Genomic DNA, 277,849 nt, shown 5'->3' with positions numbered 1-277,849 from the left:
CGCTCCGGGTATCACTTCTGAAAATTCGCATGATGTGTCTCCAGGAAGTTATTTATTGAATGCAGATGTCATTGAAGGAAAATAAAATAAATGCCGGATTTGAACACCAAACAGCCTCTGTTCTTTTTTGGTCTGGGATGTTTGTTTCTTTATTAGATCCCTTCGTCGCCCTTCCCTAGAAGATTCAAGGCCATTGCAATAAATACTTTAAAACTCCTTCTCTGAGGCTCATTCCGCACACGCAGAATAATGCACTTTCAAACTGCTTTCAGTGCTCTTTGAAGCTGTGCGGAATAGCAAAATCCACTTGCAAACAGTTGTGAAAGTGGTTTGAAAACACATTATTTTGCGTGTGCGGAAGGGGCCTAAGAGTACATCTGAATCTACAAGTAGTTACTTAAAAACCATCCCAGGCATCAGACATCCAATGGCCGGATCTTTCCCTCGGCTTCCAGGCCACTCAGTGTAACCCCAACCCTGCAAAAGTGTCAGCAAAACAAAGGGAGAGGGGGAAATAACATTGTTTTAAGAAAAACCAAAAAGGGTGGGGAGGGTGGAGAGGGAGGAGGAGGAGGGGCTGGTGTTCAGGTACTGCTGGGGGCGGTTCCCGTCGGCCCATCTGCTTTTGAAAGGCGGCTCTTCTCCAGCGCCTGGGCTGGCAACGGTGCTCCAGGCTCCCCTGCAGAGTCCGGTGAGGTTGGGCGGGCTGGAGCGCCTTCGCAGCTTGGATGGATCAGTCACTGGGTTCCATCCAGACGCATTTCTCTGGAGGGGCAGGAGGCTGGCTGGGCTTTGGTCCCGGCATCTGCTTGTGGCTTGATGTTGGCATCGGGGCAGTGCAGTGGTTGGCCCTTCAGGGGAAGGGCGGTATACAAATTTAATAAACATATAACATGGTTGGCGCACCTGCCAATGGTAGCGGCTCCTTCATTTTCTCTCTCAAGACACTCTGTAGTTGATGCTGGGAACATTTGCTCCTCCGTCCTCTTTTCCTCCCATTTTTGCATGCGGAGAAAGGGAAAAAGACTTCCGCAGGCATGCTGCGCTGGTGCCACGACTTCAGCCGTTGCATGAACCAAGAGGGAAGGAATTGCCCTCGGCAAACCACCCTGGGGAGTTTCACCCTTGAGTGACCCCCTTCCAGCAGCCCTGGCCCCTCGTGCGTCTGCTGTCCAGTTTGGACCTGGTCTGCTCACACGGCAGCAGCAGGAGGAGGTGCGGTCCTGAGAGCTGGAGTGGACTGGGACATCTCTGCAGAACTCTGGGGTTGTACATGCACGCACACACACACACACCGTGGGCGAGAAGCAGGCAGCCACCACCTCCGGGGCCAGGGGCTGAGCTGGAGGCTTCCTTGATGCTGCACTTGTTTTTCACCCTCAGGACAAATTGATTCCTTTGTTTTGCATCGTGGGGAAGGCTTGGCATGATGTGGTCCAGTCATGCATGCAAAGCTCGGCCACGGAAGGCCTGCCACCTTCCCAGTGGGATGCTCGGCTGTTCCCGGACAGCCCGTTCGCCTCCAGACCAGCCCCAGCAGGCCTGTCTTCTGGCCCAGGGAGGAGGGGGCAAAGAGGAGCCCCCAGCCCCGATCAGGGGAGCGGCTGGGACAGGAGCAGCTGCAAAGGAGTCCGCTTCATGCCCCCACTCAGCCTCTCCCCTCCCTGCTGGTCCAGGGCCTGCTCAGCCTCCTGCTTGCCTGCCTGCCTGGAGCCTCTGGTGCCCATCTCTGCCCTGGCCCAGGCTGGACCCTCCTGCCCTGTGAGAAGCAGCACCCTCCCCACCCGCCCGCCCGCCCCACACAAAAGGCTGCCCTGCCATTCTCTGCTGCGAAAAGGCCATTCGGCCCCCTCTATTATGCGGGAGACACAAAGAGGCAGGCAACAGGCAAAGGCCTGTCAAGGCCCGTCATTCCTCCCCCTGAAAGGGCGCTGAGGGAGGTAAATGAATTCCGGGGGCGGGGGTGCCTTTGTGACCCCGTCCCTGCCCCGCTTGTCTCTGGGCTTGTCGGAGGGTGAGCGACATCCCCCGGCCTTTTGTTTCAAATAATTTCCTGGCAGATTAGGGAGTTAATGCCCACCTTGTCTGCACCCACCCGAGCAGAAAGACTCCCGGGGCGGGGGGGGGCAAGCCACAACAGCACCCTCGCCCCCCCCCCACGGAAGGGCCTGCTGGAAAGAGGCGGGCCGGCCCCTCCTCCCCCGCTGCCGCAGTTTGGCACCAGGCGCACGGCTCCCCCGCACACCTGGCCCGAGGAGGGCTCCTTTCCCCTCCTGCAGTGGATGAGTCCCCCCTTCCAGGCACAAAGAGGCACGTGGGGGGTGGGGGGGAATTCTCCTGGACTTCTTCCCTACAGGAGGAGGTGGAAAGGAACACACGTCGGGGGGGGGGCGTTGGGAAGTTTCTGGGATGGGGCCGTGCATCTTCCAGCCCCTGGAAAACCTGCTTCCGTGGGGCTCCTGGGAGCCATGTCTGCCAGCAGGAGCAGCAGTCTGGAGGGTGCAGATTCAAGCAGCACAAACCTTTCCCTGCCTTCTGTCCTTTCTCAGGTCAGGGGAGGGTGGCTGCATCCAGGGGTGGGGGTGGGGGTGCAGTCACACCATCAAACCACAGCTGGGTTAGGGCAGCTCCATTGGAGGCGGCTGGGCTGCCTCTGTGTGGCTGAGAGAGTTTGGAGAGGACCGGGACTGGCCCAAGCAGGCTTCATGTGGAGGAGCGGAGAATCACATCTGGTTCACCAGATGACAGCAGCTGCTCTTCACCATCACAACGTGCACAGGCACATCCGCTACTTTAGAACAGTGGTGGCGAACCTATGGCACGGGAGCCAGAGGTGGCACTCAGAGCCTTTTCTGTGGGCACGCTTGCAGAGTTTGTCATGTGGGGGTGGGCGGGAAATCACCCCACACACATACATTTAGGCTGGCCTGGGCACGATCCTTTACCTGGGAGTAAGCTTGGTTGCTGGCAATGGGGCTTGCTTCTGAGTAAACCCTCCTAGGGTCGTGATTCACCCATTCAAAGCGTTGCATGGTTGCTTCACCAAGCTTACTCCTGAGTAACGAGCACCTCCGAGACAACCGTTTTTTCTAAACTGAAACCTCAGCATTCAGGTTAAATTGCCAGGTTGGCACTTCACAATAAATAAGTGGGTTTTGTATTGCAGTTTGGGCACTCGGCCTCGAAATGTTCGCCATCACTGCTTTAGAAGAACCTTTTGGCCGCCTGTCTGGAGCTCTCCAAGGTCTGCTCTGCCCTGTTGGTTCGGCTCCATCCATCTATCCAGGAGACTTGCGGTTCAGCGCAGAGACGGGAGCCAGAAGTGGGGCTTGAGTTTCCCAGCTGGTGTAAAAACAGAGGCCAGGGGATGTAAACAGGTCGTCTCTCCTGCCCTGCGTCTCTGGCCCCACCTGCATCCGCTCAGAATATGAGGCGCAAACTGGGGAAGGGAAGATTTCCCCTACCTGCTGTGGATGGTTGGTGGCTGCCCTCACTGTGGGGCTGACTGCCCTCTTTCTGACCCACCTCAGTGATGGGGGCTCTTGGCAGGACCACAGCCTGGGCAGCGGGAGAGGGTCTCCTCTTGGCCCACACTAAGTGCCCCTCTGGCAGGGCCTGTTCCTGAATCCTCTGGGCCACCAGGCAGAGCCAGAGCCAGGGAATGGGAGGGGATTAGGGGAATATTCATGACTGGATGCTCAGGAGGGAAGATCTTTCCCCTTCTCCCTCATCCTGGGGGGGGGCGGGGGCAGTTGGCTTGATCTCCTTTGTGAAGGGCAGGGAGGGTCTCCTTCCTCCGCCTGGGGGGCTTCCTTGCCTGCCTCTTCACTCACAAAGAGCCCTCCCTGTCCAAACCAGGAGTCTGGTGATGTTACTCGAGGGAGTGGAGTGGAAGCCCTCCGGGGGTGCGGACCCATGAAAAGGGTGGCTACCTTTGTGGAGTGTCACAGGCTTTCATGGCTGGCTGTTGTGAGTTTTCTGGACTGTGTGGCCACCGTGGTCTGGGAGTTTTTGCAGGAGAAACGTCAGGAGCAAAAAAATACCAGCCCCCAGCCCCATGGGAGTTGTGGGGTTTCCGGGCTGTATGGCCGTGTTCCAGTAGCATTCTCTCCTGATGTTTTGCCTGCATCTGTCAAGAGAAAATGCTACTGGAACACAGCCAGACAGCCCGGAAACCCCACAACACCCCAGTGGTTCCGGCCACGAAAGCCTTCAACAACACACAGCCACGTGGCTCCAGAAACTCAGAGCAGCCAGTCCTGTATGGAGGATTACGAGGAAGGGAGTTGAGGAGGAAGCCGCTGCTGGGATCATCCTGCCCTGTGCTGAGTCCAGTTCCATCTCCAAGAGGATAACAAAGAGCTGAGAAATGTGCCAGCAAGTGCAGCAGAGCCCCGCAATGGCTTTAGGGCAGAGGTAGGGAACCTGCGGCTCGAGAGCCACATGCGGCTCTTCTGCCCTTGCACTGCGGCTCCACGAGCCGAGCTGCCGGCTTCATCCTTGCCCGCCCTGCAGGCAGCAGGGCGGGTGCACCAATTGCCCATGGCTGGCAGGGCAGTGCTGTGGGCTTCCCCTCTCGCCCACCCAGTTCGAGCGGGGCGGGCGCTTTCCCGGCGGCCGGCAAGGCCAAGCCACTGGCCCCATCCGTGCGCTTCTCAGAATGAGTGGAGTAAAAGGTAAAAAAAACCCAATATATACAGGGTTATCTTTATTTTAAATGTCAAAAATTATTTGCGGCTCCAAGTGTTTTCTTTTCCGTGGAAAACGGGTCCAAATGGCTCTTTGAGTGTTAAAGGTTCCCTACCCCTGCTTTAGGGTTTCTCCTTCTCCCTGCCCCTCCAGACGTGTTGCAGAATGAGAAAGGAGGCCGCTGCTGCCCCACCGAAGGCACACAGCAAGGAGCCGGCTGCCTGAGCCCTGGGTGGAGGAGGCAGGAGTGCTGGCAGTTGTGGGAGGCTGCTGTTCATTGGGGGAGTGGGGTGTGGCTGACTGGGGACCCCCACTCAGCATGGGATTGGGGGCAGCTGCCTGGTTGCTCGCTGGCTAAGCCCACCCTAGGCACCTCCTGAAATGGGAGCCGGAGCTCCGAAAGGCTGGTGATTTTGCTCTGCATATCCTGTCTCCTTGTTCAGTTGTGGCCAGTGAGTGCTTCACGGTGTTTCACGGCCTCCGTTAGAGCCCTGCCCTGCCTCAGCCGTCTGCATCGCAGCCAAGCTACGATTGAAGTCTATAAAATTATGCCTGGGGTAGAAAATGTTGACAGGGAGAAATTTTTCTCTCTTTCTCACAATACTAGAACCAGGGGGCATCCATTGAAAATGCTGGGGGAAAGAATTAGGACTAATAAAGGGAAACACTTCTTCACGCAACGTGTGATTGGTGTTTGGAATATGCTGCCACAGGAGGTGGTGATGGCCACTCACCTGGATAGCTTTCAAAGGGGCTTGGACAGATTGATGGAGGAGAAGTCGATCTATGGCTCCCAATCTTGATCCTCCTGGATCTCATATTGCAGATGCCTTAGCAGTCCAGGTGCTCGGGAGCAGCAGCTGCAGAAGGCCATTGCTTTCACCTCCTGCCTGTGAGCTCCCAAAGGCACCTGGTGGGCCACTGCGAGTAGCAGAGAGCTGGACTAGATGGACTCTGGTCTGATCCAACAGGCTCGTTCTTATGTTCTTAAAGCTAATGAAGAGGAAAAAACACCTGCCCCCAAGCTTTGGAGGGACCGGGCTGCTCTGGAGGGGGGGGGGGCAATTGCATTCTGGTTCCAGAAGCTGGCCTTTCCTCCTGCCAGTTATTGATCAATTATCTATCCAGCAATGCCCCCCCCCCTTTCCCAATACTGGCAGATTTTTTAAGGCAACAGCTGTGAGCCTAGTCCTTTTCACCAGACTCTGTCTATTCCATTCTGCCACCCACCCGACCGAGCAGCACCTGTCCATCTGCGGCTGGCCTCCGTTGCAACTAGTGGAACTTCTCCAGCTCCCAATTTGTCCGGCCTTGTCAAATCTTGCGACTCCCCCTGGGTGCAAATATTGAAGTGCGGCCACTCCGTTCCCTGGAGCCGGCTAATGGCCCTGTCTTCTTTTGTCCCCCTCAAGGGCAATTGGCGACGGATCCTGGAATAATACCCTCTGAGCAAATAACTGGAGGAGTGTGCTGCGGACCCCAACTGTTTGCTCTCCTCCTAGAAAGGGGCCCCCTCCTCCCCGAAGCCAAACACCAGCCCCTCGGCCTGCCATGGTTACCTTCAAGCACCACTACAGGGAGCTTTGGAGCAGCAAAGGGCCGGCCTGGAGGGAAGATTTACTGTGTGAGGGAGCAGAGCCTTGTCCCTGTTGTCGCTGGAGCGAGATGCCCTCCGAGCGCGCCCTCCTGTGCCCAGAGGCCCCTGCGAGGCAGTGCAGAGAAAGACGCGTGTGAGATCAGAGGCCTTCATTGGGCATCTCAGCCCAGGGTCCCGGGCTGGGAGGGGGTGGCCTCCTGGGGAGCCCCCTGCCCACCCCCCGCCCCTTGCACTTGGACAAGAAATGAGTTCACTTCTAGAATTCAGGGTTGTTCTTTTGTTGATCTTTGTCAGGATGTGGTGAGTGTGTGGTCTGTCCTTGGGAGGTGGCCGCCAGCTGCTTCTGGCTTTCTGCCTGGGGTGGGGATTTTCTCTTGTAGGTTATCTCTACTTGCCTGTGGGAAACTATGTTTTGTTTATTCTGCATTGCTTTGAGTATTTGCTTTGTTTATTCTGTATTGGCGGGAATGTGATATGCCACTGTGTAAAATCTTCTATCAGAGGTCTGAGGCTCTCAGACCTCGCATTGACTGTATCCGACTATGATTGCCAGCACAATAAAGAACTGAGAACGGTTACTTTGGCCTGGACTTAGCTAGTTTGTTGCATTATGTGAGGTCTGAGATCCTTGGCACAACAGAGGGCAGCTCAGTGAAGGAGGCAGACTCCACATCAGGGACCAGCCGGACCAGCCAGTCTTATAATGCTCCTCGTGTGGCTACACAGGGTGCAGTTTGGGCATCTGGGTGTGTAACCCCTGTGTAAGAATGGGATGACCCAGAAGGAGGTGGAGTCTGAAAAGAAGCAGAATGCTGTAGAACTCATGAGGTTGGAAGAAGCAAGGCTACCAGACTGGGACCTGGATTGATTTTATTAAGCCCTTAACACCTTGTTTAAGGAAACTGTTGTGGGGAACTAGTGGGAAGGGAGTTTATTTTATTTTTTTTGCTCTATTGTTAATGTTAGAATTTATTGTTTCAGGGTTTTTGTGTATGTAAATGGTGAGAGTTTTCTGGGAACCTTCATCATCTTGAATCCCGTTCACCCAGCCTCTGAAGTCTTCAAAACCAACCACCAGCAAAGAAGAATTGGACTTGGCAATATCAGTAGACTGTAAATATAAGGACTTGAAAATGCAAACTTAACAGGACTGTAAAGTGCAAATGTTAAATGTTTTAAAAGTGTTATTTGTTAAGAGAAGTAAACTGTTTTGTTTTAAATTTAGTTCTTTGCAACTCCTTCCAAGTACTGCCCTCAGAACCCACAGAAAGAGGTTACAGCTGCATCTCAAAAAGGACGCTGTAGAACGGGAAGGGCAGAAGAAGGGGGCAGACCAAGACGACTGTGAGGTTGGAGCTGAAGAGAGAGGAAATTTCAGTCTAGAAAAGAGACGGCTGGGTGGTGCTTAACAGGCGTTTGTCCAGTTCTTCATGGGACAGAGAGAGTGGGCGGAGTGTGTTCTCCTGCTGCCGTAACACCAGCACTCGGGGGTGCCCAATAAAGATGAGGAGCAATTGATTCGGGGCAGGCAAAATTAAAAGTTTCTTTACCCAATCAGTCATTCAATTGTTAGATTCAAGTCCAGTAGCACTTTAGAGGCTGATGTTGTTTTCAGAGTGTAAGCTTTCAAGAGTCAAAGGTCTCTTCATTAGGCACAGTTACTTACCTGGTGAAGAAGCTTTGACTCTCATAAGTTTCTGCCCTGAAAACTGGCCCCTCTGGCGCTCCTGGGCGTGAATCCGGCTCCTCTACTGCAGCCCAACACGGCTACGCACGGACACTAGTTGGCTTGTGGGAGTCACTGCCAGTGGGTATAGTGATGGTTATGAACAGGAGGCTTAAACGAAAGGGAACCTGCAGGTCCAGGTGCAACACACCTGTGCCTTCCCAGTGCCCTGCTGGGGCCGCCTTCCCTGTCCTCCCCCTGGGGGCCTCTGAGGGGGGTGCTGAAGGGGGGCCCCAGACTCTACCCCTCCAGCACTGTGGACTCCAGCAAGTGCAAACAGCCTCCAGGGAGGGGAAAGAGCTTGCTTGGCTCACTGTGGTTTCTAGCGATGTCCCAAAGGGGCACCCACAGCTGAGACCGGTGGGCCACGCCTGAGTCCCTTGAGCAGGGCATGAGCTGCCCACCAACACGAGTGGTGGCTGCTGCCAGCATTTCCGTCCTGCCCTTCCTCCCAGGAGACCAGGCAGGTGTACAAAGGTCTCCTTCCTTCATTTTATCCACAAAACAGCAGCCCTGTAATGATGCTGAGAGAAGAAGAAGAGTTTGGATTTATCTCCCCCCGTTCTCTCCTGCAGGAGACTCAAAGGGGCTGACAAACACCTTGCCCTTCCCCCCTCACAACAAACAGGGTTGGGTGGGGCTGAGAGAGCTCCGAGAAGCTGTGACTAGCCCAAGGTCACCCAGCTGGCGTGTGTGGGAGCGCCCAGGCAAATCTGAATCCCCCAGAGAAGCCTCCACAGCTCAGGCGGCAGAGCGGGGAATCAAACCCGGTTCCTCCAGATTAGATACACGAGCTCTTCGCCAACTACGCCACTGCTGAGAGGGAGCAATTGCCTGGGGAGACACACACACACCCCCGCCCCCACAACACCCTCTCCTGGGGAGCATTTGGCCCCTCTGCTGCTGCCTCCTGGAGCCTGGCTTATTTCTCACCCTCTCACAAAACATTGAAGGCTGCTGAAAAACGGGGGTCTGTCCTAGAGCCCCCACCCCACCCCACCCCCCACCCCTGCTGGGGTAATGAGGAGGCCGCTGCACCGCTGCTTCTCTCCAGGCGGTTTGGGTCCATTTTTCAGCATTTGTCATCCATGGTGGTCATGCAAAAGGCCCCGGGGGGAGGGGAAGAGCAGCCCCTTTGGCCGCCCCCTCCCCCAGCTGGGCAGACTTCCTCCTCCGCAGCCCCAGAGCTCCTCCCCCCCCTCCCCAAACGGCCAGTCATTAATTGTGCACTCAAATAAGCCAGCTTTCACACTGATGAGCCCAGATTAATGGGCGGCCGGCGGTTTCACTCCCCACAGCCATTCATCATGGTGAAGAGGAGGCCTTTAATGGTTTCGGCACCGAGCCCACCGAGCCCACCGGGGCACCCTGTAAAGGCACGTGGCCCTCGGGCTGCACTTAATTGCTCTTTGCAGCCCCTGACCTGGAAAAACCAAGTGACAGCCCCCCCCCACTTCATCTGCAATGGGCCAGTCAGACGGCCACTGGGGAAGCTCGGGGGGGGGCAGTCATTCTAAAATCTAGAGCAGTGGTGGCGAACCTTTGGCATTCCAGATGTCATGGACTACAATTCCCATCAGCCCCTGCCAGCATGGCCAATTGGCCATGCCGGCAGGGGCTGATGGGTATTGTAGTCCATGACATCTGGAGTGCCAAAGGTTCACCACCACGGATCTAGAGGGTCGAGCAGCCTTAGCCAAGAGATATGCTAGATTAGAAGAAGAAGAAGAAGAAGAAGAAGAAGAAGAAGAAGAAGAAGAAGAAGAAGAAGAAGAAAGGAAGAGGAAGAAGAGGAGGAGGAGGAGGAGTTTGGATTTATATCCCCCCTTTCTTTCCTGCAGGAGACTCAAAGGGGCTGACAATCTCCTTGCCCTTCCCCCCTCCCAACAAATACCCTGTGAGGTAGGTTAGATTAGAATCACAACTGATCTCCAGGCTGCAGAGATTGCATTTCCCTGGAGAAAATGGCTGCTGGGGGGGCGGGGGCTCTGTGGCCCCTCCCACCCCAATCCCCATCCCCCCTGGCTCCACCCCCAAATCTCCAAGAACTTCCCTACGCAGCAGTGGCGTAGTGGCTAAGAGCAGTGGCTAAGAGCAGGTGCACTCTGATCTGGAGGAACCGGGTTTGATTCCCAGCTCTGCCACCTGAGCTGCAGAGGCTTCTCTGGGGAATTCAAATTAGCCTGTGCACTCCCACACACGCCAGCTGGGTGACCTTGGGCTGGTCACAGCTTCTCGGAGCTCTCTCAGCCCCACCTACCTCACAGGGTGTTTGTTGTGAGGGGGGAAGGGCAAGGAGTCAGCCCCTTTGAGTCTCCTGCAGGAGAGAAAGGGGGGATATGAATCCAAATTCCTCCTCCTCTTCTTCTTCTACCTGGAATAGGTAACACAAGCAGCCTCCAGACACTCTGGTGACTTTGCTGGCCCCACTAGGCTTGCTGACCTCCAGTAGGGCTTGGAGATCTCCTGGAATAACAGCTCATCTCCAGACCCCAGAGGTCAGTTTCCCTGGTGTGAATGGCTGCTTTGGAAGGGGGGGGGGGCTCTGTGGCATCCCCAGACCCAGCTCAGTTGGGTCCACTTTGGTATGTTCCATGTGATCCCGTTGCCACCTCTTTCCTGGTGAAGAAGTCCTCGGTTATGTTCTCATGAAGTGGGGTGTCGTAGCTGTGTGTGTGTGTGTGTGTCAGAGTTGTCTGTCAGCTCTGGGTGGTGAAACCCCTGGGGATTTCAGGGGCAGAGACTAGGGAGGGGAGGGGCCTCGGCAGGGCTGCTATAATCCCCTAGAGACCCCTCACTCTCCAAAGCAGGGGAGCTGTTTCCTGATGCTCTTGGGAAGAGACTTGACACTTGGTGTGAAGATGCCCCTTGGCCTTCTCAGGAGACCAGCCTGTGGCCCTGTATTTGAGCAGTTTTATCATTGTCCAGTGAGGCAATTGTTCCGTTTCACTAAACCAGCGATGGCGAACCTTTTCGAGACCGAGTGCCCCAATTGCAACCCAAGACCCACTTATTTGTCGCAAAGTGCAAACACGGCAATTTAACCTGAATACTGAGGGTTTAGTTTAGAAAAAACGGTTGGCTCCGAGGCGTGCGTTACTTGGGAGTAAGCTTGGTGGTAGTCGGTGGCTTTGCTTTGAAGCAACCGTGCAACTCTTCCAACGGGTGAATCACGATCCTAGGAGGGTTTACTCAGAAGTATGCCCCATTGCCAGCAACCGAGCTTACTCCCAGGTAAAGGATCGCGCTTTAGTTCTTCACATGAAAATCAGTGGGATTTAATAGCACTTAACAGGGTTAGCTACACTGCTTCCCCAAAACAAGGTTTAATGCTAATAATCGAGCCCGGCGGCCCAGGCCAGCCTAGATGTGTGTGTGGTGGGGTGGGGGCGACTCTGTTTGCTTGTGCCCACAGATAGGGCTCTGAGTGCCACCTCTGGCACCCGTGCCATAGGTTCGCCGCCACTGCACTAAACTCTTAATTAAGGTCTTCCTGACTCCAATTTAATTTTGACCAAGGTTATCACGGTTGTGATTGCACTTGGATTCTTCCTTCTCTGTGACCAGTATTTTAAGTTCTTGGTTGTTTCAATGTCTGGCAGAGGTCAATCAGATGTGTGTGCTGATCAGAGTGTGGTAGAATTTGCCAGAACTCTGTGGTTACACTGCATTTTTTTTTACTTTGGCTCAACACCATGATATATCATTTCTAGGCATTCACCGGAAGCGAGTTCTCGTGCTGGTGAAATGCCTGTCATGCCCCCTTCTCACCCCCACGTTCCTCCTGGCAGGCGGCTGGCTGCAGTTGGCGAGCCCACCCGCCCTCCGGAGTCAGTCGCCCGGCAGTCCCTGGCCCTGGGCAGGGGCAGCATGGTGGGGGCTGGGAGGATCCCAGGAGAAAAACAATTAAAACATGAATAAGGCCCTTTCTTCTACAGGACGTTCTAACCTCTGTGCTCGGGAACAGTGGCAGCAGCTGCCAACCTGGCCTGATCCTGCAAACACTCCTCTGGCGTGGCAGCAGAGTCCCCCATGGGCGAGGGCTGGCAGACAACCTGCTCCCTCACGTTCCTCTTACCCCACAACAAGGAAAGTTTGTGCATGCCTACACTGACCCCCCCAGTGGAACGCCCTCAGGGAGGCCCTCTTCAGACGGCAGCTGCAACAGTGGTGTTTGAGACGGAAGAAAAAGGCCCCAAAGAAGAACCACAGAAAATGCCCCCGCTCCCCCTGCAAACTCTGCCCAGCTCTGGCACTCAGCTCTCTCTGGCTGGGGCTGCTGTGCTGTTCCCACGGCTGAGCCTGCATTGAGCAAGGGGGTGGACTCGGTGGCCCCTCCCAGCCACGGCATTCTGTGACTCACAGACGTGCACGGCTTTCTCTTCTCACCTGCTTGAAGAGCGTAACAGTGAGCAAATCAATCAGGGAGCAACTGAGCGAAGACATGAGGGGAGCAGCAGCCCCCCAGGGTGGCCAAGGGGCTCTGCAGGAGGGGAGGGCGACCTGAGGCTGGCACCCCTGCGGGCAGTTGGCTCCAGCCCGGTCGTGCCTTTGCCCCGTCTGCGCAGGTGCCCGGGTCTGGCCCCTCACCCTTTCCAAGGAGACTAGGATTCCAGACACTCTCCTTGCCTGGGACTCCCCCCTCAGCCCTTGCCCCCCCCCCCCCCCCGCTGCTGCTGATGCTGCAGGGCCAGGCTCATAGATCTTCATTAGTCCTTCCAGCCAGCGGCTTCCTTCCCTGCCTGCTCCCCAGAGAAGCTCCTTGACCTAAATTGCCTGGTGCGAGAAGCAGGCTGTCAAGGGAGGGGGGGGGGCTGCAACACGCTCTCTCTCTCTGCCCCCCCCCCCCCACAAAGACATCTTTGCTCACCCACTGGGAGAAGGAGAGGTGAAGACCCCACCCTGGGCCTCTCCTGGCCACCTGAAGGGGGGGGGGCACAGAAACCTCAGCGCAGCTCTGGGCCACCAGGAGAGGGAAAACCAACAGGGTTGGCCGCCCCCACTGGCCTCTGTAGGGGGTGGGAGGGAGGGTCCTCAGACCCATGCTGGGAAACTGCTGCAGAGTGGCTCTGACTCAGAGGTGGGATCCAGCAGGTTCTCACAGGTTCCCGAGAGTCGGTTACTCATTATTTGTGTGTGCCAAGAGGGGGTTACTAATGGGTGATTTTGCCTCATGATTTTTGCCTTAGTGACGCCCCTCCTCTCAGCAGTAGCGCGCAGAACTTGAAGCAGTCCAGCAGGAGGTGCACCGGCGTGCACTCGTTTCCCGCCCAAGGACCGGCGCAGCGGCTGCGTCCTTGCCAAAGCCACGCCCAGGAATGCCCCGCCCCCGGAATGCCCGGCCACGCCCCCGTCGTGCCCCGCCCAGCCCCACTGGCGCTACGCCACAGTTTGAATCCCACCACCATGGGAACCTGTTACTAAAATGTTTGGATCCCACCACTGCTCTGACTCCACCCCCCTCCCATGCATGTTTGCCTCTCTAGGGCCGAGTCAAGCCCACAGCATTTCCCTGGGGCTCCCGAGACCACCTTGGAAGGGTCCCTCTTCCTTGGTTCTCCATGGCTGTGGCTGTTCTCGTGGGACCAGCAAACCACGGGGCCTTTGTGGGCTCTGCAGAGGGTGCGCAGGGGTCTCTCTTGCCCTTCTCAGGGCCACGAGGTCTTCCCGAGGCCAGAGCTGCCCAGGCAACAGCCACCCACTCCCGAGTGTGTGGCTATTTCCTCGCCTGACAGGCCCTGAATGGGCTCTGAGGGAGGTAGCTGTTTGCGTTGACACCGAGCGGCTGATTCGGGCCTGAGGGGTCCCTGCACCGCTTGTTTCCAAGCTTGTCGGAGGGCCGGGAGGCCGTGTTGCTCTCTTTGTCGGGCGTGCTGCCCCAGCAGGGCCGGAGTTAATGGAGCCCTTGTTCGAGGCTGCTGGAGCAGAAGGGGTTTTGTCCGGGCAGACAAAAGGCAGTGCGGCCACCTCCCAGGCTGCTTTGGAAAGACAGGCCCTGTTGGGCTCTGAAAGGGGAAACAGAGAGCACGCCCAGTGTACCCCCCCTTCTACCCCCCCAGCCTCTTTCCCACACAGCTGCCTCCGGGCGCATCTTTGCAGGCGCTTTTCCCTGGCAGGGGAGTCCAGAGGTGCGCCCTTCCTTCTGCTTCTGCTTGCTGGAAGCCGGGGCCTCAGCCTGCCCAAGCAAGCCCACTTTGCTTCCGTTTGAGTGGCATGTTGGGGAGAAGCACACCTGGTGCGTGTGTTTCCCTTGCAAAAGTAGCAGAGTGGCACAGAGGCTGAGCACAGGGACAGAGGCTGAGCACCTGGGCACACACGCGTGGCTGAGCTTGCTGGAGAGAACTTCAGACACAAAAGAAAGTCAGAGTCGTTTGTAGTTTCTAATCTAATGAAAAGAGTATTTATTAGTGAACTCCATTCTGGATAGAGAGACAGGTTCACTAACTGTCCTATTCTAGATGGATGGAGGCGGATGCGTGGAAGACACATCCTCTCCCTAGGCATGGTGAAGGTAAGATGGAGAGGTTCGAGAAGAAGGCGGAAGCAAGGGAGGAAGTCCCTCAGAGTATCAGTCTCCTTCAAAGGACAGGATCAGCATGATGGAGTAAAGGTGACCAATTCCTAAGTCCCTATCTAGCCACTAGCTCGCTAGTAAAAAACCCCTCTGTAGGATGAGGCAGGAAACAGCGTAAAGTCCCTTTCTTCCAACATGGCAGACGTCCAACCTGGGAAAGACAAGTCCTTCGACTTCTGGTGCCAAAGCTCAGAAGCCCCCCACTGTGCCTGCAGGGGGCCCCGACACCTCCAGCTACCCCACCCCCCACGGGTGCCCGGAGGGGACCTCGTGACCCCTCGTGACCACAGGTGATGCGAAATGCCTCTGCCTGAGATGCCCAAGAGCGGCTGCTGGTCTGAGCAGGCGACACTGACCTCAAGGGACCGATGGTCTCCATCAGCAGAAGGCAGCTTCATCTGCTCCCCCCCCCCCTGCCCGTAGGCAGGGCCATTGGCAGCCCTTGGAAGGCACAATTCTGGCACAGAAGGGCCAGTGGGCTCAAGGGGCGGAGGCCAGGGGGAGGATCCCGGTGCCTGGGGACAGGGGCAAGTCAGAGAGTCCTGCAGACCCTTCTTTGTAGGGTTGCCACCCTCCAGGCGGTGGGGGGATGGCGGCCTGGAATTACGAGTGATCTGTACATTAAAGAGATCTGTCCCCCTGGAGCAGCGGTCTGCAACCTGCGGCTCTCCAGATGTTCATGGACTACAATTCCCATCAGCCCCATGCTGGCAGGGGCTGATGTGAATTGTAGTCCATGAACATTTGGAGAGCCGCAGGTTGCAGACCCCTGCCTTGGAGGAAATGGCTGCTGGTGCGGGGAAAGGGGGGGTGGACTCTATGACATTGGGGTCCCTCCCTGACCCCCCCCCCCCGAGGCCACTCCCCAGAGCCACCATTTTCTCCGGGGGAACTGACCTCTGCCAAGAGCTCTCCTGGCCCCAGCTGGAGGTTGGCAACCCTACGGGGGTCCCTAGTAGAGGGATCATGCCATTGGAAAATGGGCCACTTGGTGACCCCAGAAGGATGTGGGAAAGGCTCTGCTTTCCACTGGACTAGCAGCACCAAAATTTCAGGGATTTTTCAGGAGACCCTCCTGATGATACCACCCAGGTTTGGTGAGGTTTGGTTCAGGGGGTCCAAGTTATGGACTCCCAAAGGGGGTGCCCCCATCTCCCATTGTTTCCAATGGGAGCTAATAGGAGATGGGGGCTACACCTTTGAGGTGTAGGGGCCCAGGTCTACTGGAATGGGCCCATGTCTACTGCTGGGCAGGCCAGAAGGGGTTGAGTCAGCATGCTGGCACGGGGTCTGGCTTCAGAGGGTCAGCGCCCTCCCTCGACCTGTGGTGCCCACCTTAAAGGGGGGATCTGGGGGTCCCTAGTTTAAACAACATTGAAAGTGATGCTGGAATCCACCCCCAAACAGCATCACTTTCAACGGTGTTTAAACTAGGGACCCCAGATTCTCCTTTTAAATCCATCTTAAAGGGAGAATCTGGGGTCCCCAGTTAAACAACATTGAAAGCGATGCTGTTTTGGGGTGGATTCTCTCCCACCTTGAAACAGCACCACTTTCAGTGTTTAAACTGGGGACCTCAGATTCTCCCTTTAAATCCATGCTGAAGGGAATGGATTTAAAAGGAGAATCTGGGGAAATTTTGGGGATGCCTGCTGTCAGGGGTGCAATTGTTAAGCTAGCAGCACCAAAATCTCACAGTATCTTTAGGAGACCCTCTTGATGATACCACCCAGGTTTGGTGAAGTTTGGTTCAGGGGGGCCAAAGTTATGGACCCTCAAAGGTCCCATCTCCATCCCCATCTCCTATTAGCTCCCATTGGAAACAATGGGGGATGGGGCACCCCTTTTGGGAGTCCATAACTTTGGACCCCCTGAACCAAACCTCACCAAACCTGGATGGTATCATCAGGAGGGTCTCCAGAAAAATCCCTGAAATTTTGGTAATTGCTAGCCTAACAACTGCACCCCCTGCAGGCCAAAAACTGAAAAAACACTAAAAATACAACAAAACACAAATGAGCCTGAATTTTTGCGCCCTTCACATGAGCAAATGGGGGGTACCCAGGAACATTTGACTCCCTATGTCCCCATGGCAAACATGCCCCTGCTTGCTCCTCACATTTTGCCTGCATCTGTGGCTGGCATCTTCAGTTACGTGACATGCCTCTGACGATGCCAGCCATAGATGCGGGCAAAACGTTAGGAGCAGAAACTACCAGGCTGCAGCCACACAGCCTGGGAAACCCACAACAGCTGTGAAAGCCTTTGACAACACATCAGCACAGTTAATTTTATTAAAAGTAAGATACATACATTCCTCAAGGCCAAAATCTGACACACTCATACAGTCTAATGCAAGGAACAGCTATGAAAGCTTCAGAAACGGCAAAGACACATCTAGATAAAACAGGCGTGGAAGATCCATACCTTTGTGGAAGGCAGCTGGCTGCTCAGTTGAATCAGATTAACATGCATTTTGCCTCCTGGTCAGCTAGATCCTCCTCAAAAACTTGCAAGCAGCAGCAGGGATGCCTGTCCTACGGCCGGCTGCTACTCCCAGAACTGGATCAACAGGAATAGCTGCTGGCAGGCCCTTTCTTGATGAGGTTGTATAGTCTTTCCAGAAAGGCCTCAATGCTTGTGATCTACTGCTAATCAATTGGGTTCCCTGCCTAATGAGAAATGCCTGATAGTTGTGGTCCCCAATGGTCACAGCCCTGTTTTTGTAGAGGAGAGGCTCCTACAACTTGACCATTTTCACATAGCAATCAGTTACTCCTGAATTCAGTGAAACCAAGACTGAACATAGGACTACGGTGGTAGCTGTCCTTTTTCATGTTTCCCAGTGGTAATTGCCTTTCTGATATGGCCAGCTACACATATACTATTCTAAGTTTTTAATGAATTAAGCTGCATTCTTGTATTTGAAATGTTTTGCTGATGGTTGTTTAAAGTGCAGCCATTTTGTGAGCCGCCTCGAGCCCTTCGGGGGTGAGGCGGCTTATAAATCTCATAATTAATTAATTAATCAATCAATTAATTAATTAATTAATTAATTAATAAGTGTGGCCCACCAAATTAGCCATAGCCATAGTAGCAGCTGGAACATTAATTTCCATCCCTTTCCTATGAATTTTCAATAACTTTCCTTTTTCAGGGCCACAGAGCAGTGAACTGTTTTCAGTTAGTTTTCCACTGTGATCCTGAGATCTCTTTTCTTAGTAATTGCAACCAAGAATTCATCAGCTGATTTGCCTTTTACTCCAACCAATCAATTGATCTGGTGCCGAGTATCTCACCCCTCATTCTGTTGCTCAGTCACTGACTGTGGCAGAAGTCAAAAAATTACTGCTCCAAAAGGCAGATTCATGGAGGAGGAGAAGAAGTCTATCAGGGGCCACTAACCACGTGGTGGAAAATGAAGCTTCCACACTCAGAGGCAGCCAGCCTCTCAACTCCAGTGACACAACACAACATCAGGATCTGTGTAACTTGTTGTTGGCCCTACCTGTTAACTGGTTGGCCACCCTGTGAGCCAGAATGCTGGGCTAGATGATCCCTCACTGGCAGTGGTGGGATCCAAAAAATTTAGTAACAGGTTCCCATGGTGGTGGGATTCAAACTGTGGCGTAGCGCCAATGGGGCTGGGCGGGGCATGACGGGGGCGTGGCCGGGCATCCTGGGGGCGGGGCATTCCTGGGCAGGGCTGTGGCAAGGACGCAGCCGCTGCGCCGGTCCTTGGGCGGGAAACGAATGCACGCAGGCGCAGGCTGCCATGCCCGCCGGTGCACCTCCTGCTAGACTGCTTCAAGTTCTGCGCGCTACTGCTGAGAGGAGGGGCGTAACTAAGGCAAAAATCACGTGGCAAAATCACCCATTAGTCACCCCCTCTCGGCACACGCAAATAATTAGTAACCTACTCTTGGGAACCTGTGAGAACCGGCTGGATCCCACCTCTGCTCACTGGTGTGATCCTACAGCGCTATGATGATGTTCTTATGAGACCCAGCAAGACATGGATCAAAGGCAAGTGGGGAGGGCGTGCTTTGTTCCAGACTGTAAACATTCAAAGAATGTACCTTTGAGAAGGTCAATAGTTGCTTTAGACAGATTAAAACAGTTGCTTCAGACAGATTAAAATTGGCAAGGGCTCCTTTTTGGCTCTGCAGTTAATTCCTGTTAGACTTTTTTTTTTAAAAAAGAATTTTTAAAGACATCCAGAAAGTGTTGGAAACACCATGAGAAAGTAGAAGTTTTCATCACAGATGGTAAAAAGTTTTATGCACTTTAGCACTGAGAGAAAATAAGCACCATAGTACAAGAAATAACAGAATAAACTGTACTTAATGTTCCTTGTGGAGTTATACAAGGAGAAAAGAAAGCAACAAGAACAGCATCAACGGGGTTTGCTGCAGAAGGCGCCTTATATATGTAGATATTTTGGTGACAGAAATACCTTCTCAGCAAGAGCGCGACTAAACAGCAGCAACCTGCCACCTACCAAGACTGATGTGCTCAATCTGCATACAAAAGGAAAGACGGACCCCATGACCTGCTGAAACAACAGATATCATGCAAAGGTTGATCAATGAAACATTTTTACTAAGAATCTCTCTATGGTAAGCTCTTAATATATATTTCACTCACTTAACTTTCTTTTTAGCTGTTGGTACATAAAGTTAGAACAATGTAAGTTCAGCTGACGGGAAATTATAAAACAAACAATATTTGGAAAGCAAACAGAAAACAGCAAATGTTTTAATAAAATATTTACTGTGCAATCCCATGAACTTACTCCAGAGTTACTACTGAAATCAATGCACTTAGACCAGAGAACTTAAATGCATTCAGTCACATCATTTTCTACCCGTAATAAAATATATCCATGTATGAAGGAATTGAGACCTATAGCTGAGCCTCTATATTTTACTTGAAATAACTCCCAGTTCAGCACGGCTTACTCCTGGGGGAGAGACAATACATAGTGCTAGTTGTAGGTTTATAACTCTTACATTAATGACATCTATTGTTATTGTTTCTGTTATATTATTTTGTTGTTCACCGCCCAGAGCCCTCAGGGGATGGGGCGGTATACAAATATGATAATTAATAAATAAGTAAATAAATAAATAAATAAAATCTCCTTGCTTGAATGGAAATGGTACACACCAAGAAATGTTAGGCACAGACTGAGAATTGAAAATAAATGTTGTCCTCCATTGTGGAGATGACACCTCGCCAAGCAGAATTAATTCATTCTTTTCCCAAATTTCATCCATGTGAAAGTTACAAGTCACAGAATCAACTCGGCCACACCTTTAATATGCAACAGAAGTGAACACAACTGAACACCTTCAGGTAACATGAAAAGGTGTGAAGGCATCATCATCTCACCTGATCTTGGTCACTGTCACACTCTGTTCTTGCTTCCTTATCAGAATTACTTTGGGTTGTTCAAATGAGTAGCCTCATTCGTTACACGGGGATATATGTTTCATATTCTGCAATTATCCCTTCAATGTTATCATCCATTCCTTTCTTGTTTTCTGAATCTCTTTGGTTTGGGAGGTTCTAGTTCTATATCTGGCTGGGATTTTCCATTCTTCAGTGTGTACTTTTTGGATATTTTCTTTATCCATCAGAAAGGTAAAAATATCAACAATCAGGAATTAATAACCTTGAATTAAAATACATGCAAATTTCCATGGGGGGGAGTTATCTGTTTTCTTATTGCCTGTTACTATGGAGAACAGCAGCTGTCACCCGACTGCTACTCCACCGAATCTGATCAGAGCAGAAATCACCCCCTGAAGTGCAAATCTTACATTATTTGTTTTGCCTCTCTTTGACAACCCAAACCTCCAGTGCACAGAGGAGAATGTGAGGTCCGGGTTGCTAGATCAAGCTGTGTCCTCCTAAATTTTTCTAGCAGTGGCGTAGCAGGTTAAGAGCTCATGTATCTAATCTGGAGGAACCGGGTTTGATTCCCCGCTCTGCCGCCTGAGCTGTGGAGGCTTTTCTGGGGAATTCAGATTAGCCTGGGCACTCCCACACACACCAGCTGGGTGACCTTGGACTAGTCACAGCTTCTCGGAGCTCTCTCAGCCCCACCTACCTCACAGGGTGTTTGTTGTGAGAGGGGAAGGTCAAGGAGATTGTCAGCCCCTTTGAGTCTCCTGCAGGAGAGAAAGGGGGATATAAATCCAAACTCCTCCTCCTCCTCCTCTTCTTCTTCTTCTTCTTCTTCTTCTTCTTCTTCTTCTTCTTCTTCTTCTTCTTCTTCTTCTTCTTCTTCTTCTTCTTCTAGCCATGAGGTTTTCAATTTTAGTCCCTTTAGATTTTCAGAAGTGTCATCCAGAACCTCTGGCTCTTCTTTCCTCATCCTCTCTGACTGAGGATTTCCAGTGCAATTGTTCTGAAACATCTCTTGCTTCTGAGCGTTTCCTGCAACCCAGGAAATCTGGCCGCCGGTGTCAAGGTGTCTTCTGCTCCACCAATTGGACTTGATGGTCAGCTGCACCCAACGCATCACTTTCCAGGCATAATTTGAAAACTGCACAGAAAACTGATCTTTTCTGCTCCAAATGTCTGCTTCTGTGCAAAATGCCTGAAAGGTTCAGAGGCGTGTTTGTCCTGCAGAACGAGACACTCGGAGCAGAAAAAATAACATTTGGTGGGCCAGTCGCTGTCGCTCTCTCCTGAAGCGGCGGATCCTCAAAATGATCCCAGGATCTCTGGAAATGGACTGATGGAAAAGCCGCACCTTTCAAGCCCATTTAGTGCAGCGTATGTGGGCCAGTGACTGGAGATTGAAGCAGAAGATAAATCCTCAGGGCTGACTTGGAGAGGGGTGGGGGGGCCTTGTGTGTGAACCAGCGCTCTGCCATGGAAGCTGGGTGGGTCATGAGGGCCAGTCACAGCACCCCCGAAGAGCCCACGGGCAAGCAGCCCCCGAGCTCCCCGTGCTGCACCCCATGCTCCTCCAAAGGGCACGAGACCCGGCCAGTTGTGGAAAAGGAGGGTGGCATGAAAGTCCGTGTTCTGGCCCATGCAGATTTATCTGTCCATTTATAGTGTAATATTTCAGCTCCTTCGTTCCTTAACTTTCTGCATTCTTTTCTTAAATTGTTGTCTTAATTCCAAGCAAAGTCATCAAACGTAGCTGAAATATTAAACTATAAATGAATTGGTGTGGTAGATGAAGAAAAAATGATCAAAACAGAATCCCACAGAAGACAGGCGGCTGGGGCCACTAATTCATTGCTGGGGGGCTCTGGAATAATTTCTCATTTTCATTGATCTCTAAAGAGGTTTCCAGACACAACGGATGAGTAGTGAGACGCAAACATGCTCTGTAACATGAAACAAAAGCTGAAATGGCTTCTTCTCCCCAACTGTTGGAAGCTCACGATTTCTGAGCAGCCCACCACCCACCCTGTGCAGTGTCCTGTTTGAGAGGAACGAGGCTGCCATTCTGTTGGGCCTGCACAGTGACTCTGTGGGAAAGGCCTTTCTGGAGAACAAGCCCACGGAAGGAAGCCTCCCCTCCCTCCCTGCCTCTCCCCCCGCCCCCTGCCCCCCAGCCAGTTCTTGGTGCGGCTTGTCAGATTTCGGAAGGCTGCCATTTAAGCAAATGGGACTAGACAAGCAGCTGTCAAACTCTAATTTCCAGGCTAAGCAACGGCACAGAATCCATCATTTAATTATTCCTGACCCGAGACACAAAATTTATTAGTACTTTCAGGTTTGGCACAGTCGTACTTAATGGGGCGTATAATGCACTAATTTAGTGCCTTGTTAGCATAATCACAACCTCTGTATGCATCTACATTTCCTTGGCTGGCAACTCTCACAAGACCCACAAAGAAGTCGGCGAGGACGTTTCACCCTATTCTTCATCTCTCCAGGGCCGGGGAATCGATAGGCGGGATATTTCCCCCTCCCCCCCTCCGTGCAAACGCATAAAAACAGCCATTGATCTTAATGAGGGGCATTAAAATGCAGACAGCCCCACCCTTCCCAAAGTGTTCCACTTTACTGTACGTTTGATGGATGTGGATCAGAAGCTCACACGGAGTTTGGAAAGGAAACTGCAAAAATGCCACCAAAAAAGCCAGCAGTATTAATAATGCGCCTTTATCTCTTTAAAAGAGATAGCGAAGCGGATTCTTCATAGGGGCATTTTAGCTAAAACTGGAAACTGCCTAGAATTCAGGGGAGTACATGAGGCAGGCTGACCAGCTTTGCAGGAAACCTCTGGCACATGCCCAGGAGGTTGTAGGCGCCCGTGGGCAGTGGTGGGATCCAAAAATTTTAGTAACAGGTTCCCATGGTGGTGGGATTCAAACTGTGGCATAGCGCCAATGGGGCTGGGCGGGGCATTCCGGGGGCGGGGCATTCCTGGGCGGGGCTATTGCAAGGACAAAGCCACTGCGCCGGTCCTTGGGCGGGAAACGAATGCACGCAGGCACAGGCTGCCACGCACGCCGGTGCACCTCCTGCTAGACTGTTTCAAGTTCTGCGCGCTACTGCTGAGAGGAGGGGCGTCACTAAGGCAAAAATCACATGGCAAAATCACCCATTAGTAACCCCCTCTCGGCACACACAAATAATCAGTAACCTACTCTCTGGAACCTGTGAGAACCTGCCGGATCCCACCTCTGCGTGTGGGTCTCTTGAGGCCTGCTTGACATGAATCGGGACCTCCCATGTGCGCTGCAGAGCCATGTCCCTCCTCTGGCACGGCTGGGGCACATGCGGCACAGGAGTCGAAGCAGAGAGGCTTCTGTACAGACTGTGAAGTGTGCATGAGCCACTGCTCGGGAAACCTGCCTAGAGGGCCAGATTTCAGCAATAAACTGCTGGATTCTGGTTTTAGCAACAATGAACTGATCTCCGCTTTTAAAAAGTTTCTAAGGCTTGTGTGGATGGGCTGCCCGGCTATTTGCTGCCTGGCACCCGAGAGGTGTGAAGGGCCCTTCCTCCGCCGGAGTTCCCAAGGGGAATGTTTCCCCCCTGTGTGCATTGCAGCTGCCGGAGGGCTCTTGCCAGATGTGTCTCCAGAAGAGGCCCCTGCTGGCTGACTGACGGCCAAGCAGGGAACAGAGGCTGGGCAGAGTGAGAGGTCGTGCCCAGCAGAGCATGGGGCTGGCTGCAGCGAGTGGCTCGGCTGCCGGCCCCAGCGGCATTGCAAAGGGGAGCTGCTTTGCCGGCCCAGGACATTTCCAGCTCTCTTTCTGCCGCCCAGATGCCCCCACCAGGCTCTGACGAGGCAGGCAGGCAGGCAGGCAGGCAGGCAGGCAGGCAGGCAGGCAGGCAGGCAGGCAGGCAGGCAGGCAGGAAGGAAGGAAGGAAGGAAGGAAGGAAGGAAGGAAGGAAGGAAGGAAGGAAGGAAGGAAGGAAGGAAGGAAGGAAGGAAGGAAGGAAGGAAGGAGAGAGAGAGAGCCGGATCCAAGTCTAGGCAGAGGCCAGAAGCGCACTCCACACAAGCTCTTTTCAGTGAAACATTTTTCCAGTTGAAGGATCAAGTTTTTGTCCATTTGAAAAACTCTTTATGAATAGTAGTGGCCTGAATATTGCTGGCATCCCCCCCCCCTTTTTTTTAAGTCCAGGCTTTTTATTAAAAGATCAACCATTTAGCATATTTTAGTATGCTTTTTATGAGATCCATTCTGGTGAGTTCACATCCTCTCCTGTTTCCAGACTCTGGCTAGGTTGTGAACACTGGCTCTAAAGGTTAACAACCTTTACAAGCAGGGACACCCCCCCCCCCCCAGGACTTTCAGGGGGCCTCATTTCCCCAGGTGCCCTTTCTTCCTCCTCCTCTTGGCAGCCCTCCCAGTCTCCCCCTTTCTCTGCTCCCTTCTTCCCACCCGCCTGCCGTTTTCCTGCCCCCGCTCTGTCTTCAACTTCCTTATCTATTCAGTTCATTTTTACAAAGCCTTTGTCCCCAAGGGGATCCAAAGCAGCTGTTGTTATTTCTCCCCTCCATTTTATCACACAACAGCCCTGAGAGGTAGGTTAGGCTGAGAGTGTGTGACTGGCCCAGAATCAGCAAGCAAGTTTCCATGGCAGGCAGAGTCATCCAGATCCTAATCCCGTGGTGGCGAACCTTTGGCACTCCAGATGTTATGGACTACAATTCCCATCAGCCCCTGCCAGCATGGCCAATTGGACTGATGGGAATTGTAGTCCATAACATCTGGAGTGCCAAAGGTTCGCCACCACTGTCCTAGTCTAACCACTACACCACGCTGCCTCTCAGTTTTCCTCTTTGCTCCCCTGGCAGCTTCTCCCTGGGAAAAGCTTGGCTCAGTTGTGAAAGTTGTGTGGCAGCCGGTTGTTCTGGTGAACTGCATGGCTGCCAAGTCGCACAAGTGGTGCGGTGGTGGCTGCTGGGCCTGGGTGAATTGCACGGCCTCAAGTTACCAGGAACCACTGCTGGATCTGGGCGAGCTGTGCCAATTGCCTGGCGCTGGTTAGCACAGGTGAGTTAGGCAGCAGCTGCTGTCACATAGTAAGCAGCAAGTTGCCAGGCAGTGGGCAGTGGGCCTGGGGGAGCTGCACAAGTTGCAGGGTAGTGAGCTGCCTGGTTGGTTGCTGCCAGGTGCGTCTTCCATCCAAGCCAGGGGGGAGGGCAGCAGGGGGGGCTGCGAGGCCAAAACAGCCCTCCCCGTCTTTCAACAACAGAACCCAAGGCTTGAAGGCTAGCAATACTGTTGCGGCTACTCACCAACCTATACAATTACTTCTGAGATCTCAGAGGACATTCCTGTCTTAAAGCGACAGGCTCCGCTTCTATTATTTAGGGGTTTCTAACCCCCAGTGTTTGGTTGTTATGATTCCAGATGTTTCTGCAATGCTGGCAGTTTCCTCAGGACTGCAGAAAGCTCTGCTTGAGAACGATCCCACTCTGTAGATTTAAGGATCCACACTCTATGCCTCAGCGGACAATCAGATACAACTGAGGAGACCCATGAGGCTCACAGAAGCAGCCTATCCTTGTATCTGGTTTTCCCTTGACCCATCCGCCCCCTCTTTCACCCCCCCCCCGACTTTTCCACTTGTGGGCCCCCCTCCCCTAGCCCCCCTTCCCCTTTTCACTCCTCCTTGTGTGGAGCAGCAGTGGCGTAGGAGGTTAAGAGCTCGTGTATCTAATCTGGAGGAACCGGGTTTGACTCCCAGCTCTGCCACCTGAGCTGTGGAGGTTTATCTGGGGAATTCAGATTAGCCTGGGCGCTCCCACACACGCCAGCTGGGTGACCTTGGGCTAGTCACAGCTTCTCGGAGCTCTCTCAGCCCCATCTACCTCACAGGGTGTTTGTTGTGAGGGGGGAAGGGCAAGGAGATTGTCAGCCCCTTTGAGTCTCCTGCAGGAGAGAAAGGGGGGATAGAAATCCAAACTCTTCTTCTTCTTCTTCTTCTTCTTCTTCTGTTTCATTCTGCAGGCTGCCTTGTGCAGGTTCTCTGGAGAGGCAGCATAGACATTTTCTAGACAAATGCATCAACATTTAGTTATAACATGTTAACTTTCTCTTGGATAAACCTGTTGGCGCAACAACAAGCACAACTTAGCGCTCCTTCGGCAGGCCCACCCGCGCAGCAAGCAGAGCTCGAGCTTTGCCTGCCACAAGACCCCTGGCCCCCCCTAAAGGCCTTCCGGTTCTGATGGGGATCACAGTGGGGGAGATTAAAGAGAGATCTAATGCAGAACTCCCCCCTCCCCCGATGCAAACATGATTGGTCAAGCAGAGGCAGTCCTGACTGCAGGGTCGCTTGATCCCCAGGCCCCGGATCCCTGGAGCATCAGCAAAGGAGAGTGGGCGGGCCTCTGCCCCGAGGCGCTTCCCGTCCAGGGTTGGACTTGGCGGCCCTGGTGGTCTCTCCCTGCAGCTCTAGGGTTCGAAGAGCTGAGCAAGCAGGGCAATGACTGAGCGGCGAAGGAGGCGCTCCGCGAAAGGGCTCTCGGGGGAGGTCCCTCTGTGGGCGGCAGACTTGTCAGCGGCAGCCTCGCTCGGTTCTGCCGCTGCAGAGGCTGCTCGAAAGTGCCCGCAGCAGCCGCAGCCCCGAAGACGATCGCTCCAAACAGCAATACTGGGAAGGCCCCGCGAACCTGCGGCATCCTGGCAGCCCGGGCAAGGAGGCGGGGGTGCCAGGGCCCACCTGGGAGGGGCTGCAGGGGGCGCTGGGACTCCCGAGGGCCGAGGAGTCGGGAGGAAGGTGTGAAACAACAAGCCACACCTCCTCACGCTAGTGTTGCGAACACCGGGCTGGGACATCCCTAGAGCTTGGGGGGCGGGACCTCAATTGAGCCTAATGGCACCGAGCCCCGCGCCCCGCCCCCATATAAAGACAGCAGCCAGCCATTCCCTCCCCAGGGGACGGATCTCTGTCAAGTGGAGATCAGCTGTAATCCGGGAGATTTCCAGTTTCCGCCCATCCTCTGCAGGAGTCCGGACTCTGAGGAAGCTTCCCCTCCAAGCCTTCTGAAGACCCTTCCTCCAAGGGGAACCTGGACACACACGCACACCCGGAAGGCTCGGGCCAGGGCTGCCCCCGAGCGACAGAGCGAGCCAGCTGGGGGTCCCTGGCCGACAGAGGGCGCCCTTGAGCCGCGCAAGGGAAGCGGCGGCCGGCGGTGCCTGGGGCTGTAAGGGGGGGGGGGGCTGCAGGAGGACCCTTCTTCCGCGCTAGGGACCGGCAGGAGCCCCGCCCGCAGCGCCAGTTCGATGCCTTGGGTGGTGACCCCCACCTCGCGCTAACTACGCCCGCCGACTTCTGCTCTGGCAGCGGCCACTGCCCCCCCGCCCCGGGGGTCTGCCCCATCGCGCCGCGCATCTGGCAGAGAGCAGGGCGGCGAGGGGCGCAAGTGAGCCATGATAATCAAATTTGCAGATGGTAGCCAGGTATTCCTGTACTACTCCGAATTAGGCGGGACAGCTCGTACCCCAGAGGACAGGGTCAGAATTCAACATGACCTGCACAGATTAGAAAGTTGGGCCGAAACTAACAAAATGAATTTCAACAGAGATAAATGTAAGATATTACGCTTAGGCAGGAAAAAAAATGAAATGTACAGATATAGGACGGGTGTTCTTATGGGTGACACCTGGCTTGACAACACTACATGTGAAAGGGATCTGGGGGTCTTAGTAGACCACAAACTGAACATGAGTCAGCAGTGTGATGCGGCAGCCAAGAAAGCCAATGCTATTGTGGGCTGAATCAATAAGATTATAGTGTCTGGATCGAGGCATATAATAGTTCCTCTCTATTCTGCGTTGGTCAGACCTTGCCTGAGACACTGTGCCAGGTTCTGGGCACCGCAATCCAAGAAGGATATTGACAAGCGGGAACGTGGCCAGAGATGGGTGACCAAAATGATAAAAGATCTGGAATCCATGCCGTACAAGGTGAAACTTAGGGAGCTGGGGGTGTTTGGAGAAGAGAAGGTTAAAGGGGGACATGTGAGCCATGTTTTGAAGGGATGTCATGTTGAAGAAGAAGAAGAGGAAGAAGAGGAGGAGGAGGAGGAGTTTGGATTTATATCCCCCCTTTCTCTCCTGCAGGAGACTCAAAGGGGCTGACAATCTCCTTTCCCTTCCCCCCTCACAACAAACACCCTGCGAGGTAGGGGGGGCTGAGAGAGCTCCGAGAAGCTGTGACTAGCCCAAGGTCACCCAGCTGGCGTGTGTGGGAGTGTACAGACTAACCTGAATTCCCCAGATAAGCCTCCACAGCTCAGGCGGCAGAGCCGGGAATCAAACCCGGTTCCTCCAGATTAGATACACGAGCTCTTAACCTCCTACGCACTGTTTAGAAGGAGCAAGCTTATTTTCTGCTGCTCCAGTGATGAGGACACAGAGCAATGGATACAAGGTACAGGAAAAGAGATTCCACCTAAATATTAAGAAGAACTTCTTGAGAGTAAGGGCTGTTTGACACTGCCTCGGAGTGTGGTATAGTTTCAACAGAGATAAATGTAAGATACCACACATAGGCAGAAAAAAAATGAAATGCACAGATATAGGATGGGTGACACCTGGCTTGACAACACTACATGCGAAAGAGATCTGGGAGCCTTAGTAGACCATAATCTAAATATGAGTCAGCAGTGTGATGCTGTGGCCAAGAAAGCCAATGTGATTCTGGGTTGTATCAATAGGAGTATAGTGTCAAGATCGAGAAATGTAACTGTACCTCTCTATTCTGCATTGGTTGACCTCACCTGGAATATTGTGTACAGTTCTGGGCACCGCAGTTCAAGAGGGATATTGACCGGCTGGAGCGGGTCCAGAGGAGGGCAACCAAAATGGTAAAAGGTCTGAAGTCCATGCCCTACGAAGAGAGGCTTAGGGAGCTGGGATGTTTTGTCTGGAGAAGCGTAGGTTAAGGGGTGATATGATAACCATGTTTAAATATTTGAAGGGATGTCATGTTGAAGAGGGAGCAAGCTTGTTTTCTGCTGCCTCAGAGACCAGGACACGGAGAAATGGATTCAAGGGGAAGGAAAAGAGATTCCACCTAAACATTAGGAAGAACTTCCTGACCATCAGGGCTGTTCGACAGTGGGATTCACTGCCTCGGAGAGTGGTGGAGTCTCCTTCTTTGGAGGTTTGTAAACAAAGGCTGGATCAGCATATGTTAGGAGTGCTTTGATTGTGTGTTCCTGCACTGCAGGGGGTTGGACTGGATGGCCCTTGGGGGTCTCTTCCAACCATGATTCTATGATTCTATCCTTCTTTGGTGGTTTCTGAACAGAGGTTGGACGGCCATCTGTCAAGGGTGTTTTGATTTTGTCTTCTTGCATGGCACAGGGCTGAACTTGTGATCTCTTCCTTGTGATCTCTTCCAACTCTATGATTCTATGACATATTGGATAGGGCAGGATGTGCCCTTTTCTGAGTGGACGCTGGCACAAAGTGAATGGTACAAAGAGGAAGAAGAAGAAGAGTTTGGATTTATATCCCCCCTTTCTCTCCTGCAGGAGACTCAAAGGGGCTGACAATCTCCTTGCCCTTCCCCCCTCACAACAAACACCCTGTGAGGTAGGCGGGGCTGAGAGAGCTCCGAGAAGCTGTGACTAGCCCAAGGTCACCCAGCTGGTGTGTGTGGGAGTGCCCAGGCTAATCTGAATCCCCCAGATAAGCCTCCACAGCTCAGGCGGCAGAGCTGGGAATCAAACCCGGTTCCTCCAGATTAGATAACACCAGCTCTTAACCTCCTACGCCATTGCTGCTCCTTTTTCCTTTTTCTGTGGCGTAGGTGAGACTGGGCAATCTGCAATCTGTTTGCACTGGATCATGCCCAGATGGCTCACGTGACTCTTGAGCTAATCTGTGAGTGCTTTTGAGAACTGAAGTTGCTGCACCAGGAACGGAACCAGGAAGGAGGGGAGCACCGGTTTGGTCACTTGTAAGAGCAGGCTGGACACACAAGTCCTGGGGCTGAGCCTTCATGGGGCGGGTAGGGAGAGAGGGGCAGACTGAGGACACAGTACCAGCGTCCACCCTGAGGGGCCCAAAATTCCCATTTGTCCAGCGGAGGGTCCCGGAGCGATTTCTTCTTCTGGCCCAGGGCTGGATTTATCGATGGACATCCTTTGGGGCTCTCTTATTTGGCAGTGCTTTGGAGAGGTGGGATGTCCTCCTCTTGGGAACTTGGAGCGACCCTTGGGCCCCCTGTTTTCCGGCCTCTGCTGTTCGAACATTATTCAGGTGGGCAAAGAATGAATCAGGAATGGCTCCTTTTTTAGGAGATGGGGAGTCGTCTCTGTGTTGGTGAAGATTACAAAACTCAGTCGTTCTTCGAACAGCGAGATAAGAGTGCCTCCCCATCCTGGAGTGCTGGCGGATCTCTGCCCCCTGAGCACAGGTTCTCGAAGGCAGAAAAGTGTCCCAGGGAGACTGGGGAGAAACGGGCCTCCAGAACTGGGCAGCAGCTTCTTTGGGTCCCACACTTTCCCCTCCTCCGGGCAACTGTGGTGGGCGACACGTTCCAGCCTCCCCTCTTCTGCTTCTGGGAGACACGGCAGCCCCCGCAAATTCTCCAGGTGCGTTAAACACACAGCCTGCAGGTGCAGCCATGGAAGAAAGTTGTTAATGACGCCCCTCCCCGCCCCCCATCTCTGGAATGTGTGCATTCCACCGAGTCCATAAAAAAGTTCCAATAGCACAGAAGGATCGGGAGGCAGGGGAGCATAAAGGGCCGTTTTCCCTCCCTCGAGAATGGATGCCTGCTGGGCCACCCAGAAAGCGGAGATGACATCGTTTGGGCCCAGGATGGAAGACTCCTCCGCAGGCCCCAGCGCAGGAAGACTCCGGTCCGACTGCCTGGTGCCGGTTCTGCCACTCCGGAGTTTGCCTCCCTCTGCCAACAGCTGGCAATGAGGCGGCTCTCTTGTAACTGGGGCCGGCTGCTTCACTTCTGTGCCCCAAACAGGCCTTTTCCCAGGAAGGTGTCACCTGGACTCAGCCAGGTAAGCTGCAGGTTACAATCCATGAGGAGAAAGCAACATGTGTGGAATCCTGCTGCTGGCACAGGTGAGGGAGCCTGCGCTCAAAGAGTACGACGCTCTTAATAAGACAGTGTGGATATGCTGATGAGGTGGGGGTTTCCCGGACTGTGTGGCCCTGTTCCAGGAGCATTCCTCTCCTGACGTTTCGCCTGCATGAAGATGCCATAAGCATAAACATGTTATTGTCATTGTGCACGCACAACGAAATTTACAGCAGCATTCCTCGATGCACACAATTCCAGACTCATACCCCGTCCTCACTTTCCCCTTCCCCCACCCATCCCTACACAGCTCCAAATACATCAACACGAAGCCACGGAGTTCAGCATCGCCACAGCTCTAGAGTAGAAGCTGTCTCTAAGCCTCTTTGTCCTAGTTTTGATAGACCTGTCTCGTCCGCCGGATGGTAACAGTTCAAAAAGGGAGTGTGCCGGATGAGACGGGTCTCTCGGAATATTTGGGGCTTTCTTCAGGCTTCGGGCATTATAGAGTTCTTCCAAGGAGGGGAGAGGGCAGCCGATAATCCTCTGTGCAGGAGTGATCACCCTTTGGAGCGCCTTCCTATCTGCCACTGGGCAACTGGAGAACCATACACAGATGCAGTAGGTTAAGACACTCTCTAGAGCACAGCGGTAAAAGGACACCAGGAGTTTTCCATTCAGTTGTTGTTTCCTTAAAAGTCTCAGATAGTACAGTCTTTGCTGGGCCTTCTTAACCACCGTGGCAGTCTGTACGCCCCAGGTCAAGTCCTCTTTAATCATAACGCCCAGAACTTTAAAACTAGCCACCCGCTCTACTTGATCTCCATTTATAGTCAAGGGCTGAATTTCTGAGCTATTCCTTCTATAGTCCACAGATGCAGGCAAAATGTCAGGAGAAAATGCTACTGGGACACGGCCATGCAGCCCGGGAAACCCACAACCCCCCAGTGATTCCAGACATGAAAGCCTTCAACAATACAGTGTGGATATACATTATAATCAAGTAACAGGCAAGTTATGGTGATCCCTTTGCCTGCCTCTGCGTGCAACCCTGGATTTCCTCGCTGATCTCCCAACTGAGTACTAACCGGCTTAAGTTCTCAGATCTGATGAGAGACTGGGCTAGTCTGAGCCAGACAAACCAGGTAGCAAGGGGTGTGAACAAGATCTAGGGGTAAGCTACACATGAGCAGCCAGTGTGATGCAGCAGCAGAAAAGGTTAATGCAGTCTTAGGGTGTATCGACAGAGGCATAACATCCACATTGCCAGATGTGACAGTCCCGCTGCACGCTGCATTGGTCAGGCCACACCTGGAGAATTGTGTGCTGTTCAGGAGGCCTCATTTCAAAAAGGATATGGACAGAATGGAGTAGGTGCCGAGGAAAGTGGCAAGGAAGATGAGGGGCCTGGAGACCGACCAAGCCCTGCAAGGAAAGGCTGAGGGGATTGGGAATGTTCAGGAGAAGAGGAGATGGGGGAGGGAGGGGGAGGCATGACTGCTGTCTTGAAGTATTTGAAGGGCTGTCACTTAGAGGAGAGCAGGGAGCTGTAACAGCTGGCAGCAGAGGAGAGGAATTGCAATCAGGGGTCTACATATTGGGCAGAAACGTTCCAGCTGGGGGTTAGGGAAAATGTTTTTTTACAGTGAGAGAAGTTCAGCAGTGGAGTTGGCTGCTTAGGGAAGTGGTGGGCAGTGGAAGCAGCAATGGCGGAGTGGTTAAGAGCAGGTGTACTCTAATCTGGAGGAACTGGGTTTGATTCCCCGCTCTGTCGCCTGAGCTGTGGAGGCTTATCTGGGAAATTCAGATTAGCCTGTACACTCCAGGACATGCCAGCTGGGTGACCTTGGGCTAGTCCAGGGGTAGGGAACCTGCGGCTCTCCAGATGTTCAGGAACTACAATTCCCATCAGCCCCTACCAGCATGGCCAATTGGCCATCCCACCCCCCCCCCCCCGCCCCCCCCCTCCCCACCCCCCCCCCCCCCCACCCCCCCCCCCCCCCCCCCCCCCCCCCCCCCACCCCCTCCCCCCCCCACCCCCCACCCACCCCACCCCCCCCCCCCCCCCCCCCCCCCCCCCCCCCCCCCCCCCCCCCCCCCCCCCCCCCCCCCCCCACCCCCCCCCCCCCCCACCCCCCCCCCCCCCCACCCCCCCCCCCCCCCACCCCCCCCCCCCCCCACCCCCCCCCCCCCCCACCCCCCCCCCCCCCCACCCCCCCCCCCCCCCACCCCCCCCCCCCCCCACCCCCCCCCCCCCCCACCCCCCCCCCCCCCCACCCCCCCCCCCCCCCACCCCCCCCCCCCCCCACCCCCCCCCCCCCCCACCCCCCCCCCCCCCCACCCCCCCCCCCCCCCACCCCCCCCCCCCCCCACCCCCCCCCCCCCCCACCCCCCCCCCCCCCCACCCCCCCCCCCCCCCACCCCCCCCCCCCCCCACCCCCCCCCCCCCCCACCCCCCCCCCCCCCCACCCCCCCCCCCCCCCACCCCCCCCCCCCCCCACCCCCCCCCCCCCCCACCCCCCCCCCCCCCCACCCCCCCCCCCCCCCACCCCCCCCCCCCCCCACCCCCCCCCCCCCCCACCCCCCCCCCCCCCCACCCCCCCCCCCCCCCACCCCCCCCCCCCCCCACCCCCCCCCCCCCCCACCCCCCCCCCCCCCCACCCCCCCCCCCCCCCACCCCCCCCCCCCCCCACCCCCCCCCCCCCCCACCCCCCCCCCCCCCCACCCCCCCCCCCCCCCACCCCCCCCCCCCCCCACCCCCCCCCCCCCCCACCCCCCCCCCCCCCCACCCCCCCCCCCCCCCACCCCCCCCCCCCCCCACCCCCCCCCCCCCCCACCCCCCCCCCCCCCCACCCCCCCCCCCCCCCACCCCCCCCCCCCCCCACCCCCCCCCCCCCCCACCCCCCCCCCCCCCCACCCCCCCCCCCCCCCACCCCCCCCCCCCCCCACCCCCCCCCCCCCCCACCCCCCCCCCCCCCCACCCCCCCCCCCCCCCACCCCCCCCCCCCCCCACCCCCCCCCCCCCCCACCCCCCCCCCCCCCCACCCCCCCCCCCCCCCACCCCCCCCCCCCCCCACCCCCCCCCCCCCCCACCCCCCCCCCCCCCCACCCCCCCCCCCCCCCACCCCCCCCCCCCCCCACCCCCCCCCCCCCCCACCCCCCCCCCCCCCCACCCCCCCCCCCCCCCACCCCCCCCCCCCCCCACCCCCCCCCCCCCCCACCCCCCCCCCCCCCCACCCCCCCCCCCCCCCACCCCCCCCCCCCCCCACCCCCCCCCCCCCCCACCCCCCCCCCCCCCCACCCCCCCCCCCCCCCACCCCCCCCCCCCCCCACCCCCCCCCCCCCCCACCCCCCCCCCCCCCCACCCCCCCCCCCCCCCACCCCCCCCCCCCCCCACCCCCCCCCCCCCCCACCCCCCCCCCCCCCCACCCCCCCCCCCCCCCACCCCCCCCCCCCCCCACCCCCCCCCCCCCCCACCCCCCCCCCCCCCCACCCCCCCCCCCCCCCACCCCCCCCCCCCCCCACCCCCCCCCCCCCCCACCCCCCCCCCCCCCCACCCCCCCCCCCCCCCACCCCCCCCCCCCCCCACCCCCCCCCCCCCCCACCCCCCCCCCCCCCCACCCCCCCCCCCCCCCACCCCCCCCCCCCCCCACCCCCCCCCCCCCCCACCCCCCCCCCCCCCCACCCCCCCCCCCCCCCACCCCCCCCCCCCCCCACCCCCCCCCCCCCCCACCCCCCCCCCCCCCCACCCCCCCCCCCCCCCACCCCCCCCCCCCCCCACCCCCCCCCCCCCCCACCCCCCCCCCCCCCCACCCCCCCCCCCCCCCACCCCCCCCCCCCCCCACCCCCCCCCCCCCCCACCCCCCCCCCCCCCCACCCCCCCCCCCCCCCACCCCCCCCCCCCCCCACCCCCCCCCCCCCCCACCCCCCCCCCCCCCCACCCCCCCCCCCCCCCACCCCCCCCCCCCCCCACCCCCCCCCCCCCCCACCCCCCCCCCCCCCCACCCCCCCCCCCCCCCACCCCCCCCCCCCCCCACCCCCCCCCCCCCCCACCCCCCCCCCCCCCCACCCCCCCCCCCCCCCACCCCCCCCCCCCCCCACCCCCCCCCCCCCCCACCCCCCCCCCCCCCCACCCCCCCCCCCCCCCACCCCCCCCCCCCCCCACCCCCCCCCCCCCCCACCCCCCCCCCCCCCCACCCCCCCCCCCCCCCACCCCCCCCCCCCCCCACCCCCCCCCCCCCCCACCCCCCCCCCCCCCCACCCCCCCCCCCCCCCACCCCCCCCCCCCCCCACCCCCCCCCCCCCCCACCCCCCCCCCCCCCCACCCCCCCCCCCCCCCACCCCCCCCCCCCCCCACCCCCCCCCCCCCCCACCCCCCCCCCCCCCCACCCCCCCCCCCCCCCACCCCCCCCCCCCCCCACCCCCCCCCCCCCCCACCCCCCCCCCCCCCCACCCCCCCCCCCCCCCACCCCCCCCCCCCCCCACCCCCCCCCCCCCCCACCCCCCCCCCCCCCCACCCCCCCCCCCCCCCACCCCCCCCCCCCCCCACCCCCCCCCCCCCCCACCCCCCCCCCCCCCCACCCCCCCCCCCCCCCACCCCCCCCCCCCCCCACCCCCCCCCCCCCCCACCCCCCCCCCCCCCCACCCCCCCCCCCCCCCACCCCCCCCCCCCCCCACCCCCCCCCCCCCCCACCCCCCCCCCCCCCCACCCCCCCCCCCCCCCACCCCCCCCCCCCCCCACCCCCCCCCCCCCCCACCCCCCCCCCCCCCCACCCCCCCCCCCCCCCACCCCCCCCCCCCCCCACCCCCCCCCCCCCCCACCCCCCCCCCCCCCCACCCCCCCCCCCCCCCACCCCCCCCCCCCCCCACCCCCCCCCCCCCCCACCCCCCCCCCCCCCCACCCCCCCCCCCCCCCACCCCCCCCCCCCCCCACCCCCCCCCCCCCCCACCCCCCCCCCCCCCCACCCCCCCCCCCCCCCACCCCCCCCCCCCCCCACCCCCCCCCCCCCCCACCCCCCCCCCCCCCCACCCCCCCCCCCCCCCACCCCCCCCCCCCCCCACCCCCCCCCCCCCCCACCCCCCCCCCCCCCCACCCCCCCCCCCCCCCACCCCCCCCCCCCCCCACCCCCCCCCCCCCCCACCCCCCCCCCCCCCCACCCCCCCCCCCCCCCACCCCCCCCCCCCCCCACCCCCCCCCCCCCCCACCCCCCCCCCCCCCCACCCCCCCCCCCCCCCACCCCCCCCCCCCCCCACCCCCCCCCCCCCCCACCCCCCCCCCCCCCCACCCCCCCCCCCCCCCACCCCCCCCCCCCCCCACCCCCCCCCCCCCCCACCCCCCCCCCCCCCCACCCCCCCCCCCCCCCACCCCCCCCCCCCCCCACCCCCCCCCCCCCCCACCCCCCCCCCCCCCCACCCCCCCCCCCCCCCACCCCCCCCCCCCCCCACCCCCCCCCCCCCCCACCCCCCCCCCCCCCCACCCCCCCCCCCCCCCACCCCCCCCCCCCCCCACCCCCCCCCCCCCCCACCCCCCCCCCCCCCCACCCCCCCCCCCCCCCACCCCCCCCCCCCCCCACCCCCCCCCCCCCCCACCCCCCCCCCCCCCCACCCCCCCCCCCCCCCACCCCCCCCCCCCCCCACCCCCCCCCCCCCCCACCCCCCCCCCCCCCCACCCCCCCCCCCCCCCACCCCCCCCCCCCCCCACCCCCCCCCCCCCCCACCCCCCCCCCCCCCCACCCCCCCCCCCCCCCACCCCCCCCCCCCCCCACCCCCCCCCCCCCCCACCCCCCCCCCCCCCCACCCCCCCCCCCCCCCACCCCCCCCCCCCCCCACCCCCCCCCCCCCCCACCCCCCCCCCCCCCCACCCCCCCCCCCCCCCACCCCCCCCCCCCCCCACCCCCCCCCCCCCCCACCCCCCCCCCCCCCCACCCCCCCCCCCCCCCACCCCCCCCCCCCCCCACCCCCCCCCCCCCCCACCCCCCCCCCCCCCCACCCCCCCCCCCCCCCACCCCCCCCCCCCCCCACCCCCCCCCCCCCCCACCCCCCCCCCCCCCCACCCCCCCCCCCCCCCACCCCCCCCCCCCCCCACCCCCCCCCCCCCCCACCCCCCCCCCCCCCCACCCCCCCCCCCCCCCACCCCCCCCCCCCCCCACCCCCCCCCCCCCCCACCCCCCCCCCCCCCCACCCCCCCCCCCCCCCACCCCCCCCCCCCCCCACCCCCCCCCCCCCCCACCCCCCCCCCCCCCCACCCCCCCCCCCCCCCACCCCCCCCCCCCCCCACCCCCCCCCCCCCCCACCCCCCCCCCCCCCCACCCCCCCCCCCCCCCACCCCCCCCCCCCCCCACCCCCCCCCCCCCCCACCCCCCCCCCCCCCCACCCCCCCCCCCCCCCACCCCCCCCCCCCCCCACCCCCCCCCCCCCCCACCCCCCCCCCCCCCCACCCCCCCCCCCCCCCACCCCCCCCCCCCCCCACCCCCCCCCCCCCCCACCCCCCCCCCCCCCCACCCCCCCCCCCCCCCACCCCCCCCCCCCCCCACCCCCCCCCCCCCCCACCCCCCCCCCCCCCCACCCCCCCCCCCCCCCACCCCCCCCCCCCCCCACCCCCCCCCCCCCCCACCCCCCCCCCCCCCCACCCCCCCCCCCCCCCACCCCCCCCCCCCCCCACCCCCCCCCCCCCCCACCCCCCCCCCCCCCCACCCCCCCCCCCCCCCACCCCCCCCCCCCCCCACCCCCCCCCCCCCCCACCCCCCCCCCCCCCCACCCCCCCCCCCCCCCACCCCCCCCCCCCCCCACCCCCCCCCCCCCCCACCCCCCCCCCCCCCCACCCCCCCCCCCCCCCACCCCCCCCCCCCCCCACCCCCCCCCCCCCCCACCCCCCCCCCCCCCCACCCCCCCCCCCCCCCACCCCCCCCCCCCCCCACCCCCCCCCCCCCCCACCCCCCCCCCCCCCCACCCCCCCCCCCCCCCACCCCCCCCCCCCCCCACCCCCCCCCCCCCCCACCCCCCCCCCCCCCCACCCCCCCCCCCCCCCACCCCCCCCCCCCCCCACCCCCCCCCCCCCCCACCCCCCCCCCCCCCCACCCCCCCCCCCCCCCACCCCCCCCCCCCCCCACCCCCCCCCCCCCCCACCCCCCCCCCCCCCCACCCCCCCCCCCCCCCACCCCCCCCCCCCCCCACCCCCCCCCCCCCCCACCCCCCCCCCCCCCCACCCCCCCCCCCCCCCACCCCCCCCCCCCCCCACCCCCCCCCCCCCCCACCCCCCCCCCCCCCCACCCCCCCCCCCCCCCACCCCCCCCCCCCCCCACCCCCCCCCCCCCCCACCCCCCCCCCCCCCCACCCCCCCCCCCCCCCACCCCCCCCCCCCCCCACCCCCCCCCCCCCCCACCCCCCCCCCCCCCCACCCCCCCCCCCCCCCACCCCCCCCCCCCCCCACCCCCCCCCCCCCCCACCCCCCCCCCCCCCCACCCCCCCCCCCCCCCACCCCCCCCCCCCCCCACCCCCCCCCCCCCCCACCCCCCCCCCCCCCCACCCCCCCCCCCCCCCACCCCCCCCCCCCCCCACCCCCCCCCCCCCCCACCCCCCCCCCCCCCCACCCCCCCCCCCCCCCACCCCCCCCCCCCCCCACCCCCCCCCCCCCCCACCCCCCCCCCCCCCCACCCCCCCCCCCCCCCACCCCCCCCCCCCCCCACCCCCCCCCCCCCCCACCCCCCCCCCCCCCCACCCCCCCCCCCCCCCACCCCCCCCCCCCCCCACCCCCCCCCCCCCCCACCCCCCCCCCCCCCCACCCCCCCCCCCCCCCACCCCCCCCCCCCCCCACCCCCCCCCCCCCCCACCCCCCCCCCCCCCCACCCCCCCCCCCCCCCACCCCCCCCCCCCCCCACCCCCCCCCCCCCCCACCCCCCCCCCCCCCCACCCCCCCCCCCCCCCACCCCCCCCCCCCCCCACCCCCCCCCCCCCCCACCCCCCCCCCCCCCCACCCCCCCCCCCCCCCACCCCCCCCCCCCCCCACCCCCCCCCCCCCCCACCCCCCCCCCCCCCCACCCCCCCCCCCCCCCACCCCCCCCCCCCCCCACCCCCCCCCCCCCCCACCCCCCCCCCCCCCCACCCCCCCCCCCCCCCACCCCCCCCCCCCCCCACCCCCCCCCCCCCCCACCCCCCCCCCCCCCCACCCCCCCCCCCCCCCACCCCCCCCCCCCCCCACCCCCCCCCCCCCCCACCCCCCCCCCCCCCCACCCCCCCCCCCCCCCACCCCCCCCCCCCCCCACCCCCCCCCCCCCCCACCCCCCCCCCCCCCCACCCCCCCCCCCCCCCACCCCCCCCCCCCCCCACCCCCCCCCCCCCCCACCCCCCCCCCCCCCCACCCCCCCCCCCCCCCACCCCCCCCCCCCCCCACCCCCCCCCCCCCCCACCCCCCCCCCCCCCCACCCCCCCCCCCCCCCACCCCCCCCCCCCCCCACCCCCCCCCCCCCCCACCCCCCCCCCCCCCCACCCCCCCCCCCCCCCACCCCCCCCCCCCCCCACCCCCCCCCCCCCCCACCCCCCCCCCCCCCCACCCCCCCCCCCCCCCACCCCCCCCCCCCCCCACCCCCCCCCCCCCCCACCCCCCCCCCCCCCCACCCCCCCCCCCCCCCACCCCCCCCCCCCCCCACCCCCCCCCCCCCCCACCCCCCCCCCCCCCCACCCCCCCCCCCCCCCACCCCCCCCCCCCCCCACCCCCCCCCCCCCCCACCCCCCCCCCCCCCCACCCCCCCCCCCCCCCACCCCCCCCCCCCCCCACCCCCCCCCCCCCCCACCCCCCCCCCCCCCCACCCCCCCCCCCCCCCACCCCCCCCCCCCCCCACCCCCCCCCCCCCCCACCCCCCCCCCCCCCCACCCCCCCCCCCCCCCACCCCCCCCCCCCCCCACCCCCCCCCCCCCCCACCCCCCCCCCCCCCCACCCCCCCCCCCCCCCACCCCCCCCCCCCCCCACCCCCCCCCCCCCCCACCCCCCCCCCCCCCCACCCCCCCCCCCCCCCACCCCCCCCCCCCCCCACCCCCCCCCCCCCCCACCCCCCCCCCCCCCCACCCCCCCCCCCCCCCACCCCCCCCCCCCCCCACCCCCCCCCCCCCCCACCCCCCCCCCCCCCCACCCCCCCCCCCCCCCACCCCCCCCCCCCCCCACCCCCCCCCCCCCCCACCCCCCCCCCCCCCCACCCCCCCCCCCCCCCACCCCCCCCCCCCCCCACCCCCCCCCCCCCCCACCCCCCCCCCCCCCCACCCCCCCCCCCCCCCACCCCCCCCCCCCCCCACCCCCCCCCCCCCCCACCCCCCCCCCCCCCCACCCCCCCCCCCCCCCACCCCCCCCCCCCCCCACCCCCCCCCCCCCCCACCCCCCCCCCCCCCCACCCCCCCCCCCCCCCACCCCCCCCCCCCCCCACCCCCCCCCCCCCCCACCCCCCCCCCCCCCCACCCCCCCCCCCCCCCACCCCCCCCCCCCCCCACCCCCCCCCCCCCCCACCCCCCCCCCCCCCCACCCCCCCCCCCCCCCACCCCCCCCCCCCCCCACCCCCCCCCCCCCCCACCCCCCCCCCCCCCCACCCCCCCCCCCCCCCACCCCCCCCCCCCCCCACCCCCCCCCCCCCCCACCCCCCCCCCCCCCCACCCCCCCCCCCCCCCACCCCCCCCCCCCCCCACCCCCCCCCCCCCCCACCCCCCCCCCCCCCCACCCCCCCCCCCCCCCACCCCCCCCCCCCCCCACCCCCCCCCCCCCCCACCCCCCCCCCCCCCCACCCCCCCCCCCCCCCACCCCCCCCCCCCCCCACCCCCCCCCCCCCCCACCCCCCCCCCCCCCCACCCCCCCCCCCCCCCACCCCCCCCCCCCCCCACCCCCCCCCCCCCCCACCCCCCCCCCCCCCCACCCCCCCCCCCCCCCACCCCCCCCCCCCCCCACCCCCCCCCCCCCCCACCCCCCCCCCCCCCCACCCCCCCCCCCCCCCACCCCCCCCCCCCCCCACCCCCCCCCCCCCCCACCCCCCCCCCCCCCCACCCCCCCCCCCCCCCACCCCCCCCCCCCCCCACCCCCCCCCCCCCCCACCCCCCCCCCCCCCCACCCCCCCCCCCCCCCACCCCCCCCCCCCCCCACCCCCCCCCCCCCCCACCCCCCCCCCCCCCCACCCCCCCCCCCCCCCACCCCCCCCCCCCCCCACCCCCCCCCCCCCCCACCCCCCCCCCCCCCCACCCCCCCCCCCCCCCACCCCCCCCCCCCCCCACCCCCCCCCCCCCCCACCCCCCCCCCCCCCCACCCCCCCCCCCCCCCACCCCCCCCCCCCCCCACCCCCCCCCCCCCCCACCCCCCCCCCCCCCCACCCCCCCCCCCCCCCACCCCCCCCCCCCCCCACCCCCCCCCCCCCCCACCCCCCCCCCCCCCCACCCCCCCCCCCCCCCACCCCCCCCCCCCCCCACCCCCCCCCCCCCCCACCCCCCCCCCCCCCCACCCCCCCCCCCCCCCACCCCCCCCCCCCCCCACCCCCCCCCCCCCCCACCCCCCCCCCCCCCCACCCCCCCCCCCCCCCACCCCCCCCCCCCCCCACCCCCCCCCCCCCCCACCCCCCCCCCCCCCCACCCCCCCCCCCCCCCACCCCCCCCCCCCCCCACCCCCCCCCCCCCCCACCCCCCCCCCCCCCCACCCCCCCCCCCCCCCACCCCCCCCCCCCCCCACCCCCCCCCCCCCCCACCCCCCCCCCCCCCCACCCCCCCCCCCCCCCACCCCCCCCCCCCCCCACCCCCCCCCCCCCCCACCCCCCCCCCCCCCCACCCCCCCCCCCCCCCACCCCCCCCCCCCCCCACCCCCCCCCCCCCCCACCCCCCCCCCCCCCCACCCCCCCCCCCCCCCACCCCCCCCCCCCCCCACCCCCCCCCCCCCCCACCCCCCCCCCCCCCCACCCCCCCCCCCCCCCACCCCCCCCCCCCCCCACCCCCCCCCCCCCCCACCCCCCCCCCCCCCCACCCCCCCCCCCCCCCACCCCCCCCCCCCCCCACCCCCCCCCCCCCCCACCCCCCCCCCCCCCCACCCCCCCCCCCCCCCACCCCCCCCCCCCCCCACCCCCCCCCCCCCCCACCCCCCCCCCCCCCCACCCCCCCCCCCCCCCACCCCCCCCCCCCCCCACCCCCCCCCCCCCCCACCCCCCCCCCCCCCCACCCCCCCCCCCCCCCACCCCCCCCCCCCCCCACCCCCCCCCCCCCCCACCCCCCCCCCCCCCCACCCCCCCCCCCCCCCACCCCCCCCCCCCCCCACCCCCCCCCCCCCCCACCCCCCCCCCCCCCCACCCCCCCCCCCCCCCACCCCCCCCCCCCCCCACCCCCCCCCCCCCCCACCCCCCCCCCCCCCCACCCCCCCCCCCCCCCACCCCCCCCCCCCCCCACCCCCCCCCCCCCCCACCCCCCCCCCCCCCCACCCCCCCCCCCCCCCACCCCCCCCCCCCCCCACCCCCCCCCCCCCCCACCCCCCCCCCCCCCCACCCCCCCCCCCCCCCACCCCCCCCCCCCCCCACCCCCCCCCCCCCCCACCCCCCCCCCCCCCCACCCCCCCCCCCCCCCACCCCCCCCCCCCCCCACCCCCCCCCCCCCCCACCCCCCCCCCCCCCCACCCCCCCCCCCCCCCACCCCCCCCCCCCCCCACCCCCCCCCCCCCCCACCCCCCCCCCCCCCCACCCCCCCCCCCCCCCACCCCCCCCCCCCCCCACCCCCCCCCCCCCCCACCCCCCCCCCCCCCCACCCCCCCCCCCCCCCACCCCCCCCCCCCCCCACCCCCCCCCCCCCCCACCCCCCCCCCCCCCCACCCCCCCCCCCCCCCACCCCCCCCCCCCCCCACCCCCCCCCCCCCCCACCCCCCCCCCCCCCCACCCCCCCCCCCCCCCACCCCCCCCCCCCCCCACCCCCCCCCCCCCCCACCCCCCCCCCCCCCCACCCCCCCCCCCCCCCACCCCCCCCCCCCCCCACCCCCCCCCCCCCCCACCCCCCCCCCCCCCCACCCCCCCCCCCCCCCACCCCCCCCCCCCCCCACCCCCCCCCCCCCCCACCCCCCCCCCCCCCCACCCCCCCCCCCCCCCACCCCCCCCCCCCCCCACCCCCCCCCCCCCCCACCCCCCCCCCCCCCCACCCCCCCCCCCCCCCACCCCCCCCCCCCCCCACCCCCCCCCCCCCCCACCCCCCCCCCCCCCCACCCCCCCCCCCCCCCACCCCCCCCCCCCCCCACCCCCCCCCCCCCCCACCCCCCCCCCCCCCCACCCCCCCCCCCCCCCACCCCCCCCCCCCCCCACCCCCCCCCCCCCCCACCCCCCCCCCCCCCCACCCCCCCCCCCCCCCACCCCCCCCCCCCCCCACCCCCCCCCCCCCCCACCCCCCCCCCCCCCCACCCCCCCCCCCCCCCACCCCCCCCCCCCCCCACCCCCCCCCCCCCCCACCCCCCCCCCCCCCCACCCCCCCCCCCCCCCACCCCCCCCCCCCCCCACCCCCCCCCCCCCCCACCCCCCCCCCCCCCCACCCCCCCCCCCCCCCACCCCCCCCCCCCCCCACCCCCCCCCCCCCCCACCCCCCCCCCCCCCCACCCCCCCCCCCCCCCACCCCCCCCCCCCCCCACCCCCCCCCCCCCCCACCCCCCCCCCCCCCCACCCCCCCCCCCCCCCACCCCCCCCCCCCCCCACCCCCCCCCCCCCCCACCCCCCCCCCCCCCCACCCCCCCCCCCCCCCACCCCCCCCCCCCCCCACCCCCCCCCCCCCCCACCCCCCCCCCCCCCCACCCCCCCCCCCCCCCACCCCCCCCCCCCCCCACCCCCCCCCCCCCCCACCCCCCCCCCCCCCCACCCCCCCCCCCCCCCACCCCCCCCCCCCCCCACCCCCCCCCCCCCCCACCCCCCCCCCCCCCCACCCCCCCCCCCCCCCACCCCCCCCCCCCCCCACCCCCCCCCCCCCCCACCCCCCCCCCCCCCCACCCCCCCCCCCCCCCACCCCCCCCCCCCCCCACCCCCCCCCCCCCCCACCCCCCCCCCCCCCCACCCCCCCCCCCCCCCACCCCCCCCCCCCCCCACCCCCCCCCCCCCCCACCCCCCCCCCCCCCCACCCCCCCCCCCCCCCACCCCCCCCCCCCCCCACCCCCCCCCCCCCCCACCCCCCCCCCCCCCCACCCCCCCCCCCCCCCACCCCCCCCCCCCCCCACCCCCCCCCCCCCCCACCCCCCCCCCCCCCCACCCCCCCCCCCCCCCACCCCCCCCCCCCCCCACCCCCCCCCCCCCCCACCCCCCCCCCCCCCCACCCCCCCCCCCCCCCACCCCCCCCCCCCCCCACCCCCCCCCCCCCCCACCCCCCCCCCCCCCCACCCCCCCCCCCCCCCACCCCCCCCCCCCCCCACCCCCCCCCCCCCCCACCCCCCCCCCCCCCCACCCCCCCCCCCCCCCACCCCCCCCCCCCCCCACCCCCCCCCCCCCCCACCCCCCCCCCCCCCCACCCCCCCCCCCCCCCACCCCCCCCCCCCCCCACCCCCCCCCCCCCCCACCCCCCCCCCCCCCCACCCCCCCCCCCCCCCACCCCCCCCCCCCCCCACCCCCCCCCCCCCCCACCCCCCCCCCCCCCCACCCCCCCCCCCCCCCACCCCCCCCCCCCCCCACCCCCCCCCCCCCCCACCCCCCCCCCCCCCCACCCCCCCCCCCCCCCACCCCCCCCCCCCCCCACCCCCCCCCCCCCCCACCCCCCCCCCCCCCCACCCCCCCCCCCCCCCACCCCCCCCCCCCCCCACCCCCCCCCCCCCCCACCCCCCCCCCCCCCCACCCCCCCCCCCCCCCACCCCCCCCCCCCCCCACCCCCCCCCCCCCCCACCCCCCCCCCCCCCCACCCCCCCCCCCCCCCACCCCCCCCCCCCCCCACCCCCCCCCCCCCCCACCCCCCCCCCCCCCCACCCCCCCCCCCCCCCACCCCCCCCCCCCCCCACCCCCCCCCCCCCCCACCCCCCCCCCCCCCCACCCCCCCCCCCCCCCACCCCCCCCCCCCCCCACCCCCCCCCCCCCCCACCCCCCCCCCCCCCCACCCCCCCCCCCCCCCACCCCCCCCCCCCCCCACCCCCCCCCCCCCCCACCCCCCCCCCCCCCCACCCCCCCCCCCCCCCACCCCCCCCCCCCCCCACCCCCCCCCCCCCCCACCCCCCCCCCCCCCCACCCCCCCCCCCCCCCACCCCCCCCCCCCCCCACCCCCCCCCCCCCCCACCCCCCCCCCCCCCCACCCCCCCCCCCCCCCACCCCCCCCCCCCCCCACCCCCCCCCCCCCCCACCCCCCCCCCCCCCCACCCCCCCCCCCCCCCACCCCCCCCCCCCCCCACCCCCCCCCCCCCCCACCCCCCCCCCCCCCCACCCCCCCCCCCCCCCACCCCCCCCCCCCCCCACCCCCCCCCCCCCCCACCCCCCCCCCCCCCCACCCCCCCCCCCCCCCACCCCCCCCCCCCCCCACCCCCCCCCCCCCCCACCCCCCCCCCCCCCCACCCCCCCCCCCCCCCACCCCCCCCCCCCCCCACCCCCCCCCCCCCCCACCCCCCCCCCCCCCCACCCCCCCCCCCCCCCACCCCCCCCCCCCCCCACCCCCCCCCCCCCCCACCCCCCCCCCCCCCCACCCCCCCCCCCCCCCACCCCCCCCCCCCCCCACCCCCCCCCCCCCCCACCCCCCCCCCCCCCCACCCCCCCCCCCCCCCACCCCCCCCCCCCCCCACCCCCCCCCCCCCCCACCCCCCCCCCCCCCCACCCCCCCCCCCCCCCACCCCCCCCCCCCCCCACCCCCCCCCCCCCCCACCCCCCCCCCCCCCCACCCCCCCCCCCCCCCACCCCCCCCCCCCCCCACCCCCCCCCCCCCCCACCCCCCCCCCCCCCCACCCCCCCCCCCCCCCACCCCCCCCCCCCCCCACCCCCCCCCCCCCCCACCCCCCCCCCCCCCCACCCCCCCCCCCCCCCACCCCCCCCCCCCCCCACCCCCCCCCCCCCCCACCCCCCCCCCCCCCCACCCCCCCCCCCCCCCACCCCCCCCCCCCCCCACCCCCCCCCCCCCCCACCCCCCCCCCCCCCCACCCCCCCCCCCCCCCACCCCCCCCCCCCCCCACCCCCCCCCCCCCCCACCCCCCCCCCCCCCCACCCCCCCCCCCCCCCACCCCCCCCCCCCCCCACCCCCCCCCCCCCCCACCCCCCCCCCCCCCCACCCCCCCCCCCCCCCACCCCCCCCCCCCCCCACCCCCCCCCCCCCCCACCCCCCCCCCCCCCCACCCCCCCCCCCCCCCACCCCCCCCCCCCCCCACCCCCCCCCCCCCCCACCCCCCCCCCCCCCCACCCCCCCCCCCCCCCACCCCCCCCCCCCCCCACCCCCCCCCCCCCCCACCCCCCCCCCCCCCCACCCCCCCCCCCCCCCACCCCCCCCCCCCCCCACCCCCCCCCCCCCCCACCCCCCCCCCCCCCCACCCCCCCCCCCCCCCACCCCCCCCCCCCCCCACCCCCCCCCCCCCCCACCCCCCCCCCCCCCCACCCCCCCCCCCCCCCACCCCCCCCCCCCCCCACCCCCCCCCCCCCCCACCCCCCCCCCCCCCCACCCCCCCCCCCCCCCACCCCCCCCCCCCCCCACCCCCCCCCCCCCCCACCCCCCCCCCCCCCCACCCCCCCCCCCCCCCACCCCCCCCCCCCCCCACCCCCCCCCCCCCCCACCCCCCCCCCCCCCCACCCCCCCCCCCCCCCACCCCCCCCCCCCCCCACCCCCCCCCCCCCCCACCCCCCCCCCCCCCCACCCCCCCCCCCCCCCACCCCCCCCCCCCCCCACCCCCCCCCCCCCCCACCCCCCCCCCCCCCCACCCCCCCCCCCCCCCACCCCCCCCCCCCCCCACCCCCCCCCCCCCCCACCCCCCCCCCCCCCCACCCCCCCCCCCCCCCACCCCCCCCCCCCCCCACCCCCCCCCCCCCCCACCCCCCCCCCCCCCCACCCCCCCCCCCCCCCACCCCCCCCCCCCCCCACCCCCCCCCCCCCCCACCCCCCCCCCCCCCCACCCCCCCCCCCCCCCACCCCCCCCCCCCCCCACCCCCCCCCCCCCCCACCCCCCCCCCCCCCCACCCCCCCCCCCCCCCACCCCCCCCCCCCCCCACCCCCCCCCCCCCCCACCCCCCCCCCCCCCCACCCCCCCCCCCCCCCACCCCCCCCCCCCCCCACCCCCCCCCCCCCCCACCCCCCCCCCCCCCCACCCCCCCCCCCCCCCACCCCCCCCCCCCCCCACCCCCCCCCCCCCCCACCCCCCCCCCCCCCCACCCCCCCCCCCCCCCACCCCCCCCCCCCCCCACCCCCCCCCCCCCCCACCCCCCCCCCCCCCCACCCCCCCCCCCCCCCACCCCCCCCCCCCCCCACCCCCCCCCCCCCCCACCCCCCCCCCCCCCCACCCCCCCCCCCCCCCACCCCCCCCCCCCCCCACCCCCCCCCCCCCCCACCCCCCCCCCCCCCCACCCCCCCCCCCCCCCACCCCCCCCCCCCCCCACCCCCCCCCCCCCCCACCCCCCCCCCCCCCCACCCCCCCCCCCCCCCACCCCCCCCCCCCCCCACCCCCCCCCCCCCCCACCCCCCCCCCCCCCCACCCCCCCCCCCCCCCACCCCCCCCCCCCCCCACCCCCCCCCCCCCCCACCCCCCCCCCCCCCCACCCCCCCCCCCCCCCACCCCCCCCCCCCCCCACCCCCCCCCCCCCCCACCCCCCCCCCCCCCCACCCCCCCCCCCCCCCACCCCCCCCCCCCCCCACCCCCCCCCCCCCCCACCCCCCCCCCCCCCCACCCCCCCCCCCCCCCACCCCCCCCCCCCCCCACCCCCCCCCCCCCCCACCCCCCCCCCCCCCCACCCCCCCCCCCCCCCACCCCCCCCCCCCCCCACCCCCCCCCCCCCCCACCCCCCCCCCCCCCCACCCCCCCCCCCCCCCACCCCCCCCCCCCCCCACCCCCCCCCCCCCCCACCCCCCCCCCCCCCCACCCCCCCCCCCCCCCACCCCCCCCCCCCCCCACCCCCCCCCCCCCCCACCCCCCCCCCCCCCCACCCCCCCCCCCCCCCACCCCCCCCCCCCCCCACCCCCCCCCCCCCCCACCCCCCCCCCCCCCCACCCCCCCCCCCCCCCACCCCCCCCCCCCCCCACCCCCCCCCCCCCCCACCCCCCCCCCCCCCCACCCCCCCCCCCCCCCACCCCCCCCCCCCCCCACCCCCCCCCCCCCCCACCCCCCCCCCCCCCCACCCCCCCCCCCCCCCACCCCCCCCCCCCCCCACCCCCCCCCCCCCCCACCCCCCCCCCCCCCCACCCCCCCCCCCCCCCACCCCCCCCCCCCCCCACCCCCCCCCCCCCCCACCCCCCCCCCCCCCCACCCCCCCCCCCCCCCACCCCCCCCCCCCCCCACCCCCCCCCCCCCCCACCCCCCCCCCCCCCCACCCCCCCCCCCCCCCACCCCCCCCCCCCCCCACCCCCCCCCCCCCCCACCCCCCCCCCCCCCCACCCCCCCCCCCCCCCACCCCCCCCCCCCCCCACCCCCCCCCCCCCCCACCCCCCCCCCCCCCCACCCCCCCCCCCCCCCACCCCCCCCCCCCCCCACCCCCCCCCCCCCCCACCCCCCCCCCCCCCCACCCCCCCCCCCCCCCACCCCCCCCCCCCCCCACCCCCCCCCCCCCCCACCCCCCCCCCCCCCCACCCCCCCCCCCCCCCACCCCCCCCCCCCCCCACCCCCCCCCCCCCCCACCCCCCCCCCCCCCCACCCCCCCCCCCCCCCACCCCCCCCCCCCCCCACCCCCCCCCCCCCCCACCCCCCCCCCCCCCCACCCCCCCCCCCCCCCACCCCCCCCCCCCCCCACCCCCCCCCCCCCCCACCCCCCCCCCCCCCCACCCCCCCCCCCCCCCACCCCCCCCCCCCCCCACCCCCCCCCCCCCCCACCCCCCCCCCCCCCCACCCCCCCCCCCCCCCACCCCCCCCCCCCCCCACCCCCCCCCCCCCCCACCCCCCCCCCCCCCCACCCCCCCCCCCCCCCACCCCCCCCCCCCCCCACCCCCCCCCCCCCCCACCCCCCCCCCCCCCCACCCCCCCCCCCCCCCACCCCCCCCCCCCCCCACCCCCCCCCCCCCCCACCCCCCCCCCCCCCCACCCCCCCCCCCCCCCACCCCCCCCCCCCCCCACCCCCCCCCCCCCCCACCCCCCCCCCCCCCCACCCCCCCCCCCCCCCACCCCCCCCCCCCCCCACCCCCCCCCCCCCCCACCCCCCCCCCCCCCCACCCCCCCCCCCCCCCACCCCCCCCCCCCCCCACCCCCCCCCCCCCCCACCCCCCCCCCCCCCCACCCCCCCCCCCCCCCACCCCCCCCCCCCCCCACCCCCCCCCCCCCCCACCCCCCCCCCCCCCCACCCCCCCCCCCCCCCACCCCCCCCCCCCCCCACCCCCCCCCCCCCCCACCCCCCCCCCCCCCCACCCCCCCCCCCCCCCACCCCCCCCCCCCCCCACCCCCCCCCCCCCCCACCCCCCCCCCCCCCCACCCCCCCCCCCCCCCACCCCCCCCCCCCCCCACCCCCCCCCCCCCCCACCCCCCCCCCCCCCCACCCCCCCCCCCCCCCACCCCCCCCCCCCCCCACCCCCCCCCCCCCCCACCCCCCCCCCCCCCCACCCCCCCCCCCCCCCACCCCCCCCCCCCCCCACCCCCCCCCCCCCCCACCCCCCCCCCCCCCCACCCCCCCCCCCCCCCACCCCCCCCCCCCCCCACCCCCCCCCCCCCCCACCCCCCCCCCCCCCCACCCCCCCCCCCCCCCACCCCCCCCCCCCCCCACCCCCCCCCCCCCCCACCCCCCCCCCCCCCCACCCCCCCCCCCCCCCACCCCCCCCCCCCCCCACCCCCCCCCCCCCCCACCCCCCCCCCCCCCCACCCCCCCCCCCCCCCACCCCCCCCCCCCCCCACCCCCCCCCCCCCCCACCCCCCCCCCCCCCCACCCCCCCCCCCCCCCACCCCCCCCCCCCCCCACCCCCCCCCCCCCCCACCCCCCCCCCCCCCCACCCCCCCCCCCCCCCACCCCCCCCCCCCCCCACCCCCCCCCCCCCCCACCCCCCCCCCCCCCCACCCCCCCCCCCCCCCACCCCCCCCCCCCCCCACCCCCCCCCCCCCCCACCCCCCCCCCCCCCCACCCCCCCCCCCCCCCACCCCCCCCCCCCCCCACCCCCCCCCCCCCCCACCCCCCCCCCCCCCCACCCCCCCCCCCCCCCACCCCCCCCCCCCCCCACCCCCCCCCCCCCCCACCCCCCCCCCCCCCCACCCCCCCCCCCCCCCACCCCCCCCCCCCCCCACCCCCCCCCCCCCCCACCCCCCCCCCCCCCCACCCCCCCCCCCCCCCACCCCCCCCCCCCCCCACCCCCCCCCCCCCCCACCCCCCCCCCCCCCCACCCCCCCCCCCCCCCACCCCCCCCCCCCCCCACCCCCCCCCCCCCCCACCCCCCCCCCCCCCCACCCCCCCCCCCCCCCACCCCCCCCCCCCCCCACCCCCCCCCCCCCCCACCCCCCCCCCCCCCCACCCCCCCCCCCCCCCACCCCCCCCCCCCCCCACCCCCCCCCCCCCCCACCCCCCCCCCCCCCCACCCCCCCCCCCCCCCACCCCCCCCCCCCCCCACCCCCCCCCCCCCCCACCCCCCCCCCCCCCCACCCCCCCCCCCCCCCACCCCCCCCCCCCCCCACCCCCCCCCCCCCCCACCCCCCCCCCCCCCCACCCCCCCCCCCCCCCACCCCCCCCCCCCCCCACCCCCCCCCCCCCCCACCCCCCCCCCCCCCCACCCCCCCCCCCCCCCACCCCCCCCCCCCCCCACCCCCCCCCCCCCCCACCCCCCCCCCCCCCCACCCCCCCCCCCCCCCACCCCCCCCCCCCCCCACCCCCCCCCCCCCCCACCCCCCCCCCCCCCCACCCCCCCCCCCCCCCACCCCCCCCCCCCCCCACCCCCCCCCCCCCCCACCCCCCCCCCCCCCCACCCCCCCCCCCCCCCACCCCCCCCCCCCCCCACCCCCCCCCCCCCCCACCCCCCCCCCCCCCCACCCCCCCCCCCCCCCACCCCCCCCCCCCCCCACCCCCCCCCCCCCCCACCCCCCCCCCCCCCCACCCCCCCCCCCCCCCACCCCCCCCCCCCCCCACCCCCCCCCCCCCCCACCCCCCCCCCCCCCCACCCCCCCCCCCCCCCACCCCCCCCCCCCCCCACCCCCCCCCCCCCCCACCCCCCCCCCCCCCCACCCCCCCCCCCCCCCACCCCCCCCCCCCCCCACCCCCCCCCCCCCCCACCCCCCCCCCCCCCCACCCCCCCCCCCCCCCACCCCCCCCCCCCCCCACCCCCCCCCCCCCCCACCCCCCCCCCCCCCCACCCCCCCCCCCCCCCACCCCCCCCCCCCCCCACCCCCCCCCCCCCCCACCCCCCCCCCCCCCCACCCCCCCCCCCCCCCACCCCCCCCCCCCCCCACCCCCCCCCCCCCCCACCCCCCCCCCCCCCCACCCCCCCCCCCCCCCACCCCCCCCCCCCCCCACCCCCCCCCCCCCCCACCCCCCCCCCCCCCCACCCCCCCCCCCCCCCACCCCCCCCCCCCCCCACCCCCCCCCCCCCCCACCCCCCCCCCCCCCCACCCCCCCCCCCCCCCACCCCCCCCCCCCCCCACCCCCCCCCCCCCCCACCCCCCCCCCCCCCCACCCCCCCCCCCCCCCACCCCCCCCCCCCCCCACCCCCCCCCCCCCCCACCCCCCCCCCCCCCCACCCCCCCCCCCCCCCACCCCCCCCCCCCCCCACCCCCCCCCCCCCCCACCCCCCCCCCCCCCCACCCCCCCCCCCCCCCACCCCCCCCCCCCCCCACCCCCCCCCCCCCCCACCCCCCCCCCCCCCCACCCCCCCCCCCCCCCACCCCCCCCCCCCCCCACCCCCCCCCCCCCCCACCCCCCCCCCCCCCCACCCCCCCCCCCCCCCACCCCCCCCCCCCCCCACCCCCCCCCCCCCCCACCCCCCCCCCCCCCCACCCCCCCCCCCCCCCACCCCCCCCCCCCCCCACCCCCCCCCCCCCCCACCCCCCCCCCCCCCCACCCCCCCCCCCCCCCACCCCCCCCCCCCCCCACCCCCCCCCCCCCCCACCCCCCCCCCCCCCCACCCCCCCCCCCCCCCACCCCCCCCCCCCCCCACCCCCCCCCCCCCCCACCCCCCCCCCCCCCCACCCCCCCCCCCCCCCACCCCCCCCCCCCCCCACCCCCCCCCCCCCCCACCCCCCCCCCCCCCCACCCCCCCCCCCCCCCACCCCCCCCCCCCCCCACCCCCCCCCCCCCCCACCCCCCCCCCCCCCCACCCCCCCCCCCCCCCACCCCCCCCCCCCCCCACCCCCCCCCCCCCCCACCCCCCCCCCCCCCCACCCCCCCCCCCCCCCACCCCCCCCCCCCCCCACCCCCCCCCCCCCCCACCCCCCCCCCCCCCCACCCCCCCCCCCCCCCACCCCCCCCCCCCCCCACCCCCCCCCCCCCCCACCCCCCCCCCCCCCCACCCCCCCCCCCCCCCACCCCCCCCCCCCCCCACCCCCCCCCCCCCCCACCCCCCCCCCCCCCCACCCCCCCCCCCCCCCACCCCCCCCCCCCCCCACCCCCCCCCCCCCCCACCCCCCCCCCCCCCCACCCCCCCCCCCCCCCACCCCCCCCCCCCCCCACCCCCCCCCCCCCCCACCCCCCCCCCCCCCCACCCCCCCCCCCCCCCACCCCCCCCCCCCCCCACCCCCCCCCCCCCCCACCCCCCCCCCCCCCCACCCCCCCCCCCCCCCACCCCCCCCCCCCCCCACCCCCCCCCCCCCCCACCCCCCCCCCCCCCCACCCCCCCCCCCCCCCACCCCCCCCCCCCCCCACCCCCCCCCCCCCCCACCCCCCCCCCCCCCCACCCCCCCCCCCCCCCACCCCCCCCCCCCCCCACCCCCCCCCCCCCCCACCCCCCCCCCCCCCCACCCCCCCCCCCCCCCACCCCCCCCCCCCCCCACCCCCCCCCCCCCCCACCCCCCCCCCCCCCCACCCCCCCCCCCCCCCACCCCCCCCCCCCCCCACCCCCCCCCCCCCCCACCCCCCCCCCCCCCCACCCCCCCCCCCCCCCACCCCCCCCCCCCCCCACCCCCCCCCCCCCCCACCCCCCCCCCCCCCCACCCCCCCCCCCCCCCACCCCCCCCCCCCCCCACCCCCCCCCCCCCCCACCCCCCCCCCCCCCCACCCCCCCCCCCCCCCACCCCCCCCCCCCCCCACCCCCCCCCCCCCCCACCCCCCCCCCCCCCCACCCCCCCCCCCCCCCACCCCCCCCCCCCCCCACCCCCCCCCCCCCCCACCCCCCCCCCCCCCCACCCCCCCCCCCCCCCACCCCCCCCCCCCCCCACCCCCCCCCCCCCCCACCCCCCCCCCCCCCCACCCCCCCCCCCCCCCACCCCCCCCCCCCCCCACCCCCCCCCCCCCCCACCCCCCCCCCCCCCCACCCCCCCCCCCCCCCACCCCCCCCCCCCCCCACCCCCCCCCCCCCCCACCCCCCCCCCCCCCCACCCCCCCCCCCCCCCACCCCCCCCCCCCCCCACCCCCCCCCCCCCCCACCCCCCCCCCCCCCCACCCCCCCCCCCCCCCACCCCCCCCCCCCCCCACCCCCCCCCCCCCCCACCCCCCCCCCCCCCCACCCCCCCCCCCCCCCACCCCCCCCCCCCCCCACCCCCCCCCCCCCCCACCCCCCCCCCCCCCCACCCCCCCCCCCCCCCACCCCCCCCCCCCCCCACCCCCCCCCCCCCCCACCCCCCCCCCCCCCCACCCCCCCCCCCCCCCACCCCCCCCCCCCCCCACCCCCCCCCCCCCCCACCCCCCCCCCCCCCCACCCCCCCCCCCCCCCACCCCCCCCCCCCCCCACCCCCCCCCCCCCCCACCCCCCCCCCCCCCCACCCCCCCCCCCCCCCACCCCCCCCCCCCCCCACCCCCCCCCCCCCCCACCCCCCCCCCCCCCCACCCCCCCCCCCCCCCACCCCCCCCCCCCCCCACCCCCCCCCCCCCCCACCCCCCCCCCCCCCCACCCCCCCCCCCCCCCACCCCCCCCCCCCCCCACCCCCCCCCCCCCCCACCCCCCCCCCCCCCCACCCCCCCCCCCCCCCACCCCCCCCCCCCCCCACCCCCCCCCCCCCCCACCCCCCCCCCCCCCCACCCCCCCCCCCCCCCACCCCCCCCCCCCCCCACCCCCCCCCCCCCCCACCCCCCCCCCCCCCCACCCCCCCCCCCCCCCACCCCCCCCCCCCCCCACCCCCCCCCCCCCCCACCCCCCCCCCCCCCCACCCCCCCCCCCCCCCACCCCCCCCCCCCCCCACCCCCCCCCCCCCCCACCCCCCCCCCCCCCCACCCCCCCCCCCCCCCACCCCCCCCCCCCCCCACCCCCCCCCCCCCCCACCCCCCCCCCCCCCCACCCCCCCCCCCCCCCACCCCCCCCCCCCCCCACCCCCCCCCCCCCCCACCCCCCCCCCCCCCCACCCCCCCCCCCCCCCACCCCCCCCCCCCCCCACCCCCCCCCCCCCCCACCCCCCCCCCCCCCCACCCCCCCCCCCCCCCACCCCCCCCCCCCCCCACCCCCCCCCCCCCCCACCCCCCCCCCCCCCCACCCCCCCCCCCCCCCACCCCCCCCCCCCCCCACCCCCCCCCCCCCCCACCCCCCCCCCCCCCCACCCCCCCCCCCCCCCACCCCCCCCCCCCCCCACCCCCCCCCCCCCCCACCCCCCCCCCCCCCCACCCCCCCCCCCCCCCACCCCCCCCCCCCCCCACCCCCCCCCCCCCCCACCCCCCCCCCCCCCCACCCCCCCCCCCCCCCACCCCCCCCCCCCCCCACCCCCCCCCCCCCCCACCCCCCCCCCCCCCCACCCCCCCCCCCCCCCACCCCCCCCCCCCCCCACCCCCCCCCCCCCCCACCCCCCCCCCCCCCCACCCCCCCCCCCCCCCACCCCCCCCCCCCCCCACCCCCCCCCCCCCCCACCCCCCCCCCCCCCCACCCCCCCCCCCCCCCACCCCCCCCCCCCCCCACCCCCCCCCCCCCCCACCCCCCCCCCCCCCCACCCCCCCCCCCCCCCACCCCCCCCCCCCCCCACCCCCCCCCCCCCCCACCCCCCCCCCCCCCCACCCCCCCCCCCCCCCACCCCCCCCCCCCCCCACCCCCCCCCCCCCCCACCCCCCCCCCCCCCCACCCCCCCCCCCCCCCACCCCCCCCCCCCCCCACCCCCCCCCCCCCCCACCCCCCCCCCCCCCCACCCCCCCCCCCCCCCACCCCCCCCCCCCCCCACCCCCCCCCCCCCCCACCCCCCCCCCCCCCCACCCCCCCCCCCCCCCACCCCCCCCCCCCCCCACCCCCCCCCCCCCCCACCCCCCCCCCCCCCCACCCCCCCCCCCCCCCACCCCCCCCCCCCCCCACCCCCCCCCCCCCCCACCCCCCCCCCCCCCCACCCCCCCCCCCCCCCACCCCCCCCCCCCCCCACCCCCCCCCCCCCCCACCCCCCCCCCCCCCCACCCCCCCCCCCCCCCACCCCCCCCCCCCCCCACCCCCCCCCCCCCCCACCCCCCCCCCCCCCCACCCCCCCCCCCCCCCACCCCCCCCCCCCCCCACCCCCCCCCCCCCCCACCCCCCCCCCCCCCCACCCCCCCCCCCCCCCACCCCCCCCCCCCCCCACCCCCCCCCCCCCCCACCCCCCCCCCCCCCCACCCCCCCCCCCCCCCACCCCCCCCCCCCCCCACCCCCCCCCCCCCCCACCCCCCCCCCCCCCCACCCCCCCCCCCCCCCACCCCCCCCCCCCCCCACCCCCCCCCCCCCCCACCCCCCCCCCCCCCCACCCCCCCCCCCCCCCACCCCCCCCCCCCCCCACCCCCCCCCCCCCCCACCCCCCCCCCCCCCCACCCCCCCCCCCCCCCACCCCCCCCCCCCCCCACCCCCCCCCCCCCCCACCCCCCCCCCCCCCCACCCCCCCCCCCCCCCACCCCCCCCCCCCCCCACCCCCCCCCCCCCCCACCCCCCCCCCCCCCCACCCCCCCCCCCCCCCACCCCCCCCCCCCCCCACCCCCCCCCCCCCCCACCCCCCCCCCCCCCCACCCCCCCCCCCCCCCACCCCCCCCCCCCCCCACCCCCCCCCCCCCCCACCCCCCCCCCCCCCCACCCCCCCCCCCCCCCACCCCCCCCCCCCCCCACCCCCCCCCCCCCCCACCCCCCCCCCCCCCCACCCCCCCCCCCCCCCACCCCCCCCCCCCCCCACCCCCCCCCCCCCCCACCCCCCCCCCCCCCCACCCCCCCCCCCCCCCACCCCCCCCCCCCCCCACCCCCCCCCCCCCCCACCCCCCCCCCCCCCCACCCCCCCCCCCCCCCACCCCCCCCCCCCCCCACCCCCCCCCCCCCCCACCCCCCCCCCCCCCCACCCCCCCCCCCCCCCACCCCCCCCCCCCCCCACCCCCCCCCCCCCCCACCCCCCCCCCCCCCCACCCCCCCCCCCCCCCACCCCCCCCCCCCCCCACCCCCCCCCCCCCCCACCCCCCCCCCCCCCCACCCCCCCCCCCCCCCACCCCCCCCCCCCCCCACCCCCCCCCCCCCCCACCCCCCCCCCCCCCCACCCCCCCCCCCCCCCACCCCCCCCCCCCCCCACCCCCCCCCCCCCCCACCCCCCCCCCCCCCCACCCCCCCCCCCCCCCACCCCCCCCCCCCCCCACCCCCCCCCCCCCCCACCCCCCCCCCCCCCCACCCCCCCCCCCCCCCACCCCCCCCCCCCCCCACCCCCCCCCCCCCCCACCCCCCCCCCCCCCCACCCCCCCCCCCCCCCACCCCCCCCCCCCCCCACCCCCCCCCCCCCCCACCCCCCCCCCCCCCCACCCCCCCCCCCCCCCACCCCCCCCCCCCCCCACCCCCCCCCCCCCCCACCCCCCCCCCCCCCCACCCCCCCCCCCCCCCACCCCCCCCCCCCCCCACCCCCCCCCCCCCCCACCCCCCCCCCCCCCCACCCCCCCCCCCCCCCACCCCCCCCCCCCCCCACCCCCCCCCCCCCCCACCCCCCCCCCCCCCCACCCCCCCCCCCCCCCACCCCCCCCCCCCCCCACCCCCCCCCCCCCCCACCCCCCCCCCCCCCCACCCCCCCCCCCCCCCACCCCCCCCCCCCCCCACCCCCCCCCCCCCCCACCCCCCCCCCCCCCCACCCCCCCCCCCCCCCACCCCCCCCCCCCCCCACCCCCCCCCCCCCCCACCCCCCCCCCCCCCCACCCCCCCCCCCCCCCACCCCCCCCCCCCCCCACCCCCCCCCCCCCCCACCCCCCCCCCCCCCCACCCCCCCCCCCCCCCACCCCCCCCCCCCCCCACCCCCCCCCCCCCCCACCCCCCCCCCCCCCCACCCCCCCCCCCCCCCACCCCCCCCCCCCCCCACCCCCCCCCCCCCCCACCCCCCCCCCCCCCCACCCCCCCCCCCCCCCACCCCCCCCCCCCCCCACCCCCCCCCCCCCCCACCCCCCCCCCCCCCCACCCCCCCCCCCCCCCACCCCCCCCCCCCCCCACCCCCCCCCCCCCCCACCCCCCCCCCCCCCCACCCCCCCCCCCCCCCACCCCCCCCCCCCCCCACCCCCCCCCCCCCCCACCCCCCCCCCCCCCCACCCCCCCCCCCCCCCACCCCCCCCCCCCCCCACCCCCCCCCCCCCCCACCCCCCCCCCCCCCCACCCCCCCCCCCCCCCACCCCCCCCCCCCCCCACCCCCCCCCCCCCCCACCCCCCCCCCCCCCCACCCCCCCCCCCCCCCACCCCCCCCCCCCCCCACCCCCCCCCCCCCCCACCCCCCCCCCCCCCCACCCCCCCCCCCCCCCACCCCCCCCCCCCCCCACCCCCCCCCCCCCCCACCCCCCCCCCCCCCCACCCCCCCCCCCCCCCACCCCCCCCCCCCCCCACCCCCCCCCCCCCCCACCCCCCCCCCCCCCCACCCCCCCCCCCCCCCACCCCCCCCCCCCCCCACCCCCCCCCCCCCCCACCCCCCCCCCCCCCCACCCCCCCCCCCCCCCACCCCCCCCCCCCCCCACCCCCCCCCCCCCCCACCCCCCCCCCCCCCCACCCCCCCCCCCCCCCACCCCCCCCCCCCCCCACCCCCCCCCCCCCCCACCCCCCCCCCCCCCCACCCCCCCCCCCCCCCACCCCCCCCCCCCCCCACCCCCCCCCCCCCCCACCCCCCCCCCCCCCCACCCCCCCCCCCCCCCACCCCCCCCCCCCCCCACCCCCCCCCCCCCCCACCCCCCCCCCCCCCCACCCCCCCCCCCCCCCACCCCCCCCCCCCCCCACCCCCCCCCCCCCCCACCCCCCCCCCCCCCCACCCCCCCCCCCCCCCACCCCCCCCCCCCCCCACCCCCCCCCCCCCCCACCCCCCCCCCCCCCCACCCCCCCCCCCCCCCACCCCCCCCCCCCCCCACCCCCCCCCCCCCCCACCCCCCCCCCCCCCCACCCCCCCCCCCCCCCACCCCCCCCCCCCCCCACCCCCCCCCCCCCCCACCCCCCCCCCCCCCCACCCCCCCCCCCCCCCACCCCCCCCCCCCCCCACCCCCCCCCCCCCCCACCCCCCCCCCCCCCCACCCCCCCCCCCCCCCACCCCCCCCCCCCCCCACCCCCCCCCCCCCCCACCCCCCCCCCCCCCCACCCCCCCCCCCCCCCACCCCCCCCCCCCCCCACCCCCCCCCCCCCCCACCCCCCCCCCCCCCCACCCCCCCCCCCCCCCACCCCCCCCCCCCCCCACCCCCCCCCCCCCCCACCCCCCCCCCCCCCCACCCCCCCCCCCCCCCACCCCCCCCCCCCCCCACCCCCCCCCCCCCCCACCCCCCCCCCCCCCCACCCCCCCCCCCCCCCACCCCCCCCCCCCCCCACCCCCCCCCCCCCCCACCCCCCCCCCCCCCCACCCCCCCCCCCCCCCACCCCCCCCCCCCCCCACCCCCCCCCCCCCCCACCCCCCCCCCCCCCCACCCCCCCCCCCCCCCACCCCCCCCCCCCCCCACCCCCCCCCCCCCCCACCCCCCCCCCCCCCCACCCCCCCCCCCCCCCACCCCCCCCCCCCCCCACCCCCCCCCCCCCCCACCCCCCCCCCCCCCCACCCCCCCCCCCCCCCACCCCCCCCCCCCCCCACCCCCCCCCCCCCCCACCCCCCCCCCCCCCCACCCCCCCCCCCCCCCACCCCCCCCCCCCCCCACCCCCCCCCCCCCCCACCCCCCCCCCCCCCCACCCCCCCCCCCCCCCACCCCCCCCCCCCCCCACCCCCCCCCCCCCCCACCCCCCCCCCCCCCCACCCCCCCCCCCCCCCACCCCCCCCCCCCCCCACCCCCCCCCCCCCCCACCCCCCCCCCCCCCCACCCCCCCCCCCCCCCACCCCCCCCCCCCCCCACCCCCCCCCCCCCCCACCCCCCCCCCCCCCCACCCCCCCCCCCCCCCACCCCCCCCCCCCCCCACCCCCCCCCCCCCCCACCCCCCCCCCCCCCCACCCCCCCCCCCCCCCACCCCCCCCCCCCCCCACCCCCCCCCCCCCCCACCCCCCCCCCCCCCCACCCCCCCCCCCCCCCACCCCCCCCCCCCCCCACCCCCCCCCCCCCCCACCCCCCCCCCCCCCCACCCCCCCCCCCCCCCACCCCCCCCCCCCCCCACCCCCCCCCCCCCCCACCCCCCCCCCCCCCCACCCCCCCCCCCCCCCACCCCCCCCCCCCCCCACCCCCCCCCCCCCCCACCCCCCCCCCCCCCCACCCCCCCCCCCCCCCACCCCCCCCCCCCCCCACCCCCCCCCCCCCCCACCCCCCCCCCCCCCCACCCCCCCCCCCCCCCACCCCCCCCCCCCCCCACCCCCCCCCCCCCCCACCCCCCCCCCCCCCCACCCCCCCCCCCCCCCACCCCCCCCCCCCCCCACCCCCCCCCCCCCCCACCCCCCCCCCCCCCCACCCCCCCCCCCCCCCACCCCCCCCCCCCCCCACCCCCCCCCCCCCCCACCCCCCCCCCCCCCCACCCCCCCCCCCCCCCACCCCCCCCCCCCCCCACCCCCCCCCCCCCCCACCCCCCCCCCCCCCCACCCCCCCCCCCCCCCACCCCCCCCCCCCCCCACCCCCCCCCCCCCCCACCCCCCCCCCCCCCCACCCCCCCCCCCCCCCACCCCCCCCCCCCCCCACCCCCCCCCCCCCCCACCCCCCCCCCCCCCCACCCCCCCCCCCCCCCACCCCCCCCCCCCCCCACCCCCCCCCCCCCCCACCCCCCCCCCCCCCCACCCCCCCCCCCCCCCACCCCCCCCCCCCCCCACCCCCCCCCCCCCCCACCCCCCCCCCCCCCCACCCCCCCCCCCCCCCACCCCCCCCCCCCCCCACCCCCCCCCCCCCCCACCCCCCCCCCCCCCCACCCCCCCCCCCCCCCACCCCCCCCCCCCCCCACCCCCCCCCCCCCCCACCCCCCCCCCCCCCCACCCCCCCCCCCCCCCACCCCCCCCCCCCCCCACCCCCCCCCCCCCCCACCCCCCCCCCCCCCCACCCCCCCCCCCCCCCACCCCCCCCCCCCCCCACCCCCCCCCCCCCCCACCCCCCCCCCCCCCCACCCCCCCCCCCCCCCACCCCCCCCCCCCCCCACCCCCCCCCCCCCCCACCCCCCCCCCCCCCCACCCCCCCCCCCCCCCACCCCCCCCCCCCCCCACCCCCCCCCCCCCCCACCCCCCCCCCCCCCCACCCCCCCCCCCCCCCACCCCCCCCCCCCCCCACCCCCCCCCCCCCCCACCCCCCCCCCCCCCCACCCCCCCCCCCCCCCACCCCCCCCCCCCCCCACCCCCCCCCCCCCCCACCCCCCCCCCCCCCCACCCCCCCCCCCCCCCACCCCCCCCCCCCCCCACCCCCCCCCCCCCCCACCCCCCCCCCCCCCCACCCCCCCCCCCCCCCACCCCCCCCCCCCCCCACCCCCCCCCCCCCCCACCCCCCCCCCCCCCCACCCCCCCCCCCCCCCACCCCCCCCCCCCCCCACCCCCCCCCCCCCCCACCCCCCCCCCCCCCCACCCCCCCCCCCCCCCACCCCCCCCCCCCCCCACCCCCCCCCCCCCCCACCCCCCCCCCCCCCCACCCCCCCCCCCCCCCACCCCCCCCCCCCCCCACCCCCCCCCCCCCCCACCCCCCCCCCCCCCCACCCCCCCCCCCCCCCACCCCCCCCCCCCCCCACCCCCCCCCCCCCCCACCCCCCCCCCCCCCCACCCCCCCCCCCCCCCACCCCCCCCCCCCCCCACCCCCCCCCCCCCCCACCCCCCCCCCCCCCCACCCCCCCCCCCCCCCACCCCCCCCCCCCCCCACCCCCCCCCCCCCCCACCCCCCCCCCCCCCCACCCCCCCCCCCCCCCACCCCCCCCCCCCCCCACCCCCCCCCCCCCCCACCCCCCCCCCCCCCCACCCCCCCCCCCCCCCACCCCCCCCCCCCCCCACCCCCCCCCCCCCCCACCCCCCCCCCCCCCCACCCCCCCCCCCCCCCACCCCCCCCCCCCCCCACCCCCCCCCCCCCCCACCCCCCCCCCCCCCCACCCCCCCCCCCCCCCACCCCCCCCCCCCCCCACCCCCCCCCCCCCCCACCCCCCCCCCCCCCCACCCCCCCCCCCCCCCACCCCCCCCCCCCCCCACCCCCCCCCCCCCCCACCCCCCCCCCCCCCCACCCCCCCCCCCCCCCACCCCCCCCCCCCCCCACCCCCCCCCCCCCCCACCCCCCCCCCCCCCCACCCCCCCCCCCCCCCACCCCCCCCCCCCCCCACCCCCCCCCCCCCCCACCCCCCCCCCCCCCCACCCCCCCCCCCCCCCACCCCCCCCCCCCCCCACCCCCCCCCCCCCCCACCCCCCCCCCCCCCCACCCCCCCCCCCCCCCACCCCCCCCCCCCCCCACCCCCCCCCCCCCCCACCCCCCCCCCCCCCCACCCCCCCCCCCCCCCACCCCCCCCCCCCCCCACCCCCCCCCCCCCCCACCCCCCCCCCCCCCCACCCCCCCCCCCCCCCACCCCCCCCCCCCCCCACCCCCCCCCCCCCCCACCCCCCCCCCCCCCCACCCCCCCCCCCCCCCACCCCCCCCCCCCCCCACCCCCCCCCCCCCCCACCCCCCCCCCCCCCCACCCCCCCCCCCCCCCACCCCCCCCCCCCCCCACCCCCCCCCCCCCCCACCCCCCCCCCCCCCCACCCCCCCCCCCCCCCACCCCCCCCCCCCCCCACCCCCCCCCCCCCCCACCCCCCCCCCCCCCCACCCCCCCCCCCCCCCACCCCCCCCCCCCCCCACCCCCCCCCCCCCCCACCCCCCCCCCCCCCCACCCCCCCCCCCCCCCACCCCCCCCCCCCCCCACCCCCCCCCCCCCCCACCCCCCCCCCCCCCCACCCCCCCCCCCCCCCACCCCCCCCCCCCCCCACCCCCCCCCCCCCCCACCCCCCCCCCCCCCCACCCCCCCCCCCCCCCACCCCCCCCCCCCCCCACCCCCCCCCCCCCCCACCCCCCCCCCCCCCCACCCCCCCCCCCCCCCACCCCCCCCCCCCCCCACCCCCCCCCCCCCCCACCCCCCCCCCCCCCCACCCCCCCCCCCCCCCACCCCCCCCCCCCCCCACCCCCCCCCCCCCCCACCCCCCCCCCCCCCCACCCCCCCCCCCCCCCACCCCCCCCCCCCCCCACCCCCCCCCCCCCCCACCCCCCCCCCCCCCCACCCCCCCCCCCCCCCACCCCCCCCCCCCCCCACCCCCCCCCCCCCCCACCCCCCCCCCCCCCCACCCCCCCCCCCCCCCACCCCCCCCCCCCCCCACCCCCCCCCCCCCCCACCCCCCCCCCCCCCCACCCCCCCCCCCCCCCACCCCCCCCCCCCCCCACCCCCCCCCCCCCCCACCCCCCCCCCCCCCCACCCCCCCCCCCCCCCACCCCCCCCCCCCCCCACCCCCCCCCCCCCCCACCCCCCCCCCCCCCCACCCCCCCCCCCCCCCACCCCCCCCCCCCCCCACCCCCCCCCCCCCCCACCCCCCCCCCCCCCCACCCCCCCCCCCCCCCACCCCCCCCCCCCCCCACCCCCCCCCCCCCCCACCCCCCCCCCCCCCCACCCCCCCCCCCCCCCACCCCCCCCCCCCCCCACCCCCCCCCCCCCCCACCCCCCCCCCCCCCCACCCCCCCCCCCCCCCACCCCCCCCCCCCCCCACCCCCCCCCCCCCCCACCCCCCCCCCCCCCCACCCCCCCCCCCCCCCACCCCCCCCCCCCCCCACCCCCCCCCCCCCCCACCCCCCCCCCCCCCCACCCCCCCCCCCCCCCACCCCCCCCCCCCCCCACCCCCCCCCCCCCCCACCCCCCCCCCCCCCCACCCCCCCCCCCCCCCACCCCCCCCCCCCCCCACCCCCCCCCCCCCCCACCCCCCCCCCCCCCCACCCCCCCCCCCCCCCACCCCCCCCCCCCCCCACCCCCCCCCCCCCCCACCCCCCCCCCCCCCCACCCCCCCCCCCCCCCACCCCCCCCCCCCCCCACCCCCCCCCCCCCCCACCCCCCCCCCCCCCCACCCCCCCCCCCCCCCACCCCCCCCCCCCCCCACCCCCCCCCCCCCCCACCCCCCCCCCCCCCCACCCCCCCCCCCCCCCACCCCCCCCCCCCCCCACCCCCCCCCCCCCCCACCCCCCCCCCCCCCCACCCCCCCCCCCCCCCACCCCCCCCCCCCCCCACCCCCCCCCCCCCCCACCCCCCCCCCCCCCCACCCCCCCCCCCCCCCACCCCCCCCCCCCCCCACCCCCCCCCCCCCCCACCCCCCCCCCCCCCCACCCCCCCCCCCCCCCACCCCCCCCCCCCCCCACCCCCCCCCCCCCCCACCCCCCCCCCCCCCCACCCCCCCCCCCCCCCACCCCCCCCCCCCCCCACCCCCCCCCCCCCCCACCCCCCCCCCCCCCCACCCCCCCCCCCCCCCACCCCCCCCCCCCCCCACCCCCCCCCCCCCCCACCCCCCCCCCCCCCCACCCCCCCCCCCCCCCACCCCCCCCCCCCCCCACCCCCCCCCCCCCCCACCCCCCCCCCCCCCCACCCCCCCCCCCCCCCACCCCCCCCCCCCCCCACCCCCCCCCCCCCCCACCCCCCCCCCCCCCCACCCCCCCCCCCCCCCACCCCCCCCCCCCCCCACCCCCCCCCCCCCCCACCCCCCCCCCCCCCCACCCCCCCCCCCCCCCACCCCCCCCCCCCCCCACCCCCCCCCCCCCCCACCCCCCCCCCCCCCCACCCCCCCCCCCCCCCACCCCCCCCCCCCCCCACCCCCCCCCCCCCCCACCCCCCCCCCCCCCCACCCCCCCCCCCCCCCACCCCCCCCCCCCCCCACCCCCCCCCCCCCCCACCCCCCCCCCCCCCCACCCCCCCCCCCCCCCACCCCCCCCCCCCCCCACCCCCCCCCCCCCCCACCCCCCCCCCCCCCCACCCCCCCCCCCCCCCACCCCCCCCCCCCCCCACCCCCCCCCCCCCCCACCCCCCCCCCCCCCCACCCCCCCCCCCCCCCACCCCCCCCCCCCCCCACCCCCCCCCCCCCCCACCCCCCCCCCCCCCCACCCCCCCCCCCCCCCACCCCCCCCCCCCCCCACCCCCCCCCCCCCCCACCCCCCCCCCCCCCCACCCCCCCCCCCCCCCACCCCCCCCCCCCCCCACCCCCCCCCCCCCCCACCCCCCCCCCCCCCCACCCCCCCCCCCCCCCACCCCCCCCCCCCCCCACCCCCCCCCCCCCCCACCCCCCCCCCCCCCCACCCCCCCCCCCCCCCACCCCCCCCCCCCCCCACCCCCCCCCCCCCCCACCCCCCCCCCCCCCCACCCCCCCCCCCCCCCACCCCCCCCCCCCCCCACCCCCCCCCCCCCCCACCCCCCCCCCCCCCCACCCCCCCCCCCCCCCACCCCCCCCCCCCCCCACCCCCCCCCCCCCCCACCCCCCCCCCCCCCCACCCCCCCCCCCCCCCACCCCCCCCCCCCCCCACCCCCCCCCCCCCCCACCCCCCCCCCCCCCCACCCCCCCCCCCCCCCACCCCCCCCCCCCCCCACCCCCCCCCCCCCCCACCCCCCCCCCCCCCCACCCCCCCCCCCCCCCACCCCCCCCCCCCCCCACCCCCCCCCCCCCCCACCCCCCCCCCCCCCCACCCCCCCCCCCCCCCACCCCCCCCCCCCCCCACCCCCCCCCCCCCCCACCCCCCCCCCCCCCCACCCCCCCCCCCCCCCACCCCCCCCCCCCCCCACCCCCCCCCCCCCCCACCCCCCCCCCCCCCCACCCCCCCCCCCCCCCACCCCCCCCCCCCCCCACCCCCCCCCCCCCCCACCCCCCCCCCCCCCCACCCCCCCCCCCCCCCACCCCCCCCCCCCCCCACCCCCCCCCCCCCCCACCCCCCCCCCCCCCCACCCCCCCCCCCCCCCACCCCCCCCCCCCCCCACCCCCCCCCCCCCCCACCCCCCCCCCCCCCCACCCCCCCCCCCCCCCACCCCCCCCCCCCCCCACCCCCCCCCCCCCCCACCCCCCCCCCCCCCCACCCCCCCCCCCCCCCACCCCCCCCCCCCCCCACCCCCCCCCCCCCCCACCCCCCCCCCCCCCCACCCCCCCCCCCCCCCACCCCCCCCCCCCCCCACCCCCCCCCCCCCCCACCCCCCCCCCCCCCCACCCCCCCCCCCCCCCACCCCCCCCCCCCCCCACCCCCCCCCCCCCCCACCCCCCCCCCCCCCCACCCCCCCCCCCCCCCACCCCCCCCCCCCCCCACCCCCCCCCCCCCCCACCCCCCCCCCCCCCCACCCCCCCCCCCCCCCACCCCCCCCCCCCCCCACCCCCCCCCCCCCCCACCCCCCCCCCCCCCCACCCCCCCCCCCCCCCACCCCCCCCCCCCCCCACCCCCCCCCCCCCCCACCCCCCCCCCCCCCCACCCCCCCCCCCCCCCACCCCCCCCCCCCCCCACCCCCCCCCCCCCCCACCCCCCCCCCCCCCCACCCCCCCCCCCCCCCACCCCCCCCCCCCCCCACCCCCCCCCCCCCCCACCCCCCCCCCCCCCCACCCCCCCCCCCCCCCACCCCCCCCCCCCCCCACCCCCCCCCCCCCCCACCCCCCCCCCCCCCCACCCCCCCCCCCCCCCACCCCCCCCCCCCCCCACCCCCCCCCCCCCCCACCCCCCCCCCCCCCCACCCCCCCCCCCCCCCACCCCCCCCCCCCCCCACCCCCCCCCCCCCCCACCCCCCCCCCCCCCCACCCCCCCCCCCCCCCACCCCCCCCCCCCCCCACCCCCCCCCCCCCCCACCCCCCCCCCCCCCCACCCCCCCCCCCCCCCACCCCCCCCCCCCCCCACCCCCCCCCCCCCCCACCCCCCCCCCCCCCCACCCCCCCCCCCCCCCACCCCCCCCCCCCCCCACCCCCCCCCCCCCCCACCCCCCCCCCCCCCCACCCCCCCCCCCCCCCACCCCCCCCCCCCCCCACCCCCCCCCCCCCCCACCCCCCCCCCCCCCCACCCCCCCCCCCCCCCACCCCCCCCCCCCCCCACCCCCCCCCCCCCCCACCCCCCCCCCCCCCCACCCCCCCCCCCCCCCACCCCCCCCCCCCCCCACCCCCCCCCCCCCCCACCCCCCCCCCCCCCCACCCCCCCCCCCCCCCACCCCCCCCCCCCCCCACCCCCCCCCCCCCCCACCCCCCCCCCCCCCCACCCCCCCCCCCCCCCACCCCCCCCCCCCCCCACCCCCCCCCCCCCCCACCCCCCCCCCCCCCCACCCCCCCCCCCCCCCACCCCCCCCCCCCCCCACCCCCCCCCCCCCCCACCCCCCCCCCCCCCCACCCCCCCCCCCCCCCACCCCCCCCCCCCCCCACCCCCCCCCCCCCCCACCCCCCCCCCCCCCCACCCCCCCCCCCCCCCACCCCCCCCCCCCCCCACCCCCCCCCCCCCCCACCCCCCCCCCCCCCCACCCCCCCCCCCCCCCACCCCCCCCCCCCCCCACCCCCCCCCCCCCCCACCCCCCCCCCCCCCCACCCCCCCCCCCCCCCACCCCCCCCCCCCCCCACCCCCCCCCCCCCCCACCCCCCCCCCCCCCCACCCCCCCCCCCCCCCACCCCCCCCCCCCCCCACCCCCCCCCCCCCCCACCCCCCCCCCCCCCCACCCCCCCCCCCCCCCACCCCCCCCCCCCCCCACCCCCCCCCCCCCCCACCCCCCCCCCCCCCCACCCCCCCCCCCCCCCACCCCCCCCCCCCCCCACCCCCCCCCCCCCCCACCCCCCCCCCCCCCCACCCCCCCCCCCCCCCACCCCCCCCCCCCCCCACCCCCCCCCCCCCCCACCCCCCCCCCCCCCCACCCCCCCCCCCCCCCACCCCCCCCCCCCCCCACCCCCCCCCCCCCCCACCCCCCCCCCCCCCCACCCCCCCCCCCCCCCACCCCCCCCCCCCCCCACCCCCCCCCCCCCCCACCCCCCCCCCCCCCCACCCCCCCCCCCCCCCACCCCCCCCCCCCCCCACCCCCCCCCCCCCCCACCCCCCCCCCCCCCCACCCCCCCCCCCCCCCACCCCCCCCCCCCCCCACCCCCCCCCCCCCCCACCCCCCCCCCCCCCCACCCCCCCCCCCCCCCACCCCCCCCCCCCCCCACCCCCCCCCCCCCCCACCCCCCCCCCCCCCCACCCCCCCCCCCCCCCACCCCCCCCCCCCCCCACCCCCCCCCCCCCCCACCCCCCCCCCCCCCCACCCCCCCCCCCCCCCACCCCCCCCCCCCCCCACCCCCCCCCCCCCCCACCCCCCCCCCCCCCCACCCCCCCCCCCCCCCACCCCCCCCCCCCCCCACCCCCCCCCCCCCCCACCCCCCCCCCCCCCCACCCCCCCCCCCCCCCACCCCCCCCCCCCCCCACCCCCCCCCCCCCCCACCCCCCCCCCCCCCCACCCCCCCCCCCCCCCACCCCCCCCCCCCCCCACCCAGCCTTAAGAACATAAGAACGGAAAGCCAGCTGGATCAGACCAGAGTCCATCTTAGTCCAGGACTCTGCTACTCGCAGGCGCCCACCAGGTGCTACTGGGAGCTCACCTGCAGGAGGTGAAAGCAATGGCCCAAGAACATAAGAAGAGGAGCCTGCTGGATCAGACCAGAGTCCATCTAGTCCAGCTCTCTGCTACTCGCAGTGGCCCACCAGGTGCCTTTGGGAGCTCACCTGCAGGAGGTGAAAGCAATGGCCTTCTGCGGCTGCTGCTCCCGGATCACCTCGGCTCCTGCCAAGCGCATTTGCAAATCTCCCTGCATCTGCAGCATCAAGATTGGGAGCCATAGATCGACTTCTCCTCCATAAATCTGTCCAAGCCCCTTTTAAAGCTATCCAGGTGAGTGGCCATCACCACCCCCTGTGGCAGCATATTCCAAACACCAATCACACGTTGCGTGAAGAAGTGTTTCTTTTTATTAGTCCTAATTCTTCCCCCCAGCATTTTCAATGGATGCCCCCTGGTTCTAGTATTGTGAGAAAGAGAGAAAAATTTCTCTCTGTCAACATTTTCTACATTGTAAACTGCTTTGAGACTCCTTAAAGTTAGAGAAAAGCGATGTATAAAAACCAACCCTCCTCCTTCTTCTTTACTCGGATGTGCGTCTCACGGCTTCCGAGGCAAGTAGCAAAGCCAATCTTCCAGTCCCTCAAGAATGGCATCATGTGGCGCTCTGGGAGGGTGTGAATTCTCACGCGACTCCCAAGTGCACAGGCTGGGAAATGTGTGTGTGTGGGGGGGGGGGGGGGGGGCGGACTTGGCTCCAACCTGCCTGGGCATAAATTCCATTATTTGGATGTCAGAGGAACAATTTGTTCCTGTAATGAGGTGTTTTAACCTTACTTCATATTCATTGTTCTGTCCTCTTTGATTTTACTGTAAGTGGCTGAGCGCGCTTTTGATCTGCTGCCAGGGGTCCCATAAATTTTGACACGCAGAGCTCGGAAGAATGCTCTCTGCCGCTCCGACGGCGGCGTACTGGAGGGTGACAGCTGCCATTTGCCTTTGGAAATGGTTGTGCTCCTTAATGTGGTTCCAGATTTCGGGGCAGTAATGCACTCAGGCTAGATTGATAAGAAAGAGAATCAAAGCACGTCCGTTGTCTAAACAAGGTTTCCGAAAACTCAGAGGAGGCTGAGAGCCGTGTCTTTGTGCAAAAAGGGCAACCCGTTGCCCGGTGGCCCAGAACTCAGTTCTGCCCGGCGAGAGTGTTCTCATTCTCGGGAGCAGCAGTGGCGTAGGAGGTTAAGAGCTCGTGTATCTAATCTGGAGGAACCGGGTTTGATTCCCAGCTCTGCCGCCTGAGCTGTGGAGGCTTATCCAGGGAATTCAGATTAGCCTGGGCACTCCCACACACGCCAGCTGGGTGACCTTGGGCTAGTCACAGCTTCTCGGAGCTCTCTCAGCCCCACCTGCCTCACAGGGTTTTTGTTGTGAGGGGGGAAGGGCAAGGAGATTGTCAGCCCCTTTGAGTCTCCTGCAGGAGAGAAAGGGGGGATATAAATCCAAACTTCTCTTCTTCTTCTTCTTCTTCTTCTTCTTCTTCTTCTTCTTCTTCTTCTTCTTCTTCTTCTTCTTCTTCTTCTTCTTCTTCTTCGTCTTCTTCTTCTTCTTCTTCTTCTTCTTCTTCTTCTTCTTCCTCTTCTTCTTCTTCTTCTTCTTCTCCTTCTTCTCCTCCTCCTCCTCCTCCTCCTCTTCTTCTTCTTCTTCTTCTTCTTCTTCTTCTTCTTCTTCTTCTTCTTCTTCTTCTTCTTCTTCTTCTTCTTCTTCTTCTTCATTTCAACCATCACACGCAGTCTGGGTCATTGAATTGTCCAGGCCTGGGGGATTCTTTCACAGCATGGCCCACACTGGCCAGATGGAACTGGGCTGAGGTCACAAAGATTTTTTTGTGGAGGGGGGAGGGTTGAAACCGGCATCAGTAGCCATAAGAACTTCCTGCTGTACTTCTTGGGAGTTTCTGACCACTGAGACACCCCCGGGGCTTTCAAGCCCACACCTGAGACTTGCTACCTTCTCATTTTGGTGTTTGATCCGGATCAACTCATGAGCACTTCTTGGGTACAAATACATCATGGAAGGATAGAAACCACCTCATGCCAGAATCCTACTGATTCCCGAACGTGTCTCCATGCCTCCCGTCACCATCCTGACTTCACCAAGAGAGTCAGCAGTATGATGTGGCGGCCAAGAAAGCCAATGCGATTTTGGGCTGTATCAATAGGAGTACAGTGTCCAGATCGAGGGATGTAATTGTACCTCTCTATTCTGCATTGGTTAGACCTCACCTGGAATATTGTGTACAGTCCAAATCTGGTTAACAACAGCCCTGCCCTGAGACTGTGCACCTGGGTCAGGTTTCACATAGAACTTGCCGATATCCACACCTTTGTCTCATCAGCAAACCTGTTGGATTGCTCTGCTCCCCTTCTCCCAAACTTCCAACTTCATCTCCAGAACCTCCTGCCCAGCTATTAAGAGCCATCATCAGCCCTCCAGAGTGTCTTTGTGTTAACAGTCCAAGGGCATCAAGACTTGGAGTGCCCCCGTTTTGATTTCATCAGTACTGCCCGAAGCTCATCAAGTCTTGGGCAATCGCACATTTAAACCCCATCAAATCATCTTCCACAGCATTGTTTGTGCCTGGGAACAGATTTTAGGTAACATATAAGTCCCCTGCTTCCCCAACTCCTATTCTATCAGCCAAAACCTATCTTTTCCTCCCTATCTATATACTTAGGAACTGTGTGTATGAGCCTTAACGTCTCACTGTGTGATATTTTGCAACCAAAACTTATATAAAAAATTATTTATTTATTTATTTATTTATTTATTTATTTATTTATTTATTTATTTATTTATTTATTTATTTATTTATTAAACTTCTATGCCGCCCCATCCTCCAGGGGCTCTGGGCGGTGGACAGCATAAAACAGGGTAAAACAAGCCACTAAAACCTTTAAAACAGCGGTAACAAACATTAATAGTAGTCCATAAAATAGCTTAAAACTCATAAAACAGCAAAAAACCATAATACATAATAAAAGGCGTCCGACCCCAATTTAAAACCTACCCCCATGAGGGGGGATGGCAGGACCCCTCAATATGAGGGGACCCTGATGTAACTGCCCTAGGGGCAGGGCAGTAAGGGGGCACCATGTCAGCAGCTGGACACTCCACAGGCCCGGTGGAACAACACAGTCTTCCAGGCCCTGCGGAACTCACCCAGGTCCCTGCCCAGGGCCCGGACAGCTGGAGGAAGGGTGTTCCCACCAGGCCGGGGCCAGTGCCGTAAAGCGTCCTGGCCCGCGTGGAGGCCAGCCGCGCGATCATAGAGGGGCCAGGGGCCCACCAGTATTAAGTTGGCCTCTGCAGGAAGCGCCCAGAGGCCGAAGCTGGGGATTTATATGGGGTGATGCTTGGTCCCGAAGGTACGAGGGTCCCAGGCAGCGAAAAGCCTTAAAGGTCAAAACCCACACCTTGAAGATGATTCGAATTCAACCCGAGCCAATGCAGCTGTCGCGAACACAGGCTGGATGTGTTCTCTGAAGGCGCCTCCTGTGAGCAGGCGTGCTGCCGCATGTTGGACCAGTTTTAACTTCCGAATCAAACGCAAGGGAAGGCCGGCGTACAGCGAGGAAGTTACAATAGTCCAGCCTGGAGGTGACCGTTGCATGGATCACAGTGGCCAGATCCGCCTGAGAGAGGAAGGGAGCCAACCGCCGGGCCTGGCCCGAAGATGGAAAAAATGCAGTTCGGGTTGTATGGAGCCACCTGGGTCTCCTTACTGAGAGAGGCGAATCCAGGTGGACCCCCAGACTGCGAACAGAGGGGGGGTCGGCGCAATGAGACCCCCTCCCACACCGGCGGCTGGAAATCCCTAACACTCACTCCCCTGCGTCTGAAGCCAGAGGATTCCTCCGTCTTCGATGGATTCCAGTTGCAACCCTGCTCTGCTGCAACCAACCAGCTACCGCCTCCAAACAATGCTGGAGAGCAGCGAGGCGTGGCAACCGCTCCCCCCTCCATCAACAGAATGAGCTGAGTGTCACCAGCATATTGATGACAGATCAGCCCAAAGCTCCGCACCAACTGAGCAAAGTGGTCGCATATAGATGTTAAATAATAGCGAGGGGATAGCGAAGCGCTCCCTGCGGTATTCATGCAGACTGAAGCGGGCACCTCCAGGAGGCTTCATCCCCGCGACCACACTTGCTGACTCCGGTCCCGGAGAAACGAGGCAATCCACTGAAGGACAGTGCCCCGTACCCGAAGGCGGCCAGGCGGTGGGTCAAAAGGTCGTGATACGACCATATCAAACGCTGCGTGTAAGATCTAACAAAACCAGCAGCGCCCGATCCGCCTCCGGTCGAAGTTGCATAACCCGGAGCGTGTCTGTGATGGCGACAAGAGCGGTCTCCGTCCCATGCCCAGCACGGAAGCCGGACTGGAAGGGGTCGAGCCAATGCGTCATCCAGGAAAACCCTGAAAGCTGCTCCAACACCACTTCCTCTCAATTACCTTCCCCAGAAACGAAAGATTCGAGACGGCAGGCGGTAATTGGCCAGGATCACCTGGATCTAACGATGTAGATGCTTTTCAAGAGTGGGCGGACCACTGCGCTCCTTCAACCCATCCGGAAAGACCCCTTGCCTCCAAGGGAGCCATTGATGATGTTCAACAGATGGGGTGCATTAGCTCCGCCCGACAAGCTTTTATAAGCCAGGAGGGACGCGGATCCAGAGGACAGGTAGTAGGTCTAACAGCAGCCAAGGCCCTGTCAACAGCGGCTTCGGAGAGCAGGGAGAACTGGGCCAAACTTGGGCCCGAAGACGGCAGGGAGCCTCCAGTTCGCTAATTGTAGATAACGTGAGGAAGGTCCCGGCGAAACTAACGTGATTCTTTATCTGCAAAAAAGCTCATGAATGCCTCACAGCTAATAGCCAATCGATGATTTGTAGACCCTTCCGATAAGGAGAGGTCAAAGACCGAATTATCACTCGAAATAATTGCGGCTGGCGAGGAGCTAGCAGGCGTTTAAAGAGAGGAGGAGAAGCCCGTTCCGTCTTCGCCTTCCGTCATTGCCATCTCATAGGCCTTCATAAAAGCGTCCTATAAGATGTTCGCGCAGCGCCGTCGCTGGTGATTTCCGCCACACTACGCTCTGAGTGCGTCTAAGCATCCGTTTCATATGGCGCAGCTCCTCGGTATACCAAAGGAGCCTGCCGAACCACGGAAGGGCGAAGAGGACGCCGGGGAGCAACAATAACGATGGCATCCAGGAGAGCCGGGAGTTCCAGTCCTCCACCTGCTCATCCCGAAAGTGTGCCAGCCCGGGTTCAGGGTCCCGCATGAGCATTCAGGAAACCAATCGGATCCATAAGTCTCCGCGGAAGCGGGCATAAATCAGCCCCTACGCCTAGATGGGTTTTGGCGTGGCAGGGCCATCCGGAACCTTCAAGGCATAATGGTCAGACCATGGCATTCTATCGGTAGAAGATATGCACCGATATTAACCCCCCAAACCAAAGACCAAATCAAGCGTGTGGCCGGCCTGAGTGGGCCAGAACTTACCAAGGAGAGGCCTAGATGCGCCATGGATGACACCAGAGTCCACAGCCACTGGCGTACATGAGGCGGTGTCGGGCATTGGACATTAAAAGTCCCCCCCAGAACAATAAGACTGGGGAACCGCAATGCCCAGTCCGGGCTACCAACCTCCAGCAAAGCCGCGAGCAGGCTGTCCCCTGTGAATTGCGCTTCAGGGCTTAATCGGCGGTACACCAGGAGGACCGCCATCCTCTCCACAGCCAACCACTCTAGGCCGCATTACACTCCATGCCCGGCAATCTCATGGGATGGGGGCAGCCCTGAAGGGAATGGAATCACGGATGAACATCGCCACACCTCCCCCCCGGCCCTGTGTTCGTGGCTGGTGGAGGCACGCGAACCCGGGTGGCGTGACTTCGCCTAAGGCGACGGTTTCACCCTCACGCACCCAGGTTTCAGTGATACAAGCTTGCCGGTCCATCTGTTGGGCTTCGAGATAATCTTTCCCGGAGCACAAGCGGTTTTCACGGTTGATGGACCTGGCATTGATCCAGCACCAGCCGGCGCTAAGCAGAGTAACCCTGAACTCTGCCACCGTCGTCTCTTGGGATAGGTCGGAGGTCAGAAGGCGAACGAGCATGACCGTATCTTGTTCGTCTTCTATCATATGGCCGCCGTCTTTTGTGAACTCTCTGCGGATATGTTTCAAGCTGTTTCTGGTATAGTTGTCTAAAAAGATCCTCTCCCAGCCTACCTCTTGCATTGCCAAGCTGAGTAATTCCCCATTGCTATATAAAAATAAGTTCGTATACTGTTAAGCTGGGTAAGCTGCGGTATCTGGGGGCCACTCTGAGACGGCCTCCGCGAGGGTTCGGCAGAGTATCTGCCATTGCTGGGCGATGGTTAGGCCAGCAGGATCGGCAGGCTCTGCTCAGTGCCCCCCCCTCCCCAGGCCCAGATTATCAGGGCAGGAGATCTCAGGGGTGAAAAGCTTTGGAGGAATGTCAGATGAGCAATGGGTGAGAGCTGTTGGGATAAGAGCTCCTGGTAGTTGGAGATTACCCCTATTCGTGGCTAGCAGAGCGGCACGGGTGGCTAGAACACAGCAGAAGCCTGACCTCATGTGCATGCGTGCGCGTGATGATGGATCCCAATGTGCGGCAAGCTTACACAAAAGAAAGTCGGAGTCAGTTGTAGTTTCTAGTCTAATAAAAAGAGTATTTATTAGTGAACTCCATTCTGGATAGAAAGGTAGGTAGATAGAGTCACTGTGCTATCCTAATCTAGCTGGATGGGGGCGGATGCGCGGAGCATCCATCCTCTCTCTAGGCATGGTAGGAAAAAGATGGAGAGGGGTCGAGGAAGGAGCCGGAAGGAAGTTCCTGAGAGTATCAGTCTAACATCAAAGGGATAGAACCAGCATGATAAAGGTGTCAATTCCTAGGTCCCTAACTAGCCACTGGCTATCTATAGCAAAACCCAGTGGTGGGATCCAAAAATTTTAGTAACAGGTTCCCATGGTGGTGGGATTCAAACAGTGGAGAAGCGCAAATGGGGCTGGGCGGGGCACGACGGGGGCGGGGCTGGGCAGTCTGGGGCGGGGCTGTGGCAAGGACGCAGCCGCTGCGCCGGTCCTTGGCAGGAAACGAATGTACACAGGCACAGGCTGCCACGCACGCCGGTGCACCTCCTGCTAGATGCTTCAAGTTCTGTGCGCTACTGCTGAGAGGAGGGGCGTAACTAAGGCAAAAATCACGTGGCAAAATCACCAGTTAGTAACCCCCTCTCGGCACACACAAATAATTAGTAACCTACTCTTGGGAACCTGTGAGAACCTGCTGGATCCCACCTCTGGTAAAAACCCCTCTGTAGGATGAGGCAGGAAACAGCGTAACAGCATAAAGTCCTTCTCTTCCAACAAGAGCCAGCACGCAAAGACTGTGTTGTTCAGAGATGGGCATGCAAGAGGCAATGGAGGTCACTGCGCCATTAGCTGTGGGCGGAGCTAATCAGACCCTGCTCAGCCCCCCTCTCCTACTTTGGAAAGACTGCCGGAGACGGTGTAAGACGGATGGTCCAGCCCCATAGTGGAAAAGTCCCCTTTTCATGGGAGGCTGGATGAAGCCAGAGCACTAGGGGGCCAGCCCAGCCCAGCCAGGCCAGGGTTCAATCCCGGAGAAAGGCTGGGAAGCTTTGAGGACAACTGGCAGGGGGGTCAGGAAGGACTGCAAACATTTGCAGGCAGGCCCACTCCTGCGCCCCGCCCTCACACACCTGGGCATTGTTCTGGCTTTGCTTGTCAACAAAAGAACAGCAGGGCCCCTTTTGCAGCCGGGGAGGGGGGGCAAAGCTCGCTCAGCCCGTGGTTTTCTCAGCCAGATGCTGAGGTCGGTGGGTCCCTGACCGAGAGGCCGGGAGGGGGGTTGCGAAGGAAGGAGGCTTCTTCCTCGTGCCATCGCCAGGCAAGGCAGAGAGTGGCACCAAACGCACCAGCTCTAGCGCTACTCCAACAGCAGGCCCTGCAGCCCACGGGGGCCATCTTGTTAGGAGAAGCTGCTGGCCTGGAAGCGGGGACCCCAGGCGTCAGAGCTGCAGAGAGTGGCAGAGGCCTGATCCTGACCTGGCACAGCAAGGCTGCATGGATGTCCTTGCTCAGAGAAGCCGGGGGAGGTCTAGGAACCCCCCAGCCCTCCCCTTGAGCCTCATCTGCCCTCCAGGAGGGGGAAATGCTGTCCTGCCAGGGGGAGAGCGGCCTTGGCTTGGGGCTTTGTGTTTCGCCAGGCTGGCCATGGAAGAGAGGCAGGGACGGTGCAGAATCTTGGTGCGAAGATGCCGGTCTGGAGAAAGCACAGCATGTGTCCTGCAGCCCATGTGCTCACAGGTGACATACTGCTGAGCATTGCACCCGTGACTCAGAGCTCCCGTTTCCCCGACAACAGGCGGAAGGAAGGAAGGAAGGAAGGAAGGAAGGAAGGAAGGAAGGAAGGAAGGAAGGAAGGAAGGAAGGAAGGAAGGAAGGAAGGAAGGAAGGAAGGAAGGAAGGAAGGAAGGAAGGAAGGAAGGAAGGAAGGAAGGAAGGAAGGGTCTTGGAAAGAGACCCCCTTTCCCTCTCCAGGGTTTGAGCAAGAACTGCAAGCACTCCGCCCACCCGGCTGTGCTGCAAACTACTTTGCACCAGGGAGAACGGCTTGTGCCCCCCCACCCCACTTCATGCTTCCTGTTCTCACTTCATGCCTCTGACCTGCGCCCGGGAAGATTCTGCTTGGATGAATCTGAGACCCTTGAAGGGGTCAGGGGTCTCTTCCTTGACTTGGCACAGATAGCTTCTGCCACCCCATCCCTACGCCAGCCCAGGATTTCCAGGCAGGCCTTCCTGGGGGACGGGGGGGGGGGGATGTTTCATGGGCAGGCATGTGTGAGGCAGATGGGCCCCTAAATGCAGGAAGATCTGATAAGGAGGCAGCGGAGCCAAAACCCTCCGCCACTTCTCTCTCCAGGCAGCACAGCAGGAAAGGGGCCCTCCCCACTGAAGGGGGTGTGTGCGTGCGTGTGTGCGTGTGTGTGTGTGTGATGCATTTGCTGGGCTTCTGGGCTAGGCTGACCAGACGTCCCGCTTTTGGCGGGACAGTCCTGCCTTAAAACAATTTGTCCCGCATCCCGTGGGTTTTTTCAAGTGTCCTGATTTTTGGAAGGCTGCCGCACTGCCTTCTGGGGCACAAGGCAGTGCGGCAGCCTCCCCTGCATGCGGCCGCAGGAACACGCTGCCTTCTGGGGCGCTCCCGTTTCCTGCCCTGTGACAAGGCGGAAAACGGGAGTGCCCCAGAAGGCAGTGCGCTCCTGTGGCTGCGCGCGCGGCCGCCCACCTACCCGCCCGTCCCAGATGGTCACCTTATTCTGGGCACATGTGCCCTCTGCATGGGGCAGCTACCGCCCACAGGAGGTGTCGCTGGGCAGATTGCCCTGCCCTTGTGGCAAATGTCAGCAGTGGGCTGTTTTTTCTCTTGATGGCCCCTTAGAAGACCTCTCCCACACCTGACACACAGACCCCTGGCCCATGAACGGCCGGGAAGGGCCCCCACTCACCCCTGCGAGCATTCAAGGTGCCACTCAGCTCTTCACGAGTTGGGCTGTAGCTGCCCCCTCCCCCCACTGCCTCTGTGGCCGTGCAGGACAAGGTGGGTCACCATGGGCGTGGCCTCACAGGCCAGATATGGGCCAATTGACCCTTTGTGCTCATGCCAGGCCAGCCCAACAGTTGACTCAGCATGTGTGAGGCACAACACAGGCTGGTGGTTGTGTGAACTGGCCCTTGCAAAGCAACGGAAGGGCTGAACACCCTTTCCGGGCCTCTGTTACTTAAGAACACCAGCGGCTCCTCTAGAGGTGCAGCGATGGGGCACAGAGGCCGAGGCCTTCCCCTGCTGCTGCCTCCTGGGATTCCGGGGCTGACCGCCTCTGAACACGCAAGAGAGGACTCCTTTCTGTCCCCATGGCCGGCCGATAGCAGCCACTGCTGGGCCTCTCTCTCCTCCGTGAGTCTGTCGGGTGCCCCTTCGCTGCCTGTGGCCACAACCACCACTGCATCCTCCGGCAGCAAATTCCACACGTTAATACCTCACTGGGTGAAGAAGTGTCTCTTCTAGCCTGTCCGGAATCTTCTGCCCATCAGCCGAATTGGATGCTGCCGAGTTCTGTTATTTTGGCAGAAAAATGTCTCTCCACCCCAGGCCTGATTTCATAACACTCTCTCTCACATTCCAGAAGAAGAAGAAGAAGAAGAAGAAGAAGAAGAAGAGGATGAGGAAGAGGAAGAGGAAGAGGAAGAAGAGGAGAAGGAGGAGGAGTTTGGATTTATATCCCCCCTTTCTCTCCTGCAGGAAACTCAAAGGGGCTGACAATCTCCTTGCCCTTCCCCCCTCACCACAAACACCCTGTGAGGTGGGTGGGACTGAGAGAGCTCCGAGAAGCTGTGACTAGCCCAAGGTCACCCAGCTGGCGTGTGTGGGAGTGCCCAGGCTAATCTGAATTCCCCAGATAAGCCTCCACAGCTCAGGCGGCAGAGCTGGGAATCAAACCCGGTTCCTCCAGATTAGATACACGAGCTCTTAACCTCCTACGCCACTGCTGCTCCTGAAAAGTCCCAGCAGACCCTTCAGCCTCTACTCCTGGGAAGAGGTCTCTGCCTGCAGGAGAAGAGCAAGAGTCGTGCCTGAGCGAGGGTGCCCTGCCTTAGCCAACTCTTTGATAATCTTGTGTGTCCCTGAGGTGCTCCCAGGCTCAGACCTCACTCTTCCTCACAGGAAAGGGGCTCCAACTGCTGGAATGTCTCTTCCACACTTTCCCGTCTACTTGAACGTCCTGCTGCTCTGGTGGTGAGCGAGTGGCAGAGGCCCCCAGGGCTCCCCGGGCACACGCAGCCTCCTCCCCGATTTCCCCTCCTCTTCTCCACCTCAGCTGCTTTCCTGGACAGGCAAGGGGGGGGGCTTTCCAGGCAGAGCCCCCCCCCATGATTAATAGGCATGAGTCATGACAGTCTCGGCTTGTGGTGGTTTCCTGCCTCTTGCCAGGTAGGACTTGGCTGCCGGCTGCTCCGTTGTTCCCAGGGCTGGCAGCAGCCACTGCAGAGGTCGGCGCACACACCTGGGACCCCTGGCTGCCAGGTAGGGAGGGGCAGCAGGGCAGGGCAGGGCAGCTGAGCAGCACACTGGTGGGTGGCCCTGGGCTAGCCCCCCCTGCAGCTCAATTGGGGGGGCTGTGAGGATCAAGGGGGGAAAGGATGCCCCCCTCCACCCACCTCAGCTGTCTTGGAGGGAAGCCAGGACGTGCAGGCAGAGAGATGGAGCTCAGCTGACCAAGTGAGTCAAACTTAATGTGTTATGAGGGCCATTTAGGACATAAATGTGGCTGGGTCAGGCTGGGCCCTGATTTTGTGTGTGTGTGTGTGTGTGAAGCGAGAGGAGGGAGGGACAGAGGGAGCCACTGGAGCCAGCCGGGGTGAAAGGGCAAGCCCTGGGCAGGCCTGGCGACAGATACCGAGTGACCAGCCGGCACGCATCCAGCTCAGACAGCCAGGAAGGAATGCTGGGTGCTCAGCACAGGGGCCAGTCCCTGAATGGACATCTGTGGCTCACTCCTCTCCCGGCCTCTGCTCTCCCAGGCTCCTCCAGGGAGCTCCTTCTTGGCTGCCTCGAAGCAGCAGGTGCCTTGAATCCGAGACAGCCCCGGGGGTGGCGGCGTGGCCATCTCAGCAATGTGCCCCGTAAGCACGGATGGCTCAGCAGCAAGACGATCTCCTCCTCCTCCTCCTCCTCGGCAGCCTGGACCAAGACAGGATTAACAGCTGAGCTCAGGCATGCCTGAGAGGCAGGGGGCGGGTGGGGGGGGGGGGCTCCTGCAGGCGAGGCAAGGGCTGCTTTCAAGGGGTCCAGCCCTCAGGGGGCCCAGCAGCAACCCAGGGGAGGCTGCAAGGAGGGCTGCCAACTCCGGGTTAGGGAATTCCTAGAGATTTGGGGATGGAGCTTGGGGATGGGGGGGCCGACAGGAGCAGCCTCCGCAGCCCCCCCCCCCCCAAAGCAGCCACATTCACCAAGGGAACGGATCTCTGCAGCCTGGAGATGATTTCAGGGGATCAGAAAGTTCCACCTGGGGGTCAGCAAACCTGGTTATTAGCCAAGTCGGGTTTTACTGCATAAGGAAGTATGTCAACACAATGACGATGATCAGAAACTACATTTGGGACAGGAAAGAGGGAAAGCTGGCCTGCTTCTGTCTTGCTAGCGAGGAAGAGTCTCTGCAGCAGCTGTGCTCCGTTCCACATAAAGAACTGAGGATCCCTCCGCCTCTTCTTCCTGCACCCTTTGGTGGAATGCTCTGCCAGTTCCTAGCGCCTGCCTTCCCCCAACCTTCCCATTCTCTGGGAGCATTTAAAGACCTTATTTAAGTGCTGCTTCCATCAAAACTCAATACTCACTCAAATTTCAAATACTCAATTCAATTCAATAAGCCTTTATTGGCATATACACGATAGTTCCAGTTAAAATATAGTTCCAGCTAAAATATAGTTCCAGTTAAAAAATACAGTTCCAGTTAAAAAGTGAATAGTAAAAAACTTCGCGTTTGTCATACATTCAGTTTACAAACTTCTGACATCAAAACTATTGTTTTCTGTACTGGAAGCAAAGCACTTTGAACAAATAGCATTCCTATTTCTCCGAACGGTTGTTGTCGAGACTCCTCTTCTGGTGAAGGTGCACCCGCCATTTTCTTTCCCACGGCAGGAACGGGAAAGAGAACGGCAGGTGCACCTTGAACAGGTGGGAGGTCTCGATACCAGGCGTCTGGACCGATAGAAATGCTACTTTATCAAAGTGCTTTGTTTCCCAGTACAGGTTCTAAAATGCTCACAGAGAACGGGACTGCTTTACAGTGCGGGCGCACACAGTTGCAACTTCCCCCGGAGCAGGCGCAACCACACTCGGGGCTTTTTGAAGAACAGTGTCACGTCCAAAAAGAAGCAGGATATCAGATCTGGGAGTGTCAGTCTAAGACCAGGCAAGAAGTGACCCAAAAGGACGGAGGGAGACTCACCTCACAGCCCTCTCTAGCTGACCACTCGCCTGCCTGCCTGCCCCCTGCTGCGTCTTCTTCTCAGCTCTTTTGCACATTAGATATTGCTACAGGGTCTGCAACCTGCGGCTCTCCAGATGTTCATTAACTACAAATCCCAATTGGCCATGCTGGCAGGTGCTGATGGGAATTGTAGTCCATGAACATCTGGAGAGCCCAGGTTGCAGACCCCAACTGAGTCCAGCTACTCGGGTCTCCACTCTGGTAGGCCCATTCCTTGAGAGGCAGCGTGGTGTCGTGGTTAAGAGCAGGTGGACTCTAATCTGGAGAACCAGATTGGACAATTTACTCTACATGAAATCTGCTCGGCAACCTTGGCCCAATCGCAGTTCTCTTAGAGTGGCAGAATCTTATCTGGTGAATCAGATTTGCTTCCACACTCCTACATTCCTGCTGGGTGACCTTGGGCTAGTTCTCTCAGGACTCTCTAGGCCCCACCTGCCTCACAAGCTGTCTATTGTGGAAGGAAGAGGAAGGGAAAAAGAGTTTGTAAGCCCCTTTTGAGTCTCTTACCGGAGAGAAAAGCGGGGTATAAATTCAACACTACTTCTCCTCCCCATGCAGGCTGCTGGGTGACCTTGGGTTAGTCACTGTTCTCTCAGAACTCTCTCAGCCCCACCTGCCTCACCAGGTGTCTGTTGTGGGGAGAGGAGGGGAAAGGAGCTTGAAAGCCACCTTGAGTCTCCTTACAGGAGAGAAAGGTGGGGTATAAATCCAAACTTCCTTCCTGGACATTGATCACTGGGCCTGAGTGACAAGCCGGGGGGAGGCTGACTCCAGAGGCTGGCGTGGGATAGCCGCCTTCTGCTCCTTCCAGGACTCAACCCACTGAACCTCCTTGCTGGCAACAGAACGGTGTGGTTGGCTGGCAGGAAGTCTTGCAGGAAGCGCTCCTGTGGCCTGGGCACGGGGGCGAAAGCGGGCCCCCAGAGAGGGAAGCACATGACACCCACGAAGCCTCCTCTGAGAGTTGCCAGCACTTGAGAACAAGGCGAGGAGCGAACACAGAGGCCTCTTTCCCTTGCAGAAAATGCGTCCCCCACTCCACGGAAAAGCTGCAGAACCCCCAAGGGCCGGGCGTCTGTGCTTCACCCGTGGCCAGTCAGACTGTGGTCTGGAAAGCACTCTTTGGGTGAACAGCTCACCCTTGGTCCTCCTCAGTCAGGAGTTGGGCCTGTGGAGCCAGACTTGCTCAGATTTCCAGACACAAACCCTACTCCCCCGCATACACAAAACACCCCCTGCAGAAAGAAGCACAAAGGCTGAAGCCCCCCCCCCCGCCCCACCTTGCACCCAGCAGCAGCGGCTGAATGCGTGGAGCACAGCCCCGCTTCACAAGAGAGGCAGCAAGAAACTCTTGGCATTCCTCTGGCGCGTAGAAGCACATGGAGGCCAACAGCTTTTACAGCCAGCCAGCTGAGATGGTACAGTCCCATCAGACAGGACAGCCCATCTGAACCAACTCCAGATCAATCCCTCACGCCACGCGTAGGGGGCAGCAGAGACCCAGGAGGAAGAGGTTGGAGCCCCCACCTTCTGCAGCCCAGCCACAGCCAGTGTGAGGGGGGAGGATGCTGTGGCCGCACTGGCCAGCTCCCCCCCCCCCACTGAAGAGGGCCTGTCTGTGGGGCCTGCGGAGGAGCAAGGCTGTGCCGTGGGGGAGGGGGGGGGGTAGCACAGCCAGATGGTGCGGGACAGGGAGCCTGGGAAACACCAGAGGAAGCCTGCTGGGGATTCCTACCCCCCCCCCCCCCGCAAGGAATGTGGCTCCTGCCCCTGCCAATCCTGCCAGAAACCGAATAGCAGAGGAAGGAAAGCGGGGGGGGGGGGTGTCTCTGGGCCTCCAGCAGGAGAGGATCCCCTCCCAAGCAGCCACATTCCACCGGAGGGCCCAGGGGTAGAAACAGGGCCACGTGGGCCCCTCCGTCTCCCGTCTCCCGCCACACAGCAGAGGGGATCTGGGGCACGGCAGCTGCTCTCTGGCCACCAACGTCACCCTTCGTGGTGCTTGGTGGGGAGGGGCTGCCTGCAGCTTGGCCTGCCTCCCCCTTCCCTCCATGCCTCCCCCTCCCCATCCAGGGGGTGTGAAGTCAAATTCAAGGGGGCTCCAGCGGGAGAGGGCTCTGGAAGAGACTGCCTGGGGGGCCCAGGGGGTGTGGGTGGGAGGGGGCCATGGCTTCCAGACTCTCAGAGGGGATCCCCAAATCTTGAGCAGCTGAGGAGGCAGCAGGAAATGCCGGAGGCAGGTGCCGCCTCTGACCTTCCTGGCGGTGGGCAGAGAGGTGGAGTGGGATTCACCACCCAAAGCTCCAGAGCTCGGTGCCAACAGACAGGATCTGGCCCTGGGCAAAAAGGCGCAGCTCTGGTGGCAGCTCCAGGACCTCAGAGTCTCCTCAGACACCCCCAGCACAGCCCCTTCGTGGGCAGGCCACTCTCACTCGGCCACTGCCCGTCTGTCAAGTGGACACAATAGAAACGGCAGCGTTGTAAGGAGCCCCCCCAGCATTCACGCGAATGGCCTTCTGTGCAGCCTCCAGAGGTCCCACAGAGTCCGGGAGGCAAACGGGAACAAGCCCACGGGAAGGCTGGGTGGCGGAGAGACCCTGAGGACAGCCAAGCGTTCCTCTTCCCCTCCCCACCGCCACCACCGCTGGAGAGGAGAGTCCCACAAGGCACCAAGCTCAGGCCACTGGCCACAGGCAAGGTCCTTTGTGACATCCAGTTCAGAAGCTTTGCTTGTCTTGCGGAGTTCCCCCTCTGGCAAATCTGGGCTTGGGGATTTCCATCCCATTTTTCAGAGATGGTAGAAGACGCCAATGATTGGCAGGGGAGCCAGACTGCAGCCCAAGCCAAGGAGGACTGGGAAGCCGCCCCTCCTTCTCTTTCTCCACGGGCGGCAGCACGTCTTGTCCAGAGGCTTGGAGGACCAAAGGTTGCCTTCCTTCTCTCCTTCATAGCCCCACATCAGTCAGACCCAAACTCCGGGCTGGCTCCCTGCACCACCACAGGGCCCTTCTGCCCCCCAGCACCCTGAGATCCCTCCCCTGCCTCCGCCTCTGGCCACGCACGGCAGGCACTGCTGGACATCAAAGGGACAGGAAGGAATGGCCGCCTGCCTGCCTGCCTGCCAGCGAGCCAAGCCTGCAGCCCAACGGGGCCGGGCCCTGGCCGAGGCAGCTGCCGGGAGCAGCCCTTTCCCACAGTCCGGGGCACTGACGCATGCCGAGCTCTCCCCGCCCTGCCTCCGTGCCGGGCCCGCTGACAAGGCGGCCTCCAAGCGGCTGCTTGGAGCTGGCGACAAGTTTGCCCTGACTTTGGCACCGTCCCGCTGGGTCCGTGCCGAGAGAGGAAGCCGGCCAAAGGGGCCCACTCGGCCGCTCCTGAGCAGAGACTAATCCGCTGAAAGATTTGCTCAAGCAAGCAGCTTCCTCGTCTTGGCACGGCTCCCACCGGCCGAGGCCGTTCCTTGGCTCCAGGGCCCGGCTTGCTTTTTATAGGAGGAAAAGCGACAGCCGCGAATGAGCCAGGACAAGACATCTAGGCTGGCAGCAGGAAGTTGTGCGGAGGGCGGCTCTCACCAGGCGTTTCTTCTGGTGGGCGGGCGGGCAGGGGCTGCACAACTCTCCTGCAGTGAAGGCCCTGCCAGTTGAAGTTTCTGGCTGGGGGTTCATGTAGTCCAGGAGAGCCAGGAGGGAAGAGGGGGAAGGGCACGGCTGCCCTGACCTGCTTGACCTGGCCTACAAGAAGAGGAGTTTGGGGTTATATCCCCCCCTCCGCACTTTCTCTCCTGTAAGGAGCGTCAAGGTGGCTTACAAACTCCTTTCGCTTCCTCTTCCCACAACAGGCATCTTGTGAGGTCTCTGAGGCAGAGAGAGTTCCAACAAACGAGAACTAGCCCAAGGTCACCCAGCAGGCTTCGTGTGGAGGAGTGGGGAAACAAATCTGGTTCACCACATAAGACTGTGCCGCTCATGTGGAGGCGTGGAGCGGTTCTCCCGATTAGAGTCCATTTGCTCTTACCCTCTTAACCACACTGGCTGCCCCATCCGGTCAGCTCTTGGAAGCTCAGCAGCCTGGTGGGTGGGTGGGGGGGGGGTTGGGTTGGTTGGTTGGTTGGTGGTGGTTGGGGGGTTGGGTTGGGTTGTGGTGGGCTGGTGGGGGGCCGGGGGGCTGGGCTGGGCTGGGCGTGGCTTGGGCTCGGTTGGCTATGGGGTTGGGTTGGGCTGGGGTGGGTTGGGGGGGTTGGGGTGCTGGGCTGGGCTGGTTGGCTGGGTTGTGTTGGCTTGCTGGTGGGGTGGGGGCTGGGGTGACTGGGGGGCTGGGGCTGGGCTGGGTGGGTGGGCTATGGGGGGTTGGGGTTGGTTGGTTGGTTGGTGGGTTGGTTGGTTGGCTGGGCTGGGGTTGGTTGGGCTGGCTGGGTGGGTGGTGGGGCTTGGGGGGCTGGGCTGTAAGGGTGGCCAGCTGCGGGTTGGGTGGGTTGGTTGGTGCATGGATGGGAGGCCACCAAGGAAGTCTGTCCAGGGTGGCTATTCAGAGCTCAGTTGGTTTCATGCCTTGAAAACCCTACAGAGCTGCTGCACCTTAACGGCACTTTCCACAGCGCGAAAGGACAGCAACACCCCACCCGCCAACCACAGCTGCAGCCCAGCTCTCGAAATGAGTCTTTCTCCAAGAGGCCGGGCACTGGGTCTGGCTACCTAGTTCGGCATGGAGCTGCTCCTCAGTGACGGTGAGGAGCGTCCAGGGAACAAGAGGGGACTTGGCTGTCAGGAACAGGACATGCAAAGAAGATGTTTCCTTGTTCTCTGCAACGAGATGAACACCATATATAGAAACAGAAACACAGGGCTGGGAGAGACTCCAAGGACATCTAGTCCAACCCTCTGCACAATGCAGAAAAATCACAATGACTTCCCCACCACCACTCCCCCAATAATCCCTGGTCATTAAGAGCCAGCGGCGTGGTAAAGTGGTTCAGAGTGGTGTACTCTTATCTGGAGAACTGGGTTTGATTCCCCACTCCTCCACATGAGTGGCAGACTCTTACCTGGTGAACTGGATTTGTTTCCCTGCTCCTCCACATGACCTTGGGCCAGTCACAGTTCTCTCAGAACTCTCTCGGCCCCACCTGCCTCACAAGGTGTCTGTTGTGGGGAGAGGAAGGGAAAGGAGCTTGCAGGTCACCTTGAGACTCTTTACAAGAGAGAAAGGTGGGATATAAATCCAAACTCTCCCTCTGGGCCTATGCCCAAAGGAAGGCAAAAATCCTCTAGAATCCCTAACCAGTCTGGTCTGGAAGAAAATTCCTTCCTGATCCCAAAGTCAGCGCGGTGAGAGCCAGTGTGGTGTAGTGGTTAAGAGCAGGTGGATTCTGATCCAGAGATTACCCACTCCCCCACCTGAGCGGCAGAGTGAGAATGTTCATGATCCAAGTGGGAACACAAACAGGCTTGGTTTGGGGAGTCAGAAGAAAGGGAGGCCCAAAGAGACCGGCTGAGCCCCCTCCCCCCCACACCATCGCTCACCCCCCCCCCCAGCAGACAGGAGATAACCAGCAGCAGAAGTGGCTGTGCTGGAATCAGAGAAGGCTGCCTGGTGCCCGTGCTGGAGCCCTCCAGGGAGACGCCTTCTGTGCCCACTTCTGCCCTCTGAGTAGGCATCATTCCACCAGAGGTCGCCAGTCGTGAGAGTGGCAGAGCAGACTTTGGCATGCTCCAGAGCACCAGAAGAGGCTCAGGCAGAAGGAAGGGGAGCGCAGCCAAGGCAGAGCCCCCCCCCCCCAGAGCCAGGTCAAGCTGGGAGACTCCCGGCCCCACACCACAGGCCGGCTGATTGCAGGCCAAAGCTGACCTCTCCTGGGCTCCTGGGCTCCTCCGGGGGCTGTTCCTGCAGCTCTTTGGCGAGCCGGCCTTGAACGCGCAGGATGCGCCCAGCCACCCACCAGGTCAGGACTGATGCCCTTCTGCCCTTCCTGCCTTCCCTCCCTCCCTCCCTCCCCTGGGGCTGTGGGGGACTGAGCCTCACCGTGGCTCTCTGTACGCACACGCACATGCCCATCCATCTCTTCCACCTGGGACTCCTTTGAACGCACAGCAGGCCCAGGCAGGCTTGACTCGGCAACCGAGCCAGCTGCGCCACCTCTGGGTTGGTGGGTGGGTAGGAAACTGGAAACAATCGTGGGGAGCAAGTGGAGAGTTCAACAGGAATGCCTCCTCCTGTACCTGGCTTGTGAAATTCACAGCCCCAGGGGACGGGGGGGGGGGGAGTAGCACAGAAAGGGTTAAACAGGCTTAGGGAGCAGGAGTCCATTAGCAGCTCTGACGAAGGCGCATATCGAAAGGAACTTCCTTGGTCCGAAGCAACATCATCGATATATCTAATACACAATATGGCCAACCCTGTGGATACTTCAATCCATAGATGGAGCCGTGAACAGACAAGGCAGAGGTTTCTACAAACCCGAGAAAAATCTGAATATGACAGAAGCCACACCTGTAGCTTTAAGAAACAAATGCCCTCAACAGTCCTTGCTAGGCAACCACGAGAGTACTGCCAGCTCTCAAGCCTTGGTTTATGACAGTACAGGGGGAGGGCAGGCGGGGGGGGGGGGAACCTTTCCAGGGCTGTTCTGGCCTTTGAGGGAGGACCCATCTGGGCAGGCCCGTCATCAGCCACAACTTACTTGACCCACCCAAGTCCAGATGCTTGCTACTGTTCAACAGCAACCCCCCTTGAAAGCCCATGTGGTGTAGTTGTTATGAGTTTCAAACTAGGATCTGGAAGACCCAGGTTCAAAACTTGTAGTGCCAGATTTACCTATAGGCTGAGCAGGCTAATGCCTAGAGCCTGAAATTCTAGGGAGCCTCTGGCCAAAGTGTGTAATATTTTTACACTCTCATAACTCTTTCTTACACGTGCGGTCATAACACACAGTAGCCCCTAAATGACCGTTCAGTAATACTGTCTTTTTGTTTAAAATCCTCTCCCGTCTTCCTCTAGTCGTGAGGGGGGGGAATTGGGAGGGGGGAGGGAGGGGCCTTGCAAGTGGCCTAGTCTAGTTCTACATACTTACCTAACCTACCTTGCAGGGTTGTTGTGAAAATACAATGGAGGAGAGAATTATGCAAGCCACCATGGGTCCCTACTGGGGTAAAAATATAGAAAATAAATATTAAATATAAGTGAAAATCGGAGGCAGGAGAGAGGTTTGTTGGTTGGTGGGAACGAAGGAGGAAAGCAGGCTGGGAAAGCTGTGGACACAGGGGTTGCCAGGAAGAAGGAAAGAGAAAACAGTGCGGGGGGGGGAGGTAGGAGGTGAGGGGTCCCTCACAAGTCCTTCGGGGCTCTCACCTGTGCAGCTTGGCCCAGCTCAGCAGCAGCACCGTGCAGTTAAAGCCCTCCAAGGTCTCCCAGATTGGGGCTGCCAGAGGGAGCAACAGAGGGAAAGCTGGGTGGGGAAGGGCAGACAAAGTGCAGACCCACAATAGACCCACAACCCCACAGGCAAGGCCTGGTTGACGTAGCAAAGGGTCAGAAATCCTCCCAGCTCTGTTTGAAAACTTCTCTGGGATCGGCTCCCAGCTGCAGTGGAGCCCACCTTCCACACCCCACCTGCCGCCACCTCCCCGAGGCTTTTATCCCTGCAAATATTTGCACTCCATAAGGCCTTCCGCTGCCGGGAGGACTCTCGAGGCTCCTACACGAAGCCACCCAGACCACATCAAACACTGTTGCTCTGCTGCAGATTAATCATTTGTACAGAGAGCAGGAGTGGGCCGGGAGGGAAGATGCCACTCCAAGTTTCCAGCAAAGAGTCGCACGGACGAGGTACAGAGATGCCCCCCCCCCCCCCGATCCCGCTCACTTGCAGTGCATGAGAGAGAGAGCTTCCAGTTAAAGAAGAAGAGTTTGGATTTATATCCCCCCTTTCTCTCCTGCAGGAGACTCAAAGGGGCTGACAATCTCCTTGCCCTTCCCCCCTCACAACAAACACCCTGTGTGGTAGGTGGGGCTGAGAGAGCTCCGAGAAGCCATGACTAGCCCAAGGTCACCCAGCTGGCGTGTGTGGGAGTGCACAGGCTAATCTGAATTCCCCAGATAAGGCTCCACAGCTCAGGCGGCAGAGCTGGGAATCAAACCCAGTTCCTCCAGATTAGATACACGAGCTCTTAACCTCCTACGCCACTGCTGGGGTGACCACCAGCAGCCCAAAGCCCATTTTGCGTAAAAGATGGGCTGGTGGGCTGGCAGGTGACACCTGGAGCCTGCAGTGCTTGGGCAAATCGATTTCAAACTTCACTCCCCACCCCACCCCCATCCCTTGTCACCTGTGTCACAAGAAGCAACATGACCGGGGGGTGGGGGTGTCTGAAGCAAACTGAGGTTAGCTAATATAAATGTGTATTCTCTTTTAATCAAACGTTGATCATTATAACTATAGCTGGATTTAGAGAAATTAGGTGAAGGCAGGTAAACATCACACTTGCCAAGATAGTATCGCCACCTGGGGAGCAGTTTGCCCAGTTTGTTAAGATTGAGATCAGCCTCACAACCAAGGCTGATTCCGCATGGGCCAAAAAAAGCAGTGTGAAACCGGTGTGAAAATGGTGTAAAAGGGTTTAAAACGTTGTAAAAGGGTTTATACTGTTTTCACACCGTTTTCACACTGCTGTTTTTGGCCCATGCGGAATCAGCCCAAATCTGAAAGTGCCACATTTCAATTTCTGAAATGCAGCTGCTTTGTGCGGAATTCCTTCCCGCCACCAGTGGAGTCCTTGTGAGCGTGCAGAGAGCACTTTCCGGTCTGCCCTGAGCTTGGCTTAGAGACACTTTTCATCCAGTGAGCTGAAGGAGAGAACCTAGTAGGCAGGGGTTGCGTGTGTGTGTAAATCCAGCTCTGTAGCCACTGGACCACATTGTCTCTGGTGGCTCACCCACTTACAATACTAGAACCAGGGGGCATACATTGAAAATGCTGGGGGGAAGAATTAGGACTAATAAAAGGAAACACTTCTTCACGCAACCTGTGATTGGTGTTTGGAATATGCTGCCACAGGAGGAGGTGATGGCCACTCACCTGGATAGCTTTAAAAGGGGCTTGGACAGATTTATGGAGGAGAAGTCGATCTATGGCTCCCGATCTATGGCTCCCAGAGCCCTTCGGGGATGGGGCGGTATATAAGTCCAATAAAATAATAATAAAAATAATAATAATAATAATCTTGATCCTCCTTGATCTCAGATTGCAGATGCCTCAGCAGACCAGGTGCTTGGGAGCAGCAGCAGCAGAAGGACATTGCTTTCACCTCCTGCATGTGAGCTCCCTGGTGGGCCACTGCGAGTAGCAGAGTGCTGGACTAGATGGACTCTGGTCTGATCCAGCAGGCTCTATGTTCTTATGTTCTTAAGGACGGGGAAGCACTGGGGGAGGGGAGCAGATCCAGGGCCAGATTCCCCCCCCCCCCCCATGCCTCTGCTGAAGACTGGCCGTGCCGCCGTGCCTAAATTCCTTTGGGAAAAGGTGATCCATCTGGGGCCTTCTTGGCCAACTGAACTGTTGGCTCTGGCAGGCAGGCAGCGTGTTCCCGGTTTGTGCCGGCCACGGCTGGGCTCCTGCCCTGGGCTCCTGGCACACCTGAAGCTCCTGATTAACTCCATCAAAGAGGCCCGGCCTGCGGCTGCCCTGGGATCGCAGTGCCTCCCTCGTTCCCACGTCCCCTCCTCCACACAAACCCTTCGCCTCAGCACTGGACTCTTGCCGGGCTGGGCTTTAACAGCCGCCAATAAAGATAGTCAGTGGCCAGGTTGCTCCCACGGTGGCAGCTGAGGAGCTGAAGGCTGCTGCCGCTCAGGAACTCAGAGTCAAGAAGAGATTGCTGGGTGGGGGCCGGGGGGGGGGGGTGCTGGAAGCCTGGCTGCCGTGCAGATGGGGAGGGCACTAGATAGCCCTGAGGCAGGCCGCACGGAGAGCACAGGTTGCCGCACAGAGCACAGCTTGGAGACCGTGGGAAGCTGCTCTGGCCAGCATGTTTTGCTGGACTCCCATCGTCTTCACGAAGCAAGTTCTCTCTCTCGGCAGGTCCGGCAGCGGCTCCCCAGATGAGCGGCCCTCAACCCTGCAGGGCTCCACGTGGCCCTCGAAGTCTCTCTTGCCCACAGTTTGCAGCGATGTTCTGGGGGAGGCCACGGACCCTCCTGTGCCACACGCTGCTTCTCTCTCTGGCTGCCAGGCCGAGTCTCCTGCCGCCGAGTCCCCCACGGCAGCTGAATTCAGTCTGCTGCTTCAGACCACGGAGGCTCTGTTCAGTCCGTGATTAGTAGTAGCCACTAGTGGGCCTTTCCTTTGCCAACATTTTAAACCTAACCAATGACCATGACTCCATCCCGGAGCAGCAAATTGCACTCACTAATTACCTGGCCCTTTTTGCAAAAATGTGCACGGAAATTGGATTTCAGATTTTAGGAATCATAAGAGCCCACAGTGGCCATCCAGTCCAACCCCCTGCCAGGAATATACAAAGCACTCCCGACAGGTGGCCATCCAGCCTCTGCTTAAAAACCTCCACCACCTTCCGAGGCAGCATATTTTTATTTCTTGTTTTGGCAAAAGAAGCCCCCACAGAACATTTTGGGGTTACAGGCGGGCCAGGTCTGGTGGGCTATTGGTGTCCCCTCCCACTGCAAAAATCAACCTAAGGGAGTTGCTTGTCTTTGAATAAAACAGTTCCCGCAGCCAGAGAGCAGAGCAAGGGTCTCTGGACTCCCTCGTCCCCCGCACTGACGGTGGGCACACCCACAGAGCTGTGGGGCTGGGAACGCTTGCCTGGGGGAGATCAGCAAACATGTCTCTTCTTTCCTGGACTGTGTTTTTCTCACGGTCTCTGAAAAGGCGAGATCAGGTGATATATGTGGGACTGGCCCAGCCAGGTGCGGATCAGGTAGGGAGAGGGAAAATGCCGCTCTGTGTGCTTGCAGAGGGGAACAAGAGAGAGAGCTTTTCATTAGAGTCGCTCTGGATGCTGGCAGGAGGGAGGCTCGGGCCAAGCCGGCGGAGCAGACTGTGGGAATCCGAGTGTGAGAAAGTCAGTCAAGCGAAGGGAGAAGGGGGGGAGAGCCCTCCAAGGCCTCCGGCAAAATACTTTCCTCCTCCTAGAGTTCGTACAGAAAATGCCACAGCCAGTGCCAGGTAACGCGGCACAAAGGGAAGGGAGCCACGTGGGCCCCGGAGCCCGGCCAGCACGCTTGGCACATGCCAGCCGGAAGACTGGCGAGGCAACCTCGGGAGCTTCAAAACAGAAGAGGCGAAGGCGAATTTCGCCAGCAGCCAGGGCGCCCAGGGCTCCCTGAACGGGGCTATGAGTGGCCCGTTTACCCCACTTTCTACCAAGACAGAGCTGGGCCCGGGGGAAGGAGGTCAGTGAGGCAAAGAAATCCAGGAAGCACACTGTCTTCCGGATTGTTCTGGGCACAATTCAGACTCCTGCGTTTGCCTCCAAAGCCCTAACTGGTGTGGGGTGAGGTGCGCTGTTATAGAAAAAGCAGACTCTGAGATCAAAGGGGCCTTCTTAAGCCCCCACAGACAGCTGCAAGGAACAGGGCCTTTTTTGTGGCAGCTCCCCCCACCCCCAATGCGGCCCTCCTAGATGTCTTCCTTTTCCCCTTCCTGCTCCAGTGGGTGTCCATTCTCATTTCCTCTGAGCTGGCCAGTGAGTGGTTTGAATAGACTCTCCTTGAGTCCTTGTAAGGCTGGGAAGCAAAAGGTCTATATCATCAAGTGAGTGGGACCCACCCTGCTGGGGTGTAAGCAGCCCCAAGAGTCACAGCAGCAGCCTGGGAGACAGCATGGTGCAGTGGTTAGGAGCAGTGGACCCAAATCTGAAGAACTGGGTTCAATTCCCCACTCCTTTGCATGAGTGGCAAACTCGTACCTGGCGAACTAAATTTGTTTCCCTGCTCCTAAGCATGAAGCCTGCTGGGTGACCTTTGGCCAGTCCCAGTTCTCTCAGAACTCTCAGAGCCCCCCTCCCCCCGGGGCAGCTGCCGCAGTTTCCCACCGCTAGGAGCTTCCCAGCTTCCCAGCGCGACTGCCTCTGGCGGCGTGGCTGGGGCCTGCACTCTGCACATGCTCGGTCCTCCGCTGCACTGACCCTGGACACCGGCGCGGGTTTCCGTGCGGGCCGGGCCAAGATCCCTCTGCCAGGCGGCCGGCGGGGACGCGCGGAGGGGGGGGGGGGGCGCTGCGCTCGCCAAGCCAGCCCACGTGCAGGGCGGCCAGCCGGGGGCATCCGCGGCCACTCCTGCCGGGCGCCAAAGCCGCCGGGGCGGGCGGGTCAGCCGGCCAGGGAGGGAGCGGGAGCGCCGCCCGCCCGTCCGTCCGGCAGCCCGGCCGAGGCCGCCGTCGTCTGTCCCTGCCGTGCGAAGGCGGGGTTTTCCCAGGCTAGTCTGGACTCGCGGCAGCGGCAGCTGCAGCCGCCGGCCGGGCGGCCCTCTCCCTGCGCCGGATCCGGCCAAGCGTCACGCCGCCCGCCTGCGCCCCTCCCGGCACGCGCCCCACCTCGCCCGGCCCCGGGCCAGCCTTCGCCTCGCGCGGAAGGGAAGCGCCGTCCCGGGGGGGGGGGGTAGTGGGGTCCCTCCCCTCCCGCCTGGGGGCCCGCCGGTGCAGCGCGGGAGGGGTTAAGGCGGGCGGGCGGGCGGGCGGGCGCTTGATTGACGGGGCGGTCGCGGGGGCCGGGGCCCAGGCGCGCGCCATTGGCCGGCGGGGTGGGTCGGGCGTCCAATGGGCGGGCGGCGTGCGCGAGCGGGGCCGCGTGGGCCGCGCTGCCATTGGCTGGAAGTCCGTGTGGGAAAGAAAGTCGGGCGAGTTTCACACGAGCCGTTCGCGTGCGGCGCAGCCGATAAATAGCGGCCGCCAGGCGGGCAGCGGGAGCGGCGCCCACCCCTGCCCGGCCACGATGCCCGCCGGCCTCCTGATGGAGAAGAGCTCCTCGGCGCCCGCCGCCCCCCACCCCGCGCCGCCGCCGCCGCCCCCGGCCGACAAGCCCCGCACCGCCGCCGCCGAGCACCGCAAGGTGAGCCCCCCGACGCCCCCTGCCCGCCGCGCCCCCCGCCCTCGCCCGCCCGCGCGCTGGCCGCCCGGCTGACCCCCCCCCCCCGCTCTGTCTGCCTCCCCCGCAGTCGTCCAAGCCCATCATGGAGAAGCGGCGCCGGGCGCGCATCAACGAGAGCCTGGCCCAGCTCAAGAGCCTCATCCTGGACGCCCTCAAGAAGGACGTAAGGAGACCCCCCCTGCGCGCGCGCGGCGGCAGGCGCCTTTCGGAGGGAGGCCCGGGCGGGGGGCGCCCCTCTCTCCCGGGGGTCCGTCCGCCTCTCACGCGCCCGCTCCGTCCCTCCCTCCCTCCCTCCCTCCCTCCGGCAGAGCTCGCGGCACTCGAAGCTGGAGAAGGCCGACATCCTGGAGATGACCGTCAAGCACCTGCGCAACCTGCAGCGCGCCCAGATGACCGGTGAGCGGCCGGGGGGGGGGGCGGCGACCACCGCCAGACTCCGGGTTGGGACGGGGGCGCCTTTTCCCCCTGGGCTGGCTGGGGGACATGCCCCCGGGTCCTTTGCCCAGCTCGGCAGCGGGCAGCCAGTGGATCAGAAGGGTGTCCCTCGGCCCTGTGCCCAGGAGGGGCTCTTCCCGGCCGTTGGTGGGTCGGAGGGTCCACTTTTGGAGGGGATGCTGACCGCTGTTCTCTTCCCCACCCCCCACCCCCCAGCGGCTCTGAACACGGACCCTTCAGTGCTGGGCAAATACCGGGCCGGCTTCAGTGAGTGCGTGAACGAGGTGACCCGCTTCCTCTCCACCTGCGAGGGCGTGAACACGGAGGTGCGCACCCGCCTGCTGGGACACCTGGCTGGCTGCATGGGCCAGATCAACACCATGAACTACCCCGCACCGCCCCCGCAGCAGCAGCCCCCCTCGGCTGCCCCACCCGGCGCCTCCTTCGGGCAGCCCCTGCTTCAGATCCCTGCTGGGACGGCACCCCCTGCGGGCAGCCTGGTGCCCTGCAAGCTGGGCGGCTCCGCCGGGGAAGGGGCCAAGGTCTACGGCGGCTTCCAGCTGGTGCCGGCCTCTGACGGACAGTTTGCGTTCCTGATACCCAGCGCGTCTTTTGCTCCTCCGCACGGCGGGGCCCTGATCCCCCTTTACTCCGGCGGGGGCCTGGGCTCAGGGCTGCCCCCTCCAGCCTTGTCTCCAGCCGCTGCCCTGCCCTCCCTCCCGGCAGACTCTGTTTGGAGACCCTGGTGAGACCCGTGGCTCCCGGCTTGTGGACTTGTCTTGCAGAACCTTGTGGCCGTCCCCAGTGGCTGGCTGGCTGGCCGGCTAGCCGGGATTCCCGAAGGGGAGGGGGAGGGGCCCCTGTGTTGCTCTTGAGCTGTACATATCTCCTGTTCACATCGGATTGTGCGTTCTCTTGTTGCATAGCAAAGACGGCTCCCCAGTGGAGGGCCAAGACTGCTGTCGTGGACTCTGTGTGTGTGTGTGTGTGCGTGTGTGTGTGTGTATTGTATGGGGGGGTTGTATCCCCAGGTCTCTTGTATGACTCCCCGTCCCCATTTTTAAGTGACACCAAAGATCTGTTTACAAAACAAAAAAAAACCTTCCATTTTTTGGAAGGCAGCAGAAATAAAAGATGTTTAGCATTGTGCATGTCTGTGATTGTAGGACGCAGCCGAGTGACACCGTGGGGCTGGATCTTTTTGAGGGGGAGGGGGGCTTGAGGCTGCTTTGGGTGTTCCACAGAGAGGTCCAGCGGGAGCCCCGGGCCGGCAACCAGAGGCCTTCCTGGGCTCCCAGGGCAGAGCTTGGCTCCAGTCCGCTGGGAAGACCCTACAGCCCTCCAGGCCCGGCAGCTCAGAACTGAGGGCGGGCAGCCCTAAGGTGGGGAAGACCTGGAGATGTTGGGGGTGGGTCCTGAGGAGGGTGGGCTCAGGGGAGGGCAGATCTGCAGCTGCCCCTGTGTGGGAGGGTCGAGGCTGTTCCTTGTGTCTGCCCCAGGAAGGGTGCGCGGTGCCCATTCATAGGGGTTCTGCTGTTTGCTACTGCAGCTGTGATTGAATCATGTTCCAAAGGCTGCACTCTGCCCCAGCCGAAGGTGGAGGCATTCTTTGAATGTAGATGGGCAAGGGGAGAGGGGGGGCCCTCTGGGGTCTGCTGGGCCAGTGTTGGTCAGCAGCTGCTGGTCTCTGTTACCCCTCCCTCTGTTGGAGCTGGCCAGTGCCCTTGAGCGGAAGACGCAGCAGCTCTACTCCCCCCAGGAGTGAAGGCCAGGTTGGGGCTCAGCCCACAGTGACACGCTGGCCCATTTCGTGGCTGGAGGCGTGGATCCGAACATCCCTGGAAGAAGACCCCCCATCACACACACAGAAGGGCACACAAAGGTGCCTTTCCCTGAGTCAGACTGCAGGAAGGCCTTCCCCCTCGCCCCCTCCTCCCCGCTTTCTTCGCTGGGGACTGAGCCCAGAGCTTCAGTATGGCCGGCAACAGCCCCTCCCCCGAGTGACCTGAGCGAAACACCTTCTCTGGGAAGGGGGGCTTCCAAGGGCCCCCGACCGGCTTCTCCGAGGCCAACAGCTCAGCCCAGGTCAGTGTGTGGCTTTGCTCTGGTCTGAACTGTTTCTCTTCCACGTGTGCTGTGCGGTAGAGCAGCCCCCCGCAAGCAAATACGAAGGGCCTCTCCTGACTGTGGAAGAGTGGGGGGGGGAGAGGGAAGGTGGTTTTCATGCAGCAGGGAGGGGGTGGGGTGGGCGGAGGGGGGGCTGCCGGATGGATCCGGGGTGGGAAGACAAGAGTGGTCCTTTTCGCCATCCGGTTGACTTGCAGCAGGAACTCAGCTGAGCAAACTCAGGGGTCTGTTCTGCTGTCCCAGGAAAGCTGGACTCTGGGCTGTTCTGGGTAATGTGGAGCTGGTTCCCCCCCCCTTTTTTTTTTACACAGATCTCATGTTGTCCATTCCTTCTCCAGTAGCCTTCTTCCTCCCGCTGCTGAAATGGCTGCAGCCCTCCCCTGAGAGCTGGGATCCTCCCCCCACCCCTCTCAGCGTTTGGATCCCTGACTTGTTTTGCCTCTGGTGCTCTGCAAGCCAACCCCCTTCCCCCCATGATGATTTAACACATCTGGCGGGGATGAGGGGCAGCACTTCCTTTTCCCTAATCCAGAAAACGTGTGGAGGTGAAGGGAGCGTGCTTGCGCCAGGCCCCGCCCCTCATGTGGAGGCAAGATGGGGGGGCAGATAAAGGGCTGCCGGCTCAGGTTTCAGTCCCAGAGGCCCCCCTGGCGGGAGTGCCTGCCCCCGTAACTCAGCACAGACAGGCCGTGCCTTGAGCTGCAGGGAATTCCTGGCAAATCCCCACAAAGGCCTGCAGGGCTCCAGACAGCCAGCCAGGTGGTCGACCGCACTCAGGTGTCCAGGAAAGGAACGCTGGGCTGGGGCGGGCAGGCCCCTGGAACGGACTGCAGAGCTGTTATGGCTGTGATTTTCGATGCTGTGACAAACGCTGCCCTGCCCTGCCCCCCCCCACCACACACACACACACACACACACACAGAGGGCTCCAGGTAGGCCAGAGGGGAGGTGGATGGTGGCTGCCCCCCCCCCACACACACTTTGTCTTGCCTCAAGGGGCACCTGGAAGGGGGCAGAGCAAAACGATTGTTGATGTGGCCCTGTGCCCCACCCCATGTGTGTGGAGAGTTGGTTCTGGAGGCAGAGCTGGGTTGGGGGGGCTGCCAATTGTTACCCCCACCCCACACACAGATAGCCATCTGCATTGGAGCTGGCTTGCGGGTGTGTCGGGGGGTGGTGGTGGGAGAGGGGACAGAGGGGAGACTGGGCCCCCTCCCACAGACCACCCATTTTAGCCAGCATCCTGCTTCACGCAGTGGCTGACCAATCCCCCCTCTGGAGGCCCAGCAAGGTCCAGGGGGGAGAGGCCGAGACCTTCAGAGGAGGGTCCCTCTAGTCTGGCCCCCTGCCGCCTGACACACCGGCCAGTCAGGGCCTGGGGAGGTCTAGAAGCAGGGCAGAGAGGCCGAGGCCTTCAGGAGAGCAAGCCACGCTGGAGTTGACCAGTGAGGAGCCGTCCAGTCCAGTGGCCAGCTAATTCCTCCAGCCACGGGGGGGGGGGGGAAGAGGCTTCCGCCTCCCTTTGATGCCTCCCAGCACGGGGATTTAGAGGCGCCTCTGCCCTTGAGTCACCATTGCTAGTAGCCGCTGGTGGATCTCCCCTCCCCGAACTGGCCCGAACGTGCCTCTGCCCCTGGCTATCACTGCCCCCTCTGGCCCCACGGCCTGTGGAGTGGGGTCAAAGGGGCGTGTCTCTGGTTGCCAGTGGGTTGCCTCAGGCCAGCCCCCGAAGGACTGATGCCAGCTGCCAGCCCCAGAGTGGGGTTCCTTGGGCAAAGCTGAGGCTGCTGCTTGGGGGCAGGCCTCCCCTGGCCTTCGGCTGCGGGTCTTCAGAGGAGAAGGAATGTGGGCACCTTCAGCTGGTGGCTACAGGCTGGCAGTGCCCTGGCACGAATGGGAGCTGTGTCTCTCTCCCCCTGTAGCCACGATGGTTCCCCCCACCCACCCACCCACCCCCCTCAAGAGAGAGGCTCCCTCCTCGGGCACCCCGGAGCCCTCCCCATGGAGGCCAATTGCCGTTTCTCACCCTCTGTGTGCTGGCCGAGTGGGGCCGTCGCCCACTTCCTCTGGAGCACCTCAGCTAAGCACTTCCACCTGGGGCCGCCTTTGATTCCAGCCAGCCGGAGCGCTTAGCTGGGAGCAAAGGCTCTTTTGCGCCTGCCTCGCCCCCGCCCCCGCTCTGTGGCCAAGGCAGGCAGGCGGGCGGGCAGGAAATGAAGGGCTCCCCCCTGAACTCCAGAGCAACAGAGGTCGTGAGAAAGGAGCTCCGGGCGAGCTGCCAGGGCTGGAGCGCCCCTCCGGCACACGAGTCTGCTCCTCGCCTGTTGACAGGCAGCCGGCTGGCAGCGAGCCCTCCCCGCCTCACCCCCCCCCCCCACCTGCTTACCGGCTGTGCTGCCACCTAGTGTGATGGATGCCTGGGAGCTACCCCCCCCCCCCACACACACACCATGCATGAGACAGAGAGGGCTTTCTCCCAGGACACCCCCCTATAAGGACACCCAGCTGGTGCACAGAGGTTCCTGGGGGCTGGGGGGGGGGGGCTGGCAGCTTTAAGCAGGGTGGAGTCCAGACCCCTCTTACTGTCCAAGTGGACTTTTGCTTTGACTGCTCCACGCGAGAGGCTGTGCTCAGATCAACGTCACTGGGTGGTTTAGGGTGGGGACTCGTTCCAGGCCGGGGGAGGGGAAGGAGAGGTGCTGAAAAGATTTGGGGAAACAGTTTTCCCTCAAGGGAAAAAAAGGTTTTTACAATTAAAAAAAATCCCATATGGAAGATCCCCTCTTCTGGAATGAGTTAAAAAGTTTCTGTTTTTCTTTTTAAGAGGGACGAGGTTTCTTTGTGCAGAAGGCAGAGTTTCCCCTCTCTTGATGGTTTAATTTTGTTTTTGCCATCACGTTGCTGCTGCCTTAAGACCACCCTGCAGGGTCTTGTGCCGGGCCCGGGGGGTGTTGCCATTGCCTGCCTCTGGCCTTGGACTTCCTGGGTGGTCTCCCAACCATCCAAGTCCTGACTGGGGGGCTGCCGTGCCGAGCTTCCGAGGTCTGACAGATTGGGCCAGCAGGGGCCACCCAGGTCAGGCCAAATGGAAAATATGAAAAGGTGTACGTAAAATAATCAGCAGTATCCGGTAATGATAATTCTTATGTAGAGATGTATGCAACCTGTTTTCAAGCACCTATTTCAGAGGTGGGATCCAGCAGGTTCTCACAGGTTCCCAAGAGTAGGTGACTAATTATGTGTGTGTGCCGAGAGGGGGTGACTAATGGGTGATTTTGCCACGTGGTTTTTGCCTTAGTTACGCCCCTCCTCCTCCTCAGCAGTAGCGCGCAGAACTTGAAGCAGTCTAGCAGGAGGTGCACCGGCGTGCGTGGCAGCCTGTGCCTGCGTCCATTCGTTTCCCGCCCAAGGACCGGCGCAGCGACTGCGTCCTTGCCACAGCCCCGCCCAGGAATGCCCCGCCCCCAGTATGCACGGCCACACCCCCATCCGGCTCCTCCCAGCCCCACTGGCGCTACACCACAGTTTGAATCCCACCACCAGGGGAACCTGTTACTAAAATTTTTGGATCCCACCACTGATTATTTAATGTTCAGATGAGAAGTTCTTGTTCACAGTCGACAGATGCTGTCGTGCATAGGATGAAAATACACTATTCAAGAGCGGAGCATGTTTAGTGTAAAGGGAATGCTGCTCCCACCAGCCCTCTGAGCAAAGACTGAAGTTGCTCGGCAGCCTAAGGACGGGGGCCTCCTTCTCTACCGAAGACAAGAGCCCTTTAAATGGGGGGGGGGGATTACTTGAAGCAAAAGCCATAAAGTTCAACACAATGACCAGAGATGCTGCTGTTCCCGTTGTGATGGGATGAAACCATCCTGTCTACATTTTTGATGTATTTACTTTTAGTCCACCTTCCTCACTCACACTCAAGGCAGATTCCATAGCTTGAAAGAAGGCTAGCAGAACAGGATCAGCAACGCAAGACGCCTTCTTTTGCTGCGTTTCTGTTTTCTGAGTCCTGCTGGGCCAGACCATGGCCCTTCACGGGATCAGGCAGCGGCCAGTCAATTGCCCAGCAAACAGGGTACAGAGGCCAAGGCATTCCATGATGTTACCTTTTTTAAAAAAATTTATTAAGTATGAAAAATTAACAATTTGAGTTTCAGTTATTACAGGATTCACAAAAATTGTTGCATATAAGTTTTTACATATAGTTATTTCGTGAAAAAAATCTATCCATGATGTTACCTGGTAATTGAAGGTTTACTGCCTCTAGCTGTGGAGGTTCTCTTCCCCGTGACTGATGGTGTTACCGCCGCTGCTCGGGTAACAATAAGTGATTTCAGCTCAGCAACATAATGAGGCGCAGGAAGCCAGTGTTCTTCAAAGCAAAGGATTTTATTTGGAGGTGATGGTTGCAGCTCGGGCAGGAGAATCGCGCCTTGCAAACCAGCACAGGAACTTTTATTCACAAACATCAAAGGGGGCAAGGGGGCAGGTGGAAAGGGGAGGTAAGGGGGCAAGTCCCTTACCAAACACCAATAAGAAAACAACAATACAAAAGGAAGATACAATTACAACTTTTGAATGGGATCACGAAATCCCGCTGTCAAAAGTCTTCCCGCGAGATCTCGCAATGGTGCTGAAGGGAAAGCAGATAAAGTCCATTCAGGAAATCTAGGTGGGCTCGCTACCGCACCCAGCTATCTCTTTTATCAGATGGCTGTTTCCTTCAGTTATGTCCTGAGGCTCCCGCGCCTCATCTTTGTAACAAAGGAGAGTTCAAATTGTCCAATGGTGGCCCCTGCACGTCTTCCAACGGCTGGGACCTCTGGGTGCTGCCAGCAGAGTTTAATTTGTAAATCCAAAGGGGGTCTTTGTCCTCGCGAAGGAGTCGGCTTGGTGTTGGTCTAAGCTGCATTCCAGGGCTGACTTCCTTGTCCCTTAATATCAGCTTCTACAGGCGATTCCAAGAGATCCCCAGGCCCCACCAGGAGGTTGGCAATCCAAGCTTTTACTAATAGCACAAATATCAAAATAACTCTTCTAAACTTAAGCATTAGGGAAAACAATACAATACAAGCACATAAGAATCTCCTAACTTAACAATAACAAAACCTTAAGCTAACTGGGAAACCTAGTTAAACTAAAATCCTAAACAGCGGGCAAATCATAAATTTAACTCTAAGGGGGCTTCTGCAACACACAGGTCTCTGCATCCTGACACGAAGCCAGTGCAGTCATGTGGCTTGACTTCAAGAAAATATTTTGGCTATTTTCTTGGGCGGTAACAGGGGCTAGTAGCCACTGATGGACTTTCCCCCGATGAATCTGCCCACTCACCTTCCCGTGTCTCCCTGACACTGCTCTCCTTTGAAGGTGTCAAGAGGACCCCAGCAGCACAGGCAGGAGCCCCCCCCCCCACGGTTGCAGAAACCCCCTCCCCACCTTAGGCCGGAGCTTTATCAAGCAGGCAATCTGCCAGGGCCCCCCAGGGACTTATCGGCAGGATGTTTACAGAAGGAGGCTCAGGTTGGCTGGGAGAGCAGGAGGAGGCGGCGGCGGCGGGTGGCACCAGGAGGTGAAAGATCCAATTTCAGGGAGGGGAGAGGGGGGCTGCCTCTGGGCTTCCACCCTCAGGACAGTCTCTCCTCCTCACCTTGGTCCACTGTTGACCCGCTGCCCTTCAGCCTGCTGCACAGACAAGATGCCTCACGGGCGCTCCGACACACACACCAAGCATCCAAGAGAAAAGAATGCAGCTGAGCAGACCATGGAAGCAAACTTTTTAGCCACCCTGATCTCTTCTTCAGGCATTGTTGGTTTGGGAAACAATAAAGATACCAACTGCAGCAATGCCTGGCTAGACCAGGTGGAGCTTGGGGGGGGGGGGCTACACCAGGTGGAGCTGTTAGACCTGAGGTGCCTGCCTCGAAGGGAGAGCGTCCTCTCTTCTGTGGTGGAGGTGGGTTAGATGGAAGAACCCCAACCTGAAGTCTGTGGCTGAATCCCAGGCCTGATCTACTTCAGACCCTCTCCAGAGTTGGGCAGGTTGTCTGAGACTGGAATTATTTCCTAGCTTCAGGATTCAATAAACTTATCTCCTTGGCCAGTATTTGTTCGGGGCCAATCTAGCTGTGACCTGAGACTGGCGTGATACCCGGATTCCCTCAAAAACAAGCCCGGAATATTTGCTTGCAGAGGCGTTAGGGGTCGGGAAATGAGTTTCTGTCCTTATCATTAACTCTGGAAGGAGCAGAGGCTGCTCGCTGAGATGCGCCAGACGTTCAGTTTAAGAAAATCCCTTCCCGCCCCCTGGAATATTTGTCCTCTGTTCTTGCAAACACGGACCACTCCTCGTGGCTGGAATCTGAAACCGGGCAGGACTGTTTGCTTTTAGGATGAGTGTCCTTGTAAAAGGGAACCTGGAAACCTCATCTGGCATTTTCACACATTTTGGCCGTTATTCCCTCAAGGTCGGAGCGAGCTGCTTCTTTGCCTTGCACTGCCAGAGCCCTTTCTCTGAGTAGGAATGCGAGTGGGGGGCGAGGAGCATTTAGCTGCCCCCTTTCAACTGCCCCACTGGCTTCCGGCCTCTAGTAAGCCCATCACGGAGCATCCAGCCAGCCTTGGGCTTCCATACAGCTCAGGGTTGGGGAATCCCTGGAGATTTTGAGGTGAGGCTTGAGGAAGGAAGGAAGGGTGGGGGTCCCCTTCCGAGGGCTCCCCTTCCGAGGCAGCTACTTCCTCTGGGGGAGCTGGTCTCTGTACCTGGAGATGAGTTGCAATTCCAGGAGAGATTTCCTAGGCCCCACCTGGAAGGGGGCAAGCAGAGGTGGGATCCAGCAGGTTCTCACAGGTTCCCGAGAGTAGGTTACTAGTTATTTGTGTGTGCCGAGAGGGGGTTACTAATGGGTGATTTTGCCATGTGATTTTGGCCTTAGTTACGCCCCTCCTCTCAGCAGTAGCGCGCAGAACTTGGAGCAGTCTAGCAGGAGGGGCACCGGCGTGTGTGGCGGCGTGTGTGGCAGCCTGCGCCTGCGTGCATTCGTTTCCCGCCCAAGGACCGGCGCAGCGGCTGCATCCTTGCCACAGCCCCACCCAGGAATGCCCAGCCCCCGGAATGCCCGGTCACGCCCCTGTTGTGCCCTGCCCAGCCCCATTGGCGCTACGCCACAGTTTGAATCCCACCACCATGGGAACCTGTTACAAAAAAATTTGGATCCCACCACTGGGGGCAAGGCTAAGCCAGCCCTGCCCCAGACTTCCCCTGATGCTTGGAGGAGCCGGAGGAGCCGGCCACTGCTCAAAGCTAGGCGGAGGAGGGGCAGCCCTCTTGGTAGGTACCCAAGTGCTCAGCCAGGTCCTTGCCAGAGCAGGTACCAGTCAGCCCCAGCAGAGCCCAGCCTGTGCCAAAAGGCCTGCCAGGGTGGAGTCACAGAGGGATCGTGGGGCGGCCCCCCCCAACAGCAGGGCCACCTAAGCAGACCCCCACCACCCCTCCCACGGCACCTGGCGGGCTGTGCCGGCCGCTGGAGCACTCTGAGGCCAGCCAAGGCAGCCCCCTGGCTTCGCTTCGGGCTGGAGCTGCCCCATTTAGGTCATATCTGGCCCTCATAAGAAACGAGTTTGACACACCTGCCCCCACCCCACCCTGCAGGGTCACCATAAGTTGAGCTGAGAGGGGCTGAGAAGCCCACGGAGGGGGGGGGACTTTTTCTCCCCTTTGCTCATAAACTGGAAACAGTCAATATCTCTTTATGGGGGTATCCTTTGCCCCCCCCCCCATTTCCTGATGCTGGACTGCTGTTATCTTTCTGAGCTTTCCCAGTTGGCAGGTCATATTTTAAGCTGATAAATGGAGGTGAGGCGAGATTAAAGGTGCCCTTTGGAGCCCACTCCACGGTGCTGCTGCGCATATTTCGCCACTTTTCACATTTTTTTTCTTGTGCTCCAACTCAGGCCTTTCCTGGAGCCTCAACAGGAGACTCTTCGGCAGAACCTGCTGAGCCATCTGCTGAGCCTGGCTTGAAAGACAGGGGGGCCTGCAGGGGCGGGGTGAAACATTTATTTATTTCCTTACTTAGTTTAAGACCCCACCTTTCCCTGGGATCCAACACAGCTGGGGGGGTGGGGGGGGGTTGTCTGCTTCTTGTCCAAAGCTAGTTTAAGCTGATGAAAGATCTGGAAGGCCAGATCCTGCTCCACCTGCTGCTCTTAAATCCAGGTAGAAGGGAAGGGATGGAGACTGCCAAGGCTGAGGAGGCCCCCTCTGCCTTTGATGGGGGGTGGGGGGTGGAGCATCCACCCTCTCAAGGGTCTGTTCTCCTGCGAGGAGGAGAAAGTCGCTCAGCTGACTGGATCCCCACCCCACCCCTGCTTTCCTTTGTGGTGGCGAACCTTTGGCACTCCAGATGTTATGGACTACAATTCCCATCATTCCCTGCCAGCATGGCCAATTGGCCATTCTGGCAGGGGATGATGGGAATTGTAGTCCATAACATCTGGAGTGCCAAAGGTTCGCCAATTGGCCATGCTGGCAGGGGCTGATGGGAATTGTAGTCCGTAACATCTGGAGTGCCAAAGGTTCGCCAATTGGCCATGCTGGCAGGGGCTGATGGGAACTATAGTCCATAACATCTGGAGTGCCAAAGGTTCACCACCACATCCCTCTAAACCTGTCCCTCTGAGCCGCCCCAGTCCGGTGACACAGTCTTCAAGCAATGGCTGGAGAAACATTTGCCAGGGGTTTTGTAGGCTGATCCTGTGTTGAGAAGGGGGTTGGACTAGATGGCCTCCATGGCTCCTTCCAACTGTGATTCTGCAGACCCTGTGATCCTAGGGCTTCCTGTGGGCCAGGCCTGGTGAAGCAAAGCTGCGCAGGTCACGATGGGCGGCCTGTCCGTCAGTCAAACAGAGCAAGCCCCCGGCAGCCCCTGACAGCAGCCGAGCGACATTTCTGGCATCAGGGAAGGCGCTTTCCTGAGGCACAGCTCACTTCTCCAGACGCAGCAAGAAGACCCCCGTCCTTGAGTAGAGAAGTGGGAGTTTGGACCCCCCAACAGCAGCGGCATGTAGGCGACAGCATCTAGCAGGCAGGGCTGGACTGGGTGTGAGATGCAGGGAGAAACCAGCTCCGGCCATGGGACAGGAATCCTGGGTCTCTCTTCAGTGGGAGCGGAGCACTCACGGGGATATGTGGGGTCAGCTGGTCCTGTGGGGGGGGGGCAGAGAATCGCCCCCCTACTCCCCTCCCCTTGGCCTGGTCCTGCCAGGTTGCCCCTTTGAAGGAGCAGCCTGGCTGGGCCGCCACCAGGTGCTCCTTGGCCCGCAGCAGTGTCAAGCTCGGCTGGCTGAGCCCAGTGGGTCGGAGGCAGGGCCCCTTTGAAAGAGGCTGCCGTGGGACCCCTCTCCACCAGAAGGGAGGCACTCCCTGAAACCCACTTGTGCAGCCCGTTCCTTCCCCTAGGGAGACCCAGGGGAGGCTTGGGCAGGGGAAGGCGGCTGTGCAGGAATCCGTCGTGGTCCCAGTGGGACAGACGATCCGGGATTCCGGGCTGTGTTCGGGGTGGTGAAAACAGCCCTGGTCCCGCGGACAGAAGATCTTTGCTGGGGCAGTGATGAGGCGTGTGGGTTCTCTGTGGGTCCTCCCAGTGACGTTCAGTGCCATTCTCCATCGTGTCTTCCTGGAGTGGGCAGAGCCTCAGCGGTTCCTCTCTTACTGTGGTTGCCAACTCTCGAAATTCCTGGAGAGTTCAGGGCGGGTCCTGGAGAGGGTGAGGTTTGGGGAGAGGAAGGGCCCCGGCGGGGCATCATTGCATAGACTCATGCCCTCAAAGAAGCACTTTCTCCGGCAGAGCTGGTCTCTGCAGTCTGGAGATCAGTAATAATCCAGGGAGATCTCTGCCCGCCCCCCGCCCGCCCCGCCCCCCCCGCTCTTGGATGCTTAAACAGATGGCCATAAAGGTGGTGTTTGGAGACGGCTGCTTGGCTCCAGGGCACTGAGGCAGGGGGCAGGAGGTGCTAGTTCTGGACACTTCCCCAGCCTGCCCATGGACTCGTTTTAATGCTGGGTCAATTAGGGTTTATAAACCTAGTGCAGGGTGAGGGGGGGGGGGATAGTTTTTTCTCTTGCTCAGTTTTTCCAAGCCAAATAGTCTGCTGTTTGCTTGGGGGAAGGGCGAGGCAGGGAACATGCAGGTCGCCACCCTCCTCCTGAATGCTCTGGTGTGCACTTGGCCACTTCAGCACCCGCCATTCTGCACGGCTGGTGAGGCTGGACTCCCCTTAGTGGGGCCAGGCCGATCCTTCCCCAACAAGGTGGCTGCGGCTGCTGCTGCTGCTGCTGCTGCTTCTTCTTCTTCTACTCCTTCTTCTCCTCCTCCTCCTTCTCCTCCTCCTCCTTCTTCTTCTACTACTCCTTCTTCTACTCCTTCTCCTTCTCCTTCTTCTACTCCTTCTCCTTCTTCTACTCCTTCTCCTTCTTCTACTCCTCCTCCTCCTCCTTCTCCTTCTCTTTCTCCTTCTACTCCTTCTTCTCCTCCTCCTCCTCCTTCTCCTCCTCCTCCTCCTTCTACTACTCCTTCTTCTACTCCTTCTCCTTCTCCTTCTTCTACTCCTTCTCCTTCTTCTACTCCTCCTCCTCCTCCTTCTTCTCCTTCTCCTTCTCCTTCTCTTTCTCCTTCTCCTCCTTCTCCTCCTTCTTCTCCTCTTCCTCTTCCTCCTTCTCCTCCTCCTTCTTCTTCTCCTCCTCCTCCTCCTCCTCCTCTCTCTGCCTGGCCGCATTCCCCACCACCAGCATGGCATCAGCATGCAGACCACACCTTAGAGGGCTTCTCTTGTACAAGTTTCTGTTTACTCAGGGACAGGGCACTCTCCGTGTTCCCAGAGGTGCTTTGGCCTTGGGTCTTCCTTTCAGAAAAGGCTCTCTTCTTCTGGTGTGGGGGGCACTCTGCATGTGCTCAGAGACACCTCCCTTCTTGAGGCAGGAGTTTGCGTTGGCTGTGCCGTTGGCCCCTCCCTGGCGAGTGAAGGGGCCTGCCGCTCTCTTCAGCCCCTCGAGTGTTTCTAATTAGGCATTTGCCGTAGCCTGGGAAGGGCCCGGCGCACAAAAGGGTGTGGGGAGGCACATCACTTATTCATGGTGGATAAAGGCCCCATTTTACGGCCCCTTTATGCGGCCTGTCTTATTATTGTCTCACTGGGCCTTTCTCTTGACAAACAACCAAGCCCGGGCCTTGTGTAGCCAGCGGCAGAGTAGCCGTCGTGCAGCAAGGCCCTTTCCTGCGTCAAGCGCCAGGCTCCGCTTTGTGCAGGCGGCTGGCTCACTGGCAGCTCTCTTGCTGCCGGAAGGTCACCCTCCTGCCCAATGGCTCTACCTGGCTCTTGTGGTCCTGGGCCTAGGCCTCGACGCTTGGTGGCATTTTGTGCTTCAGATTGCGGCAGCCTGCTTTTTTGCAGCGAGACTCTTTAACTGTGCGGCTCCTCGCGAGGCGGCCTGTGTGCAGGGGCCTCCCTACGCCCAGAGAGAGCAGAGATAAAGGCGTCGCCCTCGCCACCTTGGGACCTTACAAGGAAGCCGCCCGGGGAAGACTGGCTCCAAGACCCCAGCGCTTCCCTTCGCGCACCAGCCCTCTTCCTCAAGTGGATGCACCATCGCCCCTTTGGCACCCCTCATTTCAGACCAAATTTTTCTGGGAAAGGTCTGCAGGTTGAGAACTTCAGGGAACTGAGGCAAAGGGATGGCCCCTCCTTAACCGGCTGGAAGCTCTCGAGGAGGGAAGGGGGCAGGATCTCTCCCTCTGCTTTCGTTAAGGTCACCCACAGTGGCCAGAGATGAGGCAGCCCGCAGAGGCCCCAATCCTAGGCATGGCGACCACAAAGCTCATTGGTTTCCAAGGAAGTATTGGCCAACCTCCAGGGGGTGGCTGAAGATCTCTGGATTGCAACTAGATCTCCTGGCAACATGGAGAAAATGGGCACTTTGGGAGGTGGAGTCTGCAGGGCTATCCCCCACTGAAGCTCCTCCCCTCCCCAATAAGCCCTGCCCTCCTTAGGCCCCTCCCTCCCCAATACGTGGGTGTTTCCCTAGAGCGGAGCTGGGGCAGCCCTCGCGCTAGGGAAGAACGGTCCCTCCCACGGACAGAGTGTTTCTGGAAATGCACAAGGGCTGCAGCAGTCTGAGGCTGTTGCGGCTACTGGCCAAGACCGACTCTTGTGGCCACGCGTTCCAGGAGGGTGAAGCTCACACTGTGCATGATGGCCCGTGTGCCACGACAGGTGTGGCGTTTCCTTCCAGGGATTGTCACTTCAGGTGGACCCTGTCATGTTTTCCTCCCACTCCTGCTCCCAGGTGCTGAGAAGTGAGGGGTTTTGTGGAAAGAAGATGGCGGCCAGCTTGCAAAATCCAGGCAGAGAACTTGTCCCCTCTCCTGTGGCAGGGTGTGGGGAGGAAGCGAAATGGCCCCCCACGCCTACAGGACGGCCTCTGCTGCTTTGTTCCACCACACCACCTCCGCTTAATTAAGCAAGGTTTTCCGAAGGAGGCCGGCTGACCTGGCTGCCTGCAGCCCCGCCCTCCCGGCTGTGTCTTCCTCCTCCTCGTGGAAGTGCCTCAGGAAGGATTCTGCTCTGTGCAAAGCCAGCATGTCCAGGAGAGCCCAGGAAGGGAACAGGACTGCAGTGTGCTGGGACGGTTCAGGAGGAGGACGTGGGGCGGTCGCCAATTGCACTGTTCTCTCACCTTGGTTTAGCCCCCTGGGTTGCTGTTGTCATCATATACTTTAGGTATTGTTTGTAGAAGAAGAAGAAGAGTTTGGATTTATATCCCCCCTTTCTCTCCTGCAGGAGACTCAAAGGGCTGACAATCTCTTGCCACTTCCCCTCACAATGAAGCACCCTGTGAGGTGGGTGCTGAGAGAGTCTGGAGGAAACTCCCGGCTGTGACTAGCCCAAGGTCACCCAGCTGGCGTGTGTGGGAGTGTACAGGCCAACCTGAATTCCCCAGAGAAGCCTCCACAGCTCAGGCGGCAGAGCTGGAAATCAAACCCGGTTCCTCCAGATTAGATACACGAGCTCTTAACCTCCTACGCCACTGCACTGCGTCTCAGGTTAATGGTTTTGTCTTCATGCGTGGTCTTCTGGCGTCCTCCCTCCTCCTCTGGACATAGATCCGTTGGTGTTTCTTTCTGTGTATTGCCTCAGTGCCTCTAAGTGCATGAGGATGTAAACCAGGTTCTGCAACTGCGAGCCTCTCCAGATCTTCATGGACTACAAATCCCAATTGGCCATGCTGGCAGGGGCTGATGGGATTTGTAGTCCATGAAGATCTGGAGAGCCGCAGGTTGCAGACCCCTGATGTAAACGAATAAATAAACCAGCTCATGGCGAAGTAGGGAGACAGTCTTGCAGGCCAGAAGTCGAGGCATCCGGGCATGCCTGACCCCAAAACGTCTCCTTTGGGAATTCGCTCGGGAGATGCACGAGGAGCAGAATCCAGACTCTGCAGGCCGAGACTTCAGCGTCACAGGAAAGCGGGTGGCAGCAAGATGCTTTTGGAAGAGGAGCAGCCTTGAGAAAATCTTCCACTGGCATGTGGGGTCAGGCGCATGTTTGGGGCTGCAAATGTGGAGAAGGAGAAGAAGAGTTTGGATTTCTATCCCCCCTTTCTCTCCTACAGGAGACTCAAAAGGGGGCTGATTAAGCTCCTTTGCCCTTCCCCTCCCACAGCAAAACCACCCTGCTTAGAGTCCACAGGGGGGTGGGGCTGGGGCCCAGGAGCTCCGAGAAGCTGTGACTAGCCCAAGGTCCCCCAGCTGGCATGTGTGGGAGTGCACAGGCTAATCTGAATTCCCCAGAGAAGCCTCCACAGCTCTGGAGTAGCAAGCCAGAGGTTCCTCCAGATTAGATACAGGCTCTCTCTCTGCCAACGCCTCCCTCACATACCACTGCTGTGAATCTTATCCCGCTTTCTCTGAGGTCCAGTCTGGCCCCCAGCAACTCCCCCTGGGGGGCCTTCACTGCAGGGAGCTTGCTTCTTCCTATCAGGTTCTTTGCACGGATCTCAGCAATAAACACATCAGGCCTTCAGTGGGCCTCCTGTGCCGGGCGGCTGAATGGATGCCGGAGAGCAGGAGCAAATCAGACGAGCAGCGGGAGAGCCTCTCCCAGCGGGAAAGAGCAGCCAGGCCAGGCGAAGGTGACAGCCAGGACTTTTCTTCCCGCCACACAGGAGAGTTCCCACATCCCGCTGCTAGGAATTTGTTGGCCCATTTTTCCCCTTGACAAGAGCAGCCAGGCCCGGCCCCGGCCCCCTGTGATAACTTGATTAAGGCCGAGGGCCGAGGACATGGCTCCATAGAGCGCCTCAAAGACAGCCGTGCTCCGGCCCTTAACCTCCCCACAGGAGCTGCAAATTATCTGGCAAATGCAGGAGTCCCGGGCTGCCTGGAATTCAAGCTCACCCGGCTCACATGTCGTTCCTCATGCTCGAGGAGCCTGGTGCCAGCTGACCTCCACGCGTTCGCCGAAGCGCCTTGGCAATGGTCCCAGCATGTCCATTTGCCCCGGAAAAATCAGAAGACCTCAGTTGGCTCACGGAAGAAGTTTTGATGGGGACTTCGGAGAGGGCGAGAAGCAGCAGGGCGAGGGAGCATTTAAAAACGCCGCACGGGGCTGGATAATGCTGCACGGGCCAAGTCGTCAAACTGATAAAAGGAGCAGGACTGTTTACTTTAAAGAAAATGTTTCTGTTGCCAAAGTATCTGTCTACACTTAGCTTTTTAAACAATACATTTGTTAAAATACATATTGTCATTCTGTAGCTGGTTAATTTAATTACGCTGGCCCACAAAATATGCAAAAAAATACCCCTCTCCTTTTATCCCCATAACAAATTTCCTCGTGTGCTTGTTTCGTTTTGAATATTTTCTTTGTTTTCTTTTTAAAAAAAAACTTTATTCAATACAAAGTAAAAACAAAATCCTCCATCACATGTCCGCCAGTTCACACCAACCATTTAAGGACTGCAATTGTCCATTTTCGGTCTTCCATAACCTGCTCTCTTAACCTTTGCCCAAAAACAATTCATTCAGTAAATGGCTCAGGAATCACTGGGAATAGGTTTTATACCCCCCTCCCCAATTTCTCTGCCTTGGGGAGTCTCAAAGGGGCTTCCAATCGCCTTCCTTTGCCCCTCCCGCGACAGGCACTTTGTGAGGTAGGTGGGGCCAGGAGAGCTGAAAGATATCTGTGATTGGTTCAAGGTTGCCTTCATGTGGAAGAGGTGGGATCGAACCGGTTCTTCAGACTAGAGTCCGAAGCTCTCTTAACCACGACACCACATTGGCTGATGCATATTGGGGCAAATAATGCCAACTTCACCTATACCCTGATGACATCTGGACTGGCAGCAATAGACCAAGCACTCTTCCTCCTACGCTAGCACTTCAGTTGGCACCAGGGCCCACGGATCTTGCCCAAACAGAAGCCTCAGTGAGGAGAAGAATGTTCTGCAGCAGCTTCTACCCCCCCCCCCCCCACAAAGAACTGGCAGGGAGGGAGCCTGTCTCCTTGGAGGGGGCGGTGTTCTGGCTCCTTGACTAGGAGAGGTAAACGCACACCACCAGGGGAGCCTGCATCCGAGGTTTCTGAGGACCGGGTGTGCCCTCCTGACCAAACTCTTGCTCCTAATGACAGAATGACACCCACCTCTGGAAACATGGCTGCACCCAGGAGGGCAAGGAGGGCCGCACAGCGGTGGCTGATGGGCCAACTTTGCCCCTCTGCTCACCTGCAGCCCCCCAGCCCTGGCGGGAGACCCCGGCTCTGCTGAGCGCCAAATCTTGCCCAATGTTTTGGGTCAATTTGCTTGTGCCTAATCAAAGGGATGACATGAAATCCAGTCTTACTTTTGGGCTCTGCTCTGACAACACCCCCCCCCCCCCAAAAGAAAAAGGTTTCAGTCACAAAACAGCAGTTGTTGGCAGGCAGGGATGATTTACGGAGTTCGCTGGCAGCGGAGTCAATTAAGGTCACATTTCCCTATTGCTCAACAGCAGCCCGACCAGGTCCGGAGTGGGGGGGGGGGAGTTGGAGCTGAAAAGATGCCATCGCCCCACCAGTCCTTCCGAGGAGGTTCCAAAGAAGACAAAGCAAAAGGCGGGCCCTGTGGCTGTCTCTGCTCTCCCACCATTGTCCCCTTTCACTGCCTGGAAAAGAAGGGGCTGCTAATGTGGGCGGGGGGGGGGGGCGTCTAATTGTCCCCAGCCAACAAAGAGGCCTCATTGAGGGCAGCCTCATTACAGAACCATCTGAAACGCTTGAGCAGAACTCCCCCTGATTAGCCTCAGGAGCAGAACTGCCCCCCCCCCAAACTCCCCTAAGCAGAACCGGCCCCAAGCCCTGCAAACGTCCCCACCTGGACTTCAGAGGACAAATCCCTCCCCAGGGCGCAGTGGGGGAGACAGCAGGGCAGGGGGGACAGGGCAGGGGGGACAGCAAGAGGGGGCCCCTCCGTGTCTGCCCACCTTTCGTCACCACTGGCAGCTTCACTCTTTTGTTACCGCCAGGAAAATATGAAAAATATTTTCCTAAGCCTATCCAGGAACGTAGGTATAGATTTTTTATGGGGAGGTTCGGGGGGGCACACGTCCAATTGTCTAATTGTCTAATTGTCTAATTGTCCCCTAAGCAGAACCGGCCCCAAGTCCTGCAAACGTCCCCACCTGGACTTCAGAGGACAAATCCCTCCCCAGGGCACAGTGGGGGAGACAGCAGGGCAGGGGGGACAGCAAGAGGGGGCCCCCCATGTCTGTCCACCTTTCATCACCACTGGCAGCTTCACCCTTTTGTTACCACCAGGAAAATATGAAAAATATTTTCCTAAGCCTATCGCTAAACTACACTGGCGAAGGACCAGAGCAAAGAGACCAGTGTTACCCAAAAGTCTTCATAGGGCCTGGAAAGGACGTGTATATGTGATTGTGCCAATGTTTTACATGGTTTTCTTCCTGCTTTTATTTCTGTTAAGACTTAATGTAAGAACATAAGAACAAGCCTGCTGGATCAGACCAGAGTCCATCTAGTCTAGCTCTCTGCTACTCGCAGTGGCCCACCAGGTGCCTTTGGGAGCTCACAGGCAGGAGGTGAAAGCAATGGCCTTCTGCGGCTGCTGCTGCTCCCGAGCACCTGGACTGTTAAGGCATTTGCAATCTCAGATCAAAGAGGATCAAGCCCCTCAGTGTTGGATTTATTGTTTGCCCAATGTGTATGCTTATGTCTTAGCTAGGTTTTTCCAGTCGATTTAGGGTTTATTAATGTTAGTTTAGGATATTCTTGTCTGTGCTCTTTTAATACAATGTAAGTTCTGTAGGATTGCATCTAATGTTTAAATTAGAAATGTTGTTTTAGATATTTGTATCTGTTAGTAAAAGCAATAGCTTGTAGCAGCTGATATTAAGACCCAGGAAGTTGATCTTGGAATTCAGTTTGAGCCCAGCTTACCCAGTAGATCTCTTTAGCAAAAAAAAACAAAGACCCTTTTTAGGAATTACAAATTGAATCTGATGGCGGCACCCCAGAGGTCCTAACCGTTGAAGAGCAGCGACCAAGATCACCATTGGACTATTTGAACTTTCTTTTTAGTGCTGCGGGACTGAGGCGCTGTGGAGCTCCTCAGGCTCATGACCTCAAGGGAAGCAGCCCAGCCAAATAGCAAGATTCCTGGGTGCGTTAACAGCCTCACCCAATTTTATGAATGAAGCTACTCTTCACCCCTTTCTGCACTATAGTCAAGGTCATGCGGCGGGAAGGCGCCCACGGCAGCTTGGCGAGATCCTCATGAGTCCCATTCACAAAGAGTTGTAACTTCCATGCCCCTTTTCATTTTTTTTGTGGTGATGTTTCTTTATTGGGTGCAAGGTAAAGGACCTGCCACCTTACTCTGCCCTGCCCAGTCTCTTTTGATTCTGTGTGGCTCAAAGCCTTTGCTGGCAGCTCTGAGGGGCCGGGATCCCCTGCCTGAGCTGTAGCCACCACTTTTGGATAAAAATACTTGCTTTCAAAGAACACCGGCTTCCTGCGCCTCACTACGTTGCCTGAGCTGAAATCACTTAATGTTACCCGAGCAGCAGCGGTAACACTTTTCCCTTTGGCCAAGCCCTTAAAGGTGACCCCCACCCCTCTAGGAGCAGCAGTGGCCTAGTGGCTAAGAGCAGGTGCATTCTAATCTGGAGGAACTGGGTTTGATTCCCAGCTCTGCTGCCTGAGTTGTGGAGAGGCTAATCTGGGGGATTCTGGTTAGCCTGTGCACTCCCACACATGCCAGCTGGGTGACCTTGGGCTAGTCACAGTTCTTCTTCTCTTCTTCTCTTCTCTTCTTCTCTTCTCTTCTTCTCTTCTCTTCTTCTTAGCAGCAGCTCCATAGGAACCCTGTCGGCTGCCCACGAGCTCCCTGCTTTGGTTCGAAGCGCTGGCTGCCGCCTGCAAAGCCCCTCGGGGCTTGAGTTCCTCCTGGCCCCTCGCTCACCCTCTGGGCTCTGTGGCCACCCCTTTGCCTACCTGCCAGTCCCGGGGGCAGCAGCTGCCAAGGATCTCTTCCCAGTTGCCCGCCCCCTGAGCTGCCCCCGGACGGCTGCCTGTGAAGCCGGGTCTTGCGCCAGGAGCTCAGCTTCCACAGTTCCTCCTCATTTCCTCATCTGTGGCCAAGGAGGCACCGCAGGAGAAGCCGGCCAGACGCTCCCCCCCCCCCCCCCCGGCAGCACGCACCCACACGGCCGGGCCCTCTGAGCCGGTCCAGATGATTGGCATAGCTGACCACAGTTGCACAGCTGTGGCTCCACCGGCAATATATTTCCCCCAAGTGCTGCTTCTGCAGGACTACAAGGGAGGTATTTCGGTGCTGGGAAAATGCAGCCCCCCCCACCCCCACCCCCTTTTAGCCCAGCTGCCCAAACCCCAGCTTAGTCACGTGAGCGCACTGTGAACAGAGGAGCTACAAAGAGCGCTGGAACAGGCATTGCAGGGGCAACAGGGCAGCCACGCAGCCATCGCCATGCGCTCTGTCAAGCCTGGGGCTGCCACTGCCTTCCGAGTCCCTGAGACAGCAGCCAAGCTGGCAGACCGGGCACCCCCGAGCAAGCCCTCCCCCTCCACAGACGGGCATCCTGCAGCACGCAGACCCTTCCTGCCCCAAACTCCAGCCAGCTGCCCCACTGCAAAAACAAAAGGGAATCGTGTGGTTCTTTATGGTTGGAGGAGATGGATGTTCTAGACCCGTGGTGGCGAACCTTTGGCACTCCAGATGTTATGGATCATACAATTCCCATCCCAGCCCCTACCAGCACTTGGCCAATTGGGGCTGATGGGAATTATGATCCCATGCCCATCTGGAGTGCCTCAGGTTCACTCCCTCAAATCTAGAATAAAGGACCCCAACTGTGGTGCCCGTGTCCATCAGGGTGCCCACACACACTTTTTCTGATGCCCACCAAGTGTTCTCATAAAGCGGGCGAGGCCGGGTCGGGGGGGGGGGGGTACCCAGCAAATTTTCTGATTGGCTGTTCAGATTTTTCTCACAGGCCTTGCTTTGGCTGCAGCTACCACCGAAGCACCAGGATCTCTGCTGTACGTCTGAGAGGAGGACCCTGCGGCGGCCGCTCGGTGGCTCTGCCCTCCGTGCTGCATCAGAACTCCAAAGGTGCCTCCGGGCTCCCCAGTGTCAGCGACTCCTGATCTAGCCCCCTTTCTGGACCTGAATTCAGGTCCACCTGTGGGACAGAAATGGCTCTGGTTACCCTGACAGGTGACCTTTGCTGGGGGAGGGAGCGGGTGGGGGGGCGCCCCAGTCGATTCTTCTGGACCTCTCGCTGTGGGCTGCTCTAAAAGGCAACGTAGGACCAATGGCGGCCTGGACGGAGGGCTCCCTGCGCACGTGAGGAAAGGCCGGGGGAAGCAAGAGTGGGTGGGGCCCGTTGCCCGCAGGCCTGGCGCGTGCGCTTCCTGGGGGCATCAGACTACCCACTGCTGGAAACAAACAGGAGGTGGTTCTTGGCACGGACCAGCCCAGCTCGTGTGGTTTCCCGCCAGGGGCTGAGGAGCCGGAGACCTGCTGCTGACCCGGGCCGGGGGCTGAGCCTGCCGAAGGCCATTCCTGATGCTTCCGCTTCCCATGAAACGAGACCCACTCCTGGAGCCCTGATTCTGGGCAGCTGTGAGACCCCCACCCCCCGCAGCACCTGTCCCCAAAGATCCCAGAGAGGAGCGGGGAATGCGGCGGCACATGAAGCCGTGGGGGCCTGTCTGAAGAAGAGCGCTCAGCGCCCGGCGTGCGTCGGCTGAGCAGTCTGCCTGGAGTCTCAGTGAGAAAGAAAAGTCTCCGCTCTGACACGGAACAGGGGCTTGCCAAACTCCAGGTGCGAGCTGGAGATCTCCCAGGCGGAGGCAGAACTGGTCTCCGGGCCACAGAGATCCTAGAGAAAGTGGCTGCCCTGCAGGGTGGGCTCTGTGGTGTTGTGCCCCACTCAGGTTCCCCCCCCACCCCCCAGACTCTGCCCTCCAGCCAACAGGAACCCCCCACCCCCTGGAGCTGCCTGGTGTGATGATGGCAGGCACCGAGGTGATTGCAGAGCCCCACTCTCAGGCAGAAGGTAGTTGTCATCCGGCATCTGTGATGTGCTGCTGGTTCCTCTGCTGGGGGGGGGGGGGGGCAGCTGTGAAGGGGTCCCGGCTCCCCCAGGGCAGCAGAGGCACAACTGCTCCGCTTTCACTTACTCAGCGTTCCATGACCTAGTTGCATGTTCTGTTGTCCCAGAGTTAGCCCCAGAGAACCTGCAAAGGCAGAGATGGTGCATTTGGACATTCCTGCACTGACACCCCCGTGTTTGTTGTCCGTGACTGATCGGGGCAATCCGAGGGGCTTCTCCCGGCCTGCGGACCATGTGGAGGGGGGGGGCTATCCTGAAGGTCCGGACGTGGTTCAGCCTCAGGGAATCTGGGGCTCAGGGCAGAGAGGTCCCAGCAGGGCAGTCCGAGGGCGTTACCTGGGGCACCAGAGGGCAGAAAAGTCGCCCTGAGGCGCTCTTGACCCCCGGGCTGTGGCAGATCCACTGGGGGGCTTGGAATCTGGCCCGGCCAGCCAGCGACTCAGCCTCCTGAGCACTCAGCAGCGGGCCAGCTGCCACCTCAGGTGCAAGGCTCAGTTTTAAATTTGAGGGAAGCGCAAACTACAGGCTGTGAGGTGGTTGGAGCCACCGTCCTATTTAAACAACTGTGCAGAGGGGGGGCCCGGGGGAGTCCCTGGCTGTCCGTTCCTCCCCCCCCCCCCTTGGGCCTGCCTGCTCAGGCGTCTCCTCCCCAGGACTGACACGAGACAGAGCGCTGGGCCCGTTTTTTCACCTACGCAGCCAGCCTGGGCTTTGCAAAGAGTAATCCCAAAAGTCCGTTGCCAGGAGAGGCAGATTCAAGAGCAGAGCCCAAAACACCAAGTCCCAACTCTGAAATCTCCTGCTGATTTTAATTATTTTTCTCACAGTGTGTCCTTTTGGAATCGGAGGCAGCAGCAGCTGCAGGGAGACGTTGGCAGGATGAGAGGGGAAACCTCTTAGCCCTCAGGGCTGTTCAGGGGCATGATCGGTTTCCCAGGGATATGGTGGGCTCTCCCCCCTTGGAGGAGCTTGCATGGAGGCGGGGCGATGATTTGCCAGGGATGCTTGAGGTCACTCGCCAGGAGGCTGGGTTGGTGGTCTCAGCCCCTCCCAACTTTTCGATGCCATGATCTAGGAATCAGTGCCCTGCCCATAGCTCACAAGCAGAAGAGGCTCTGGACTAAGCCAGCACGGTGTAGTGGTTGAGAGCAGGTGCACTCTGATCTGGAGAACCGGGTTTGATTCCCTGCTCTGCCACTTCAGCTGTGGAGGCTTATCTGGTGAACTAGATTATCTCGTGCACTCCAAAACCCGCCAGCTGGGTGACCTTGGGCTAGTCACAGTCCTTTGGAGCTCTCTCAGCCCCACCCACCTCGCAGGGTGTTTGTTGGGGGGGAGGGAAAGGAACCCCTTTGAGTCTCCTTCAGGAGAGAAAGGGGGGATATAAATCCAAACCACTACTACTCTTCTCCTTCTCCTTTTCTTCTTAAGGTGTTGTGTCTCTGGATGGGACTTAAAAAGAAAGAGATGTGCGACATCCAATCAGAATCCAAGATCAAAAGCAGACGTGTCACTCTTTGAAGAGCCATTTGCACCAAACCTTCACCTGGCCTCTCATGTCCTCTTTCGTACCCACGAGACCTTGGACGGGCTGAGCAGATTGACGTGCTGAGGGGCCAGTTCCACAAGTGAAGGGAGCGCAGGCCACACTGTCACGGGGGACTCACTCTCGGGCCACGCTCTCGGCTGGGCAGCCGGCCGCTCTCCTTCCTGGATCGCAGCCGACAGCCTCAGAGTCCTGTCAGACAGTCTCGAAGAAGTCCTGGCTTCCAGGTGGGGGGGGGGGTGTCAGTTGGTCGGCAGCAGAAATCTGCTTTCCGGCATTTCCCCCTTTGCTTCTTTCATAAAGAAGAAGAAGAAGAGAAGAAGAGTTTGGATTTATATCCCCCCTTTCTCTCCTGCAGGAGACTCAAAGGGGCTGACAATCTCCTTGCCCTTCCCCCCTCACAACAAACACCCTGTGAGATATTAAAGGCTGAGAGAGCTCCGTAGATTTATGACTAGCCCCAAATCACCCAACTATCATCGAGTACACGGAAGCTAATCTGAATTCCCCAGATAAGCCTCCACAGCTCAGGCGGCAGAGCTGGGAATCAAACCCGGTTCCTCCAGATTAGATACACGAGCTCTTAACCTCCTACACCACTGCTGCTCCTACGCCATGCAGGTGAGCAGTGCCAGGGTTCAGCAGCCCTAGCAAGGGTCGGGGGCCCTTGATCCCACCACTGGGCAGGCCTAATTCGGCTTTGCATTAGCCAGGAACCTCCTGTCTGACCCTGGCAGCGGTGGCGGGGGGGCGGGGGGGGCACACAGATGTTGACATTTTCCTTCCGCACAAGATTGAGACACCTTCCAAGGCTGCCTTTCTCCTGGCTCAGTTGGCTTCTTATAGGTTATTAGTTGGGGCGGGGGAAGGGGGGTCTCCTCTTCTGAAAAAAACCTGGCTTGGGAAGATGCCAGGAGCCCCCCGGTTGCCAGGCACAGGAGGGCCAAAGACCCTTTCTCTCCCTCCATTGTGGCGGAGCAGCAGGTAGCCCTGGCCGGCAAGGTCACTGCCCCATCCAGCCCCCGGCCGGCTTTGTACCTCCTCCGGCTCCCTCTTGCCTCATGTTTGTCCGGAGATGTGAAAGGTCACTCAGGCCCCCACCAGGGCTCCACGCTGCTGCCGGCTCTTTTGTCTTCAGGCAGGCAAAGACTGGCCGAAATAAGTGACTGGGGAGCAGAGAGAAGGTGGGAGCTGTCCTGCAGCCTCTGCACGCAGAGCAAGGCCCCCTTCGTTGCCCTGACTGTGGGGCAGGAGGACCACTTGCACGCACGCACGCACGCACCAGGGAGCTGCCTTGGGCCGCATCAGAGCCTCCACCCATCCATCAAAGCCAGAACTACCTGCTCAGACGGGCAGCGGCTCTCTGGGGTCTCCGGGGGTCTCCGTGGCCCTCCCTGCTGGAGCTGCTGCCCATGATTGCACCTGTGGCCTCCTGCATGCCCAGCACAGCCTCTCCCATTAAGCCACCACCACGGCCCCTCCTGGTGCAGGGCATGAGCCTGGCCTCAATTAAGAAGAGGGGCTTCCTCAGGCTCCCTGCACCCCGCACCCCCCCCCCCGGTGCCCTCTGTGAAGCAGGGGGGTGTAAGGCTCCTCAGCCCTCCAGGCAGGGCCCCAGGGAGAAGCCTTCAGTGGCCAAGGCCTGCCTGGCTCCTGGGTGGCCGGCAAGGGTGGGTGGGTGCCGTACTCACCTCTCCCCACAAATCTTCCCGGTTCAGAGTGCAGGCAGGCTGCCAGGCCCCGGCAGAGCAGAGCCTCTCTCACCTGGGCTGGGCTGGGCTGGCCAGAAGGCCCTTGAAAGAGAGGCAGATGTCTGAGCTGCCGGGTGGGGTGGGGGTCTCCCCATCTGGCTCTCGTTACCCCACTGCTGGGCTGCCTGCGTGCCCCTCTGGCCTCTGCATTTCCCAGATGTGAGCAGCTGTGCTGTGCAGGGCAGGCCGTTCCTCCACCTCCTCCTCCTGGGGTCCCATTTCCCGCCGTTCCATGGAGGGCCGGTGGCTGATCCGTCGTGTCCCAGGACGGCTTCCTAGGGGAACGTTTCCCAGCAAGTGCACCACTCAGCCCACAGCGTGGCTCAGACGCAGGCCAGGCAGGCTTCCCTCCTCCAACGGCCCAATGCACACACACACACACACACACACACACACACCCGCCATCCTCAACCTCAGGCAGCCTGGCGCTTGGCACACATCCGTGCGCAAACCAGCAGCACATGTCAGCAGCTGGAAGCAGGCAGAGGCAGTCGGCTTGCAGAAGAACACCCAGCCTGTCCTGAGCCAGCGCCTCCCAAGGCCGTGTGTGAACGCAGCCAGTGTGTGTGTGTGTTGGCAAGCACATGCGTTGTCAGGAACTGGGGACCAGCTGCCGTTGCTTCCCGAGCAGAGGTGGCTATTGGTGCCCTCCAATGTGTGGGCCGCGGCCTTCAGCACCTCTGGGCAGAGCACCAGCAACGCCAGCAGCATTTGACCCAAACTGCCACCAGGAGGCTTGGATTGGAAACTGTATTTCAAAACACATTGGCTCCTTCCACACATGCAGAATAATGCACTTTCAAACGGCTTTCAATGCTCTTTGAAGCTGTGCGGAATGGCAAAATCCACTTGCAAACAGTTGTGAAAGTGGTTTGGAAACGCATTATTCTGCCTATGTGGAAGGGGCCACAGTGAAGCCCCCTTCCACATAGGCAGAATAATGCGTTTCCAAACCACTTTCACAACTGTTTGCAAGTGGATTTTGCCATTCCGCACAGCTTCAAAGAGCATTGAAAGCCGTTTGAAAGTGCATTATTCTGCCTATGTGGAAGGGGCCACAGTGAAGCCCCCCCCCCCCTGCGCCTTTGGATCAGGACCCCAACTCCGCCTGTGACCTTGCAAAAGCATCACAAGAAGGAATGATGTAGCTCAGAGAGGATGCCCACTGCTCCCACACTGAGTCCCCGTCCCCCCCCCAGCAAAAAGGAGACCACACCCAGCCCCGGGCTGCAGAAAGGGCAGCAGGGCGCCTGCCGACCCAATGATTCTCAGCTCAATGGCCAGGTGGGAGAAGAAGCAGCAGCTGCGGCAGGTGTGTCCCGAACTGCTCTCCTGAGCCGAAGGTGGCAACAGGGTAACCAGCCACCAAGTTCTTGGAAGCTAAGGGGGCAACCTCTCAAGATGAAGGCAAGACATAAGAAGAAAGACCTTCTTCCTCCCTCCCCTGCTCTTCCCAGAGAGCTGAGTGAGCATGGCTACCTACCTGCCAGGTTGTTGCAGGCCAGAAAAATGGGACAGCCTCCCTCCCGCAGTCGGCCTCTAGGAGCAGAAGCTAGGAAGGAATATGACACTGATGCTCCTCCTCCCCTTGCCATAGTGCCACCTGCTGGCCAACAAGAGTGCGTGCAATTGAACTCCAAACCTGCGCTCAACCTGGGAATCCTGAGATTAAGTAAGAGAAACACCAGTGTTTCTGAGCACGTGCAGAGTGCCTCCACAGGTTTCCAAGTCAGAGTACCTGACTTCCAAACCTGCATAGCCCCAGCAGGTTGCTGTGCATTCCTGGACTCAGAACAGGTTGGGGGCGGGGGTGCAACCGGGGTCTTGTGCCTTTTCTCTACTTCTGTGTAATGAAAAGACACAACACAAACTCAACAGGGTTGCAGGAAGGTGGCTCCGGCCCCTTTAGGGTCTGTGTCTCAGCCCAGGGAAGGGCCAAGTTCAGGCGCCAACATCTCCATATAGAAGGAGAGCGGGGGTTGGGAACGCTTTCCTTTGCCCAAGACCAGAGGTGGGATCCAGCAGGTTCTCACCAGTTCCCGAGAGTGGGTTACTAATTATTTGTGTGTGCCGAGAGGGGGTTACTAGTTGGGTCCGCTTTTCCCTCTCCACGCCCTCGCCTCCCTGAGAGGCCTCCTGCCTTTGAACGTGAAGGTTCCATATAGCAATTGCGACTCATAATGTCACTCCCTGAACTGGGTTAATCCCTTCCAGGTCCTGCAATTCATGGATTCTCAGCCTTTCGTACCTTTTATCTCGCCAGTCTCTATCAAAGACCCTGTGTGTTTCACCATTGCTGTGTTCAGATTTGGGAGTTGGGACATTTTCTATAATGTGATGATGATTTAGAAATGACCTGGGGCAAAAAAATTTGGGGGGGTCGTGGTGGGGTGGCTGCCCGGGGAGGCATCCAACTCAGGGTTTGCCTGGGCTCAGGTTTGCAGTGCAGCCTCTGCCCCCCTTTACTTGCTGATGGGGGGCTGGCAAGGGAACCTGTTACTAAAATGTTTGGATCCCACCACTGCCCAAGACCCACAGAGCTGACGCCGGCTTAGAGTGACCAAGGCCTGAGCTAGTAGAAGGGCGGTTCCCCAGCCGACCTGGCACAGCAGGGCCCAGCCCCCGCCCCCACAGGCCAGTGGTGCTCACTCTCCTCTCTTGCTCAGGATGGCTCTTGCCAGGTTAGCTCAAGATAAAGCCCTGCTGTTCAGAGGTTTGATGTAGGGCGAGGCCGTGGCGTCTGTTTGCCATGCAGGAGGCCCCCAGTTCAATGGGGAAGGTCCCTGGCCTGGGAGAGCTGCTGCCAGTCGGAGCAGAAGACAATACCAACTCTGATGGACCAGCCAGAGGCCTGATTCAGCAGAGGGCAGCTTCAGGGGTGGTCACGCAGGTTCTCCAGGATGGGATCAGGAATCCCTGAGCAAGAGGTAGACCCAACAAAGTGTTTAGTTCACCATGATAAAAATGATAGGTGAGTAAACACTACTAGAGACTCCCCACTTCTGCTTTATCCTTTATTAAGAAGAAGAAGAAGAAGAAGAAGAAGAAGAAGAAGAAGAAGAAGAAGAAGAAGAAGAAGAAGAAGAAGAAGAAGAAGAAAAGAAGAAGAAGAAGAAGAAGAAGAAGAAGAAGAAGAAGAAGAAGAAGAAGAAGAGTGGATTTATATCCCCCCTTTCTCTCCTGTAGGAGACTCAAAGGGGCTGACAATCTCCTTGCCCTTCCCCCCTCACAACAAAAACCCTGTGAGGTGGGTGGGGCTGAGAGAGCTCCGAGAAGCTGTGACTAGCCCAAGGTCACCCAGCTGGCGTGTGTGGGAGTGTACAGGCTAATCTGAATTCCCCAGAGAAGCCTCCACAGCTCAGGCGGCAGAGCGGGGAATCAAACCCGATTCCTCCAGATTAGATACACGAGCTCTTAACCTCCTACGCCACTGCTGCTCCGCATATTTATAGCAGCTTTTAACACTGAGTAATTCAGAAGATCCCTGACCTGGTTGGCCCAGGCGAGCCCAGATGCAGCAGGCCTCAAGAGCTGAGCAGGGTCCCCCATGGTCAGTATTCGGATGGGAGACCACCAAGGAAGCCCAGGGTGGCTATAATGCAGGGGAAGGCGGTGGCTAGCCACCTCTGGAGGGCTCTTGCCTTGAAAATTCCACATAGGTGTCAAACTCGCAGCCCATCATGCTGGCAGGGAATGATGGAAACTGTAGTCCATAACATCTGGAGGGCCACCAATTTGACACCTGTGCAGTAACGGGTTGCCAGAAGTTGACTGTGACTGGATGGCACTACACACACACAGAGAGAGAGAGAGAGAGAGAGAGAAAGAGAGAGAGAGTGTTTAGGTGAGTGTAAAAGTACCAACACTTAAGAATATATAGACAATCCTAACGAGAACTTTCCCATGAGTGCCAGCAGAGACGGCTTCTCTGGGCTTGCAGTTTTGGCTAGTTAACTATCTTACAGACTTCAGACAGTCAACAAAATTAGAAGAGTAGGACAGAGGTTTAGAATCAAAAAGTTGGAAGAGACCACAAGGGCCATCCAGTCCAATCCCCTGGCAGGCAGGAATACACAATTACACACTAAAATGGTGTGTCTGCTTTGTTAACGCAAGCTTGCTGCTTTTAATAACAGTAAATAAAAAGGTGGTGGTTACCCATGGCACAGATTTTGAGTAGCTGCTGGTTCCCAACCAGCATATCCCATTTGACGGTGTCTTCCTGTCTGTCCTCAACCAGCCTAGTACTTTTCTTCAGGTGCTCTGCAGACCTGGGTCCAGAAGGCAGCCAAATAGTTGCATCTTCTGATCTGAGCCAGACTGCCTTTGATCTCCTTCAAGCTGCTCTCTCCTCCTGGGGCCCTGTCAGTGGCTGTTAAGCCCAGCCAGGTATGTGCTGAAGCCGGCCCAACTCCCCTTCTGGTCTGCAGAACGGCTGCCTGTGATTTGGCTGTCAAGACAAGCATCTGTTCCCACATATTCCTAACTAGATCCATGGCAAGAGGGCTGAATGGTTGGACGGCAACGGATTTTCCATTGGCTACATAGCACTCTCAAGCCTTTCTCCCACTCCCACCCAGTCAATTCAAAGAGAGTTGCAGCTGACTTGCAATACAGGTGAACTCTTGCAAAGGGTTTTTTGGGTCCAGACCAACTCTTGCAAAGTTTTTGTCCCTTATCCAAATCTGCAATAATGCTGTTTAAAAGAGACTTATTGAAAAAAAAATCCTCATGACCTGTCAGATGAGACCTGGGACTCAAAAATGAACTTCTAGGAAGGGGTTTCGACCAGCAGGATTCCTTCTGAAGAACCTTGAAGACACACCCAGAGAATCATGTCCACAGCAGCCTGCTGTGTAGCCATCGAAGCTGGCAACTTTTTTCCCCAAAATGAGGGCAGTGTGACACACAGAGGAGGCGCAACGGGAAAGCTAGCCAATGGGTCTCCTTTAAGAATACTCTGCTCTTAACTGGGGGGAGGGGGTCCTCATTTGCAAGACTGGAGCCTTTTTGAGCTAGATGTGGGGGAGGGGGAGGTTCCCACCATGAAGTTTCTCCTGCTCCCACCAGGAGGTGCTGTTTAACCGCTCAAACCTCTTGGCACCATCAAAGGGGAAGAGGCAAGGGAAGAGCTCTTGGGGACTGGGGCCCTCCCCTCCCCTTTCTAAGAGTGTTCTGCACAGCTCCAAGATCCTTTGCAGCTGTTAGGAAGCATGGACTCCATCCACAGGCAGCCCTGCAGGGGGGCTTTTGGCCTTGCTGTGGATCTGGCCCCCAACCTCCTGAGCCTCCCCCCGCCCCCGCTGCTCTGGGAGCTGGCCAGCCGGCTGCGCCATTGCTGAGTTTTTGGAAAAGGGCTCCTCAAACAACGGGGCCTCTTTCAGGCTGACCGTTGGGCCTCTGCTAGGAAACGTGGGAGCTGGCAGCAGGAAACAGAAAAGGCCCAACAACCTCATTCTACAAAGGAAGCCACGACGGTCCATTTTCAAGACCCGAGCAAGGCTGTTCAGGTGACATTTTGGAGGACTGATTCAAAGGGTTGTTGTGAATCAGAAGTGACTACACAGCACTTCACACACACACACACACACACACACACACACACACACACACACACACACACACACACACACACACACAGAGGTTGCCAGCTCAGAAGCCACCTGATGCCAAACAATGAGGACAGGTTACCTAACCCTCAAGACACCTCCAAACCACAGCCCTCGGGCACAGGTCTGGATCTTGGGCTTGTTTTCAACATGAGGCTGGCGAGCCCCAATCACCCTCTCCGGTGTGCCGTGTTGCTGCTGTGCAGGGCGGCAGGTGCCCAGTTCCGGTGCCCAGTGTGTGGCCACTCCCACGAGAGAATAGGGCTTTTGCTTCCAGCAAGTCACACTGGAACTAAGCCCAAGATTCAGAGAACTAAGTTTATAGACAATTGGAAACTCTGGGTAGAGTGTTTACAGAAACCAGAAAAAAATATGGATGACTAGTGGTTCTGAAGGCCACAAAATGTTAAAATAAGAACCAATAGGGAAAGGTGAGACTTTTTATCAGTAGCGATACTAAAGATTTAATTTGATTTTGATGCATAATCACCAAGTGCAGAAAAATAGTTTTTAGGGCTTGAGGGTTTGTTTGTTTGTTTGTTTATTACTTAGATTTTTATACCATCCCATCCCCGAAGGGCTCCGGGTGGTGTACAACATAAAATTCATACAATGCTGAATAGAGGAGCAGACCATACAAATACACAATAACAAGTTACATAAGCTCCATCCATATAATAGTCATTAAAACTTACTAAAACTCCATGTAAAACAGCGGTTGGTACAATGAAAGGCATCCAGGAAACCCTTATTTAAAACCCTCCCCCAAAAGGAGGAATGGCCGGGCCCCTCAATATGAGGGTTACCCTGATGTACAAAGCAGAGAGCGGGGGGGGGGGGGGAATATTAACAGAGAGGGTTAATATTCAGTGCAAATGCTTCCTTTCCCCTTCCTCTGCAGTTCCACCTCTCTGCCCCTGTTAGCAGCCTAGAAAGAAGTCACACATGGGGTGCTGTGTGGTTTCCGGGCTGTAGGGCCGTGTTCTAGCAGCATTCTCTCCTGATGTTTCGCCTGCATCTGTGGCTGACAGATCCTCTGAAGATGCCAGCCACAGATGCAGGCGAAACATCAGGAAGGAATACTGCTAGAACGCGGCCACACAGCCCGGAAACCACACAGCACCCCAGTGATTCCGGCCGTGAAAGCCTTCGACAAGTCACACATGAATGGGCAGGTGAATTCGCACACAGGGCCTCTCTGTCCTGATTCCAGGCAGCGATAGCAAGGGAGCCCCTGCAGGGACTTCTGAGGCAGCCTCTGACAACCCCAGAGATGCCCCACCTCTCCGAGGGCTTCTTCTCAAGCCACCCCGACCCCCTCAAAGCCTCCATTTCCTGTGCTGGACGCTCGTCAGCTTGATGGGCCCTGATGGCAGATGTCGCGGGTGCCTGGTGTTGCACAACACGCACAGAAACCTGGCCAAAGCAACTGCACAGCAGATCTCAACAAGCAGCACGGATAGGTACAGCGTGAGAAAGAGAGGGCAATACCGGTGGCTGGAGCTCAGTGAGAAGCCCCAGGCGTGGAGCAGGGACCGGGAGGAAGGGGCCCTGTTTGTGCCACGGGGCCCAGAGGTCGGGCGGGACGACCGTGGCGGACTGGGAGAGGCACCGTCCATTGCGGGCTGCGGCAGTGTTGTGGCCACGCCAGCCACAGATGCCTCCGCTTGGGTCTCTGCAGAGGGGAAGGGGGCAGCTGCCCTGGTGGGGGTTCGTCGTTCTTGTTCAGTCGCCAGTTCTGCCATCCAGGAACTGGAAGGGCACTCGTTCCTGGGGCTGGTGCGGCTCAAACACCCTGGCGTGCTGGCTAGAACAGACCCCCCCATGGAGGAGAATGTCTCCACAGGTGTGATCTCCAGTGCAGGTGTTGTGATGGGCCTCTGGTTAGTGGCTGTGGTTGTCACAAGTGATTTGCCAGTCCATACGGTTGTATCAAGGGTTCCTATGGACGTCCTGACTGGACTGGTGGCCTGAGGAGTTGGGGCTGGCCTCACAGCCGCCATACTGGTCCGTGATGGCTCCGTGGCCGGGCCGGGTGAGATCACGGAACTGCCGACATGAGTGGTTTCAGAGGCTGTGGTGTGGCTCTTGCCAGCACTGGTTACTTGGGGGGTGGGGGTGATTTCAAGGATTGTCTTGACAGTGGGTGTGGTCTGTGGAACTCTGGTGGACCTCTCTGTGGTGGTCACAATTTCAGAAGCCGTGGTGTGGCCCACACTGGTGATTTCAAGGGTTGTCTTGACGGTGGATGTGGTCTGTGGAATTCTGGTGGACCTCCCAGTGGTGGTTGTGATTTCAGAGGCTGTGGTTGGAGTCTTGAGGGGGGTGGAAGCAGCACCAGCAGTTGTAGAGATTTCCGTGGCTGAGGGAACTGCTGTGGCCACAGGGATGGGCATGGTTGAACTGGGGGTGGTTGTTACGCAAATGAGCTGGCCTTCAGTGAGTCCGCTGACCTCCTTCCCAGCCAGATCCTCAGGGCTTCCACAGACAGCCTTGTTGGCATCTTGAACTTTGGAAGCGTTGTTTCTCATCCAGCTGTGGAGATAGAGAAGACGGCAGTCACACCTCCAGGGGTTCCCACTGAGAGCCACTGAGCTGAGCTTCCCCCAGCTGTCGAAGAGGCCCACGGGGATGCTCTCCAGGCGGTTATTGGAGACCTTGAGGGTCTTTAGTCCTGGGAGGGAAGAACTCAGCAGGCTGTCCAAAGAGGAGAGATTGTTCATCTCCAAACTGAGCCACTCGAGGTGGTCAAGCCCCATGAAGGCACCTGCAGGCAAACCCACCAGCTGGTTTCTGGACAAGGTGAGCTTGGTGACAGCTGTCAGGTTGGCAAAGACACCGGCAGGCAGAGTCTGCAAGTTGTTGACGCTGAGGTCCAGCTCCTTGAGCAGAGGCATCGGGCCAAAGAGCGGGCCGGGGAGCATCTCTATCTGGTTGGAAGCCAACTTCAGCTGCTTCATTTTCCTTAGTCCAAAGAACGCCTCTGCTGGGAGGCCTCGGATCCGGTTGTTGTTCAGGAAAAGCTTCTCCAGGTTGGGAAGATTCTTCAGCCAGTTGGGTGGCAGAGTTTGGATCTTGTTGTGCTGGAGGCTGAGCTCCCTCAAGCCCTGGTGGTTCTCCAGGCTCTGCTCCGGGAAGTCAGAGATCTCGTTTTCATACAGCCGAAGAGTCTTCAGCCGAGTCAGTTGCTTGAAGACATCCTTTGGGAGGGTTGAGATCTTGTTCTTTGCCAAGTGTAAGGTGGTGAGTTTGGGAAGTCCATCAAAGATGCCCTCGGGGAGAGAAGGGATCTCATTGATGTGGAGATAAAGGTCTGTCAGGCTTTCAAGGCCTTGGAAGAGCCCACCCCCGAGCCCCGTGACCTGATTGTCGCGCAGGTTCAGCTTCTGCAAAGCAGGCAGGTTTCGGAAGACCCCGCCTGGGAGGAGGCCCAGCTGTGCCCCCGAGATTTCCATCTCCTCCAGTTTCCCTAAGTTATCAAACGCTCCCACCTCAACGGTCCGGATATTGTTCCCAATGAACAGGAGCTTCACCAGGTTGGGCATGTTCCTGAAAGCCCCCTCCCTTATTTTGAGAAGGCTGGTTTGGATGAAGAACATTTCAGAAATGACGGGAGGAACCGACTTCGGGATCTCGGTCACGTCTCTGAAGCTAGTGTAGACGTCTTGGTTGGCCTTGGGGCAGCCGAACTCCAGGTCGCTCCTGCAGGGGGTCTGACTGTCCCCAGTTCCCAAGAAGAGGAGGAGGAGGAGGAGGAGAAGGGTTGGGGCCTTCATGCTGGAGGAAGAGAGCCACACCACATGTCATGAACCACGCAATGTCTGCTCTGCCTAGCCTGGCATTATGCGTCTCTTAGACGCACAGGGCCATGGAGTTGGGAGGAGCCATACAGGCTATCTAGTCCCACCCCCTGCTCAAAGCAGGATCATCCTGGAGCAGGGGTGGCCAACATATGGCGTTCCAGATGTTCATGGTCTACAACTCCCATCAGCCCCTGCCGGCATGGCCACTTGGCCATGCGGGCAGGGGCTGATGGGAACTGTGGTCCATGAACATCTGGAACCCCATAGGTTGGCCACCCCTGGCCTAGAGCATCCCAGACAAGTGTTTGTCCAACTGCTGCTTGAATAATGCCAGAGAGGAGGACATCACCATCTCCCCAGGCAGCCCACGCCCCTGATGAGATACTCTCACTGAACATTTTCTCCCTAATATCCAGCAAGTACCTTTCCACCCAAAACGTATACCCCTTATGGCAAGTTCTATTGCCTGCTGCCAACTGGAACAGCTCCCTGACCTCCTCTACATGGCAGCCCTTCAAATACTTCCAGAGAGAAATCACATCTCCTCTCAACCTCTCTTCTCCATAACATCCCCAAAACCTTTCCTGATAGGGCTTGGGTTCCAGGCGCCCGATCATCCTCGTCGCTTTCCTCTGCACCTGCGCCACAACTGAACACAGGACGCTGGGTGTGGCCTGACCAATGCAGTGCACAGCAGAACTGCAACATCTCACAATATGGACGTTATGCCTCTCTTGATACTCCCCAAGATCTCTGAACGGAACCTTTTTAGTTTAGTCAGGAGGAGGAAAACTTAACTGCAGGTGTTTTTCTTTGCAGCCAAAATTATCACCCCTTCTCTTAAGTTTTATTCTTTCCTCTTCTAATTTTCAATCATGCGACCACAATAATTAAAAAATAAGAGAAAAAATTAAAGAGTGATTGCTTTAGCTGTAAAGAAAAATGGGGAATTAACCTCCCTGCCTGTTTTGTTTTGAAAACCAACAATGCTCAATTTACATTCCCATTCCAAAAAAAGGGAGACATCGAAGACTGCAGCAACTTTTGGACCATCGCGTTAATTTCAAGTAAAGTGATGTTCAAAATCTTACAACAAAGATTATTACCGTAAATGGAACAAGAAATGCCTACGGTTATAGCTGGATTCAAAAAAGGAAAGCTCACTAGAGATCCTACTGCAGATTTACAGTGGTTACTGGAGCGTACGAGAGAATTTCAGAAGAAAACCAGCTTGTGTTTAATAGATGACAGCAAGACTTTTGACAGGGTGGATCATGAAAAGCTACGGCTGGTTTTAAGGAAATGGGTGTGCCACAATGTCTGATTGATTTGATGCACAATCTGTACTCTAGACAAGAGGCTACTGTTAGGACAGAATATGGAGCAACAGAATGGTTTCCGCCTGGCTAAGGTGTTAGATAAGGAGGCATTTTATCTCCCTGTCTCTTCAGTCTGTATACAGATTTAGATAAAAGTGAAGTGAAAATTGAGGGAAGGAATGTTAACAATGTATAGTCGAAGGCTTTCACGGCCGGATTCAACTGGTTCTGGTGGGTTTTCCAGGCTGTGTGGCCGTGGTCTGGTGGATCTTGTTCCTAATGTTTCACCTGCACCTGTGGCTGGCATCTTCAGAGGTATACCACCGAGGGAAGTCTGTTAGGACACAGTGTGTAACTGACTTCCATCTGTGATACCCCTCTGAAGATGCCAGCCACAGATGCAGGTGAAACGTTAGGAACAAGACTCACCAGACCACGGCCACAGAGCCCCCCGGAAAACCCACCAGAACCAGGAACATTAACAATTTGAGATATGCCAGCCACACCACAGGCGGAAAATAACAAAGACTTGAACTGATTATTGCTGACCTCAGAAAGCTAAGCATAGTCAATGGCCCTTCTCAGCACTTGGATGGGGGGGGGGGGCGTCCAGGAAGCTCAGGGTCATTATGCAGGGCAGGAAGTGACAAACCACCTCTGACCAGGACGGCCCAGGCGAGCCCAATCTCATGACATCCTGGAAGCTCAGCAAGATCAGGACGAGAGACGGCCACGGAAGGTGGCCAGGGTCGCTCTGCAGAAGCAGCCGGCAATGGCAAACCACCTCTGATAGCCTCTGGCCTTGAAAACTCTGTAGGGCTCATCCTAAGTTAGCTGCAACCTGACAACAACAACCCCTGGCTAGCTTCTCCACCTCCCCAGCTGGCCCTCCCCCACAACAGCAGAGATCAGCTCCACCAGCCTCTGTGCCCGATCCTACTGTGAACATACAGAGGCCGAGACAGCATCTTCCAGAGGGAGCGGCACATCATCCCCTCCACGCCACGCACTGCCGGCTGCTGCCTGGTCCCCCAGGAACTGAGTCGTGCTCCAGTGGCTCCTTGAGAAGCCCGAAAAGCTCAGCCTGGCTTACCTGCTGCCCGGCCCCTGGCGACTTTGCCGCACTGGAGCCGCTCCGGAGAGGCCCCGCGCCTTATCTGCAGCAGGCGTCCCACTCCGGCAGGGCAGGCTCCTGATCGGCTCAAGGCAGCCGTGGCTTTTTTGTGTGCTCCAGAGAGATAGCAGGCATGCGCTGGCCCAGATCTCCACCCCACCCCCACCCCCGCCTGCACAGACGCAGGGACTGTGCTGTTGTGTCTGTGGCCCCACCACTTGGCCCCAGGGCGGCCTGCCCCCCTGCCTCCCCTTTAAAACACAAAGGCGGGCAGCTCCTTTCACCTGGAAAAGGTGAATTGCCAACACCCCCAGCCCCAATTTCAGGTGGCCACTGGTGGGGAAGGCAGAGGCGTTCCTCCCATTGGGCAAAGTGGGCCGTTGCCCAGGGCACCCCCTTGTGGGGGGTGCAAAAACTGCAAGTTCGTTTGTGGGATTTTTTTGTATTTTCAGTGTTTTTCCGTTTTTGGCCTGCAGAGGGTGCAGTTTTTAGGCTAGCAGCACCAAAATTTCAGGGATGTTTCAAGAGACTCTCCTGATGCTATCACCCAGATTTGGTGAGGTTTGGCTTAGGGAGTCCAAAGTTATGGACTCCCAAAGGGGATGCCCCATCCCCCATTGTTTCCACTGGGAGCTAATAGGAGATGGGACTACACCTTTGAGGGTCCAAAGTGAACCAAACTGCACCAAACCTGGGAGGTATGGAATGGAGAAGGGTGGAATGTGGTGAGAAAGTGAAGTAAATAAATACATGAGAAAGTGAAGTACATGAGAAAGTGAAGTAAATAAATACATGCCTCGTTGAAAGGAAAAACAGGGGCTGTTGACTCCTGAAAGGGCGGTTGGGGTGTGGGAGGAGGGGGAGAGCCTACTCTAAACATAAATGCGGGGTGAGCCTTGTATCCTTTGTAACTGAAGGACCTCAGAAGGGCCCTGCTGGATCCAACCAATGGGGGCCTGTCCCATCCAGCATCCGCTCTCTCAGAGCAGCCAACGTACAGAGCGCAGCGGCCCAACCACGCTAGCCCACCTTCCCCCTTTCGTTGCCTGCCAGCCCACCGGCAGCTGTCAGGAGGAAATGTCTTGCGTGCATCTAAACTGAGTTCCAGGACTATGGGCGAGGGAGGAGGCGTGCTCTCTGCCCACTCCTTCTACCCCTTCCCTGATCCTATAAGAATGTCCAGAGAGGCAGGGGGCAGGACTGGATGCCTTCACTCCTCGCCCTCTCCTGGGGGCCGCCCCCCCCTTGCCACCATGGGCCTGGCCAGCGCCCCCTTTCCCACTTAAAGTTCCACTCAGCCCCAGCTCTGCATGTCCAGAAGCTGGTCCAGGTGTCGGAGGAGGATTGGTCTTCTCTCTCCTCCCCCTGCTTAATTTCCCCAGAAGTCCCTTCGTGGTGGTGGTTGGAGCTCCCATTGGTGTCCTTGGAAAACTGTCCAGGACTCAGCAGGGGCCGGTCCTCGCTTGGGCCATAAAACATACATGTGGCGGCTCAATAGTGACACATTCTATGCGCTGCTGCCTCCACCGAATGTGAAGAAGTGAGCTGAGACTTACAGAAGCTCACACGCTGCCAGGAACGTTGTCAAGGTGCGACTGGATTCACTGCTCCTGCTGCCAACACTGGTGCACAGTGTCAATCCTCTTCCCTCAGCCAAACTCATCAGGAGGGGGATATGTTTCCTTGTGGGAGGGGGGAGGGGGGACCGTGTGCAGGAAAAAGATCTGGAATCCCAGGCAAGAAGAACCTCTTTATTCACAACGACCAAGATGCCAAGTTTCAGGAGCAAAAGGGCGATTCAGAAGGACAACAGCCCCCCTCACGTCCGCCCCCCTCCCTGAGCCACTCTGGAGGGGCAGCGGCACCCCTGGCCCCCCCCCCCGCCCCCCCCCCGGAAACTTGGGAGACAGCATGGTTCTCTTTGCCTGCCTGCCTGCCTGCCCCATAGAAACGTCCTCCCTGTGGGCCCCCCCCACTTGCTGAGCCTGCCACCACTTAGGAGAACCCTTCCTCCGCAGGACTTTCTTCCTGAATGGTCACAGTGATCCAGACTCTCCTCGCCCCACACTGGGCGTCCAGGGCCCACCCCCTGCTGAAGTTCATGGGCCCGGAGGCGTGCAGGCGCTCGTCTGGTGGGAGGCACAGGCTGAGCTGGTGGCAGCCGTCTGCACTGCAGGTGAGCTGAGCGGCCCCAGTTGGGTCCAGGTAGAGGCACTCGGACCAGAAAGGGCTGGCGGCCGCCTGAGCCCGGCAGTGGGCAGCGCCTGCGTCAGACGGGCAAACCAGCAGCTCTCCCCGGACGGCTTGGAGGCTCACCTGCTCCAAGTAGTTTGGCCTGCTGCAGAGGGTGTCTGCCTTGAGCCTCCACCTGTCCTCCTGCAGCCAAGACGCCAGGTGGGCCAGGTGGCAGTCGCAGGCCCAGGGGTTGCCTTCCAGGGACACCATGTTCAGCTGGGCATTGTCACCAAAGATCCCCGCTGGCAGCGAAGCCAGGTGGTTGTTGGAGAGGTCCAGCACCGTCAGACGGGTCAGGTTGGCAAAGGCCTCCCTCTGCAGTGTGGTGAGGTTGTTGTGGGCCATGCCCAGCACTTCCAGGCTGCCGAGGTCAGCCAGAGCCTCCCTCTGCAACACGCTGAGCCTGTTGTGGTCCAACTGCAGCTCCGTGAGGGCGGACAGGCCTTGGAAGACCCCGGGGGACAGGCGGCCGAGGAGGTTGTGGGAGAGCGCCAGGCTGGACAAGCGGGAGAGGTTGCCAAGAAGGCTCTCCGGGACGATCTGGAGATGATTGTGGGCCACGGAGAGGCGAGTGAGGTTGGGGGTCCCCTCAAAGAGCCCACCTGGCAGGTCAGCAAGCTGGTTGTGGTCCAGGTACAAGGTCGTCAAGCTGGACAACGAAGAGAAGGTGGTGGGGCAGAGGTGCCTGAGGCCGTTGTACCGCAGGTGGAGCCCTCTCAGTTGGGACAGCTGGGAGAAGAGGCCCCCGGGCAGCTCCGTGAGCCGATTCCCATCCAGGAAGAGCTCCTGCAGCTCCGTCAGGGGAAGGAAGGTTTTTGGCGGGAGGCGGGACAATCGGTTGTCGCTCAGATGGAGCACCCGGAGGAGCCGCAGGGGCTCAAAGAGGTCCTCGGGCAGCCCAGGGAGGAGGTTCTGGGTCAAGTGGAGAGCCTCCAGCTCCTTCAGTGGACCAAAGATATCAGGGGGCAGATGCTGGACCTGGTTCCCTTGCAGGTGAAGGGACTTCAAGGCAGGGGTGTGGTTGAAGAGGCCGCCCTCCAGGGTCGCGAGGGGGCTGAACTTGACTGAGAGTCGGCTGAGTTGGGCCAAACCCCCCAGGCTCTCACTGGCCAGGGTGCTCAGGTTGCTGCCAGAGATGGCCAGCTCTCTCAGGTTGGGCAGGCCCTCAAAGGCCGCCTCTTCCAAGGAGCTGAGCGGGGTCTTCAGGAAGAGCAGCATGGTCACGTTGCTGCTGCTGTTGCCAAACGCCTGGCGGCCGAGGGACCGCAGCGAGGTTTCCGCAAACACCAGCCGGGTGGTCTCGGGGGGGATTCCAGGGGGGACGTCCCGGATGGCCCCCTCGGCGCAGAAGACCGTGGTGTTCCCGAAGCACTGGCAAGAGGCGGGGCAAGTCCAAGCCAGGCCACTCAGCAGTGCCACGGCCAAGAGGCAAAGCCACGGAAGGGGCCCAGCGACCCTCCGCCGACCCTGGGGGGGGAAACACAGAAAACGTCTCTGAACAACGGGTTGCATGAGACAAGGAAGGCCCTGCAACGATTGGGTGGCCTTGTTAGACTTCTGGGGAAGGGGGTGTGGGGCGGGAGCAGTGAGAGACTGTGGGGAACAATAACCGTGGACCCTCGTCCTCTTTCCAGCCACCCTGGAGGGCTAACGAACAGGGCAGAGGGGCTTCCCTGCATCTCTCCCCACCAGGACTGGGGCTCAGGGGTTCTCTGCCTGGGAGCACGGAGGTCCCCTTGAGTGTTGATGTCTGGTGGTCGTGTCAAGTGGGGGACCAACAAGACTCACAGGGAGTGGAATGGCACCCCCCCCACACACACACACACCTTTGCTAGTCCCCCCCCCTCCCTTCATGTTTCCCACTCCTATCACCCAGCAGCCTGCATGGCAACCCCTCCCCAACACACGAGAATCCAAATTCAACCCAGGTGGACGTCGGGCTCAGGTAGCCGGCTCAAGGTTGGCTCAGCCTCCCACCCTTCCGAGGTCGGTCAAACGAGGACCCAGCTGGCGTGGAATAAAGTGCAAAGGACTGGGGGAGGACGCGGCAAACCACCCCAGAAACACAGTCTGCCGAGTAAATGTCGAGATGTGACGTCACCCCATGGGCCAGTAATGACCCAGCGTTTTGCACAGAGGACGGCCGTTCCCTTTTAAAGGTAGAGAAAAGCGGAGTCCAGGAACCAGCTCTTCGCCGTCATCTTGTTTTGCACACAAACACGGCAACCTCCTCCTACCTTGAAGCCCCCCCCCCCCCGGCACAAGGGGCTTTTGTGCCAAGACGCCCCCAGTCCATGGCCTTGGCCTTCAGCCGGCCCTATGTTTGCCCCAGGGCCCACCAGTCTAGGAGCACGGTCACCCTCCAGACAGCCACTGGCCCCAGGGCCACGCGAGCCATGCAGTGTCTCCTGCAGTAGCCCGGATCCCCTCTGCCCCTAATCTCTCCCTCCGGGGGGGGGGGGCTGTTTCGCTTCTTCCCCTTCTGAACACTTACCGTCAGTGGGGTTGCTCCCCCAAGGAGAGCCATGCTGTCCTCCCCCCTCGCGCGACCTCCAAGAGCCCCCTGGGTTCAGCAGCCTTTGGTCACCAACCGAGAGGCAGAGTCCGTGGGTGGCGGCTCAGAGGTAACAGCCCCCCTTCCCAGGCAGTGGCTGGCAGGCCCTGCGAGGGGGGGGCGGAGGGGGGAGAGGGCACTGGCCTCTGAGCAAACAAGCCAGAGCAAACAGGCACACGCGGACAAGCACCCACACGGCCGGCAGCCGGGCGTCCTTCTCAGTGGCGTAAGAGGTTAAGAGCTTGTGTATCTAATCTGGAGGAACCGGGTTTGATTCCCAGCTCTGCCACCTGAGCTGTGGAGGCTTATCTGGGGAATTCAGACTAGCCTGTGCACTCCCACACACGCCAGCTGGGTGACCTTGGGCTAGTCACAGCTACTCGGAGCTCTCTCAGCCCCACCTACCTCACAGGGTGTTTGTTGTGAGGGGGGAAGGGCAAAGAGATTGTCAGCCCCTTTGAGTCTCCTGCAGGAGAGAAAGGGGGGATACAAATCCAAACTCTTCTTACTCTTCTTCTTCTTCTTCTCCTCGGGCCACGCTCCGCAGGAGCCACAAGCTCAGTGACCCCCAGTCAGGACACTTTTCTCAGTGGCCCACAGCCACTAGCGGACGGGTTCAGGAAAACTCCTTTGTGACCCAGGTGGGGTCTTGGCCAGAATGCTGCAGTGGGCCCTGGTGTGGGCGTGGGCGGCTCCCTCCCGCTCGGCCCCCCTGGGCATTTGCCCCCTGGCTCTGCCTGGTCTGTGCAGCTTCTCGCGTAGGTGTTTTGTGTGCCCGGGGACTGCTGCAGGATAGCCCCGGTGCCAGCTAGTCTCTGGGTGGCCCTTGGCACTGCCCGCTGGCACTCCACGCCATGGGGTGGAGCCTGGGGCTGCTGGGGGATAACTCTGGTCACTGACACTGGTGCACAGAAGGGGGCCAGGGCTGCAGGGCTCTGCAGGGGAGCAGCAGCAGCAGCAAAGAGGGCAAGTGTCTGGGTGCTGGTTTGTCGTGTCGGACCCCCGATCTTTCTCCCTGACGCCAGTCAAAGTGGCTCACATCAACACTCCACTTAGACCAACAACACGTTAACCCACCTCCCCTGAGTGAACAAAGAAAGTGTAACCTCTATCTGTGGGTTCTGTGGGGCAGAACTCGGAATGAGTTTGCAACAACAATTTTTAAAAACAAGATGGTTTACTTTCTTAACATATAACATCAACATTTAACGTCACACTTCAAGGTCCCGTTCAGGTTGCATTTTCAAGTCCTTATATTTACAGTCTTCTGATACTGCCAAGTCCAATTCTTCTTTGCAAGGGGGTTGGCTCCTGAAGACTCCAAGGGCTTGGTGAACAGGATTCAACATGATGAAGGTTTCCGGGAGAACTCTCACCCACTACAACCACAAAAAAAGAAACTCTGAAACAATAAACTCCAACATTTACAACATAGCAAAAAAATAAACAACTACATTCCCAGTCGTTCCCAACAATATTGCAGTTACCTTAACAAGGTGTTCAGGGCTTATACCAACCAAGGTCCGAGTCTGGTAGCCTCGTCTCCTCCAAACTACCTGAGCTCTGCAGCTTCCTGCTGCTTTGAGTCTCCACCCCTTTCTGGGTCAACCCATTCTGAGCAGGGGGGTTACAAGAGCACCAAACCAAACCCTATTTTGAACTGAGTGGCCAGCTCACTCACTGAGTGGCCACAGGCCGTGGACCAAGAGCCCGCCAAAGGAATCACTTCTTCAGGTTCACACCTGCAGGTGGAAGGCAACAAAAACCCAGGCCACAGGGTGGGCCACGGGGGGGGGGGTGGTGGTGGTGGTGTCGAGTTCCCCCCCCCCACTCCCCAGCTGTTTTTGGACCGGGCTGCCTGCCCTTCTTGGGCATTTAATACCTAGGCTGGGAAGTCACTGCCCGTGGCCCCAGCACAGGTGCTGACCTGCCACAGGCCGTGAGGCCACCACTGGAGCCTGGACACGAGGCCAAGGAGCCGCGTGGCACACTTCTTGCCCAGAAGTTCCGACTTGCCCGGGTGCTGCTCTCTGTGGCTGACCAGTGAGGTGGTTAAAGACTCAGCACGTGGCCAGAAAGTGGCCTCCTCTGCCACCAGCCTTTTAGGATAGTTACCTGTTCGTATGGGCAACCTCAGTCTCAAAGCTGCCATGTTGGGGGGCTGAGGCGCTTCCTCTAGGCGGGCCTGGGGGTGCCAGGCGTGGTTGTGGCACCTTTGGCAAGAGGAGCTGGCAGGGCCTGTGTCCTTGAGGCAGGAGGAGACCAGTGTGTGTGTGTGTGGGGGGGGGGGGATCAGAGCAGGGCTATTCAACTTTTCTAGCAAGGGCATTAGGTGCTCTTGCTGTGTGGCGAGGGGGGAGAGGAATCTGCCCCAAGGGGTCTGCCCGCTGAGGCACTCAGGGTGAGAAGAGGTTTGCCCAGCGGCTGCCTTCCGCACAGAGTGCCCCTCCCAGCAGTGGCTTCGTCGGCACAAACCTGGATTCTCCAAGGCCCACCGCAGGAGGCACCGCTGCAATGACCAAAGCCTGGCAAAGCCCCCACCGGACTGTGGGAGGGGGAGCCTGTTTCAGGACTGAGTCCTCCTGCTCTGGCGCTGAGATTGTGCAGTGGCTGGGAGTGGAGGGGTGGGGAGAGCATTGGGAAGGAACCCCAGGAAGGGAAGGGATCCCTCTATCCAGGGCAAGCGCAAAAGCCTCCCTTCCCTCTGGACTCTCTGGGGATTCGTGCTGGGATTTTAGATGTGTATTTATTAGATTATCCCCCCACCCTTTCCTGGCAAAATGGGATTCAGGTGTGTCTGGACTCCACACTCAGCAAGTCTAGAAAACCCAAGAGCCCCCGAGCAGGTGAGCCAAGACGGGAAAAGGAGTTGACCATTCTGGCTGCAGAGCAGCCGTGCAGAAGCCCCTCCTCTTGCACACGCACGTGAGCTGGGCAGATCTCACCTCCGTCGCATTTATGTGCAACCAGGAAGTAACAGACCCGTGCGGCAAGGACAGCACAACAGTCAGCAGAGACTCTGAGCCACGGAACAGCCAGCCTGGCTGCAGGACAAAACGTTTCCAGGCTGTCTTGGGGAGGGGCCGTGGCTCCGTGGTCAAGCATCTCTTGGCCTGCGGATGGTTCCGTCTCTGGCGTCTCCAGCTGAATGGCTCAGGCTGCAGGTGACAAGGAAGGGCTCCCCCTGAGACCCCCCCCCCGGAGAGCGGCTGCTGGTCTGAGCAGACAAGATGACCCCGCTGGACTGCAGGCCTGATTCGGGGGGGCGGGGCGAAGCCTCCCGTGTTCAAACGTTTTCCCTGAGTCCAAGCTCACGGCGCCAAATGCAAGTGAGAAGGCGGAGCCACCAGCCAGACCAGCCCGGACAGGCCCACAGCCAGACCTCAGGTCAGCAGCCTCCCCCGTCCGCTGGAGCTCCTTGACCCACTGACTGCAGCTCCAGCCGCTGGGGACAACTGCTGCCCCCCCAGCTGCCCCACACCACTGCTCAGCTGCCCTTGCAGGAGGGACCGCCAGGACCTGGGGCCAGGACTTCAACTGGCATCATGGCCCACCTGCAGCTGTGCCCGGCCCCCTCCCAGGCCAGGCGCCACCGGGGTGCTGATGCAGAGGTCAGGAGGCAAAAAGTCCCAGCCCCCTCCGCAATTCTCCTCTGCTTTTTTTTCCTTCCCTGCTCTGGTGGCTTCTTGCTTCCTCTCCTGCTGGCCGCACGCGCCTCACTCGGTCGTTAACACTCTGTCGGTTTTTAATTTTCATGTGGCAGGAAAAACTTCTGCGGGTTTAGATTTTAAATTTTTGTAATTGTAATTTCATCTTGGAAAGAGGATTAAAGTAAGAGAAAAGGTTTGCCCCAAAGGCGAAAAGCAGTCCTTAAACCACCACCCCCAACCCCAACAAGGATTGATAGGTAATTTGGCCCAGGGGTTAGGCTACAGACCCCCGTTCCCACCAGCTGGAACATCTGGAACTGCAGCAGCTGGGAAGGGCCAGGCTGGAGAGGCCCTGTGGACAGAGGAGTCCCCTGCAAAGGGCTTTGAATGCAGGACAAGGCAGGACCCGAGGGATGGGATCCCATCCTGCATCTGGAGGGCTCCACAACCGCCGGTGCAGAGGGCCAGCCCAGCCCCACAGCTGTTTCTTTGGACCAATTGGCCTGAGGTGGGCTTGCCCCAAGCATGCCTCTCACCTGACTCTTCCCCCCTCTGAACTGAGGTGTGTGTGGGACCCCCCACTCCTCCCCCTCCCCTCAGGATTGGCCCTTGCTGCTGCATCCCCCGCCCACAGGAAGTCAGGCTCCGTCTACAATGATGGCCGCCAGTCTTCCTTGGATCTCGTTCTTGGGGGTTCCTTGAGACCACGCAGCACAGAGCACCTGATGCGCTTGATGGCCAGGGCGGGGTTACCTTCTTATCGGAGGTGATCGTGACTATGGCTCAGGCTAGGAGGCCACGCACCTGTCAGTGGAGGTACTTTTTGGAGTGGTCAGCTTCAAAGGGTGTATTCCCTCTAAATTCGTAGCCGCAAGACATTTCTGAATCTGGAGGAGTGTGCATCCCCATGAAAGCCTGCCCCAAGAATGCAACTCTGTTGGCCTTAAAGGTGCCCCTGGCCTCAAATTCCTTTCTGCTCCTTCAGAGCAACACAACGGCTCACCTGAATCTATTCTGGGTATCCGTTAGGATTAAGACAGCAGGTTTCGCTCCTTCATCAGTCAGGTGCATTTAGCAGCAACATCTGCATATCACAAGTCCATTTTTTCTCATACTCTTGCCAAGAGATTTCTTAAGGGTCTTGATAACCGGTATCAACCATCACCCAAGGAGTTACTATGATGTCTCTATCTTTGGTATTAACTCAACTGATGTCCGAAGGGTTTGAGCTGCTGGCTGGGCCTTCGCTGGCTCCAATACCCAGGGAGTTGTTATGTTTTAGTAGCAACCACATCTTAGTAGTGAACTTGCAGTCTTGTGTGGGGACCCCCCTCCCCAGAGGTGGGATCCAGCAGGTTCTCACAGGTTCCCGAGAGCAGGTTACTAATTATTTGTGTGTGCTGAGAGGGGGTGACTAATGGGTGATTTTTGCCTTAGTTACGCCCCTCCTCTCAGCAGTAGTGCGCAGAACTTGAAGCAGTCTAGCAGGAGGTGCACCGGCGTGCGTGGCAGCCTGCGCCTGCGTGCATTCGTTTCCCACCCAAGGACCGGCACAGTGGCTGTGTCCTTGCCACAGCCCTGCCCAGGAATGCCCCGCCCCCAGAATGCCCGGCCACACCCCCGTCGTGCCCCGCCCAGCCCCATTGGCGCTATGCCACAGTTTGAATCCCACCACCATGGGAACCTGTTACTAAAATTTTTGGATCCCACCACTGACACACACCCCCCCCCCCATTCCTTAAGGTTTTCCCTGAGAGGGTAGAGTTAAGAACCAGCTTATAGTTTCTACGTAAGGTCTTGTCTGGATTTCTTCTGGAGCAAGATATAGTTTTGCCAATATTCCCCAATCCGCAGTGTCTTGTGACACTGAAAGGAAACAGAGCGGTCTCAATGTTAGGAGGGCATTATTGTTTTATTAAGAGAACAAGAGAGTTTAGCAAGGACAGTGCCTCGTTGATTGCGTGTTCTGGTCCATGTAAAGGGAAGGTTTCCTCCCAAACGTTACCTTGTTGGATTGTGTCCCCAATAGAAACGAGTGGCCACTCAGGTGTGTCAGGAGCTGAAGGTATAACAGCTGCATGGCAAAACCCTTGATTGCCTTAATGGACTGCTGAAGGACTAACTGCAGTCACCTGTTGGCAGTCAGCCAAAGGGAATGACTAAGCATGATTGCATCAGCTATATATAAGAGTCATGTGACCTTTGACTGTACTAGCCATAGGCTAATTAATGTATCATAGTGTATATAAGTAAGCTAACTCAGTTAAGCATGTTCCTTGCTGGGGACAGGACCTAAGCCGAAGGCTCTGTCCGTTTAAACTGTATATATTGTATCAATGCCAATACATCCTTTCTTTGAGTGAACTCCCTGGCTCCAGTGGTTATTGCCGCACTCTGTGTATGCTCAGTTGCGCCTACGCTGTCAACTCGTGTCAGGTTATGGGCCCAGTTGCCGCTAGGCGTTGTACAACCCACTGGTGAGTAACATTGCCTAGTGGGCGGAGCGAAGAGTGTGGTGTAGTCATGACGGGTCCTACTCATGGGCTGCTGTTTGAAAGGCTCAATGAGTCCAATTACGTCTCATGGGCGGAGAAAATGAAATGCTTCCTCATCCGGGAAGGACTCTGGACAGCTGCACAGAAAGCTCCAGATATGGACGATGATGATGAGGTGGAGGCTGATGAGAAAGCCAGAGCAGCCATTGTTCTAGCAGTGGAAAACAGCCAATTGGTGTTCCTGCGAGATAAAACAACAGCTTTGGGGTGTTGGACTGCCCTAAAAGAGTTGTACCAGAGGACAACAGCGGGCTCCAAGCTGATTCTGGTGCGTAGACTCTTTAATCTCAAATTGCATGAAGGCAATGTGATTTCCCATCTGCAACAAATGAGAGCACTCTTTGCTGATTTGTCCGATAGAGGTTTGGCTTTTGATAATAATCTGCAAGCCTTGATTTTGCTCTCCTCTCTCGGCACACAATGGGACCCATTAGTGGATGGCTTACAAAGTGTGCCAGAGGATGATTTAACATTGGACTACGTGCCCGGGAGGCTTTTGGAATGGAAGGGGCAAAGGGATTTACGTGCCTACCCTCAGCCTCCAGTGAACAACAGCATCAGCAAGGACCGAGGTGACAAATTGGCAGAGGCGAATGCTGTTCGCAGATGTTACACCTGTGGAGCAACCAACCACCTAGCGAGGAATTGCCAGCGAGGGCAACAGCGACCTAGACGTCAGCAACAGGCTGTGCAGAGGACCGGGAAAGGAAGCGCCTTTCTGGTGCAACGTACCCAAGCACCGAAATCTACGTGGCTTTTGGACACCGGGTCTACAGAACATATAGTAGCAAGGACAAGTTCGCTGCTGTCAACTCGTGTCAAGGTGTCTCTTGCCCACTGGGTGCAAATGCTCACCCCACCAGAGCCCAGGTGTCTCCCGAAGGTTTTTTAAGATGGAGCCCCAATCCAGGACACCTGCGGAGCTGCGAGGGGGTTGTCTGCAGACACGACCGTCAAGGGCAACGCCTGGGATCAGGATGCAAGAAAAGAAGCATTGCTGGAAACTGTCGTTTCTGTGAACTCAGTCGCAGAGCCCCTCTCACCACCAGAACTGCTAGAATCCCAACGTGGGACTGCGTAGAATTTCAAGGCCAAAGACGAGGCTGCTCTTCCCCATCACAGATGTTCCTGTTCCTGACCTGGAAGTAGGGGTGGGTAGCGTGGTGGCCAAGTTTGCAGATGATACCAAATTATGTAGGGTGGTGAGAACCGCAAAGGACTGCGAAGAGCTCCAAGCGGACCTTGATAAATTAGGTGAGTGGGCTCAGAAATGGCAAATGCAGTTCAATGTAGCAAAAGGCAAAGTGATGCACATAGGGGCAAAAAATCCAAACTTCACCTACACACTACAGGGGTCAGTGCTATCAGTCACAGACCAGGAAAGGGATTTGGGCGTCTTAGTTGATAGTTCCATGGGAATGTCAACTCAATGCATGGCAGCTGTGAAAAAGGCAAACTCTATGCTGGGGATAATTAGGAAAGGAATTGATAATAAAACTGCAAAGATTGTCATGCCCTTATATAAAGCAGTGGTGCGACCGCACTTGGAGTCCTGTGTCCAGTTCTGGTCGCCACATCTCAAAAAGGATATTGAAGAGATAGAAAAAGTGCAGAGAAGGGCAACGAGGATGATTGAGGGACTGGAGCACCTTCCCTATGAGGAGCTGCAGCAGCGTTTGGGACTCTTTAGTTTGGAGAGAAGGCGGCTGAGGGGGGATATGATTGAAGTCTACAAAATTATGCAGGGGGTAGAAAATGTTGACAGAGAGACATTTTTCTCTCTTTCTCACAATACTAGAACCAGGGGGCATCCATTGAAAATGCTGGGGGGAAGAATTAGGACTAATAAAAGGAAACACTTCTTCACGCAACGTGTGATTGGTGTTTGGAATATGCTGCCACAGGAGGTGGTGATGGCCACTAACCTGGATAGCTTTAAAAGGGGCTTGGACAGATTGATGGCGGAGAAGTTGATTTATGGCTCCCAATCTTGATCCTCTTTGATCTGAGATTGCAAATGCCTTAACAGACCAGGTGATCGGGAGCAACAGCCGCAGAAGGCCCTTGCTTTCACCTCCTGCACGCGGGCTCCCAAAGGCACCTGGTGGGCCACTGCGAGTAGCAGAGAGCTGGACTAGATGGACTCTGGTCTGATCCAGCTGGCTTGTTCTTATGTTCTTATGAGTGTCTACTCTGCAGGCCCACACACACACCCCTCCTGCCCCTCCCTCCGGGAGCTCTGTGCTCGAGGTGGGTGGAGAAGGGCTGGCCGTGGCAGCTCAGGTGCAACTGAGGGGCGGGGTGGGGCGCTGGCCATGGGACTGTCAGAGGGGAAATGGCTGCAAGGGACCCGAGAACTCTCCAGCGCCCCCTGGGGTTTGAAAGCCAGCACACAAGTCCAAGTCAGGCCAGGCTGCGCCTGCGCAATCCAAATGGGCACCTGAACAGAAGAGCATCATGGGGGCAGGCGAGGGCAACCCTCTTTTGTTCCAGACTGCACAGAACAGCCTCCTCGTGGGAAGGAAAGCTGTGGGGGGGCCTCCTGCAGCACATCAAGCGCCTGTCAGTTGGTCTGTCAGCCAGTCAGTCAGTCAGTCTCGTGGGTGGAGACCTGAGCGAGCCCTCGCAGGGACCCCTCCTACTCATTCTCTAAAGGACGGAGCACCCATGGATGGGCTGATGCCAGGGGGCCAAGGACCCCCACCCCCTGCTGGGGCTTGTCAGTGGGGGGCGTGGCCTCTCCCCCTGAGAGCTGGTGCGGCAGGGTGGTTGAGAGCCGCAGGTGGACTCTGAGCTGCACATCTGGGTTCGATCCCCCGCTCCTCCACATGAGCAGGAGACTCTTACTTGGTGAACCAGATTCATTTCCTGCATTCCAGCTGGGTGACCTTGGGCCAGTCACAGTCCTCTCAGAACTCTCTCAGCCCCACCTGCCTCACCAGGTGCCTGTTGTTGCAGGTGGGGAAGGGAAAGGAGTTTGTAAGCCCCTTTGAAACGTTCAGAAGGTAGAGAAAGGCAGGATATTAATGCAAACTCTTCTCCTCCTCCAGATGGTTTGCCGGAAGGTGGGGGCTGCATGTAGACCCTCCGTAGCTCCAGCTTGGCTTTGGAGGCCTCTAGAGTCACTCCGCCCCCGCCCTCTGAGTTTCCTCCCCATGCCTTATGCCAAACACAGCGCCAGGCTTCCAAGAGATCCCCCCCCCCAACACACACACACATACAATTTAATAGCCTGCAGCGGAGGTGGGTAGAGGAGCCCCCGGCCTCTGAGCTGCCCTTCTGGCTCCGCCCCACTCAAGAGAGAGCCAGCTTCCTGAAATGTGCCAGCCACAAAGAGCCCACGTGCCCCCCCCACCCTTCGGCCACAGAGGTCCTCTGGGCTGGGGGCATAACCCAGAAAAGAGGCCACCGCCCAAGATGGGGCAGCTGAGCCAAGGCGCTCCATCTCCCTGAAACCCTCCACAAGTTTTTGATCCCAGGAGGAGGAGCCCCCACAGTCCCATGGGTGGGTGGGGAGGGAGGGAGGCAGAGGCTTCCTTGTGGGGCGGGAGCAGGGAGAGGGGAGTGGAGGGGGGGTGCAAAGGGAACAAAAACAGACCTTTCAAGTTGTTTACCCAGTCTCTTTCACTCTGCCTCCTCCGACCCAGGCCCGGAGCTCCCCCTACGCCTCTTGGCTTCCAGCTAGCTCCATTTACTCTTCCTCCTGTACCCGTAGAGGACCACGCCCACCACCGTGCCCAGGAGCAAGGCGCACCCCACCACAATGAAGGTGACCACCACCCCGGTCTGGGTGCGGGTCAGGCCCCAAATGCCGCCCTGGGCTTGGGCAACACCCGGGCCGGGGAGTTCGGTGGCTGCCCTCGCCCCGTCCGGCTCGGTCTCTGCGCTGCCCGCCTCATTGTCCAGAGGCAGCTGGGACCGGGTCCCTGGGCTGGGCTCCTGGGAGGGGCCCTCTGTCTGCGCAGAGGTGGGCACCTGCCCATCTATGCTGTCAGGGAGTCTGGCGGCCAGGTGCCCCTCGTCCAGCTCAACAACGGGCTGCCCCTGCAGGTGGGGCGGGAGGGCACACAGGGGGCGGCTGCTGCCCAGGTGGGGCTGGTTCTCCTGCAGCCATTTCTTGAGCGCCAGGAGCCGGGCGTCACAGGACCAAGGGTTGTCGTGCAGCCGGACCTCGCGCAGGTGGGGCAGCTGGCGGAAGATGCCGGCAGGGAGGCTCTCCAGGGAGTTGTTCTGCAGCTGCAGCACCTGCAGGGCTGGCGTGCTCCGGAACAGCCGTCCCGGGAGGAAGCGGAGCTTGTTGTTCTGCAGGGAGAGGTTCTGCAGCTGGGCCAGCCCCTGGAAGGTCTCCTCCTCCAGCGCGTGGAGCTCGTTGGTGTGCAGGGACAGCTCGGCCAGCGCATCCAGCCCGGCAAAGGCAGACGGGGCGACGGAGCGGAGGCGGTTCCGGCTCAGGACGAGGAGCTGCAAGCGCGTGAGGTTGCTGAAGAGGTGGGCGGGCAGGGCGGCCAGCTGGTTGTCGTACAGCCACAGCTCCCTCAGTTGGGGCATGGGCCCGAAAGTGCCCGGCTGCAGCTCCCGCAGGGCGTTGGCAAAGAGCGAGAGTCGGGAGAGCTCCGGCAGGCCCAGGAAGAGGCCGGCAGGGAGGGCCTGGAGCTGGTTGTTGGAGAGGAACAACTTCTGCAGGCGGCCATTGGCGGAGAAGAGGCCCGGGGGGAGCTGGCGGAGCTGGTTCTGGTGCAGGCCCAGCTCCTGCAGTTCCGCGAGGGCCTCAAAGGCCTGGGGGGGCACCTCCGCCAGCTGGTTCTCGTACAGCCTCAGCACCTGCAGGTGCCGCAGGGGGGCGAAGAGGCGGGGCGGGAGGCGGGCCAGGCGGTTCTTGGCCAAGTTGAGCTTGGTGAGGGAGGGCAGCTGGTCGAAGGCGCCCGGCTGGACGGCCTGCAGGCTGTTCCCTTGGAGCTGCAGCTCCTTGAGGCTGCCCAGCTGGGTGAAGTGGGCTGGGTGGATGCGCAGGAGCCGGTTGCCGGAGAGCAGGAGGGCCTCCAGCCGGGGCAGGCCCTGGAAGAGCTCCAGCGGCAGCTCCTGGATCCGGTTGCTGGAGAGGCTGAGGTAGCGCAGGGAGAGCAGGTGGTGGAAGGCCCCCGGGCGGATGCGCGACAGGGCGTTCTTCTCCACCCGCAGGGCGATGAGGGCCGAGGCGTTCCCAAAAGCGGCTTCCCCCAGCTCGGCAATCTGCGTGTTGAGGACCTGCAGGCTCATGGCGTTGCTGGGCAGGGGCAAGGGCATCTCCGTGATGCGGGGCCCGGAGCACTCCACCTGGGCCGATGGGGAGCAGGCGCACTCTTCCGGACACTGGGCGCGGGCCACAACCAGGACCACGAAGCCCGCCAGGAGGGAGCAGCAGAGGCGCCTCGTCTGCGCCATGGGGCCTGCAAGCAAAGCACACCCCGAACAAGCCATGAACACAGCGGTCAGGGGGCAGTTTGGGCTCCTCCCCATGCCCCGCCCCACCCCGCCCCGCCCTTGGGGCAGAGGCTGGATGGCTGTGCCTGGCAGCAGGGCTGATTCTGTGGACTGAGGCAGATCAGGGAGGGCAGGAAGTGCGGAGTCAGGTCTTGGCTCTCATTACCCCTAACCCTCACCCCCTCCTTACATGCCCAGGGAAATGCTGATCACCACTTTGGGGTCGGAAGCAATTTTCCTCCAGGCCAAATTGGCTCAGGGGTCCTGGAGGCAAAGTTTTTTGGGGGGCAATCTTTTGGGCATGGAGTGGGGTCACCAGGAGTGGGGAGGACATCCTGAACTTCTTGCATTGTGCTGGGGGTTGGACTAGATGACCGAGGAGGTCCCTTTCATCTCTATGGTTCTATGATTCTTTTTCAGGGTTGCCAGTGCTGGTTTGAGAGATTCCTGGAGGTCGGGGCAGCACCTGGAGAGGGCAGCGTTTGGGCAGGCGGAGACAGAGGCCAGCAGCCTACTGACGCAGCCCTGTGGTTCCAAGCGACAGTGCTGGGATAAGGTGAGCAGGGGCCCTTGTGAGGCCCCTCCCAATCCCCCCTCCCTACAGCTGGAGGAAGATGGAAGAGTGCTTAAAACAAAACTGAGCAAAGCGGAGGAGAATGGCGGGTACTTAAAATTCCACAATTTCTCAATTCTTCCTCTGCAGGGCATCCCCCGCCCGCCCAAAAGAAAGGCTGGAGAGCACAGTGGCGGTGGGGGGGGGGGGCATTGCTTTGGGGGTCCTGGGCCATTCGTCTGCCGGCTGCCTCTGGAGCAAGCCTTTTCCCCACGGAGCCCCTCTGATTGGTTGCAGCGAGGCTGTCTCTAGGGCAGCCAAATGTGGGGCCAGAAGCCAAGCGGCTGCCGGGCAAGCGGAGGAGCCAGCGCAAAATAATAGCTGGTTCGGAGGTCTGTGGCTGGAAACTCTGAGGACGGGGCGGGAGGGGGGGGATTGCCAGAGGGCTTTGTGGCCACAGTAATTGCACACAGCCACCCCCAGCCCTGTGGCCAGCACATTCGTGGCCCATGAGGTAAGAGGCGCATGTCGGCCCCTGCGGTTCCTCGGGTCACATGGCGTCCCCCTCACACAGGCCCCGGGGGCCGGGGCCGCCAACTCCCGAGCCCCCTCAGGCCCAAGGGAGGCACCAAGGGGGGGGGGTGGAGACCAAGTACTTCCCCCCAGCACTCCTCCCCCCTCCCTCCCTTGAGTGGGCCCACTGCCAGAGCCAGGACCACGAGGACCCTCCCCCTCTTCAGGCCAGGATCCTCCTCAGCTCCTGACTCTGCCTTAGCCCCGCCCCCCCGCCCACTCCCACAGCAGCCTGGAAATCAGGGCTGCGGGTGGATGAGGAACTGGACGGGGCAGGCAAAGGCGCCCAGAGCCAGCCAGGCTGAGCAGAGCTGCGGGGGGGGCGGGGGGGGGGTTTCTCACCTCTCTTGGCCCCTGGTTGCCAGCAGCCCTCCACCCCAGGGGCCCACTGGCCACTCCCCCACCAGTGAAATAGCCAGCCTGCCCCTGGAACAAGGAGGCCACCAGCAGCAGCTATCAAGAAGTCCCCCAGTGAGCCCAGAGGAAGGCAGAGAGCCATTGGCTGCGAGGGCTGCTGGGAATGGATCCAGCTTCCTGGCCCAACCTGCTGATGAGCTCCCTGACAAGGCCTGGGGGTGGGGGGTGGGGTGGGGGGCACCCAGTAGCCACCTTCAGGGCTCCCAGCATCAGCTCTCCCTTTCCATCTGGCCAGTCCTCCAGAACTCTGGGGTGGCCTTTGTGCTAGAAACAACAGCCTTGCAGAGGAGCCCCTTCCCCCTTGTCAGGAGCTGTGCCTTGTTTCAGAGGGTCTGAGCTCAGCAGGACTGGCTGGCCGGAGTCTGTCTGAGAGTTCAGGCTTCCTCTTGCTGTCAAGAGGCTCCTCCCAGCCACCAGGTTGGAGACACCCCCCCCCCTTGACCCCAGTGGGTGCTTTCTGAGCCCGCCTGGCCATGAGCTCCTCCAAGATGGGGGGGGGCAGAGTCTATTCAGTGGGTCTCTGAGTCCTGGATGGGTGGGGCGAGTGACCATCCCAGAGTGCCCCAGAAGGACTCACGAGACTGAAGCCGGCCACACACGTTCCCAGTGGGATGAGGGGGCATTTCCGTGGGTGAAGCCCGCCTGCCTGGACGACTGCGAAGTGGGGAGGCTCTCCACAGCCCAGCCCCTGCCTGCCATGTGGCTGAGTGGTGCTGAGTGCTGCTGGCGTGGGGCTGGATGTGACCAGCAGCCTTGGGGGGTGGGGGAGAGGCCCTCTCAGGCCAGGCAAGGGGTCTTCCCCTGCTCCAGCCCAGCTTCAGCCAGCAGAGGCCGATGGCTGCGCGGGACCCGCCACATGCAGCACCCAGAGGCCACTGGGAGTCATGGCTATTGTGTCACATTCAGCAGCATCCACCAATGCCGTGGTCCTCCTTGCCAGTGTGGCTTGTGGACATCTCTGGGCCACCCCCTTTGGAGCGGACCAAGGAGAACCTCCTCCCACCAGCCAGGTGGCAGCAGCAGGTACATCGTGTGGGCAGAGCTGGACGCCACATCCTCTTGCTCCTTCACTGGGTGGCCAACCAGCCTGGAGAACCAGTCCAAGAAGGTCACCAGCAGTAGCACCTTCCCTCATGGCAGAGCCCAGCCCAGGCAGCCTCCCCACTCCCAGCCTCACACTCTAACCACTGTGTCCCACTTCCTCCCTTGCCAACAAGTCCACCCTCTCTGCCCCAGACTCGGAAGGCCCCTCTCCGCCTGCTCTGGGGGGGGAGTCTTTTTAGGTGGGCCGCCCCCTCCTGGGACTGGCCACCATCGCCGCGGCGGTGGGCGGTGGGTGCCCCGCGGGCCGGGCTCTTCGGCGGCGTCGCTGCTGCGCCTCTGCCAGACCAAACACGCTGCTTCAAGAGGAAAGAATCTCTCCCCCATTAAACGCCGCCGCAGCCGCCGCTTTCCCTGCTCCAGCTGGAAGCGGCCCACTGGGCCACAGCCCCCCCCGCCCGCCCGGCGCGCTTGGAAAGGCCGCCGCTGCCGGCTGAGTCTGCGGCTCCAAAGGCCGCCCCCGCCCGCCGCCTCCGCCTCCCCGCGCGCTGGAGGGGCTCCCGAGTTGGAGCGGAGGAGCGCGCTCGGCGGGCCCAGACATCTGAAAAGCATCATCGCTCCGTTCCCCGCGCTGCTGCTGTCTTGCTCCAGGCACGCATTTAGCAGCCCTGCAGACAGGCAACGCACCCGAACACAAACTCACACAGAGGGGCTCCCTGCACGATGGTACTCCGTCCAGGCGTTCTCGTACCTGATGGGTGCCCCCCCCTCCTCGAGGCTTCCCTCTCCGTTAGCCGTCTATTCGCAGCCCAGATAAAGTTGCTGGAAAGAGTCCAGCTCCAGCCAGTCCGAGATGCGCTCTCCCCGTTGCCAGGCGCCCGGGGGACGGCGGTGGATGCCCGGCCGGCCCCAGAGCTCCGCAAGGGGCGACTTACCGGCAGCGGGGGGGCCCGCAGGGAGCGTGGGAGGGCGGCGGGCGGGCGAGCCTCCGTCTGGCTGGCTGGCTGGCCGTCCGAGCGCGCCGACTCCGGGCTCCGCTTTCTCCTCCCTGCATTTAAAGCCCCCCGTTCCCCCCCCCCAACGCCGCCCTGCAAACCAATGAATCAGCACAGGGGCAGCGTCACCGGCGGCTGCAGGCACATCCCCGGCAAGAAAGAAAGAAAGAAAGAAAGAAAGAGAGAAGGGGAGAAAGAAAGAAAGAAAGAAAGAAAGAAAGAAAGAAAGAAAGAAAGAAAGAAAGAAAGAAAGAAAGAAAGAAAGAAAGAAAGAAAGAAAGAAAGAAAGAAAGAAAGAAAGAAAGAAAGAAAGAAAGAAAGAAAGAAAGAAAGAAAGAAAGAAAGAAAGAAAGAAAGAAAGAAAGAAAGAAAGAGAAGGGGAGAAAGAAAGAAAGAAAGAAAGAAAGAAAGAAAGAAAGAAAGAAAGAAAGAAAGAAAGAGAGAGAGAAGGGGAGAAAGAAGGGGAGAAAGAAGGGGAGAAAGAAGGGGAGAAAGAAGGGGAGAAAGAAGGGGAGAAAGAAAGAAAGAAAGAAAGAAAGAAAGAAAGAAAGAAAGAAAGAAAGAAAGAAAGAAAGAAAGAAAGAAAGAAAGAAAGAAAGAAAGAAAGAAAGAGGAGGGAGGGAGGGAGACCGACCAACGGGGCGTTTCTGGCTGCCCGCCCGAGTCTTTCCAGAGGGGCCACAGGAAAGGGGTCCCAGCGATGCACTTTCCTGGAGGCCCAGGGGAGATGGGGGGGGGGGGAGTGCCACTTTGCCACAGTGTGTGCAGTGATGCTTGAAGGGCAAATGTTGGCGTGGGGGGGGGGGGGAGAGACCATAGAAGACATGATCCCTGGAACGGAGCAGGAAGCCCAGGCAACCGAGAGCCAGCCCCTCCCTTGGCAGGGCCAGGGGGACCCTCCCTCCCTGCCTGTCTCCGTCACCTTCCAGCCTTGCCCCGCCCTCCCCCCTCAGAGGACAGGTGCTGAGGGAGGCTGGCTCGGCTGGAGAGCATCTGGTCAGGAGTGGGGGGGGGGTGAGCAGACTGGGGGTGTCAACGGCCTGGGGAGGGGGTGGGAGTCTCAATGGACAGCTAAAATGACAAGACGGGCGGGGGGGGGGGGTGTCTCCTGTTTTGGGCACATTCTGAGAAGACAATCTTGATCCTACTTGATCTCAGATTGCAAATGCCTTAGCAGACCAGGTGCTCGGGAGCAGCAGCAGCAGCAGAAGGCCATTGCTTTCACCTCCTGCATGTGAGCTCCCAAAGGCACCTGGTGGGCCACTGCGAGTAGCAGAGAGCTGGACTAGATGGACTCTGGTCTGATCCAGCAGGCTCTTTCTTATGTTCTTAAGGCCCTTGCTTTCACCTCCTGCCTGTGAGCTCCCAAAGGCACCTGGTGGGCCACTGCGAGTAGCAGAGTGCTGGACTAGATGGACTCTGGTCTGATCCAGCTGGCGTGTTCTTATGTTCTTATGACAAAGTCGGGAGTTCCTGGAAAATACCATCATGCTGGGAAAGGCGGAAGCAGGGAGAGTGGAAGACATCCCGACAGGAGGTGGACAGACTCCCTCAAGGAAGCCGCAGCGGCTCTCCCTTCGCAGGACCCCCGCAGCGCCGTCATCAACATGAGGATGATTGGGAGGATGCTGATTCACTGGGGAGTCGCCAGGAGCCACCTGATGGCCCTGAACACACCCTCGCAGCACAGCGGGATGTCGCTGACCAGGTGAGTGTGCTTATTTCCACGCCACGAAAAGCTCCGCCTGCCTCTCCAAAGGGTCTGGGGCTTCCTCCTCTGGACCTGCCATTTTACAGGCAGCCCTTAGCCCCGCCTCCTCCTCCCTGGGTGGGCTGTGGACAGAGGAGGGGGCCTCACCTGCAGCCACTCCCCAGTTTCCCTCTCAAGTCAGTCCAAAGGAGGTTGTTCCCCTCGGCTTGGACTTAAAGCAGAAACTGGGCCCAGCAGGGATTCCCCTGTTAGCATTCTGGGCAATCCACTGGATCACAGCAGGACAGCCAAGGAGCAGCAGGGCCTTCCCGACAGCTTTCGCCCGTGGGTGCTTCATTCCACACTGTGCCGCAGCCAAAGAAGGCAATGTGCTATCGGGTAGTTGCTGTTGCCCATTTGCAATCTGGCACCTGCAGAAGACCTTGCTCAGGTGGAGCACAGGGGGGGAGGGGGGTCCCACGGATATGAGGGGCCAAGGCCAGGGACAGTTTTGCACGTGGAGGGGGCCGGCATCTTAAACTGAGCCTGGAAACTGATCGGCAACCCGTGGAATGACTGTAGAAAGGGAGCAAGACGGCTGCTCCCTCTGCACACACTGGAGTCTCTGAAATGACACCAAGGGGAGAGCTGTGTTGAGAGCATTGCAGTAGCCTGGTCTCAGGGCTGCCATGGGGTGGCTCCAGGTGGCCACATCGGGGGAGTCTTGCAGCAGCCGCTGGGGAGACCAGATGAAGCGAAACCTCCAAACGCCTCCACTCCTCATGGCCAAGGCGACTTGCTTCATGTCACGGCTGCCGAGTCCAAGGACGTGTCGCTGCCCCACGTCTCCCCCAGCCGTGCTTTTGAGCGCTCTCTCCCAGGGCAGCGGATGTGTGCTGCCTGGAGATCCGTGGTGATCCCAGGGGACCTCGGGGCCCTGGGTGCTGGTTGGCCACCCTACCAGTGACTGAGGCCAGCTGCAGGTCGGGGTCTTTGGCTGAGGCCTCAAGAGCGGGGAGTTCTGGCTGCCTCTCCTGGCAGAGTCTTTCCTTCTGCTTGGGAGAGAGAGAGAGAGACTTGTGAAGCCGCCAGGTTCAGATGTTCTCTTTCTCTCACACACACACGCACACACACGGAGCCACTCTTGTATTGTCAAAGGCTTTCCATCGGAATGTTTGTTGTGGAGCTCATTGGTTGTGTAGTGTTCTAGCAGCATTCTCTCCTGACGTTTCAGCTTGCATCTGTACTGGTAGCATCCTCTGAAGTTCCTCTGAAGATGCCAGCCACAGATGCATGTAAACGTTGGGAGACGCTGGGTGAACATCACAGCCATACAGCCCAGAAAACCACACAGTAACACCAGAGCCACTCTTTCCTTCCGCAGCACTTCAATCCTATCCAGAATGTGCAGGCCACAACCCCCCCACCCCCCCGCAGCTTCCTTGTGGCTCTTCTAGTCTCAAGTGGGAGGGGGAGGTTTTATGACTTGAATCCAGCAGGTTGGCTCAGCACTCGCACCCGTGGCCGGCTGGCACCCAGGAGCTGAACAGATGTGCGGCAGCCAGGAGCAGTGGTGGGATCCAAAAGTTTTAATGACAGGTTCTGATGGTGGTGGGATTCAAACAGTGGCACCACTGCACACACGCACCTTTAGTCCCTATTGGGCAGGGAGGTTGCTTTAGTCACCCCTTCTCGGCACTCAGGAAAAATTCGTAACCACTTCCAAAGAAGCGGTGAGAACTGGTTGGATCCCACCTCTGGCCAGGAGCTAAACTCAATGCCCCCCCCCCCCTGCTCCATTCCTTGGGGAACAGGATGTGTTTGACAGCAGAGCCAATAAAAAAAGTGCTGCCTTTTCTGCATTTGGGACACATCAATTTTTCAGCATGAAAATGTGCTGACAGGCTCAGCGTGGCTCATGTGCAGCAGGGCACTGGGGGGCGGGGGGGGGGGGGGGGGGGGGGGGGACACAGGGAGGCAACCATGCTGCAAAACAGGGCTCAACACGTTCATGGGGAGCAGGTCTGGCTGTGGACGTTGTCTGCCACGACAGATAAGTGGACGTCTCCATGTTCAGAGGTCATGTGCTTTTGGATACTAAACACTGACTGGAAGGGCTTGTTCGGGGCTCTGCAGAATCTCCCGGCTGCCTGGTGAAGAAAGAGGCCTGGCTGCGCAGGCTTCCAGCTGGATCCAGCAAGGGAGACGGGAAAGGGGCATTTCCCTCCTTTTGAGAATCCCCTGAACCCTCCATCAGCATGGAAAGCACGGAGGGTGCCTCCAAACGGCCATGCTGGCATGGCTCACAGTGAAGCTATTGCCTGGCATTTGGGGGCATCAGTGACTGGCGCTCTATCTGAGCAGAGATCCCTGCATGGGACACGGCAGGCCAGTGGCCAAAAGGGGGCCAAAAGCAGCCACTCAGTAGCCAGCTGGCTCTGCTGTCCCTGTTGCCTGGAGCCCCGCCTGGCATCAACAGGGAGGGAAGCCACATGCTCCTGTCCCAGGATTTGCTCCGTTTCTGGGCCTTGGTGAGGCAGGTTTGGCCCCGTTTCCTGCCCTGAGTCGGCAACGGCAGCCAGATCATCGTGGATTTTCCCTGGCGTTTCCCTGGCCCCAGCCCAGCGTCCGTCCGTTCCAGGAGGCTCCGAGGGGGGAATCCAGCTCTCAGGAGAGAACATGTGTTGTCTGGCAGGAGAACTTCCTGCAGCTGCCGTTGCCTGCCGGCTTGTTTCTCCTTCATGTTTTCCCAGGGTGCGGGGGATTCTCTGCCTCTGTCTGGGAAGGCCACGGCCAGCAGCCACGGAGAGGGCCAGGAGGGAGCCTTCCCCTGCCGGCCCAGATGTGCCCCCCAGCCCTGTTCCTCCTCTGCACCTCTACTCAGTGGCAGCCATTGGGGAAGGTTCCAGGACTGCTACTGCAGGGACTGGGGTGCCAACTCCAGCCTGGGAAATTCCTGTAGATTTGGGGGCAGAGCCTGCAGAGGGTGGAAGGGTGGGATGCCACAACGCCCACGCCTAAATGACAGCTGGACCCTCCTTCTAGCAGGTGCCGTGTGCAGATTAGTACCGAGTGCATAGCTTGTACCGTATGCAAACCTAATAAGGTGAGGGCACCTGGTACCACTTTTGTATATAGTTCTAGTACAGACAGCAGTGTGAGGTGTGCCTGAAAACACCTGTGGTCTGGCTTTTAAGCACTTTGTTAGTAGATAGCAATAAATAGAACTGCACTGGTGACTGTGTGTCTATCAGTTCTTGTCTACATTGCGTCCTACAAGGTAGTCTACTCTGAGTAAATCCGCTGCTTCAACAGAAGCTGCTGAAAAACTTCTCCATATTGCTCTTGCCTGAGTCTTAGTTGATTCCCACCCCTTTGAAAGCAGGCGGGGGGGGGGGGGCGCAACCATTTAGCAGCAGAACTCAGCTAGAGAAGTGCCACAAGAACAGGGGAAGCCACTGGGACCTCTGTGGCATGCAGCAGAGCCCAAAGAAGCCCCCTCGGCACCACTAGCCTTCATTGCCACCAGTTCAGTCCAGGCAGGGAAGCCCTGCAGAGCGGACATGGAACGGTAGCTGGGTCTTGCCTGGGAGGGAGAGGAGGAAAGGCTAAAGGGAAGCATCCCGTCCTACTTCAGAGGAGAGGAGGGAAGAGAGGGATGCAAGAGCTCTTGGGCCTTAGGGTGGGGAGGGGGGAGGCTGAAACGCTTCCTGAAGTCAGGAGATGAAAGGCTGGCAGGGGCCCTCCCAAGAGAGGCTTCTTCACCCGGTTTCTCCACCAGGAATGAATGTAGCACCCAATTCATGGGATTTGCTTTGAGGGTGACGGAGCTGTTATGGACCTGATGCTTTTCACACGTGGCAATTGAGAGCCCTCTGAGGAGGTGGAGGCACAAGTGGAGGAGCTTCACGTTAATGTCCAACTGGAAGTTTACCTGGAGCAAGGGGAGGTCTGGAATTCACCTTGAGACTGACAGCAACATGAGGCGACCTGTTACAGGCGAGCCGACATTAAAGGATGACTACGAGGTCTTGCTGCAAGTGGGAGACCCAGTCTGGAATCGGCCCACAAATAAGAGAACAAACAGAGCCAGGAGGCCAGCATCACGGAGAAGTCCGGCATGAAGCGATCGATCGATCGCACAGACATTTCAGGGGGTGGCCCCAGAGGGCCAAATATCCAGAGAAAATAGGAGCCTCAAATAGAAGACACTCAAGAAGCAGCCTCCAGCCTGGGTCGGTAGACCAGGACGAGGGACAACTCCAGCATGGACGGACAGAGAGGCACACTAGTTGCCAGTCCTTAAGTGGGAAGACACCCCCTCCCCAAGTGAACTGGCCCCTGCAGCCCAACCTTCCCTCAACTCTATCTGCAAGTAGGAAAAAACCTCTCCCCCTGCAACGCAACTGGTTAAAACTCTGGGGCGGAAAGTCCCTGACGAACTGCAGGGGGGTAGGCGGATGGAAACTACTTGTCTGCCTTAAATCTATGTATGGTTTTGTTTGTTAGTCACAAAAGGACAGACGTGTCAATGGCTGTGTTAGGAAAGCAGACGGCGGACGGGATGACCCAGGAACACAGAAGAGACAGAGAATGAGGAAGCAGCCTCAGGAAATGACTCCACAAGAGCTCAGGAGCGTCAGTAGGGCCGGCAGCCGGAAGCCTGTGGGGGACAGGAGACCGGGGCGAAGGGCAGTCTGTATCACCCCTGTCTGTGTGTGTTGCACTCCTGCCATTCAATGGAAGCAAGGGCTGGGGAGGAGCAAGAGAAATGTAGATGGAGGAGGCTGTCCACAGAAGCCTACGTCTCAAGCAGATTGGTGGGAATCAAGACTCTAAGCTTCATGGACCGGGGCTGTGGCCATCTCAGGGCCTCTGGCAGAGGAAAAAAATCCACCTTGCCCAGAGGAGAGACCAAAAGGAGGAAGGGTGGGGGCTCATGGCTGGAGGTTTAGGCCCCTCCCTTGACAAAGCCCCCATCCACACCCACCACTGCGAGACTCCATCGCTGCCCGGATGTGTCCAGGTCCTTGCCCGGGGAGCCCAGCAATGAAGCACAACAGAGGCTGAAGCTGAGCCAGGAGGCCTCGCCCAGAAAATGGAGCCTGGGGCAAGAACTGATTTTGTGCCCACCTCCCCCACATGAGCATGCCCAGCCCTCCCCCTCCCCCTGCAAGGGGGAACCAGAGCCTCCCCGCCCTGCACCCCCAGCCCCCACTCGCCAGTGCTGCGTTCCCTAGAGACAGAAGGAAAGAGAGGGAAAAGAGAGACAGAAAAAGAAGGGGAGAGAGAGGGAGAAGAAGAAGAGGGATGGATGGATGGATGGATGGATGGATGGATGGATGGATGGATGGATGGATGGATGGATGGATGGATGGATGGATGGATGGATGGATGGATGGAGAGAAAAAAGAGAAAGAGGGGGAGAGAGACAGAAGATGAGGGGGGAGAGGGAGAAAAGAAAGAGGCTAAAAGAGGAAGAGAGAAAGAAAGAAAGAAAGAAAGAAAGAAAGAAAGAAAGAAAGAAAGAAAGAAAGAAAGAAAGAAAGAAAGAAAGAGAGAGAGAGAGGGAGGGAGGGAGGGAGGGAGGGAGGGAGGAAGGAAGGAAGGGAGGGAGGGAGGGAGGGAGGGAGGGAGGGAGGGAGGGAGGGAGGGAGGAAGAGAGACAGAAAAGGAGGGAAAACGAGGGAAAGACAAAGACAGACAGAAAAAAGAAGAGAGAGGGAGGGGGAGAGAGACAGACAGAAAAAGAGGGAGAGGAAGAAAGAGAGACTTCCATTGCTCCAGGCGCAGTAGTAGGAGGAATGCTTAGCAAATAGGGACGGCAGCCAAATGCAGATGCAGTGCATGGCCTATCAATACACACACACTGAACACCCGCTGACCTAGACCTTAATGGCACCTGGGTTGCAAGACCCTCCCCCCCAAGATATTGTTACCGCTGGGAAACTTGACAAATGATGCTTTCTACTAAAGTTAGATAAACGGACCCCTTTGCACCAGACTACACCCTCCAGGGAGCCAGAAAATGAAAGGGTGCCAGTGACAAAACCACTCATTGGAAACCAACATTGCTCAAACAATCCTTTCCTCTCCTTTATTTTTGTTTTAACATATATGTAGGCTTTCTTTATTATGTTGTAAATTCTTTGGTGTCACACCGCCCAGAGCCCTTTGGGGGTTGGGCAGTCTATCAAGACTAAACAACAACAACAACAACAACAACGATGACGACGACGACGATGATGGTCTGATTTTAATAATGTTTAATATATTAGCATAGATCCTTTATATTTTTAAGTAATATTTTTGTATGTGTCTTATGTATTCATTGGAGAAATAGTATAGGATTATTTTCTGCGCTAGTATTTCCTCGTCAGCAGGGGCTGGGCCTGGATTCATCAGCAGCCAGCAGCCAGCCCTTCGGGTAATCCCATCGTCACCAACAAAAGGACCTTTTGACTTACAAAGGATGGACTCAGGGTGTGGACTGACTGTTGGAAGATGTCACCCTGTTTTACTATTGGACTATTTTAAATTTTACTCTCAGGATCCACAAGCTTATTGGACTGTTCACACTCTTCCCTTCAGGATCCAGGAATTCATTGGATCATTTAAAGTTGTTTTTTTTTGTCTAACACTCTCAAGGAAGCAGCTCAGGCAAGAGGGCGCAACCTTTTCTTCTGGGATTTGATCTCATCAGCATTTGCAAAAGGACTGTTTTCTCCCTTTTGGTGTTTTAGGATATTTTCTCTGCATTATTAGATGGAAGGGGACCGCCCCCTTCCTGGTTTTACACTGTGGGGGTGGGACTGCCCCACACCCCTTTTTCCTGGGTTACTGGGAAAAGGTATAAAAGGGGCTGACGCACAGCTGAGCTGTTTTCGAGGAATCACTTGCCAATAAAGAGTCTCCTGTTTTGAAGAATCTCCGGGGGGGCCACTTTGCCCTCACACGGCAACCCTCTGGGCTCTGCGAAGCACCTGGGAACTCAGCCTGCCCTGCGTGTTTTCATTGCCTTCATTCTCCTGCGCCTTTCCTCTTTGCTTTGCTGTCACGAGCTGAAATCACTTGAAATCACTTTAAGTTACCAGGGTGGCGGTAACAATATGGCCTTGCACCCGTGGCCCAGGCAGGATAACCCATGGCCGAACTGAGGAGGAGTTGGGCTGACCTTTTTCCAGGGCTGTTCCGCCCCCTCTGGTCCCCCCCTGCAAGGGCCCCCAGGACTACTGCTGAGTGTCAAAGGGTCAGAAGGGTTCATCTTGGCCACTGCAGAAGCAGACCTGCCCCCCACCCCTGTAGCAGCAGCAGCAGCAGCAGCTGTGCGTCATCAAACCATAAAGCAGGCTGCAGCAGGTACCCATGACATGCCAAGCCAGTGGTGCCGTGCCCTCCCTCCCTGCAGCGGTTGTGAGGGTACCCTTGGAAGGGCTGCCTCGCCTGGGTGCCACGGCCTCCAGCAGGCCAGGAACTGCAGCGTCTCTTCTCTGAGCCAGGCCTGAAGCGCCTCAGGTGGGGAGCCGGCTGGAAGCATCGTGGCCAGCAACAGTGAGAGAACGCAAAGCAAGTCTCTGCCTTCCCGGAGGGATACACTGACAGGCACTGGGAAGACTCCCTTCGAACCGGGCGTGCGGGGCAAACACACAAGGCTGCTTTCCCCGAGAACCCAGCCCCGTCTGTGCACAGGAATGGCCAGTGGACCCATGCAGCACCACGGGCACTCTCTGGCATGGACCCCGCCCCCGGCTGCCCCTCAGCGCATCCACCCCACAGCTGCGGCAGTTGCTGCTTTCTGAACCTCTCAGGAACATCAGGCTGAAAACAGGATTCTGGACTTGGTCCGTCTTGGCCTGAGACAGCCAGGCCCTTCTTGTCCTCTTAGTTCAACCTACCGGTATCTAAGAGCGGCCCCAAACAAACAGCCATTGGTTGGCCTGTGAATGGTAGCTTTGCTGTGTGTGTGTGTGGGGGGGGTGCTTTTTGGGGCACCAGAGGGCTTCTCCTTTGCCCAGTTGCTTCCAGGAGTGGCACCTATTGGTAGCCACCATCCTTGTCAGACACACGAAGGATGTTCCAGCTCCTCTGACGTTGGTCTACACCCTTGCTCAGCTGGCAGCCAGCCATGCTTCCTTGTCCTGCCCAGATCGCCACATACACGAACCCCTCCGCAGTGATGACCCTCCTGCTTGAGCCAATTCTTAAGGGTCAGCAACGCAGGCCAACATCCTTTGCCCAGATGTTTCTTCTGCTAACGGAGGTTGTGTTTAGTCACCTGATCGTTTAACTCAGAGGTCTACCTGCCTGACAGCTCATCCGTCTCTTCTATCACCTCTTCGTCCCCTCCTTCCTCTGGGGAGCTCAACATGCACCTGTTAGGACTTCCCTTCTGACACCATCCCATCATCCAATTGCTCTGGAGACAGCGTTTCCCCCCCCCCCCCCCCCAGCTCCTGCTTCCTCCTGGCCCTGTCTACAAACACATGGCTAAAGCACATTTCTCCTGGGCTGCCTTGGTGCCTTGGCCTGTGGTTGCCCGATGGGGTCACAAGGTTGCCTGCCTTTTTATCAGCCAACCCAGAGACCAGCCTGGCTTTTCTGAAGCAGCTCCGTAGTATCGGCCTGACACACTCCACCTCTCGTGCTTAGTCAGCAATTATCCTCCAGCGATCTCTGCTGCTGCTGCTGCTGCTTCCGTGCCGTGCCTGCGTGTTTGTTTTCTTGAATGGAGGGGTCGTTTGCATGGGGCTGTGACTCCTCCTCACCCCAGCCAACATACTGCTGAGTTCCTCCCGGCAGGCGGCTGCCTGGACTTCAAAGGCCGGCCGGCTGGGCTCTGAAGTCCCAGCCCAAGAACAGCAGCGGCGCTTTCTGTCCAATCCACCCCGCTGCTCTGCTTCTTTGGGATGCTGCTGAGGGAGGCTGGGGGCGGCCCATTCCCAGAAAGGCTCAGCTGCTATCGCTGAGGTGACCTTTGTCCTCCTTAGAAATGAGTGCTGGTGCCCCCCACGGCCGCTTCTCCAGTCGAAAAGGTGCACGTGGCAGGCGACACGAACGACCCTGAGGCTTGGGAGAGTTGCTGCCAGTCAGAGCGGGCAATACCAGCCTCCATGAGCCACGAGCCAGGCTCAGTGGAAACAGCTGCATGGCCCCTTCCCACCCAAAGCCCACTGTTGTGGTGAGTATTGTGGGCACTCGGAGCGCAAGCAGGAATGCCGCACGAGACGGCAAACCTCAAGGCAATGAAAACATCTCCAGCCCCCCCTCCCCACAGGGCCTACTACACTGGGGGGGGGGACACAAGGAGGGAAACATGCAGGGCAGGCTGTCCCCAGGTGCTTCGCAGAGCCCAGAAGGTTGCCGTGTGAGGGCAAAGTTGCTTTCTTCCCCCAGATTATTTAGAGTCCTGCTTTCTCCCTGTGGCTCCAGGTGGATGGCACAGAGCGAGTCCGTGCAATCCACAGGTTGGGGCAGTTGATAAACACTCCAATTGGATTTGGGTTGAAGAACCAACCAGGAGTCTGGAAAGCAGAACGGAAGCGAAGTGCCCGTGTTCACCTGACACAGTAGAGGATGCCAAAATTACATAATGGGATCCTGATTTCAGCAAACTAAACTCAGCCGCAGAGACCGCAAGTCCCTCCTGATTCATCCAAGTCACTTTGTGACTCATTTCGTCCTGTGCAACTCTACGGTCTGAATTTTTAAAAAGATCTCTTGCACCACTCAGTTTTGCTGAGTTTGCAGAAGACCAGCGGGGTGGGGGCCATCCTGACTGCCTGGGGGCCACCACCGAGAAGGCAGCTGATTGTTTTACCCATTTGCGGTGGAGCCTTAGAGCTGTTGGGTCAACATGGGAGAGCCCCACCCAGCTACCCACACATCCCTTGCGCTGCTGCCGATGGCTTGGGAGAGAAACGCTGTGCTCTGTGAGGCTTCCATCTCCAGTGCTGGAGAACGGGGCTCTTTGTGGGCTGGATCCGTGCTCCGGTTCTTAGCCGTCGGCTGTCCTGTTCAGCCGAACATACAAACAGCAAAAACACAGGAATAGACATCAGTCTCAGAGCAGCTGTGGGGCTCTGCAGACATCAGGTGTGTTTTGTGGGCGTGGCACAGGGAGGCCTCTCGATCGCCCCCTGGCCTGTTGGGAGTCAGGATGGGCTGGCAGGATCTCCGGGGGTGGAGCTGCAGCCTCCCAGCTTGAAGCTGCAGGGAAGAGATGTCCAGTGTGCCACACATGCACCCCCTAGCTGCTCTCCAGGGCAGAGTGCTGCTGCAGAAAGCACATCTGGCTCCAATGAGAACATCTGGATTCATTTAGGGCAGGCTGAACATTTTTCAGTACAGATCTGTTCTGCATCGTGTTGCTTGACAAAGCACAACAGCCGTGTTCTCTCTTCAGGCTTCCCAAGAACGGATGATGAGGAGTCCGTTGCCTTCTGCAAACGGCAGAGAGGAGGGCTCTGGGATCCAGCTCCCAAAAACAAGCGATCCACAAGTGGCGCAGGAAGAACGAACCCTGAAGAAACTTATGGACGCAGCATGAGAAGCCAGGTGGCCATTGGGAGCCCTGTCACCCCTCTGTGCTGCCGGCACAGTTTCCCTCCCTTTCTCACATGAACACTGCCCCCCCCCCCCATGACATCACCTGGGCTCTGGGGACCAACACACCTCAATGCCCCCCTCCCCCAGTTCCTTTATAGTTTCTATGACTCTGGAGGACTGTCAGGGCTGGAGGATTCGAAGCAGGGAGGGGGTTTGTAGGGGATTAGCGGAGCTGGAATGTAGGACTGTGGCGGAAGGGCTGGAAGGGGGACATGTGCTGCTGAGAACGTTCCAGGAAGACCTCAAGAGCGATTTCTCTTCCTTTCCAGGGACGTTGTGAGGGGCTCCTGACTGACTGAAATAATATCCAAGCAAAAGTGAGTGGCGGCCCCTGTAAATATACTTACAGGACTTACCTTGTAGAGCTCCAGGCAAGGATGTGGGTAAGGGGGGAGTTCTTGGGTTCAAACCCCACCACTACATGTCCGAAGCTCCACACCGCGTTTGTGTGTGTGTGTGTGGGGGGGGGGGGGGTTGTGTTGTTTTGGTTTTTTATAGTGTTGTTTTGGTTTTTTGCCTGCTGGGGCGCATTTTTTAGGCTAGCGGCACCAAAATTTCAGGCTATCGTCAGGTGACACTCCTGATGATTCCAGCCAAGTTTGGTGAAGTTTGGTTCAGGGGGGTCCAAAGTTATGGACCCTCAAAGGGGGTGCCCCATCCCCCATTGTTTCCACTGGGAGCTAATAGTAGACGGGGCTACCCTTTTGAGGGTCCATATCTTTGGACCCCCTGAACCAAACTTCACCAAACCTGGGTGGGATCACCAGGAGAGTCTTCTAAAGATAGCCTGAAAGTTTGGTGATGCTAGCTTAACAATTGACCCCTGACAGCAGGCACCCCCAAATTTCCCCAGATTCTCCTTTTGAATCCAACCCCTTCGGCATGGATTTAAAGGGAGAATCTGAGGTCCCCAGTTTAAACACTGAAAGTGGTGCTGTTTCAGAGTGGAGGATAATCCACCCCCAAACAACATCACTTTCAATGTTGTTTTAACTGGGGATCCCAGATTCTCCCTTTAAGGTGGATTTAAAAGGAGAATCTGGGCTCCCTCGTTTAAACACCATTGAAAGTGATGCTGTTTGGGGGTGGGTTCCAGAATCACAGCAGCCACCCACGGGGGCTCAGGTTTTGCCCCAGGCTCCACTTTCCCCAGCTACCCCTCTGCCTGGAGGGGAGGGAGGAGGGACTGCCGGCTGCCAGACAGAGCCCTGCTTGGCCCCCTGGTCTGTCCTGTCTGGGGTGAGACTCGGCCCCCGGCAGCAGAGGACCTTGGCCTTGGGCAGCGGGTGGACTCCACAGGCAGGTCTTTCTCAGGATCACACCATGCATCACAGGGACGATTCTCTGTTTTCCCACCCCCCCCCCCCCCCCGGATCCTTTGGAGTGTTTGGTAGGACAAGGCAATCAGGCAGCCAGGGTTAAGGCAACCGAAGGTGGGTCAGGACTTCAGGCAAGGAAAGTTCTCTGCGCACCCCTCCTCTCCCCCACTCCACGGGAGCCTTCCTGCTCTCCGGTGGATGGGAGGGCCTCTCGGGGCAGAGTGGGCCTTCAGCACTAAACCAAGAACAGCCCCCAACCTCTCTCTGTCCTGGTCCTCCATGTCCTCTGCAGTGCCGGGTGGGGGGCCCCTGGAGGCCTGCCAGTCCAGCTTTCCACCCCCCCCCCCCGGCCCCACACAACCAGCCACCACCTACTTCCTCACAGCTCTCCTGCTCCACAGAGCTTCAAGCTGCAGCCCACCAGACAGCCCGGCCTTGGCAAGCAGCGATCCCCCCTCCTCCCCGCACAAACACAGAGTTCCAGCTCCAAAGTGAACACACACACACACACACACACACACACACACACTGCACAGGGATGCGTCATGCATGAGGACAGCTACTAAAATTAGCCGCAGGCAGAGCCGTGGGAGGGAGGCGGGCTTTGCACTCCGGTTCATTCTCAACCCCAAACAGAATGCCTGGAAAGTCCAGAGGTGCCAGCTGGGCTGCCCGCCAAAGGGCAGGATCTGGCCAGACCAGGCGGTCACATCAGCCCCCAGAGACGCTGTTGGTGTTTCAAGGGCAGGATGCGGCCCCAGCCTTGGCAGGGACCCTCCGACTGGCTGCGGCTGCTCTGAGCTCCTCCCCCCTCCCCCAGGAAGGAATGCTCTGTGTGGGCCAGGGCTGCAGCATTCACTCGAGGGGAGGGGTAATTCAGGGTGACTTAGCTGCACACCCCAGGGAAGAAGGACAAGCGACCAAGAGATGGGTGTCTGCTGCGCTCCAAGCTGGGAAGGTCTTAGGAGGAGTGAGATGAAAGCCAGATGGGCCCTGGGGTGGTGCCACCGGACGGCTCCTCCTTGGGAACACTGTGGGGGGCGCAGCTGGTCCTCCTGCTTCAGAAAAGGATGGCAGAGATGGGCAAAGGAGGGGCCCCCTTTCTGTTTCTACAAAGGAAGAACTGAGGAAAAACGCAGAAGAGAGTGGCCACTCTGGCCAGGGGGCCAGGTCACCTTCCCTATGTGGAACGCTTGTGGGAGGGAGGGAGGCATCCTTCTGCATGGTGGTGGTGGTGGGGAAGGTGGCTGAAGGGAACTGGGTGATGAGGGGGAGATTCTGGACAGACAGAAGGATCTACACTCCTTTATGCCATGAAGTGGAAGAATTCACTACGGGGGGGGGGGGTGCAGACACAGGCACAGACAGCTTTGAAAGGGGGCCAGAGAGATTAATGGAGGAGAGCTCATATTGCCAGCAACTACAGGCCTTGGTGACAAAAGGGAACGGCCATCCACAGAAGGCACCAGGAGAGGCAGCCGGGCTTTGCTTGGCGTGAAAGGGGGTGTTGGACGAAGCGGATGCTCACTGGCCTGATCCGGCAGGCCTCTTCTGACGTTGCCACCGGCTGCCTCTCTTCTGCCTGGCGTGGCAGTAGCAGCCACGTGTGTTCTGTGATGCCCAATGTTCTGCCCTGGATTCAAGCTGTTTGCCACACAAAGCCTTTGGCATTTGTTCCTGCTGGGCTTTTGGCTTCTCTGGAGTGGGGCAGCAAGGCCACGCGTGACCTTCCCCAGCGGCTGCTAAGAGACCAAACAACTCTAGCTGCCACTCAAGGGAACGACCTCCTTGACTTTGCCCTTCCTGTTGTGAAACCAAGATCCTCACTCACCCGTCACAAAGGAAGCCCCACTTGGATGCCCAAAAACCCAAGGCTGCCAGGCCTGGCTTCGAGGGTGCTGGCTGGTTCAGACAAGCCGCATCAGCACTGAGGCCCAATGGGAAGCGCCTGCTGACAGCACAGGGCTCTGTCATGACTCTCTGGGCGTCAGGGAGAAGGGAGGGCCTGGCTGAAACCCTCTGTGGAGCTGGGTGCTGCGCCAGAGGCTTAGGCAGCCTATCAATGGCCACTGGCCCCAGCGTCCAAAAAGAAGCCGACATCCAGAGGCAGCGAACCTCTGAAAACATGAGGCGGTAACATCCAGGTCTGGGCTTGGGGCGTCCCGCTCTGTTCCTGGGCCCTTCCAGGGCAATTCCTTGGGTGCTGTTTGAAATAGGGTGTGAGCAGCATGGGCCACTGGTCTGGCCCTGCAGGGCCCTTCTGATACGCAGCAGTGTTTGCCTTCCCAGCAACTGTCCAGCAGAGCCCCTAGTGGCCACGAGCCCAGCATGCGCTCAGAAGGGATTTTCACTGCACAAAAGCTATGTTCCACCTTGAACCCAAGCCTGTGACTTCAGCACTAATTTGTACTGTGGTTATGACACATAATGACAATGCAGACTGGATCATGTGCACCAAATGCTAGCTTGTTTTGCTCTTTGCATGAACGTCAAGACATGTTTGGATCTTTAAAAATAGTCATAAAAACAAGGGAATCAAGGCATGCGTAGGCATGGGGGCTATTAAAAGAAAAATCCAGATGCAGCCCAGATTTTATATAAATTTTGCAGACCAGGACAGGAGGTGCAGGCCTGTGTCTTCAGCAAATCTGTTTTCCATCAGCGTGTTCTACTTGGGCTCTCTCCACTGGAGCGTCTTCCTTGCCAAAAAACAGAGGAGGGGGGTGTTTTAAGAACAAGAGTTCATACACATGAAGACCAGAATGGCTTTTTGCCAAAAAGGCAATTGAGAGATAATGTCAGAACAATCTCAGATGTGTTGCAGTATTATGAGAAACATAGTGACAAGCAAGTAGCCTTGATTTTTCTGGATCCGGAGAAGGCATTTGACAACACATCTTGGCCGTTTATGCTGAGAACATTGGAAAAAATAGGTTTTTGAAATAACTTTTTGAAAGCTATAGAGGCAAATTATACTAAACAATATGCTAAAAATAACTGTAAATGGTGAACTGTCTGAAAAATGTGAGATACAAAAGGAAACCAGACAAGGACGCCCCCTCCCGCCACTACTTCTTATATTGCTTTTAGAGATCCTCAGCAGAAATATAAGAAGTGATGATCAAATAAGGGGATTGAAAATAGGTGAACAGTCATATAAATTGAGGGTGTTTGCTGATGATGTAATTCTGTTGGAAGAGCCAATTTAAAATGTTGAAAGATTGTTAAGTAAAATAAAAGAGTTTGAAGAGTTGGTGGGGACTGGGGTTTAAATGGAATAAAAACACTAAAATGTTATTTGAAAATATGGATCAAAAATCGCAACTGTGTTTTACTCATACATCTGGATTTATAGTGGTTTATATATATCTTGGAGTACAGCTGACCCAACAGGAACTGCCTGCTATACCAAAATAATTAAAGTATGGAATGAAGTGAACAGGAATTTGCAGAGATGGAATAGAATGAAGTTGTCTTTCCTGGGAAGAATATCTGTGATAAAAATGAATGCATTGCCAAGAATGTTAATTTTGGGGGGTGCTGTGTTGTTTCTGGGATGTATGGCCGGGTTCTAGCAGCATTCTCTCCTGACGTTTCGCCTGCATCTGTGGCTGAATGCATCTTCAGAGGATCTGATGATGCTAATTTTTGTTTCAAGCCATACCAATAATTATCTCAGCATCTTGTTTTAAACAATGGCAAAAAGAAATAAGTACCTTTATTTGGCAAGGCAAGAAACAAAGAATTAAATATAAAAATGTCTAGGATGCGAAGGAAAAAGGAGAGTTTCTCGTTGCCAAATTTTAAACTGTATTTCGAAGATGCCTCGTTAGAATGGGTGATGTTAAAGAATAGTAGAACCTTGGATTTGGAGGGTCATGATAGGAGATTTGGATGGCATGGTCATTTGTGATATGATAAGGGAAAGAAGCATAAAGATTTTTCCAATCATTATGTCATAAAGAGCCTTCTGTGGAAATGGCCAAAATATAAATACAATCTATGGTTGTGTCCAATTGCAAAGAAATGAATATGCAAGAGAAATGACCTACGTATAGAGTTGATGAATTTCCAAGATGATAAATGTGAACTTAAACCTATGAATGACCTAAAAGATATAGTTATAAACTGATTTCATGACTACCAACTTTTAGAAATGTTTAAAGGTGATCATAAGAGTGCTGGTTTTAATACATAAACGACAGACTTTGAATGTAACATACAAATGCTGACAAACTGACTACTGAATATATATAAGATCCAGTTACTGAAATGGGACACAGGAGATGAGGAGTCTGTAGTGATTACAAGGGCCAGAAACATTGGTCAGCATATCCAGATGGGACAGTGGGAGGAATTGTGAAAAAAGGGTTTAAAATTTACAGAATGTTATAACTTGAAGAATTACTATAAAATGATATGTAGATTTTATTTGACATTTAAAAAATAGCAAAGATGTACAAAGGTGTGTCTAAAAGATGCTGGAAATGCCAACAGCAAGAGGGGTCTTTCTTCCATATGTGGTGGATGTGTAAAGAAACTAAGACTTTCTGGGGTATTGTGAGCGACGCTGAAGAACTGGAAATTATGCTTTAAAGAAATACAATATAAGGATATCAATATAGTAGCATTACTTATATAGATCTCTCCCTCTGCTCTTAGGTTAGGCTAACTACATTCCTTAGTTAATTACCCAGACAGGGAGCCCCCATCCCATAGGGCTAATTTACTGTTAGATATTGGAAGATAACCCTTTCCGCTATGCAGAGATAGCCATAAACAACCTGAATGTCTAAACACCCCGTCCTCGCTTTCCTGGCCTCTCAGGAACTTGATGACCTTACTGTTGTTACAAGAAGTACCATAAACACGGTGATAGCCGGAGAAGCCAGGATGCAATAGATAACTGTTCTCACATTCACTTGGGTTAGAGATGCACTGCTTGGGAACTTGCACCAAATGTTTGACGTGGGATAATTTGTTGCAACCCTAAATCTTTTGCAATGTATGTGACTCTGCTTTGATGTACCCTAAAGAGACCCTTTAAAACCCTGGACCTTTCACCAGTTCGGGGCAGCTCTCATTTTAGGTGGGATCTGTGCTGGCTTAGAAATAAACTCTGCTTTTATTCTGAGTAAGACTTTTGTCTGTGATTGGGAACCTTTGCCTCTCTTTCTTCCCTCTGGCTTGAGGGGAGAAGAGTTCCCTTGCCCTTGGCCTAGGTGGCTGTAACGGAAACTCTAGATAGAGAGGCAGCTCTATTATATTCATAATAACAATAATTCTAATCTGAACCTTGCCAACAGTATGATAGTAAAAGAAATGTAAAAGATTCTGAAGATCACAATTTTGAAAAAAAAACCGGAGGTAAGAACATAAGAACATAAGAACAAGCCAGCTGGATCAGACCAGAGTCCATCTAGTCCAGCTCTCTGCTACTCGCAGTGGCCCACCAGGTGCCTTTGGGAGTTCACATGTAGGATGTGAAAGCAATGGCCTTCTGCGGCTGTTGCTCCCGAGCACCTGGACTGTTAAGGCATTTGCAATCTCAGATCAAAGAGGATCAAGATTGGTAGCCATAAATTGACTTCTCCTCCATAAATCTGTCCAAGCCCCTTTTAAAGCTATCCCGGTTAGTGGCCATCACCACCTCCTGTGGCAGCATATTCCAAACACCAATCACACGTTGCGTGAAGAAGTGTTTCCTTTTATTAGTCCGAATTCTTCCCCCCAGCATTTTCAATGAATGCCCCCTGGTTCTAGTATTGTGAGAAAGAGAGAAAAATTTCTCTCTGTCGACATTTTCTACCCCATGCATAATTTTATAGACTTCAATCATATCCCCCCTCAGACGTCTCCTCTCCAAACTAAAGAGTCCCAAACGCTGCAGCCTTTCCTCATAAGGAAGGTGCTCCAGTCCCTCAATCATCCTCGTTGCCCTTCTCTGCACTTTCTCTATCTCTTCAATATCCTTTTTGAGATGTGGTGACCAGAACTGAACACAGTACTCCAAGTGTGGTCGCACCACGGCTTTATATAAGGGCATGACAATCCTTGCAGTTTTATTATCAATTCCTTTTCTAATTATCCCCAGCATAGAGTTTGCCTTTTTCACAGCTGCCATGCATTGAGTTGACATTCCCATGGAACTATCAACTAAGACGCCTAAATCCCTTTCCTGGTCTGTGACTGATAGCACTGACCCCTGTAGCGTGTATGTGAAGTTTGGATTTTTTGCCCCTATGTGCATCACTTTGCATTTTGCTACATTGAACTGCATTTGCATTTCTTAGCCCACTCACCTAATTTATCAAGGTCCGCTTGGAGCTCCTCGCAATCCTTTGTGGTTCTCACCACCCTACATAATTTGGTATCATCTGCAAACTTGGCCACCACGCTACCCACCCCTACTTCCAGGTCATTTATGAATAGGTTAAAGAGCACTGGTCCCAAAACGGATCCTTGGGGGACACCACTCCCGACATCTCTCCATTGTGAGAACTTCCCATTTACACCCACTCTTTGTTTCCTATTTCTCAACCAGTTTTTAATCCATAGGTCAGGAGGACTTCCCCTCTTATTCCTTCATTGCTGAGTTTTCTCAATAGTCTCTGGTGAGGAACTTTGTCAAAAGCCTTTTGGAAATCCAAGTAGACAATGTCCACCGGTTCACCCCTGTCCACATGCCTGTTTACACCCTCAAAGAACTCTAGTAAGTTTGTAAGACAGGATTTGCCTCTGCAAAAGCCATGCTGACTCTTTCTCAGCAGGTCTTGCTTTTCTGCTTTTCTTGCTTTTAGGCAGTGTCCATACTTAAGATCAGGGAAAGAAGAGTCTGATGATGCGCCAGTCAACAGGTGGGCAGAATGATGCCAGCCCTTGCCAGGCAGCCGGGGGGGGGGGGGCAGGCAGAGAACCAGCGACTGGGACAGAAGTGATGCTGCCTCTGCAGCTGCCGAGGGCAAGAGAGAAGCTCCAGTTGGCTGGACAGCAAAAGGAGAACATCAGATCGGCCCACGAGGCTGAGCCAGAAAGGGAGAAACTCCAACTGGAGCAGGACACTGAACAAGGAGAGAAGAAAACCGGGAGGACCCGTGAGGCCCAGAGAGGAAGGTTTGCGTTGGAGAGGGGGAAGATGCAGGTAGACCATGAAGCGGAGCTGGGGCAGCTTCCAGAGGGGCTGGCGCTCTGGGCCCTCTGGGTCATGGTTGCCTCGGTCTGGTCTTTTGCAGAGTTGCTTGATCCCTTCTGAGCTGGGACTGGGGAACCCGCAGCTTTTGCTATCCCGTGCCGCAGGGCAGAATTCATAGCTGGTCATTTCTCAATGTGTCCCTTGGAACAACTGTGCCCCAAACGTTGCCCCTGCTTGCTTTCAACTAACATGCCATTTGCCAGCATTTGGGGATTTTTAAAACGTTGGCCCTTTGAACAGATACTTCTTCGCTTTTTGAAGAAAACTGAGAGTCCCCGCACGCACTGCTCACAGGTCCTTGGTGGCCTCACTGGCACCCTCCCTAATCCCAACACCCAATTCTATACTTCTGTTACAGATGTGAGATTAGCACCCTCTCAACTACCTTTGGCTGAGGAACTTCCCCTCCCAAAACAGGTGCGGAGTCGACTTCAGCTGCCGTTTTGAGACCGAGTGGGCAGCTGAGTACACAGAAAGGGCCAGCAGCCTCCCCACGTTTTTATTTCAAATAGTTTATAGCAGAAAAACTGATTTTACAAGGCTATTTACAATGTACAATTATTACACAAAATGCCTTTTTTTTACAACCAGGTACCGCTACGGAGCAGCCAGCGTGTTGTGACCTTGGAAGCCGCTGGCACCCCTTGGAAACCCGACTGCAGCTTCCAGAACCGTCTAAGACGGCCCCGCCTCATCAGGCGGCAGCTGGGGGTGGAATCGCCCCCGTGGTCCTCCCGCTGGAAAACCGGCTGATGCAGCAGAACAACAAACAGATCTAAGATGTTGAAAGTAATGAAACTTTCAATTAAATGAACAGGACATGAAAACTGGCTGTTGTGGGTTTTCCGGGCTGTGTGGCCACGGCTTGGTAGTTTTTGCTCCTAACGTTTCGCAAACAGGCAGTATGTTAGAGGCAAGAACTACCAGACCACGGCCACACAGCCCGGAAAACCCACAACGGGCAGTTGACTCTGGCTGCAAAAGCCTTTGACAATACAATGCCATAAAGACTCTTCCAGAATCTGTGACAAACAGGGAAAGCCTGAAGGGGAAACGCTGCCCTGTCGAGGAAAACAGTCCGTCTCCTGCGCAGGAATCCCGTGTGGGCAGAAAAACACAGCAGGTCAACTCGCCCAGTCGGCACCATCTTCATAAACACTCCTCAGAAATCAATAAATTAACAAAATCCATATGCAATTTGTTAACAATTCCAACTGACAGGAAATAAACATCTTTGCCACTTTCTTGGCCAGGACTACGCGTGGCACATTTGACAGAAGAGACACCCCCCCACCCACCCCCAAGTGCATCTGAGATAAAGAATCAGGCCCCTCCTGATTACTCTGGCTGGTGGGCTCAGATGCACATGTGTCCAGAGATCGGGGGCTGCACATGTTCCCCACCCCCTCCACCAATCACTGCAGCTACCAACAGATGGGATACCTGAGCATAACCGTCCAAGAAGGAAAACAGAGCGAGGGGGACATTTCATTTAAAAGACCTGGTTGTTTATTTTAAGATTTTCTTTTTTAAAAAACTGAACACATCATTTAAAAACAGTGGGCCTTGCCTTGGGCAGACAGGTCCTTTTGGTCTGGGCGGAAACAATAAATAATCTTCCTCAGCGGGCCCGACTTCCAATCCTCGCAAGCTCAAGGACGGAGGCTGTCAACCTGCATAGCTGGCAAATAATTTAATAAGGAACCCTGAATCCAGAGCAGCGCTGGCTGGGCTGGGCTTCTCTGCAGCAGACGCCTCTCCACGCGGCGGATCTTCTTCCCTGAACTCCTGAGCTTTCAAGGAACGTTTTCCAAACAAACAGTATTTTTAAATTATACTACAGACTTGGATGCACAAGTTAGTTTTCCCAGAATGCTGTCCTGGCAACAAGACACCGCCTGCACTCTGAAGCTCTCAATAGACCCCCCTCCCCACACCTCTTTTCAATCACCCCCTCCCAAACAAGTGAAGAAATAAGTCCAGAAATTTCAGGGACAGTTCCTCCAATGCTGCAAACAGCTGAAGAGCCTGTTACAGAGCAAGGGGGGGCTGGGCTGTCCCCCCACCTTCCCCATGCAATGTTTACAAAATGCTTTAATGCACCCCCACCCCCCAAACAAGGCTTCACACACTATTTCTTTCCCCAGGTGCTACAAAGCAGAACTGAGAGCCAGGGAGACTGACAATGAGAAAACACCGTGGGGAGGCCCCTGGACCAAAGCCCCCTCGTTCCCTACAATCGCACACAACTTCTGCGCAACTGAACAAGGCGGTTGTGAGTCACAGTTCCCAGGTCAAAGGTGCATAGCTGCATGGATGTCTCCCCCCACCCCCCATTAAAATAAAGTCACCTGAATTTTAAAACCAGCTGTCCCAGATTCCCTCCCCCCACGACACTGTCAGCTGTCCCCAGTGGTGGTCACAAGAGAAACCCTTTCCCTGGCCTCAGGCGGATTCTCAGAACTTGGGAGTCCGACCATCCTGCAGACTGTCTAGCAAAATGCCACCCTGCAACACCAGCCCCGCAAGGGCTGGGCCAGCCACTGGGGCAACCAGGGACGGATACCCTGCCGTGGGTTCCCTGCCTGCCCCCCACTTCTGCTGCAGAAGGAAGGAACAGGAGGGCGAACTGCCCTGCTGCCCTCCCAGAGAGAGTTTCTTCAGAGCCTGGCAAGAGGCAGGAACACTTTGAGCGCCAGCAAGGGGGGTCCCAGCATCTTGCAAGAATTCACTGCACCCAGTTTAGGGTCATTTCCCTGGACTTGTGGGCATGCATGGAGGGACCCCCTGCAGGGCAATGCTACTGTGACCGTCTCAGGGTGCTGGGGGGGCGGGCGTGTGGAGCCACGGGGCCGAGGCGGGCGGGGCCTGAACTTCTTGCACCTTTTCAGTTCTCGGCATTTCGAGCCTCCCCTGCCAGTATCAAGAAAGCAGGTCCAGCTGCTGGAGCCAACAAGCCCCTCCCCCCTTGCTCTGATCCAGAGGGGCACTTGGTTTGCTGGTGTCCCCCCCCCCTCGGCATCAGCACGCAGGCCCCAGGGCCACTGTGACTGGGAACTGCCCCCCCCCCCGCAAAGCAGCACTGCTGGCGGTCGCTTGCTGAGGACTGGGGTCTCTCTTAGCCCTTTGGTGAGGACGGCGTGCCCTTTGCACAGCTCAGCTGGCTGCCAGGAGCCTTTGTTGGGGGGGTGGAGGGCAGGATGCTTTCCCTCCTGCGGGGCATGAGGCGGGACCCCCCCTGCCCTGCCCAACCAGAAGGGCAAGCAGCTCCCTCTTTCACGCTGGGCCGGATTGCTCTGACACAGGCTCCAAATAAGCCAGCGCTGTATCAAAGCGGATCGCTGGCTGAGAAACGGGGCGGCCTTCCCACCCTGCCAGATGGCCAGCAGCCTGCGTTCCACCACCGCGGAGGGGGACAGGCCCCGCCCTCTGCCCCAAAGGCCAGCCACGTCCCCTGGAAGGACTCTAAAGTGCAGCCTGGAGGCAGAACTGGCAGGCGGAGGGGAGGCGAGGAGTCCACACAAGAGGCTTCGCGTCAGCTGGGGAAGCAACCGTCGCTGCACCCCGGGGAGGCCGAGGCGGAGCAGCGATGGAGAGTCCAGCACCGAGACGCTCGGCAGGCGGGAAAGTCCCTGAAGGCGGCGCGTCCTTCGGCCGTCCGCTGCTACGTGGCGCTGAGGACGAGGCAGGATCCGTTCTCCTGGGCCGGAGCTCTGGCTTCTGTGGTGGTGCTGGGCTTGGGCGGCCAGTCGGGGTCCACCAGCAGCTCCTGGGCCAGGTGCGCGTACTTGGCCTTGGGGGGCGCCTTCCGGAAGCCCAGCAGAGCTGGAAGGCTGCACCGCTGCCAGGGACCCTGGGGAGAGGCCAGAGAGAGAGAGAGCTGGCGGAGGCGAAGCCACCGGGAAAAGGAAGGGCAAAACCGACCACCTCAGCAGGCCACTCTGACTTCCACTGCCTGGGGGTGGGGTGGGGGGGCCTGGCAGGGTGCTCCTACCTGGCTCTGGTGACATACGGGGGAGAAGGGACCGGGCGAAGGCAAGAGGCCAGGCCGGGCTGGGGAGGAGGAGCCACGTTCCCTGGTGACCCGGCTGCCGGAGCGTCGTGGGACCAACGCAAGAGCCGCCCGTGTTGCTGGGGCTTCTCTCTCCTGGAAGCGGGCGGTTGTCTTCTCGGATCTTGAGCCATTCGGCTCTCTCTGCTGCAAGGGCGGCTGAGCTTTTGCTGGGGCACCCAGAGGCAGGAGGCAGCCGCTTGCAGCCTGGGCCTATGGGCCACCGAGAGGCCACGCAGGGTTGGGACAGCAGCAGGGGCTGCGGCTTTCACCTGGACTCCGCTTCCGTGAGTTGGGAGGGGTCTTAGAGGCAGGAAATCCAACCCTGGACCACCCCTCCCCCCCCAACACCAGCCTATCAAAGCTATTTAAAAGCAGCCACCGGGGGACTGTGAATGAGATCCAAACGGCCGCTCTGTTCAACCTCCACCGTGGCATGCTCTGGGGAGCCCACGTTAGTGACCCTCCCTGTCTCCTCAGTCTTACCTGCCTGCACATGCTCAGAGCTTCCACAGACAAGACCCCCTTCTCCCCACCACTGCCAAGGGGCATTTTATGGGGCACCCCCCACCATCACCACTGATCGGGCAAGAGTCTAGGTGGGGTGGGGGGTGGGGGGCCAGGTCTAACCTCCCGCCTCAGCTGGCCCGCAGAGCCTCCCACAACACGGCACGCAGCATGCTTGAAGGGTGGACGGTAAAGCACAGAGTTCCAACCTGTGGCGGGTGGGAGGAGGGCGGGCGGAAGTCCCTTTGCTTGTCCCGACGGAAGAGGACTTTCCAGAGGACCGTGTCAAGCAGGGCATTCTGTGGCACGTGGCAGGAGAACGAAGAAGACCGTGGTCATTTCTGGAGAGCCGGCACTTCGCAGACGAGAGCTGCAGAAGGCCACCAACCCCGCCCCCAGGGAACCCCGGGAAGGCTTTGGGCAGCTAGGTGAGTTCACTGGAGGGCGGAATGAAGAGTGTGTATCCCGGGGGTGTGTGTGTGTGTGTGTGTGTCTGTTTCACAAGTCTGGCTGCCCACTTTCACTCCAGTCTATTTTGATCCTGTTGTTCTACAATGACTGCTCGTCAGCCAAGAAGCAGCAGGGAATAAGCCGCTTGGATAATAATAAAAGGCAGCAAACAAATTGCTTGAATAATAAATACAATGAACCTCAGGACACCATCTCTTCAGCCTCCCCAGTCAGCAGGGCAAATGGACAGCAGGGCAAATAATTCAGGACTGTACATTTATCAGGTTACTCCAGAAGAACTGTTCCCCACCAGGTTAGTGAAAGCCCAGTCAAAATGCCCTTCCCCCTTTGGCCAAGCTTTGGACCCTCTAGAGTCTGCCACTCCAGCCCTCCCAAGGCCAGGGTGGGGCACGTGTGGCAGAAGGAGGGCAGGATGTTTCCCAGGGCCGAGGACTCCTCTTCCCAATTCCACCAGCATCCACTTTTAAAACCTGTCTGTCAGCCCAAGTTTCTAGGCTTGATGGCTGTTGACGAAGATCCCCCGGAAAGGCTGGAGAGGGAACCCTCGGAGGTCTGTCCAAAACTAACTTCACAAATAATAAAGGCTGAAGAGCAGTCATGAGAAAGAGCAGAGATCGGCTCAGCGGAGGGGACCTGGCCCAACGCAGATCACAGAGCCTGGACCCCCTGGCGGCAGAACGCCCCACCCTGAGCCAGAAAGGAACTTTCCAACGGGACTGAAGGCACGGAATGAGGTGGAAAGACGGACACGCCCCACAGGTGAAGCAGTGAAGCAGGAGGAGGAAGCTTGGCCTCAGCACCTGTCCCTTGTGGCCCCCACGACTCACCTCCACCAGGATGGACACGGCACCATTCAGGAGCACGATGATTAACATCGTCACTCGCCACGGGAAGGGAACACACACCAGCTGCAAGAGAAGACGCCCCGCCCCCCCACACACACACAGGTGAGCAGGGCAGCCATCAAACAGCTGGTTTCCAATTTCAGGGTCCTCAACCCCCCTCCCCCCTGCTGAGGGCTGGCAGCCCCCAGAGGCAGGCGCGTGGCAGGGGGCTGCCCAGGAGAGCAGAGAGGAAACCTACACCCACAGCCATATCCCACCGGACAATGCATGGACCCCACCTCCAGCTTGCTGGGTCCTGAAGACCACCTGGGCACCTGAAATGGCTCAGTGGCAGAGAACAGCCAGCGACTCCCTGGGGGCCGTTCTAGGCTAGGAAACTGTGCCAGCTCTGACCAATGCTGGGTGCCTCCGCTATGCCACTCCTTGCGCCCTGGGGCCTGCCAGCTTCCAGTTCCTAAATCCTCCCGATGCAAACAGGAGGGGCAGGGGGTCCCGCAGAGGCCGGGGAATGTGCAGAGCCCCTTTGGATCATACCTCCAGAGCCCAGTCAATGGCTCCGATTGGATGCAGCATGATGAAAAGCGTGAGGGCATACAGAACCATCACGGACAGAACAAAGAGATCTGCAAGACGGAAGGGAGGGAAAGAATTCAGAAGCCCCAGAAAGGTGGAGCACGGGGGCTACTGGTGGCCCTGGCCCTTTGAGCAAAGCTGCAGCCAGGGGCAGCCAACCAGAGGGCAGCCAACTCTCTCCCAGACCCAGACTCACCACCAGCCGTGGCTTCCACTGTGCCCGTGGGCCCTCCCCCAGGGCTGGGTTGCCTCTGTTTGGCACTCGGAAACGTGGCAGCCTGCCTCTTTCAACTGGGTTTCCTGGCCCTGACGGCCTGGCTCCCGAAACCCTCGGCCCTCCGGACAGGGGGAGAGCGGTTGACAGTAGAGGCACTTGGCTGGCCCTGCCCTTTGTGGGGGAGCTGGCAGAGAGATGCCCAGAAGCGCTGCCAGCCCTGCGCCCCACCAGCCTCCCCAAGCCCAAAAGGAGCTGTGGCCCCGCTGCAGCGACCATCTGGGAGACAGCGGGCATCCTTGGGGCGGGAGGGATCCCGCAGAACCCTGCTCGCCTGCCTGCCTGCCTGCCTGCCTGCCTGCTCAGCAGGTGACCCCCCGGCGAGAGAGCTCAGGCGCCAAGCAAGGTGCATACAGTTCTTGTGGCAAGGCTGCCGGAAGGGCTTCCCCTTGGAGAAAGCGACGGCGACGGTCAGGTACTGGAAGCAGGAGATGAAGAAGAGGGTGGTGTTCTCGTAGTTCCGGATGTTGTGCTCGTCGTGCAGAGTCCCGTTCCCATGGGCAGAGGCGTTGGCCCCCGGGGCCCCGGAGGGGCGGCAGGCGCTGCAGCAGGACAGGCAAGTGGCAGAGGGACAAGGCAGCACGGCAGGGGCGGCGCTCCAGCCTCGCACGCAGGGCCTCCCCTCTCACAGACCGGTTCTTGCCCAGGCTCAGCCAGCAGTTTCACGGCAAGCCTCGGGAACCACCCGTTTGTCCTTCTCTAGCCTGCCTCTTTCCCCAAGCAGCTCAGGGTGGCACGCAGAGGTGGTGGCCATCGTGTGAAGGGGGCCGGGGGAGAGACCCACAGGAGAGGGAGGAGCCGCCTGCCATGGGCCGCCCAGCCAGCTCCACTGCTCAGCAGGATTGGAACCCAGGTCTCCCTGCCTCACATCCAACACACACACACACAGGTGCAAAGCCTCGGAGGCCAGTCTTCCCCTAGAGGAGACCGCTTCTCTTCCCACGCCTGTCAGGAGACCTTCCCGGAGGGGACCAAGAAGAGAGCAGGGGAGGGGAAAGCACGACGCAGGCGGCAGCTCACCAGCCCCCCCCCCCCTGAAGGGAGGAGGGACAATCACTGGCAGACCAGGACGCAATACAGGCCCTGCCACAAAAGGCCGGTGGTGCCAATGCAGGGAACTCACCCCCCACACGCACAGCCTTCCCAGCACACAATGTGCCCCCCCCACCCTCACGTCCCCCCCCACACTTACTCCGAGTGCGGCGTCCACGGCTCATACCACGGCTGCTGCCTGACCCAGAGGAAGCCGACGGTCTGGAAGCCGAAGCAGATGAGGATCTGGGAGACCACGGAGCACAGCAGCGGCCCGGAGATGAGGCCAGCCGGGGGTCTTTGCGCCACAAGCTCCTTCCAGGCCGGATTCAGGCTCACTGCAGAGAGACGGGCAAGGAGACCCAGCTAGCCATCCACGGGCTGCCCCCAAGCAACAGCCCAACACAGTGACCCCCAGAGACTGGGGACCCCCCAGCATCCCCCATCCCGGAAATGGAGAAGTGCACGGGGCATCATGCAGGGGTGCTGCCCACCCGCACCCCTCTTCTGAGCCTGGCCCAGGCCGCCAACCTCTCTTTGCAGCAGCAGCAAGAGTGGCTAGCAGCTGGCCTCTTGAGACATCCACCAGACCCCACTGCTAAGGGAGCTGAGCCCCACGGCCTGCTGGGGCGTGCCGGCCTCAGCCCCACTGCGCCCAAGAGGATTCCTGCCCGTCCCGGGAGCAGCAGGATGCAGGGAAGCAACTTCACGCAGAACCTCTTCCGGACTGACCCCAGAAACCAACTGGGAAACGAGAGCGAGGCCCGTGGCTGTTCTCGGGCGGGGAGGGGGGCAAACCAGCCACGCAATACTCACTCGTGAAGACCAGCACCAAGATGACGGCCAGGTCGATGAAGAGAAACTGCAGGTCCCCCAAGTTGCTCAGCATCTGCAAAGAGGCAGGTGGCTCGTCTGCTGGAGAAAAGGCGGCCCTGCCCCTCGGGAGACCCCCCGGCCTGTCTCTGGGTGGCTGCACCTCCCCTGCACTGGGCCAAAGGGCAGGGCCACGGACTCTCTTCCACTACCTGCAAGGCCCTGCAGAGCCTCCGTGGCCACAGGGGAAAGCCCTGCCATGAGGACGGAGAAGGGAAGGGGCAGCAGCCAGAGGGGCCTTCCCAGGGGCTTTGCTGCCGGAGACTCACCGAGTACAGCAGGGTGACAGACAAGTACTGGATAATGCTGTACAAAGCCATGAATTTGAACACGCAGAAGGACGTCACCAAAGCCGCCCGGCCTTCCCTGGGAAAACAACACAAGCCCCGTCAGACAAGCAGCCAGCGCTGCGGTCAGAGGCACACAGCTGGCCCCGATCCAGTCCCCCACCGGGCCCCAGCTCAAAGGGTCAGGTTCAAAGGCCCTGGACAGCCACTTTTGGAGGGACACAAGCACAGCTGAAGAGCACACGAGCACAGGCAACCCACAACATTCTGCTCTGAGCGCAGATTCAGCCCCTGATTCAGCTCTGCCACAACAGCTCCTGCTCAGAGCACAGGGGCCGTGCCTGAAGACCCAAAGCCGCCAGGGGCAGAGGCAGACTCTCCCCGCAGTAGAGGAGCCCCCTCCCTGCCCAAAGCAAGACACACCCCAGGAAACCTCTTGTCAGCCGGCACCGCCCGCCATTTCTAGGGCAGGATGTGGATCATGGTGCAGCTGCCCTGCCTTTGGACTCACTGCCGGGCAAGCAGGTGGGGCAGGCGGCATTCCTGCATGGAGGGGGCTGGCAGAAGATGGCTGCTGGCTACAGAAGCCCGAGGCCAGGTCACCCTTTTCGTCTCAGGTGTCCAGAGCCAGCGCTAGGCTGGGTCCAAAGGGGAAGGGCTGAACCCTCCTCGTCTCTGGCCTGAGGCTCTGAATGGGACCGGCCCCGGAGTGAACTGGGTCCCTTTGCTGGCTGCTGAATTGCCTCTGTGTGGGGGAGGGGAGGGCTTTTCTTTCTTCTGGGGAAGACACTCTGGGAGGACAGGCAGAATGTGCAGAATGAAATGGTCCTCCTTTCTCTCGACTGCTCTGGGTCTGAACGGCCGTGAGTCCTGGGCCTCCGCCCTCTCTGGGCACAGCCACAGTGTCCAAGCACGGCTAAGAACTGCGACCGGCCAAGTGTTGCTTGAGTAGAGAGAAATCGGCCTTCAGAGCAGATTTACCTGATCAGGTTTGGCACGCAGGAGATGCTGGGTGTCCGGGAGGTGAATGGCGACGCCACGGAAGCCTCCAGCTCGGACAAGGAAATGCCGCCGTGGGCCCTCTTCAGCGCCTGCCAGGGGATTGGGGAGGGGCAGAGGGACAGAGAGAGAGAGAGCCAGTGAGGGTCAGTTCTTCTGACCAGCCCAGCGGAAGCAGGTGGCCACAGAAGGAGGGTACTCACCCCACAGTCGTTCGCCCCGTCACCACACATGCCCACGTAGTAGCTGCAAAAGCACAAAGACCCGTCAGGCTCCTGCTGGAGGACGGCTCAAGACCCCTGCAAGAAGACCACTCAGACACGGCAGGGAGATCGAGCGGGGCATTTCTCACAGCCGGATGAGGACGCCTGGCCTCGCTGCAGGGCCATTGGCTCAGCTTCTCTCCCCTCCACGCAACCGGCAGGTGCAGGCCAACCAGCGAACCCGTCCAGTCCTTCCCTCCCCACCCCCCTCCGGAGTGCGCAGTCTTTTCTGGATCTCAACGAGTCCCCTTGAGCTCTCGGGGTGCAGGCAAGGCAGGGCGGGGACAGAGACGCTCAGGGCGAGGAACGGAGGGCCCGACCCCAGCAGGCAGACTCGGCCAGCTGTTCAGGTGGGGCTCTTATCAGCAAGACGCCACCGCTCTGCTGCTTGGAGAAGGCCAGCCTGGCGGGAGGCCCCCTGAAGACACTTCAAGGGAGCCCCCACCAGCCCCCCCCCGGCAGTCAGCAGCAGGCCAGCCCAGGAAGGGGGTGACCGTGGGAGGGAGGGAGGGAGGGAGGGCTGGCCTGAGCAGCAGGCTCCCCTCCCCAGGAGCAGGCAGCCAACAGCCCAGCAGGCCGGAGCAGAGTTCAAGGGACGCTTGTGGCCCCAGAGATCCAGGGAGGTTCCGAAAGGGGCTTGGGGGACGTGATGGGACGGAGGAGGGCCAGACAAGGGGAGCTCAGGCCAGGGCAGACCAAGAGACTCGAGGAAAACTTCACCGCCAAGCCAGGACAAAGCCTCCCCCTCCACCCACCCACCCACCCCCAGCAGCAGTTTTGTAGCTCAGGGGAGGCGGAGGGTCCTCGGTCTCTGGGGGGAGGCTGAGGCCACCCCCGGGCCAAAGAGCCACTTTCACCAGCACTGGCGGAGTGGAGCAGCCACCGCTGGCGCCAAAAAGCCCTGCTCTAATCATGCACAGCTTTGATGCCTGCAGGGCGCTCTGCGGAGGGCGGCCCCTGAAAACAGCCTCCACATTTCAACTGGTCCAAATTGCAGCCGCTGGATGAAGGGAGGCAGAAAAGTTGGCAGCAGCTGCCCCTCTGCTTCCCGGCACAACCTCCAAAGCCCAGTGAGGCTGGAGGCCAGGAGGACAGATGGCCCCCAGGCTGAGACCCTCCTCTGAAGCACAGCTCTCCTGGGTCACCCCTGAAGAGGGACCAGGGGGGCGGGGGCTGTGAAATGCCCTCCCCTTCGAGGAGCTCCTGGGGCCTACTTTTTGGGTAGAGGCTGACACAATTATGAACGGGCTAGAGAGAGCGGACAGAGATCTTTTTCTTCCTCTCCCAAAATAGCAGAACTTGAGGCTATCCAATGGAGCTGACAGGCCATAGATTCCGGACAGATGAAAGAAAATACTTCTTTGCACAGCGAGGGATTGAAGTGTGGAATTCACTGCCAGAGGATGCGAGGGGGGGGGGGCGGCACAGGCTTCAAAAGGAGGCTGGACAGATTCACTGAGGAAAGGGAGGCCTAGCAGTGGGTACCAGCCACGGGACTAGAGTGGGAACCTCCCCACTTAGAGGCCACCAGTCTCGGGATCCCAGGGCCAGGAGGCACCAGCAGGGAGAGGCCTCGGCCTCTGTGTCCTGTCGTTGGACCCCCAGAGGAACTGGTTGGCCACTGTGTGAGCAGCAGGCAGAATGCTGGACTAGAGGGACCCCTCCCTCATCTGATCCAGCAACTCTCTCCTTGATGTTGTTAAGGGCCCCCCCCCCTCTGTTCTCGTGTCTGTTTACATCTTTTCATGGATGGAGCCAGCAGTCTTCCCATTTAGGGAGGGTTTTAAAAATGGGTTTTGCTGGGCGCCTCGACTTCGATTTTAAATTTTGTACTAACCGCTGTTTTTAAAGGGGATTTAGTGATCTATTTATATTGGAATTTAATTGTTTAGTTTTGATTGTGTTTAGTTGTATCATGATTTAACTTTGTTGTACACCGCCCAGAGCCCTTCAGGGATAGGGCAGTATATAACACTAGACAATAAATAAATAAAATAAAGCTAAAACGTTCCCTTTTACTCAGGATATTAACAAAGGTGTTTTCTTTAATTCCATCGAATCATAGTTAGAAGAGAACACCAGCGCCATCCAGTCCAACCCCCTCCCATACAGGAAGACACAATCCAAGGACCCTGGACAGATGGCCATCCAGCCTCTGTTAACAGCCTCCAAAGAAGGAGACTCCACCACACTCTGAGGCAGTGTATTCCACATTCCACTGTTGGACAGCCCTGACTGTCAGGACATTCTTCCTAAAGTTAGGTGGAATCTCTTTCCCTTCACCTTGAGCCCATTCCTCCTGGTTCTAGTCTCTGGAGCAGCAGAAAACAAGCTTGCTCCCTCATCAACATGACATCCCTTCAACTATCTAAACATGGCTATCACGTCACCCCTTAACCTTCTCTTCTCCAGACTAAACACGCCCAGCTTCCTATGCTGCTCCTCATAAGGGCCTGGAATTCAGATCTTTGACCATTTTGGTTACCTTCCTCCAGACCCACTCCAGCTTGTCAATATCCTTCTTGAATTGTGATGCCCAGAACTGGACACAGTATTCCAGGTGAGGTCTGACCAATGCAGAACAGGGAGATACTATTACATCCCTCGATCTAGACGCTACACTCCTATTGATGCAGCCCAGAATTGCATTGGCTTTCTTAGCTGCCGCATCACACTGCTGACTCATGCTCAGTTTGTGGTCTACCAAGACACCCAGATCCCTTTCACGTTTCCTGTTGTCAAGCCAGGTGTCACCCATCCTATACCTGTGCATTTCATTTTTTTTTCTGCCCAAGTGTCGTATCTTACATTTATCTTTGTGGAAATTCATCTTGTTAGTTTTGGCCCAGCTCTCTGAATTGCCCAGGTCCTTTTGAATGCTGGCCCTCTCCTCCGGGGTATCAGCTGTCCCCCTAATGTGGTGCAATTAGCAGGCCCTCCGTCCCTTCACCCAAGCCATTCTGCTGTCTCACAGCCTGCCTCTGGCTCAAGGCCTGCTTTATCCAACATTGCTTCATAACACTCAGTGTGTCAATTGTGCTGTTTTCCTGCCCTGACTTCTCCTTGTGGCGGTTGTTGCACTGTTTTAGCTGCACACCACCCCAAGAAGGGGGCGGGTGGACCCTCCACCCAGGCGGCTGACCAAAGTTCAGGATCCCAGAAGCCTGAGCCAGGCGGCAATTCTTGTGCCACCCCTCAGGGGAGAGCAGCCGGCCTCGGGGCCTGGGGCAGGGAACACAGAATGCCCAGAATGCCCAGGGCCTGCGCTCGGCCTTGGGGATGGACAAAGCGCTTGCCCCTTCCATGCCCTGCCTGTGAACATAAGAATGTAAGAACGAGCCTGCTGGATCAGACCAGAGTCCATCTAATCCAGCACTCTGCTGCTCGCAGTGGCCCACCAGGTGCCTTTGGGAGCTCACCTGCAGGAGGTGAAAGCAATGGCCTTCTGCTGCTGCTGTTGCTCCCGAGCATCTGGTCTGCTAAGGCATTTGCAATCTCAGATCAAGGAGGATCAAGATTGGTAGCCATAAATCGACTTCTCCTCCATAAATCTGTCCAAGCCCCTTTTAAAGCTATCCAGGTGAGTGGCCATCACCACCTCCTGTGGCAGCATATTCCAAACACCAATCACATGTTGCGTGAAGAAGCGTTTCCTTTTATTAGTCCTAATTCTTCCCCTCAGCATTTTCAATGGGTGCCCCCTGGTTCTAGTATTGTGAGAAAGAGAGAAAAACTTCTCTCTGTCCACATTTTCTACCCCATGCATAATTTTATAGACTTCAATCCTATCCCCCCTCAGACGTCTCCTCTCCAAACAAAAGAGCCCCAAACGCTGCAGCCTCTCCTCATAAGGAAGGTGCTCCAATCCTTCAATCATCCTCGTTGCCCTTCTCTGTACTTTTTCTATCTCTTTGATATCCTTTTTGAGATGAAGGCCTCCTCAGTCTCCGGCCCCAGCAGGATCCTTGCGGGGGGGGGGGGGGGGGGCCTTTAGACAGGCCCTTAAAGGCCAAGTCCTTCAGGGGGCCCACCCTGTGTGATGACCACACAGTTCCCTGGCCTGGCAGCCCCTGGAAGGGACGCATTCTGCCCTCTTGGTGCTAAGCCCCACACTGCCCCTGTGCCCAGCAGCCCACGCAGCCGTCCAGTCCCAGGGAGATCTGACAGGCGGGGTCTCCGGCCCGTCTTGCAGAGGAGCCCTGGGCAGAATGGAGAGATGAGGAAGGGCCCAGCGGCTGCATCATGCCAGGGAGCACCAGCTCTGGGCCCCCCACAGGGGCCATCTGGCTGTCCTGAGAGGCAGGTCGGGGGGCTGCCCCTGAAGCGGCTCCTGGGTGCCTGGATTCCCAGGGATGCGGCCTCAGGACACGGAGGCAGTCCCTGCAGCCACTGATGGGCCTCTCCTGCATGAAGCGGCCTCTGCGCTGGGGCAGGAAACCCCACAGTCCAGGGACTTGTTGAGTGCAGCAGCGCGGCCTTTGCCCCTCCGGACCCTGCCACTCATCTGCTTCCTGCCTAGCCTGAAAAGCCCCCCCCCCCCCCCGCTAGTTGGCCCAGGAAGCAGAACCCCCAAGGCCAGCCAGGTCGTCAGGAGCACGCTACTCACTCGACATTCTGCAGGGCTTCCACCAGCTGGGTCTTCTGATCCGGTGCCATGCGGGCAAAGACTGTGCCGTGCAGAACCAGCTGTGGGAGGGTGGGGGTGGGGGGAATTGGAAGTGTTAGTCCTGCCATTCAGTTGCATTCAGATCAGACACGGAACTGCTGCAGCACCCCTTTCGGCAAAAGCCCCTGCGAAGCCCCGCTGCCAGGAAAGGGCAGGGTCCTGGGGCAGAGGGCTGCCAGCAGGCATTGGCTGGAGGGCTCTCTGGAGGAGGATGGGCCCTTGGCCTGCCCCACAGGGCTAGTGGGCTGCTAGGAGCTCAGAACGGAGGTTTGACTTCCTGATACAGGACCCGAACATCTCAAATACTCAACTTTGGCCATGGCAACAAAGAGCCCTCTGCTGGACAGGCGGAGAACTGCACCCATGAGACAGACCTCCCCTTCCCCGCCCCCCACCCACACACCCCAGAAAGAGAAAAGTGGCGCTCGGGGTGGGGGGGGTGGGGGTGGGGGTGGGGGTGGGCAGGCTCCTCTCACAGGCACACAAAACAGACCATTCGCAAGGCAGAAGTCCTGCCTGTTCAGAAAGGAAAGCAAATCGCTCCAGCGCACAGGGCTTGGGTGTGTGCGCGTCCTGCTATACACACAGATACACACCTGCCTATTTTCCATTTGACATGTACTGAGCAGGGGAGGCGCCAGACCTGAGCCCCGCCCCCCAGCCCCGCCTTCAGCACAGAAGAAAGCCACGAGGCTGCCCCAGGTACGGACCTTTGGGACCAGGTCCTGGAAGTGCTCCTGGATGACTGCAAAGGACTTCCCGCTCATCGCAAAATGGTACTTGGTCACGGGGAGGTCCTCCAGGTTCTCCGGGGCCAGCTTGACAGGGATCTCCTGCCACAGGGAGGAAAGGGGGGGGGGGTTAGGAGAATCTCAGCCAGCTGCTCACGGCCTGCAGCGAGACCTCTCCCTCCCTTGCCACGAGGACAGCCAAACCCAGGGTCATGCCCTCTTGCTGAAGCAGGGCAGAGAGCGCCTCCACTCCCACACTGGGCTGCTTTCCCAGTTCACCCCCTCCCCCCTGCTGTGGTTTTTGGCCTGGGACAGAGAGCTCTGTTTTTTCTTGGGGGGCAAAGAGCAGCTTTGGGGGACAGACAGCACGGAAACCACTGCAGGGGAGCCTCCCCTGTGCCAGGCCCGACGTCTGCCCCGGGGACTTTTAAAAGTGGGCAAGGAGGAGGTGCACCCCAGGACGAATCTTTTGGGCCTCTCCTAGTTTGGGCCCAAGAGCCACTGAGCTGCTGCTACAGCTGCCTTTGGCCCTTCCTCGTATCCCACTCAAGACCCACCTGGATTTGGCCGAGATCCTCCGCCACAGCACCGAGAGCGGGATCGGGGCCTACCTCTGGGTGAATGGCTGGCAAGGGATCGGGGCCCTTGCTGAGCATGTCTGTGTAGTGCCAGCTGATCCTGGCAGGCTGCCCGTCCTTCGCAGCCAGCGCCTCTGCGACAATCACCTTGTCAGGGGGCTGGATCATGCCACAGTCTCTGGCCACCGAGACGGCCGTCAGCAGGTTGTCTCCTGTGAGGTCAGCAGAGAGGGAGGCCGGGGTTGAGGCTCTGCCACTGATCGCTCACACACACACACACACGCACGCACGCACGCACGCACAACCGTCCAGCCATGTGCGCAGGAAGCAGCCTGATGCTGAGCCAGACTCTGGGCCCATCTACTCAGCCGGGCTCTCTGGTTCTCAGGCACAGAAAGGCCTTCCGTATCACCCACTGACGGGAGATGCGGGGGGCGGAACCTGGGGCTTTCTGCAGGCCAAGCAGGGGGTCTCCGGCTGAACCAAGGCCCCCCCTAACTGGCCAAATAAACGGGCACCGATTTTTCCTTCCCAAGCTTCCGATTTAGCATTGGCTAATATTTGGCTTAGGTGTTTACATATAGAATGTTTGTAAATTACTTTTAAGGTGCTTCTTGGAAAACAGATCGCAGCAGGAGCAGCAGTGGCGTAGGAGGTTAAGAGCTCGTGTATCTAATCTGGAGGAACCAGGTTTGATTCCCAGCTCTGCCGCCTGAGCTGTGGAGGCTTATCTGCGGAATTCAGATTAGCCTGTACACTCCCACACCCGCAAGCTGGGTGACCTTGGGCTAGTCACAGCTTCTTGGAGCTCTCTCAGCCCCACCCACCTCACAGGGTGTTTGTTGTGAGGGGGGAAGGGCAAGGAGATTGTCAGCCCCTTTGAGTCTCCTGCAGGAGAGAAAGGGGGGGGGTATAAATCCAAACTCTTCTTCTTCTTCATCCTCCAGACTGGCACGTTCTCTAAAGCCCCGGCTCTGTGTGGCCCTCAGGCAAAAAACCAAGAGCCAGTCGAAACACATGCTACCAGACTGTGCAACACTGGGATGGGACTCCCATCACAGGAACCTGGGCACAATCCACACGCCTGCCTCCGCCATTTCCGCTGGGCTGCCAAGCCACGCTTAAGGCCCTCCGTGAGCTGCCAGCAGCCCCGTCAACCTGCCCTCAGCCCCAGGAAATACGAACAAGGGCCACTCGCTACACTCGGAGGCTGCGGAGCTCTGGCTGCCCGGTGCTTTGACCTGGGGGGTCTTCCGGGCCGCTGGCTGGCCTCTGTGGGAGGCTGGATCAGATGGAGCCCCTGTGGTCTGACCAGGTGGCATCTTCCTTGGCCCAATATTTGAGCTGGACTATTCGACGGCCGGAGCCCTGCAGGGGGCCAGACTGGGCTGGCCGCCCACTGCCAGGAGCTGCAAAGCCCAGCCCCCCAAGGAGAACTGCCCCTCTGCAGTTGGCCCCAAAGCCCAGCAAGAAGAGTCTACTTACCGGTCACCATGACGGTGCGGATGTTGGCTTTGTGCAAATCTTCAAGCACTGCAGGGGTTTCTTGTTTGAGTTTATTCTGCATGATAATTAAGCCCAAAAAATCCATATTGGTCTCAATGGCCTCTCTGCAGCGTAACCAAGGGGGGGCGGAGAGAGAGAGAGAAGAAACCCTGTTACAAAAACTACAAACTTCCATCTCTGGTCCAATTATCTGACAGCAACAAAATCAAAACAGCAGTTAGGGAGGGGGACATAGTCAGACTATTAAGGTCAGCAAAATCCTAAGTAGTCTTTGAAGAGCCTGAGACAGGACTCCCAGGGGGGCAACAGGCAACACCCAGGCAGAACAGGTGGAAGGGGCCGGGTCCAGGGAACCAGCAAAGGGACAAGCAACACAGAACGGGCTCTCCCTTCTTCCAACCCACCCACCACGCTTCTCCATTGGGACGGGAGCATCAGCATTTGCAACCAAAGGGAGAAGAGCTCGATTCTCCTTTAGGATCCCCTGAGAGATCAACAAGAGCTTCCAAGAGTCAAAGCTTAAGAATATAAGAACAAGCCAGCTGGATCAGACCAGAGTCCATCTAGTCCAGCACTGTGCTACTTGCAGTGGCCCACCAGGTGCCTTTGGGAGCTCACTGCAGGATGTGAAAGCAATGGCCTTCTAAGAATCCAAGCAATTCCCCTTTAAAGCTGTTTATGCAGGAGAGAGGGAACCAAAATCCCTTGATCCACTATCTCCACCCTGCCCCTCGGCAGCTTTTTAAAGGGCAACGAGGATGATTGAAGGATTGGAGCACCTTCCTTATGAGGAGAGGATGCAGCGTTTGGGACTCTTTAGTTTGGAGAGGAGACGTCTGAGGGGGGATATGACTGAAGTCTATAAAATTATGCTTGGGGTAGAAAATGTTGACAGAGAGAATTTTTTCTCTCTTTCTCACAATACTAGAACCAGGGAGCATTCATTGAAAATGCTGGGGGGAAGAATTAGGACTAATAAAAGGAAACACTTCTTCACGCAACGTGCGATTGGTGTTTGGAATATGCTGCCACAGGAGGTGGTGATGGCCACTAACCTAGATAGCTTTAAAAGGGGCTTGGACAGATTTATGGAGGAGAAGTCGATCTATGGCTACCAATCTTGATCCTCCTTGATCTGAGATTGCAAATGCCCTAACAGACCAGGTGATCGGGAGCAGCAGCAGCAGCAGCAGGCCATTGCTTTCACCTCCTGCAGGTGAGCTCCCCAAGGCACCTGGTGGGCCACTGCGAATAGCAGAGTGCTGGACTAGAGGGATTCTGGTCTGATCCAGCTTGCTTGTTCTTATGTTCTGAAAGCAGAAAAATCCCAGACTTGTAAAGGTTTTCTCCTAGCAAAGGTGCTCCAGCCTCTTTGTGACCTTGGCTGCTCTCCTCTGTACTCCTTCCAGCTCTGCAGTGTCCCTTTGAGATACAGAGGCAAAAACAGCCCCCCCGTTCCACAGTTATTTCCTGCTGATTCCTGGCATGGAGTTTGCCTTTTGCACAGCTGCTGCTCAAAGGGGGATTTTCTTGAAGCTGTCCCCCTCCACCCCAAGACCTCCGTCACCCTCAGGCCTTTTCCACACCAGAGACAACGTTTTCAGGCTGGAAATAAAATGTTTCCTCCATGGCGCTGCACGCTGTTCCCCGCAGTCCATCCTTTGGTTTTGGAAATGACCCCAGAAGACCTTTTCTCCACTGTTTCTGAAACGCTTTTACGGTGTTTCTTTCCACTGAAACATTTCAAAGCCAGCTTCCCTCAAAGTGGTCATATTTAAAACGTTTTATCTTTCTTGCTGCGTTTTATCCTCTCTGCAGCACTGCGAGCCCACGCACGGCCAACTCCCCTGCCTCGACTGGGAGGGAGGCGCCGAGACACCTCCGCCTCCCGTCCTCCTCAGCGCTGAAGCCTCGCGGGGCGTCTGCTCCGACCCAGCCGGGAAACACTGCTGCTCTCCAGCCTCCCTGCCCAGCTGAGGCAGCGGCTTCCATCTGGACTCCAGCCAGGCCTGAGAAGGCTGCCTGTTCGGCTGCTGGAAGCCACAGGGCCCCGCCCCAAGAAGAGGCAGACGGCAGCCCCAAACCACCCAGCCCAGGAGGGAGCTCCGGTCGTGCTGAGCCTGGGCAGCAAAGCCCCAAGGATGCGACCAACTCACCGCGCCACGTTCTGCACTCTGTGCCAAGTCAGCCTGGACTCCAGCCGCCGGTGTGCGACGGCAATGACGCGCAGCCCCTGCTTTGTGTACTCTTCCAGCACCCGCTCAAAGTCCGCCGGCACTGGCAAAAACAGAACAGGCTCAGCAGGACTGGCTCTGCCTCCCGCTCCCCCCGCAGCAGGTGGGGGTCCCGCGTGCCTGGCTTTACCTGTCTCCAGCTTGCACAAGCCAGCCACCATCTCCGGCGCCCCCTTCACATAGGCGTCCATCTTCTTTTGCCCGAGGGCTCTGGCCACCACGCACATCCGCTGCAGCGCAGAGGAAAACGGGAACTGCCGCACGATCCCAATCTCGTAAGTGGCCTGACCCAGCGACAGGCAGAAGGAGAAAGCAAAGGGAGCATCAGGCCAGCGGCCCCCGTGCGAGTCTGTTCTGGGGAGCCCAAAAGCCAGGGGGAAGAGCGAAGGCACTCACCGGAAGCTCAAACAGTTCCTGCCAAAAGAAAGAAAGAGAAAAGAAGATGGCATCACCCCTGGCACCGCCCAAAGCCCCACGGGCACCCCCTTGCTACCCTCAGCCCTCAGGCAGGTCACTGCGCTGCAGGCAGGGCTGCATCGGCAGCCCTCAAAGGCACACACCTCTCCCCAACGTCTGCCAGAGGCAGTGGCGGAGCTACCAGGGGACGGGGGCGCACCACACACCAGGCGCACAGCTCTGGGTCACGTGGGAGGGCGGAAAATTCCCCCCCCCCCACAGCGCCCCCCACACTTACTTTAGCAAACCGAGCAGGCTGGAGAAGAGGCCTGCCTGTTCTGGTGGGAACTACATTTCCCAGGGTCTTTGCTGTTGTGCGCCTTCCACCGCAGAACCACCTCAGGGGCCTGCGAGACCCCAGCCCCTGCTCTGAACCAGCGGGGGAATGGGGGAGGGTGCGCAGACGGGGGTCTTTGTTCACTGCCTACCAGGTCTTTGTTCGCTGCCGGCTGTGGCTCTGGAAGAAGCTGCTTGGGGGGCCGGACCACGGTAGGCATGATGCGGTTGTGGAGGGTGGTTTCCTCCTCAGTTGCCTCTTCAAGAATCTGCGGAAAACACGTGGCAAAACTTAACTGTGGTATTGTCGAAGGCTTTCACGGCCGGAATCACTGGGGTGCTGTGTGGTTTCCGGGCTGTATGGCCGTGTTCTAGCAGCACTCTCTCCTGACGTTTCGCCTGATTCAGATCCTCTGAAGATGCTGCCAGCCACAGATGCAGGCGAAACGTCAGGAGAGAATGCTGCTAGAACACAGCCAGACAGCCCGGAAACCACACAGCACTTAACTGTGGTGTCGCATCCCTCCAAGAGGGACAGCAGGCGGGGCTCGGGGCGGGGGGGGGGGGGGGGCTCTGCTTGGCACCACCAGTTTAAAAGGGCCAGGCAGTAGGAGATGTGAAAGACCACCGCCTGAGAACGGGGAGAGCTGCAGCCAGCTCAAGTAGGCAAGACTGACTGGGTGGCCTGACAGGCAGCTTCACGGGTGTTCCTGTGTTAAGGGCCGCGGTGGCTCAGGGGCACAGCATCTGCCTGGCATGCAGGAAGTCCCCAGTTCAATTCTTGGCAGCATCTCCAGTGGAAAGGACCAGTGGTGTGAGAGGCCCTTTCCCTGCCAGTGACCTTGATGCACTTGAAGACTGCTGACTCACAAGCGGAACACGCCTGACCCAAACAGTGGACATGACCGGGTGAAGGCGCTACTGGTTCCTGGGGGGCCGAGTGGCCTCCTGTCCACCCGCCTGCTTGTCAAAAGCTGGCCCTTTAGGGCTAGGAGTGGGGCAGAATATTTTAGGACTCTGCATGTGTGCAATTTTCCTCGCTGCCAACAGAAAGCAGAATTGTACTGATCTTTGGATAGTGATGCGTCCTGGCAGAAGAGTAAAGCCACGATTCAGAATACTGTGAAAGCCACAGGTGTCTTCACGGAGAGGGCACGAGGTCTCCCTTATGGCAGCGAGCAATCCACAGGTTGCTTCCCAGACACATGGGCACAAGGCAAGCAATTTTAATCAGAATGGTTTGTTAGCATTGTGCCTAAAACTTTTGAGAAAAAGACACAACACACAAGCTGGACCAAGCTCCTTCTTATCTCCTTTCAGGCTTAGTGGCGGAGTGACCGGGGAGGGGGGGTGCGCGCGTTGCACCGGACGCGTGCCTGAGGGGCGCAAAAATCTTCCCCACCTCACCAGGCCTGACCCCAACCCGCAAGCCTGGCCCGTTTTCAGCTGGCAGAAAGTTTTTTTCTGCTGGCTGGAAAAGGTAAGTGGGGGGGAGGGGCCGCAGGGAGGCGGAAAACACAGAGAGCGCCCCGGGCACACTCATGCCCAGCTACGCTTCTGTTCAGGCTGCAGAATTTATCCCGTTGACACTTCCAGTGGGCTGCAGGGTGCTGTCTGGGTGGAGAGGGAGCCTGTGGCTGCCCGTGCTCCTTCCCACCCCAAGAACTGCCACAGCTCAGGCCTGCCTTCTTCTCCCACCCCTCTTCCAGGCAACCATCAGAATGGAGACAGAGGAACTCACCACCTGTTGCTTTTCTTTAACTGGGGAAGAATTGAACCCACAACCACCACCTTTTTCACATTTTGCTGCAAACCTGGTTGTGTGGGGGGGCGTACGTTGTGCAAACCCGGGTATGTGCAGAAATCTCCCCTCGCTTTACCTGGTCCCATTGCATGGATTTTTTGATCTGCACCCTGGATCCAGTTTCAACATGAGATGTATTGATAAATACAACCATCACAACCAAACAACTGCTAGAAACTGTAGAACAGCTTCTACTAGAGCAGACTATCCGCCACTGATAACTGGTCTATCTAGAAAAGTACCAGGAGTTCTTGAATGAGCCCTGCACCCTCCAGAAGGCCACTTCTGTTTCCGAGACGGGCCCCTCCTGGCCCTCCCTCTCCCCAGGGGCAGCCGCGGCTTCTCACCCAGCCAGTAGCTTCAAACATCTTCAGATCCAGGGGGTCCCCTGAGATCACGCCTTCAATCTTGGTCAGGGAGTGGCAGGCGGCCATGCACGCCACGAAGGGAGACTTGACCAACAGCTTGCTGAAAGCATTTTCTTGTGGCAGAAGGAAGCTGAGTGTGAAAATAAAACTGACATCAGTATCTGCACTAAAGCAGAACATCTGAGCTCTTCGTTCCCAGATGCCCCTCCTCCGGTTAAAAAGTCTGAGTGAACCATCTTTTCCTATGAACCCAGGAAAGAAAGTAGGAGAGGGCAGTTTGTTGGAGGATGCGAAATATCTCAGGTAACGGAGGGTCACTGTCCTGTAAGCTATGAATGGATCTGCCTGAGATTTTGCTGCAGACCCCCTTGGCTCCCTGCAACCTCTCTGCTATGGTGCAGTTGTACAGTATGGGAAATGGAGACCTCTTCCCTCTAGAGCCAGACCACTCAGGTAGCCCCCACCCCCCACCACCTCAGACTAACACAAAGGTCTAAGATGACCTCTTGGCATCTTGGCTCAGTGGCCTGACCCCCGAGCCCCCCACCCCGCTGCTCTTTGCTCTTGCCGAGCGACTGCAGTTCAGCTGGACAGGTACTTACCGAGCGTTTTCCACTCTTTGGATCCCCCAGAGGTCGAGGCCGTCTTCCGTAAGAGTGCCTGTCTGCCGGTGGGGAAAGCAGCGTTTAAAAGCAATGTCTGCGATAGCGGGGAAGGTCTCTCGGCTCCCTGGTGCAAATTCTCCTCTTTACTCTGCTGCTGAAGCTCACTGGCTGACACCTCGGTCACTTAGTGAGTTCCAGCAGGGAGGCAGAGGCGCCCCTGAAATGTTTCCTTTTCCAGCCCCTCTCAAACAGCAGCACATCAGAGAACAGATGCTTCGAACAGGCATAAGAACTTGTAGGGAAGAAGAGGCTGTGAGGAAGACCCCTCCAGTAACCCTGCCCCCCACCCCAACCATTGCAGGGAAAATCAAACCCCATGAAACCAAGCGTGGCTCCTAGTCAGGCTCTGCAGAGGGTGGCAGTGAGGACCGCACCATTCCCACCCCAACAGTGAGGGCCCGGCACATAGAATCATAGAGTGGGAAGAGCCCCCAAGGGCCATCAAGTCTAACCCGCTGCAATGCAGGAACACAAAATCCAAGCACTCCTGACGTGTGTTCATTTATTTATTTATTTATTTATTTATTGAGCTTATATACCGCCCCATCCCCAAGCTTATATACCGCCCCATCATCCAGCCTGTGTTTTGAAATCTCCAAAGAAGGAGACTCCACCGCACTCTGAGGTAGTGCACTCCACTGTCGAACAGTCCTTGCTGCTAGTGATGCTCCTCCGCACCCCACCCGCCACAAACCGTGAAAAATTGGAGTGTGGGGGTTTGTTCACACAAGGGAGGTTTGCTCTCCAGCCAGAGGAAGCATCAAGGAACGAGGCTTCCCAGAGATCAGAGGCTGCAGCCGGCTGGTTTTCTTCTCAAAGAGTCAGTGCAGCTGAGGGCAGATCCGCCTCTTAAGAAAGCCAACTCCCCTTTACGCCGGGGTTGGAACGGACACTGCAAGTCTATTAGGAACATAACACATTTTCCCCTCAGGGCTGCGCCAGTCGGAGCCCAGATGCATTTTTACTTTAACAAAGGACAGATTATTCTGTGGCCCTTCAACTTCCACCCCTCCTCCTGCAGAAATGGGAGCAGCTGAAGGTTTCATAAAATGGAAGTTAAGCAGGAAACATGAAATGCTCGATATGTAAGGCACAGGGCATCTAAATGACCCCATTATGAAAAAACTTCCATTGAACACAACAATATCATAGTATGCTGGGAGTGCTTTGATTGTGTATTCCTGCATGGCAGGGGGTTGGACTGATGGCCCTTCTGGTCTCTCCCAACTCTATGATCCTATAGTTAAGATAAGGAGGCAATAAACTCTTCAGGAATTCCTCGATTCCAAGTCTTCAGCTGAAGCAGAACACACAAAGATCCCCATGGAAATTAACCTTTGGGGTCATTACTGACCCCAACTTCCACTCCTGCAAATTTATATTCCTTCACTGTGAAAAATAATCTTCAAAACAGTTTAACATTAACATGGAATCTCCAAGTGGACCTTGATAAATTAGGTGAGTGGGCTAAGAAATGGCAAATGCAGTTCAATGTAGCAAAATGCAAAGTGATGCACATAGGGGCAAAAAATCCAAACTTCACATACACGCTACAAGGGTCAGTGCTATCAGTCACAGACCAGGAAAAGGATTTGGACATTGATAGTTCCATGGGAATGTCAACTCAACGCATGGCAGCTGTGAAAAAGGCAAACTCTATGCTGGGGATCATTAGGAAAGGAATTGATAATAAAACTGCAAAGATTGTCATGCCCTTATATAAAGCCGTGGTGCGACTGCACTTGGAGTCCTGTGTTCAGTTCTGGTCGCCACATCTCAAAAAGGATATCGAAGAGATAGAAAAAGTGCAGAGAAGGGCAACAAGGATGATTGAGGGACTGGACCACCTTCCTTATGAGGAGAGGCTGCAGCGTTTGGGACTCTTTCGTTTGGAGAGGAGACGTCTGAGGGGGGATATGATTGAAGTCTATAAAATTATGCATGGGGTAGAAAATGTTTCTCACAATACTAGAACCAGGGGGCATACATTGAAAATGCTGGGGGGAAGAATTAGGACTAATAAAAGGAAACACTTCTTCACGCAATGTGTGATTGGTATTTGGAATATGCTGCCACAGGAGGTGATGATGGCCACTAACCTAGATAGCTTTAAAAGGGGCTTGGACAGATTTATGGAGGAGAAGTCAATCTATGGCTACCAATCTTGATCCTCTTTGATCTGAGATTGCAAATGCCTTAGCAGACCAGGTGCTCGGGAGCAGCAGCAGCAGCAGAAGGCCATTGCTTTCACCTCCTGCACGTGAGCTCCCAAAGGCACCTGGTGGGCCACTGCGAGTAGCAGAGAGCTGGACTAGATGGACTCTGGTCTGATCCAGCTGGCTTGTTCTTATGTTCTTATGTTCTTAATCCTTGTCAATGACATTTCACTGTTGTTTTTTAAGCCATGAATTAATTGGGGCTTACCAATTAGTAAAATTATCCCTAGAGATGCAACAGATCCCACAAGTGTCGGGACGTTCTGGAAACAGACAACCCCGGGGAAAGGGAACTGTGGTGTCCTTCCCAGTCAAACACACTACCCAAAAGGCACCTGTGATTAACTGCACTGCCATTTTCAAGGCAAAAGTCAACAATCGCAACTGATATGCAGGCAGGGATGAGGGTGGGAATGCTTTTCTCTCAGCAATAACTTGCTATCTGTGGCACAGCTGAGCTCTGGAGAGGAACCTTTCGGTGGGAGTCGGGGACTGAACTCAGGAAAAACTCAGCTCAGCCCACCTGCCAGAGAATCCCCAAACGCACTCAGGTCTGGCGAGGCAGAGGCAGAGGCCTTGGCTAGTTAAGCTGCTGGGGGACGATGTTCTCAGAGAAATGTGTTTTCACCAAAGATTCTTTTTAGAGTTCAAGGTATTGACAGCTGTTTTAATTTCCTCGGGGCGAGTGTTTCTAGCATGCTCCGAGCCACTCCGGATTCCGAGAAAGGAGGGATTGGGATCAGACATCCCCAAGAAGGAGTGAACAAGGCGGCTACGCCTCCCCCACCCCGGCCCCACATCGTTGGCCAGCTCTCAGTTCTGTCCAGCACAATCCACACTTGGGATCAGAGGGGAAAGGGCCTGGCTAATCTCAGCAAGGTCCCTCTGAAAGAGAGGCGGGGGAGGATCTCAGACCCTCCCCCCTCCCCCCCACAGACCCCCCCAGCCAAAGGCGGAGCCGACAGGCAAGACCTTGTCGAAGCAGATGAGATTCAGTTGCCCGCAGATGTTGATCCTTTGTGGGCTGATGCAGAAGATCCCGACCTTCTTCAACCGTCTCTGCGCATACACAATCCCAGCAGTCATTGCGGCAGGCAGGGCGGGAGGGACAGTGATGGTGATGATGTCCAGAGACTCAATGATGATGATGCTGGCAGGAACCTGTAAGAGAAGGAAGGCGGCAGTCAGGAAGGCCAGCGAGTTCAAACCCAGCAGCTACACTAGGTGTGGCGCACCAGGCTCAGCTCCAAACACTCCTCAAAGGACTCACGAGAGGCAAGGCCGTTGTTCGGACCAGTGCTGTGATCCTGAGCCCCAGCACTGGTTTCTAAAGGATATTAATGGAGCAAACAAGGGAATGGTCTAACAGTTGCCCCGAGCATCTGCCCCACGGCACTCCCGCCTGCAGAACTGCATCAGGGCTGCGGCGGGGAAGGGAGTCGGACATCACTCTCTGCAAGAGGCGGCTGCGGATCTGCAGCATCTTGACACAGGCCAAGAGCCTGAGAGTTCAGGGGGTCAGAGAAATACCTTGTGCAGAATGCTGTTGACGACTGTGTACAGAAACCCAACAGCGGCCACCCCCACAAGAAAGAGCAGGAACATGTAGGCATCCCTGTAGAGCTTAAAGTCTGTCGGCTTTGGGTACAAGATGGAACGGACCAGCTGCCCCTTGGATGTGCTGAAGCCTGCAATGAAGGGAAGGGAGCTTCAGAGGACACTGAAGAGGCAACTCCACCCACCACCACAGGGACAGCCAGAATCAACGGGCTGCGGTGGGTTTTCTGGCCTCCGCGGTCTGGTGGTTTTGGCTCCAAATGTTTCACCCGCATCTATGGCTGGCATCTTCAGAGGCATCTCACAGTAAGGTGAGTTTTTCTCCTGGGAACAGTGTGGAGTGGGGTGCTGTGTGGATTCCAGGCTGTCTGGCCGTGTTCTAGCAGCATTCTCTCCTGACGTTTCGCCTGCATCTGTCGCTGGCGTCTTCAGAGGAACTTCAGAGGATCTGAAGATGCCAACCACAGATGCAGGCGAAACGTCAGGAGAGAATGCTGCTAGAACACGGCCACACACCCCGGAAACCACACAGCACCCCAGTGATTCTGGCCATGAAAGCCTTCGACAATACACAGTGTGGAGTGTGTTGCACTGTGTGCCCAACTACATGGCTCTCATGATGCCAGCCACAGAAGCGGGCAAAACGTTCAAGGAGTTAAAACTATCAGACCACAGAGGCCACCCGGCCTGGAAAAGCCACAACAGCCACAAGTACGTTCCTGTGAAGGACGGGTTTCATTAACAGTGGAGAGCCCCTCCTGGACCCAACACCCCCCCCCCCACAACAGTAGAAAGCTTGACCTGTGTGAAAGTTGGCACGGACTGCTGTCTTTCACACCTGCTGAGGGCACCGGAATGAAAACAAAACATGTTCTTGCTTACTAAAGGTGTCCAGTTGGGGTAGCTAATTTATGGCGGGGGGGGGGGGGGGGCTAGGGTTTGTGCATTGCTGGGACCCTCCCCAGCCCTTTCAGGCCCTTCTGCCTCCCAGCCCAGACTCTTCTGTCTCCTGACAGGGGAGCACAGGCAGGTGCATACGGAGGAGCTGAGCTCCACTTTCTCAGGCAGGCAGGCAGGCAAAGGCTCAGCCCGAAAGAGAAGGGCTCCGTCGCAGGGGGCCACAAGATGCTTCACCCGCTGTGACCAATGAACGCAACTGCCTGCCTGCCTGGAATTCTTCTGCCTGCTTGCTGAACCTCAGGAAGAAGAGGAGAGGGAGTTTACACGAGACAGCCCGGCAGAGCAGTTTGGAGGGCACGGGGTGGACAAGGACCTCCTCAGGACACAGCGTCCCCGCACTTGGCTGCTGCCCTCGGACCGACCGGGGCTGCCGGTAGCTCACCCTAATCCATTGGCAAGGTTGTTGTCAGGATCCGGAAGGGCAACATGTGCCCCTCCCCCACCCACTGAGCCATTTGGGGGAGACGGGAGAGGGGATAAAAACGCCATAGGCAGGCGAAGGAGAGGCCTCTCATGAACTCTGGCAAACGGAAAGAGCAAGACCCCTCCTCACAACAGCTGCAGGGTCCCCCCCCTCCTTGCCCCACGCCTGACCCTGCTCTGACCCCGGCTGGGCAGACCCCCTGACCTGTCCGGACCACCACAGCTTTGACCAGCTCTGCTGCGTAGAAGCGGGTCTGGATGACGGTGGTGCCGCAGAAGAGGGTGTGCCTCCGGTGGCCCTCTGGGCTGTACGTTTCAGCCTCTGGGGCTTGGGGGTCCTCAGTGGGATGCGGCAGGTTGGTCTTGGTGACGGGAACACTTTCGCCTGGAACGGGAGGAAAGACGAGTCTTCTGAGGCTGGGGGGGCCTACGGACGAGCTCCTCCGTTGGGCAGCCGCTCTCTGGCGTCTCCAGTGGGGGAAAGAGGCCCCTTGGGGGTCCTTGTGCCTGCAGAGCACCACATCCAGCAGGGCCTGTTCCCAGCCGGCTCTGCCTACCTGTCAGCATGCTCTCGTTGACAATGCAGGTGCCGCTGAGAAGCACCGCGTCACATGGCATGATCATCCCGTTCAAGGGGATCACGATGACGTCCCCAGGCACGAGGTCCGTAGACAAGATCTCCTCTAAGCCTGGAGGCCGTAAAGACACTGGAGAATATGCAGCACCGACACACAGACCGTCCCCCACACAACCGCCCCCCGCTACGACATGGGAGCAACAGAAAGACCTCTGAGAACAGCAGGCTGGCTGGACCTGACGGGGGGCCACTGCCCTGGCTGGGTGGGAGAAACCCTGACAGTTCAGGGCCCCTGGGGAACCCACCCAGCCACAAACCCTTCCCAAGGCCCACGACGCCCCTCTGCCCTACCTCGGTCTGCTGCGCTGACTGAGACCCTCACGATGCTGTGCGCTGCCACCATGTCGTGGAGCATCATGTATTGCTGAGGAGAGAAGAGGCGGCCTCAGGCAGAAAGACGCACAGCGAGCAGCACGGCTTCTGACCCGGGAGATGTTACGGGGCAGGAACCCCTGGCCACAAATGGGGCTGCCAGATACAGAGCATGAGCAAGCACCCCCCTAGCCCCCACCCCAAGGAGACCACACTGGGCAAATGGGATCCCCAATGTGGCCGTCATCATTAGCAACAAATGCCAAGAATCCCAGGCTGCGTCCGCGTCTTCTCCTTCTCTGACCCCAAGAGACATGTTGGCATCCAAAACGGGCCTGTGGAGTTCAGCAAGGGCGAGAGGGCAGCCAAGACACAGAGGCACCTTTGCTGGTGGAGAACTTGGGCTGGTCGGACACCGTCCCCTGGGCCTCCACAGCCCCCCGGTTTTTCTTCCCCTGGGGAAGCTCCTTCTGGTGCCTGCTTAGGGGGAGCCCCTCAGGCAAAAGGAGGACAGTGCAGGTCTGGGGCTTTTGGACCAACACTCATTTTTAAAAGTGTGCAATTGTACTGATGGAAGGCAAGTGTCTTTAGCAATGGTTGTATGTTTAAGAAGGCCCTTCACAGACAGGCCCAGGAAGTCCGGAGGAATACTTTTCCAGCCCACACTCAGTTCTCTCACAATCCAGCCCAAGCTCTGGTCCTCAGAGGCAGCTGCCGAGAGCTCAGGAGGTCTGCTCATCTACTTTTAGCATACTGGAGAAAAGGTTTTATTTCTACAAAGAAACCCTGTTCAAAGGAGAGCCATAATGCTCGCCAGGTTTAATGTTATGCCTTCTGCCTTGTTACATGGCAGATTTAATAAGCAAGAAAAGGCTAAAAGATTGTGCCCGTGTAACGATGGCTCAGTTGAATCTCCGGCCCACCAATTACTTCACTGTCTCAGATTCAAGGAAATCAGATCCAAGTATGTGAATCTCACTCCTTTACATTTACCCGATCTCCCCGATTTAAGTAGATTACACTACTTGTTGGACAACCCTGATCCTTCTCTCTGTATGATAGTGGCAGACTTTCTCCTGGAAATCACTAAACGCCAGTAGATTTCCTTCGACCTAACATGTATGTCCTGTATTGTATATGCTTTTTAATCCGTTTTTATTATTGTTGTACTGCTGTCTATGCCAATCAAGGCTGGCTTCTTCTATTTCTACAAAGGCCGCCAAGGCTGAAAACCCCTCGGCCATCAGACTGGGCAGCACCCAGAAGGATCCGGCCACAGGCCCACGCAGCCTCTTCTCCTGGGCTGGCAGCAGCCACCCTGGAAGGGCGGGCAGGGGGAGCACTCCCCTGGCACAACACTGGAGCAACAAACTGCACGCAAAGAGGCCCCTCGGCCTGGGCCAACTTCAACAGGAGTAGCCGTCTGAGCCTCTGCTAAAACAAGGCCCAGACCGTTCCCAGAACTGGGTCCCCAGGAACTTCCTGGAAAACTCAACGGCTGCCCTGTCTCAAATGCTCCAGTCCCAATAGATCTCCCCCCACCCACCCACCCCGACATCCTCTGGAGTCCCAGCGCACACGGGGGTGGACGGTCCAGGGCCCAAAGGACAAATGCACACGAGGGAGTCCTACCTTTCGGATGGTGTACAGGGAGCTCATAATGGACACCAGAGACATGATCACTATGGCCAGCGCGTAGTAGTAGTATTCATCCGTGGTCCACAGGATCACACTGAACAGTTGGAAAATGTAAAATGGATTGAGAACCTGGGTGGGGAGGGGGGGCGACCGACAGGGAGGGGAGAAAAAGCAGTCTGGGTTATATACAGTGGTGGGATCCAAAAATTTTAGTAACAGGTTCCCATGGTGGTGGGATTCAAACAGTGGCGTAGCACCAATGGGGCTGGGCGGGGCACGACGGGGGCGTGGCCGGGCATTCCGGGGGCGGGGCATTAATAATTTCTCTGTTACTGTAAAAAACTCTTACTGTAAAAAAAAGTTCCTAATTTCCAGCTGGTATCTTTCTGTCCATAACTTAAACTCATTCTAGCAAGTCCTATTGTCTGCTGCCAACAGAAACAACTACTTCTCCTCTTTTGAATTTCCTGACTCGGCCTTGTCAAATACTTTTCTAATAACTTTTAAAAAAATTACCTTTGAATTGCTTGTTTCTTAGAAATCAAAAAGATATGGCGATAATTTCTTTTCTCCTCAAACAAGGAACTTTACCATATTTCTAAAACATGTTTTTAAAACAGCCCAACAGGGAGAATTATCCCGTTTTCTACCTTCGCTAACCAGCCACATAGGAAACAGCAGGACTTTATGATTTTTGGACCTAATGGAATTTCTAACGGAAAAGCGGACCCAACTAGTAACCCCCTCTCGGCACACACAGATAATTAGTAACCCCCTCTCGGGAACTGGTGAGAACCTGCTGGATCCCACCTCTGGTTATATACCCTTTGCAGGAAGTATTTTTGTTTCTTTTGTTAAAACCGTTTCGTGCAGCCTATCACCCATTCAGGGTCCCCAAAGTGACAGCAGATTCAAAACATTAAAACATGTAAATATTTAAAGTGATAAAAACAATTCAATAAAAGCACATAAACAATACAAGAAGAGGGCCAATCACTGTTACTGGGGGGCTACGCCTGACATAACCCACAGGCCTTCATCTGCGGGCAGAAGACACTGACAGGGAGAGTCAGAGGAATCTCTCTGGGGTGGGAATTCCATCCAGCGTTTGGGTGCCATGACAGAGGAGGCCCTTCCTCAGGTTGGTGCCCATCTGGCTTCAGACGGAGGGCAACCAAAGCAGGGCTTCTGAGGATGACCAGAGTGACTGGGCAGATTTGTGTGGAAGACAGCAGTCCTTGCACTGGCCCCAGGCCATACGGGGCTGTTAAGGTCAACACCAGCACCTTGAATTGAGTCTGGAGGCAAACTGGCAGTCATTGAAGACGGCACAAGACTGGGGCCACTGATAGTCCTTATGACCAGTCAATACTCCGGCTGCAACACTCTGCACCTACTGCAGCTTCAAGCACCGCCCCACATGGAGCACACGGCAGCAGTCTAATCCAGACATCCCTAGGTACAATTCACAGTGGCAAAACCTTTCTTGCCCAAGAGAGGCTGCAACTGCTGACAGGCCACCCCTGGCCACTTCTCTATCCCACAGGAGGTCTGGGTCCAGGAGGACCCCCATGATGCTCCTATAGGGGGAGCACAATCCCACTGAGAACAGGGGTCCAGTTCCCTCGCAGCTCTCCATGGAACACACATCTTTTACAACCAGGCATCTCCTTGTTTGACAAGAAGGGGTCTACCCGCCCTCAGAGCAGGGAGGGGCCGAAAAAAGGGAACAGGTGTGCCACCAACAACCCCCCGCCCCTAAAAAAACCCACTGCCAGTTCTTACCTCCTTAATCAAAAGTTTAAAAACGGAAGGCACTTTCACGGCAATCTCATTGACTCCGTAGAATAGTTTCCTGCATGAGACATGATTTTTAAGAAGCACTGAACATTCTACTTGTTAATGCAGAACGTTTCCTTTCCACACTACAAGGGCAGCAAAGTCAGCAGCAGAAGGCGGGGGAGGGGAGGCAGGTGGTGCGACAGCTGCAAACGAGCCTGGAGCATCTGGGGCCGCCACTCAGACGGCAGGGATGCGGCAGGCAGGCAGGCAGAGTGGGCGCAGGCAGGGTGCTATCTTGCTCTCACGGCACTTTGGTCTGTTCCATCACTTCTTTGTTGGCACTTTATATGTGATGATGCACAGAGACCAAAAAAATTAAGCATGGAGCAGACGACAGCCCAGCAAGGGGGAGCTCAGCAGGGCCTGCCCCAACGGGCACTTGGATGGGAGACCCCCCCGGGCAGACCAGGGTCGCTACGCAGAGGCAAGCCGTGGCAAGCTACCTCTGCGCGACTTTTGCCTTGAAGGCTCCATGGGGTTGCCAGGAGCCAGCTGTGACTTGAAGGCATTTCCCCCTGTACAGGATAGGCCCGTGGATAGGCGAACCTTTGGCACTCCAGATGCTATGGACTACAATTCCCATCAGCCCCTGCCAGCATGGCCAATTGGGGCTGATGGGAATTGTAGTCCATAACATCTGGAGTGCCAAAGGTTCGCCACCACTGTCCTACGGCATGGTTAGTTGGCGGACGGCCTCATCTGACAGCCCATAATCCACCCTGAGTCTTACTGAGACAGGTGGACTGAGACCCACTGCCAGGGACTGTTTCCTGTGTCAACAGCCAGGCTGCCCAGAGGGGGAGACTCAGCAGCACTCGGGATGCGTTGGGACATGGGCAGGCTCACGGTGTCTGAAACCCCCTGCCCCCACCCCATCAGCCCCATTCGGGTCCCCCAACGTTCCCAAGCCCAACCAGAGGGGAACTCCACACTCTATCAACAAGCACATCAGTCCGGCTCGTCCACTTCCTGTCATGTGATGTCACACCCCTTCCTATCACGTGCTTGTGGCTCACTGGTGAGAATGGTGGGGCTGGAAGGGCTGGGAACCTTTCCGTCTGGAGCTCTGGGCTTGGGCATCCCCACCAGGCATTTCGAAAAGCAAACAGTTCAGTTCAGGGCAGGCTGCCGGAGGCCGTCCTGGCGATCGCAGGTTTGACCAGAGCTCAGGGAAACTGTTCCCAACATGCAACAGCAGCCAGTGATGAGCTGGGAACGTAAACCTCATTTCAATCCTGACAGTCAGCTGAAAGTCTCCAGAAGCTGGGAAGACCAGGCACCTGCCAGGATTTGCCTCTCAGTGTCTAGGTCTCCCCTCCAAGCCACCAACCCCTCACCCACCCACACCCACACCCACACCCACACCCACACCCACACCCACACACACACAGAGAGCCCTGAATGTGACTAGTTGCCCCCACCCCACATGTTAACAACTAGCCATGAACACTGGTGCCACCAGGACAGGAATCAGGTGTGTTGCGAGTACCTGTACTCACGGATCCCCTTTCCCAGTCCGGTGCTGTGCTCATGATGGATGGAGGAGCAGGAGACAGATTCGTCCAGGCCCCTAAAGCAAGTGAAGGGGGTCAGGTGAAAAGGGGGCTCCCAGGACACAGACTTCGGGGGCACCCAAAGAAAGGACAGAAAACCGCAGCACCTCTTACTTTATGGAGCCGAAGTTCTGCCCGCCCTCGTCCCAGAAGTACTTCACGCTGTGGTGGGTGAAGTGCCGGATCTGGAAGGCACAGAAAGGCAGCTCGCAGGCAGCCCCCGAGGCCCCCAGAGAGGTCTTGGGAAAGAACTGAACCACCGGAGAGCTGGACGCTCAGAGCACAAGACGGAGGCAGCCCCCCCCCCCCCCCGCCATTCCACCCAGAGAAGGTGAGCACAGCCAAGAGGTGCCCGGGGATGGGGGGGTTAACCACTGTCTCTCCCACTGGTCTGTTGCTACAGGCCTAAGGCTGCACTGGTGTGGCCGGCCTCAGCAGTGCTCCGCTCAGGCAACTCCATCCTGGGACCAACCCCTCACCCTGGCCGCGAGCATGGTGGAGAGCCAGCTAGATGTTCCTTTCTTTTCCAAAGGACCCCCACCCCCCGAAAGCAGTCATCAAAAGTCCCCCCCCCCCCCCCCCGCAGCCTCCCCTTCCATTTCTGTGACAGATGTCAAGACAACCGTTCCACAAAGAGAAGCTACCTCCTGCAGGTGACCTGGGGAGCACCTGTGCCGGTCACTCTCTTCAGAGGCGCCAGGACATGAATGATCCCTGATGCCGTTGGTCATCTTCTCTGCCACGAAGGCCGGAGTCTGCAGCGGGCTGGATCCCAGCGAAAGCACCACGCGGACCCTCGCACAAAACCAGCTGTGGAACTCATCCTAGCAGGAGAAAGAGGAGGAGGACACCGCTCACGACACACCCACGACTCCCTCCTTTGGAACAGGTGACATCACCACCGCCCCGCCCCGCCCCAGGAAGAGGCGACTGAGAAAGGAGGTCCCAGGCCGTGAGAGACACTCCTGGCCCCCGGCTCCCCAGAGAGAGAGGCTGCCGCCCCGTGGCTCAGTGGCTTCTGCAGCCACCGCTTACCGTGGTCCTCAGCAGCACCACCTGGCAGCCTCGGAGCGGAGCCCTGCGGCACGTCGCTTTTACCCGCCACTCGGGCATCCAGTAGAGGAGGAGGAGGAGGAAGCCGCCAGTGCACAGCACCCCCCCGAGGACCAAGGCCAGCTTCCACCGGCAGAAGTTGTAACCGTAGATCTCCTGCAGGAAACAACCAGGGGACCCGTCAGAGATACCGGCCTCCCCGCAGCTTTGGCTGAAGAGTTCTGGAAGGAGAGGAAGCCCTTTCGGCTCTTCCAAGGGTCCAGGTGACCGCTCTGCCCCCCCCCTCCCGCCCCCCCTGGCAGCAATCACAGGGCCATGGCGGAAGTTGGCTTCCCTGAAACCCAGGGCTGCTTTAGTCTGACACACCCAGCAGACTCCGGGCTCTTCCAGGCAGAATCCTCCAGGGAGACCACGCAGGCACAGCGCACCCGCCCCGCTCCAGTCCTTAATTAAGCCCAGAGCTGTAGCTGACCTCTTCTGCCGCTGAGCAGGGAGAGCAAGGAGGGCAGCAGAAGAGACAAGAGCCCCCCCCCCCTCCGCCACTTGGAAAGAGCAGGACAGTCTGGGCAGGAAAAGGGCGTTCTGTCCCCTTCCAGGGATCACGGGCAGACCAGAGCACTCTCTGGGGCAGATACTTGCTACGGCCCTTGTGGGGACTCATTCAGGTGGCCCCCTTTTGTCTCATTCAGGTGGCCAGTTCCAAGCAGGTTCCCCAAGGCAAAAGGTGACAGAGGCCACGGCAGAGCTCCCCGCGCCCTCCCTGCAAGCATGAAGACCAAGGGACCCAACCCTTGCCATGCCAGACCTTCTCAGCCGCCTGTGCCACGGCAACCAAGAGGGTGGGAGGAGAGCCCCTCCCCCACCCAGTGCCCCCCCTCCATCCCACCAGGCTCCCCCTCCCTTCAGGAGAAGGAACACCTCAAAAGAGGAAAAAGACTGAGAGCACAAGAAAGTCACCAGGAGCCCCAGCTAAGAAGGGGTCACAAAAGGAAGCTGGAGCCACGGGGGGGGGGGGGGGGGGGGCAGGGGGGAGGGAGGACCGGGGGGGGGAAAGGGGGGCCTCCCTGAGAAACCTGAGCCACCGTGAGGGCCAGAGACAAGAGGGCAAGGCCCAGAGCTGCAGGTGCCACCTGGCCACGCTGGGCAGAGATGCCACCTGGGCACACAACAGCTGCCCAGCAAGGAGGCTGCCAGGAAGAGTTCGGGGCCAGAGCTGCTCCCTCCCAGAAGCACAACGCAGCAAGAATCGGCAGGTGGCCGGGCAGGGGCGAGCCAGAGCCCGCCACCCACCCCTCGCTCCAGAGCAGGAGCCCTTGGTGCCGCATGCCCAGGGGCCCTTCTGCCCGGGGACTGGCCCTGGGGGTGGCGGGGGAGGCGGGCCCTTCTGCTCCGTGCAGGAACCCCCATTACCATCTCCTCTTCCTGGTCTTTGTTGATGAGCTTCTCCTCGTGCTCCATGTTCCCTGCAACGCAGCAGCACTTCTGCTCAGCTTCCGGCACCAGACAGCCTGCAGAGGGGGAGGAAACGGGCACCGTGAGTGGCCCTTGCCAAAGGCGCCTCCGGGCACAGAGGGGGCCACCAGACAGCCCAGCGCCTGCCCCAGCAGTGGGGGACCGGGGAGGCCTCTTGTGCCCCCTGCCTCTGCCCTCTTGCCTGCGAAGGAGGCAGGCTGAACTCCCGCAGCAAGACCCCGTCTAGGTAAGCCCCCATCAGAAAATGGGCCTCTGCCCCAAAGGGCCTCCCATCTGAAGCTGAAGGCCTGGAAAGCAGGAGCCTTCGTGGGTCGTGGACGAGGGCTGGGAGGAAGAGTTCAATCCCCACCAGACCATAATGCTCACAAAGTGATCTCAAAGCCACTCCCTCCCCCTGAGCAGAGGCCCTGGGCACGTAGGGCAGGTGGAGGAAGGAAGGCCTGGAGCTCCTCTGAGGAAGGACAGCAAGGAGCCAGGGCACCGGAAGGGGGGGAGGGGGAGCCCCACGCCCTAAACCAGGCTCCAAAATAGGATCCATTCTCAGAAGGAGCAGGGGTGGCCTTTAAACATCTACTGCTGTATCACCTGCATTCCTTAGATGCCTGGAGCCTTGGGGTCTACCTGTGGATGGAGTTCAGTTGGGCTCTTCTGGGCACCATTCCATTGTATTCCAACATCCAACCAAAGCCAAGGGGAGAGTATTTCCTGCAAGGTGTGTGGATGGCCTTGCCCCCCCCCCCCGCCCCCATGGGCTCTGGTCTCCCCACCAAGACAAGGACTGGGCCTCCTCAACCCACTCCATTCTGCCTCAGCCTCTTCCCCTCCCTTGCCTTCCACCAGCAGCCTAAAATGCTCCCTTCTTCGTGGTGGCCCCTAGCTTTTCTCTGACAGTCGGGTCAAGCTATTTAGTACTTTTAAAATATTTCCACGGAGCAGCCAAACATTTAAAATATATATAAAATAATTCAGTAAAAATATGTAAAAACACACATAACATCAAAACCAGCGAGGAGGACCCACGATGACGGGCAGGCCCTTCCCCTCTCCAGCCACGCCACAGAAAGCGCCCAACCCCGCCACGCCTTCGGCAAAACCATCACGCTCTGCCTTCACCAGGAACACCGGCTGCCCTCAACAGCAGGAGCCAAAGGAACTGTTTGGCATCTAAAGGACACAGTAAAACATGGATCGGTCGCTCCTGACGCTGAGCACCAGCAAAAATGGGGGGGGAGGGGTGTTCCATGTAAAATAGAAATGTACCTAGTTCATCCACACCCTGTAACCAGCCAAGGGATCTGAATGAGCTGGAACCCGCAGGCACGGCCGGCAGGAACGGCCTGGGCATCCCTTCCACGTGCCTGGGTGCCGACGTCAGCTGACTCAACAATCCTGGCCGCCTTCCTCGTTCGCCCGCCCCGGTCCTCAGCTGACGGCTGCCAGGACTGAAGCTTCAGCGGCAACCAGGCAGGCTCCGGACCGGCCCTCCCGAGTTCTTGGCACGCAGATTTCCACCCACTGTTAAATAACGGCCACTTCCACTAAGCCCCAGAAGCGGCTGCTGAGGAGGCCCGGGTGTGGGGTGAGCCTGCCTGCCTGCCTGGAAAGCACAGGAGTCGCAGGGGTGTGGGGAGGATCATAGCCCACCTGCCAGGGGCACGAGCTGCTTCAGCCAGATGAGAGGGCAGAGGGCAGTGATGGTGAACCTTTTCGAGACCGACTGCAGCCCAAATTGCAACCCCAAACCCACTTATTTGTCGCAAAGTGCCAACACGGCCATTTAACCTGAATGCTGAGGTTTTAGTACAGAAAAAACAGTTGGCTCCAAGGTGCGCGTTACTCAGGAGTAAGCTTGGTGAAGCAACTGTGCAACACTTCGAATGGGTGAATCACTAGGAGGGTTTACTCAGAAGCAAGCCCCATTGCCAGCAACTGAGCTTACTCCCAGGTAAAGGATCGTGCCCAGACCAGCCTAGATGTGTGTGTGTGTGTGTGGGGTGATTTTCTGCTCCCCCACATGACGAATTCTGTGCATGCGTGCCCACAGAAAGAGCTCTGAGTGCCACCTCTGGCACCCGTGCCATAGGTTCGCCACCACTGACATAGGAGGAGCTTCTTAGTGCAGCCAGGGGAGACCAAGGGAGCAGCCGTCGTTCGACCCCCCACCCCCAACCCCAGGCCTCCTCTGTTCAAGGGGCACGGAGGTGTCTTCCTTGGTGGATAAATGGAAGCCCCCCCACCCCGTCCCTTCGCAAAACACGCCAGGCTTTCCGCCTCTCCGAAGGGGACGGGACGGTTATGAGCAGGGGCTGCTTTTCAGTTCCAGCACAGCCCCTCACGACTGACCGCAGGCACAGAAACTCTCCAGGGCATGGAAAAGGGGCAATCGGCTCCCGCTGATCATGAGAGCCACGCTTGTTGCGGCAGGGGGCCTCGGCTGACTCCGCCAGGGTGCCAGCCGCCCCCAAGGCCATGTGGCCCTTTGGCACCAGAGAAGGAGGAGTCCGTCACTAGGCAGCCACGGGGCAAGCCTCACACGTGGCCTCTTGCTCCAGGTGGGCAGAAGTGGTGCCCCCCCCGGGAATCCCCGCCAGACCACACAAGTTCCCTCCCCCCCCAGGAAGAATCCTTTCCCCTCACCTTGCAGAACAGGTGCAGAGCCCAGGTAGTTGGCACGAAGGGGCCGGAAGGCCTCACCTTCCGCCTGGCCCAATTAAACTGCCCCAAGTGACTTCCTGACAACCTCAAACCCCCTCCCCTGCCCCGATTTCAGGTCTCACTTTGGTCTTCCTCAGCAGCTCCAGAGAGAGGAGCAGAGAGACTCCCCCCCTTTGCACTCCATTTAGGCTGGAAGCCCTGGAGGAAGTCAGGGGCCAGCTGTCAACGTCAAATGAAGGGGGGCGGGGGGGGGGAGAGCACAAAAGGCCAGGACTCTACGCTACACACAGGAGCAGCGCCCTGATCCTCAGCCGGACCTCACTCGTGAATCGGAGAATCACATGGCCCTTTGGCACCACGCTAAGGATTACAGCGCCCCTCCCCCAAATTCTGCTCATCACGGCCCTAAGTGACGACAGCCTTGCAAGAGGATGAAAGGGGAGACGATGGCCCACGGGCCTGGCAAACCTCCCATGCAGCACCCCCACCCCCCGTGCAGCCCAACGAGGCCCTCGTCCTGGGCAAATCTGAGGCTCCAGGCACCTTCAGAGAAAGCCCACAGTCGAGAAGCAGAAGAAGAACCACCCCCACCCCCCAAGCCGACAACGGGGGCCCCTTCCCCTGCTTCCCTCCCCTTCCACAAAGAACGGAACAAGTAGCCCAGAATCCCATTCCTCAAAGCAGCCTGGCTGGCCGTTGCCCAGACAAAAGAACCCCCACATCCGAACTCGAAGGGCCGGGTCTCTGCACCAGGAGACCCCCAGTCAGCCACCTTTGCCGATTCTGAGCACAGGTGGGCCTTCATCGTCCCTGTTAAAGCAAACCAGCTGGCCGCCGTGGGTACGCGCTGTGGCCGTGAGTTCCTGGACCTCCTGACCGACAACTCTGTTATGTGCCCAGAAGTTCTACTATGATGGAGAGGAAGAAAGAGATTATCCCTCCTGCTGCCCCATGCCAAGGCTGCCCCACGGCTCTTTCCAGGGCCACCGGTAGCAGCAGACGAGGAAGCCAGAACCAGGCTGCGCTGCTCGCTCACTTCACGAAATTCCCGTCTCTGGTCCCACTAAGCAGACTTTGGCCGGAGCCTACGAAGAACCGCCTGCGAGCAGTCAGGGAAACGCCCACCTTGCTCATGGGCCCACGGGCAGACTTCTCCGCCCTTTGCGGGACTGTCAACCACGTCACGGACCACGTGGCTCTCCACTCTCCAAATCTCCAGAGTGGGCCCCGTGGGCACCCCTTTCCGGGAGCCCATCAGGCGTCCTCAGGAAGTGGGCAGGGCCAAGTGGGGCACCGGAGACTTCATGGGCCCGGCAGATTTCTAAATCTGTTGCATTGGCCACAACCAGGAACTCAAACCCATCCCACGCAGCCCCAGTGGCAGGAGAAGGAAGCCTGGTGGGGGGGCTGCTCGAGGGACCAGGGTGGCTGATCTCGGCAAGTGTTTCAGCAGCAGGTCCCTTGGAAAGAGTGCTCTCTGGCCACACAGAACAAGAGAGACGGCAGGTTCACTCTACCCGTCCCACGCCCAGGGAGCAAGTTAATCATCGACCACCAAAAGGCAGAAAAACATCACCTGACAGAGAAGAGATGGGAAATCCCCCCCCCAAACTGTGCCGAGCAGCTTTTGCTACTCCAGCAATTCCACCTCCCCAGCCTTCAAAAAAAAAAATCCCCAATGGGAAACTTAGAAGGGAAACTGGAAACAGCCACAACCCAACCCCACCTCTCTTCCCCTTCTAAAATGCTGAGTAGCGTGCCAGATCAGGATCCGGGAGAGCCACGTTCGAATCCTTGCTCAACCATGGAAGCTCACTGGGTGACCTGGGGGCCAGTCGCACGTAACACAACTCAACCTACCTCACAGGGCTGTTGTGATAAAAAGGAGAACAGAACCCACCAGGGAGAAAGGCAGCGTCTAAACAAAGGAAAGAAAATAAACACAATAAAACTGTCATTAACCTACATCCATGGGAAACTGGGGTTGCCAGCTAACCAAAAAAAATTGTTAATGACCTTACTTTTATTCATTTACTTCATTTAAATTCTTCAAGGTGGGTCACGTGATTCTCCACTCGTTCACATTTATCCTCACAACAACCCTGTCACGTAGGTGAGTCCAAGAGAGTGTGAGGAGCCCAACGTCACCCGGCACGGGGCTTTGCCGTCTTCTGAAGCGTGCCGGGTGGATCGCCCAAAATGAAAGCTCCGCCAGCTGGCCCCAGTTCTCAGGGGGGCCTGTTCCTTTCCTGCTGTTCCAGGCTGAGCAGACTGAGCCGTGCGGAGCCACAGAGGCCGGCCTTTGCTGCTGCTCATCCCTGACATGCCTGACTGAATACAACTCCTGTGGCTGCCCCAACAGCAACGCTTGCATCGCATTAGCCACACGCTTCACTTCCGCAATATGCACAATCGCCTCTCAGCTTTTACCATTGCTTCTGCCAAGTACTACTTCAAAAATCCCTTATGGGAAATCCTCCCTCTTTCTTTCTTTCTCTCTCTCTCTCTCTCTCTCTCTCTCTCACACACACGCACGCACGCACGCACGCACGCACGCACACACTGAACATTCTGGAAACAGAATTCAACAAATAATTAGGGTTCCTGTGCTTCATCAAAAGCCTTGAATCAGTTCAATAATCCTGCTTGATTAAACTGGGCTGGCCAATACATTGTAAACCCCTTAAGTGTTTGCAACAATCTGAAAACCCACATACAAGAGAACCTGTTCCGTGGAACATCTTGGTACCCTCTAAAGGGGTGGGGGTGGGGAAGCCATTTTCTTCCAAATGCTGTTTGGGTCACATGCAAAAGCATACAGATTTAATTGATCAACTGATTCATCTACTAAGCTTTATTTAATAAGAGGGTAGGTAAAGGTCAAGGGAGTCCCCTATGTGAGCACCAGGTTGCTCTGACTTATGGGGTGACGTCACATCTCAACATTTACCAGGTGGACGATGTTTACAGAGTGGTCAGCCATGGCCTTCCCCAATTGCCCGCAGAAAGCTGGCTACTCATTTGACCAACTTCGGAAGGGTGGAAGGCTGAGTCACTCCTGAAACTGACTTCTGTCAGGATCGAACCCAGGTTGTGAGCAGAGCTTGGACTACGGCACTGCAGCTGACCGTGGGGCTCTTGTTAATCAGATGAGAGAGCTATAAATAGCGCTTTAATCCACCTCTAAAGCGGCTTCCATTCTCCACTGGACAGCGCGTGTCCCGTTCACAAACAGCACAACCTTCCTGCACGTTATGCCTCTGCAAGACTGACCAGTCGTAATGACACGAATAACTCTGCTGTAAGCTTGACCGCCACGGGAGAAAAATGCAGGACAGTATTTTTTGAAATATTTCCCCAAAGCATTCCCTGACTTGGCACTCCTTCTAAGATCTTCCCGGCCAGCTCAAAGGTCTCTTGTTTGCATGGCCAACTATGGAAAACTCTGCTCAGCTCACCCGATTCCAGGACACTCATCCCTGTGAGCTCCCCTCCCTGCCTCGCATGCATGAGGCGCAGGACGCACAGGGGTGCAATTCTGCCTCAGCACCAGCCCCCTGGGAAGATCCAGCAGCGAGAGAGCATCTTACCAGTGGTCCTCAGCTGAGGAGTCGGTGCCCAGGACCCGTGCCGGTGGAGCAGGGGCCGGCCGCCTGCCTATCTGCAAGGGAAGCCCCACCAGTGAACTATTTGGTCTCAGCCCTTTGGGAAAAAAGGAGACTTTTGCCTTATCAAAAAAAGCTCTTGGCATGGCTTGTCTAGTGCTTTTAAACACACACACACTCTTGCAAGATTGAAGAGGGAGGTGGGGGGAGGATGTGGCTGCAGCTCCCTCAATTCAAAGTGGACAAATGAGCGCCCCCCCCCCCGCTGCCCCCACCCCGTGCCCCCTCTGGGTCTGCAGAAGCCCCGATGTTATCTGCAGGGCCAAAAGCACGGGTGACCAAGCCCTTCCTCACTGGCACAATGGGCCCCTTTGTGCTCCGAACTGAAGGACTCCTACAATGGCAGCAGGCCACAAACATGGGAAGGGGGGGGGGGAGTCCTTTCCATGGCCTGGAAAAGCAGGGCTGGGGGACAGGGGCAAGCAAGCACAGGGCAACCCCGCTGGAGCTCCACGGAGACTGCATGCCCCTCGAGGCCCCCGGTCTTTGCTCGCCCTGTCTGGATGACTTCCCCTTTCAGCCAAATGCATTCAAAAAGGTAAAGGGGGCAGCCAAGACGAATGAAAAGTCCTCACACACACGGCTAACACAATTCCATGAGGCACATCACTGAACGGCACTGCACCCCATAATGCCCAACCAGACATGCGTCAGGTGCCCTTTTCCGAGTGGCCTGTTTCATAGGCAGGGCCACCTGAGCAGGCACCCCCAGCCCCGCCCCCCCCGCCCCCAGACCCAGCCATTGGTGGGCGACATCTAGCTCCTTGACAGCAATCTAATGTAATCCAAACTACATTAGCAAAAAGCAACCATTTCACACAGTTCTATATTTACATTTCCGCTTTTCTTCTCAAAGGAGAATCAAGGGACCTTAGAACCTCCTCCTTTTTCATTCTCACAACCACCTCCTCTTACAAATGGTTTGGCTGGGGGAGGACGGCAGAGCTTTGCCCCCGGTCACCCAGGGAGCTTCCACGGCCGGCTGCAGATCCCAACCCACGTCTCCTAGAATTAAAAGTGCAGGCAAAGAACAATACTCCAGCGGTGAGCCCAGGTGCAGAACACATGTCAAATCACACACGCAACATATCAAGCTATTCAGCATCTAAAAGACTGCATAGAAGACATTTGCATCTGTTACGGTGGATGGCAACAGCCCTTTAAAAAATCAGATCACTCAAGGAAGTGAGTCAGGCCAGAAACTATAAGTAAAGTCACAGGATGAATCCCAGTCTCACACATTCTGGACAACAGAAGAGCAGAATTTTCCAGCACAGCTACGCACATCGCCCTGATACAGTCCGTGGGTGCATGTGTCAAATTTCTCCCTTCTGTGCTACAGTAGGTTGACAACTCACCCATGCAAGAGTCTCCTACGTACACGTCGTTTATCTCCTCCTCTTGCTGTGCCCCAGACAGTCCCGAGTCCCACCTGGACTGTGTACAAAAAGGCTTGAGCCAACTGACCAGCCAGTGTTCCTTCCTCCACGGAGAACTTTTAAGCGGTCTCATGATGACCATCAACTTCCATCAAGACACCAACACCCAGGAGAGCCCCCAGAGATATGTCGTCTGGGGACTCTCCTGGGTGGGTGGGGGGCTTGGGGGGTCACATCAATTTGGAGGGGGTCACATCAGTTTGGAGGGGGAGGGTCTATCTTTACCTGAAGAGAGTGCAGGTGGGGGCTGTCTGAGCCTTAAAAGATTTTAAATAAACACAACTGTTCTAAAAAATGACCCTCACATACAGTCAAAACACAGAGGAGATAAGAACTTAAGAACATAAGAACCAGTATCAGGAACATAAGATCCATAAGAACATAAGATCCAGTATCAGGAAGAAGAAGAAGAGTTTGGATTTATATCCCCCCTTTCTCTCCTGCAGGAGACTCAAAGGGGCTGACAATCTCCTTGCCCTTCCCCCCTCACAACAAACACCCTGTGAGGTAGGTGGGGCTGAGAGAGCTCCGAGAAGCTGTGACTCGCCCCAGGTCACCCAGCTGGCATGTGTGGGAGTGCACAGGCTAATCTAAATTCCTCAGATAAGCCTCCACAGCTCAAGCGGCAGAGTGGGGAATCAAACCCGGTTCCTCCAGACTAGATACACAAGCTCTTAACCTCCTACGCCACTGCTGCCACAACCAAAAAGGCCCCAATAAATTTCAGGCACAGGATTGACTCCAAGCCCTAGAACAGGTTTTCTGACGTTTACAAATTCGGCTCCTGCCCTCTCCTTCCCCCGCTGATGACCAGCCTTTGCCCAGCCGCACTTCACAGCCGCTGGCAAGCATCACAGACTGCAGGGCAAGCATCACGCAGCGCTCAGACACTCCCTGCTGTCCTCAACGACTTCTTCTGCCAACGCTCTGTGTTAACGCCCTCCAATGCAATTCTGGACTGCATCAGTACGAATCCAGTGTCCAGATGGAGGGTTGTAACAGAACCACTTTATTCTGAATTGGTCAGACCTCCCCTGGAATACTGTGTCCAGTTCTGGGCACCACAATTCAAGGATACGACAAGCTGGAACGGGTCCAGAGGAGGGCAACCAAAATGGTCAAAGGATCTGAAATCCATGCCCTACAAAGGGAGACTTAGGGAGCAGCTGGGGATGCTGAGTTTTGTGAAGAGAAAGTTAAGAGGTGATACCATAGCCATGTTTAAATATTTGAAGGGATGTCATGTTGGTGAGAGAGCAAGCTTGTTTTCTGCTGCTCCAGAGACTAGGACACACAGTAATGGATTCAAGGTACAGAAAAAGAGATTCCACCTAAACATCAGGAAGAACTTCCTGAGGATAAGGGCTGTTCGACCGTGGAATCCGCTGCCTCGGAGTTCGGTGGAGGCTTCTTTGGAGGCTTTTAAATAGAGGCTGGATGGCCACCTGCCAAGGGTGCTTTGAACGTGTCTTCCTGGATGGCAGGGGGTTGGACTGGATGGCCCTGGCAGTCCCTCCCAACTCCATGCTTCCATGATCCCAGGCCAGGCCCAGGAGAACTGAAGGAGCATTTTGAGCCAAATCCCGCTCAGGAGATGAGACACTGACTGGAATTCTGCCAGCTTCAGCACCAGTTGGAACAGGCCTTTCCCAGGACAACAGTGAGCCCCCGGCCTCCAGACGGAAGGAAACCCAATTCATGCCACTGCTGCCTCATTTCCAAGTGCTGTTCAGGATTTCTTCTTTTCTTCAACATGCCCGTCACACTCAGTGCCCCAGGAGAGCAGCATATATCCCAGGGCTCAACAAATCCCAGGCGCCATGTTGCCACAGCATCTACAAATGTCACTGTGCGGCCTAGCAATGAATTTACAGCCGTGCTCTCTGCAATCTGAAATAGAAACCTATCATTCCCCATCAGAATGTTTTGCTGTGTGTCCTACCAACAATTCCGCCCTCAAATCCTTGCCACTGCCTGACTGTGTGTCAACCAGGCACCTGGCTCTTCTTAACTCTTCAAGCAGAAGATTCCAAAGTCTACGCTGCAAAACCAGGCTCCACAAAGCCTCACTCCGGCATCGGACGTGCACGACCAGCGGCTGGGAGCCGGCAGGAGACTTTGCAACCCCGTGGAGCGTGACTGCCACTGAACCCGCTGACAACCTCTCCATCAGCAGACACGCCCCTGGCAGGAACTCCTCCGGCTGCGCGAAGGCCGAGTTGGAGAATGTGTCATGCTTTCCTCCACCAACGGCTCCGTTACAATACGTGTGACATCATGGCTTAATGAATACCTGGAAATTTTACAAATCTCCCCGCTAATTTTTAACAAAGCTCTCTGCTCAATGCCCACTTTATCATTTCCCATCTTGAGCTTTCTGGTATAATGCAGGCTTTTGTTCCAGAATTTCAGTTTCAGGAAGACTATTGTATCTCGCAAGCACTGAGCCCAAATGGTATTTACATTTGGAAAAGGGGCATTCCTGGTAGAGCGCAATGTTTTTGCAGACGGCGAGAAGCAAGGCTGCATTCCGTTCAGCAGGACAGACTTGCAAGCGAGGAGTTCCTGCATCAACTGCCCCACTGGCCGGTCCCAGCGACCGGATCGCAGGTTTCAGCCACTGGAGTCCATCAGGCTTCCTTTCAAGGGACAGCCCACAGAATCACGTGCCGTCCAGGAAGACTGGCGCTGGATGTAGGAAAGGACGGGTCACTCGGCCCAAGCAGGTGCCAGAATGAACTGTGAGGGCTGCCCCTCCTCCCAGGCTTCACATCACTCACGGCTGCAGCCCCGGCCGGCAAGATGCTCCTGCAGCTGTGGAATCAACGGCCTGGCACTCGCTGCAGGCGCACCAACCCCGAGAGCAGAAGCATCTCTGCCAGTTCCCAGCGAAGTCTTCGTGGCACATTCTGCTGGGGGCTCCCAGTGCCTGGCAGAGCCACTCCAGATCCTGTCTACACCCACTGTTGTTTGGGTTGACTAAACTCTGGTCCTGTGAAGCGCTCTGCGCACATGCTCTTTCCCTCAAGCCGGCCCTGGACAACTCCCAGCATCCCCGTCACATCCACAACACGCCCTGCGCAGAAGCACCTCTCCCTTGCCTTGGAAACGCCCTGCCTGTGAGGCTGGCCCAGCATGGCTCTCCTGGTATAACCTTAGAGGCTAGGCCACTCAGGTGCCTGCAGGGAGCACCCACTCCAGATGTTATGGATCATACTTATTGCTCTTCGCCCTCCGGCATGGTGGTCAATGGGCCATGCGGGCAGGGGCTGATGGGAATTGTAGTCCATAACATCTGGAGTGCCAAAGGTTCGCCACCACTGCACTAGGCTGTCTGCCTTTGAACTCAATGGTTTTATCACTTTGTGCTGTTCTGTGACCTGCATCTGGCCCAGGGACCATTTTACCGCCCCCATTTTAGGTTAGGCAGTTCAGGCTTCATGCCGTTTCCATGCTCTGCCTTGTCCTTCAGTGGAGTGACGCTTCGACCAGCCCTCAGAAGAGGCGGCACATAAATGCTGTGAATGGAGGGATACCACCAACCCACAAGGGCCCCTTGGAATACAGAGGCGGGGGGGGGGGGGGGGCAGAAGAGCAGGTGGCCTCAAAGGGAACCTCTGCATGCCAAGCAATGTGCCTGCCTCCCCTGCTGACACCCCAGAGGTGCCCGGCCCACGCTGCCCACGCCCTTTCCTTCTGGCAGGGCAGACCTGTATGCAGGTACGATCCAAGGGCGGCCCCATTACTCATATGGGGAAAATCTGTTGTGTGGATTAGTGGTTGGGGAACTAAAGCGCTGTCCTCTTTCTTAATGACAAGGTGAGCACAGGAGTCATGGAATCGGTCTCTTCCGCAGGCGGAGTCCCGAAAGCAAAGGGGCTGCCTGCTGCAGTCAAGTGGCCGTTTCAACATGGCAGCCAGAGCCAGGAGGGCGAGGGGGAAGAAGCGCCCACCGCAGACGAAGGAAGAGCTCCACAGGGAAGTGCAGCCCCTCCCACTAGTAACCTCGCCTGCTGTCTGCCCGGCAAATCGTCATTTTGGGTCCGGAAGCTGACAGTCCAGGCACTTAATCAAGAGCAAAAAGGAATTATACAGCGGTTCTAAGTACAACAGCCTGTCGAGGTAGGACTGATTTGCCTGTTCACCTGCCATGCCACTTCACACACACACACACACACTCTGCAGCCCCCTTCTATTAGCCTTATTGGCACCCGCATATCTGGCCGGGCACTCCAAACGGACGCCATGCTCCTGAACTCACCCCCTGAGCCTTTGAGGCTGGCTCCACGTCCGGGGCGCCCCTGTCCCGCCCACCCACCAGGTTCCCCGCAGGCTCCAAAGGGCTGGGGGCCGCACTTGGAGACCCGGGTTCAGATCCCAGCACAGCGGGTGAGCTTCGGGCGTGGCCCAGGCGCCCTCCTTCAGGCGACCCGGCCTACCTCGCAGGGCTGTGGGGTGCCACCCAGCACCACCCTGAGACCCAGCAGCCCCGAGCCGGGCATGGAGGCGGAGGCCACCGGGACAGGGGCAGCGGGAGGAATCCCCGGACTTGGCGCCGCCAGGGCGGGGGGATCGGGGGGGGGATCACGGCCACCCACACCCCTGCGGGCGGGGCTCCTCCGCCACCCCCTCCCCCTCCCCCTCCCTCCACACGTGCTCCCCCGGCCGGCCTTCCTCATACCCGGCCTCCTCCTCCTCCTCCTCCTCCTCCGGGTCCCCCCCCCCGGGCGGCTGCCTGGCTCTGGGGGTCCCGTCCGGGGTGGCGGGGAGCCCCCCCACGATCCGTGCCGCCGCCGCCGCCTTCCTTCCGCCCCAGGCTCGGTCGCAGACGGAAGTGACGTCAGGTGCGGCGCGACGCGGGGGGCGCGCGGGGTGGCGGGTGCGCAGGTACCAGAGGCTGCCCTCGTCCCCCCCTCCCCCCCTCTCGGGGCCGTCTGGGCGGGTGGGGGGCAGGAGACCCCTGACCCCTCCCCCCACCCGCCCCCCTCCCCGGGTCTCCCAGCCAAAGCGTGAGCTTCTGAAGCCCGCGCTCTGAGCCGACTCTCTGTGCCTCCCTACTCCACCCTTGACCTCCGGCCGCCGCCCCCCCCCCCGGCCGGGGACTCCTTCCCCTTGGGGTGCTCGGGCCCCTCCTCCCCAGGGAACGCCCCTCGAGGGCTCAGGTGGGGCCCTGAGCAGAGCGTTGCCTCACCTGTTGGGCCAGGTGGGACCACGCCCTTGGGCAGCCCCAGGCCCTCCTCCTCCTCCTCCCTCCGCAGAGGACGCCCGGCGTCGCCCTCGTGTCAGCCGCTGCTTCAGCCGGGAGACCTGGCGGAGCCCCCTTCCTCACCCAGGAGGCGACCCCTCGAAGGAAGGAGGCCTCCCCGTCACCCCAGTGCTCGGTGGACCAGGACCGTGGCCGCTGGACTCCCTTGACAGAGGCAGGCACCGCCGTCGTGGCTCCTTCCCTGAGGTTGCCCGCGCGGGCTGGGCAAGCAAAGGCTGCTCCGCCAAAGTGGCTGACGGGCGACCAGTCCCTGCCTCTCCCGGGGCCACTTCGGAAAGACCCCGCTGAGCGGCTGCCCCAGAACTCTCTTGAGAGCCAAGATTATTTATTGGTTTGTTCGCAACCTTCGCCATCCATCCTTCTCACACAGCGTCACAAAAATTGCAGTCCACACAGCACTATAGATCAACGTCCTATTAACGTATCAAATCAACTCTGTGGCCCATTTCCTACAGCGCAACCCTGTTCCCTGCGCAGGAAGCCCCCCCTTGAATAGTTTGCAGAAGGTGGGGGCTTCTCTGACTTCCGCAGGCAGGCAGGCAGGCCATTCCTCATGGTGGAGGCCCCAACAAAGAAGGCACGTCCAAGGACAGCTGTTGGTTTTGCCCACTTTATAGGTTGGCACCTGCAGATGCCCCTGTTGGCTTTGAACGAAGTCACTTGGGCAAAGCACAGGGAGAGAGGCAGCCCCACGGGCAAGAGGGGCCCAAACCGTGGGAGACTTCGTAGGGGGTGGCCAATGCCTTCAACTGAGCCTGGTGTCTGCAGAATAGGAGCAACGTGCCTGCTCCGTCCAGCTCCTGTTAATAGCCGAGCCAATCTGATTTTGAGGGGAGACTCGTGCTCAGTGCATTACGCTGGTCTATGCCATCTGGCACCTAAAGAGCCAAGTGAGGTCATCTTTGGTGGAAGCTAAAGCAGCGAACTTCCGCATTTTGAAAACGTTCAGGTTCTCTTTTAGCATTAAAGAATCTTTTTCAAGCACCGCTTTCATCCAAACCATCACTCTCTGCTCTCTTAAACACAGAACTTGGATAAAAGAGCATTATATTGCCCCGGAGGGCTATCAGCAAGACTTGCCTTTTTCTGCAGTCGCACCTGCCATTTTATTTCTCACAGAATAGGGAGGGAAATCAGTGGGCACAACTGTAGAAAAAGGCAAGTCTTGCCAATAGCACTCCAGGGCAATATTTTTATCCAAGCTCTGTTTAACAGAGCAAAGAGTGATGGTCTCGACAAAGGCAGCACTTGAAAATGATTCTTTAATGCTAAAAGAGAATTGGAAAAGGGGGTGGGGACAGAACGGGGCAGGCACTGGGACCCCAGCGGAGCATTCCACCCTGAAGAAGCTCCTGGAAGATGTGGATTAATTCTCACCTCTCCTCTGAGATCTCTTTGCCGGGAAAGGTCTGGTGACCAGTCTCGATGTTGCTGTGGCGTGAGTCCATGTGGCCAGGTTGGCCAGGTCAAGGTAAGGGCCCCCCCTCCAGGCTAGGCTGAACTGGTCGAAGGCCCTCCTTGCAGCTACCTGAACCTGCTTCTCCAGCACACACACCCCCAGGGGGAGGGGGCGAGTGTCCTTCCCAGCCAGCATCACTTTGGCCTTTTCAGGGCTTCCATGGCGATTCGTGGCCTCTGCCACGTGATCAGGAGATGTGGAGAAAGTTTTCTGCTTCTGGTATGACCACATTGATGACAACCAACCATGAAGCTGCTCATGGTTTGTCCTAAGTTCACAAGAGAGCCCCATCTGTGTCTCTGAGGCCTCCTTTCCCAGGGAGTTCCGTCCCACCCTGGCAGCCAGCAGGTCTTTTCTCCCCCCCGCCCCCCCGTGGCCTCCTTCCAGCCTCCCCTCTGGCTGCTGAGCAGTGCCCCCTCCGTCCCAGATAGTCAGTGTGATCAAAGCCTGGCCCCAGTTTACTGAGCCAGCAACATGACCAGTGTAAAGACCATTTGGCACGTCAGCCGTCAGTCACTCCGTCTTTGTGATAAGGTTTGTGGATAAGAGCTGCTTGGGAAACCTCCCTGTCAGTTATGTACCTCTCAAGTCAGCCTCCCCTCAAGCACACACCCCTCCCCCCCCAGGCCCAAGAACTCCCAAGGGCCAGTGTTTCTCCAGTGCAGAGTAGAAGCTGTGTGGTATAGTGGCTAGAGTAGTGGGTTGGCTTCTGGGAGACCTGGATTCAAATCCCCCCTGGGCCAGGAAAGCTCCGTGCGTGACCTTGGGCCAGTCATAACCTCTTGCCAAGGAGAAAAATGGAAAGACTGGCATGTATTTGGCTAAGGGATTTGCTTAATGAAAAGCTGGCAGCAGTTTTGTGCCTAGAGGGCTGATTCCCCCCCACCCCCACCTCACCAAATGGCTGTGGCCCCTCCCTGCTGCTTCTCCCAGGCACCCCTCCCTCCCAGAGCAATGCCAGGAGACTGGAGGAATGGTCATCTCCTGGTGAGACCCAAGTGGGGGCCCCTCTCCTGCTTCTTGGGGGGTGTTTTAGTAATAACAACAGAGTCCATTTGAACTCAGATCCCCCCCACATCTTTCCCTAGTGAGAGGGCAGTGATACACCCACCCCCTTTTTGTTCCTTAGCTCAAAGTGAGTACCCCACCCTTTCTGCCAGCAGCAGCTGCAGTCTGGACCCCTTGGGCTGGCTGCAGGGTGAGGAGGGAGCCTCCCTGGTCTTGGGACTGAGGGCGGGCGGGGGGGGGGGGGGCTCTCTGGCTCCCAGGCGGCTCTTATCAGGAGGGAAAGCCAAGTGCAGCCGGCTGGTCAAAGGGCCTGCTGCAGACACGTGACTTCCCTGCAGCTCTGCTCCCCCGGGGCCGCTGAAGCCATTGTCCCAGCCAGCCTGGGCATTGGGCAGAAGCCCGGTGGGGAGACAGCCTCTCCCTTGGCTGCCCGGGCCCCATTGTGTAGGGGTGGGTGTGCTTCCAGACACAAAGGCCCGAAGCCAGCCTGGGCCCTTCCAGAGCCGATAAGGCCCCACCGAGAGGGAAGGAGCACAGTTGCAGGCAGAGATGGTATCAGGGCTTTCTGGCACCAGAAGCCACCTCTTCCCCACTCCCCCCCCCCACTCCCCCTCTCCACCGAACAGGTCATGTCCAGCTCAGCACTTCTTGCTTAAGCAAGGAACGCAGCTTCAGCCTGGCTGGAAGGCTGTAGACCTGCGAAGGTTGGCTCAGAGGTCCTACTTCGGTGAGTGCAGAACAGACACCCAAGAGCCAACTTTCAAGGTCATTCCGGATGCTTCCGTGCAGGGCTGGGGCCATTTCCTCCAACCAGGGGGAGGGTCTCATTTTTACAAACCCATAAAATGCATTTCCCCAGTCAACTGACATATATATTCACAAAGGAAGACGGAACCGGAGTTCCTTGGAGGTGAAATTGGTCCCCAAACACTTTGAATGCTGGTGATGCCAGCTGCCCAGAGGGCCTCCCGCCCTTCACTAGGTCTGACTGGAGAGGAGGGTGCTGCCAAGCATGTACAAAGTGCCTTTCCCTGCTTCAAGAATGAGCGCTGGGCAGGACTGAGCCACCAGCAGCTTTCACACGGCATAAGACACGCTCTGCATAACCCCCCCCCCCCCCAAAGAGCTCATCATCTCTGCAGCATGTTGCAGGGTGAGGTTGCTTCTTCATCATTGAGTTGGAAGGGACCGCACAGGCTATCAAGTCTAACCCCCCACCCCCAATACAGGACCATACAAATGTTCGTCCAGCCGCAGCTTGAAGACTGCCAGAGGGACAGACTGATGCAGACCGCATCATCCCACATCCCTTTCCACTGCTGAACTGCTCTCACTGTCAGGAAAATCCTTGTCCCGCTGGAACCTTTCTGCTGGTAACTTATACCCATGACCGCAAGTCCCCTGCTCAGCTGCCAACAGGAGCGGCTCCCTGCACTCCAGCCGTTCAAATACATCAAGAGAGCAACCATGTCCCGCCCCCCCCAACCTCCTCTTCCCCAGAGGGAACATTCCCAAGTCCCTCAGCCTTTCCTCCTGGGGCTCCAGGTCCCTGATCATCCTGGGGTCTCTCCAGTGGTAGGATTCAAATCATTCAACAACTGGTTGTTTACAAGCGCCATTTTAACAACCGGTTCTGCCAAAGTGGTGCGAACCGGCTGAATCCCACCACTGGTTCTCTCCTCTGCACTCGCTCCATTCTGTCCACATCCTTTTTGAAGGGAGGCCTCCAAAACTGCACCCAATACTCCAGGTGAGGGCTGACCAGTGCAGGGTACAGATGGACTGTGACATCTGGCGATGGGAGGGATTTCCAGACTGTCACAAAGGAGATGAGAAAGGTAAGGAAACTTTATTCCAAAAGGGTGTCGTCCGTCTCTGTGTTGTGTCACTCAGAAGGGCTCCAAGTTCCATCACAGCCCACACTTTCCGCACAGGAAACCGCTTGTCCACACAGCCCCACATAGCCCCAAAGCCACGCAAAGGCCAGTCCAGAGCCACTCCTCGGGGCTCCTCTCGAGGGCCCCACTACGCCTCCAAGTGCTTGGTCAGGCGGCGGAGCTTCTCCTTCCGGTTCCTGTTGCCGTGCTTCTTCCAGGGCTTGCCTCGGCTGGGCTCAGGGTGGGAGGCCGGGGGGGCTGGGCCCATCTGACAGCCCCCTAAAGACTGGACCCCCCGGGTCAGGGCTCGGACGTTCTCCTGCAGGGAAGACTGAGTTAGTGAGGAGGTTTTTATCCCACTCCTTTCCCTTTGTGTGGCTCCTCCAGGTTCCCTTCCTTGCCCAAGGAGCCAAGCGTTGGCTCCACTCCACAGAAGATCCTCAAGATCCAAGAGCATGAGCTCACCAGAGTCCAAACGCCCTGCATCGAATATCCGAGGCAGGACGCTTCGACTCTCGACATCTTATTGCCTCCCCCCCCCCCAACTATGTTGGCCTCTAAGGTGCTCCTGGCCTTGAATCTACCTGTGAGGCTGAGATGAAGCGACTGGCTTTAAGTCACCCAGCAGGCCCCCACCTCCCAGACAGGAGCTCTAAACCTGGATCTCCCAATCCAGCCATCTAACCACTACACCACATTGTTTTTCTACAGCTGTGCTGGGGAGGTGGTCAAAGGCCAGGTGAGGTAAGCAGGAAACCCAAAGAAAAGCCCGCGGGCCACAGAACCTGTGTCAATAACAGCAGCAGCGGGGCACAATCCTGCTTGGCTCTCTAAGGGTGCCAGGCAATTACCCAGACCCACCTGGCACCTTTGTGGCCACACTGTGCCTCCTATCTCCAAACTGAGCTCCTGTCGCTACCTCGGCTGGTCCTCAGGTGGAGAAAGGGAGACAGCAGGAGTTCAGAGGGGCCCACCCTGCCTCAGAAACCTCTCAGGAGGCGGCTAGGATGAGATAAGGGGATAAGGCCGTGGCCCACTCCTCACCTGGTGGAAGAAGGCCCCGTCCACCGTGTTTTCAATCTGCTTGGCCTTTGGATTCCAGCTCGCCGGTGCCTCTGAGAGGGGGTGCCCGCTTTTGCTTGCAGCTCCCTTTCTGTGAGAGAACTGGAAGGCCTCGGGGTCACTTCCTGGAGGGGGGTGGCAATAGAGCAGCTTGCCCTGTGAGGGATGGAGGGGTCAAAGGGATCCAGTTAATGGTCGGCCCCTCTGGATTTTACGCCTTCACCTCTGATAAGGAGTATATTTGTAAGGCAGAACAACACAACAGTAACTTTCAGTTTCGCAAATAGAAGCGTGCAGTTGTGGGTGCCAACATCATTCCTGATACACCCCACGCCTCTTCTTAGCTTAGACTGGAAGAATTACCCAAAAGCTTCCAAGAAAGCAGCCCCCCCCCACCACCACCCTGCCGCCGCATTGCATCAATATTCTCAAACACTGAAACTGCAAGCGGGGGACCTGCAGAGACTTGTGGAGAGAATCTCATTTCCCGTCTCCTCCTCAATCATCCCTGGTCCCCCTCCCGCCTTTGCCTTCCCTCCCCCCAGCTACTGACTTGCCTTTTGTCGTCCATCCCCTAACTCTCCAGCACTCCAGCTTAACTCTGCCATTCTTTGTGTGTGACTCTGCCCTCACCTTAACCTCATTTGGGGACTCCAAGGCGAGAAATGTTTGGCAACGTTGGTTGGTTGGGGGTTGGCAGGCAATCCCCAAAAGGCCGTGGAGATCTCGGCTGTACATTCTTTTCTTAAAGAAGCACAGAGGCTTCTAGTGTTCTTTAATTCTCTTTTTACGCTTAATCTTGTTCTGTAAAACTGGGCCTTTTTCCAGGCTTGCAGAAAATACCCCCTCCCTCTACTCAAGGTCCTTTTGGGGGACACTCAGACGTTACTGTTCAAAGCTGGTCGCAATGATAAATTTTTAAATTACATTTCCATGTCATTCTCCTTCTACCCTGCAAGGGGGTTCCTGGGAGTGGGCATACTCCTGGCCTCTTTGACTCTTGCTGCTCGAGTAACAATCAATTTGTTCTAAACAATTTAAAAGACAAGCAGGTGACTTGTGAGGACTTTGGGGGAGGGGGAGGAAACTGCCCCTCCCCATTTCCATGAAGCCACGCACCCTCCCTTCTTAACTTACAGCAACATAGTCCTTCAGCACATAGCGGGCTGAACGGGGCTGGTCCGGCTGTCCGTGGTCTGTCATGAACCCCCGCATACCTGGGAAAAGACAGCAGGGCGTTACCTGGGCAGCCTGCTCCAGACTGGCTCTCAATCCATTCAGGGAGGTGAGATGGATGATGCAGCCCCCACTGCTCAGCCTCAGAAGCAGCGAAGGGCCAGCCAGCCCCAAGGAAGGCGCCTCTGAGCCCAGGAAACGCCCCCCCCCCCCCACACACAACTGTGCAGCCAGACTCTTTTCTTCCCGTGAAAACTCCACTGAAGAAGGGCAGTCCTGCATTACACCTTTCTGAATCGTGCAACCACTCTCCCACCCGGGTACTCTCCGCAGAGCCCAGGTTTCACCCGTCAGCCAAGGGGGGTGGGAAAAGGACTCCAGCACCCACAGCCGGCCCCTGCAAGAGAGGCCAGCACCAGCCCTGCCGCACTACGCACACCCATAGGCCGTCAGCAGCTCCTCAGATGTTGGGGGCCGGTCGGGCGCCTCGTCCTCGCGAGGTCGGACAATGTTGATCCCGTAGGTTGCCTCCAAGATGTGTCGTGGGATCCGCTGGCAAACGTGACCGAGTGAAGGCATCAAAGCTTGGGTGGTAGGGGGAGACGGCCAGAGCAGCCCCCACCCCCCAGAGTCCACGCAGGCACCCCCACCCCCAATCCTGAGTCAAGCTACTGGCCCCTCCCCTCCTTCCCTCCCAGGCAACAAGGCCCGAGGGGGAGAAAGAGCCTCTTCCGTGCAGCCAGCCCTCCGACAGCTCAAGCCTCTTTGCTTGCCTGCCCTTTCCCCCTCCCCACCGCCAGAGGCGAAGAGAAGGATATCAGGGAGACGGGGGAGATGTGATTCCGCATCTGGTCTATAGGCAAGATCCCATTGCAAACCATCTCAGCTTTCGTGGCGGCAAAGGAGGGCAGGACGAGACCTGGGCAGTCACAGAGGCAGAGGCCGGCCTCCACGTACAGCGTCTGCAGAAGGAAGCCAAGCAGAGCTACACAAACTACACACACACATGAATGCCCCCCCTGGCAAAGAGGCAGCTCTGCCCTGCACCCTGCTTGCTGCTTCCACCCATACCTGGAAATGCTTGGTGTGGCCCGGTGTAGCTGACACAGATACCTTCTTTCTTCCCAGGAGGGCATTGATGGTCGAACTTTTCCCCACGTTGGGATACCCCACCTAGGAGGGAAAACACAACACAGCCTCAACAGGCAGGCCTGAGCCCGCCCTGCCCCCGTCCCTCCCCCCCATCATGTGTCTGCTACCCTAGTTTGGAGCATGACTGGCAGAAGCAAACCCCACTCTGCCTATGCTCAGAGCTGCTCTCTTCTATTCAACTGCTCAGTCCTGGTGTTCAGAACCAGCTCCCAAGCACAGTCCCCGCTGTCTGCCACAGACCCTTAGGCACATTTAGGCAGTAGAGCGTTAAGAGCCCAAAGGGTTAACATGGAACCCCACATGATTGGCTAAAGAGAACTGCAGAGCAGTCTTAGCCAGAGCCATGAGTTTTGAGGGGGAACTGATTTTAATGCCAGAGGAAATGGTTGTTCTGCTAGAAGTTCACTTCATTCTTCTTGAGGCTGGAGGACCTCAGTTCCCAGTGAGCTGGAGCCACCTTGACCAGGAAGGACAGATTTATGTTAGGGAGTCTGTGTCAAGGTCCTGAAGGTAGCCATAATACAGTAACACTGATTAACCACACTGGTGGCTTGGTTGATTTTCTCTGAAGAGGACCCATCCAGATATAGGCAGTGAAGCTCCTGGAGGTGGTTTAGCTGATAAACAGAGAAATGATGGGGTTTCCTGGAGGAACTGTATAGGCTATTATTATCTGAGGGTAGAAATTAAGGTTTTTGTAGCTCATTAACAAGAAAGCCAAATAGAAAACTGAACACCGATCCTGGTGGGTCCTTTGTTTGTGGAGAATTTAAGTGACTGTAACAACTTGAAGGCACTAAAGATGTATGAACCTTGTATCAACTGTAAAAAGACACTGAATCAACTTGTAAAATAGTAAACCTTTCAGGAACCAGCTTCTTATATATAATTTCAATTTTATCCTTCATCAGAAAAACTTCCTTGTGTTTTTCTTGTCAATAAAAACTTTTGATTCTTTGTTTAAACTTCACAAGCCTCTGGTGCCAGATTATTATTTTTTTCAGACAGAAAAGAAAATATTGTTTTGGTGTCCCTACGGTGATCCTCCCATCTGGAAGGTCCTTCGGTTAAACAACTAAAGACCACTCTTACTGTTTAATTTATAAAAGAGGGAAAATGCAAAGTGTATTTGCAAAGTCTAAATTACCACATTCACACTACTGCATTGCATACGGACAAATAAAAGAGTGGCTCAGTCAAAGCATAATTGACCATTAGAATTTTAGAGAGAAAAAAATCTTATCAAGGCACAAGTCAGTGCAAAGGTGCTTGAGGACACCAATGATCCTCCCTCTCATCATACCCTTCTTAGAGAAGATCGTGTTGCCTAATAGTTGACTACTACATCTCAGAGAGGCCTCTGGGGGGCCTCACCTGTGACACCCACAGCCAGGTCAAGGGCCTTGGACAGGCTCATCACTGGAGACCACCCTCACCCATGATTCTGGCTTGGCAGCTGCTCCAACTCACCAGCCCAATGGTGACCTCGCCCTCTCTGAGCTTCTTGCCAGTGTGGACCATTTGGAGTATCTCCAGGAGTTCATCTCTCTGGACAAGGCGGCTGCTGTTACGGTGGGGCTGGCTTTGTTGGGGTCCTGGCTCCGGCACCTCGGCCCCGCTCGTCCTCCTTTCCCTAAAGGGCTGCGCTGGGGCCTCGGTCTCTGCTGCCTCCTCTTCCTCTTCCAAACAGGTCAGCCAAGCCTCTTCCTCACAATCCAGGTACTCCTCCTCACTGGCATCTTCCGAGCTGCCCTTTGACTCTCCACTTCCAGGTGGCCACGAGGGAGAGCCGGGTCTGCCTGGGGAGAGCTGCTGCCACTTCCGGCTGGCCTGCTCATCATCCCACTCAGGCCCCTCTGCAGCCTTCACCCCAAACCAGAGGAAACAGAGAGCGGGTCAAAGGCTGGAAAGAAGGGCCTGCAAACTTTTCCCCAGTTGCCATCTGCTACAAAAGCCTGCTACAGGGCTGCCTCCTGTGCTTCAGAGAGCCCCACTCCTTCCTCTGCTCACCCACCCATTCCCTGCCGGGGGGGGACACAAAGCCTCCGCCTGAAAGGGATCTGTGCAACCAAGCAGCCCTCTCTGCAGCCACTCTGAGCACGAGCGGAGTCAGCCAGCCAACGCCTTCTGGGGTGGAGTGAGGTCCTCCTCCATCCCCAGTGCTCCCTGGACACAGGTCATGTCCTTGAACCAGGATCCAAAGCCACACCTGGAGGCAGGGGGGAGGGGGAGGAGGCCTCTGTTCTGGCGGCCCCCCCAAGATGAAAACTGCTTCTTTCCCACACATGCATCCTTTGGAAAAAGCAAAATCCCTCAAAGGTCCCCTCCCACCGGTGCTGGAAAGGGGGCGTCCAAAGGGCCATCGCAGCTTCCCCCAAGTTCACATTCTCCTTCTTAAACATCTTTGTTCAGGCAACCCTGAGGGAAGCCGCCACCTTCCAAGCACAAGCGCCCTCCCCTCCCCCCCATACCTTGGAGGCCAACGCCAGCCGCCTCTCCTCTGCCAGGGCTGACCAGAAGACCACCTTCACCCCCTCGCCCTCAAAGAAGCGTGCCCAGCAGTCCCGCTGCTCTTCACTCAGGAAGTCGGCCTTGTTAAGGAGCAGAAGGTTCTCTTTCTCTGGGCTGAGCTCTTTCACGTAGGACTCCTGCGGGACAGACATTGGACAAGACCTCCAACCGCCATCCAAACCAACTGAGAGGCAGCCCCTCGCAGGGAATCCCTGCCCGTCACACGGAGGTGCTAGCACAATGGGTGCAGGGGCCAGGCCCACCCCAAGTAACAGCCTCTTTGGCAGCAAGAAGCCCGTGTGGCCAGCCATGCTGCCTTCTCCTTCCCGAAGCGGAGCCTCTCCCCTGCACCGTTGGTTTCCTGGGGTGGGCAGGGCTGGTTCAAGCGGCCTCTCTCTTTCACACACACCTGGGCTAACAGCTGTCCTCAACCCAGCCAAACTCTGGGGGCCAGTGCCTCTTCCTTAGCAGGAAGAAGCTTCTGCACGGTCCCAGCTGGACTTCAAAGCACAGAGAAGGAAGTTCCGTCCAAACCACTAGACAAGTCTCGTAACCACTGGCAGTTAGCTGTGCCCCAACCCAAGAATGGCAGCTCTCGTTTTGGAATGCCACCAGGAGCAGGAATCCCGTTTTTCCTCCACAGCTACAGGGGCCTTAACCAGGCAACAGGGCTCAATGCCAGACCTCTCTGGCTCTCTCGGAGAGGCTCCCCTCGCTCTACGGGAGAACCTTCTCTCTTGGTCAAGACCAGCTGCTCTTCCACTGTGGGGACTGCCCCCCTCCTTCCATCCAGCTTTTGTAGCATTTGAATCTTAGGGCAGTGGGCGGACAAACGAAGAGCCTGGAAGACAGCACCTGAGATCAACACAAGTTGCACAGTGTCACTCTGGGCACATAATCGTGACTCTGATCATCTGCATGCCCATGAACCAATGCCCTCTCAAAACCTAGGGACAGTCCAATTGCTGGCCAGGCACAGCAAAGTCCAGAACTCACACTTAATGAAGCAGTTCCCTAGTGGAGCTGAAGAAAATGGAGATCTGATGTTGTTTAATTACAAACAGTTCTAATTTTGGCCTATTGTTGTTTTGATTGTTTTAAATAGTGTTATTAAGTTGTATCTGACTTCTATTTACTCATCTGCATTGCCCTTTTTGGAAGAATGGTTTTATTTAGCAGAGAACCATTGTGAGAGTTGGAAAGATTAATTTCTGTTCCCCGCTGCCACGTTTTCTACAGAAAGAGGAATGCAGAGGTCTGGTCTGGCTTCTGCTGGGAGATTCCTCTCCGAGGGCATCTTGTAGGCTGGACTTCAAGCGCCGCAGCATTCAGCAGTCTGCCTGTCAGCTTAGAACTGGATTTATCTTAATCCGACTTATTACAATTCTCTACGGATTTAGTTCCAGTTTAAGAAATTGATAGATAGGGGACTCAGTGCTTATCACATGCATCCATTCCAGAATCACAGGGCTAACTGACACCTGTTTTGATTTACTTTTACGTACCCATACAATAATGGGTCACACTCCAGTTCAGCTTTCTGGGTTTAGAATTCTTTCACCGGCCACAGCTCCCCTTCTGATATCCAGTGTTGAATTTTCTTTCAGAGATTCTTTTGCCTGAACAGCAGCACTGCTCGTTGGGGGCAAGGAACTGCAGATGGGGAGGGGCTCACTCTGGAGCCACCTTTGGAGCAGGAGGGCAAGAGCCACACGAGGGGACTTCAGTTCCTGCCTTTCACTTACCAAGTCAGGGCATCTGAAGAGGAGGGGGTTCCTGGCATCCACAATCTGCACCACCACATCACTGCAAGAAAGAAGGGAAGCGCCATTTCCCCCTGCCCTCCCCAAGAGCCCTTGAAGAAGAGCGGCAGCTGAGTGGAAGGCAGCACACAGCAGAGAGGACTGGCTATTTGGGGCAGGGGGGCACGGGAGAGTGCCAGCTCAACTGTGAGCCCTAAAAATCCCTGGGGCCCTTACATCTCCCCCCAGCCCAGCAGCCCCTATACGGTGACTCCATTGCTAAAGACTGCACTGTAACACCCCCCCCCACCCGCCTTGGCTGCAGCACTGAAGAACTTCACCAGCCCCTTTCCCTCCCCCGACATGATGCTGTATGGAAGGGAGCATCACCTCCTTTCAAGGACTCGCCAAAGTTGCCGCCAGAATTCCAGATTCCGTTCAAACGGAGTCAAAATCAGCTTCTCTTCTTCCTCTAAACTTGAATGCAGCAAGAAATAAAACATAACTGTGATCAATTATTTCCCTTTCGCCAGACAGCTCCTTTCTGTGGGGCTCTTTTCAGACCAAATCTTACAAGGCCACTGTGCCGGCATTGTGGGTGCCCACAGGGAGAACACAAATAGCCGCCACTCATAGCAGATTGGGGCCTCAACCCTTTTTTTGGCAAAGGGAAGAGGATGCACAGTTGGCTGCATTGCCCCAGTCTCTGCTGAGAACCGGCCTGGTGGAACTAAGAGCCCCTCTGAACCAATCAACACACTCTTGAGGAGACAGCAACACTTTGGAGCACCCTTTCCAGGGGGACTTGCCAGGCCAGTTTGCAGCACAGCTCCCCAACCCACCAGCACCCTCTTGTGTCAGAGGGATGGAACAGTGTTTCTTCCCAAGAGCAAAATGCTCCTGTCGGTCCTTGCAATGCCCTCAATATCTGAGCAACTGTTCTTCTCGCAGCCCAGAAGGGGATCCAAGCCTGAAGAACAGGAGTTTGGACTTATACCACCACCACCCCCGCCTATAAGGAGACTCAAGGTGGCTTACAAACACTTTCCCTTCCTCTCCCCACAACAAAAGAGCCTTTGGCTCTTTCAAACATCTTGTGAGGCATGTGGGGCTGAGAGAGTTCTGAACAAACTGTGACTAGGCCAAGGTCACCCAGCAGGAATACACAGGTGGGAAAACAAACCTGGTTCCCTGGATTAGAATCCACCTGCTCTTATCCACTGCACCACGCTAGATCTCCAGCCTGGTGTAGGGAAAGGTGCTGCTGCCTCCCCCAGTCTCTGTCAAGCCAGCTGACCCAGCAGCAGAGCCAAGCAGAGCCCCCACCCCCACTGGCTCACGGAAGCCCTCTGAAACCCAGAAGCCACTCCCAGATGCTGCCCTGGCAAGGAAAAAGGGGCTGTGGTGCTCTGACCCTGGCAACGCAGAGCGAAGCGGGCAGAACCAGCTGACACCCACTCACCAAGCGAGCTGCCTCCTCCACTCCAGAAAGCTGTCTCGTTCTGCTTGGTTCAACAAGTCAGGGCTGGTTTGCTTGTCCCAATAAGGCCTGCAGAAACCAGCAAAAAAAATCCCCTTCAGGATTGCCTCCCTTTTTGTTTATCGAGCACAACTCAGATCACCAGAGCCACATCTACGTTGAAATGGCCCCAGCTGCATCAAAGACCACGGCCGGAATCAACATCACCCCAACAGAGAAAAGGTCTTTCTGCAACCTGGGCTTTATGCTTTAGAGAGGGTCAGGGAGTTGCTAAGTAAGTAGAGGAGGAACCAGAGGAAAGCCCAAAGGAACTTGACAAAGATGTCAGAGAAAAGGTGGGGGGCAGCAATTCCCTTCCCAAATGTTTCAGTTCCAAACTGTATGTCTGTGTGTGTGTGTGGGGGGGGGGGGGGGGTTGAGAGTGTTCAATTACCCACAAACACGAGGTAGAGAAGAAGAAAAAATCACACAGAACCATTTGTGAGGCACAACTTGTGAAGCACTTCAGCAGTGCAAAGAAACTGCCCAGACTCCTTCTTTAGGGATGTGAAAAGCAACAAAAAGTTGGGCAACAAGGGAGCGGGGGGGGAGTTCAGTAACAAGCAAATCGCACTAATCTGAACATAGCCTGGCTCAGTTCAAGGCTGGGTTGATATGAGAAGATGCCAGTCCTGCACCAGAACTACACAAGCGCCCATTAGTCCTCAAGAACAAAGTGCACAATTGTACCCCTTCTGTAAATAGTGAATTTCACAACCAAACCACAACCTGCTTGCATAGGTGTGCGTAGCCCGGTATATAATTCTTTCCTCAGTGTGAATTGCCTTCCTGCCCTCTCTTCAAGGATGCTACTCACAATGCAGCCATAACCCACCTGAGATCTCAAGAAAATCTTGTACCTGGCCAAATATCAGTGGCCTCTTCTACTGTTTTAAGTCCACAAGCTGGTTCTCAAAAATCAAGAAAATTCAGAGACATTTACATTTTTAAGTTTTATAAATGACTCTGACAATAATTAAATGATCCCTTTCTCCTCCCCCAATTCTTTTTTTTCAAAGCGTTAACACTTGGATCAGGAATATTGCATTTTGAATCATTTTACTTCATTGTATGTATTTTTATCATCTGCACCATTGGGGAAGACCTTGTGGCCAAATTGCATTTGGATTTAGGGGACTTCTTCACTATTTCTTATGCTTTAAGAAAACCCTTGTGGATTCCACACACATTAACCCATCAGTACTTATGTTGCCTGAAGGCTTTGGCCTGAGCCTTCTTGGCGATCTGGTTTTTCTGGGCTGAAGTTCTTTCTCCCCTTTCCTGCCGGGGAAGGAAGAAGCTGCTCACCAGCAGGCAGGCTCACCTGCGTGGGATGCGGAGGAAGTGCTTGTTCTGTTCGTGCAGCTGGTGGATCTCTGCAGCCTCTGCGGCTGTCAAGAGGCCCGTCTGAGCCTCAGCAGGGACGAGTCGGATGTTCAGTTTCTCTGCAGAGAAAGGCAGCGCAGTCAGCCAGGAGGGTGGAGGGTGGAGGGTGGGGAGGTCCAGAAGCACGAAGAGCCGGACCAGTCTGGCCCCTTCGCCGACTCACCCGCCACGAACTCGGTGCCGGCCAGCTGAGCGGTGGCCAGGAACTCCTCCAGGGAGCTCTGCTCGGTGACGGACTGGGCGCTGAGGCGACTCCAGTCGTAGCCGTCGTTCAACTCGCTCGTGTGGAGCTGTTGGGAAAGCAAGTCCGCGGGTGCTCAGGAGGCGCCCCCCCTCGCCCCCCCACCCCCGGGGCTTTCCGCCGCCAGCTGCCCCTCCCCTCGGCACACGAGGCGGCGCCGGAGCCGACCCACAAGCAGCTCGATGAGGCGGTGGAGCCTCCACCTGCAGGGGCACTCCATCCTCCCCGCGAAGCCGCCGCGGTCGAAGGAGCCGGGGAAGGAAGGAGGCCCCATTCCGCCCGCAGGGAGCTCCCGCCCTTCCTTACCCATCCAGGTGCGGCACGGCGACCCCCCCGCAGCTGGCCGCGCTCCCGCATGAGCGCTCGGCCCAGCCCCGCCGCCGCCGCCGCCTTCTTCTTGCCCATGAGGAGGAGGAGGAGGCCGCCGCCACCGCCGCCGGGAGCCACGCGACACGGACCACTGAGCGGCGGCGCTTTTTGATCACGTAGCGTCGCTCGGCCAATCGCGCGAGGCGGCCGGTGGCGCCGCCCTTAAGAGTCCGGGCAGAACGCGCGGCCTCCCCCGGCGGTTCCGGCCATCGCGGGTCCCACCAGCAGGCGGCGCCGCAGCTCCGAGGGGCCGGCCGAGGCCGATCTTCTCCGCCCGCCCGATTGGCTGCTGCGCCCCGGGAAGGCGGGCCCAATCGCCCCGCCCCCAGCGGCCGGTAATCTGCGTGCGGGCGCGGAGGCTGCTGGGAAGCCGAGGCCAGTGCGAACCCGCCCCTTTGGCTCACCCGAACTGATGATGCTCCAGCAGGCTGCTGGTCTTGGAGGCTCCTCGGGGCTTCTCGTCCGGTTCCCGCAGTTCTCCCGTGATGGCGTCTCAGGAGCTGTGCTCTTCTTGACCTCCCCTCTTCTCCTACCCAGCTGCAGCTCTTCAACTAAGCCAGGAGGCAGACCAGCGACCCTCCAGAGAGGGCAGGAAAAAGAGGGAAGGGGCATCAGATCCTCCCTAGGCTAGGTAAAGCCTCCAGGGGCAGGAGCAGGACACCTCTGGGTGCCAGGTGCTGGGAACAAACAGCGCCAATGACCAGAGTTGGGCCCGGCTTGGGAACTTCAGGGCATCTCTGAATCAGACTTCCAGACCAGGTGAAGGACCACCTTGTCTGGCAATAGATGCCAGAGCCAGAATCATCTTGCTGTTGTGGGTTTTCCGGACTGTGTGGCTGTGACATGTCTCCAAAGAGCCCAGCCATAGATGCAGTTGGAAAGTTGGGAACAAAAGCTACCGGACTGCACCCACACAGCCTAGGAAGCCCCCAACAGCCAATTTGTTCTCCCCCCCAAAAAACCCCCCACAAACAAAGAACACTTTTGAAAAAAAACATAGGTGTGGCTAAAAAAAACAGGCCACCCAGCAAGTTTCCATGGTAGAGCAGGGATTTGATCTTGGCTCTCCCAGATCCTAAGATGACAATCTAAGCAATAAGCCACGCTGGCTGCCCTTACGGTCCTTTCCTTCTCCCACAGTGGTCTCCAGAACAGTCCTGACCGACGGAGGGTTCTCAGATCCATAGGAGCCCCCCCCCTCCCCAAACTGATGAACCAGACCCACTAGAGACTGAACCACCCCAGGAAAGGTTGCTGCGTCCTGATGCCAGCAGCAGAGAAACGGGACAAATACCATATCAGGGAAAGACTCTGAAAATGCCAGCCACAGATGCAGGTGAAACATCAGGAGAAACTACTATCTGAACACAGCCATACAGCCCGGAAGACCCACAACACCCAACTGGGGAAACTGTGTGCTCCTCCAGGCCCCTTTGGCAACTCCCAGGCGGAGCCGACGGAAGACCTGCTGGCTACACCACACAGAAGCCCACACCTGCAAGAGACCCAGCCAAGCAAATACATGCAGACGAGAGCGAAGGAGCTCCTGTGGAAAGAACTCCTGTGGATTCAAAGCAGCCCGCCTGGGCCTCCCTCCACCCTGAAGCCCTTCTTGAGCGCCAGCTCCCTGCTCCTTGTTTTTAAAGATGGCTTCCAGATAGCCGGCCCACACTGGACTGCATACCTCTCCACCTGTTCCCTGCTTATTAGGGGCCGCCCTTATTTTCTGGCCTTTATCCCAGATAAATCAAGGTCTTGCATTTCTGCCTCTTGGCAACAAGGTGAAAATTGTGTTCCTCGATGTGTCACTCTTCCAGTTTCAACCTCCAGAAGTTCTGGTCATGAGGGATGCACCTTGTTTCTAATGCGTGCCATTCATAGAAGTGCATGCACATGAATTGTAATGCCCTGTCTGACCGTTCAGATGCTCAGGAAGCTGATTTTGAATGGGGGGCTGCCCACCATGGGACAATAGCGTTTCCCCCAGCATTGCTTTAACCACATGAAAGAGAATCCCTTCTTGGTTTTGCAGACAGTGCGGGGCAGTGTATAAGTGAAAGCTTTCAAGACCAGAATCACAGGGCTGGAAAAGACCACAAGGGCCATCAAGTCTAACCCCCTGCCATGCGGGAGCACACAATCAAGACACTCCTGACAAATGGCAGAATCAACCGGCTGCTGTGGGTCTTCTGGGTTGTATGGCCATGATCCGGCAGTTTTTGCCCACATCTGTGGCTGGCATCTTCAGAGGCTTGTCATGGTGAGTTGTGTTCCTCTGCATGGCACAATAAGAGAAGCACATCTCACCATGACATTTCTCTGAAGATGCCGGCCACAGATGTAGGGAAAACATTAGAGGCAAAAACTACCAGACCACAGTCACTTTGCCTGGAAAACCCACAACAGTCGATGTGGGGCAGGCTGTGGTGGAATAAATGAATCTCCACAAGACCGAGCCAAGCTGTCAGCAGTGTGGTGTCAGGAGTGCGGAAGGGGGCAGAGGGAGGCAGGGGTCCTTGATTTGAGACTTACTGAGCCCTTCGGGGGTAGGGCGGTCTATTAAATGTAATAAATAATAATAATAAAATCCTTGATTTGAGTCTTACAAGCAGTAAAATCGGCTACCTGCGGAATTGGTGAGCTCCCCCTCACTGGCCATCTGAAAGCAGCAGCTGGATACACACTTGTCCAGGATGCTCTAGGGCTGATGCTGCATTGAGGACAGGGGCAGAGCGAGGGGGAACTGCGCCCGGGGCATGCACGCCCTGCTCCCCCCCGCAGCACCGCTCACTGTGGAATGCCCCGCCACACCCCTGCCTCAGCGCTACACCACTGATTGAGGAATGAGTTGGACCAATGGCCTGGACAGCCCCTTCTGTGATTCTATGGCTGTTTTTTTTCCCCTGTGGTATGCAGCAATGGCACGAACTTTGAAATGTGCGAAGAAATAATAAAGAGCACGGGTGAGCATGTGCAACATACATTTTATCTTCATTAGCAGGTCATGGCATCCAGCAGAAATCGGGAATTAGGGGACTGGGTTATGCAGTGTGGTGTGTCCAAGCACTTGTGAGACCCAGTGTGCGCACGCACACACAAATAAGAACATAAGAAGAACATAAGAACAAGCCTGCTGGATCAGACCAGAGTCCATCTAGTCCAGCTCTCTGCTACTCGCAGTGGCCCACCAGGTGCCTTTGGGAGCTCACCTGCAGGATGTGAAAGCAATGGCCTGCTGCTGCTGCTGCTGCTCCCGAGCACCTGGATACTAAGGCATTTATCGGCAATTCTCAGATCATATGATCACATCAAGATTGGCCAGCCATAGATCGACTTCTCCTCCATCCAATCTATCCAAGCCCCTTTTAAAGAAAGAAGCTATCCAGGTTAGTGGCCATCACCCCCTCCTGTGGCAGCATATTCCAAACACCAATCACACGTTGCGTGAAGAAGTGTTTTCTTTTATTAGTCCTAATTCTTCCCCCCAGCATTTTCAATGAATGCCCCCTGGTTCTAGTATTGTGAGAAAGAGAGAAAAATTTCTGTCAACATTTTTTACCCCAGGCATAATTGTATAGACTTCAATCATATCTCCCCTCAGCCGTCTCCTCTCCAAACTAAAGAGTCCAAACGCTGCAGCCTCTCCTCATAGGGAAGGTGCTCCAGTCCCTCAATCATCCTTGTTGAGTCCCTCAATAACTGTTGAGATAATTGAAGGTTACAGTTATAATAAACAGCATTTGAGACAGTCTAGTCAGGTATGAGGGAGGAAATTTAGGAATAGAATGTTGTAACCCTGGACCGTTCAATAATAAGATTCTGTATTCAGTTGACTTCTTTATTATGAAACAGCATCAGGAATAAGCATTTAGACTTCCATTGCCAGAACTAAGCATCGCCAGTGTTGCAGCCATTATACCTCTTGTCATGCCTCTCCACTCCAGCCTGCCAGTTCCCAAGGGGGGTGGCTCTTGTCCAGTCCCACGGTCTGCTGGAAGAAGGAACTGCCTTCCCCCACCTGGGTCAAAACAACCTCCATTCCATACGACTGACAGAATTGCAAAAGCAGGTTTCCAGAGAGATGATAAGGCCCCAAAAGGACCTAAGTGGAAAAATAGAAACATGGCAAGGGGGGGGGGGATGAGAAAAGACAGGTTCCCACATCCCGGGCAGGAGTAAAAAAAACACAGCAGGATCAAACGGGGGGCGATCATGACATAGAACCAGCTGTGACCTGGAAGGACAGATGGGATGCTTGTCTGTGAAAATGAACACAGGTAAAACTGCCTGATACCCTCCCAATTACAAGAGGTGCACCAATGATGAGCATCAGCCAGCTGTGCCTTAAGAAGTCTGACAGCCCAACCTCGCACGAGCTTGTCACAGCTCACAAGCTAAGCAGAGTCAGCCCCGGTTAAGACTCGGATGGGAGACCACCGAGGAAGTCCGGAAATGCCGGCTGCAAAACTCCACTGTGCACCTCCTGCCTTGGAAACCGCCACGGTCCTGGGTGGCTGAGTCACTTATTTATGTATGTATTGTTTGGTTTTCTATACCGGCCTATCACCGAAGGGGATACACACAGCTGTCATTATCAGCCTTTTCTTCGTAGCCCAATTAGCACGTCTATTTCTAATGGGGGAGACGTCTATCAGTGACAACTACCCATGGGGACTAAAGAGAACCTCCACATCCAGAGGCAGTCAACCTGTTGATACCAGTGCCAGGAAGCGATGTCAGAGGAAGGTCTCGATGTCTCTGCCCTGCTGGTCCCTCCAGAATAACTGTTTGGCTGCCATGATGGACCCTCACAGGTCAGATCCAAGAGGGCTCTTCTGAAATTACCCAGCGAGTGATGTGAGTAATGCTGGGAAATACCTGGGGGTTTGGGGGATGGAGCTGGGGGGAGGCAATGCTCCACCCCCCCACCCCCATGTTCTACAGGGGAAATGATCTCGGTTGTCTGGGAATCAATTGTCACAGATGACCAGGCGGCATCACATCCAGAGGATGGCTACCCAATTAGCCACTGATGTTTTAATAGCCCCCTCCCCCCCTCTGCTTCTTTATTCCTCTTATTCAGAGGTGGGATGCCTCTGAACACGGGTGGTCCATTTTTACCCACAGTGGCTCGTGGCTGTGTGTGAATGTGACCTGCCAGTCATAACATCCCCAAATTTTAGATTAGAGCTGTCCTGCTGGAGGACCACAAAGATTGCTCTGGCTCAGAAGACGGTTTCGTCCGTCCGTCCGTCCGTCCATCCATATCCCACTCTCCCTGTCAAGGGGGCTCAGAGTGTCTAACAATTCATATATAAATATAATATAAACATTTAAAACGATACATTTAAACTCTACAGATGGGGAATCAGGACAGGACAGCACCACCTCCTCGTTTCAGTTTAAAATAGTACAGAAGAGGAGAAAGTGAAGGGAACTGGAGGCCAGGTCAAGATGGCTAGTAGTTGCCATAGCCGGCCTCAACTATAGGCCAGGTGGAACCGGTCTCATTCGACTGAGCCTTTCCACAGGCAGGGGTCAGGCCCCCAAATGCCTGGCTGGCCCTCGTTAAAGACAGCCAGATGCTTTGGGGGCAAGAGTCCTCCAATCAGTTGTTCCTTGCAGAGTGTGGTGCCCTCTGGGGCGGGGGTGTGTGTGTGTGTGTGTCAGGAGAGGCAGTCTGTCTGGCAAGACATGGATCCCAACCCACGGAGGGCTTTCAGTGCCAGCAGCACCACACCTTTGCTGGGAGTCCAGGCAGCTCCTAGAACAGCAGCATCACAGCAGGGTCCTTCTGGGTCACAGATGGGGGCCGGCCCGCAAGGGGTGAGTTGCAGCAGTCAAGTCTGGAGGAGCTGGTGGCAGTAAGTGGAGGAGGGGGGAGGCGCTCTCCCGGGAGCATCACCAGCCATCAGCTGACAGGGGCCTCCCCTTGTTCCTCCCCTCCTCTCTCCCCCCCCCCCCCCGACAGGGCAGTGACAATGGCAGTGGTGAGGGGAGCCGAAGTGAGTGCCCCGCCCTGGCGTTCTTTTGCCCCGCTCCGGGACTGCCACGCTGAAGGGGGGGGGCACACGAAGGGGCAGCGGCGTGGCCTGGGGAGGGGGCTTCTGAGGAGAGAGGCTTCTCGCTCGCTCGCTCGCTCCCCCCTCCCCGAGGCCGGCTGTGGCGAGGGGCTCTGCGGAGCAGACCTGTGCGGGCTTCGCTGCCTCTGGGGCGCCCAGCGCTGCCGCCGCAGCTTCTGCGGGGGGGGGGTGGGGGGGCTGTGACTGCCCCCTCCTAAGGCCTTCTCGGCGGGGCCCCCGCCCCCCCCCCGCAGCCCAGGCCAGGCCGGGGGCCGGAGAGGGGCTTGGCCCACCGGGGAGGACGGCTCCGCTTCCCCAGGGCCGCTGGCTGGCTGGCTGGCTGGCTGCGAGGCGAGTCCCGCCGGGCCCAGGGCGGGCGGGGCGGGCGGACTCCTCCCCCGGCTCGGCGCCGGCCTCTATATGGGGCCGAGGCGGCGGCGGCGCGAGGCTGCGGATCGCCGGGCGATGGCGAGAGCGCCGGGCCGGTGGCGCGGGGTGGCGGGAGCGCCTGCGGCGGCGCGCGGCGGCGATGCGCGGGCGGCGTCCGCGGCTACGTCGGGCGCCCCCACCTGAAGCCCCGCTGCGGCCCCCGGGCGGCGAGGCGATGATGCTGCCGTGGAAGAGGCACAAGGCGGCGGCGCTGGCGGGCGGCCAGGAGGAGCCCCCGGGGGGGGCGGCGGCGTCGGCGGGGGGGCGGCCGGCCTCGGCGTTGGGGGCGCGGCGCCCGGCGAGCGCGCTGGGCCGCCTGGGGCGGCTGCTGGGCGGGCGGCGTCGGCGGGGGACGTTCCGGGTGAGCGGCGAGGCGCCCACCTTCCCGGCGCTGTACCTGGGCAACGCGCCCACGCTGCAGGCCAAGGGCGACGGCTGCACGGAGGCGGCGGTGGGGCGCATCTGGGCGCGGAGCGAGGCGGGCCGGCGCGGCGCCCGGATGCAGCTGAGCGTGGGGCCGCAGGGCCTGCGCTTGGCGCCGCTGCCCGCCGACCAGGAGCCGCAGGCCGCCGCCCGCCCGCCGGGCCACCTGTACCTGCTGCACCGGCTGACCTACTGCGCGGCCGACCCGCGCCTGCCGCGCCTCTTCGCCTGGGTGTACCGGCACGAGGGCAAGCACAAGGCCGTGCTCCTGCGCTGCCACGCCGCCCTGCTGCCCAAGGCCCACCAGGCCCGCGCCCTGGCCCGCCTCCTCTACCAGACCTCGGCCGCCGCCCTCGCCGACTTCCGACGCCTCAAGCGCCGCGCCGACGCCCGCCGCCAGCAGCAGCAGCAGCTCCAGCCCGCCGCCCTGCCCGCGCCGCCCCTCCGCCACCTGCTCCTGCGCGGGCCCGCCGGCGCCGCCTACAAGCCGCCCGTCGAGCGCAGCCGCAGCGCCCCCCGCCTGGGCGCCATCAGCGAGGACCCCCGCGGCGAGGCCCTGGAGGAGAGATCCACGGACCCCCGCCCGCCCCGCCGCCACAGCCACGACCACGAGGAGGAGGAGGAGGAGGAGGAGACGACGCCCGGCCTGGACCCGCTGGCCGCCCACCTGGGCCAGCTGGCCATCCGAGACCCCCCGGCCCCGCGCGCCACCCGCCTCCCCGCCCGCAGTAGCCAGGCCTCCCCGCTCCACAGCCAGCCGCCACGCCCCGACGGCGGCCCCCGCAGCCAGCGGCAGCCCGGCGACACCGGCTGAGACCCGAGAGCCTGGAAGAGCGGCCGGCCTCCCGTCTGTGGCCGTGTTTGCAGGCCCTGCTGTGGCCCCGGGGACTTCCCCCTTTTGTGAAGCTGCTGCTGTTGCGGGACGGATGCCTCTGCACAGGCGGGGGGGGGGCAGAGCTTTTTCTCCCTCCCTTTTCCCTTTGCTGAACTGGCGTGGCTGCGGCTGATTCTTCCATCCGCTCCCAGGGGCTGTTTCTCTTTTGCTGTGCAAAAGGCATCTTGGACAGTTGGACCTTCCCTTCAGCCTACGGAGCAGACAGACGAGTGTGGCGCAGGTCTTGTTCTGGGAGTGGTGGGTGGGGGAGGACACCCACGGATCAGACTCCTTTCCCCCTGGACTGTTTTGCACCCAAGTGGGCGTAATAAAGAGGAAGGTTGTGGAAGAGGCGCCTCCTCCATTGGCTCTCTGTGTGCCATCTCTCTGGCACACCTCTTGTGATGCGCATCTTCCCCTGGGGGGCCGCCGTGGGGAGGGCCACAGATCATCCTGGGAAATGGTTAACATGAGGGGATTTCCTCGTGCGGTGTTGTCAAGCCAGGTGTCCCCCATCCTATATCTGTGCATTTCATTTCTTCTGCCTGTTTATCTCTGTTGAAGTTCATGTTGTTAGTTTTGGCCCAGCTCTCTAATCCAGCCAGATCATTTTGAATTCCGACTGTGTCTGTCCTAAACTACGACTTTGTTGCAGTAGATACAGGGGTGTCAAACTCGTGGCCCTCCAGATGTTCATGAACTTCAATTCCCATCAGTCCCTCCCAACATGAGCATTGGCTATACTGGCAAGGACTGATGGGAATTGTAGTTCTTGAACATCTGGAGGGCCACAAGTTTGACATCTGTGCAGTAGAACATGCAGTGCAGCAAAACGTGTATGTGGAAGCAGCCCCGGAAAGGCTTGAAGGCCGCGTGTTCTCAGAGCAGGTGTCTCAAAACCTATGGGTGCCTGCTTGGGTTTCCTTGTGGGGCCACATTTCACGGGATCCTGGGGTGCCCTTTTTGGCACAAGTGTGTGGCCGTGCCAGGCGGCTCCTCTCACTTCACCCCCCCCCCCATCCAGGTTCTCCTCACCTTGGGTCAGGATTGAATTCACTGACCAGGGGTTGGGTGGGTTGTATTGGTTGTGATCTTTACTCAGTTTCAGGGGATTTGGGTGCATCGACAGCCACTGGAAGGGGGGGGGGGCTGAGCTGTGAGTCACCGTCTCAAGGCCACGCAGTGAGCTTTGTGGCAGGGGTAGGGATTTGAATCCAGGCACTATAATTCCCGCAGTTGAGTGGGCCGGGGCTGTGGCTCAGGGCCAGAGGTTGTGTTTAGAAGGGCCCACGTTCAGTTTCCGGCCTCTCCAGTTAGAAGGATCAAGTAGCAGGTGATGGGACAGACCCTGAGTGTAAGTCAAGGGCGGCTTCATTTAGGGAGGGGTCGTGGCCTCTGCTTTGCTTGGGGAAGGTCTCCAGCTGGACTCCAGCAACTTCCGCTAAAGGATCTTGAGAAAGGTCACGTGAACGGATTGACTGATTTGCTTTATGTATATCCTGCCTTTCTCCTCCAGTGGGAGCAAGAGTGGATGATGTTCTCCTTTCCTCCATTTTGTCCTCCCAACAACAGCCCTTTGAGGAAGGTCAGGCTGCCCCCAGGTCACCCAGCAAGGTCCCATGGCAGTGTGTGGGTTGGAACCCAGGTCTCCCAGATGCTCGGCCAGCACTCCGATCTCTGGCTCCACACGGGCAAAAAGAACCGGACCCAAGACCGTGGGGCATCGCTGCCAGGCCTGACCTCAGGAGACCGAGGGCCCCGTGGCTTTTTGCGTTCCCGTCTGGACCCCAGCTGCCTCCTGGAGGCCGACGTGGAGCCTTCTTGCCTCGGAGTGGGCGGCTGCTGGAGGATATCCTGAGCTGTCAGGATTTGTGGAGCTGGTCCCTCGGAAGCTTCCAGAAAGCCGCCTGAACGTCTGCCTCAATCAAGGTGCGCCTCTTCCCAGGGAACGGGCCCAGTGCCAAAGGATTGCAAAAGATCACAGCTCCGGTCACAGGCTGCCAAGATTAAGAGCTCTCGCCGTGGCCGGTGCCAACAGGGTCAGCAGGAACTCTGCCGTGTGGGGCCGCCCAGGTGGGTGCTCTGCCTGTGGGCTGGGATCTGTTCAGCGGGCCCAGCAGAGACTTGCTTCCCCTTGCCTGCAGAGTTCTGATTGGGGCCGCCCCTGCCTGTGCCGCCCTCCGTTTCCTTGGCCAGGCCCAGAACGGTCAGGTCCGCAGGGCCAGGGCTAAGTCTCCCTGTGTCCCAGGCAGGCCCAAGACTCACCCCTCAGCCCTGCCAGCCCAAGTGGAGACCATCGAGGTGAGCGATCGGGCGGTTCCAGGAGTGCTGCCCCTCAGCTCCTGCTTCTGATGCTGTCGCCGTCCTTTCTCCTGCTGCACTGGCTGGACAGCCCCCCCGCCCCTCCCCCAAGAGCCTCCATCAGGAGCACAGCTGATTTTTCCTGGGTCCACTCCTGTGCTCAAGAGGCAAGAGCTCAGCTTTTCCCCTCAGGTGCCACGATGGGGTGGGGGCAGGGGCAGGGGGCAAGTGGGCTGCTGCTGCCCAGCAGGAGAGCTTTATCAGGTGGTTAGGATAGCACCAGCCCCCCTGGCTACAGCCTTGACACCCTGGAAGGGGCTGGTCAGCACAGAGGGCGGGGCGGGTTGAGCCGTTCATGATACAGGGGCAGATTATTCCTGATGCTCTAAACAAGGCCTCTTTTAGTGGCATGCTCACACACTGCTTTTCAGCATGGGTTGGGTCAGGTTCTCCCAAAGCCAGACTTTCTCCAGGGCCACGTGTGGTCCAGGAGTCCAGCATCAGGCCAGAGAGGCCAAGGTCCCCAGGCCAAAATAGTCCCGGGAGGGTATTATTGGCCCTGCTGGGACATGGCGTGTGCACTGGAATACTGCATATGCAGCCTGACAAAAGGGTGCAAAGGTCCCCCCCCGGGGGGGGTTGTCTTGGGGAAATGGCAGCGGGGAGGGGGGAGTGGCTACTGCACACACACACCCTCCTGGTGCCACAGTCCTGATCTGAAGTGGAACTTGGTCATGTGCCTCTGGGGGACGTGCACAGCTGCGGATGAATCAAGCCAGGAACACCCCCACCCGACTCCCTGGATCGGAACCCAATACACGCTCTGGTTGGTCAAAGGATTTTCTTAGCAGACTTTAGTAAAAAAGACAACTCTGAGTAAAAACGTGCCAAGCAATTGATATACCTCCCAGGTTCCCCACCCCCACACAGAAGCACAGCAATAGCATAGCTGAATCCAGACTTGAGGCCCGTCCTAGCAGCAGACACTCGAGGCCGGACCTTTGGATAGCAGAGCACCTGCACAAGCAAAAGCAACTCCGGGCATGTCCCCCTCCCAGCAAGGCAACCCAATATCAAACAGTGGGTTTGACACATGCACACCCCGACCTCATTTGAGGCCAAATGTCTTGAGAAATGCCTGTTCCCTTGAATGTAACTTTCGTCTGCTTTTTGAAGTGATGTCACGTTTGTTTGCCAAGCAGCCAGGAGGCTGCCATTCTGGATTTGAATCTCTGCCCTCCGCATCCAGGGCTATGCTGGGTTACAGAAGGGGCTGACTGGGCCAGACGCGCTGAGGGGTGGGGGGGAGGAGCTGTGCCCACATGGCTGACCCAGCTCAGCTCCAGAGTCCACTGTGGCGGCCCTCGCCCAACCTATCACGACCAGCCAGCCTCTCTGGAGGAAGTCCGAGAGCAGGTGCCTACAGCGGAATCGTGGCTGAATGCCAAGGGGCACACTCCTCCACCTGGTGAGGAAAAGGGGCCCCACCAAGAACAACACATGCACAAGAACTTGCTCAGGAGGCCCCAATCCTTCACCCATCATGGTGGAACTGGCCATGTTGCTCCCCTCTGCTCAGGAGGACTCGCCTTTTGAGTGCTCCCCCTCCCCACCCCAGGCTGCTTCCCCCTGTTGCAGCCAACACACAGGACAGATTCAAGCAGGCCTTCCCGTCCACCTGCCCGCCCGCCCACCCGTCCGTGTGAGAGGGAGTCTTGCTGCAGGCTGAGGGCTCTGGGGCAGAGGAGCTTGGATGGGTGGCAGGGTGGCACAGTCCTGCAGGGCCTCCTGTAGAGGAAGGAGAAGTGGGCGCCCTCACCGGAAAAATTGTTCTCCGGAATGAGCAGGCTGGCCAGGAGAGCGAGGCATGCTGGACGCGGGGCCAGGTTGTTGTTCGTCTTGGCGCTGGTGCTGGAAAAGCCGGCCTCATTCCCTTCCTGCTCTCCTGCCACTGGGCCAGGGCAGACGAGTGCCACCATAAGGAAGCCGCAAAAGAGTGCCCTGAAAAGGGCTCGCAGCAACGGCTGTCTCGTTCTTAGTCCGTTGAATTATTGTGCACATTATTTCGTCATCACGTGATTATCTTGTTATGTTCACAGGTAGCACCAACCTCGAAGTGAACACAAGACCGGTTCATATCCAGGCTCCAATTAGCTCAGTGGGAATTGTGGTCCTTGCTCTTGTACATAGGGTCTGTAGGTCAGATACTATGAATGAATTCTTTATTGTTTAAATGATTTTGGAACATACACTTATCACTTTTGAGAATAGCCATGGAAGAGTTTTGTCAATCTCTGTTGGAATTGGACAGCCTCCGCTGCCAGCCCTTTTCCATGCATTCTTTTGCTGGCTATTCCTGGGTCATTCCAAACAGCTCAGGTGCCAAAGAAAACTTCGGTCTGAGCTGCCTCTTGCCAGCCCCACGCAGGGAAGGCCTTCCAAAAGGCAAGCAGTTCTAGCCTTCCCTCTGTTTGTCCAGAGCAGCCGTCTCAGGCCCCTTGAACAACGGAACACAACACTTCTCTGGCTAGAAGCATTTTGTGGGGACGTTGCAGGGAGTGGCCACCCAGCCGTCCTCTTCCCATGTGGTGCAGCAGGGCATTCCCAACCCAAGCTCATTCCTCTGGCCCTGAGTAATGGGGATGTCCTGAAACGTGATGGGCACACATCCAGAAAGGCTGGACAGCGGCCTGAGAGAGATTTTTATTTATTTATTTATTTATTTATTTATTAGACTTTTATACCGCCCTATCCCCAAGGGGCTCCGGGCAGTGTACAACAAGTAAACATAACATAACATAGGATGGCTAAAACCTTTTAAAAGCAGCGATAAAACAATAAAAACTGAATCCAATAAATATAATACAGTAAATACTAGCATAAATATGAATGGCGTCCAGCAACTCCATTTTCAAAGTCCTCTCCCCAGGAGGGAGGGATGGTGGGTCCCGTTGAATGACAGACTGCCCAGGTGTAAAGGGCCAGGGGAAGGGGGCACCATCAGCGGCAGATAGAATCGGATAGAATCAGATAGAATCTTAACACAAGAGGCCAGAAACTCTGCCCACCCTCAGCATGTGCCCAACAACGGGGATTTCCGCACAGCAGAAATGAAACGGCTTGGGGATATTTAAAACCATTTTGGGGAAGGAGTTTGCACAGCCCTCTCCCCCAAAACATCTTCAAAACATTTTATGTCTCTCAACCTGAGTTTTTCAAAAATTGCTAAACTAGCGATTTTCCCCCTTCAACCCAGGTTGAAGACATTTTCTGCCCGCTAAGCGAACAAAAGCAGGCAGGAAACACTTCATTTCTCCTGCCCAAACCTCTTACGTTCATTTTCACTGTTTGCGTCCACCATTTTGTGTGCCGCAGCAGAGATTCTCTGCAAAGGTTCCCCACAGAGGTTTCCTCTGCTTGCAGATCATCTGCAGGCCATTTCCATGTAAAAAGTAGATGAATAGAGTTTGTTGTGCCTGGCGATCCTGCACACGCGTCATTTTTCCTTTTTGGTTTGGTTTGGAGGTACGAAGCTATGACATCATGATTACAGACGCTGAAATGTGTGCATATTGGTGTCATCATAGCTTTGCAGGCGTGCCTCTCAATTCAAAGGAAAGACGACGTGTGTGCAGGTTCACTGAGCAAAACAAACTCCATTAATTGACGTTTCCCACGGAAATTGCATGCAGATGAGCTGCCGGCAGAGGAACCTCGATAACCTCTGTGGGGAACTTTCACCAAATGGTGGAAACAAGGGGATCTCTGCAGCAGCAGCGCACAAGAGGGTGGGCACAGCTCTGAAACTGACCAGAGCCCCACCAGCCAGCCAAAAAGAACTGCTTTGGCCGCTGGCAACGCTTGTGGGAACACACAAAGCCAACACATTTGTTTTGTTTTTTTAATCCACGGGACGTTTTATTTTTGCTGTGCTGAAAGGACCAGTGAGACAGCTGCAAATCCAGAGCTCATCCCTATCAGGAAAGGCTGAAGAGATGGGGGGACATCTCTGTTTAGCAAAGGGGCGACTGAGACCAGGGACTTAATAGAGGTGTATAAAATTATGTTCTGGTTACCCGGTCAGTGGTGGTGGTTCTTCTGAATGGGGTCCGGATCTTGCTGATAGCTCCCTAGTTTAAACAAGTGATGAGAAAAGCTGGAATCCACATTCTGAAAAGAAACAAACTACGGGTATGCATATGTAGTTGTCATTTTCTTCTCCACAGATGACACTGTTACCACTGCTGCTCGGGTAACATTAAGTTATTTCAGCTCAGGCAACGTAGTGAGGCGCAGGAAGCCGGTGTTCTTCAAAACAGAATATTTTATTCAAAAGTGGTGGCTACAGCTCAGGTAGGGGAATCGCACTCGCGTAGCCAAGCGCAGGACTTTTTATACACAAAGATCAAAAGAGGGCAAGGGGGCAGGTCCCTTACCTTGCAACAATAAGGAAACGTCAACACATAAAAGAAAGGTACAGTTACAACTTTGTGAATGGGACCATGAGATCTCGCTGTCAGGCATCTTCCCGCGAGACTTTACGATTGTGCAGAAACAGGGATTGAAGAGTGTCCATTCATAAAATGGGGTGAGGCTGTTAACGCACCCAGGAATCTGGGTATCAGATGGGCTGCTTCCTTGAGCCATGTCCTGAGGCTCCCGCGCCTCAGTCCCGCAGCAAAAAGAAAGTTCAAATGGTCCAATGGTGATCTTGGTGCGTTCTTCAACCGCTGGGATATCTGGGGTGCTGTCATCAGATTCAATTTGTAATTCCAAAGGGGTCTTTGTTTTCCCTAAAGAGATCTACCATGTGTTGGTCCAAACTGAATTCCAGGACTAACTTCCTTGGGTCTTAATATCAGCTGCTACAAGCTATTGCTTTTTACTAACAGATACAAATATCTAAAAAAACATTTTTCTAATTTAAAGAACTTACAATAAAAGAGCACAAACGAAAACACAACATTAGCGCACTTATATATAACAGTGTGTATATATATATATATCTCCTTTCCAGGCCTTATGAAGACTTTCGGATAACACTGGTCTGTAGGTTTAGGAAAAAATGTTTTTTCATATTTTCCTGGCGGTAACAACACCACATGCGCTTCATTGGAATGGGCGGGTGGTTTGGAGGCCATCTTTGTCTGAGGGCCTCCTCTGGTGACCCCCCCCCAAAAGCCCTCCCCACATATCACTCAGAGCTGGGTCAGGCGGGGAAACATCCTTGGACTCCGTCCCGGCCTGTCCTCTTAGGCACTTGGCACAATGTAGCTGAGCAGCTCCCCCCGCCCCCCTTCTGCACAGGAGACATGAGAGAGCGGCTCTCCTGGCGTTGGCGTGAGCCAGTGTGGAGCTAAATGTGGCACGTGGAAGTGGTAAGAAGCTTATGCCGCCTGCCTGCCTGCCCGGCTGCCTGACTCCCCAGGGTGATCCTGTTAAGAACTCTTCGTCTTTCCTCCTCCTCCTCCTCCTCCTCCTCCTGGGGCTGCTTGGCTTTCTTGCCTTCTGGCTCCCTCCCCGTCATGCCCTAGAGCTGGGGGCAGGGAGAGACTCGGTGCCAGACGGGGGACGCTCCTGTTGCCTCCTCATCGGCCTTGATCTGTAGGAGACGCAGCAGCAGCAGCAGCCGCCGCCAGAGCCAGCAGCAGGTCTCCGGGAGCTGTGACCATCTGTCATTTCTCTGCCTCTTCCGCCTCCCCGTGGGACTGGCCGTGGCCAGAGTGGATATCCCTGGGTTGAACCGAAGGAAGGCCTGTGCATTCCCCCTGCCCCAGAATTGGGGCCGGTGCTCCAGCTGCCTTCCAGGCAGGGACAATGCCCAAGTGCAAGGCCTGAGCCCAGGCATTGCATGCATGCATTGCATCTGTGCACACCTGCACACACACACACACACACACACACACACAGAGATAGGTAAGAATCTTTTTAGAACAGGGAGGAATTGTGGCTCAGGAGTCCCCTGTGGGTCTCCGCCATGTCACCTGGGCAGTGAGGCCACATTCCCTGGTAGGGCTTGTGGTTGGCAGCTGGTTTGCCCCTTGAAACAGCTACTGCTGCAGGAATTAGAGGATGGTACACCTGGCAGCTTCCTGAGCAGCAGGCCTCATGCCAGGGGTGGAAGGAGAGGTCCAGTCATCCTCAACTGCCCCCTCCTTCTCTGCAGACTGTGCTCTCAGCCCAGCATCTGGGTCAGGGTTAGAATCAAGCCAGCCACCTGCAGAAGGGCAAGCAGCCCACAGGCGGGCTGTGTGTGTCTGTGTTTGGGGGCAGGGGTGGGATTTTCCTCCCCCTTCTTCCTGGCTTGCTACCCTCTGGGCACCTCTCACTCTGTCACCTGACCCACCCACTCTGCCCCCTGTGGAGGAGAGAACTGGAGGCATCATATCCATGAGGGGGGGGGGAGACAACCTGGCAGGTGCACACAAGCCACTGAATAGTTGTTACCCGCAAAACTGGGCAACAAAAAGCTAAAAAGATTCCCTGATAGGAAGTAAACCTGCTCGACAAACGGAGATTTTCTTTATCAATGAAAAAGGCTTTACTATAAGATCAAGGAATCTCCAATACAGACTCTTGCTAAGCGAGGGAACATGCCGGGTTTTCACAACATTTTGGGAGTGCAATGAAGGGGGAGGTGCTGGGGAGACAATGCCAGCATTTGGGAAACAAAAGACAAGGATTAAAAGGACAACACAAGGCACTCAGGAAACGAGGATTGAATCCTGGCGAGCTCCCGTGAGACGAGGCTCCTAGCGGGAGTTTGCAAAGGCGGGAAACCTGAAGCCGGAGAAAGTCCTTCCTCTGAGGTGTAGATGAAAACCATTGAGGGTGACCGGGGGGGGGGGAGGGGTGCACCCTGATCGCTCAGGGGTTCCGCCATGGCAGCTCATTGAGGTGGAGTCCCGGCAGAGGCGTTCCTCCCATTGGGCAAAGTGGGCAGTTGCCCAGGGCGCCGCCTTGTGGGGTGTGTGTGCAAAAACTGCAGGTTTGTTTGTGGGATTTTTTGGCTATCATGTCCCCCCTTAACCTTCTCTTCTCCAGTCTAAGCATCCCCAGCTCCCTCAGCCTCTGCTCGTAGGGCGTGGATCCTGCTTTCTGCTTTCTAAAACTATTTCAACACTTGCATGCAAAGTGAAGCGATGGCAGCAGCTCAGTGTCCTCCTCCTTTGACCCAAAGGTCCAAAGTGGGGAAGGTGGGCATCTCTCTCCCCTCCACCCCTCCTCCCCAAAGGTGGGTGGGGGGCTGCTCAGACAGAGCCGGTCGGTCCCTGCCCAGCCCCTCAGCAGCTGCCCGTGGCTTTCCGGAGAGCAGCTGCCAACTGAGGAGAGGGCTGAGCGCTGAGGAGGGCAGGTCAGGAAAGGCATTTCCTGCCCGGTGGAATCTCCAAAGCCCAGCTGGGTGTTTGTCCCAACAACAGGGGGGCAGGGAAATGGGGGCCGCAGCTCCTCTGCCCAAACAGGAAGGCCCGGCTCATGGACTGTGCAGAGAGCAGCCAAACCAAACAGGCAGGCCAGAATGGCTGCCAGCCTTGCAGCGCATCACGGAGGGAGGAGAGAGAGAGAGAGAGAGAGAGCCTGCCCCAGAACTGCCAGCTCACATGACTGGCAAGGGGACGATGCAAACAGGGGCACCAGCTGAGTCTCCCAGAGGCAAATAGGCCTTTATTATTAATGAAACAATAGCCGCCTCCAGCAATGATCACGGAAAGAACAGTCACCTGGGCCCAACTCGCATTCCCTTCTCCAAATTGGCCAGAATACCGTAGCACTAACCTATCGTGAGGTTCATGGCGGACAGGAAGGCCCCTGACCCTCCTCTTCCTCCCCTGAGGCTGCCCCCAGCTCCTTTCACCAGCTTGTCTGTGTCTCAAGATGGTGTCCACCACTCTGCAACAGGACTGGAGACCAATGTTGCCTGCAACACAGGGTCGTTGTGACATTGATGCATGCAGAAGGCTGTTTCTTTCACCTCCTGCACGTGAGCTCCCAAAGGCACCTGGTGGGCCACTGCGAGTAGCAGAGAGCTGGACTAGATGGACTCTGGTCTGATCCAGCAGGTTCGTTCTTATGTTTTTATGCATAGATGCCCTCTTCAGACCCTAATCTCCTCTCTCCTGTCCAGAGATGCAGATATAGATGGGGGGGGGGGAGGGTTCTACTGTTCTAGGGAAGCTGAGGGGTCCTTGAGGGGACACAAGACTCTCTTTTGTTTTTAGGGCACATCCCGACACCAGCAGGGGCTGTTGGGGGGTTGCGTCCATCAGCAGTACTGAGCTCTGGTGTGTTGGCAAAGAGGCTCTTCCATGTCCTGAGGGGGGGGGGGGGTTGTAGAAATCAATACAACCTTATAGATTAGTATTAACACAATTTTAACACCCCCCCCCCCAAAAAAAAAAGCCAAGGGAAGGAAGGAAAAGAAATTTTGCTTTGGATGTAGCCAATGGTGGGGTCATCATGGGACATATTGGAGAGAACTGCCTGAAGTTTATAGGGAAAACTCCGTGAATGGTTAGAAACCCAGCAGTGAGGGGGGTAAAACCTTAATTAAGCACCCACGGGGCATGAGCCAAAGCCTTAGGTGTCTCTACATTAATGCACAAAGTGTGGGTCATGAACAGGATGAACTGGAACTCTTAACGCCGCAGTATAAATATGATACAATAGGCATCACTGAAACCTGGTGGGATGAATCTCATCACTGGAATGTAATGGTTGAGGGGTACAACCTATTCCAGAGAAATAGATCAACTAGGAAAGACGGGGGTGTAGCACTACATATCAGGAATGATTATACCTGTGAGCAGGTCCATGACTTAAATCCTGAGAGGTGAGTAGTGGAGTGCCATAGGGCCCAGTGCTATTCAATATTTTTTATCAGTGACTTGGATAATGAAGTAGAGGGCATGTTAATAAAATTTACAGATGATACCAAATTAGGAGGGGTAGCTAATACCCTGGAGGACAGGGGCAGGATTCAAAATGATCCAAACAGATTAGAGAACTGGGCCAAAACTATCAAAATGAATTTCAACAGAGATAAATGTAAGATTCTACACTTAGGTGGAAAAAATGAAATGCACAGATACAGGATGGCTTGATAACACTACATGTGAAAGGGCTCTTGGAGTCTTAGTGGCGCAGGAGGTTAAGAGCTCGTGTATCTAATCTGGGGGAACCGGGTTTGATTCCCCGCTCTGCCGCCTAAGCTGTGAAGGCTTCTCAGGGGAATTCAGATTAGCCTGTACATTCCCACACATGCCAGCTGGGTGACCTTGGGCTAGTCACAGCTCTTCTGAGCTCTCTCAGCCCCACCCACCTCACAGGGTGTTTGTTGTGAGGCGGGAAGGGCAAGGAGATTGTCAGCCCCTTTGAGTCTCCTGCAGGAGAGAAAGGGGGGATATAAATCCAAACTCTTCCTCTTCCTCTTCCTCTTCCTAGTAGACCACAAAAGGAACATGAGTCCGCAGTGTGATATGGCAACCAAGAAAGCCAAGGTGATTCTGGGATGCATCAAAAAGAATATAGTGTCTAGACTGAGGGAAGTAATTGTACCACTCTACTCTGCATTGGTCAGACTTGACCTAGAGAGTTCTGTGTTCAGTTCTGGGCACCGCAATTTAAGGAGGATATTGACATGCCAGAATGTGTCCGGAGGAGGGCAACCAAAATGGTCAAGGGATCTGAAATCCATGCCCAACGAGGAGAGGCTGGATATGTTTAGTCTGGAGAAGCGAAGGTTAAGGAGGGGGGATATGGTAGCTATGCTTAAACATTTGAAGGGATGTCATGTCGAAGGGGGAGCAAGCTTGTTTTCTGCTGCTCCATAGACTAGGACACGTAGTAATGGATTCAAGGTGCAGGAAAAAATATTCCACCTAAATATTAGGAAGAACTTTCTGACTGTCAGGGCTGCTGGACAGCGGAATTCACTGCCTCAGAGTGTGGTGGAGTCTCCTTCTTTGGAGGTTTTTAAACAGAGACTAGATCAGTGGTTCTCAACCTTCCTAATGCCACAACCCTTTAATACAGTTCCTCATGTTGTGGTGACCCCCGCATTTGTTTGGGGTGTATGTGATGGGGTTGGCGCGACGATGTCATGTGTTTCCCAATCGTCTTAGGCGACCCCTGTGAAAGGGTCGTTCAACCCCCAAAGGGGTCGCGACCCACAGTTTGAGAATAGCTGGGCTAGATGAATACATGTTGGGAGTGCTTTGTGTGTTCCTGCATGACGGGGTTGGACTTGATGGTCCAGTTTCCTCAATTCGGGAACAGGACAAGCTGTTGAAGAAACTGACAGGAGACCAGGGATCTTAAACTATTTGGTAAGTTCATCAGGGATGGTGCAGGTTAAGAACATAAGAATATAAGAAAGAACCAGCTGGATCAGACTGGAGTCCATCTAGTCCAGCTCTCTGCTACTCGCAGTGGCCCACCAGGTGCCTTTGGGAGCTCACATGCAGGATGTGAAAGCAATGGCCTTCTGCTGCTGCTGCTGCTCCCGAGCACCTGGTCTGTTAAGGCATTTGCAACCTCAGATCAAGGAGGATCAAGATTGGTAGCCAGAGATCGACTTCTCCTCTTCCATAAATCTGTCCAAGCCCCTTTTAAAGCTATCCAGGTGAGTGGCCATCACCACCTCCTGTGGCAGCATATTCCAAACACCAATCACACGTTGCGTGAAGAAGTGTTTCCTTTTATTAGTCCTAATTCTTCCCCCCAGCATTTTCAATGGATGCCCCCTGGTTCTAGTATTGTGAGAAAGAGAGAGAAATGTCTCTCTGTCCACATTTTCTACCCCAGGCATAATTTTATAGATTTCAATCATAAATTGAATAGCACCCGGGGGGGGGGGGGGGGCTCAGCTTTGATTTTAAAAACTGCATCTTTTACAGAAAAACTTCACACAATAAGCCATTTAATTCCACTACATCTCAGAATCCCTGACATCTAAAAATTACATTCAAAAAGACGTAATGTCCTCCCGTCTTTCTTACAGATACACATTACTTTTGGAGAGTCTTTGACAGGTCTAAAGAATCTTTGATACACCATTGTTTTTCTTTGGTATTTCTCATAAGCACTTGTTACAGATGAATCATCTCTTCACTACGGACACATCAATACATTCCATCAAACCCAAGGTTAATTACAAGGAAAACATCGTGGCAGGTCCTCTCCACTTCTTTAAGGCAAGGTTCTCCCAGACACTTATCAACCTTTGACATCATTTCCAGTTCCGGCCTCTGCAAGCTTAGATCCAATGACAGAACAAGGAATCTAAAAAAAGAAATATTCGTAAACCTAAAACAAGATGTGTCCTTCCTAAATGCTAATAATATCTCTCTCTCTCTCTCTCTCTCTCTCTCTCTCTCTCTCCTATCTTAATTTTACTCAATTCTCCTTTTGACCTCACTTTTAGTTAGAAGGATTTACTACTGAATGCCTGGATGCTGCAAGCAACCTAAATGCCCCTTCTGTTATGCAATAGAGCAGTGATGGCGAACCTTTTCAAGACCGAGTGCCCAAACTGCAACCCCAAACCCACTTATTTATCGCAAAGTGCCAACACGGCCATTTAACCTGAATACTGAGGTTTTAGTATAGAAAAAATGGTTGGCTCCAAGGCGTGCGTTACTCGGGAGTAAGCTCGATGGTAGTCGGTGGCTTTGCTTTGAAGCAACTGTGCAACTCTTCGAAAGCGTGAATCATGACCCTGGGAGGGTTTACTCAGAAGCAAGCCCCATTGCCAGCAACTGAGCTTACTCCCAGGTAAAGGATCATGCTTTAGTTATTTCCCATGAAAATCAGTGGGGTTTAACAGCACTTAACAGGGTTACCTACACTGCTTCCCCAAATCTAGGTCTTCGGTTTAATGCTAATAATCTCCCTGAAATAATTACACTGTTATCACATGATGAACTCTGTGCACGTGTGCCCACAGAGAGGGCTTTGAGTGCCACCTCTGGCACCCGTGCCATAGGTTCGCCACCACTGCAATAGAGGTTTGTGTTAGGTTACTGTGTTCCTCCTGTGCCTTCAGGGCTTGCCTGATCAACATTAACCAGAAAACACAGGGTCACTGCCTGGCATCAGAAGGCAGCCAAAACAGATCTAACCTGGGTCACTGTAACATGTAGGCTGTTTAATTTTCAGCCCCTTCTCTAGTAACCCCCAAGGATCTCAAACCCAGGGTGTGGGGCGCTGAAGCACTAAGCCGCCTGTGACTGAGACTGAGGATGGGGCCCTCTTCCCCACCAAGAGGAGTATCCAATTCAGGGGCCCCCCACTTCCTGCGACTGGACAGATGGGGACCAGAGGAGGGATTTCTCCTGCAGGAGAGCGACTCCAGGGGCAGACCCACGGGGAGAGGACTGGGGAGTGCCTGCTGCCCCACTTCTCTCAGGGGAAGTGTGGTGGGGATTTTTGCTCTGCAGACCTCTCTCTTGGGAGGTAAAAGCCCTCCGCTCCGCTCACTCTACCTGCCTGCCTGCCGCCAGCCTCATTGTGAAGCTGCTTTTCAGTTTGCGTTGTCTTTCCACGGGTGCTGATTATATTTATGGATTGTTTGGGAAACAGCTTAGTGCCCACCTTGGGAGAAAAACTGCACTGAAACGTTAGAGAAGACCTTATGAGTGACGGCAGCTTTTAACGGAAATTAAACCGAAGCCTTGCTGTCTTCTAGGGGGCTGGCCGTCTTTCCCGGGACGGGAGAAAGCAACGTGTCCGTGCAGCATCCTTCGTGGTAGTAGAGATGACTTTTATGGAATATTTTTCAGGAATTCTGCTTGAAATACCCACCCGTGAGCCCCTAGGAAGGGGAGGGGGGCGAGGGAAAAGGCTGCCTGGGGCCCCCACTGATTTATTCACGGGGGTGTCTCTGGGCCACTCCTTCAGAGGGCAGCTTGAGGCAGCTGGGGAAGTAGCTCTGTTCAAAGCTGATCCCTCAAAAAACCAGTTGGCCTGTTGGGTGGTGCTGGGCTCCACTGTTGAGAGCAGCCCAGTGCTGCCACGGGCCAGATCCTGGATAGCAGGAGGGGCTGCGGAAGAGGAAGGTGGGGCAGGAGGGCTGGGCCCCCCAAGATGGGATCATGCAGTCCTACATGGAGCTGGGGGGGGGGGCTCTTCCACTGGGCTCTTTGCCTCAGCCTGGCTGGCATTTTCAGAGGGAGGGGGCCAGGGGGCCTTGGTGGCTTTGTCTGTGGGCAGGAAGGAGGGGCTTGGGTGTCGCCTCAGTCAGGCCTGCCCTGTGTGCTTTGCAGCAGCCCACCCACCCCTGCCCCAGCTTGGTGGGGCTCTTCCCCCTGGCCCGGCTGCCTTTCGAAGCCAGCTGGGGCACTCCTGTCTGTCTGGGTCTCCAGGGCAACTGCAAGTTATGCTCCGATCTGGCCTGCGGTCCCAGGCAATCCCTGGCCGAGCCAGGCCTGGCCTTGGCTGGAAAGGGAAGGAAGTTCTGCAAAATAACCAGCAAACAAACAAACAAAGGCAGCTGACGGGCAGGGGCGGACAGGAGGAAAACGTGCACGGCCAGCAGCCACTTTTGCCACAGTTGTCCAGTCCTGCTGCCCGAGAGAGCTGCCATCTCCCCCACGGCTGGGCCAACAGCAGTGCTTGGCCTTTGCAGCTTAAGATTCTGTCCTACTCCCCCTCCCCCCCCAAAAAGCCTAGAGGGTGTCAAAGATTCCCCATTTGGCCGTGGGACCCATGATCATTTTGCCAAGCGAACACTGTGGGTACTGTGTGGATGAAGCTAAAGGAGGGGGGGGCCAAGAGAAGTTGGGGGCCAATCATATCCCCTCCCTGTTTTCCAAAATGCACTCGCCTCTAAAAGCCCCCCCCCCAACCGCCAAGCCTTTGTGTCCACTCTCCCAGGGAGACGGAGCGCATTTCCTGAGCAGCTTTTCCCACTCACTCCACACGGCTCTTCCTGCTGCCAGGAAGCACAGCCTGGAGTTCAGGCAGGAAGGCCGGCCAGGCCAGGCCGGCTTCAGAGCTGGGGGGAGTTTTTCCGTTCAGCCCCCGTTCAGCCCCACCAGGAGGACCAGCCCGAGTGCAGCCTGCGGGACCAGAGAGCAGCTGTGGTTTGGCCACTTTGGATCAAAATCTGAACACTGCATGCCCCCCCCCCCCCCGCGCACAGTCCTCCTCCTTTCGCATGGTGCTCTTTGCTCATCAGATGTCCTTTGCGGGTGGTTCCTTTCCAAAGGCTCAGCTCAACTCAGCCGGCCCGTTTTCCTGCTCACTTTCCTCAACAGGAACTGCTCCGGCCAGCCCGGTTCCTCCTGCCAGCATCGGCGCTTACAGAAAGTGTCAACAGCAGTGGTCCTTTTCCTGATCTCCTTGCCAAAAAGTCAGCCCTCCCATCAGCCCTAGGGAATGCCCATGAGGTTGCCCTGGCAACTGGCAAGTGCTCAATGGAGGCAGGAACTGGGGCAGTGGCTCACACCCCCTTGCAATACCACTTCCACATAGTCCTGGAAATGATGTCATCGTATGGAGCGACTGGAGGCCACTCCCCCTTTTCTGCCAACCTGCTTCTGCCTGCTGACCAGCTGAGTGTCGGTGGGCAGCTGCAGGAGTCGCCGGGTGATTGCCCCCCATCAGCAGGCAGTCAGGAACCCCAAATGCCTATAATGTGGTTGAACGACAGACCCGAGGAAGGGGGCGGTCCTCTTTCCTCTCTGGGATCCTGCCTCTCCTTTTTTCAACATCTTAATTATTGTATTGTACTCAGTACTCACGTGATGCCCATCTTGGTCTCTGTTAGGGGGATTGTATCTAGGTGATTGAGGTGCATTGAGATTGCTACAAGATATATGTAACCAGCCTGCTATATGTTACCACTGCCATTCTGGGACATTCTTTCCTTGATCTTTACTTTATGGCTTCACACACCGAGTAGATAACTAGGCTTCCCCCTGACACTTTGGTCTGATGAGAACCAGGATTGTTTCTGTGATCTCGTGGGGGCAGGAGGCCAGGTGGCTTCCCATCTCTATCTGTCACTGACCTTGTGGCACCTTAGCCCCAAACTAACTCTCTCTCAGATTCCTTGGGAGAATGGGAGGAGGGACTAACATTGGAATAAAGGGGGTAGCAAAACCTGGTTCGCCGGCACTGGCTCTGTCAAGCTGGGTGCTTCAATGCCCATCAATGAATGCTGCTGATCAACAATACGGAGTCAACGCAGCCTGGAAAACCCACCACAACCAGTTGAATCTGGCCTTGAAAGCCCTCGACAATGCATCAATACAGGGCCTGCTTATTGCTTCAAGGCCCGAGACCTGACAGACTCCAGGCTATGTTCTGCCGCTGAGATCCCTTCAACCGGCCTCCTTCAGGATCTTGGAGCCACACCACACACGTGCCAGGCTCCAGGCCTTCCCTGGCCCAGAGCAGCAGAGGGTACACTTTCCAGAGCACTGCCTCAAGGTTTTTGGGAATTGTGGAGTGAGACTGCATTTGCACGATGTTTTCTGACATGGAACATTTATGGACATAAGAACATAAGAACAAGCCAGCTGGATCAGACCAGAGTCCATCTAGTCCAGCTCTCTGCTACTCGCAGTGGCCCACCAGGTGCCTTTGGGAGCTCACCTGCAGGAGGTGAAAGCAAGGGCCTTCTGCTGCTGCTGCTCCTGAGCACCTGGTCTGCTAAGGCATTTGCAATCTCAGATCAAGGAGGATCAAGATTGGTAGCCATAGATCGACTTCTCCTCCATAAATCTGTCCAAGCCTCCTTTAAAGCTATCCAGGTGAGTGGCCATCACCACCTCCTGTGGCAGCATATTCCAAACACCAATCACACGTTGCGTGAAGAAGTGTTTCCTTTTATTAGTCCTAATTCTTCCCCCCAGCATTTTCAATGGATGCCCCCTGGTTCTAGAGGAAGACAGCACACATTTACTTCTTGGCCATATTCCTCACTGAGACACAAGGCAGATTATGAAATAAATGCCTAATACCATCATCCAAACCCAGGCATCCAGTGAACAATGCAGCTGGACTAGACAGCAGACTCTGTGAACCATGAACTGCCTCAGAGAAATAGAGCAGATTAATGACACAGGTAGAGGACCAGGCAGTGAAAGCAAAGTGTTTCCAGTAGACTCCCATGATGCTATTCCCTTGTGGTCCCTTATCCTGGACTGTCCTGGTCTATAAAAGCCCCTCCTGCGGACGTGGCTTCTGCCCACTCTACAGAAGGCTCTTCTGACTTCCTCTGGTTGGCAGTTCCCCGAGGCGAGAGCTGCCCCAGAAAGTGCCCATGGGCAGGCACTGGCAGCCGTCCCTCTTCAGAAGGTCTTGCTCCCCTGAGCAAAGATTGTTGCAGAACAGCCTAGTAGAGGAGGCAGGACTCGGGGTCAACAGCCACGTAGGTGATCGTATCTCAACCTGAACCCAGTACTCATCAGGAACCAAAGAAGTGGCATGCATACTCCACTGAGAGCTCTACAGCAACTGGGCTGCAGTGTTTTTCACCAGTTGGGAGTGGACTCTAATCTGGAGAGTTGGGTTTGATTCCCCACTCCTCCATGTGAGCAGCAGATTCTAATCTGGTGAACCAGGTTTCTCTCCAGCAACGCTTTTTGAAAATAGTAGACGGTTGACCACCTGTGATCCAAGAAAGACACCCTGAATCCATGACTGATCTAAGATGGACATTAAAGTCTCATGTTGTGATCTTTATATAATTGTAGTAACCAGGATGGGCCAGTGGTGGCCTTCAGAGATCCCAAAATCCTCCTGTCGATATCCATCAATGGATCTAAATGATGCATAAACAGACTAGAGTCTGTACTTCCCACCGCCAGTGCTTCCTCGGCTATATTATAACCATCACCCAAACCAGAACTTATCTGAGACATTTTCTCAGCAAAAAACTTAGCAAAGGCATTTCAACTAATAATCATTTCCTGGGAATTTGAAAATGAAGACTTTGGAGTCAACAAATGCAGGGATATTTTGAACAACTGAGGAGAAGAAGAGGAGTTTGGATTTATATTCCAGTTTTCTCAACTGTCTCAGAGTGGTTTTTAATCCCCTTCCCTTCCTCTCCCAGCAACAGATACCTTGTGAGGCAAGGGGGATGAGAGAGTTTGGGGCTGTGTGATTGGTCCAAGGTCACCCGCAGACTTCATGCGTAGGAGCAGGGAAACAAATCCAGTCCACCAGATTAGAGCCCAGGGCTCTTAACCACACTGAGTTGGGTGGGAATGGACTGATACCGTGACTCCAGGAAGGTTGGGTTCCTCTGCCACCTCCTCCTCCACCCCCTCAGTCTTCTGCCAAGACTGTTCCAGACGTCTCCCAGCTCTCTTTGGGCAACCCAGCTCCATTGTAAACAAGTTGCCAGGATCTGCCTTGAGGGCCGGTGAAGTTGAGTTCCCACCACAGCTTCAGTGGAGCTATCTGTTGGGACCGTAAAACCCACCAGGACACCGAGGAGACTGGCTGGATCCATTCGTCCCTGTGGGGAGACCATCTGAATCCACACCTCCCCACTTGCAGAGTGTTGGCGTGATTTTTGCGCATGCCCTGGACACAGGCTGAGCTTCTAGCCCCCAAACGAGATCTTCCCACAGAGATTCAGTGCAAACAAACAAGTCCAACCCGAGAGGGGCCTATAATGGCCAGAGCGGGGCTGGCCCAGACATGGCGGTGTTGGCCTGAGTGCTGAAATCCTGCCCACACTCAGCCTGGGCGTCTCCGGCACCAAGCCTGACATTACCGCAGCCCTGCCAGAGAGAGCGCTCAGCGGATAACGAGGCTGCCAGGGAAAAGGCAGGATGGAACCTGCCAGAAGGAGCAAACCACCGATTCCCGCCAGATGTTGCACAGAGAAAAACTCCGGGAGGACGGTTGCCAGTCGCCACCCTCCTATCTCGGCCATTAGTGCCAGGTTGAGGAAGGACGGTATAGCCAGGTGGAGCTGACCAACACAGAGACACCCAATCATTTTCTTTCAATCAGATCTTGGCCATGGAAGCCACACGGATTTTCTCTTCCTGCCACCCAGACGAGAGAGCAGTTTCATTTCTCCCTCACTTGCTGTTGCACCATCGAAGTCAAGAAGCAAGAAGCTGCCCAAAATGCCTCCTCCGTTCTGACTTGGAAGCCAACATTCGGGCAGATCTGGTGTGCAAAGCGCCTCCTTGTCCTTTTGTGGCAGGCAGAGAGTTTCAGCCCGATCCTGCCTGAGGATGCTGGTGGGGTCCTTGGAAGTGTGCAAGGAAGGCCCCCCCCCTTGGGCTCTGCATGGCACACTAGGTGCAGCAGCGTGCATTTCTGTCTGCTGCTGGGTGTATTCCCCTATATCAGTGGTGGCCGGAAGTGGCTTTTCCTGGGGGTGCCTGCAGCCCACCTCCCCCGGAAGCAGGGTCCACGCATCCTTGGCAGGGCTGAGGGCTGGTAGGAGAGAGCCAAACTCTGCCACCGCTGTGAGTCAGGCGGCAGAGTTCCCTGGCCCGCCAGAGCCTCCTGGGCTAGTGCGTGAGAAAGGGGAAGTGGAACCAAGCAGGCTAATATTAATTGCACCCATAAAAGTTCACAGAGGGGGCAAAGATGGGTCCCTGAAGCAGAAGTGACGGCGTGGGGCCGTGTCAGGCTCCACCCCTCCCCCCACCTCGTCCATGGGCCACCATTTTTGTCCTGTTGATTTCCTGACAGCCGGTGGTTTCGTTAGAACCTGTCAAAAAGACGTGTGTAGATGAGCAACATCTATATGACAGATGTGTCCACCCCAGACAGGTGCCGTGTGCATAATCAGTGTCGAGTGCCACAAAAGTAACATGTGTGTAACTGGTAACACCTGTGCACCTGACTGGGGCCTGTGTTGTATATAGTTGGGAGCCCAGGGAGCGCAGGGGAGCGTGCCTGCAAAACACCTGTGGTCTGGCGAAGCCCTTTGGTAGTTAGAGCAATGAATAGAGCTTCTGCACCGTTGACTGTGTGTCTGTCCGCTGTTTTTGCACTGCATTCTACAAGGTGGTCTACTCCGAGTAACCGCTGCTTCAACAGGTTTTTTTTGGGGGGACATTTCAGCCTCTATTCTGCCCGAATTCCACGCAGGGCTTCTTCAGGGGAGCCACGGCAGGGCCTGTGGATGCACTGCTTGACTGGGCATGTTGATCCGCCCCACTTAATGTCATGATCCGCCTTGTTCCAGCCCGGTCCTGTCCTGTCTCCTGACCTGGAGGTGAAACCCTCTTGGGGACTGATGCCTCTGGCTTGCTCGTTTCTGGTTCCGCTTTTAGGCAGGGGGGGCTGATCTGCTTGTTAGACCCCTGCTGGCTTCGACACTCCAAGTGTTGGGGGTCTCGGTTGTCTTGCTCTGGTGAAGGCCTTCTCCTTCCCGTGAGAACGGAGGGTGCCGTCATTTCCCCCTTGGAACTGGCACCAAAAGGTGGTGTCGAGTGATGGAGGAGGGAGGGGTAGAATGGAGGGAGGGTGCTGAGCAGTCCAGGGGCATCATGACACCTACGGGGCTTGTAAGAAGTGTTGCTTTGTGAACGTGGAACCTGCTCCACACAACGAAGCAGATGCCATGTGACTGAGCCCCCTCCTGTCCTGAGTGTAGGTGGGGGGTGTTAAATGCCAAGCAAGGATTTCGCTACAGCCAGCCTCTCCCTCTAACTCAAGGATGGCAGGAGAGGTTAGAGCACACGTGTGGTCCTCTTGGAGGGAGTAGAGAGAACAGTCAGAGAGGTAGGAGCTGGGAGAAGGAATCATAGAGTTGGAAGAGACCCCCAAGGGCCATCCAGTCCAACCCCCTGCAATGCAGGGACACACAATCAAAAAGGAAGTCTCTCAGTACTGAGAACAGAGAGAGGACATTAGAACCGAGGAGAGAAGGGCGACAGGAGGGTCTGCTGCCCTGTCCCACAGACAAGCTCTACTGCCCTCTCGGGAGTGCTCGGTGCCAAGAGACACACCTCCTTCTGAACGTCACAAGCGCAAGTCCACAGGATCCATTTCTTCTTGCCAGGCTTGGAAACAGACTCTCTGGTGCACCTTGGGGGGGATCACCTGCTGCCATTTCTTCTGTGGGGCAATAAATCACCTTGAACAATTCTTCTTGCATGTCTCTCACCAAGTGGTGCTTAACGTCCATATGCCAAATACAAGCACTGACTTCCCCCGTCTGGGGGAGCTGGAGGCAACTCTGCTCCTGCTCCAGGACATCTTGGGCTGTGGCTTTGCTATTCCTGGACCTTCTGTCAGCCGGAGCAGCCGCAGAACTTCCTGACAGGCCTGGGCTGCCCAGATATGCTTTGCTTCAGCGGAGGAGACGGCAACAGTTGCTGCTTCCTGTTTGGCCTGTGAATACTTCCTTCCCTGCAGAAAAACAAGCAACCATTGGAGGACTTTTGCTGGCACTGACTCTTGCCGAGTCAGCCTCCGTGTACCTCACTCGTCGGGGGCTGCTGGTGGCTGGCTGGCAACTTGCCTTCCAGGCAATCGGGCCCTTCTTTGCGTCTCTCTCTGCACAACATTGCTGCCATCTCTGCTCTGGAGCTTCTCCGTTGCTTCATAATGTTGCCGAGGCTCTCAGTTCGTTCGTGGCTGCCAGGAGTAAGCTTCCGTCAGGGCGGGTGGTGCCTCTTTAGTATCTTCTAGTCTTTGGTTCCCAAAAGTGCTTTCGTCTCTTCAGGGGATAACTTCCATATTCTTCCCTTTCTGTCTGGATCCTGAGGTTCCGTAGGACAACTACTGATGTGATTACTTCGTGGATCAGTCATTCTGTAGCCTTTACATTGGGCTGAATGGCTTTCTGTGACTGCTGAGCCATCCAGTTTTGATGGCCCCCCCCCCCCCCCCCGGCACATGAAGCATCAGCCCTGGAGCCAAGTGCTCTCAGGTGTCTGTTGCTTGGCCCACATCCATCCACCTGTGCCAACATCCATATGGCACTGCATCAGCAGGCAGCCCATTCATTATGTCCGCAGCCGTCACGGCTGCCTTGCCCCAGTGCGCCCTGCCACACACACTGATCCATTTATATCAGATGCTGGTTCATGCCTTCAACCTACAAAGGCACAAAAGGGGAAAAAACAACTATGCACTGACAATGAAAAAATGTATAGAAAGTCTGCTTGGAACGCACACAAGAAAACCAAGGGACTACTTGCAAGAAAACATGAATGAGAAAATTATAAAAGAACTGACTGATATCACAGAAAGTCAGTCACAAATCAAAAAGCTGGAAGCCTCAGATAATATATACTACAGTTGCAAGCAAAACATTCTGAGCTTTCTTCTTCTTCTTCTTCTTCTTCTTCTTCTTCTTCTTCTTCTTCTTTTCTTCTTCTTCTTCTTCTTCTTCTTCTTCTTCTTCTTCTTCTTTTCTTCTTCTTCTTCTTCTTCTTCTTCTTCTTCTTCTTCTTCTTCTTCTTTTGCTTCAGATAAATAGATGTTCTTAATTTCTTCAGATGTAAAGTTTGCTTTTTTTCTTCCTTACAGGAAGCTGCCAATGAAACAAAGTGGTGAAGAGACCAGAAGAGAGCCAATTTCTGCCTATCAGGCTCATTCCATATCAGATTTCTTATCACTGTTAGTGGACAGGTATTTCCCCATGTTGTGATGCTGCACTTTTTACGGGATGTTTTGAAGGGCTGCCTTCTTCTTTGCCTTGGTTCTTGCCCTCAGCCTGGCCAGTCCATTCTGGAGTGCAGCAGGCACCCTGGTCTGCTAATCTGTGCCTGTGACTCGTGGGAACTGCTGGGCCGCTATGTGTGTGTTCATTGCCACCCTCCATGTCTGGCGCTCCCTCCCGGACTTGATACTCAGGGGAGCTGCCTGGTCCTTGAGTTTCTCCAGCATCTGTGACTTCTCACTACGGTGACAGCTAATTCTGCATCTTGAGAAGTGGTCTGTAAAGGTTTGACAATATTTAAATCGACTCAAAATTGGTGTCTGCTTGCTTGGGCCCCCCTGCGGGGGTTGGTGTGGAGCATCTCCAGGGCATGGCTGGTTTTCTTCTCACCTTCCTGTGGAAAACTTGACGGAGTTGTCTCGGCCTTAAGACAGGAAACATGGCTGGTTATGGCGCTGTGCCATTTCAGTTTAATTCCATCAGCAAGACTTTGTCTGCTCGTTTGTTGCATGGCATCAACGTTCCTGTGGCCTGCCGCAGGTGCCAGAAATTAACGCAACTGTAATTTGAGCAGCCCTTTAGCAGCCCTCTCGCTTGGGACTTCCAGATTTAAAACACTTCCAATTGCAGGCACTTTGTTATCAGCGGGAACTGTACATTTTCATTGTATAAACAGAACTGTGAACCCTATATTTTATTCACTTGCTAATTGAGAACAATCTCACGTCTTTGGGATTGAATAACGCCTATAAATTGTTTACTATAATTTTAACTGATAGGCAGAAAACAGTGCAACTAGAGTTTATCAATGAAGATCAATGTGGATTTTTACCTAAAAAATAAGTTAATCAATTCCGCAGGGCCAACAAGATACAGATGTTCTGCCAGGTTTTTGGTTGAGGCCGTCCGTTGCTGTGGTATTATCTTGCTGGTCTCCCAGTCACTTACCACTAGCCACTTATATGTCATTCTCTACTACTGTAAGCCGCTTTGAGCCCTTGTGGGGAGATACTCTCAAAAAGCTGAGATTTTAAAATGTTATTAAAAAGAAAGGAAAAAAAATGATAAAATCTCTCTCAGCTCTAGATAGTTCCAAGTATATATATATAAATACAATACAAGCAGTGGTGGGATCCAAAAATTTTAATAACAGGTTCCGATGGTGGTGGGATTCAAACAGTGGCGCCGCCGCACACACGCACCTCCAGTCCCTGTTGGGCAGGGAGGTTGCTTTAGTAAGCCCTTCTCGGCACTCAGAAAAAATTAGTAACCACTTCTCTAGAAGTGAGAACTGGTTGGATCCCACCTCTGAATATAAAGCTATTCAGCCTAAGGCAGAAGAATAGTAAGAAGACAAGAACAATGAGAAAAATCTTAAGAAGACTCCTTTATGAATCTCTCTATCTAAAATGGTGTCAGGGGTTTTATAGAATTGGTTCATCTACTACTAGACCATTTGATCCGTAATTAACCAACTGGGCATCGAGTAGAATAGACTCTTCTGGTTGATGAAGGAGGTGACCCCCACGTGAGCATCCTTGGCACTTAAGTCATATCTGTCCAGTTTAGAATGTGGCCTTGTAAAAGCCAATTCTGTTATCTAAAGAATAATACCACTTAATCTAAACACAAACACAGTTTACAACTTCCAAATGGTTGCCCCATAAAAGACCCAATATACAAGATAAATGATCTCTAAGTAAATTCAAAGGAATATATACACCTTCATCACAGTGGACTACTTATTGAAAACATATACAAATAGAGAAATAACGTCAGGATTCAAGACTTATTGAAAACAGCATATTGGACTAAGAAAGTTTTATAAAGAAGAACTAAAAGTGAAAAAATGTAGATATTAACCATAAGCATGGAACTATATACAACATGCACACTCCCTGTATGCTCAGTCCAAAGAGACCACCTGGCAAAGGGAGAATGCTGAGACTAGATATGGCTTTTGGATCCCAGCACCATCTCAAATGATGCAGGGCAGATTCTGTTCCCCACCCCCACACATACTTCTCTGACCCTCCTTCCCTTGGCTGTAGTTTACACATTCAGGATTCACACAACTCCTTTGCAAAGGAAGAACCACCCAGTGATTGAAGGAAGACACTGAAAGACTTTTTGTGTGTTCATTTATACAAGCAGAGAAGCACCACTGGTGACCTGGCATGTCAGAGCGACGACTGGCAGGCACACCAGTGCCAATCTTCAGGGCTCAGCAACATTCCCTGTGCTCCAACCACCAACTGGCCAAGCACTCCTCAGCACAGGTGGAACCAGATTTCCTTGGTCCCGTTTCTTCTGTGATTCAAACCCTGGCCAGTGAAGGATCACACAAGCCCTGGCATGAAGGCAAGAGAGCCCGGAATCCGATCCAACTTTAATTCCCAGGCAGGAAGTACAGAGGACAAATGGGAGAGTAGAAATAGGAGAGTGGGTACCTTGGTAACAGCCAGGTGGCCTGGAGTTATTTTGCACCAAGCTGGTGTGCTCGGTTTTGCCAAAAATGCTGCCCTGGGAAGAAGGAAGAGAGGACCCCTGTTGCTCCCAAAGGATGGCCGCTCCCCACTTCTACGCCAGGCTACACTGGGCCTCCTGACTGTGTTTCCTCCCCCACAGAAACCGCTCTTGTGGAGCGAAAGAGGTAGCCGTTCTTGCTTCCTTGTGGTCTGGAATGTAGGTCAGCAGGGACTAGCATAATATGCAAAGTGAAGTCTTGCTCTTGCTGGGGGGCGGGGAGGCTCCAATGTCAGGGCACCCATCGCCCTCCCTCTGCACCATCTCTGCACCAACGCTGACGGGTAAGTGCAGGGCGCAAGGCTGCTGTGTGGTTACAGCAGGGAAGGGTTATTTTTACCCTTGACTTGAGCCACTGGATATTTTCAGCCCCGGCTGACACAGGCCTCTTGTGAGAGCCGGCTGTGAGGAGCACGTTTCGCTTCTTAGAGGAAGCCGGACTCTCCTCTCGGCCAAGAACGGAGGAAAGCTGAGAACGCGGCAACAGCCTCCCTTCCCCGGAGGGAAGACAGACGCCCGAGGCGGGAGGGAAGCGTGTGCCGAGGGTGGCTATTTTGATAGCTGACTTTGGCCCAGGCACTCCCCTCACTCAAGCACACCCACACCGGCCTTTAAACAGGAATCCTGTCAGGGAAAACCAATCTATAGATAGAAATGCTGCCACCAGAAACTGAGGTAAAGACAAATGGAACTTATCGAGAGGCTTTTGAAAGGGTGAACACAAAACTAGATTTTTATTTTACAGTCTTCTCTCCTCAGGGCGGCTGTTTCAGGGAGGCACCGAAGCGTTATTTTAGGCAGACACTTCTTAGCGGTTAGAGAGCAAATGCAGGTTCACTTATATGGCTGCTTCAGTGACAAGATGGAGCTTTACTTGAAGATGGCTGCTTCAGTTTCAGACGACTTCTCTTATTAGAGCCACAGGCACGCTCAGGGTTCTCAGCTCAGGGTAGACCTTCACACCAAGGCTCAGAGCACTCTCCTAAAACTCCCACCCTCAAACTCCAACAGGAACTCACACTGGCTTGTGGCAGGTTAAGCTACAGGGGTCTGCAACCTGCAGCTCTCCAGATGTTCATGGCCATGCTGGCAGGGGCTGATGGGAATTGTAGTCCATGGACATCTGGAGAGCTGCAGGTTGCAGACCCCTGCTAGCCCCACTCTTAACTCTGCCAGTCAAGCTAATCACACCCTCAGGAGCTCTCTGGCCCTATATCTGGGCGTGGTCCCCGCTGTGTGGGCTTAGGAGCGTCCCCCGTGAGCTCAGCCATTCCCCCTTATTTCCCACCAACCACCAAGGCCTCCCAGCCTCTGTCTCCCCTCAGTCTGAGTGAGGTCTCTTTGAGGACACCGGCCGGCCGGCCCCCTCTGCCTCACCCCCCTTTGACCCCGCCCCCCGGCTCTATCACGCCCTCAGGCGTGGCCTCCCCTGCTCTGAGGAAACGACAGGGCTTGTGTGTAACTCATGCCCTCATCTCTCTCCCGCTGACGGGATCCTTCCACCCTGCCCGTGGCTGCCAGCTGCTGAATTCCAGCCCAGCCAATCAGGTGGGCTCTGGCTATTGCTGTGGTGCTCTTGCTCCGGCTAACTGCACCTTTGCAAATTAACCTGATCCGTCACAAATACCTTCAGGCCAAGGAAGAGACTGGCTGAAGAGACTCTACCGGAGACCACGCTGTGTTCCAGTGTGCACAAGAGGCCGCAACACCCCAGGAACTCACTGCGCCTCAGTTTCCCCAAGTCACCCCCTTGCAACTGTAAACAATCCTTAATCCTCACTGGCTCCCTGAAGGCCCCAAACCATTCAGGTCAGCAGGTCCCACCCCCACCCCGCCAAACGATGCAGACCCTCAAGTCAAGCATGTGGCAGAACAGCCACAGAGGGAGCAGCCACCCCCGAACAGGCATCGTAGCACAGCCCCTGCGTTTTGACGGGGGAAGTGCGTTCCCTCCCCAGTCTAAACCTGGCAGCATTCCTGGCCCAAGTCATTGCAGGGGCACAGCTGGAGGCTGAGTACAGCCCGATGCCTCCAGGAGCAGGAAACCTGGGAAGATGCTGCAGCTGGGGGTGCCCACTTGGGGGTTCTTGTGAAACTGGCACCTGGCAACCGGGGCATCTTTGATTGTGTCAGGCCGCTGTGTGCATCACCCGTTTCAAGCTGGTTTTGGCAATCATTGTGTGTGGATTCATGTGCACAAATAGGGGAGTTGGTGGCAATGAGGCAAATGAAGCTCATGGAATAACAGTTGGAAGAGACCACCCAAGGGCCATCCAGTCCAGCCCCCTGCCATGCAGGAATACGCGATCAAAGTGCTCCTTGCAGGTGGCCATCCAGCCTCCATTTTCAAACCTCCAAAGGAGGAGACTCCACCCCACACCCCCACCCCCCCAGGCAGCAGATTCCATTGTCATGTCTTTCGGTCAGGAAGTTCTTCATAATCTTTAGGTGGGACCTCTTTTCCTGTAACTTGAATCCATTGCTCCAGGTCCTCATCTCTGGAGCAGCAGAACACAAGCTTTGCTCCCTCTCCAACATGACATCTCCTAAAATATTTAAATATGGCTGTCATGTCACCACATAACCTTCTGTTCTCCAGACTGAACACCCCCAGCTCCCTCAGTCTCTCCTCGTAGGGCATGGATTCCAGACCTTTGTCCATTTTGGTTGCTCTGCTCTGGACCCATTCCGGCTCATCAATTTGTTTCTTGAATCGTGGTGCCCCAAACAGTACACAATATTCTAGGTGAGGTCTGACCAAAGTAGAGAGGTTTTATTACATCACTAGATCTAGATACTATGCTCTTATTGATACAGCCCAGAATCACATTGGCTTTCTTGGCTGCCGCATCACACTGCTGACTCATGTTTCTGGTCTACTTAGACTGCCAGATCCCTTTCACATGTTCTGTTGTCAAGCCAGGTGTCACCCATCCTATATCTGTGCATTTCATTTTTTCTGCCTAAGTGTAGTACCATACATTTCTTCTCAGTTACTAACTGCAGGGATGCACACTGGAACACAATTCCTACATTTAAAACTATGCTGGTAGGGCCTGGATTGGCCGAGGTCAAGAGTGAAAGAGATCTAGGGGTGGCAGAGGACAGCGCAATGAAAATGTTGCCTCTGTGAGCAGCAGCAGCAGCAGTGAGAAGGGCAAACTTCACCCTGGGGATTATTAGGGAAGTGAAAATATGGTGGCCAATATTGCAATGGCTCTCTGCAGATCTGCAGTGAGGCCTCATTTGTCGTTTTAGTTCGTGTCTCCCAAAAAGGATTTAGCAGAACTGGGAAAGTACAGAAGAGGGAAAACAAGAGGATTAAGGGATAGAAGCACCTTTGCTGTGAAGGGAGGGTGAAGGGGGGGTCGTTTCAGTTCATAAAACGCATGCCCCCCCCTCCCCAGGCCATGACAGCAGTTAATAAAACCATTGCCTGTGGTGGAGAAAGTGGGCTTCGTGCATCGTGTCACTTATCATGTCGGCTGGCAAAGGAGATTTGGGGGACAAGCAGAACGCTCTGGTGGCCTCCGAAGAAAAGCCCAGCGGCACAAGCCAGTGACACGCCGAGTGTGTCCATCGCAGCCCTCAGCTCTTTCTCCGTCTTGGTCTCAGCTGATTCAAAAACTGCTACCACATATTTAAAATTAAGCGACAGATCCTCCTGTTGCTCTTCATGACCCACTTTGTGAAAACTGTAGTGCTGAACTCACAACCTGCATCCGGTTCTGTCCCCTACAGTTTCCACTCGAGGTGTGAAACCAGAGAACTGTCCCCTGCCCGCCAGGTGGGGCTCACGGGAGCTCTGTGGTCCCCCCACCTATTGCACAGTGGATGAACTATCCCTGTTGCTGAGTCCTGGGCTGCAGATGGCTCTCTGAGAAGCAGGCAGAGACGGTGACAAGGAGTGTCCTCATCCAATCAAGCCCCCACCTCCCCTTCTGGGCCCAGTTAATGTGGCCACCTTGAGGCGGGATTACTGCAACCTGCTCCAAGAGGTGAGCTGTTTGACAGGGAATCCGCTGCCTGGGAGGGTGGTGGAGTCTCCTCCTTTGGAGGTTTGAAAATGGAGGCTGGATGACCACCGGCAAGGAGCGCTTTGATTGCGTGTTCCTGCATGGCAGGGGGGTTGGACTGGATGGCCCTTGGAGTCTCTTCCAACTGCAGAAGACAGCCTGCCAGACTCACCTGCGACCTGAAGCCACCACCTGCTGGGGAGCCACAGGGCAGAGGGTTGGACTACTGGGCGGCCTATTCGGCCCCTTCCAGCCCTGTGGCTTTGGGATTCCATGCCAGCCGGAGTGAAGAAGCCCTGGTCTTCAAGGACACCCTGGAAATGGACCTTCTCCACCCAGCGCTGCACTGTCTCTGGATCCAGCCCGTGGT

General features: G+C 60.3%; 7 protein-coding genes across 11 annotated transcripts; 2 read left to right on the top strand and 5 right to left on the bottom strand.

Moving 5' to 3' along the window:
- The first annotated feature begins 93,939 nt into the window (after positions 1–93,939).
- Positions 93,940–95,940, top strand: HES1 (hes family bHLH transcription factor 1). The gene is made up of 4 exons (XM_048505505.1): positions 93,940–94,319; positions 94,426–94,521; positions 94,667–94,754; positions 95,010–95,940. Exons 1-4 carry the CDS (start codon positions 94,203–94,205, stop codon positions 95,540–95,542), a joined length of 834 nt encoding a protein of 277 aa, XP_048361462.1. The 5' UTR covers positions 93,940–94,202; the 3' UTR covers positions 95,543–95,940.
- A 31,750-nt stretch (positions 95,941–127,690) lies between these two features.
- Positions 127,691–132,812, bottom strand: LOC125437664 (carboxypeptidase N subunit 2-like). The gene is made up of 2 exons (XM_048505494.1): positions 132,744–132,812; positions 127,691–130,305 (listed from the first exon to the last, which is right to left on the bottom strand). Exon 2 carries the CDS (start codon positions 130,302–130,304, stop codon positions 127,848–127,850), a length of 2,457 nt encoding a protein of 818 aa, XP_048361451.1. The 5' UTR covers position 130,305; positions 132,744–132,812; the 3' UTR covers positions 127,691–127,847.
- A 1,942-nt stretch (positions 132,813–134,754) lies between these two features.
- On the bottom strand, positions 134,755–137,526 carry CPN2 (carboxypeptidase N subunit 2). Its single transcript, XM_048506975.1, has 2 exons — positions 137,494–137,526; positions 134,755–136,466 (listed from the first exon to the last, which is right to left on the bottom strand). The coding sequence occupies exons 1-2, from the start codon at positions 137,524–137,526 to the stop codon at positions 134,760–134,762; spliced, it is 1,740 nt and encodes a 579-aa protein (XP_048362932.1). The 3' UTR covers positions 134,755–134,759.
- A 9,205-nt stretch (positions 137,527–146,731) lies between these two features.
- On the bottom strand, positions 146,732–152,851 carry LOC125437666 (leucine-rich repeat-containing protein 15-like). Of its 2 annotated transcripts, none has more exons than XM_048505496.1 (2): positions 152,738–152,851; positions 146,732–149,184 (listed from the first exon to the last, which is right to left on the bottom strand). In XM_048505496.1, exon 2 carries the CDS (start codon positions 149,177–149,179, stop codon positions 147,440–147,442), a length of 1,740 nt encoding a protein of 579 aa, XP_048361453.1. In that variant the 5' UTR covers positions 149,180–149,184; positions 152,738–152,851; the 3' UTR covers positions 146,732–147,439. The 2 variants fall into 2 exon arrangements, with proteins under 2 accessions (XP_048361453.1, XP_048361454.1); XM_048505497.1 differs by having other exon boundaries at positions 152,554–152,809.
- A 22,243-nt stretch (positions 152,852–175,094) lies between these two features.
- ATP13A3 (ATPase 13A3) lies at positions 175,095–223,305 on the bottom strand. 4 transcript variants are annotated; one of them, XM_048505482.1, is made up of 34 exons: positions 215,403–218,601; positions 215,242–215,299; positions 210,664–210,761; positions 209,236–209,409; positions 208,845–209,024; positions 208,315–208,385; positions 208,137–208,217; positions 206,591–206,660; positions 204,800–204,934; positions 203,147–203,219; positions 202,776–202,907; positions 202,424–202,603; positions 200,809–200,966; positions 200,251–200,439; positions 197,000–197,061; positions 196,377–196,527; positions 194,378–194,494; positions 193,890–193,907; positions 193,624–193,777; positions 193,416–193,536; positions 191,239–191,363; positions 189,787–189,965; positions 189,155–189,277; positions 188,385–188,464; positions 183,719–183,761; positions 183,498–183,607; positions 182,499–182,595; positions 182,173–182,245; positions 181,517–181,694; positions 180,679–180,866; positions 180,012–180,100; positions 179,460–179,540; positions 178,371–178,460; positions 175,095–177,456 (listed from the first exon to the last, which is right to left on the bottom strand). In XM_048505482.1, exons 3-34 carry the CDS (start codon positions 210,709–210,711, stop codon positions 177,268–177,270), a joined length of 3,759 nt encoding a protein of 1,252 aa, XP_048361439.1. In that variant the 5' UTR covers positions 210,712–210,761; positions 215,242–215,299; positions 215,403–218,601; the 3' UTR covers positions 175,095–177,267. The 4 variants fall into 4 exon arrangements, with proteins under 4 accessions (XP_048361439.1, XP_048361437.1, XP_048361438.1 ...); XM_048505480.1 differs by lacking the exons at positions 215,242–215,299; positions 215,403–218,601 and adding an exon at positions 223,167–223,305; XM_048505481.1 differs by lacking the exons at positions 215,242–215,299; positions 215,403–218,601 and adding an exon at positions 211,312–211,972.
- A 4,743-nt stretch (positions 223,306–228,048) lies between these two features.
- Positions 228,049–239,369, bottom strand: LSG1 (large 60S subunit nuclear export GTPase 1). Its single transcript, XM_048505495.1, has 14 exons — positions 239,191–239,369; positions 238,807–238,933; positions 238,582–238,702; positions 237,201–237,287; positions 236,129–236,215; positions 235,742–235,802; positions 233,957–234,133; positions 232,956–233,348; positions 231,405–231,506; positions 231,152–231,295; positions 230,771–230,894; positions 230,295–230,374; positions 229,140–229,313; positions 228,049–228,414 (listed from the first exon to the last, which is right to left on the bottom strand). Exons 1-14 carry the CDS (start codon positions 239,287–239,289, stop codon positions 228,244–228,246), a joined length of 1,947 nt encoding a protein of 648 aa, XP_048361452.1. The 5' UTR covers positions 239,290–239,369; the 3' UTR covers positions 228,049–228,243.
- A 5,595-nt stretch (positions 239,370–244,964) lies between these two features.
- On the top strand, positions 244,965–247,390 carry FAM43A (family with sequence similarity 43 member A). The gene is made up of 2 exons (XM_048505498.1): positions 244,965–245,079; positions 245,225–247,390. Exon 2 carries the CDS (start codon positions 245,845–245,847, stop codon positions 246,979–246,981), a length of 1,137 nt encoding a protein of 378 aa, XP_048361455.1. The 5' UTR covers positions 244,965–245,079; positions 245,225–245,844; the 3' UTR covers positions 246,982–247,390.
- The last annotated feature ends 30,459 nt before the right edge of the window (positions 247,391–277,849 follow it).

This window comes from Sphaerodactylus townsendi, linkage group LG08 (genome assembly GCF_021028975.2).
Source record: "Sphaerodactylus townsendi isolate TG3544 linkage group LG08, MPM_Stown_v2.3, whole genome shotgun sequence".
NCBI lineage: Eukaryota > Metazoa > Chordata > Lepidosauria > Squamata > Sphaerodactylidae > Sphaerodactylus > Sphaerodactylus townsendi.
The sequence above is the reverse complement of the archived record's forward strand: the minus strand, read 5'-3'. Positions and strand labels throughout refer to the sequence as shown.

Bases quoted from the DNA above. Each gene is read 5' to 3' on its own strand.
- LOC125437666 (XM_048505496.1), bottom strand. From the start codon at position 149,179: ATGGCGCAGACGAGGCGCCTCTGCTGCTCCCTCCTGGCGGGCTTCGTG.
- CPN2 (XM_048506975.1), bottom strand. From the start codon at position 137,526: ATGGCTCTCCTTGGGGGAGCAACCCCACTGACG. The intron at 136,467-137,493 runs GTAAGTGTTCAG...TTCCCCCCCCAG, and splicing joins GGGGAGCAACCCCACTGACG to GGTCGGCGGAGGGTCGCTGG.
- LOC125437664 (XM_048505494.1), bottom strand. From the start codon at position 130,304: ATGAAGGCCCCAACCCTTCTCCTCCTCCTCCTCCTCCTCTTCTTGGGA.
- FAM43A (XM_048505498.1), top strand. From the start codon at position 245,845: ATGCGCGGGCGGCGTCCGCGGCTACGTCGGGCGCCCCCACCTGAAGCC.
- HES1 (XM_048505505.1), top strand. From the start codon at position 94,203: ATGCCCGCCGGCCTCCTGATGGAGAAGAGCTCCTCGGCGCCCGCCGCC. The intron at 94,522-94,666 runs GTAAGGAGACCC...TCCCTCCGGCAG, and splicing joins TGGACGCCCTCAAGAAGGAC to AGCTCGCGGCACTCGAAGCT. The intron at 94,755-95,009 runs GTGAGCGGCCGG...CCCACCCCCCAG, and splicing joins GCAGCGCGCCCAGATGACCG to CGGCTCTGAACACGGACCCT.
- ATP13A3 (XM_048505480.1), bottom strand. From the start codon at position 210,711: ATGGAGCACGAGGAGAAGCTCATCAACAAAGACCAGGAAGAGGAGATG. The intron at 203,220-204,799 runs GTAGGACTCCCT...TTCTCTCCTCAG, and splicing joins CCCTGTACACCATCCGAAAG to CAATACATGATGCTCCACGA. The intron at 196,528-196,999 runs GTAAGTACCTGT...TTTCACACTCAG, and splicing joins CAAAGAGTGGAAAACGCTCG to CTTCCTTCTGCCACAAGAAA.
- LSG1 (XM_048505495.1), bottom strand. From the start codon at position 239,289: ATGGGCAAGAAGAAGGCGGCGGCGGCGGCGGGGCTGGGCCGAGCGCTC. The intron at 231,507-232,955 runs GTGAGTTGGAGC...TTTCCCTCCTAG, and splicing joins GCGAGGTCACCATTGGGCTG to GTGGGGTATCCCAACGTGGG. The intron at 231,296-231,404 runs GTATGGGTGGAA...TTCCTTCTGCAG, and splicing joins GCCACACCAAGCATTTCCAG to ACGCTGTACGTGGAGGCCGG.